General features: G+C 48.7%; 14 protein-coding genes and 3 long non-coding RNA genes across 130 annotated transcripts in view; 11 read left to right on the top strand and 6 right to left on the bottom strand.

The window, feature by feature from the left end:
- Positions 1–7,066: 7,066 nt before the first annotated feature.
- On the top strand, positions 7,067–34,255 carry PPM1G (protein phosphatase, Mg2+/Mn2+ dependent 1G). Its single transcript, NM_001257613.2, has 10 exons — positions 7,067–7,351; positions 27,999–28,068; positions 29,204–29,289; positions 29,604–29,736; positions 30,400–30,815; positions 31,386–31,529; positions 31,887–32,121; positions 32,850–32,979; positions 33,227–33,329; positions 33,653–34,255. The coding sequence occupies exons 1-10, from the start codon at positions 7,232–7,234 to the stop codon at positions 33,857–33,859; spliced, it is 1,644 nt and encodes a 547-aa protein (NP_001244542.1). The 5' UTR covers positions 7,067–7,231; the 3' UTR covers positions 33,860–34,255.
- A 364-nt stretch (positions 34,256–34,619) lies between these two features.
- On the top strand, positions 34,620–38,249 carry ZNF513 (zinc finger protein 513). 3 transcript variants are annotated; one of them, XM_015111909.3, is made up of 4 exons: positions 34,620–34,718; positions 35,233–35,388; positions 36,432–37,019; positions 37,115–38,249. In XM_015111909.3, exons 2-4 carry the CDS (start codon positions 35,364–35,366, stop codon positions 37,939–37,941), a joined length of 1,440 nt encoding a protein of 479 aa, XP_014967395.1. In that variant the 5' UTR covers positions 34,620–34,718; positions 35,233–35,363; the 3' UTR covers positions 37,942–38,249. The 3 variants fall into 3 exon arrangements, with proteins under 3 accessions (XP_014967395.1, XP_014967396.1, NP_001248722.1); XM_015111910.3 differs by lacking the exon at positions 34,620–34,718 and adding an exon at positions 34,814–35,143; NM_001261793.2 differs by lacking the exon at positions 34,620–34,718 and adding an exon at positions 34,885–35,007.
- Positions 38,250–38,357: 108 nt separating this feature from the next.
- SNX17 (sorting nexin 17) lies at positions 38,358–44,531 on the bottom strand (the record flags this gene model as incomplete). The annotated part of the gene is given in 15 exon segments (NM_001265975.1): positions 38,358–38,876; positions 38,962–39,003; positions 39,095–39,169; positions 39,294–39,371; positions 39,511–39,636; positions 39,771–39,974; positions 40,069–40,161; positions 40,464–40,533; positions 40,789–40,876; positions 41,038–41,128; positions 41,242–41,352; positions 41,906–41,970; positions 42,475–42,592; positions 43,899–43,973; positions 44,417–44,531. Coding segments are annotated over 15 exon segments (1,413 nt in total). The 3' UTR covers positions 38,358–38,762.
- Positions 44,532–44,883: 352 nt separating this feature from the next.
- On the top strand, positions 44,884–50,725 carry EIF2B4 (eukaryotic translation initiation factor 2B subunit delta). 26 transcript variants are annotated; one of them, XM_015111970.3, is made up of 13 exons: positions 44,884–44,966; positions 45,302–45,345; positions 45,667–45,802; positions 46,004–46,210; positions 46,482–46,561; positions 46,752–46,843; positions 47,077–47,191; positions 47,396–47,472; positions 47,659–47,761; positions 48,029–48,156; positions 48,306–48,483; positions 50,180–50,360; positions 50,478–50,725. In XM_015111970.3, the coding sequence occupies exons 2-13, from the start codon at positions 45,316–45,318 to the stop codon at positions 50,675–50,677; spliced, it is 1,527 nt and encodes a 508-aa protein (XP_014967456.3). In that variant the 5' UTR covers positions 44,884–44,966; positions 45,302–45,315; the 3' UTR covers positions 50,678–50,725. The 26 variants fall into 26 exon arrangements, with proteins under 26 accessions (XP_014967456.3, XP_077816076.1, XP_028687680.1 ...); XM_077959950.1 differs by having other exon boundaries at positions 48,029–48,060; XM_028831847.2 differs by having other exon boundaries at positions 47,103–47,191.
- Positions 50,726–61,405: 10,680 nt separating this feature from the next.
- GTF3C2 (general transcription factor IIIC subunit 2) lies at positions 61,406–90,988 on the top strand. Of its 23 annotated transcripts, none has more exons than XM_077959915.1 (21): positions 61,645–61,670; positions 62,118–62,325; positions 66,257–66,332; positions 73,331–73,601; positions 73,764–74,085; positions 74,687–74,972; positions 78,575–78,669; positions 79,038–79,115; positions 79,254–79,352; positions 80,142–80,369; positions 80,539–80,650; positions 80,862–80,970; positions 82,549–82,574; positions 82,757–82,886; positions 87,318–87,462; positions 87,561–87,722; positions 87,913–88,000; positions 88,257–88,385; positions 88,663–88,815; positions 89,571–89,678; positions 89,951–90,988. In XM_077959915.1, the coding sequence occupies exons 4-21, from the start codon at positions 73,355–73,357 to the stop codon at positions 90,167–90,169; spliced, it is 2,736 nt and encodes a 911-aa protein (XP_077816041.1). In that variant the 5' UTR covers positions 61,645–61,670; positions 62,118–62,325; positions 66,257–66,332; positions 73,331–73,354; the 3' UTR covers positions 90,170–90,988. The 23 variants fall into 23 exon arrangements, with proteins under 23 accessions (XP_077816055.1, XP_014967449.3, XP_077816051.1 ...); XM_077959916.1 differs by having other exon boundaries at positions 62,226–62,325; positions 66,247–66,332; XM_077959918.1 differs by having other exon boundaries at positions 62,226–62,325.
- Positions 90,989–93,397: 2,409 nt separating this feature from the next.
- On the top strand, positions 93,398–109,850 carry MPV17 (mitochondrial inner membrane protein MPV17). 20 transcript variants are annotated; one of them, XR_013402386.1, is made up of 9 exons: positions 93,653–93,717; positions 94,240–94,314; positions 104,109–104,344; positions 104,569–104,661; positions 104,752–104,847; positions 105,089–105,121; positions 105,383–105,435; positions 107,318–107,442; positions 108,264–109,850. XR_013402386.1 is itself a non-coding variant. In XM_077958375.1 (8 exons), the coding sequence occupies exons 3-8, from the start codon at positions 104,177–104,179 to the stop codon at positions 107,385–107,387; spliced, it is 513 nt and encodes a 170-aa protein (XP_077814501.1). In that variant the 5' UTR covers positions 93,653–93,717; positions 94,240–94,314; positions 104,109–104,176; the 3' UTR covers positions 107,388–109,850.
- On the top strand, positions 108,991–109,850 carry UCN (urocortin). Its single transcript, NM_001265661.1, is given in 2 exon segments — positions 108,991–109,092; positions 109,343–109,850. A coding segment is annotated over 1 exon segment (375 nt). The 5' UTR covers positions 108,991–109,092; positions 109,343–109,355; the 3' UTR covers positions 109,731–109,850.
- TRIM54 (tripartite motif containing 54) lies at positions 109,816–135,688 on the bottom strand. Of its 8 annotated transcripts, none has more exons than XM_077958345.1 (10): positions 134,907–135,687; positions 119,793–119,965; positions 119,118–119,289; positions 118,883–119,008; positions 112,165–112,260; positions 111,401–111,634; positions 111,117–111,136; positions 110,881–111,005; positions 110,668–110,760; positions 109,816–110,364 (listed from the first exon to the last, which is right to left on the bottom strand). In XM_077958345.1, the coding sequence occupies exons 1-9, from the start codon at positions 135,072–135,074 to the stop codon at positions 110,669–110,671; spliced, it is 1,206 nt and encodes a 401-aa protein (XP_077814471.1). In that variant the 5' UTR covers positions 135,075–135,687; the 3' UTR covers positions 109,816–110,364; position 110,668.
- LOC144333861 (uncharacterized) lies at positions 124,610–127,706 on the top strand. Its single transcript, XR_013402956.1, has 2 exons — positions 124,610–127,202; positions 127,448–127,706. It is a non-coding gene; the product is annotated as an uncharacterized LOC144333861 (long non-coding RNA).
- A 702-nt stretch (positions 135,689–136,390) lies between the features above and the next one.
- DNAJC5G (DnaJ heat shock protein family (Hsp40) member C5 gamma) lies at positions 136,391–142,337 on the bottom strand. 5 transcript variants are annotated; one of them, XM_077959985.1, is made up of 7 exons: positions 142,217–142,337; positions 141,417–141,688; positions 140,969–141,084; positions 139,866–140,127; positions 139,549–139,693; positions 137,588–137,655; positions 136,391–137,392 (listed from the first exon to the last, which is right to left on the bottom strand). In XM_077959985.1, exons 3-6 carry the CDS (start codon positions 141,079–141,081, stop codon positions 137,606–137,608), a joined length of 570 nt encoding a protein of 189 aa, XP_077816111.1. In that variant the 5' UTR covers positions 141,082–141,084; positions 141,417–141,688; positions 142,217–142,337; the 3' UTR covers positions 136,391–137,392; positions 137,588–137,605. The 5 variants fall into 5 exon arrangements, 4 of the variants coding, with proteins under 4 accessions (XP_077816111.1, XP_077816112.1, XP_077816113.1 ...); XM_077959986.1 differs by having other exon boundaries at positions 141,417–141,608; positions 142,199–142,337; XR_013402946.1 differs by lacking the exons at positions 139,866–140,127; positions 141,417–141,688 and having other exon boundaries at positions 136,391–136,592; positions 137,238–137,392; positions 140,969–141,107; positions 142,217–142,301.
- Positions 141,953–164,723, top strand: SLC30A3 (solute carrier family 30 member 3). 9 transcript variants are annotated; one of them, XM_077959941.1, is made up of 9 exons: positions 141,953–142,240; positions 142,513–142,587; positions 159,715–159,896; positions 160,352–160,498; positions 160,601–160,754; positions 161,315–161,513; positions 161,775–161,880; positions 162,147–162,281; positions 163,837–164,723. In XM_077959941.1, the coding sequence occupies exons 2-9, from the start codon at positions 142,532–142,534 to the stop codon at positions 163,983–163,985; spliced, it is 1,128 nt and encodes a 375-aa protein (XP_077816067.1). In that variant the 5' UTR covers positions 141,953–142,240; positions 142,513–142,531; the 3' UTR covers positions 163,986–164,723. The 9 variants fall into 9 exon arrangements, with proteins under 9 accessions (XP_077816067.1, XP_028687683.1, XP_077816066.1 ...); XM_077959940.1 differs by lacking the exon at positions 141,953–142,240 and adding an exon at positions 153,903–153,975 and having other exon boundaries at positions 142,420–142,587; XM_077959943.1 differs by lacking the exons at positions 141,953–142,240; positions 142,513–142,587 and adding exons at positions 152,122–152,245; positions 153,903–153,975.
- An 11,101-nt stretch (positions 164,724–175,824) lies between these two features.
- CAD (carbamoyl-phosphate synthetase 2, aspartate transcarbamylase, and dihydroorotase) lies at positions 175,825–203,659 on the bottom strand. 6 transcript variants are annotated; one of them, XM_015111952.3, is made up of 45 exons: positions 203,398–203,659; positions 203,015–203,154; positions 199,380–199,509; positions 198,413–198,555; positions 198,089–198,230; positions 197,724–197,895; positions 197,015–197,200; positions 196,743–196,855; positions 196,290–196,435; positions 195,904–196,035; positions 195,535–195,768; positions 194,565–194,786; positions 194,172–194,360; positions 193,788–193,912; positions 193,475–193,605; positions 188,233–188,345; positions 187,589–187,833; positions 187,120–187,366; positions 186,693–186,791; positions 186,296–186,520; positions 186,024–186,206; positions 185,606–185,824; positions 185,172–185,339; positions 184,402–184,584; positions 184,189–184,293; positions 183,303–183,542; positions 183,003–183,084; positions 182,323–182,489; positions 181,983–182,147; positions 181,694–181,825; positions 181,249–181,450; positions 180,650–180,840; positions 180,411–180,551; positions 180,084–180,185; positions 179,273–179,369; positions 179,018–179,068; positions 178,671–178,715; positions 178,399–178,568; positions 178,230–178,304; positions 177,507–177,719; positions 177,190–177,315; positions 176,832–176,987; positions 176,634–176,735; positions 176,315–176,409; positions 175,825–176,201 (listed from the first exon to the last, which is right to left on the bottom strand). In XM_015111952.3, exons 1-45 carry the CDS (start codon positions 203,477–203,479, stop codon positions 176,099–176,101), a joined length of 6,729 nt encoding a protein of 2,242 aa, XP_014967438.1. In that variant the 5' UTR covers positions 203,480–203,659; the 3' UTR covers positions 175,825–176,098. The 6 variants fall into 6 exon arrangements, 4 of the variants coding, with proteins under 4 accessions (XP_014967438.1, XP_077815988.1, XP_014967439.1 ...); XR_013402928.1 differs by lacking the exon at positions 177,190–177,315 and having other exon boundaries at positions 176,832–176,886; positions 177,657–177,719; XM_077959862.1 differs by lacking the exon at positions 179,018–179,068 and having other exon boundaries at positions 188,233–188,339.
- Positions 199,731–203,647, top strand: LOC144333854 (uncharacterized). Its single transcript, XR_013402949.1, has 2 exons — positions 199,731–199,876; positions 201,556–203,647. It is a non-coding gene; the product is annotated as an uncharacterized LOC144333854 (long non-coding RNA).
- Positions 203,660–203,849: 190 nt separating the features above from the next.
- ATRAID (all-trans retinoic acid induced differentiation factor) lies at positions 203,850–208,985 on the bottom strand. 3 transcript variants are annotated; one of them, NM_001193926.2, is given in 7 exon segments: positions 203,850–204,179; positions 204,403–204,500; positions 205,295–205,416; positions 205,504–205,575; positions 205,657–205,728; positions 207,744–207,865; positions 208,575–208,985. In NM_001193926.2, coding segments are annotated over 7 exon segments (855 nt in total). In that variant the 5' UTR covers positions 208,839–208,985; the 3' UTR covers positions 203,850–204,074.
- Positions 208,575–221,472, top strand: SLC5A6 (solute carrier family 5 member 6). 11 transcript variants are annotated; one of them, XM_077958335.1, is made up of 17 exons: positions 208,575–209,021; positions 209,534–209,600; positions 213,300–213,832; positions 214,150–214,215; positions 214,555–214,606; positions 214,996–215,063; positions 215,564–215,718; positions 216,132–216,272; positions 216,473–216,602; positions 217,192–217,280; positions 217,723–217,835; positions 218,188–218,255; positions 218,982–219,068; positions 219,209–219,390; positions 219,612–219,721; positions 219,959–220,074; positions 220,489–221,472. In XM_077958335.1, exons 3-17 carry the CDS (start codon positions 213,440–213,442, stop codon positions 220,633–220,635), a joined length of 1,917 nt encoding a protein of 638 aa, XP_077814461.1. In that variant the 5' UTR covers positions 208,575–209,021; positions 209,534–209,600; positions 213,300–213,439; the 3' UTR covers positions 220,636–221,472.
- A 47,021-nt stretch (positions 221,473–268,493) lies between these two features.
- Positions 268,494–276,010, top strand: part of LOC144333857 (uncharacterized) — an 8,323-nt gene continuing 806 nt past the window's right edge. The window contains exons 1-2 of the long non-coding RNA XR_013402952.1: positions 268,494–268,775; positions 274,232–276,010. The exon at positions 274,232–276,010 is cut by the window's right edge and continues 806 nt beyond it. This is a non-coding gene — a long non-coding RNA (uncharacterized LOC144333857). The remainder of the gene's footprint in view (positions 268,776–274,231) is intronic.
- The window catches only part of TCF23 (transcription factor 23), a 7,642-nt gene continuing 967 nt past the window's right edge, over positions 269,336–276,010 (bottom strand). Inside the window, exons 2-6 of one of the 10 annotated variants that reach the window (XM_077958331.1) lie at positions 275,434–275,676; positions 273,013–273,114; positions 272,183–272,909; positions 269,961–270,830; positions 269,336–269,649 (exon numbers count right to left, since the gene is read on the bottom strand). In XM_077958331.1, the coding sequence (XP_077814457.1) occupies positions 272,892–272,909; positions 273,013–273,114; positions 275,434–275,676 (363 nt within the window). In that variant the 3' untranslated portion in view covers positions 269,336–269,649; positions 269,961–270,830; positions 272,183–272,891. Of the gene's footprint in view, positions 269,650–269,950; positions 273,115–275,433; positions 275,677–276,010 lie in introns of those variants that run through there. The other 9 variants (XM_077958332.1, XM_077958329.1, XM_077958330.1 and 6 more) reach the window with 9 other exon arrangements.

Consider the following 276,010-nt stretch of genomic DNA (forward strand, 5'->3'; position numbering starts at 1 on the left):
TCCTGCCTCGGCCTCCGAAGTAGCTGGGATTATAGGTGCTCACCATCATGCCTGGCTAATTTTTTTGTATTTTTAGTAGAGATGGTTTTCGCCACGTTGCCCAGGCTGGTCTCAAGCTCCTAAGCTCAGCCTCCCAAAGTGTTAAGATTATAGGAGTGAGCCACCATACCCAACCCACAATTTATATTATTAATAAAAAGATAAACCCCAGCATATCAGTCTGAAAGATCTGAATTTTGGTTGATGGTCCTTTTGTGATTTTCTTTAGGATAAAGATAGGTATTTCTTTTGTATGTGTCTAGAGGGCCCATTCTAGTGATTTCCATGAGTATGGGCAGATTGCTTCAAGATTAATTCATGTCTTGCCTTCTAGAAATAGAAAAGTACAACTGTAAAACATAACACTTTTCTGACTTAAAAAAATAGTTTCGGCCGGGCGCGGTGGCTCAAGCCTGTAATCCCAGCACTTTGGGAGGCCGAGGCGGGTGGATCACGAGGTCAGGAGATCGAGACTATCCTGGCTAACATGGTGAAACCCTGTCTCTACTAAAAATACAAAAAACTAGCCGGGCGTGGTGGCGGGCGCCTGTAGTCTCAGCTACTTGGGAGGCTGAGGCGGGAGAATGGCGTGAACCCGGGAGGCGGAGCTTGCAGTGAGCCGAGATCACGCCACTGCACTCCAGCCTGGGAGACACAGCGAGACTCCGTCTCAAAAAAAAAAAAAAAAAAATAGTTTCATTTATTGGGCACTTGTTCTGTGTTCCTTTAGGTGACAGTCAGTCAGGTGTGGCCACAAGAGGAGACACGGGAGAGGCACAATAAAACAGTTTATTACACTTACAGGTTTTAGAAAGAGGGTCATTATATGCCACACAAGGTCACAGGGGAAATGCCAAGTTTTGGACAGGTGGCAGAAGACAGTAACAGGAAGAAAGTATAGACCAGAACTTTTTTTTTCTTTTTTTCTTTTTTTTTGAGACAGAGTTTCACTTTTGTAGCCCAAGCTGGAGTGCAATGGCACGATCTTGGCTCACTGCAACCTCCGCCTCCCAGGTTCAAGTGATTCTCCTGCCTCAGACCCCTAAGTAAATGGGATTACAGGCATGTGCTACCACACCTGTCTTATTTTTCTGTATTTAGTAGAGACAGGGTTTCACCATGTTTGTCAGGCTGGTCTCAAACTCCTGATCTCAAGCGATCCACCTGCTTCAGCCTCCCACAGTGGTGTTGGGATTACAAAGATGAGCCACTGCGCCCAACCTAGGCCAGAACTTTTTTTTTTTTTTGAGGCAGAGTCTCACTGTGCTGCCCAGGCTGGAGTGCAGTGGCATGATCTTGGCTCACTACAACCTCAGCCTCCCAGGTTCAAGCAATTCTCCTGCCTCAGCCTCCTAAAGAGCTGGGATTACAGGTACGCGCCACCATGACTGGCTAATTTTTTGTATTTTTAGTAGAGACAGGGTTTGGCATGTTGGCCAGGCTGGTCTCGAACTCTTGACCTTGTGATCCGCCCACCTAGGCCTCCCAAAGTGCTAGGATTACAGGTGTGAGCCACTGCTCCAGGCCTAGGCCAGAACTTTTATTAGGGTTTCTAAGGGTAAGGCAAGGCAGGGCAAAGAGTTTAGGGTTGGCTAGTTTGAATAATTCCTGCAGGCTCTAAACTTTGGGGATGGTCCCTAATTGCCTGCGATGATTAAGGCAAAAGAATGTTGCTTCTTGGGATGTATGGGCCAGATAGGGAAGGTATAGCTCTGGACTGGTCAGTTTATGTATCAAAGGAATGTTTTGGCTGGGCGTGGTGGCTCACACCTGTAATCCCAGCATTTTGGGAGGCCTAGGCAGGCGGATCACTTGAGGTCAGGAGTTTGAGACCAGCCTGGCCAACATAGTGAAACTCCAGTCTCTACTAAAATTATAAAAATTAGCCGGGTGGGCCGGGCGTGGTGGCTCAAGCCTGTAATCCCAGCACTTTGGGAGGCCGAGACGGGCGGATCACGAGGTCAGGAGATCGAGACCATCCTGGCTAACCCGGTGAAACCCCGTCTCTACTAAAAAATACAAAAAACTAGCCGGGCGAGGTGGCGGGCGCCTGTAGTCCCAGCTACTCGGGAGGCTGAGGCAGGAGAATGGCGTAAACCCGGGAGGCGGAGCTTGCAGTGAGCTGAGATCCGGCCACTGCACTCCAGCCTGGGCGACAGAGTGAGACTCCGTCTCAAAAAAAAAAAAAAAAAAAAAAAAAAAAAAAAAAAATTAGCTGGGTGTTGTGGCCCGTGCCTGTAGTCTCAGCTACTCAGGAGGCTGAGGCATGAGAATTGCTTGAACCCAGGAGGCAGAGGTTGCAGCGAGCCAAGATGGCACCACTGCACTCCAGCCTGGGTGACAGAGCAAGACTCCAAGTCAAAAAAAAAAAAAAAAGTCCTTTCCTGTTTCTAATTGGTTAGCCCTAGGAAGGGCAGTCTCTCCCAGCCAGAAATGGTTTTATAAGATGTCAAAATATGGCCCGAGTGCAGTGGCTCACGCCTGTAATCCCAGCTCTTTGGGAGGCCGAGGCAGGCAGATCACCTGAGGTTAGGAGTTCAAGACCAGCCTGGCCAACATGGTGAAACCATGTCTGTACTAAAAAATACAAAAATCAGCCGGGCGTGTTAGTGGGCGCCTATAATTCCAGCTTCTCAGGAGGCTGAGGCAGGGAAAATTGCTTGAACCCAGAGGAGGAGGTTGCAGTGAGCCAAGATTGTGCCATTGCACTCCAGCCTCAGTGACAGAGCAAGACTCCATCTCAAAAAAAAAAACACAAAAAAAGGTATCAAAGTATGGCCGGGCACGGTGGCTCACGCCTGTAATCCCAGCACTTCGGGAGGCCAAGGAGGGCAGATCACGAGGTCAGAAGAACCAGACTATCCTGGCTAATATGATGAAACCCTGTCTCTACTAAAAATGCACACACACACACACACACACACACACAAAAGATGGGCGTGGTGGCACACGCTTGTAGTCACAGCTACTTGGGAGGCTGAGGCAGGAGAATCACTTGAACCTGGGAGGGTTGCAGTGAGCCGAGATCATGCCACTGCACTCCAGCCTAGATGACAGAGTGAGACTTTGTCTCAAAAAAAAAAAAAAAAAGTCAAATATATATTTGAGTACAGAATATATATATATATATATATATATATATATATATATAAATGAGTATAAAGGGAAATAAGAACTAGCCCAGAATCCCAGAAATAGACTCTCCCTCTTCTTTTTTAGTAACTTCAAAATATTTAAATTCCTTCTTTCTTAGCCCTAAATCTTGTCCCTGAGATTTTTTTTTCCCTCTCTGGATCAATCTTTCACCTTTAATCACAACCTAGAAGGAATACAATATCAAAACTGCTGAGCTTTTAAAGGTATCATTTTATGAATAGTATAATATAAAGATGTATATGCATCACATGTATATGAAGAAAGGGTCAAAAACAGATCCAGGCACAGCAGTGTGCGCCTACTCAGGAGGCTGAGGCAGGAGGATTGCTTGAGCCCAGGAGTTTGAGGCCAGCCTGGGTAACATAGGAAGACAATATAAATTTATAATATGCAATATAAATATGAGCATATTGGCATATTTTGGATGATTTGGATTAACACTTTTTTGAGTGATCTTCAGTTCACATGCAAATTTACAATTGAACTGGTGTCACATTATACTCTAAAGTTAGAGCATTTAACCTTTTTTTTTTTTTTGAGATGGAGTCTTGCTCTGTCACCCAGGCTGGAGTGCAATGGCATGATCTCAGCTCACTGCAACCTCCGCCTCCCAGGTTCAAGCGATTCTCCTGCCTCAGCCTCCCGAGTAGCTGGAATTACAGGTGCCTGCCTCCACACCTGGCTAATTTTTGTATTTTTAGTAGAGACAGGGTTTCACCATATTGGCCAGGCTGGTGTTGAACTCCTCAGGTGATCCAGCTGCCTCGGCCTTCCAAAGTGCTGGGATTACAGGTGTGAGTCACCACGCCCATCCACATTTAACCTTTAAGGCAATGTTGCCGAGGCTGGCAACATTTCCAGAGATCTATAATTACATGCCTCAGGGTTCATAATTTCCTTTTTTTTTTTTTTTTTTTTTTGAGGCGGAGTTTCGTACTGTCACCCAGACTGGAGTGCAATGGCACAATCTCGGCTCACTGCAACCTCTGCCTCACAGGTTCAACTGATTCTCCTGCCTCAGCCTCCCAAGTAGCTGGGATTACAGGCATATGCCACCATGCCCTGCTAATTTTGTAGTTTCAGTAGAAACGGGGTTTCTTTTTTTTTTTTTCCGAGACAAAGTCTTGCTCTGTTGCCCAGGCTGGAGTGCAATGGCATGATCTTGGCTCACTGCAACCTCTGCCTCTTGGATTCAAGCGATACTCCTGCCCCAGCCTCCCAAGTAGCTGGGATTACAGGTGCGCACCACCATGCCCGGCTAATTTTTCTATTTTTAGTAGAGACAGGGTTTCACCATGTTGGTCAGGCTGATCTCGAACTCCTGACCTCGTGATCCACCCGCCTTGGCCTCCCAACATAGCGAGACTTCATTTCTTAGAAGAAGGAGGAGGAGCAAAAGGAGAAGAAAGAAGAGGCTGAGTAATTTTTGTTGTTGTTGTTTTGTTCATTTGTTTGTTTTTTGAGACAGGGTCACTCTGTCGCCCAGGCTGGGGTGCAGTGACACTGTCTCAGCTCACTGTAACCAAGACCGAGTGATTTTATATGCTCCCTCTACCCTGCTTTGGTCAGAGATCTCATCTAGGTTCCTGGCAACCTGCAAGCCTAATTAACATCTTTTCCACTCTCATGGCTCAACTCTAATATTTTCAATGTTTTTATATTTAGTTGTCACCCTAAACTGAACCACTGTTTTCCCCCCCAAAACTAGCATCCCCTCAAACTTCACCTTTTTCTCTTAATGGCTCCACCACATTTTGTTATGCAGAGTCAAAATCTTGGTGTTATTCATTAATTTAACAAATATTTAAATATTATTCAGCACATACAACTGTGCAAGGGATGCCAGAGAACACAATGGTAAGTTTAATGGAAACTCTGCCGTCATAAAGGCTTATATGCTATCAGGAAAGACAACTAAGTGTGCACCCAAACTAGTATAGTGACAGTAGAGAAGACTTCCTGGAGAAAGTGATGGTCAAGAGGGGTGTGGAGAGGTGTGCTCCATGGGTAAAAGTGTAAGATAAAGCATGGCTTTAGACGCACCCAAAGACATCACCGAAGCAGAGTTGTAGGAGAAATGGAGAGTGAGAGAGGCATATGTGAATCTGGATGATTCGCATGAAGCGTCTTGTAAGTTATAAGGAATTTGGACTATCTGAAGAATATGAGGAAGTCATGATTAGTTTTATGTTTTTAAAGAATCTTTTTTTTTTTTTTTTGAGTCGGAGTTGCTCTGTCACCCAGGCTGGAGTGCAGTGGCACGATCTCTCCTCACTGCAACCTCTGCCTCCGGGGTTCAAGCGATTCTCCTGCCTTAGCCTCCTAAGTAGCTGGGATTACAGGAGCGCGCCACTACGCCTGGCTAACTTTTGTGTTTTTAGTAGAGACGGGTTTCACATGTTGGCCAGGCTGGTCTTGAACTTCTGGTCTCAAGTGATTCACCCCTGCTTGGCCTCCCAAAGTGCTGCGATTACAGGTGTGAGCCACCGTGCCCGGGCGAAAAGAATCAATATTGCCATAGTTTGGAGAATTTCTCCTTTTCTCTCCATCCCTTGAATCCAATTTATTACCAAATCTGTCTCGTTATTGTCTAATTTGTCCTTTCATCTGGATTCCCATTGCCACCCTGCCTGGTACCACCTTACACCCAGCTCTTCTCATCTCCTGCTTAGAGCGCTTCAACCAGTAGCAGTGCCCCAGGCCGGGTGCAGCGGCTCACGCCTGTAATCCCTGCACTTTGGAAGGCTGAGGCGGGTGGATCACGAGGTCAGGAGTTCGAGATCAGCCTGGCCAAGATGGTGAAACCCCGTCTCTACTAAAAATACAAAAATTAGCTAGGCGTGGAATCCTAGCTAGTTGGGAGGCTGAGGCAGGAGAATCGCTTGAACCCGGGAGGCGGAGGTTGGAGTGAGCGGAGATAGCGCCATTGCACTGCAGCCTGGGCAACAACAGCGAAACTCCATCTTAAGAAAAGCCAACAGTGCCCCAGACTCTCTCTCTCTCCAATGTACACTGCGTACAAAGACTAGACCAACGATGCCAAAGGTTACACCAGGATGACAATGAAGCCCAAGTCATTCATCTTGGCGCTTCTTTTTATCAAGCTAGCTAGCTAATATTACAACTTAGAATCATTCTCCGAGGCCAGCCAGCTTCCTCAAAAATCTCCCCAAATGCAGTTCACATTCTTCCCTCACTCCTCCAAACCTTATAACATTATTCCCCTTTCCCGTGGCATAATGCAATCCAGAAGCATCCTGAGAGTCTACATCCTTTCAATCCTCCAAGACACAGCTTCTCCTCCCATCCTTTGAGCTTTTCTCACCCAGAATAGGCTGTACCAAACATTTCTACATTGTATTAACTCGAATTATGTCACAGATCGAGGTCTTCGCTTTCCTTTGTCAGAAAAGACTCACATTCTTCTCATATAGGCCTCGCAGGGCCTGGCCAAGTGCTTCCTAAGCTCAGAACAAATACTAGTCAACTTTAATTGAACCAAATCGGGCGGGGTTTGCGGAGTCTGAGGGTGCGACGTTGGGGAGAGGGGGATGAAAACACTGGAGGACGGGCCGGAAGCGTCGAGTCCAACACAAAAGAGGCGTCAGACAAAACGCCAAGAGGCTGGGGACTGGGAACGAAGAAGGAGTACACGGAAAGGCCACCCGCCACCTGCTCGAGGCAGCGGAGTAGTACCGCGGCCGTTGGTAGGCGTGGTCGCGCCAGTCTCGCGGGAGCGGCCGTTGGGCGGGCCGTTGTCCCTGCGGGCGGGGCGAGTTGCTAAGGAAATGACTGCCCGCAGCGCCTGGCCCCGCCGAGCCGGCCGGGCGGGGTCTGGAGCGGCGCCGTTTCCGCTTCCGCTCCCTCTCAGCTCCCGTCCCGTTACCGCCTCCTGGCCGGCCTCGCGCCTTTCACCGGCACCTTGCGTCGGTCGCGCCGCGGGGCCTGCTCCTGCCGCGCGCACCCCCGGGGCTTCGGCTCCGGCACGGGTCGCGCCCAGCTTTCCTGCCCCTGAGGCCGCCGGCCAGCCGTCGCCATGGGTGCCTATCTCTCCCAGCCCAACACGGTGAAGTGCTCCGGGGACGGGGTCGGCGCCCCGCGCCTGCCGCTGCCCTACGGCTTCTCCGCCATGCAAGGCTGGCGCGTCTCCATGGAGGTGAGGCAGGGGCCCATAGGCTGGCCGCTGCGGGGCGGGAATCTGACGGAGAAAGGGAGCGGGGGATGGGGTCCTCCCCTGGGAAGGGTCCCAATCGGGAGCCTGCGGCCGCAGCGGCCGTCTGCGAGGCGGCTGAGACCGCGGGGTCGGGGCCGAGAGGGAGCTCCCGATGCTTGGGGACCGTATGCCGGTGGCCAGTGGCGGCGAGGGCTCGGCCATGTGGGAAGAGGCACCTTCCGCCCACTGGCCGCCCTCTCCCCGAGCTTTGGCGCCATCCTCTCGTGCCAACCTAGCCCTCCAGGCTCATCAAGGGTGTGAGGTTTAGTGTGGGAGTAAATACGGAAAGAGGGACTATTTGTTCATTTGTTTTTCGAGGGAGAGGTGAATAGATGTGAATAACTTTTTAAATTTTAATATTTAAAATATGTGATGTGGGAAGCTTCTTTTGGCTAGGGGTTTGACAGTGAAAGGAAACCCGGGCAGAGTCTGTTTCACATTCTGGTTGCCTGGCCTTGGGCTCTTGTATGTTAATTTCAGAGGCTGGACCCGACCTCCAGGGGTTGTCACTCATTTACACTCTTTTCAGGGCCTTTTACTAACTTTGGAAAACTTGAATTATGTCGGTCCCTAGATTTTCCTTCTTATTATGCTTGGTTTTCTTTCTCTCTCAGGATTTCTCTAAAACTTAATCAGTAATTGTCGTTTGCCTATAATTGTTGTATAGTTTCTTTGATTTTAAGTCATTTCATCAATTTTTTTCATCACAACCTACCTACAAAGAGCTTTTCTAGAAAATTTTACTCTGAACAAAAGGGGAAAAGAAAACTCTGGGGGGAAGAGTAGTATTAGGTAAAACTTGATGTGAAACTACAAAAGAGAAGAGGGAAAACTGTGGTAGGGAGGAAAGGGAGGAAGACAGGTTAACTGTGTCTTTGTGAAGAGCATTCTGAAGTCTAGGCAAAAGGGCCAGGGAAATATTCTGTCTGGGATTGAGGGTTCATCCACCTACCGGGTGGGCTTCAGGTAACAGCGAAATACTGTCTCCCTTGGGAATCGTTTCAAATCCCTCGCTCCTCCCTGTGGTTAGCTCTGGAATGACAGTATGAACTTAAATGTTTTGTTTTCCAATTCAAATTTGATACTCGTAACTGACCTTAATAACAATTTTATAATTAGGTATAAAATTTCAAGATTGGAGTGGATCCTATAGTTCATCTTATCTGCTTTGGCTCCCACTTTTTTTTTTTTTTTTTTTGAGACGGAGTTTCGCTCTTGTTGCCCAGGCTGAAATGCAATGGCGGGATCTCGGCTCACCACAACCTCCGCCTCCCAAGTTCAAGCGATTCTCCTGCCTCAGCCTCCCCAGTAGTTGGGATTACAGGCATGTGCCACCACGCCCGGCTTATTTTGTATTTTTAGTAGAGACAGGATTTCTTCATGTGGCTGGTCTCGAACTGACTCGGGCTGACTCAGGTGATCCGCCCGCCTTGGCCTCCCAAAGTACTGGGATTACAGGCGTGAGCCACCACACCCGGTGGCTCCCACATTTTATAGCTAAGAAATTGAGGTGCAGAAAGGTTAGGACACTGCTTTGGTGGAAAGAATCTGTAGGATCAGATTGTTGAAGACACTAGACATTGTTAAGCATCTATGTCAAACTGAAGCATAGCATTCATATTTCACCACCATACACAGTATAACTATTTGGTAGATGTAATTGTCTATTAGAAATATCTAGGTCGGGCACAGTGGCTCACATCTGTAATCTCAGCAGTTTGGGAGGCCGAGGCAGGCAGATCACCTGAGCTCAGGACAACATGGCGAAACCTTGTGTCTACAAAAAATACAAAAAAATACAAAAAAAAAACCTTGTGTCTACAAAACATACAAAAAAATTAGCAGGGTGTGGTGGTGCCCACCTGTAGTCCCAGTTACTTGGGAGGCTGAGATGGAAAATCACCTTGAGCCCAAGAGGCAGAGGCTTCATTGAGCCGAGATCGCCCTGCTGCACTCCAATCTGGGCGACAGAGCGAGATGCTGTCTCAAAACATGAATGAATAGGCCAGGCGCAGTGGCTTATGCCTGTAATCCTAGCACTTTGGGAAGCTGAGATGCGCGGATTGCCTGAGCTCAGGAGTTCGAGACCAGCCTGGACAACATGATGAAACCCCGTCTTTACTAAAAATACAAAAAATTAGCCAAATGTGGTGGTGTGTGCCTATAATCCTAGCTACTTGGAAGGCTGAGGCAGGAGAATCGCTTGAACCCTGGAGGCGGAGGTTGCAGTGAGCCAAGATCGTGCCACTGTACTCCAGCCTGGGCGACAGAGTGAGACTCTGTCTCAAAAAAAAAAAAAAAGAAAAAAGAAAAAGAATGAGTAAATAAATCTGGATATAGTTTCAGAAGGAAAGTAGGTAGTTGAGAAGTTCCATTTCCGTGGCGTTCTGTTAATGTTGTGAGATTTGAGGTGAATATTCCATCTCGCAGTAAAATGTTTCTTCCAGGTTTCTCATTTAATATTTTTCACTTCTCTGCTGTTTTTCCATTTATTTGGTGCCCTTTTTCTAGTTTTCTTTATGGATTGAGTTGCTTGGCTACTCAGTGTTTCATGTTGGTTTGCCCAGTGATTTCATACTATTTGCTGCTTCTCTGTAGGGCATTTCCCTTTATTTTTGGTTTCTCCTCAATTAGAAAATGATTTTTTTGTCAGGGACATTTTAGTGTATAGAGATCTTACTAGACTATTCCTTACATCCTAATCTTCCTCCTGAGAGATAACTGCTTAGGGTATTAAAATCTTGCTAATGTGCTGTTTCTGAAGTTGCCCTTGTTTGAATAAATATGCCTAACCAATAATTAAATATGCCTAATCAAATCCTCTTGAAGAGTATTGTTTGGGATCCTATTCTGCTTCATTGATACTTTTCCTTCTGGCTTTTGTTCTCCTTAAAGTATAGCATAGTTTCTTTGCTATTGCAAGAAAATAACTGAGTTCTAGCCTCTTCCCTGAACCTTATCTTTTTTTTTTTTTTTTTTTTTTTTGAGACGGAGTCTCGCTCTGTCACCCAGGCTGGAGTGCAGTGGCCAGATCTCAGCTCACTGCAAGCTCCGCCTCCCGGGTTCACGCCATTCTCCTGCCTCAGCCTCCCGAGTAGCTGGGACTACAGGCGCCTGCCACCTCGCCCGGCTAAGTTTTTGTATTTTTAGTAGAGACGGGGTTTCACTGTGTTACCCAGGATGGTCTCGATCTCCTGACCTCGTGATCCGCCCGTCTCGGCCTCCCAAAGTGCTGGGATTACAGGCTTGAGCCACCGCGCCCGGCCCTCCCTGAACCTTATCTTTCCAGAAAATATAAAGTACTCCCATTCCTCTGAAGCTTTAGGACTTAATCCAACAATTAATAAAGTTTATGTACCCTATTTGCTTGGTCCTAATGCTTCATTTGAGGTGAGGTTATCATACTACTAAAGGTCGTTGAAATCCTGACTAATGGGTAGATTCAGCCATAGGGAGGACTCTTGAGACAAAAATGGCAACCATCAATAGCTGGCATTTTTACTTTCTGCCTCTTTCCAACTTCTCTTCCTGTGTGACCAGGGTGGTGGTGGTGGTGTTTTGAGATGGAGTTTCTATCTTGTTGTCCAGGCTGGAGTACAATGGTGTGATCTTGGCTCACTGCAACCTCCGCCTCCCAGGTTCAAGCGATTCTCCTGCCTCAGCCTCCTGAGTAGCTGGGATTACAGGCATGTGCCACCATGCCTGGCTAATTTTGTATTTTTAGTAGAGAAGGGGTTTCTCCACATTGGTCAGGCTGGTCTCGAACTTCTGACCTCAGGTGATCCACCCGCCTCTACCTCCCAAAGCACTGGGATTATAGGTGTGAGCCACCACGCCCAGCAGCCAGGGTGTTTTGAGAAGAGGTAATCAAAATACCACAGGCCAGGCGAAGCGGCTCACGCCTGTAATCCCAGCACTTTGGGAGGCCAAGGGGGACAGATCACCCGAGGTCAGTTCGAGACCAGCCTAGCCAACATGGTGAAACCCCATCTCTACTAAAAATACAAAAATTAGCCAGAGGCCAGAGAATCGCTTGAACAGGAAGGCCAGTGAGCTGAGATTGCACCGCTGCACTCCAGCCAGGGTGACAGACTCTGTCTCAAAAAAAAAAAAACAACAAACAAACCACAGATGATGTTCCCCTCCCTCCTTCTTTCTCCATGAAAAAAGTGGCTGAGGTATGTACTTTGGGATTAAGAGGTAGGGACTGGGCACAGTGGCTCATACCTGTAATCCCAGCACTTTGGGAGGCTTAGAGGGGCATATCACAAGGTCAAGAGACCAAGATCATTCTGGCCAATATGGTGAAACCCTGTCTCTGAAATACAAGAATTAGCCGGGCATGGTGGCGCGTGCCTATAATCCCAGCCACTCAGGAGGCTGAGGCAGGAGAATCGCTTGAACCCAGGAGGCAGAGGTTGCAGTGAGCTGAGATCGCGCCACTGTACTCCAGCCTGGGCGACAGGGCAAGACTCCATTTCAAAAAAAAAAAAAAAAGAGGTAGATTGTGGAGGGGTGCCTGAGAAATATACGAGGTAAGGCCCTTGAGTTTTTGGTGGCTAAATAAGAAATCAAATCTGAAAATAGATTCGGTTGATGTAGTCTTTTTTTTTTTTTTTTTTCCGAGACAGAGTCTCGCACAGCCCAGGCTGGAGTGTAATGGCATGATCTCGGCTCACTGCAACCTCCGCCTCCTGAGTTCAAGCAATTCTCCTGCCTCAGCTTCCCGAGTAGCTGGGATTGCAGGCGCCTGCCACCATGCCCAGCTAATTTTTTGTGTTTTTAATAGAGACAGGGTTTCACTATGTTGGCCGGGCTGGTCTCCAACTCCTGACCTTGTGATCCGCCCGCCTCGGCCTCCCAAAGTGCTGGCATTACAGGCGTGAGCCACCATGCCTGGCCTATCAGTTGACGTAGTCTTAAAGGGACAAGAGTACATTTAACATTTGGTTGTGAGGTTCTCTGGAAATGACAAAACTGCTTTCTATGGAGAGTTAGGAATTTTTTTTTTTTTTTTTGGCTCTATCTTGGCTCACTGAAACCTCCGCCTCCTGGGTTCAAGCGATTCTCCTGCCTCAGTCTCCCAAGTAGCTGGGATTACAGGCGTTTGCCACCAGGCCAGCTAATTTTTTTTGTATTTTTAGTGGAGATGGGATTTCACTATGTTGGCCAGACTCCTGACCTCGTGATCCTCCCGCCTCGGCCTCCCAAAGTGCTGGGATTACAGACTTGAGCCACCATGCCTGGCCGAGAATTTTCTGTCCTATGAATCATATTTTCCTTTTATTAAAGGCAGTGTCAATATCTATAGTATAATTTTGAGTAGGCCAGCTGTTTATTGCTGTGTAGAAGCTGCCTTATTAATGGTCAAAAGGGGTCACCTAGAATTGACTATAGAGATAGTATTGAGCAGAAAATTCTTAAAATACCTGCATATTAGTTTCAGTCATTAAATTAATGGAAAAAATACAAAAAGAAACATCACAAGTATGCTATGGGGTTCTACCTTAGGGCATTGAAGGTTGAAAAGCATTTATTTTCTTATCCTCAGATTAGCATCTCATATCAATAGCTTAAAGCACTTTTTACTTACTAAACCAGGTCAGAATTTCTCTGTTTGTTTTTTTTTTTTTTTTTTTTTGAGACGGAATCTCCCTGTCACCCAGGCTGGAGTGTAGTGGTGCGATCTCGGCTCCCTGGCCTTCCTGTTCAAGTGATTCTCTGGCCTCAGCCTTCTGAGTAGCTGAGATTACAGGCATGTGCCAGGACGCCTGGCTAATTTTTTGTATTTTTAGTAGAGACGGGGTTTCTCCATGTTGGTCAGGCTGGTCTCGAACTCCTGACCTCAGGTAGTCCGCCCGCCTCCGCCTCTGAAAGTGCTGGGATTACAGGCACGAGCTACTGCGCCTGGCCAGAATTTCTTTGTCTAGAATGTAGTTAAGCAACTTTTGTAAAAACGCATTTTTTGCATTTGATTAGCATGCCGTACCCATTCACAGTTCAAAGCTAGTATAGGATTATATCACATGTATGCCCATGAGCATGGAGAAACTCTTTTCTTTTCTTTTCTCTTTTTGAGATGGAGTTTTGCTCTTGTTGCCCAGGCTGGAGTGCAGTGGTGTGATCTCGGCTCACTGCAGCTTCCGCCTCCTGGGTTCTAGCAGTTCTGCCCCAGCCTCCCAAGTAGCTGGGATTACAGACACGCGCCACCATGCCTGGCTAATTTTTTTGTATTTTTAGTAGAGAAGGGGTTTTGCCATGCTGGCCAGTCTGGGCTTAAACTCCTGGCCTCAAGTGATCTGCCTGCCTCAGCCTCCCAAAGTGCCGGGATTACAGACATGAGCCACCGTGACCAGCCTTTTTATTTTTAAAATTATTTATTTTGAGACAGGGTCTCACTCTTGCCCATGCTTGAGTGGTAAGGAGTACAGGATTTCTTGTGCCAGTTCCTTCACATCCTCGCTACCCTTATCTACCTTTACAGTGACTTGATCATAGCTCACCGCATAGCCTCCTGGGCTCAAGGGGTCTTCCAGCCTCAGCCTACTATAGGCGCATGCCACCATGACTGGCTAATTTTTTATTTTTTTAAATTTTTTGTAGAGATGGGGCCTTGCAATGTTGCCCAGGCTGAGGAACTTATTTATTTATTTATTTATTTATTTATTTATTTGAGATGGAGTCTTGCTCTGTTGCCCAGACTCGAGTGCAGTGGCCTGGTCTCCGCTCTCTGCAAGCTCCACCCCCCAGGTTCATGCCATTCTCCTGCCTCAGCCTCCCAAGTAGCTGGGACTACAGGCGCCCACCACCACGCCCGGCTAATTTTTTTGTATTTTTAGTAGAGATGGGGTTTCACCGTGTTAGCCAGGATGGTCTCAATCTCCTGACCTTGTGATCCACCCGTCTCGGCCTCCCAAAGTGTTGGGATTACAGGCGTGAGCCACCACACCTGGCCTATTTATGTTTGTTTGTTTATTTATTTATTTATTTGAGACGGAGTCTCACACTGTCGCCCAGACTGGAGTGCAGTGGCACGATGTTGGCTCACTGCAAGCTCCGCCTCCTGGGTTCACACCATTCTCCTGCCTCAGCCTCCCGTGTAGCTGGGACTACAGGTGCCCACCACAACACCCGGCTAATTTTTTATTTTTTATTTTTAGTAGAGGCAGGGTTTCACCATGTTAGCCAGGATGATCTCGATCCCCTGACCTCATGGTCTGCCCGCCTTGGCCTCCCAAAGTACTGGGATTACAGACGTGAGCCACCGCGCCCGGCCTATGTTTATTTATTTATTTTTTTAGGGTCAGGGTCTCCCTCTATTGCTCACATTGGAGTGCAGTGGCACAATCATAGCTCACTCGCAGTCTTGACCTCCTGGATTCAAGCAATCCTACCTCAGCTTGCTGAGTAACTAGGACTACAGGCACATGCTGCCAGGCCCAGCTAATTTTTTATTTTAGTAGAGACAGGGTCTCACTATGTTGCGCAGGCTGGTCTTGAACTCCCAGGCTCAAATGATTCTCCTGCCTTGACTCCCAAAGTGCTGGGATTACAGGTGTGAGCCACCATGCCTGGTCCAGAAATTATTTTATATTTTATTCCATTCCCTTATAAGTTCTCGAGCAACTGGAAAATACAATCAGAACTTATTCCTCAAGATTTCAAGGATATTTTACACAAGTTCTGTTGTCTGATTCCTTAGTTGTTACTACTGTTTCCCCACCTCCAATTTTCTATTGGGTTATTAGTCTTAGAATTGGACTTTGAGAGGTAAGGGTAAGGGGTTGAATTTAAGCACAGAAATTTATACAGGTCTGATCAGTAGTTCTTGACATTGTACTGTCTGGAAACAAATCTTTAGAACTGAACTTAAGATGTTTAATGACATTTTGTAGACAGAGTATGATTTCAGTATAGTTGTTTTGTTTCTTTCTAGATCTAGTTCAGAGATGAAGTATATCAACTTTTTTTTCCTTTTTGACCCAATGCTAGCAGAAAAACAACACCTTTTAGTCATATTTAGTATTTGAAAATGTATATACAGATTCCTTTTTAATTTTTACAGGTTCCTTTTTAATCAGCTTTATTGAGATATATAGTTCATACACTGTATGGTATATGAACTCACTTTAAGAGTATAATTCAGTGGGTTTAAGGATATTATTCATTCATTTTAAGGGTGTAATTCAGTGGTTTTTAGTATATTCTCTTTTTTTTCTTTTTTTCTTTTTTCAAGACAGGGTCTTGCTCTGTAAACCAGGCTGGAGTGCATTGACACAATCTCAGCTCACTGCAACCTCCCCCTCCCAGGTTCACGTGATTCTCCTGCCTCTGCCTCACAAATAGCTGGAACTTCAGGCGCATGCCACCACACCCAGCTAATTTTTATATTTTCAGTAGAAACAGGGTTTCACCATGTTGCCCAGGCTGGTCTTGAACTCCTGGCCTCAAGTGATCCACCTGCCTCAGCCTCCCAAAGTGCTGGAATTACAGGCATGAGCCACTGTGCCTGGCTCTTTTGTAGTATATTCAAACAGAGTTATACATCTATCACCACAATCAGTTTTAGAACCCCAAAAAGAAACCCTGTACTCTTTACCAGCAACTCCGTACCTCCCTTCCACTAGCCTCTGGCATCCACTAATTTACATGACTTCTATGAATTTGCCTATTCTGAACATTTTATAAATGGAATTCTAAATACATTTCCTTTTATATCTGGATGCTTTTACTAAGCATATGTATTTTTGAAATTGACTTTGAAGCCTGTTGACCCCTGAGGAGTAAATTACTCCCCACCCCAAGCATTCCCTCTACCCTCAGCTTTACCTATAAGAATGAGATTTTTTTTGTTTTTTGTTTTTTGTTTTTTTTAATCACACATACATTGTTGTAGTAGATTTAAGAATAAATATTTTGCTGACCCAGGGTTCTTTTGCTTATTTCTAGATCATTGCCTTGCAGATTTTATTTTACAGAGCTAAAGAGAATCAGAATTCTCTTTAAAACTCCAGTCTCGGCCGGGCGCGGTGGCTCAAGCCTGTAATCCCAGCACTTTGGGAGGCCGAGGCGGGCGGATCACAAGGTCAGGAGATCGAGACCACAGTGAAACCCCGTCTCTACTAAAAATACAAAAAATTAGCCGGGCGCGGTGGCGGGCGCCTGTAGTCCCAGCTACTCAGGAGGCTGAGGCAGGAGAATGGCGGGAACCCGGGAGGCGGAGCTTGCAGTGAGCCGAGATCGCGCCACTGCACTCCAGCCTGGGCAACAGCGTGAGACTCCGTCTCAAAAAAAAAAAAAAACAAAACTCCAGTCTCATATCCAGTTATCACTCACCATCTCTTTGTTTCCAGCAATAGCCAGGCCTGGCCTAGAGGGACTTGATCTCCACTTTTGGTTTTTAGACTTTCTTTGGCTTTTACCACCTGCTGCGTATCCTTGACCTCATACTGCTGGACTCCTTTGGATGGATACCAGCAAGATGGTTCAGGCTCCAGTGGGCACTTTTTAAAATTCTCTCCTTCTGTTCAGATAGACATAGAGCTCAGGCAGATCACCAAGTCTGTTGCCTGTGTAACCAGGAAAGAGATGCTAGTTTTCTTTTAGGCACTCCCATTTGCTACAGTTGTTTCTGTTGGAACCTTCCTCACTTAGTTGATGGAATGGAAACAAAAGACCCAGTACTCCATCCCAAATTAATGACTTAACAATTCTTGAATTTTCTCTTATCTCCTAGTTAACTCTTTTTCTTATCCCCAGGAGGTTGATTTTAATTATTGTTATTTATCCATTTATTTTCATAGAGACAGGGTCTTACTGTGTTGTCCAGGCTGGTGGTCTTGAACCCTTGGCCTCAAGGAATCTTTTCACCTCAGCCTCCCAAAGTGCTGGGATTACAGGCATGAGCCACCATACCCGGCCTGATATTTTTTAATTGATATATCATAGTTGTACCTAAGCATAATTTTTTTATTTTTATTTATTTATTTATTTATTTATTTTGGAGACAAGATCTCCCTCTATCGCCCAGGCTGGAGTGCAGTGGCGTGATCTTGGCTCACTGCAGCCTCCACGTTCTGGGTTAAAGCGATTCTCATGCCTCAGCCTCCCGAGAAACCTGGGACTACAGGCAGCAACCATCATGCATGGCTAATTTTTTTGTGTGTATTTTAGTAGAGACGAGTTTCACCATGTTGCCCAGGGCAGTCTTGAACTCCTGAGCTCAGGCAATCCGCCCGCCTCAGCCTCCCAAAGTGCTGGGATTACAGATGTATGCCACCGCACCCAGCCAAGCATAATATTTTTAAGGGTCATCAATGTTGTAAATCAATCAGTATTTCATTCTTTTTTATGGTTGAATAATATTCCGTGGTATGGATATATCACATTTTGTTCATTCATTAGTTGATAGACATTTTGGATTTCCACTGTGTTTTTTTTCTATTATAAATAGTGATACTATGTACAAATTTTTGTGTGGAAATATATCCTCATATCTTTTGGTTATATACCAAAGAGTGGAATTGCTGGGTCATATGGTAACTACATGTTTAACATTTTGAGAAACTGCTAAACTCTTTTCCAAAGTGGCTGTACCATCTTTTTTTTTTTTTTTTTTTTTTGAGACGGAGTCTTGCTCTGTAGCCCGGGCTGGAGTGCAGTGGCCGGATCTCAGCTCACTGCAAGCTCCGCCTCCCGGGTTTTAGGCCATTCTCCTGCCTCAGCCTCCGGAGTAGCTGGGACTACAGGCGCCCGCCACCTCGCCCGGCTAGTTTTTTGTATTTTTAGTAGAGATGGGGTTTCACGGTGTTAGCCAGGATGGTCTCGATCTCCTGACCTCGTGATCCGCCCGTCTCGGCCTCCCAAAGTGCTGGGATTACAGGCTTGAGCCACCGCGCCCGGCCGGCTGTACCATCTTACATTCTTGCCAGCGATATATGAGGATGCCAGTTCCTTCACATCTTCACTACACTTATCCACTTTTTTTATAATAACTAATAGTGGGTGTGAAGTGGTGTCTCCTTGTCATTTTGATTTGTATTTCTCTGATGGCTAAATGGCTAATGATGTTTGAACTTTTTGTTTGAGACAGAGTCTCACTCTGTCCAGGTTCAAGCGATTCTCCTGCCTCAGCCTCCCTAGCAGCTGGGATTATCGGCACATGCCACCACGCCCAGCTAATTTTTTGTATTTTTAGTAGAGACAGGGCATTAACCATGTTGTTCAGGCTGGTCTTGAGCTCCTGACCTCAAAGGATCCGCCTCCCTGGGCCTCCCAAAGTGCTGGGATTACAGGCTAGAGCCACCATGCCAGGCCTTATGTTTGAACATCTTTTATGTGTTTATTGGCCATTTGTGTATCTTCTTTGGAGAAATGTCTATTCAAAGCCTTTGTTCATTTTTAATTGGATTTTTTTGTTTTTTTTAATATGTTAAGAGTTCTTTACTCTTAACATATAAAAATGTTTTGGATACAAGTTTGTTAGATATATGATTTGTAAATATTTTCTCCAATTTTTGTGGACTTTTTGATTTGTTTTTTTGTTTTATTTATTTATTTATTTTTGGTCGGGGGACAGTCTGGATCTGACCCCCCAGGCTGGAATGGAGTGGCGCGATCGTGGCTCACTGCAACCTCTGCCTCCTGGGTTCAAGTGATCCTCCTGCCTCAGCCTCTTGAGTAGCTGGGACCCAGGTGTGTGCCACCATGCCCAGCTAATTTTTGTAGTTTTAGTAGAGACCAGGTTTCACCGTGTTGGCCAGGCTGGTCTCGAACTACTAACCTCAAGTGATCAGCCTGCCTCAGCCTCCCAAAGTGCTGGGATTACAGTCATGAGCCACTGCACCCTGCCTCTTTTTGTTTTGTTTTGTTTTGTTTTGTGACAGAGTCTCACTCTGTTGCCAGGTTGGAGTGCAGTGGTGCAATCCCGGCTCATTGCAACCTCCGCCTCCCGGGTTCAAGTGATTCTCCTGCCTCAGCCTCCCAAGTAGCTGGGACTACAGGCATGCCATGACGCGCAGCTAATTTTTGTATTTTTAGTAGAGACAGGGTTTCACCATGTTGGCCAGGCTGGTCTTGAACTCCTGACCTTGTGATCTGCCCGATTGGGCCTCCCACAGTGCTAGGATTACAGATGTGAGCCACCGCACCTGGCCTCTTTTTGCTTTCTTGACGGTGTCTTTTGAAACAAAAGTTTTTGCTTTTGATAAAGTCCAATTTGTCTATTTTGTTTGTTTTTATTAAGAAGCTTTGTCTAACCCAAAGTCACAACAATTTTCTCTTAGGTTTTCTTCTGAGAGTTGTATAGTTTTAGCTGTTACATTTAAGTCTGTGATCCATTTTGAGTGAATTTTTATGAATGGTGTGAGGGAGTGATCCAACTTCATTCTGTTGTGTGTGGATATCAAGTTGTCCCAGCACTATTTGTTTAAACCACTGTTCTTTTCCCCCATTGAATTATCTTGGCATCATTGTCAGAGATAAATTGACCGTAAATATGAGGGTTTTATTTCTGAACTCTCAAGTCCATTTCATTGGTCTGCATGTCCCTATGCCAGTGATACACTATCTTGGTTACTGTAGCTTTTTAGTACGTTTTGAAATGTCTTTAAAATTCGTTATTTTTCTTTTTTTTTTTTTTTTTTTTTTTTTTTTTTTTTGAGACGGAGTCTTGCTCTGTCACCCAGGCTGGAGTGCAGTGGCCGGATCTCAGCTCACTGCAAGCTCCGCCTCCCGGGTTTACGCCATTCTCCTGCCTCAGCCTCCCGAGTATCTGGGACTACAGGCGCCCGCCACCTCGCCCGGCTAGTTTTTTTGTATTTTTTTAGTAGAGACGGGGTTTCACCGTGTTAGCCGGGATCGTCTCTCGATCTCCTGGCCTCGTGATCCGCCCGTCTCGGCCTCCCAAAGTGCTGGGATTACAGGCTTGAGCCACCGCGCCCGGCCTAAAATTCGTTATTTTTCATATAAATTTTAGGATTAATTTGTCAATCTCTGCACAAAAGGCACCTGGGTTTTGATGGGGGTTATGCAGCATCTGTAGATCAATTGGGGGAGTATTACAGGCGTGAGCCGCCACGCCCAGCCGACTCAGTATTTCATAGATGTACTCTATCAGGTTTAGGAAGTTCCCTTTTATTCCAAGGTTGTTGAGTCTATTTTATATATATATTTTTAGAGACAGTCTTGCTCTGTCACTCAGGCTGTAGCACAGTGGCTCAATCATAGCTCACTGCAGCCTTGAACTCCTAGGTTCAAGAGATCCACCTGCCTCCGCCTTCTTAGTAGCTAGGGTTACATGCATACACCACCATACTGGGCTAATTTTTAAAAATTTTTTATAGAGACAGGGTCTTAACTGTGTTGCCCAGACTGGCATTCTGACATTGAGTCTTTTTATCATTAATAAGCACTGGATTTTGTCAAGTGCCTTTTTTAATATCTATCGAGATGATCATAGGGTTTTGTTCTTTAGTCTACTGATACACTATATTACATTAAGTGATTTTTTTGAATGTTAAACCAACCTTGCATTTTTTTGGTGTATAAATCTTACTTGATCATTGTGTATTACCCTTTTATATGGTGCTGGATTTAGTTTGCTACTATTTTGTTGAGGATTTTTGTGTCTATATTCATAAGAGATAATTGGTCTGTAGTTTGTCGTGATGTCTCCGTCCGGTTTTGGAATCAGGGTAATACTGGCCTCATAGAATGAATTGCATAGAATGAATTGGGAAGTGTTGCCTTCTTTTCGATGTGATGGAAGAGTTGTGAATCATTGGTATTAATTTTTCTGTAAATGTTTGGTAGAATTCACCAATAAAGCCATCTGAGCCTGGGCTCTTCTTTGTGGAAAGTTTTCGGCTTTTTTTTTTTTTTCTTTAAAAATTTTCCTTGTGGCTGGGTGCGGTGGCTTACGCCTGTAATCCCAGCACTTTGGGAGGCCGAGGTGGGCGGATCACCTGAGGTCGGGAGTTTGAGACCAGCCTGACCAATATGGAGAAACCCTGTCTCTACTAAAAATACAAAATTAGCCGGGCATGGTGGTGCATGCCTGTAATCCCAGCTACTCAGGAGGCTGAGGAGGGAGAATCACTTGACCGGGAAGGCAGAGGTTGCAGTGAGCCTAGATCATGCCATTGTACTCCAGCCTGGGCAACAAGAATGAAACTCTGTTTCAAGAAGAAAAAAAAAAAAATTTCATTGTGATAAAATACACGTAACATAAAAATTACCATCTTAATCATTTCTTTTTCTTTTTTTTTTTTTTTTGAGACAATCTTGCTCTTGTCACCTATGCTGGAGTGCAGTGGTGCAATCCTGGCTCACTGCAACCTCCGCCTCCTGGGCTCAAGAGATTCTTCTGCCTCAGCCTCCTGAGTAGCTGGGATTATAGGCGTGCACCACCATGCCCAGTTAATTTTTGTATTTTTAGTAGAGACGGGGTTTCTCTGTGTTGACCAGGCTGGTCTCTAACTCCTCACCTCAAGTGATCCGCCCGCCTCGGCCTCCCAAAGTACTGGGATTACAGGCATGAGCCACCACGCCCAGCCTGAATGATTTTTTAATGTACAGTTGAGTAGTATTTAGTACATTCACATTGTTGTGCACCCAGTTTCCAGAACTCTTCGTCCTACAAAACCGAAACTCTATACCCGTTAAATAAGTCCCCATTCTCTTTTCCTCAGCTCATGGTAAACAGCATTCTACTTTCAGTCCCTATGAATTTGATTACTTTAGATACTTCATACTGTAAGTGGAATCATACAGTATTTGTCTTTTAGTGACTGCCTAATTTTTTTTATTTTTTTGAGACAGGGTCTTGCTGTGTCGTCCAGGCTGGAGTACAGTGGTGCCATCTCGGCTCACTGCAACCTCCGCCTCCAGGGTTCAAGTGATTCTCCTGCCTTGGCCTCCTAAGTAGCTGGGATTACAGGTGCTTGCCACAACACCCAGCTGATTTTTGTATTTTTAGGTAGAGATGGGGTTTCACCATGTTGGCCAGGCTGGTCTTGAGCTCCTGACCTCAAATTATCTGCCTGCCTTGGCCTCCCAAAGTGCTGGGATTACAGGCGTGAGCCACCGTGTCTGGCCTCCATGTTGTTTTTCACAACACCTCTATCATTTACTTTTCCACCAGCAGTACACAAGAATTTCAGTTTCTCCACGTTCTTGCTAACAGTTGTTATTATCTGGTTTTTTTTTTTAATGGTTTCTTTCTTTCTTTCTTTTTTTTTTTTGAGACAGGGTCTTATTCTTGCTTGTGCTGGAGTGCAGTGGTGCTCTGTGATAGCTCACTGCAGCCTCAACCTCTGGGCTCAAACAGTCCTGCCACCTCAGCCTCCACATAGATGGGACTGCAGGTGTGCACCATCATACATGGCTAATTTTAAAACCCCATCTCTGCGCAAAATAAAAAATTAGGCTGGGCGTGGTGGCTCAAGCCTGTAATCCCAGCACTTTCGGAGGCCGAGGCAGGTGGATCACGAGATCAGGAGATAAAGACCATCCTGGCTAACACGGTGAAACCCTGTCTCTACTAAAAATACAAAATTAGTCGGGCATGGTGGCAGGCGCCTGTAGTCCCAGCTACTCAGGAGTCTGAGGCAGGAGAATGGCATGAACCCAGGAGGCTGAGCTTGCAGTGAGTTGAGATTGCGCCACTTCACTCCAGCCTGGACGACAGAGTGAGACTTCGTCTCCAAATAAGTAAATAAGCTAGGTGTGGTGGCACGCACCTGTAGTTCCAGCTACTCGGGAGGCTGAGGCAGGAGAATTGCTTGAACCCGGGAGGTGGAGGTTGCGGGGAGCCAAGATTGCGCCACTGCACTCCAGCCTGGCAACAGTAATAATAATAATTTTACTGTGGGCTGGCGTGGTGGCTCATGCCTAAATCCCAGCACTTTGGGAGGCTGAGGCAGGAGGATCACCTGAGGTCGGGAGTTTGAGGCCAGCCTGGGCAACATGGTGGAACCCCGTGTCTACTAAAAATATAAAAATTAGCCAGGCGTGGTGGCATGTACCTGTAATCCCAGCTACTTGGGAGGCTGAGGCATGAGAATCACTTGAACCTGGGTTGCGGAGGTTGTAGTGAGCTGAGATCACGCCACTGTACTCCAGCCTGGGTGACAGAGGGAGGCTCACTCTCTCTCAAAAAAAAAAAAAAAAAAAAAAAACCCCAACAAAACAAAGTAATCCAGGAACAACAACATGATGAAGGAAAATCCAGCAGGACTCAGTGATTGGTGGTGGAAGACAGCCAGGAAGTTAAGCTTGACTCTGGGATTAAGTGTTGCCTGGGAGAGTTAAGATTCCATTTACAGAAATAAGAACCTATAGGGGAACCTCTGATTTTTTTTGCAGACTACTGATTTCCTGATTACATGTGTTAAGTTTGAGGTATAGAAAGAAAGAACATCCTGGCCGGGTGCATGGCTCACGCCTGTAATCCCAGCACTTTGGGAGGCCAAGGTGGGCGGATCACAAGGTCCAGGAGATTGAGACTATCCTGGCCAACATGGTGAAACCCCATCTCTACTAAAAATACAAGAATTAGCTGGGCGTGGTGGCGTGTGCCTGTTATCCCAGCACAGAGAGAGAGAAAGAAAAGAAAAGGAAAAGAGAGAGAGTGAGAGAGAGAGAGAACATCCTATAGAAACAGGCAGTCAGAGGTATAGAACTACACAGAATCCAAGAGATCTTTCAAGAAAAGTGACATGCAGCAAGAGAAACTATCAAGGGGGTAAACTTAAAACCTATAGAATGGGAGAAAATATTCACAAAGTATACATCCAACAAAGGTCTAATATACAAAATCTATAAGGAACCTAACAAGCAAAAAGCAAACAACCCCATTAAAAAGTGGGCGAAGGACATGAACAGATACTTCTCAAAAGATGTACATGTGGCCCACAAACATGAAAAAATGCTCATCTCTAATCATCAGACAAATGCAAATCAGAGCCACAAAGAGATACCATCTCACACCAGTCAGAACAGCTTTTGTTAAAATGTCAAAAAATGAGAGACATTGGTAAGGCTGCAGAGGAAAGCAGACACTTGTGCACTGTTTTTGAGGGTATAAATTAATTTAGTCTAGGCACTGTCAGTTTGGAGATTTCTCAAAGAACTAGAAGTCGAACTACCATTAGACCCAGCAATCTGATTGCTGGGTATACACCCAAAGGAAAATAAATCATTTTTCCAAAAGAACATATGTACGTGTATGTTCATTGCGGCACTATTCACAATAGCAAAAACTGAATCAACCCAGGTGCCCATCAGTGGTGGACTGGATAAAGAAAATATGGTATATAGCTACCATGGAATACTATGCACCCATTAAAAAGAATGAAACCATGTCTTTGCAACAACATGAATGTGGCTGGAGGGCATTATCCTAAGTGAACTAACACAGAAACAGAAAACCAAATACTGCATGTTCTCACTTGTAAGTGGGAGCTGAACATCAAGTACACATGGATATAAAGATGGCAACAATAGACACTGGGGTCTGTTAGAGGTGGTGGTGCAGGGGGTAGGGAGTGGGGGTGGCAGAGGAACAGCTGAAAACCCACCTATTTGATACTATACCTACCACCTGGGAAAGGGGTTCAGTCATACCCCAAACCTCAGCATCACACAGTATATACCTTTGTAACAAACTTACACATGTACTCCCTGATTCTAAAATAAACATTGAAAAAGAAAAGGAAACTGACATGATTTGTGCTGTTTAATCCCACATAATGGCTAGGGGAAATGAAGTCTGCAGAATGGCTATTTGGGGATCTTGCTGAGATGAGGTCTCACTATGTTGCCCAGGCTGGTCTTGAACTCCTGACCTCAAACAATCCTCCTGCCTTGACGTCCCAAAATGTTGAGATTACATGCATGAGCCACTGCCAAAATGGCTATTTGGATTGCTGTTAAGGTTATTACATTCTCTGTGAAGTAAGATCTTGAAGGAGAAGGATTTGAGATCAGGAGTTTAAGAGAAATTGTCAATCTAGGAAGAGAGGAGAATTTCTGTGTTTGGCCAGGCACGGTGGCTCATGCCTATAATCCCAGCATTTTGGGAGGCCGAGGTGGGCAGATCACTTGAGCTCAGGAGTTTGAGACAAGCCTGGGCAACATGGTGAAACCCCATCTCTACTGAAAATACAAAAATTGGCTGGGCATGGTGGCAGGTGCATACTGTAATTTCAGCTACTCGGGAGACTGAAGCAGGGGAATTGCTTGAACCTGGGAGGTGGAGGTTACAGTGAGCCTAGATCGCGCCACTGCACTCCAGCCTGGGAGACTCCATCTCAAAAAAAAAAAAAGAAAGAAAACAAGATGCTGAATTGAAGTAGTGACCATAGTCAATGTGATCCCATAACTTTTTTTTCTTTCAGAGACGGGGTCTCCCTCTGTCACCCAGGCTGGAGTGCTGTGGTGCATCATAACTTTCTGCAGCCTTGACCTCCTGGGCTCAGGTGGTCCTCTTGCCTCAGTGTTCCGAGTAGTTAGGATTGACTGCAGGTGCATGCTGCTATGCCTGGCTAATTTTAAAATTTTTTTGTAGAGGCGGGGTCTTGCTGTGTTGCCTAGGCTGGTCTCCAACTCCTGATCTCAATCATTCCCTCCTGCCTACCTTCCCAAAGCGCTGGGATTACAGGTGTGAGCCAGCGCACCCAGCCAATCTCATAACATTTTATGACTAGCAAACTTAGTAGTCCTGATTCAGGCATAAATCAGTTGGTGGGGTTATACAAGGTTGGGTGAGTTTTTCTAGATTGCTGAGAGACCATGTTGAAATACTTGGCTCTGTCTCAGTAAGGGATAGAGAGAAGCAAAGGTATGGGTAAAGGTTATGAGCAAAGATGTAAAAGGAGAAAATTAAAGTGTTTTGAGAAGGTGAAGCAGTTCCAAATCATAATATAGATCCCAGGCTTCACCAAGAAGTGAAGGAGATGGTAATTGTGCAGTAGTTCTCGGGAGTGAGACCTCAAGGTGTAAGATGAATCTTTATTGTGCATGGTCCTCTTTGAGAGGAACAAAAAAGAAAAATGTGAAATGGGTGCTAAATTTCAGAGCAGAATATACATGTATGTGTGTGTATGTATGTGTGTATGTGTATATATTTACGTAGCAAATTCCAGTTTACAAAGGGCTTTTATGTGTTTTGCATCATTATCAACAGTTCTGTGATGATGTGGGTGTGGTAGATGTTATTCCACATCACAGAGGATAAAATTGAGGCACACCGTAAGGTAGCTGACCAGAGATCATGCAGTATATGGTAGAATGGCAACTTGAGGCCAATTCTTAGGTGTGTTTGTTGTCCTTATTCAGAATGGAACAATGTGGTTTATTGTACAAAAATTTAAAAATGAATGTCGAAAAGTAGAAATTATTACCCAAATCTCACCCTCTGTGGTTGTTTGCTATGTGATCTTCCAGACTCACATATACATGTAGATACTTTAACTTTTTGCTTTTAACTACTTAAGATATTATGAACTCATTTCCAAATTAACATATATTTGCTTTTAACAGCTACATGTATTCCACTGGAGATACGTACCATTTGTAATCTATTCCTGGAAATTTAGATGGTTACAACTGTTTTTTATTTTTTTATTTTTTATTTTTTTATTTTTTTTTTTGAGACCGAGTCTCACTCTGTCACCCAGGCTGGAGTGCAGTAGTGTTATCTTCACTCACTGCAACCTCCACCTTCTGGGTTTAAGTGATTCTCCTGCCTCAGCCTTCTGAGTAGCTGGGACTACAGGCACACACCACCACGCCCAGCTAATTTTTGTATTTTTAGTAGAGATGGGGTTTCATCATGTTGGCCAGGATGGTATCAATCTCTTGACTTAGTGATCCACCCGCCTTAATGATCCGCCCGCCTCCGCCTTCCAAAGTGCTGGGATTACAGGCGTGAGCCACCGTGCCCGAACTCAACTGTTTTTTATTATAAATAATGCTGTATACAGCCTGTCCAACACTTTGGGAGGCCAAGGCAGGCGAATCGCAAGGTCAGAAGTTCGAGACCAGCCTGACCAACATGGTGAAACCCCATTTCCACTAAAAATACAAAAGTTAGCAAGGCGTGGTGGCACACACCTGTAATCTCAGCTATTCAGCAGGCAGAGGCAGGAGAATCACTTGAACCCAGGAGGCGGAGGTTGCAGTGAGCCAAGATTGCACCACTGCACTCCAGCCTGGGTGACAGAGCGAGACTCCATCTCAGAAACAAAGAAGAAAAAAAAATCCTTTGTTCTGGTTTTCCCGTAGTTTCCACAGATCCAAAAGGGTCAGGTTTATTTCCAGCAGCCAAATATTCTGCCATTTGGACTGAGATATCTCCTAGGTTGAGGTTATTATAGAGGTAGTAACCTGATTCTTCCTTTTCTCCTTCCCCTTTCCTCCTTTGCCTCCCTCCTTTCTTTCTCTGTATTTTATCATTCCATTTTCCTTTCTTATTTCTAGGCCATATAGGCCAGCCAGGGAAAAGTTAGTAAGGTGTGACATTGATCCCTATGACTTGAGGAATATTCTTTGACCCTGAGACATGCCAATTATGCTGTCCTTTTCCTAGGATGCTCACAACTGTATTCCTGAGCTGGACAGTGAGACAGCCATGTTTTCTGTCTACGATGGACATGGAGGTAACTTTAACAAATCATATTGGTAACATTCTAGGACCCCAGTTCCAGACGTTCCAGGGCAAGAACAGTCCCCTTGTTCATTTACTTTCCAGGGTCTGGCCCTCAATATCATTTCCTGCCTGGTGCTGTTTTTCTGTATTCTGTCATTCTTTTTTCCCAGTAGGTACTGTATTGGTTTATAATCTCACCAGGACTTGTTTTAATCCAAAGAGCCTCTTTCTCTTTTTTTATTTTTATTTTTTAAAATTTTTAGGCAGGGCGCGGTAGCTCATGCCTGTAATCTCAGCCCAGTGGATCATGAAGTCAGGAGTTCGAGACCAGCCTGACCAATATGGTGAAACCCCATCTCTTCTAAAAATACAAAAATTAGCTGGGCATGGTGGCTTGTGCCTGTAGTCCCAGCTGCTCAGAAGGCTGAGGCAGGAGAATTGCTTGAACCTGGGAGGTGGAGGTTGCAGTGAGCCAAGACCATGCCACTGCACTCCAGCCTGGGTAACAGAGCAAGACCCTGTCTTTAAAAAAAAAAAAAAAAAAAAAGAGGCCGGGCGCCGTGGCTCAAGCCTGTAATCCCAGCACTTTGGGAGGCCGAGGCGGGTGGATCACGAGGTCAGGAGATCGAGACTATCCTGGCTAACATGGTGAAACCCCGTCTCTACTAAAAATACAAAAAACTAGCCGGGCGTGGTGGCGGCGCCTGTAGTCCCAGCTACTTGGGAGGCTGAGGCAGGAGAATGGCGTGAACCCGGGAGGTGGAGCTTGCAGTGAGCCGAGATCACGCCTCTGCACTCCAGCCTGGGAGACACAGCGAGACTCCATCTCAAAAAAAAAAAAAAAAAAAAAAAGAAAAAGAAAATTGTATCCAGATGAGCTGATTCTTTATCTTTTTTTCACTGGAGAACTAAGTATACATGTGAGAAAAGACGAGTTATGTTAATATACCGAGAGAATTGATGGTGAAATCCATTTTTTTGGACCAGAACTTCCCCAAACAGTGTCCTTCAAATAGGGTTCAGGGGTGCTAAGATATTTGTCCCCTCAACCCTTGGGGTTCACTCCACTATGGCATATAAATATTGTATCACTTTCTATGTGTGGGGAGCAGTGCTCCAGGTGACTTTCCTTCCTTTCCTTCTAGGGGAGGAAGTTGCCTTGTACTGTGCCAAATATCTTCCTGATATCATCAAAGATCAGAAGGCCTACAAGGAAGGCAAGCTACAGAAGGTCTGTCAGCTTACACTGCCCATTCCTCACTTGTGTAGGCTTTTCCCTTGTTCTCTAGCCCTTGGGCTTTTCCTTTCTTTTTGTCCCCTAGCTGCTGCTGCTTATTTACTCTTGAAGAATTCTGTTCCTAAAACGAGCTTATTGGCCACCTTTTAGACTTACCTTACTATTCCTAGGCCTCTGAACTGTTTTTATCTGTGAGTGTCTCTTACTGTGGTAGCTCACACTCTTAATTTGTATTCCATCCTTGTGCTCAGGATTGTACATAGGGAGTTCATTTTGTACTAGTCTTAGACTATTTTGCTTATATTTAGGCTTTAGAAGATGCCTTCTTGGCTATTGATGCCAAACTGACCACTGAGGAAGTCATTAAAGAGCTGGCACAGATTGCAGGGCGACCCACTGAGGATGAAGATGAAAAGGAAAAAGTAGCTGATGAAGATGATGGTGAGTGTGGCATCCCTTGTTTGAGGGGAAATCAGCATTTTAAGAAATATTCTTTAATATTTCTTACCAATTCTAAGATAGGATGGCTTTCTAGGGACCTGGGGAGTCCTTATGTTAAAGAAACCTATGGTGTTCTCCTGCATTGTATGTGGTTATGAAAAGGAGAGAGAGAATTATCTTTGTTGAGTGGCATCTGAGCTGTAAACATTGTATATACATTATCTTTTGTCATTGTGATGGGATCTTCCTGGTTCCTGCTGGTATTTGTGTGCTTTTTTTTTTCCCCTCAAGACTGGAGCAGTTATTAGCCCCAATAGCCAGTCATTAAGCCTAAATCCTAATTCTACAATAGCACTGTGGGCTTCCTGGATCCTCAGCCAGAATAGAGTTTTTACAACTTAACAATAACAAATGAGACGTCAGAGGGGAGGTATAGTAACTAGTGTTGTTTTGATTAAGAAGGGGATGAAACACAAAAACCAAAGAAGTCTGTGGAGGAGGAGGAGCTAGGGCATGTTCTTCTGAGACTTGATGAGCAAGAGGAACCTTAGGAGTGGGAGGTTGTGGGGAAGTTAGAGGCTGTAAGGGCTGTTGAGATAGTGAGATGAACGGATCCCATGAGGAGTCTGGCATGGGGGCTCTGATTTAGCCTCTTCCCTGCAGTGGACAATGAGGAGGCTGCACTGCTGCATGAAGAGGCTACCATGACTATTGAAGAGCTGCTGACACGCTACGGGCAGAACTGTCACAAGGGCCCTCCCCACAGCAAATCTGGAGCTGGGACAGGCGAGGAACCAGGGTCCCAGGGCCTCAATGGGGAGGCAGGACCTGAGGACTCAACTAGGGAAACTCCTTCACAGGAAAATGGCCCCACAGCCAAGGCCTACACAGGCTTTTCCTCCAACTCGGAACGTGGGACTGAGGCAGGCCAAGTTGGTGAGCCTGGCATTCCCACTGGAGAGGCTGGGCCTTCCTGCTCTTCAGCCTCTGACAAGCTGCCTCGAGTTGCTAAGTCCAAGTTCTTTGAGGACAGTGAGGATGAGTCAGATGAGGCGGAGGAGGAAGAGGAAGACAGTGAGGTAAGGGCCTGTGAGGGCAGGCAGATGCTGAAGTTGCAGAGAGGTCCTGTTTGGTTGCCGTCTGTAGTTTTCAACTCTCCTCCTGTTTTGACATCATCCCCTAAGACCCACTGTATTCTAAGCTTTAGCCTTGAATTCACTGAGCTCCGTCATCACAGGTACCATTTGCTTTCTTACCTCTTCCTTTGTTGATACTATAACAAGCAGATCTAGTTCTGGCCTTTCAGAGTCTATCTCCTAGAGAGAGAACAAGAATATAGTTGTTACCTTGGCTAGTTAGCTGTTTTCTTCTCTGGACAATTTTTCTGGCCACAGTGCCTGAAAGATACTTTTGGCTGGCAGCCCTTGCCTTGTCCTGGGCTTTTTGCTAGTGATTGCTAAGCCCAGTTCAGGATGTCAGTTATACTCATGCTAGCCCTTTCCATCCCCCCAATTTTCATGACCATATACTTGTATCTTTCAGTGTTTTGAGGACCTGTGTTCAGTCAGGGCCTCTTGATTCTGAGTCTGAGCTGGGGGGAGGGAAGGGATCATCCCAGTCTCAGCAGTCTGGGATCCTCCTCCTGGCAGGAATGCAGTGAGGAAGAGGATGGCTACAGCAGTGAGGAGGCAGAGAATGAGGAAGATGAGGATGACACCGAGGAGGCTGAAGAGGACGATGAAGAAGAAGAAGAAGAAGAGATGATGGTGCCAGGGATGGAAGGCAAAGAGGAGGTGTGTGGGGAATGGGAGCAATGAGTCTTGAAAGGCCACAAGGCAGGTGTGAATCCCCTAATTTTGATTTTGAGACAGGGGAAGGGGATCCCCCTGATACTTTAGGATGGAAGTGATAGTAATAGGGATTTATTCCGCAAGGGGGATGAGATGGTAAGCCTTTGGGGTCTAATTATCTAAAAACACAGGAGAGGGAGTGTGCTGCTGTCTCTAGAAAGATGAAATCTGTGCCTCTCCTATTTGTTAAAGCTTTCTTGGGGGTCCCAGTGAAAGCAAGCATAGGTGAATGGTCAGGAGCACATCAGTGAGGAACTCATGTTCAGAAGCTCCCATGATGCTCCCTTTCTTCCTCTTTAGCCTGGCTCTGACAGTGGTACAACAGCGGTGGTGGCCCTCATAAGAGGGAAGCAGTTGATTGTAGCCAACGCAGGAGACTCTCGCTGTGTGGTATCTGAGGCTGGCAAAGCTTTAGACATGTCCTATGATCACAAACCAGAGGATGAAGTAGAACTAGCACGCATCAAGAATGCTGGTGGCAAGGTCACCATGGATGGGCGAGTCAACGGGGGCCTCAACCTCTCCAGAGCCATTGGTAAGGGCCAAGAAACCGGGAAAGACTTCTAGGGTCTTGCTCTCTGTCCCAGACTACCTAGTAGCAAACTTTAATCTTCCTAGTGCTTGTGCCTTTCAAAGCACTTCAATATCTACTACCTCTGTTCTTATATTCCTATGAAATAGCTAAGATGGGTATAGGTATCATTATATATAGGTATCTTTTTTTTTTTTTTTTTTTTTTTTGAGACGGAGTTTTTACTCTTGTTGCCCAGGCTGGAGTGCAATGGCGTGATCTCAGCTCACTGCAACCACCACCTCCCAGGTTCAAGCAATTCTCCTGCCTCAGCCTCCTGAGCGGCTGGGATTACAGACATGCACCACCACACCTGGCTAATTTTGTATTTTTTTTAGTAGAGACGGGATTTCTTGGTCAGGCTGGTCTCGACCTCCTGACCTCAGGCACGCCTCAGCCTCCTAAAGGGCTGAGATTACGGTATGAGCCACTGCGCCTGGCTATGTAGGTATTATTATATCCATCTTATGTAACATTTGAATGATGAACAAGACCGGTGAGTGACTTTCTTAAGGTTCAGCAGTCTGGTGGCAGGGTTGAAACTAGAAAAACTAGGACTCAGTTCTCCATTCCACTAGATTGTGGAACTTTGTAAAGAAGGGAAATGAATGGCAAGGTTTGACCTGCCACAAACACAAGTCTGTGGGAAAAGTATCCAAACTGCTCATCAACCAACCATTCCTTTACTCCAGGGGACCACTTCTATAAGAGAAACAAGAACCTGCCACCTGAGGAACAGATGATTTCAGCCCTTCCTGACATCAAGGTGCTGACTCTCACTGACGACCATGAATTCATGGTCATTGCCTGTGATGGCATCTGGTGAGCACTGGCAGAATGCCCTAAATTCCCCTTTCTGCAGCATTTCTTCTCTTATAGGGCTTAGGGCACCTCTAGGATTAGAACCTAGGCAGACCTAGACCTCTTGGTGAGTGAAGAGCACCCAGACTAAGGCAGAGCTGAGAATTTCTGTAGTTATTTACACTGGCCTGGGCCACCACCTCTGTCCATACTCCTCTACTCTGCCTTGGTGAGACTGGAAGATTCTGACTGTTGTTCTCGACCCCAGGAATGTGATGAGCAGCCAGGAAGTTGTAGACTTCATTCAATCAAAGATCAGCCAGCGTGATGAAAATGGGGAGCTTCGGTTATTGTCATCCATTGTGGAAGAGGTGAGTACCAAGGTGGAGAAGAGAGGGTGTTTGGTCCGCATAGCCAGGGTTTACTCTTTTCATCTGAGCTAAGTCGGCAATCTGGGAGCAGTACCATTAATTGCTGACAGATGCTAAACCCCGACTACAAAGTTCCACCTTCTCTCATTTCTCTGACTTAGCATTATGCCTTATGGACTAGCAAGTGGGCTGTTTTGTGATACCTCTTGCCCATTTCTCTCCTTCTATCACCCTGACTCAGCAGGCCAGCCCTCTTGTGGGACTCTAGGTTCCCAGCAAGGTGTTCAAACCCTGTGGCTGAGCTACCCCCATCCCTTTTGTAGCTGCTGGATCAGTGCCTGGCACCAGACACTTCTGGGGATGGTACAGGGTGTGACAACATGACCTGCATCATCATCTGCTTCAAGCCCCGAAACACAGCAGAGCTCCAGCCAGAGAGTGGCAAGCGGAAACTAGAGGAAGTGCTCTCTACTGAGGGGGCTGAAGAAAATGGCAACAGCGACAAGAAGAAGAAGGCCAAGCGGGACTAGCAGTCATCCAGACCCCTGCCCACCTAGACTGTTTTCTGAGCCCTCCGGACCTGAGACTGAGTTTTGTCTTTTTCCTTTAGCCTTAGCAGTGGGTATGAGGTGTGCAGGGGGAGCTGGGTGGCTTCACTCCGCCCATTCCAAAGAGGGCTCTCCCTCCACACAGCAGCCGGGAGCCTCTGCTGTCCTCCCCAGCCGCCTCTTTGCTCCTCGGGCTCATCACCGGTTCTGTGCCTGTGCTCTGTTGTGTTGGAGGGAAGGACTGGCGGTTCTGGTTTTTACTCTGTGAACACTTTATTTAAGGACATTCTTTTTTATCGGCGGCTCCATGGCCCCTCGGCCGCTTGCACCCGCTCTCTGTTGTACACTTTCAGTCAACACTTTTTCAGACTAAAGGCCAAAACCTAATCGTGCGCATCGTGTCCTTTTTTTTCTGCTGCTGTGGCCCCAGACTTGGCCCCATCGGTAACATCTGGCGAGCCCCCATGTGAGTGCGTGCGTGTGTGTCCCGCGTGTGTGTAGGGGAGCCCCGAGCGAGCTGCTGGAAGGTCGGCCCGGCGGGCGTCGCGGCTACCCCTCGCCCCCTCCTCGAGCCAGAAATGCTCTCCTAGTTTCCTCAGGGAGGGGTCGGGACCGGTCTGGCGGGCCTGAAACCTGGAGTCGTGCTGGAGGCTTCCTGCGCGGCTCCCCGGCCGGCTCTCCCCGGCCTCCGATTGGCTCGCTCGCCGTCTCGTCACAATCACTTCCCGGTCACGCCATTGAGGCTGCTGCCGCCGCCGCCGCCGCCGCCGCCGCCGCCGCTTCCCATGGACTACGCGTCCCGTGCGGCTCTGCGGCGGCGGAAGCGGAAGCGAGTACGGAGGTACCAGCTGGTCTCCGTAGGGGGGTAGGGGGCTCCATGAATGGAAGCGGCGGCGGCGGCGGGAGCGGCCTGAGCTGGGTGCCGGGGCCAGGGCCGGGGGCTGCCCAGGGCCCGCGCCGCTGCATGGGGGCGGCCCGCGGGCCCTGAGAGGAAGGGCAGACGGGCGGGCCGAGATAGGAGGGGCGGGGTCGGGCGGCCGCAGGCCGGAGGCGCGTCGGGCTGGAGCCGGTCACGATGCCCCGAAGGAAGCAAAGCCACCCGCAGCCCGTGAAATGCGAGGGGGTCAAAGGTCAGGGGTCAGGGGCCTTGAGGGGAGAGGAGCGCGGGTGGGGGCAGTGGAGCGTGGGCTCAGGTCAGGGTGGAGGGGGACTCCTGAGGGATGAAGTGGGCGATCCAGACTCCTAGCTTCCCACCGAGGCACTAAGGTAATCAGAGTGGGTCAGCGAGTACGGGAAGTGTAGTCCACGAGGGCTGGCTCTTGAGGGAGAATCCACAAGCCCCCTCCCCTCTTCAGTGGATACTGAAGACTCCCTCGACGAAGGACCCGGGGCCCTGGTATTGGAGAGTGATTTGCTACTAGGCCAGGATCTGGAGTTTGAGGAGGAAGAGGAAGAGGAGGAAGGCGACGGCAACAGTGACCAGCTCATGGGCTTCGAGAGAGACTCAGAAGGTGGGTTTTCGGGACTTGGTTAAGGATTAGTGGCCGCCGGAGACCCCAGCCCTTCGGGAGGCAGATTAGAGCACCATTTCCTGCCACAACCGAGGGCTGGTTGAGCTTACATTTGAGCTAGATGACTTCATTTGTTTAATGGTCCAATCACTTCCATCACTTTGTTGAGGTGAAGTTCTGAGGCCCGGTCAAAGGTGATATGAATAGGAGGGTGGGTGAATCACATGGAGCAACTGATTAAAAGTAAATGCCCTGTCCCTCTTCCTAGCCCATTCCTTATGTGTATTTACTTTTAAGAGCGGTTCAGGGAAGCAAACTCTCTGTAAATCATTCAACCCAGTACTGACGTCTAATTTAACTCCCTTTCACCTGCAGCGTAAGCTCCTTTTGTATTGAGAGGTTTTAGTTTCTGTCTTTATCCTTTAGTTTGTCTTTATCCTTCCATGCCCCTCTTCCCTGTGATCTTAGCAGCACCCTACCCTAATTTGCTGCACTAACCCATCCATTTATGCAAGATGTTTTTTGAAAGTCATTGAGGGGACCCATGTAAATATCAATCTGTTCTTTAGGCCGGCAAGTGGTATTACATGCATTACTTTCATTGTCTCCACTTCCCTCCAAATTTTGCCTCAGAGATAGATTTTATATCAGCTCTTTACTAAAAGGGGCCTTAGCAATAGAGTTTAGGAAAAGGTCTTGGGGTTCTCTGCCTTCTGTATTTTTACTTTCTTATCTCAAGAATTACATTATTGATTCATTTCAGTCTGTGGTCCACTGTGAACCCTTGATCCTTGCCCATTCAGTGAAACTAGATACAGATCAATTCTACCATCACTAGATTAGTCCAGTCTAAGAGGTAGACAATTCATGTTGAATTTTCAGGAATTACTGCAGGGGAGAACTTGATTCCTAGGAGGGAACTAAAGGGATCATCAAAGCTAAGGGTGGAGCCAATCAAGTGGGGAGACCATAACTGAAAAGGGGAGAGTTTGGAGCCTGATCCTACCCCATGCTGATGTCTCTTCTCATGTCTATTTCACCAGGAGACTCTCTGGGGGCCAGGCCTGGGCTTCCCTACGGGCTGAGCGACGATGAGTCTGGGGGCGGCCGGGCACTAAGTGCGGAGAGTGAAGTTGAGGAGCCAGCCAGGGGTCCAGGGGAGGCCAGGGGTGAGAGGCCAGGCCCAGCCTGCCAGCTGTGTGGGGGGCCGACAGGTGAGGGGCCGTGTTGTGGGGCAGGAGGGCCGGGTGGGGGGCCCCTGCTGCCCCCACGGCTACTGTACTCATGCCGCCTCTGCACCTTCGTGTCCCACTACTCGAGCCACCTGAAGCGGCACATGCAGACACACAGCGGAGAGAAGCCGTTCCGCTGTGGCCGCTGCCCCTACGCCTCAGCCCAGCTCGTCAACCTGACACGACATACCCGCACCCACACTGGCGAGAAGCCCTACCGCTGTCCCCACTGCCCCTTTGCCTGCAGCAGCCTGGGCAACCTGAGGCGGCATCAGCGTACCCACGCAGGGCCCCCCACTCCTCCCTGCCCGACCTGTGGCTTCCGCTGCTGTGCTCCACGACCAGCCCGGCCTCCCAGTCCCACAGAGCAGGAAGGGGCGGTGCCCCGGCGACCTGAAGGTAAGCGAGACCAGGGACCAAAGACCTTGGGACATGGGTGGCTGGCACTAGGAATGCTTGGATTGGATTCATAGCCCAGGTCTTTGTCCCCACAGATGCTCTGCTCCTTCCAGATTTGAGCCTCCATGTGCCACCAGGTGGTGCCAGTTTCCTGCCAGACTGTGGGCAGTTGCGGGGTGAAGGGGAGGGCCTCTGTGGAACTGGATCAGAACCACTGCCAGAGCTGCTATTTCCTTGGACCTGCCGGGGCTGTGGACAAGAGCTGGAGGAGGGTGAGGGCAGTCGGCTGGGAGCTGCCATGTGTGGGCGCTGCATGCGAGGAGAGGCTGGAGGGGGTGCCAGTGGGGGGCCCCAGGGCCCCAGTGACAAAGGCTTTGCCTGTAGCCTCTGCCCCTTTGCCACTCACTATCCCAACCACCTGGCCCGGCACATGAAGACACACAGTGGCGAGAAGCCCTTCCGCTGCGCCCGCTGTCCTTATGCCTCTGCTCATCTGGATAACCTGAAACGGCATCAGCGCGTCCATACAGGAGAGAAGCCCTACAAGTGCCCCCTCTGCCCCTATGCCTGTGGCAATCTGGCCAACCTCAAGCGTCATGGTCGCATCCACTCTGGTGACAAACCTTTTCGGTGTAGCCTTTGCAACTACAGCTGCAACCAGAGCATGAACCTCAAACGTCACATGCTGCGGCACACAGGCGAGAAGCCCTTCCGCTGTACCACCTGCGCCTATACCACGGGCCACTGGGACAACTACAAGCGCCACCAAAAGGTGCATGGCCACGGTGGGGCAGGAGGGCCTGGTCTCTCCGCCTCTGAGGGCTGGGCCCCACCTCATAGCCCACCCTCTGTTTTGAGCTCTCGGGGCCCACCAGCCCTGGGGACTGCTGGCAGCCGGGCTGTCCATACAGACTCACCCTGAACTAGGTCCTTCTTCCCCATGTTTTATACAGACGGACCAGAAGCCACCTTTTTCTCCCCCGCTGGCCAGGGGCTCCACACAGACTAACCTAGGCACTATAAGGACCAGCCCAACCCCATGGGCGGGGGGCCATATGGACCAGGGGGCCTTGCCTTGAGTGATGCACTTCACCAGCTCAGTGAGAAGGGCCCTGTATTCACCTCCACTGCTCCCAGGGGCTGTGGACAAACTGGCTGGGGGACTGCCCAGCCTCCCACCTGTTTATTTAACTTATTTCAGTGCTTTATAATAAAGGAAACACTAACAAAGCCATGTCTATGCTGAATTGGCAATGGCAGGCAATTTGGCCTTACCCTTAGCATAGTAGTCCATGCTGTGATAGGGGAAGCAGGGGCAGTGAGAGGGAACCAGAGGTAGGCAGCAATCAGGCTGAGTTTAATGATGGGGAACTAGGCCAGACCAAACACAGACCTCTGCCCATCCCCTTGGCCTTTGGCCCATGGCCCCAAGAAGCCAGAAGCGGCCCAGAGGGAGTTGTGGTTCCTCCCCAAGGCAGGTAGCCATGGTCCCTTAGACTTTGTGCAAAATACTAAATGCTAATTTGGCATCGAGGGCCAGCTCTGAAAAGAGAAGGGGCAATCCTCTGTGCAGCCAGCCCAGGGGACGAGGAAAGGTACATTACAAGGCCCCTGGCCAAGAGAAAAGGGGAAGGTAGGAAGGGAGAAGGAAAAGACCCCTCCCTCCCCAGCTTGGGGGACACAGGCACAGGGCAAGTTTCTGTAAATTCCACGGGTAAAGGGCAGACATCCAAGCAGTGGAGATTACAGATCCTCATCTCCAATGCCCTCGAAGGCGAAATTGCCGTGGACATCACTGGCACTGGCATCTGTGCTGGGACTGCCAATTCCCCGCAAGCTCACAGCACTCAGCTTACTCTGTAACAAAGGCAGGGTAGGGTCAGAGATCTGGAGCATGCAAGATCCCCCAATAAATAGCAACCTCACCAACCCTGGAACTCACTGAGAGTTTGACCATAGACTCCCGGGTGGCATCAGGTGACTCCTGGGGAAGAAGAGGCAGAGATGTCAGAAACTCACTAGGAGAGGCGAGGCAGGGCTGAGAGCCAGGGTTCTGACGAGGAGGTAATACTTACAAGCAGTGGTGGGGACTTCACTGCTTGCTGGCTGTCTGAGCGTCTCAGAGTGCCCCCCACCCGCCGGCGCAGCATCTGGGGACAGATACAAGGTGCCAGTGAGGGCAGGATCACTCCCCCTCTCTCTCGAGAAGCCTCACATCTAGGACAAAAGGCCCCCAGCCACCCGCTCACTGCTCAGTCCACACTTGCTGCCTACCTTCCTGATACTGCCGCCTGATTTCTTCACCATCAGTTCATCCACCATGGACTGCAAGCAGATGCTCATCATGATAGCCTGAGGGCAAGAAGAGTGTCCAGCTTGACAAGAGTGGTCAGTCTGAGAACAGCAGCACTAATGGTTCCCATATTGAGTACTGGAAACCCTACACTTTTATCTAAGGTGCTTCAGAGGAGGCCTGAGGCTAGGTTCACACCTGGGGGCTAGTGATGGTGACCCACTGTAGCCGGTCCTTGCTCATGAGGTATTCAAAAGCCAGTTCCAGGCGCACCTCGCCCCGGCCCCGGCCGGGGCTGCTCGTGCTTCCACTGGGCAATGGCACCTGGGAGAGGAAGGGGAATTAGGCTGAGTTCACTCTGACCAACCTGTCTGGCTCCCTGACCCACTGCAGCCCATACCTAAGCTCAAGGCTTGCCAGGCCTCCAACCCAGGCCTCCCCCTCCTACCCCGACTCACAGAGGAGGTGACCCGCCAGCATCGCATGCGGGTGACCCGGAAGGAGCCTTCTCGGAGTTGCTGGCCAGGCAGGCGGAGCTGCAGGCTGAGCTCACTGTTGCCCGCGCTCACCACCACGGGACAGTCCTTTTCCGGGAAGTCAGCCACACAGGCATCAAAGCGCAGGTAGCCATAGTGCCGCAGTGTCTGGGCCAGTCTCAGGAACTGAAAATGGTCATCACGTGGGGGTAGATTAGGAGGGGGAATGGGACAGCGCAGAAAAAGCAACCCCTTGGAGGGAGACAGAGGCGGGGCTCACCTCCTTCTTGGAGACCTTCTCTTGCAGAGATTTGAGTTGCCGGTGCTGTTCCTTGGTGACCAAGATCCACCCACGCTCAATATCTGATACCGTCTATAGTAGAGACAAGGGGCAGGCAGTAGGAGGTCCCAGTCAGCAATCCAAGGAAAGTGTCTACCATTACCTCTGTCCAGCCTGACCCCGAGCCCCACACTTGAGCGACCTCTTTGCAGTAAGTCCTTGATCTTGTCAGCTTAATAAAAATAGGGAGAGTAGATATTGTGCCAGCAGCACTGACAGTATTCTAGGAACTTCCCCACAAACTGGGAACAAAAACACGATAGCAGTTTTCTTGGAAGAGTGAGTCACCAGTTACTTTCTTCAGGGGAAGGGTTCTGAGGCAGCTCCAAGCTCACCTGAGCATAAAGCAGGTTCAGGCCAACCCGGTTCTCCATGACATCGTCATCATAGGCAGAGTCCCAATAACTGTGAGGCCAAGGGGTGGAAAGAGGTAATGGGGCTAAGCTGGGGTAAGGCAAGAGGTAGAATGGAAAATGGGCAAAATAGGAGCAATCTGAACTATCAGAGGCTAATGGTATAATGGGAGGAAGCTTGGGAGGCCTGGCAGAAACACCCAGCACTACACCCCCTTGTCCAGATTATTCTGTCTCAATGTATGGCCCAATAATCCAATCCAGCACAGCACCCTCCCACCCCGCCCCTTCCAGGCCCAGCCCTGACCTCTTCCTCAGCACAATCTTATACTCTTGACTCCGAAGGCTAGTAACAGACACATAAGGCAGCTCAAACTCTTGCAACTTCCGTACAACTATGAGTTTAAAAAAAAATGTAGTGAGATTTAAAGGAAGGGAAATCAAGAAAGAAGTGCCCTGAGGTAATGTTCATTCTGGGGGTGGGGGTGGGGAGTTAGAGGGGTTGCAAACTCACTACTGGAAGTACAAGGAAGCAGTCAAGTCCAGAGAAACTCACAAGAAAAGGCTCCATCCTCTTTTTCTCGAACTAAGAATAGGCTAAAGTATCCAATCAAGTCATCTGGAAGATCCAGCTTTGCGGCTACAGCCTGGGGATAGGGATAGAAGTATAGCTCATCATACTGGCTGGTTCCAATCATTCTCCAAGCCCAGGACCCTGGCATGCAGGGGAAGAAGGGGCAGTGCTGAACAAGCGCCTCACCTCCAGGACATCCTCAGTCTGATCTGAAGTTAGCACGTTGATAAGAACTTTCTGCCCGTTGCTGAGCAGCACTTCCAAGGACACTTCCTCTGTGGGGACCTGCTGTGTCTCCTGTTGTGAGCACACATGGGGATGGGAGGCACTGTCTTGTCCCTTGCCTTGACCTATGCCCAACTTTATTTCTAGGTCCCTTGTGTATCTTTATTCTCAGCTGCTTAAATACAGGCTGGGATTTCTTTCATTTCATAGGAACAGAAGAAGTTTCATTCCATTAAAAAAGATGACTCCTCTGTTATTAAGATGACATGGCCTGGCCTGGTGTGGTGGCTCATGCCTGCAATCCCAGCACTTTGGGAGGCTGAGGCGGGTGGATCACCTGAGGTCAGGAGTTCGAGACCAGCCTGGCCAACATGGCAAAACCCCGTCTCCACTAAAAATACAAAAATTAGCTGGACATGGTGGCAGGCGCCTGTAATTCCAGCTACATGGGAGGCTGAGGCAGGAGAATCACTTGAACCTGGGAGGCAGAGGTTGCAGTGAGCTGAGATTACACCACTACTCTCCAGCCTGTGCAACAGACCGAGACTCTGTCTCAAAAAAATAAAAGACATGACCTTCCAATAAGGTCCTTTCCTTAAATCTTGGTCCCACCCAAAGTCCTTACCTGTTGTGCCCGACGCAGGAAACTGTTGAAGGTCTCGCTGCTCCCAAGCAATGGGTCTTGCCGAACTATAAGGACAAGAGAATGATATTACAGGAACTTAGGACTCACTCTTGGCTCCCCAGTCCTCCTCTCAGTAGGTTCCCCCGACCCCATTTCCTGGGCTGATGGTGGCCTGCCACATCCCCCAGCTGGCCTCACCTCACTCACTGTTTGCATAAATTCTTCACCTGCCCCACCCTTGGCTGCCATCTAGGTGAGTCCAGTCTATAGAACTAGGGAAATAACAATGATGTTAATCTAAAGCACATCAGATACAAATTAAGTTCTCTCCACTGATCTTAAGACTAGTGTTATACTACTATTTCTCATAGATGTTAGTGCCCAAATTGTTCTGCTAGTATATAGAGTTACATATCCTCAGACTATTTACTTTGCTAATTGCATAACAGATCAAACAAGAGGCTTCCCAGATCTAGAAATTAAATCAGGCCCTTCTACAGAACCAGCTGTTTTTAAGTCTCTCCCCATAGTCCTCAATATAGTCAACCTAGTTTCCTGCAACCACTCACCAGCTTGCATGTACTTCTCTAACTGCTCTCTCCTCTGTTCTACCTCAGCAGGAGTCAGAGAGAAAAGCTTCTTTGGGGGGAATGCAGGAAGTACATTGGCCCCATACTCCTTCCGAAGCTATTTAGAGAAAGAGATACAACCCTTCACATAAACACAGAAAATGAGATGTGGCAATCTACATATGCTCATAATGTTCTCTTGGGTGTCCCTCCCTTCCCTCAGTCCCTGCTCCCCTGTCTACCCTGGTCATCTGAGAAACAATTCCTTTGACAGAGGTAGCATCTCAAGGGAGCTGTCCTAGATATAAGCTGTTCTCTATCTTATTGTGTACAAGTCAGCCCCTCCACAGTATGGGGAGGATTTGTACTGGGCCGGGACCTATTGGGAGCCCACTGACCACCTAGCAAGACTGTTCACTGAACCCTCACAGGAAGGAAAGGGCTTTATAAAGTGCAGAGTTAATAGCTAAGTCTGTTCACAAAGTATCTTAGGACTTAAAGGGACTCTGCAGATCAAAGAATCCATCTTTCAGGTGTAGAAACCGAGGCCCAAAGAAATCAGGTAACAGCTGGGTACCGTGGCTCATGCCTGTAATCCCAGCATCTTGGGAGGCCAAGGTGGGTGGATCACCTGAGGTCAGGAGTTTGAGACCAACCTGGTCAACATAGTGAAACCCTGTCTCTACTAAAAATACAAAAATTAGCCGGGTGTGGCGGCAGGCGCCTGTAATCCCAGCTTCTTGGGAGGCTAAGGCAGGAGAATTGCTTGAACCCAGGAGGCAGAGCCGAGATTGTGAGCCGAGATCGTGCCACTGCACTCCAGCCTGGGCAACAAGAGGGAAACTCCGTCTCAAAAAAATAAAAATAAAAAATAAATCAGGTAACTTCCTCAGGGTTGCATAACTAATTATCAGTAGAACTCTACTGAGTTAAATAGAGTTTATGATCTGGTAAGAAAGGAGAAGAAACATTGCATCACAGATACATAACGATAATTGGCACAGCTAAACACACTGAAATGAGCCGAAGAACACAAAAGGAAATCCGTGAATCGTTTGTATAAGCAGGGAAAATAACTTCAAGTTGCCGCTCAGATGACAGAAGGAATGTGCTTTGACAGCCTAGGTGGAGGTAGTCGGGGGGAAGGGTTGGTTTGCCCATGCAGGGGTAAAGGCTACTAGGGCAGTAAGACAGGACAGAGAACCAGGATATAAGGACAGGAACGGGCAGTTGTTGCGCGGACATTAAGCTTCTTAGGGAGTTCCCGGAAATGTTAAACAAGATAAACCAGGACCCTTCCCTGTGGCAGTGATTAAAGGGGAACTACAGTCTACGGGAACAAGAAGAGCAGGTAAAGGGAGACACTGATGCCCACGTGTAGGGAAGGGCTTGAAGCTGTCTCAAGGCAGGGGTGCTAGTCCCACCTGCTCGTGCAGCCCCAGGAGCTGGCTGTAGCGCACCCGACAGTGCAGGACTCCATTCACGTGAATGTTATAGGCCTGAGGACACAAAAGTAGTCAAGCATTTTAGGGCTGCGGTCTGAGCAACCCCCTTGAGAACCCTGGCCGGAAGTTGCCTGGCAACTCCGCCGGAGTAACGCGCTAATCTCCCAAGGGTTAGTTCGCTTGTTTTCCCCAGGGCCAGGTCCCAAAGCTGAAGAGCCAGTCCGGGGGAAATTCGGACGCTTGTGTTGCAGTCTCCCTGCCCAAGAGGCCAGTGACGCCCACCAGGGCAGCTGGGGCCTAGCTCCGGGAGGCGACCCGGCCTAAGGGCCTACCCTACAGGAGCTCGGGCGACCAATCACACACACGAGATGAGCTCCCGACGGTCGGCGGCCCAGAACCAGGCCCGAAGGGTGGCGGTCAGGCCTCGGAGGCCGCTCCGAGAAGGCTCGGGCCCGTTATCCCCGCCCCTGCCCGGCCCGGCTCCGGCCGCTCCTCACCACGTAAGCGGAGCCGCCGCTGTCCCCGCTGCGGGACTCGGTTTCGGGAATGGAAAAGTGCATGTTCCCTACGGCACGGCCCAGCCGGGCTCCGGACTGTGAGGGCCGAAGCGGCTCTGCACGCTCCCCCTCCGCTGCTCAGCGAGTCCCCGCAGCCTCACTCGCCATTTTGGGAGCCCTGCGATCCGATGTGGGAAGGCGGTGGGACGTCGGTTCTGGGACGCAGTAGCCCGGGCATGCTGGGAACTGTAGTCTAAAGGGCAAGAGCCGCCTCTCGGGACAAGGAGCCCAAAGTGGAGTTGACCCTCATTGCAACCCGTAGTGCGGGGCGGGGCCCCGGGGCCCGTCAGAAATTGTAGTCCGATTAGGGCTGCGCGTCCTCCTTCGGCGGCTCAGCCTCCAGCCCAGGTGGCGCTGTGGACCCAGCGGCCACGGAGCGAGGCAGCGGGGCGGCTCCGTGACCAGGCGGGCGGAGCCTAGGACTGAGGGCGATGGCTGCTGTGGCCGTGGCTGTTCGCGAGGGTGAGTGAAGAGCCAGGCCTGCCTACCGGTACGTAGGCCGACGAGCCCCGGACAGCTAGTGCCGGGCCCTGAGCGCCTTTGGGCCCCGCCGCTCTGTTCCAGCGCCACGCTGGGCGCCGGTCTACACAGTCTCTAGCGCAGTCCCGCGCCGTGCACCGGCTGGTTCCTGTGAGGAGGATCGGTGACCCCTCCTTTCCTTTGATCCACCGCGCAGTGCGTCCCCACGCGGATCTTTGGCTCGCCTCGCGCCTGCCGGCAGAGCCATGGTCATGCTAACCCAGCAGCCGGCTGCGCCGAGTGCTAGTGCCCCCAAGCCCTCCCGGAGTCTGTCTGGCTCACTTTGTGCCCTGTTTTCTGATGCAGACTCGGGATCCGGGATGAAGGCGGAGCTTCGCCCTGGGCCTGGGGTAAGTGTGGCTTCCCTCCCAAGCCGCCTGCCAAGCGCTACGCAGGAGGCTGTGCCAGCTTTATTCCGCCCCAGCTCCCATCCCGTGTCAGTTTATTTCTCAGTAAAGCCAGGAGATTTTACAGAGGTCTTGCAACTCTAGCAATATATGATTCTGTCCCTGGAGGAGAAACGTCAGTCTCTGTGGATGTAAGCTTGTAACAGGTAGCTTGTGGAAGTTAGGGAGAACTAGGGATTTAACCATGTATTCGTAAGCATCCAATAGTGTTTGTTCCCCTTTGGAATTGTTGGGGAAGAGCAGTATCCTATGTCTGTGTCTCAGGCAGTGGGGAGGGAAATGACCAAAGAAGAGAAGCTGCAGCTTCGGAAGGAAAAGAAACAGCAGAAGAAGAAACGGAAGGAAGAAAAGGGGGCAGAACCAGAAACTGGCTCTGCTGTATCTGCAGCCCAATGTCAAGGTGCGGGGTCTTTTTTAAAGGGCTGGGGTGTGGAGCTGGTAGAGGGATGTGGTGGGAGAGAGAAGGGAGAGACAGGACAAAGTTGATTTGAGCAAGTGTGTAAAGCAAAGAGGTTTACAAGGAGAGAAGCGAATTTTAGCTGGGACACGGATATTGCCTGCCTGCAGCTTGGGCACCTGTTTTTTTTTTTAATGCTTTTAGTAGGCCCAACCAGAGAACTGCCAGAATCGGGCATTCAGTTGGGCACTCCTGGGGAGAAAGTTCCAGCTGGTCGGAGTAAGGCTGAACTTCGAGCTGAGCGTCGAGCCAAGCAGGAGGCTGAGCGGGCCCTGAAACAGGCAAGAAAAGGGGAACAAGGAGGGCCACCTCCTAAGGCCATCCCCAGCACAGCTGGAGAGACCCCCTCAGGTATCTTCCCTTCATTTTAAGACCTCCCTTACTCCTAATTCTAACACCAGCTCAGGCTGCCCTGTAGTAAAACAGCTCTCACCTCTCATTCTCACCTTGGAACCCAGAGTTCTGAATTCTTCCCATCATCCTATCCCTATTTCCTTTTCTACTCTATTATCCCTTGTTTTCCCCACCTCATCCTGTTTTTCTTGATGCCCCTTATACCCTAAGAGCAAATTACATATTTCAAGACCTACAGTGTCCTGAAAACATGATCATTATCTTTCAGGAGTGAAGCGTCTCCCTGAGTACCCTCAGGTTGATGACCTGCTTCTGAGAAGGCTTGTTAAAAAACCAGAGCGTCAACAGGTAGGAAGTGGGTTTGGTGCCTGGGTAGAAAGAGACTAGGGAAATGGACTGGAGGGAGGAAAGGTGCTGGGTGCAAAGTGAGAAGGATGGGTGCTTGGGTCAGAGTAGTCTTACTGTTCACTTCCTTTCCAGCTTTATCTCATCATTTTTAAACTCTGGGCCATTGGTCCTGTTTCCTTGTTTTGTCAAGGTTCCTACACGAAAGGATTATGGATCCAAAGTCAGTCTCTTCTCTCACCTACCCCAGTACAGCAGACAAAACTCTCTGACCCAGTTTATGAGGTAGGATCCTATGAGATTGTCATAACTTTTGAGTCTGAGAAGTTTTAGTAAGTCAGTATTGAAAGTGTCTAGTAAGGTGGGCTCTGCAGGAAGAAGTATGAACCCAAGGCAGAACTGTAGAAGAAGTGGGGAAATCTGCTAGTGAAGGAAGTTCCTTTTCATTAGGGGCAGGTGGGCAGGGCAGTAGATGCTCAAGCTCCCTTTTGAAGTATGTGACACCGCCATCCCATCAGCATCCCATCCTCTGTGATCCACCCAGCCATGGTGCGACTCGGCCTGCAGTACTCCCAGGGCCTGGTCAGTGGCTCCAATGCCCGGTGTATTGCCCTGCTTCGTGCCTTGCAGCAGGTATGTCCTATCCTGTTCTCTCTTACAATCCAACCCCACCTCCCACAACACTACCCCAGCTTCTCTGTCACCCAAGGTCACCTCTGGGGGACAAAGGGAATACTCCCACCTTCAGAACATTTTCCTCAGTGAGGCTTATCCCCAGCCCCCGTTCAGAGATCTTTATTAAGGGGCGTTTTGTAGATCACCTTGTGTACCCTATAGGTGATTCAGGATTACACAACACCACCCAATGAAGAACTCTCCAGGGATCTAGTGAATAAACTAAAACCCTACATGAGGTAGGAATAACACTATAAGTCCACTCCCACCTCACCCAATCTTTGTCTTGTACTCTTTTTCGTGCTTTTCTATCTCTGTTTTCATTTTCTGTTCTGTTTTCTTTTTAAAGACTTTTTTTTTAATGTGAAACCTTTGTTAAGTTGTGAAGAGTTGCACAGATGTAAGGTATTGCTGTTGTATTACAGCTTCCTGACTCAGTGCCGTCCCCTGTCAGCGAGCATGCACAACGCCATCAAGTTCCTTAACAAGGAAATCACCAGTGTGGGCAGTTCCAAGCGGGAAGAGGAGGTGATGAGTATGAGAAATAAGGAAGGCATGCACCTGTGGGTAGAATTAAGAAACATGTTCAAAACCCCCGGGAAGGCCAACATAAGCCTTTTTTTTTTTTTTTTTTTGACCTAGTCAAGGGTTAAGGAAGGGTTTGGGCATTCTGACTTGTGCCATCTCTGGGCCCTCTATGGGCCTGTCATCATACACATATTCAAGCACCTGGCATGATCATCAGTGGGATAAAAGTGTCCATTTCTTGTTCACTAAGGATTGTGCTCCATTTAGGCCAAGTCAGAACTTCAAGCAGCCATTGACCGGTATGTGAAAGAGAAGATTGTGCTTGCAGCTCAGGCAATTTCACGCTTTGCTTACCAGAAGATCAGTAATGGAGATGTGATCCTGGTATATGGATGGTATGGTCCAGACCCTGTGACTGAGCAAACTGGGGAGTTGGAATGATCTGAAGAAGGGACTACCCATTTGCCTTTGGGAATAAGTTGGGAATAAGTTAGTCATCAGTTACTGACATTTATAACTGAATCCTCCTCTTCATTCCCTCTAGCTCATCTCTGGTATCACGAATTCTTCAGGAGGCTTGGACAGAGGGCCGGCGATTTCGGGTGGTAGTGGTGGACAGCCGGCCACGGCTGGAAGGAAGGCACACGCTACATTCTCTAGTCCGTGCTGGTGTCCCAGCCTCCTACCTGCTGATTCCTGCAGCCTCCTATGTGCTCCCAGAGGTGAGTACAGAGGAAAAGGACTCCAAAGTTGGAGGTAAAAAAGTGTAGTAGTATAGATGTAATCTCACCTTCTCAAAGTTAGTTTTGTTTTTGTTTTGAGATAAGGATGGAGTGCAGTGGCGTGATCACAGCTCACTGCAGTCTTGACCTCCTGGGCTCAGGTGATCTTCCCACCTGCGCCTCTGAGTAGCTGGGACTACTGGTGTGCACCACCACGCCCAGCTAGTTTTTATTCTTCTTGTAGGGATGGGATATTGCTATGTTGCCCAGGCTGGAACTCCTGGGCTCAAGCAATTCCCCTGTCTCGGCCTCCCAAAGTACTGGGATTATAGGCATGAGCCACTGTGCCCAGCCACAATTATTTAAAAGTATTAGAATTATATAGTCCTGGCTTGGCGCCATGGCTCACGCCTGCAATCTCAGCACTTTGGGGGTCCAACGCAGGAGGATCACTTGAGCCCAGGAGTTCAAGACCAGCCTGCTCAACATAATGAGACCCTGTCTCCACACACACATACACACACAAACATACAAAATTAGCTGGGCATGGTGCATGCGCATGTAGTTCCAGCTACTTAGGAGGCTGAGATGGGAGGATTGCTTGAGCCCGGGAACTGCAGTGAGCTGTGATTGCACCACTGCACTCCAGCCTGGGCGACAGAGTGAAACCCTGTGTCAAGACAAAAAATTACATAGCCCTGTTTATATTTAATTGGAAAAACACTGACAGTATGTTACAGCAGTCTAGCTATTGCAAAAACATTACATTAAACTAGCAACCAGGAAGAGGGAACAAGACAAAAGTAACTTCAAAGTTTAGTTTTCCTGTGGGAGATTTGATGGGTCAGTGGTCAGGTGTTTTCACAGAGGAAGAGCCATCATTAAGATGTTTTCACAGAAGAAAAGCCATGATTAAGATTTATTACTTGCCAGGCCCAGTGGGTCACGCCTGTAATCCTATCTCTTTGGGAGTCCGAGGCAGGCAAATCATCTGAGGCTGGGAGTTTGAGACCAGCCTGACCAACGTGGAGAAACCCCGTCTCTACTAAAAAAACAAAAAATCAGCTGGGAGTGTTGGTGTGTGCCTGTAATCCCAGCTACTGTGGAGGCTGAGGCAGGAGAATCACTTGAACCCAGGAGGCGGAGGTTGTGGTGAGCCGAGATCGTGCCACTGCACTCCAGCCTGGGCAACAAGAGTGAAACTTGGTCTCAAAAAACAAAAAGATTTATTACTTGTCTCTTTGTTTTTGTTTCCTTCCCTTCTTTTCACAGGTGTTGAGATTATTTATTTTTTTTTTTTGTGATGGCATCTTGCTCTGTCGCCCAGGCTGGAGTGCAGTGGCGCGATCTCGGCTCACTGCAAGCTCCGCCTCCCGGGTTTATGCCATTCTCCCACCTCAGCCTCCCGAGTAACTGGGACTACAGGCGCCTGCCACCTCGCCCAGCTAGTTTTTTGTATTTTTTTAGTAGAGACGGGGTTTCACCGTGTTAGCCAGGATGGTCTCGATCTCCTGACCTCGTGATCCACCGTCTCAGCCTCCCAAAGTGCTGGGATTACAGGCTTGAGCCACCACGCCCGGCCATGTTGAGATTTATTACTTGTCTTAATGTTGCTGTCCTGTAAGTAGGGGACTTTATTCTGCATTGATACAACAATGACATTTTTTCTCTTCCCCTTCTCCTGTGAAACAAACAGGTTTCCAAGGTGCTATTGGGAGCTCATGCACTCTTGGCCAACGGGTCTGTGATGTCACGGGTAGGGACAGCACAGTTAGCCCTGGTGGCTCGAGCCCATAATGTACCAGTGCTGGTTTGCTGTGAAACATACAAGTTCTGTGAGCGTGTGCAGACTGATGCCTTTGTCTCTAATGAGCTAGGTAAGTAGGGCAAAAGAGAAGCCTCCAGCTACCTGTGAAGACTTGAGAGTGAGAGAGGGGCAGATAAACTAGAAATTCTTTTCTAAAAGAACGTAATGGGTACACCTTCCATTGCAGATGACCCTGATGATCTGCAGTGTAAACGGGGAGAACATGTCGCACTGGCTAACTGGCAGAACCACGCGTCCCTACGGTTGTTGAATCTAGTCTATGATGTGACTCCCCCAGAGCTTGTGGATCTGGTGATCACAGAGCTGGGGATGATCCCTTGCAGTTCTGTACCTGTTGTTCTACGAGTCAAGAGCAGTGACCAGTGAGGGGGAAAACACAGGGTTAATAAATGCCATAGTCCCTACCTTCAGCAACTCTGCTGCCTTTGTTTCTCTTTTAGCATCTCCACCTCTTAAGTTAGGAGTCCAGACTCCACAACCCCTTTTATCACCTGCTACTAACCTCAGACCTTTGTGAAGACCTGCTCAGGTAACTAGCTCCATGCCAGTGCATTGGGGCTAACCTGAAGGTCCGTATAAAGAACCAAAACTACCCAAATCAATCATTCACTGAGCATCTACATGCCAGATAGTAAACTAGGTATGAGGAGGAATATGAGAACAAATAGTCCTGGGCTGGGTGCAGTGACTCATTCCTGTAATCTCAGCATTTTGGGAGGCTAAGGCAGGGGGATTGTTTGAACCCAGAGGTTTGAGACCAGCCTGGGCAACATAGCAATCCTGTCTCTGCAAAAAATAAAAATTAGCTGGGCATGGTTGTGCTCATCTGTTGTCCCAGCTACTCAGGAGGCTGAAGCAGGAGGATTGCTTGAGCCCAAGAGGTAGAGGCTGCAGTAAGCCATGATCGTACCACTGAACTCCAGCCTGGGTGACAGAGTGAGACCCTGTCTCAAAAGAGTCCTGGCCGGGCGCGGTGGCTCAAGCCTGTAATCCCAGCACTTTGGGAGGCCGAGACGGGCGGATCACGAGGTCAGGAGATCGAGACCATCCTGGCTAACACGGTGAAACCCCGTCTCTACTAAAAAATACAAAAAACTAGCCGGGCGAGGTGGCGGGCGCCTGTAGTCCCAGCTACTCAGGAGGCTGAGGCAGGAGAATGGCGTGAACCCGGGAGGCGGAGCTTGCAGTGAGCCGAGATCTGGCCATTGCACTCCAGCCTGGGTGACACAGCAAGACTCCGTCTCAAAAAAAAAAAAAAAAAAAAAAAAAGAGTCCTAACCTTATAAATTAGCATTGGTTGAATACTTATTGTGTGTCAGAAACTGTTCTGAACCCATTCCTACCCCTTTAGGAAGATTAACGCAACTCTATGAAGGCTGGGTGCGGTGGCTCATGCCTGTAATCCCAGCACTTTGGGAGGCCGAGGCAGGCAGATCACCTAAGGTCAGAAGTTCAAGACAGCCTGGCCAACACAATGAAACTCTGATGTCTCTACTATAAATACAAAAATTACCTGGGTGTGGTGGCACATGCCTGTAATCCCAGCTACTCCAGAGGCTGAGGCAGGAGAATCTCTTGAACCCAGGAGATGGAGATTGCAGTGAGCCGAGATCGCACCATTGCACTCTAGCCTGGGCAACAAAGCGACGCTCCATCTCTTTTTTTTTTTTTTTTTTTTTTTTTTTTTTTTGAGACGGAGTCTCACGCTGTTGCCCAGGCTGGAGTGCAGTGGCGCGATCTCGGCTCACTGCAAGCTCCGCCTCCTGGGTTCACGCCATTCTCCTGCCTCAGCCTCCTGAGTAGCTGGGACTACAGGCGCCCGCCACCGCGCCCGGCTAATTTTTTGTATTTTTAGTAGAGACGGGGTTTCACTGTGGTCTCGATCTCCTGACCTTGTGATCCACCCGCCTCGGCCTCCCAAAGTGCTGGGATTACAGGCTTGAGCCACCGCGCCCGGCCTTGCGACGCTCCATCTCTAAAAATAAAAATAATAATACAACTCTAAGAAGTAAATGCAATTTTACAGATGAGATAATGGAAGCATCAAAGGTGAAGTTGCTTGCCCAAGGCAACACAGCTCAGGCACAGAAAGGTTAAGTTACTTACCCAAGGCAGACAGATTTAAGTTACTTGCCCTAGGTAACAGAGCTAGTCAGTAGCTAAACGAGGATGTGACCTCAGGCAGTCTGGATCTAGAGATTGTGCCCTTAACTTTTGTGCTATATTACCCTAAGGAGTACTTACCATGGTATACGAAGATAATATCTACAGTATGAGGTAACCCAGTAGTAGTATGAACAAAAGATTGGTGAAAACTTCACAAGTCACATCTAACCTAGTCCTTGAAAGATAAGTAATTGCCCAGTTGGGGAAGAAAAAAAAGAAGAAGAAGAAACAGCTTGAACACAAAGAATAGGCCTTAAAGTGAGTGGCCAATGTAAAAGTGTCACATAGAAAGGTGAGGCTAGAACTGAGGCTTACTGTTGAGTGATCAAACTGCAAAAGTAAGTTGGGGCCAGACTGTGAGTCCAACCACTGGTTAGCTTAAAATGGAGAGTTATCTATTGAGTATATATGTGTGTTATTGATTTTTTTTTTTTTTGAGACAGAGTCACTCATCTCCCAGGCTGGAGTGCAATGGCACTATCTCGGTTCACTGCAATCTCCGCCTCCTGCGTTCAAACGATTCTCCTGCCTTAGCCTCCCAAATAGCCGGGATCACAGGTGCCCACCACCACACCCAGCTAATTTTTGTATTTTTAGTAGAGATGGAGTTTCACCACGTTGGTCAGGCTGGTCTTGAACTCCTGACCTCAAACAATCCACCCGCCTTGGCCTCCCAAAGTGCTGGGATTACAGGCGTGAGCCATTGCACCCAACCGTTTTTTTTTTTGTTTTTTTTTTTTGTTTTTTTTTTGAGACAGAGTCTCGCTCTGTCACCCAGGCTGGAGTGCAGTGGCGTGATCTCAGCTCACTGCAAGCTCTGCCTCCCAGGTTCACGCCATTCTCCTACCTCAGCCTCCCGAGTAGCTGGGACTACCGGTGCCTGCCACCACGCCTGGCTAATTTTTTGTATTTTTAGTAGAGATGAGGTGTCACCGTGTTAGCCAGGATGGTCCTGATCTCCTGACCTCGTGATCCGCCCACCTCAGCCTCCCAAAGTGCTGGGATTACAGGCGTGAGCCACCACGCCCGGCACCCAACTTTTTTATCAGATTTTTTTTTTTTAATACTCTAAGTTCTAGGGTGCATGTGCACAATGGGCAGGTTTGTTATGTAGGTATACATGTGCTTTGTTGGTTTTATCAAAAATTTTTCAGCAGCGTAAAAGTAGAACTATACAAAGACTCTCCATGACCAGATGCAACAGTTACCAAATTTGCCACATTCACATTCTTTTTGTTGTTTATCCTTTTTTTTTTTTTTTTTTTTTTTGAGACAGAGTTTCACTCTTGTTGCCCAGGCTGGAGTGCAATGGTGGGATCTCAGCTCACTTCAATCTCCGCCTCCCAGGTTCAAGCGATTCTCCTGCCTCAGCCTTTCAAGTAGCTAGGATTACAGGCATGTGCCACCATACCCGGCTAATTTCATATTTTTAGTAGAGACTGGGTTTCTCCATGTTGGTCAGGCTGGTCTTGAACTCCCGACCTCAGGTGATTCGCCCGCCTCAGCCTCACAAAGTGCTGGGATTACAGGCGTGAGCCACCGTGTTGTTTTTCCTTGATTAAGTTACTTTAGATCAAATCCAAGCATTATATCATTTCACTCCTATAACTTCAATGTCTCTTAAGAAATATGGAAATTGGCCGGGTGCAGTGGCTCACGCCTGTAATCCCAGCACTTTGGGAGACCAAGGCGGGCGGATCACGAGGTCAGGAGATTGAGACCATCCTGGCTAACACGGTGAAACCCCATCTCTACTAAACAACATACAAAAAATTAGCCAGGCGTGGTGGTGGGCGCCTGTAGTCCCAGCTACTTGGGAGGCTGAGGCAGGAGAATGGTGTGAACCCGGGAGGTGGAGCTTGCAGTGAGCCGAGATCGCACCACTGCACTCCAGCCTGGGCAACAGAGCGAGACTCCGTCTCAGAAAAAAAAAAAAAGAGAAAATATGGAAATTTATCATAATATCACTTATTAAATTACACTTTCTGAGTATTGAATCCATAATCAAATTTCCTTGGCTGAAAAATGACTTACAGTTTGACTCAAGATCCAAACAAATCCACACATTACATTTGGTGACATCTCTTAAAAAGCAGTCTCCTCTCCCCTTTTCACATTGACATTGGCTTGTAGAAGCCATGTTGTCATAGGAAAGGTTCTGCATTCTAGATTTGACTGTTTGCTTTCTTATGTTGTCATTTAACTCGTTCCCTATGTCCTGTATTTTTTTCTTTTTTTTATTTGAGACGGAGGCTTGCTCTGTTGCCCAGGCTGGAGTGCAATGGCGTGATTTCGGCTTAGTGCAACCTCCGCCTCCTGGGTTCAAGCGATTCTCCTGCTTCAGCCTCCCAAGTAGCTGGGACTACAGGTGTGCATCACCACACCTGGCTAATTTTCTTCTGTATTTTTAGTAGAGACGGGGTTTCGCCACATTGGCCAGGCTGGTCTTGAACTCCTGACCTCAGATTATCCACCCACCTTGGCCTCCCAAAGTGCTGGGATTACAGGCATGAGCCACTGCGCCTGGCCCCTAAATTCTGTATTCCTATTCAACTTTTTGGGCAACAATGTTTAATAAATGGTTCTGTGTGCTTTATATTGCTTCACATCAGGAGGCAAACAATGACTGGTGGTTTCATTTTCAGTGATGAGTGGGTCCAGGCATATTCAAAGTTTCCTAAAAGCTCTTTAGGGGTTTCATCCACTGGTGATTGTTGCCTGGATTATTTCATTGGGACATGCAAAATGGTGATTTTTCTATCATTCTTTTCACATTTACTAGCTGTTAATCTATTAAAAAAAAAAAAAAAAAAAAAAAACTCCTGGGCTGAGCAGTGGCTCATGCCTGTAATCCCAGCAGGTTGGGAGGCTTAGGTGTGCAGAACACCTGAGGTCAGGAGTTCGAGACTAGCTTCGCCAACATGGTAAAACCCCGTCTCTACTAAAAAAAAATACAAAAATTAGCTGGGAGTGGTGGCGGGTGCCTGTAATCCCAGCTACTCAGGAGGCTGAGGCACAAGAATTGCTTGAACCTGGGAGGCAGAGGTTGCAGTGAGCCAAGATCGCACCAAGCCTGGGCGACAGAGTGAGACTCAGTCTCAAAAAACAAACAAAACCTTCCTCTCATCAGTTATTTTGAACTACAGTTTATTTTTATTTATTTATTTATTTATTTATTTATTTTTTTTTTTTTGAGACGGAGTCTTGCTCTGTCGCCCAGGCTGGAGTGCAGTGGCGCGATCTCGGCTCACCGCAAGCTCCGCCTCCTGGGTTCACACCATTCTCCTGCCTCAGCCTCCCAAGTAGCTGGGACTACAGGCGCCCGCCACCTCGCCCGGCTAGTTTTTTTGTATTTTTTTTAGTAGAGACGGGGTTTCACCGTGTTAGCCAGGATGGTCTCGATCTCCTGACCTCGTGATCCGCCCGTCTCAGCCTCCCAAAGTGCTGGGATTACAGGCTTGAGCCACCGCGCCCGGCTGAACTACAGTTTATACTAGAAAGGCAAGATAAATACCTTATTCTTTCCCCATTTTTCTTTCTTTTTTTTTTTTTTTTTTTTTTTTTTTTTGCCAATTTTCAGGAATCGGTCACTACTTTCGTTTTTTTTTTTTTTTTTTTTTTTTTGAGACGGAGTCTCGCTTTGTCGCCCAGCCCAGGCTGGAGTGCAGTGGCGCGATCTCGGCTCACTGCAAGCTCCGCCTCCCGGGTTCACGCCATTCTCCTGCCTCAGCCTCCCGAGTAGCTGGGACTACAGGCGCCCACAACCGCGCCCGGCTAATTTTTTGTATTTTTAGTAGAGACGGGGTTTCACCGTGGTCTCGATCTCCTGACCTTGTGATCCGCCCGCCTCAGCCTCCCAAAGTGCTGGGATTACAGGCGTGAGCCACCGCGCCCGGCCGGTCACTACTTTCAATGGTATGGGATGAGTAGCTGATATTTTGGCTTTTACTTTTTTTTTTTTGAGAGGGAGTCTCGCTCTGTCGCCCAGCCCAGGCTGGAGTGCAGTGGCGCGATCTCGCCTCACTGCAAGCTCCGCCTCCCGGGTTCACGCCATTCTCCTGCCTCAGCCTCCCGAGTAGCTGGGACTACAGGCGCCCACAACCGCGCCCGGCTAATTTTTTGTATTTTTAGTAGAGACGGGGTTTCACCGTGGTCTCGATCTCCTGACCTTGTGATCCACCCGCCTCGGCCTCCCAAAGTGCTGGGATTACAGGCGTGAGCCACCGCGCCCGGCGGCTTTTACTTTTTTTAAAGATCATTATGAATACATGGATTTCTATATATTGAACATACTACTTAATCATCAAAATTAAGCAGAGAATCAACAGGGTTGCCTTATGCTTTAGAAAGATAACGAGGCCAGGCATGGCAACTCACACCTGTAATCCCAGCACTTTGGGAGGCATAGGCAGGAGGATCGCTTGCACTCAGTAGTGTAAGACCTGCCTGGACAATATAGCGAGACCTCATCTCTGTTAAACAACAAAAAAAAAAGCTGGATGTGGTGGTATACACCTGCTGCACACCCCAACTCTTCAGGAGGCTGAGGTGGGAGGTTGAGGCTGCAGGGAGCGGTGATCCCACCACTTGCACTCCAGCCCGGGTGACAGAGCAAGACCCTGTCTCAAAATAAATAAGTAAACAAATACATACATAACCTAGTAGAAATTAAAGGCAGAGAAGTAGATCAGTGAAAAGATTGGTTGTAAATCAAAATTACAAATGCATCTAAAACTTTGGTTCACAATTCCACTTCTAGGAATTATCCTACCCATATAGTTACATGTTTGAAGTAATTTAGATGCAAGGTTACTTATAGCAGTGTGGTTTATAATAGCAAGGGACCGTTGTTTATAATAGCAAAACCACATAAATATGCATCAATATCAACAAGGCACTAGCTATACCACATCCATCCAATTAAATGCTAACCAGTTATAGCACAGAATGAGAAAGGTTTTTGTGTACAGAAATGGAATAATGGCCAAACTCAGTGACTTACACCTGTGATACCAGCACTATGGGAGGCTGAGGCAAGAGGATCACTTCAGGCCAGGTGTTCAAGACTAGCCTGGTCAACATAACGAGACCACATCTCAAGAAAAAATTTAAAAATTAGGCTGGGCGCAGTGGTTCATGCATGTAATTCCAGTGCTTTCGGAGGCCAAGGTGGACAGATGACGAGGTCAGGAGTTCGAGACGAGCCTGACCAACATGGTGAAACCTGTCTCTACTAAAAATACAAAAATTAGCCAGACGTGGTGGCGTGTGTCTGTAATCCCAGCTACTCAGGAGGCTGAGGCAGGAGAATCGCTTGAACGGGAGGCAGAGGTTGCAGTGAGCTGAGATTGCACCACTGCACTCCAGCCTGGGCGACAGAGCAAGACTCTTTCAAAAAAAAAAAAAAAATAAAATAAAAAATTAGCCAAGTGTGGTGGCTCACACCTGTAGTCTCAGCTACTTGGGAGGCTGAGGCAGGGACATTGTTTGCACCCAGGAGGTGGAGGCTGAGGCAGGGAGATTGTTTGTGCCCAGGAGGTGGAGGCTGAGGCAGGGAGATCGTTTGAGCACAGGAGGTGGAGGCTGCAGTGAGTTGTACTCCACTGCATTCCAGCATGGGTGATAGAGCAAGACTCCATCTAGTTCAAAAAAAAAAAAAAAAAAAAGTAAAAGAAATGGAACAACCTCCAAGGTACACTTAGTTAAAAGAAGGTAGAAGACAGTGTATGTAGTTGCTGTTTGAATTAAAAAGAGGGAAAGATATATACATACATTTGCCCCTCTGAATCTGTGGGTTCTGTATCTGGATTTAACCAACCACAAATTGAAAATATTCAGGAAAAAAATTTCATTTTTACTGAACATGTATAGACTTTCTCCTCATTATTCCCTAAACAACACAACACAATGCTATTTACATAGCATTTACATTGTATTAGGTATTATAAGAAATCTATGGCTGGGCAAGGTGGCTCACGCCTGTAATCCTAACACCTCCAGAGGCTGAGGCAGGTGGATCACCTGATGTCAGGAGTTCGAGACCACCCTGGCCAACGTGGCAAAAACCCATCTCTACTGAAAATACAAAAATTAGCCGGGTGTGGTGGCGCATGCCTGTAATCCCAGCTACTCAGGAGGCTGAGGCAGTTCAATTGCTTGAACCCAGGCGCAAACAATCTCCCTGCCTCAGCCTCCCAAGTAGCTGAGACTACAGGTGTGAGCCACCACATTTGGCTAATTTTTTAATTTTTTTGAAAGAGTCTTGCTCTGTCGCTCAGGCTGGAGTGCAAGGGACCGTTGTTTATAACAGGAGAATTGCTGAATTGCTCCTCAGCAATTCAGGAGGCAGAGGTTGCGGTGAGCTCAGATCGCACCATTACACTTCAGCCTGGGGTACAAGAGCAAAACTCTGTCTCAAAAAAAAGAAAAGAAAAGAAATCTAGAGATGAGTTCAATAATTTGCAAATACTATGCCACATTGGTCAGGCTGGTCTTGAACTCCTGACCTGAAGTGATCCACCCACCTCAGCCTCCCAAAGTGCTGGGATTATAGGTGTGAGCCACCGTGCCTGGCCATACTATGCCATTTTATATAAAGGACTTGAGCAACCACAGATTCTAGTATCTGCCAGTCCAGGAGAAAATCGATTATAGGTGTGAGCCACTGTGCCTGGCCATACTATGCCATTTTATATAAAGGACTTAAGCATCCACAGATACTAGTATCCGCCAGTCCAGGAGAAAATCTCAACAAATGCATACTGAGAGACAACTGTATTTACATTTGGGTATAAATACATAAAATTTCTTGGACTGAAAACAAGAGACTTATTAATTGCCTGGGTGGCTGGAGATAGAGGTGGAACGGAGTCTTCACTTTACAAATACCCTTGGTATCTTTTGTATTTTGAGCCATGTGAATGCCTTATTCCAGAATAAATAGAATTATTTATTTTAAGAGACTGGCAGCCGGGCATGGTGGCTCACGTGGTGGCCCATGCCTATAATCCCACTTTGGGAGGCCGAGGCAGACGGATCACTTGAGATCAGGAGTTCGAGACTAGCCTGGCCAATATGGTGAAACACCATTTCTACTAAAAATACAAAAATTAGCCGAGTGTGGTGGCATATGCCTGTAATCCCAGCTACTCCAGAGGCTGAGGCAGAAGAATTGCTTGAATCCAGGAGACAGAGGTTGCAGTGAGCCGAGATCATGCCACTGCACTCCAGCCTGGGAGACAAAGCAAGTCTCCGACTCAAAAAAGAAAAAAAAAACAATCTTGCAATAGTTTAAGTCAAAGACAGCCTAATCTGAAGCAGCAGGAATGAAGAGACAGATTTGTTCAGTACAGAAGTAAATGCTTGAAACTGAGAGCTGTCCATCACACAAGCATTGCTAGCTGAGACAAAGAAAGAGGAAGACTCATGGGACTGGGTGTCCTCTTCCTCCCTCTTTTAGGTCTTAGCTCTCTCCTCCGATAGTTTTCTTATATATTTTGTCCAACCAAGGGAATTTAATGAGTGAGATTACCCGGGCAGAGAAAGGTTTGTTTACTCCACCCCTTCGTTCTCCATATTTATACATCCTGCACTCTCTCCTCCAGGTATGGGGAGACTTGTGAAATTTATTTTTTTCTTTTTCGTATCTTGGTAACAGCAAAAGAGACCTGTGACATTTATATGGCTTTACATGCCTCAGGAAAACACAGAAACCTGTTGCATTCGTTCCTTCTCCACCAAATCTCACCTCCCTTTGAGGGAATGGGGCAAACCCTCTGACCAAAGTCAGGGACCAAGGCCAGGGCCCACTCTCATAGATAGTACAGCCTGCCCCACTCAGGCCACACTGTTCTTTTTTATTTTCTTTTTTGAAATAAAGTTTCGCCTTGTCACCCAGGCCAGGGCGCAATGGCGTGATCTGGGCTCATTGCAACTTTCACCTCCCAGGTTCAAGCGATTCTCCTGCTTCAGCCTCCTGACTACAGGCACATGACCATGCCCGGCTAATTTTGTATTTTTAGTAGAGACAGGGGTTTCATCAAGTTGGCCAGGCTGGTCTCGAACTCCTGATCTCAAGTGATCTGCCCACTTCGGCCTTCCAAAGCGTTGGGATTACAGGCGTGAGCCACCGCGCCCGGCTTTCTTTTTTTTTCTTTTAAAGAGTCGGGGTCTCGCCGGGCGCGGTGGCCACGCCTGTAATCCCAGCACTTTGGGAGACTGAGGCAGGCGTATCACGAGGTCAGGAGTTCGAGACCAGCCTGACCAACATAGTGAAATCCCTTCTCTACTAAAAAGACAAAAATTATCCGGGTGTGGTGGCAGGCGCCTGTAATCCCAGCTACTCGGGAGGCTGAGGCAGGACAATTCCTTGAACCCGGGAGGGGAAGTTTGCAGTGAGAGGAGATCGCGTCACTGCACTCCAGCCTGGGGACAGAGCAAGGCTCCGTCTCAGGAAGAAATAAAAATAAAACGGGGTCTATGTTGCCCAGGCTGGTCTCGAGTTCCTGGGCTCAAGTGATCCTCCCCCGCGTTGGCCTCCCAAAGTGCTGGGATTACAGGCACGAGCCACCATGCCCAGCCAAAGCCATGCTTTTCTATTCCTACTCCTTCCCTTCCTTGTCCTCTTTCCAAGCTCTCTCGGGCCCATCCTTGACTTCGCTACAGCGGCCCGCGGCTAGACTTCTTTGTCTCCCAGACTCCGTCTTGGGCTCGGACGCCGCACGGGTTGCAGGTACAGACTCTCAGGTCTAGCTGGCTCTTCCGGCTACAGGCGCGGCAGTCTGGCCGGAAAGGCAGGGTTCAGCGATCCAAAGCGCGAGCCGGGCCTGGGAGTCCGCCTCCTCCCGGCTCCCGTCGAGGCCGCGTGGGAACCCGTTGGCCGCGCAGGCGTCGATCTGCCCTTTTTGACACTGCAACTCCCATGAGGCCGTGCAGCGTCCCTGGCGCCGCTGAAGACGCCCTGGAACTCGACCGGCTCCGGAGGGCTCGGTGACTGTGGCCGCGCTGCATTATGGAATACAGAGTCTAAGAGAAAACTAGCCCGGCATCGACTCCCGACCAAGTACACGTGTTTACCTAGTGCACTGGGGTGGGGGCGTCAGTGAAGAGCAGCTAACAAGATTTCGTCATAAGACCGCGACCAGACAGGCGGCGCCATCTTCGAACTTAGACTTCCGGAAGGACTTTGGCGAGGGTGAGTGTACCGCCGCAGCGGGTGTGTGGGGGGCCCCACGATTACTCCTCCCCCTTCTTTTGCCGTAGCACGGAGATATTGGGAACAAACTCCTGGCTCCACTCTTCTCCCAGCCACAGCAGCGCGCCTTTCAGCGTCTGCGCTCCTACAGAGCACCATCATGCTCCGCACCTTCCCTACTGTGGCCACCGTGCACCCCCCATCTCTGCAAGCCTCGGGTCTTGCCCTCCTCCCCCACCCGGTGTCGGTAACGCGGAAGCCTGTGTCTGGGCCTAGGCGCGGCATACATAGCGTCCCTCGAACTCGGCGAACCTGCAGTAGTCCTTGGTCTTAGAAATACCAGGGCTCCTCTCCCGCACAGGCTAGTGGAGAAATCTGCCTTCACGCCCAGGACTGAAGAAGGGCAGGTGATGGTCCCTAGAGTGGTTGTGGGTCAATATGTTTTAGCTGTGTTCCAACCTCTTCCTCGAGGAGGCTCTTTAACCCCGAAGGTTGTGCCCCGCGCGCTGCAACGCCATTGGCGTAGCCAAGGGCCAGTTGTGTTTCCTTGTCTAGTTCTTTTGTCCCGTGGCAAGTTGGCTGTCTGTTGGGGAAGTCAGAGGTGGCGACTTCAACTCCGCCGGAGGCAACTCACTTTGTTAAAGGGATATATAGGGTATGGACAAACCTCTTTGTTCGAGAGGCATACACAATTTTAAGTCAATCCCGTGTCATCGTCACAATTTTTGCAATCTCTTTTTATCAGCTGTACTGTTGTTTTCTGAATAGTTCTCTTTAAATTGACTTACTTAAAAAGTTTAAATGCGTTAGTCTCGACCTAAGCAATATAAATGAAACCGTGAGTTTCATGGGCTATTTATAATTGTTTATGAAAGTTGAAATAAAAGCACTAGTTACTAAAATGTTCGTTTTCGTACCATTAAAAACATCTTGCATACCGCCAGTTGTACCTTAGGAACACTTTAGGAAACAATATATTAAGCCAAGCAGTGTGTTTAAAGTAATTTCATACTGGAGGTGCAGTGTTGTGTCATTACTTTTTCTTGGCTGGGGAGGTCAGGCTGGCATCATGGAGCAGCAAGGGAACCAGACAGATTGGGGTGCAGTGGAAGATTTTAGAAACTCTAGTACGAATTATTTACTGATCATCTATTCCTTTTCTGTGTAGCCAAAATTTGTACCATCACACATCATCCTGTTGCTGCCTTCCATGAGAAGTGTATTTTTTTTTTTTTTTTTTTTTTTTTTTTTTTGAGACGGAGTTTTGCTCTTGTTGCCCAGGCTGGAGTGCAGTGGCGTGATCTCGGCTCACCACAACCTCCACCTCCCGGGACAGAGTCTCGCTCTGTCTCCCAGGCTGGAGCGCAGTAGCACGATCTCGGTTCACTGCAGCCTCCGCCTCCCGGGTTCAAGCGATTCTCCTGTCTCAGCCTCCTGAGTAGCTGGGATTATAGGCGCGTGCCACCACGCCTGGCTAATTTTGTATTTTTAGTAGAGACGGGGTTTCACGATATTGGTTAGGCTGGTCTCGAACTCCTAACGTCGTGATCCGCCCGCCTCAGCCTCCCAAAATGCTGAGGTTACAGGCGTGAGCCACTGTGCCCGGCCAGGCAAATTGTATGTACAGGCAATTCATAAAAGACATATGGGTGTCCAATATATAGAAAGAAGTTGCTAACACCAATTATTATCAGTGTAAATAAATAGAGTGGGGAAGAATTCTTTCACCTATCAGATTGGTGAAAATTAAAAACAGTAAAGGTGTGATAAAATGGGTACCAATATACATAAATGGTTTTAATTTTGGTAAGCTGTTTGGTAGTATCAAATTTTGAAAATATGCATATTCCGTGTAGTACAGTAATTCCATGTTCAGATGATTATTCGAGAAAAATAATCTCTTATTGATGAATTAATGAGGAGATTTGTACTAGGATGTTTATTGTAGTATTTTTTGCAATAGTATTTTAACTCGATTGTTCATTAAATGAAGATTGTCTAAATAACTAAGTCTGTGGAATGCTGTACAGCAGTTAGGAAGAATGAGATAAATATATGTATACTGATGTAGAAAATCTTTTAAAAAAAGACAAAAAACAAAACAAAACGGAATCTTCCTTTTCTCACCCAGGTTGGAGTGCAGTGGCATGATCTCAGCTCACTGCAACCTCTGCCTCTGCCTCCTGTGTTCAAGTGATTCTCCTGTCTCAGCCTCCCGAGTAGATGGGATTACAGGAGCCTGCCACCACGCCTGGCTAATTTTTGTATTTTTAGTAGAGATGGGGTTTCACCATGTTGGCCAGGCTAGTGTCCTGACCTCAAGTGATCCATCTGCCTTGGCCTCCCAAAGTGCTGGGATTACAGGCCTGAGTCACAGCACTTGGCCTAGAAAATCGTTAAGACGTGTATAGAAGCTCTCTTAAATGATTTCCATTTAGCTCCTTACGTTAACTGACATACCCTGTTTCCTCTCTAAATGCTTGAAGCTTGAAGGTTTTTCTCCTGTAGACCTGGTCAGTCTGCTTCCACTAGTTGAGTTGAATGCTTGCCAAGAGTCATTATATTGATTTCCACTTTTTTTTTTTTTTTGAGACAAGGTCTTGCTCTGTCACCCAGGCTGGAGTGGAGTGGCATGATCACAGCTCACTGTAACCTTGAACTTCTGGGCTCAAGCGATCCTCTGGCCTCAGCCTCTCGAGTAGCTAGAGCTACAGGCCTGTGCCACCACACCCAGCTAATTAAAATTTTTTTTTTTTTTGGTAGAGACAGAGTTTTGTTATGTTGTCCAGGCTCCCACCTTTTTTTTTTTTTTTTTTTTTTTTTTTTTTTTTTAATGTTAGTTGCTTTGTTTTTATACATATGTTATAGGCTGGGCATGGTGACTCAAACCTGTAATCCTAGTACTTTGAAAGTTGAAGCGAGAAGATCACTTGAGCCCAGGAGTTTGAGACCAATCTGAGTAAGATAGTTGAGACCCTGTCTCTACAAAAAAACCACAAAAATTTAGCTAGACCTGGTGGTGTGTGCATGTGGTCCCAGTGGCCTGAGAGGCTGAGATGGGAGGATCACTTGGGCCCAGGAGGTCAAGGTGGCAGTGAGCCCTGATCACAACACTGGGCTCCATCTTGGGTGACAGGGAAAAGAAATTTTAATATAAAAGAGTTATTGTTTCTATTAAAACTAATTTGATTGGGAGGCGGAGGTGGGTGGATCACCTGAGGTTGGGAGTTTGAGAACAGCCTGGCCAACATGGTGAAACCCCATCTCTACTAGAAATACAAAAATTAGCTGGGCATGGTGGCACATGCCTATAATCCCAGCTACTCAAGAGGCTGAGGCAGAGAATCGCTTGAACCCCGGAGGCGGAGGCTGCAGTGAGCTGAGATCGTGCCACTGCGCTCCAGCCTGGGAGACAGAGCGAGACTCTGTCTCAAAAAAAAATGAAAACAAAAACAAAAAACTAAGTTGAACATAGATGTTTGTTGATGCTATCTTTTTTGTTTTGTTTTGTTTTGAGGTGGAATCTAGCTCTGTTGCCAGGCTGGAGTGCAGTGGTGCAATCTTGGCTACTGCAACCTCCTGCAAGCAATTCTGCCTCCGCCTCCTGAGTAGCTGGGATTACAGGGATGTGCTGCCACGCCCAGCTAAATTGTGTGTGTGTTGTTTTTTTTTTGAGACGGAATCTCACTCTGTCACCCAGGCTGGAGTGCAGTGGCACGATCTCGGCTCACTGCAAACTCCCCCTCCCAGGTTCATGCCATTCTCCTGCCTCAGCCTCCCGAGTAGCTGGGACTTAACAGGTGCCTGCCACTGCGCCCGGCTAATTTTTTGTATTTTTTAGTAGAGATGGGATTTCACCGTGGTCTCATCTCCTGACCTCATAATCTGGCCGCCTCGGCCTCGCAACGTGCTGGGATTATAGGCGTGAGCCACCGCTCCTGGCCTTTTGCTGCTATCTTTATAGTATTTTATATTAAGTAAAAGTTTTGTGAAAACAATTCTAAAAAAGTAAAAGAAGCAAACTAAAACTAAATTGAATGCTTTAGAAAGACAAAAGAGGTGAGTTTGCAAACAGAAAAGTTGCCAAATAGGTGTGAATGAGACAACTGTAAAAAACTGAGGAAATTTTGTAAAACTCTGGAAGTTTACTGCTTGTGAATTGCTTCTCAAGAAAAGTGAATGTTTCAAGAAAGTAGTGTTGGAGCTACACCACTTTTGGCCAGGCTGGTCTGGAACTCCTGACCTTAGGTGATCCACCCGCCTCAGCCTCGCAGAGTGCTGGGATTACAGGCATGAGCCACCACACCCAGCCTCAGCTAATTAAAAAAAAAATTTTTTTTTTTGCAGAGACAAAGTCTTGCTGTGTTGCCCAGGCTGATCTCGAACTCCTGGCCTCAAGTGATCCTCCCACCTTGGCCTCCCAAAGTGTTGGGATTACAGGCATGAGCCACTGCGCCCAGCCTAGCATATGATTCTTGAGCCAGCAGCTGTAAATAAGAGCAACTTCCCAGTTTGATAAGCACTTGTTCTTACCAACTGTTTTTCCCTCAGCGCTCCTCATGATCATTTATGCAAGTGTTTTTCAGCTTGAGTGTGCGTCAGAATCCCCTGACGGGCTTGTTAAAACACAAAGTGCTGGCCCCATCCAGAATTGCTGATTAGGTAGGCCTGGGGTAGGACTAGAAATTTGCATTTTAACAAATTTGCAGGTGATACTGATGCTGCTGTTTCTGGGGCCACACTTTGTGAACCACTGATATGAACTGTTTAATACCCTGTAGTGAATTCCTTTCTGCTTGAACTGATTGGAGAGGTTTCTGTTCTGTGCAACTGAACCAATGTAGGGGAGAATATTTATTTTAGTTATATCTTTGTTCTTATCGACTTTGTCAATGATTAAAAGAAGTTATTGTTGTTCTATGTCATGAACATTTTGCTTTATATCTTTTGATGCTGTTGTTTGATGTTTAAATGTCCATGACATTTGTATCTTTTATATGATTTGAAGTTTTATTCATTATAAACTACTCCCTTTTGGGCTGGGCACAGTGGCTCATGCCTGTAATCCCAGCTTTTTGGGAGACTGAGACAGGGGAAATCATTTGAGGTCGGGAGTTCAAGACCAACCTGGCCAACACAGCCAGACACCGTCTCTACTAAAAAATACAAAAGTTAGTGGTGCATTGTGGCACATGCCTGTAATCCCAGCTACTCGGGAGGCTGAGGCAGGAGAGTTGCTTGAACCCAGGAGGCAGAGGTTGCAGTAAGCCAAGATCGCGCCACTGCACTCCAGCCTGGGCAACAGAGCAAGGCTCCATCTCAAAAATACTACTACTCCTTTTATTCCTATTTAGTATTTTCCCCCTAAGTTCGACTTTGCTATTGTCATCAGAACTCCTCCTTTATTTTTGCTTAGATTTTGCCCTGTACATTTTAATTCATCTTTGTTTTTTGAAAATACAAAGGCATCTCTTGAAAAGCATATAGTTACTTGTCTTTTAAAATCAAATCAGGCTGGGCACAGTGACTCACGCCTGTAATCCCAGCACTTTGGGAGGCCGAGGGGCAGATCACTTGAGGTCAGGCGTTCGAGACCAGCCTGGCCAACATGGTGAAACCCCATCTCTACTAAAAATACAAAAATTAGCTGGGTGCGGTGGCAGCCGCCTGTAATCCTAGCTACTGGGGAGGCTAAAGCAGGAGAGTCACTTGAACCTGGGAGGCAGAGGTTGCAGTGAGCTGAGATCAGGCCACTGCACTCCAGCCTAGGTGACAAGAGCAAGACTCCATTTCAAAAAAAATAAATACAAAATTAAAATCAAAGCAGACCTTGTTTTGTTTTGTTTTGTTTTTGAGACCGAGTCTCTCTCTGTTGCCCCAGGCTGGAGTGCAGTTGCCCGATCTCTGCTCACTACAACCTCCGCCTCCCAGGTTCAAGCGATTCTTCTGCCTCAGCCTCCCGAATAGCTGGGACTACAGGCGTCCGCCACCACTCCTGGCTAAGTTTTGTATTTTTAGTAGAGACGGGGTTTCACAGTGTTGGCCAGGCTGGAGTGCAGGGACTCCTGACCTTGTGATCCGCCCGCCTCAGCCTCCCAAAGTGCTGGGATTACAGGCTGGAGCCACCGCGCCCGGCCCTCAAACCAAATCTTTATTCTTTTTACTTTTGAGATAGCGTCTTGCTCTGTCTGCCCAGGCTGGGATGCAGTGGTGTGATCTCAGCTCCACCTCCCAGGCTCAAGTGATTCTCATGCCTCAATCTCCTGAGTAGCTGGGATCACAGGCGTGTGCCACCATGTCCAGCTAATTTTTGTATTTTTAGTAGAGATGGAGTTTCGCTTTGTTGGCCAGGCTGGTCTCAAATTCCTGGCCTCAATCTGCCTGCCTCGGCCTCCCAACATGCTGGGAATGCAGGCATGAGCCTGGATCTGCCCCTATTGTTTCTTTTAATGGATGAATTTAAATGGTATGTGTTTATTGTTATGATACATGTTTTTTATTTTTTTTGTTTTTTGTTTTTTGAGACAGAGTCTCGCTTTATTACCCAGGCTAGAGTGCAGGGGCGCGATCTCTGCTCACTATGATCTCTGCTCACTGCAACCTCCACCTCCCAGGCTCAGGTGATCTTCCCACCTCCAATTCCTGAGTAGCTGGGACTACAGGTCCCTGCTGTCCACCATGCCTAGCTAGTTTTTTTTTTTTTTCCAAATGGAGTCTTGCTCTGTTGCCCAGGCTGGAGTGCAGTGGCGCAATCTTGGCTCACTGCAACCTCCGCCTCCCGAGTTCAAGCAATTCTCCTGCCTCAGCCTCCCAAGTAGCTGGGATTACAGGCATGCAGCACCACACCCAGCTGATTTTTGTATGCTTAGCATAGAGAGGATTTCACCATGTTGGCCAGAGTGGTCTTGAACTCTTCACCTCGTGATTCGCCTGCCCCGGCCTCCTAAAGTGCTGGCATTACAGGCATGAGCCACTGCACCTGGCCCTGTTTTGGTATTTTTCTGTAGAGACAGAGTTTTGCCATGTTGCCCAGGCTGGTCGAAAACTCCTGGGCTCAAGGGATCCTCCCACCTCCGACTCCGTAAGTGCAGGGATTACAGGGATTAAGTCCTGCGCTAAACTCACCCTTTTATAATGATGCTGATCTGACTGGTCAGGGTGGAGCCCTTGTAGCCTAATCATCTCTTGAAGGTCCCACCTCTTAATACTGTTACAAATGGCAATTAAATTTCAACATGAGTTTTGGAGGGGATGTTCAAACCCCAGTTCTTGGATTTCACAATCCCTTTGGTGTTTTTGAAAGTGCAGGAATTTTTGTTGGAAATTTGCTTCTGTTTTCTGAATCACTTCTTCAAAAGGGTACTCTTCATCTTTCTATCCTTTTTATTCTTTAAGTAATCTATGCATAGGTCCTTTTTGCTTGTGACTAATTTTGAATGGGGCAGTTCTGTCAGGGCTTTTTATTTATCAAAAGAACAATATAGATGGATTTTCACTGACCTTTATTTACCTTGACAGTGTTATAATGTATCTTTGGCACATGTGTTTTCTTGTGTCCTCAGCACCTGCCTCAGAAGGTTGGCCATGGTTATAGTTTATAATCTGTAGCTTCTTCATGTGAGACAGTTGGAAGCTTTTATTTTATATTTCTTATGGAATTTGTATTAGCACACTTTTCCACTGAGACTGATGAACTGTTTATCCTTTATCCTTAAGGCGTATATAGATCTGTGGTGGGAGGGGGTGTCCCATCCTGGGATTTGAACTGTGTCTCCCGCTGTATCACAGACAGGCAGGTTATTCTGGCCAAAAACTGGACCCTTGGAGAGTTCTGTGTTGCTTAGGTTTCGGGTTTGGTGGTCAGTGTTTTATCTCAGTTTACTTTGGCCCATGGTTATACAGCTAATTTTTTGGGGTTTGAAGAAAATGAAGACTCGTGACAATTTTAGTTAAGTCTTCAATGTGGAAAGGTTTCTTGGCCAGGCGTGGTGGCTTATGCCTGTAATCACAGCACTTTGGGAAGCCAAGGTGGGAGGATCTCTTGAGGTTAGGAACTCAAGACAAGCCTGGGCAAAATAGCAAGACCCAATCTGCACAAAAAAAAATTAAAAACTTATCTGGGCGTATTGCTGCACATTTGAAGTCTCGGCTACTTGGGAAGCTGGGAAGGGAGGATTGTTTGAGCCCGGGAGTTAGTGGCTGCAGTGAGCTATGATCACACCACCACACCTGCCTGGGTGACAGAGCGAGATCCTGACTCAGAAAAAAAAAAAAATTAATTTTAAAAAGTAAAAAAGGCAAGGCATAGTGGTTTATGCCAGTAATCCCAGCATTTTGGGAGATGAAGTGGAGAGAATTGCTTGAGTCCAGGATTTCGAGTATGTAGTCACGCCATTGCATTCCAGCCTGGGCAACATGGTGCAACTTAGTCTCTACAAAAAATACAAAAATTATTCAGACATGGTGGTACATGCCTGTAGTACCAACTACTCAGTTGACTGAGGTGGGAGGATCACCTGAGCCTGGGAGGTCCCGGCTGCAGTGAGCTGTGATTGCACCACTGCCCTCCAGCCTGGGTTACAGAACGAGACCCTGTCTCAAAAAAAAAAAAAAAAAAAAAGTTTCAGGATGGGCACGATGGCTAACATCTATAATCCCAACATTTTGGGAGACAGGTGGAAAGATTGCTTGAGCCCAGGAATTCAATACCATCCTGGGCAACGTAGTGAGACCTCATCTCTACGAAAATTTTAAAAATTAGCCAGGCATGGTGATACATGCCTGTAGTCCTAGCTACTTGGGAGGCTGAGGCAGAAAGATTGCTTGAGCCCTGGAGGACAGGGCTGCAGTGAGCTGTGATCACACCACTGTACCACTGCAGCCTGAATGATAGAACAAGAGCCTGTCTCAAAAAAAAAAAGAAAAGTGGTCATTCACGGTGGCTCAAGTCTGTAATCCTAGCACTTTGGGAGGCCAAGGTGGGCATATCACCTGAGGTCAGGAGTCAAGACCAGCCTGGCCAACATGGTGAAACCCCATCTCTACTAAAAATACAAAAAATTAGCTGGGTGTGGTGGCGGGCACCTGTTGTCCCAGCTACTCGGGAGGCCAAGGCAGGAGAATCACTTGAACCTGGGAGGCAGAGGTTGCAGTGAGCCGAGATCACACCACTGCACTCCAGCCTGGACAACAAGAGTGAAACTCCGTCTCAAAAAAATAAAAAAAAGAAAAGCTTTCTTAATGTAATAGGGTGTTCCTTGATTATTTCATAGCCTACCCACCACCCCCATCCAGGTGAAATATTGATGGCAGGGCACCAAATAACTCTTTGGCTCATTCTTTTTTTTAAAGACAGAGTCTCACTCCACGCAGGCTGGAGTACAGTGGTGTGATCTCAGCTCACTGCAACGTCCGCCCCACGGGTTCAGTTGATTCTCTTGCCTCAGCCTCCTGAGTAGCTGGGATTACAAGCGCCTTCCACCGTGCCTGGGTAATTTTTGTCTTTTTAGTGGAGACGGGGTTTCACCATATTGGCCAGGCTGGTCTCGAACTCCTGACCTCAGGTGATCTGCCCGCCTCAGCTGGGATTACAGGTGTGAGCCACTGTGCCCGGCCAACTCATTCTTTTTATTTTTATTTTATTTATTTTTTTTTTTTGAGACGGAGTCTCACGCTGTTGCCCAGGCTGGAGTGCAGTGGCGCGATCTCGGCTCACTGCAAGCTCCGCCTCCCGGGTTCCCGCCATTCTCCTGTCTCAGCCTCCTGAGTAGCTGGGACTACAGGCGCCCGCCACCGCGCCCGGCTAATTTTTTGTATTTTTAGTAGAGACGGGGTTTCACTGTGGTCTCGATCTCCTGACCTTGTGATCCGCCCGCCTCGGCCTCCCAAAGTGCTGGGATTACAGGCTTGAGCCACCGCGCCCGGCCAACTCATTCTTTTTAAAAAATAAATTCATTTATTTATTTACTTGAGATAGGGATAGGGTGTTGCTTTGTTGCCCTGGCTGTAGTGCAGTGATGTGATTACAGCTCACTGCAGCCTTGAACTCCTGGGCTCAAGTGGTTCTCCCACTTCAACCTCCCAAGTAGCTGGGACTACAGGTGTGCACCACCATGTTTTTTTTGTAGCAAAGGTGTCTCACTCTGTTGCCCAGGATAGTCTTAAATTCCTGGACTCAAGCCATCCTTCTGCCCTGTCCTCCCAAAGTGCTGGAATTACAGGCATAAGCTATCGTGCCTGGCCAGAAAATTATTTTTAAATATTCTTAGAGATGGGGTCTTATGGTTGCCTAGGCTGGAGTATGATAACACCATCATAGCTCACTGTAACCTCGAACTCCTAGGCTCAAGCAATCCTCCTGTTTCAGCCTTACATGTAGCTGGGACTACAGGTGCGCACCACCATGCCCAGCTAACTTTTAAAATTTTTTGTAGAGATGAGTTCTCCCTATGTTGCCCAGACTGGTGTTGAACTCCTGGCCTCAAGCAGTCCTTCCTTGGCCTCTCAAAGTGTTGGAATTGCAGGCATAAGCCATCCTGCCTGGTCTTTTATTCTTAAATAAACTTATTCCTTGACTAATCCTTACAAAAATAGATGTTAACATTAAGTATGCCTCTTCACTTTGGTCTAAATTTTGTAGTATCTGGCAGCTCTTTTTTGTAGGATATTCTAAGGAAGTTGTATCCCTTTCCTAGATTCATGATAAACAAATTTTTCTCTCTCTCCTTTTTTGGGGTGTGTGTATGTCTGTGTGTATGTTTCATTTCATTGGGTTTCAGAGACAGAGGTTAAATAATTGTGCATTCACTGCTTCATCCTTACAAGAAAATATATGAGTTTTAAATTAGATAATTATATATAGCATTTAGTATAGTGCTTGGCACATAGTTAGCATTTAATAAATGGAAGCTTTATGGCCAGGCACGGTGGCTCACACCTGTAATCCCAGCACTTTGGGAAGCTGAGGTGGGTGGATCACCTGAGGTCAGGAGTTTGAGACCAGCCTGGCCCACATGGTGAAACCTCATCTCTACTAAAAATACAAAAATTAGCTGGGCATGGTGGCACGTGCCTGTAATTCCAGCTACTCGGGAGGCTGAGGCAGGAGAATTGCTTGAACCCAGGAGGTGGAGGTTGCAGTTAGCTAAGATCACGCCATTACACTCCAGCCTGGGTGACAAGAGCAAAACTGTGTCAAAAAAAAAAAAAAGAAAAAGAAAACTTTACTTGTTTGTCTGCTTCACCAAAATGTAAGTTCCATGAGGGCAGGGACCTTATCTGTCTTGCTTATTGTCATATCACCAGTTTCTTTTTTTGTTTTTAATTTTTAAATTAAAAAAAATTTTTTTTTTTTTTGCTAGAGAAGGGGTCTTGCTGTGTTGCCCAGGCTAGCCTCAAACTCCTAAGCTCAAGCTGCCTTCCTGCCTCAGCTTCCCAAAGTGTTGGGATTGCAGGTGTGAGCCACTGCACCTGGCTCCTTACCAGTTTCCAGAACAGTGCCTAACATATAGAAGGTGCTTAGTAAATATTGTTGAATGAGTGAATAATCAGAGAACTTGGGTATGGGTGTGAGAATGAGGGGAGAAAAGATGGGGAAACAAAAATCTGAGCTAGTACAAATAGTTTCTGTCTTCTACTCATTTGTATGTCTCTGTATGCAGGGGCAGCCATTTTGGGGGGTGCTGATGGATACCTGCGGGGTCGGCTATGTTGCCCTGGGGGAGGCCGGCCCCGTGGGGAACATGACTGTGGTAGACTCTCCTGGACAAGATGTGCTAAATCAGCTTGATGTCAAGACCTCTTCAGAAATGACCAGTGCAGAGGCTTCCATAGAGATGTCATTACCTACCCCTTTGCCTGGATTTGAGGATTCTCCTGATCAGAGGAGGCTCCCTTCAGAGCAGGAAAGCCTCTCCAGACTGGAACAGCAAGGTATGTACCTTGTCCTCTTATCTTTTTATTCCCCATGCCGAGCTTAAGATGAAAGAGAGCAGGTTGAGCTCATAGGATCTTACAAACCTGGATACAGGGTAATCTTTTCCGAAGAGGTTTGAGTTCTGGTCCCATCTCACAGACCCATATTCTTCTCTACAGATCTTTCTTCAGAGATGTCAAAGGTTTCAAAGCCTAGGGCCTCAAAGCCTGGCCGGAAGAGAGGTGGTAGGACACGAAAAGGCCCCAAAAGGCCCCAACAGCCTAATCCTCCATCAGCCCCTCTGGTTCCTGGTCTCTTAGATCAGTCCAACCCTCTGTCCACCCCCATGCCTAAGAAACGAGGTCGAAAGTCCAAGGCAGAGCTGCTACTGCTGAAGTTGTCAAAAGACCTAGAACGGCCAGAATCTCCATCTCCAAAGAGGCCCCCTGAGGACTTTGAGACCCCTTCTGGGGAACGACCCCGCCGAAGGGCTGCCCAAGTGTAAGGATTGTGGGGCACAGCTTGGTAGAGGGGGGTTGGGTGAAGATCCGGATCAGGGTGGGGCAGATGTTGGAGGGATGAGAAGACTGTGATGAGGTATTAGGTAAGCAGGGGTGGTGTCTGGATTCTAGGGACTTCAGCAGTCCATTAGGCTCTTACCACAGCACTATTAATGGTACATATTGCTAACTTGGTTTATCTGAGAATTACTTTCTGTACTTTATGTCCAATGCCATTTTTCACAAACTACCCAGTTCTTTATTGCTGTTTTACTGTCCAGTATATGTCAATATATATGTGCTGTTCCATTCTTTCTCTTGCCCTCTGTGTTCTTTGACTGTGGTGGAATGAAAAATGCATTGAACTCGGAGTGAGAAGACCTGGGTTCAGATTCCACATTTGTTATCTGAATCATCTCGGCCAAGTCACATAACTTAGATTTCTGGTTTTTCATCTTCCAAGGGGGAAGGGGAAATTAATAGAGTTAATTGGTTAATCATGGGGTTATTGGGAGGATCCATTGAGATAAAAATAACCATGTCTGGAAACGTGGGTTCTCAGTTATATGTGAGAATGGCTCTGACTCTGCCCTATCCCACAGGGCACTTCTGTATCTTCAGGAACTGGCTGAAGAGCTCTCAACAGCCTTGCCTGCTCCTGTGTCCTGTCCTGAGGGCCCCAAGGTGAGCAGCCCCAGCAAACCGAAGAAGATCCGGCAGCCAGCAGCCTGTCCAGGTGGAGAAGAGGTGGATGGTGCTCCACGGGATGAAGACTTTTTTCTCCAGGTTGAGGCTGAAGATGTGGAAGAAAGTGAGGGCCCAAGTGAGAGCTCGTCTGAACCTGAGCCTGCAGTGCCCCGAAGCACCCCACGAGGATCTACTTCAGGGGTAACGTCAATGGACAAGAAAGTGAATGGGAACATAGTAGGATTTTAGGGGACCAGCAAGGTACTGAGAAAGGAAAGATAGCTTTGACCTGGTAACTCTAATAGACAAAATGGGTTAAAGAAAAAAGGGTCAATTTCAAAAACAGTTGGCATATTAGGGAGAGCGCAGAAGAAGGGGTACGGTAAACAAGATTATTCATTCATATATTGAGTGTCTATTCTCTGTTAGGAAACACAAATATAAATAAGACAGTGTCCTGCCTTACAAGTTCACAGTGCAATCAGCACTACCCCAGGAGTGAACAAAATGATTTAGGCATATAGAGGAAGGGCAATTAACTGCTTAGGCCTCACAGAGGAATGATGGTTGAATTGCTTCTTGAAGGATAAGTAGAAGTTTGCCAGAGGGGATGGTTTTCCCAGAAATTGGTTATGGCTGGAGCACAGGGCCTGGAGTAAAGTTGTAGGCGAGATTAAACTGGAGAAGATGAAAGGACATAGACCAATAGGAACCAACAAAGATTGTTTTTGTTTATAGGTTTTTTTTTTTTGTGTGTGTGTGTGTGGTAAAATGTATGTAACATAAAATTTGCCATTTTAACCATTCCGGGCGCGGTGGCTAATGCCTGTAATCCCAGCACTTTGGGAGGCCGAGGCGGGTGGATCACCCGGGGTCAGGAGTTTGAAACCAGCCTGACCAATATAGTGAAACCCTGTCTCTACTAAAAATACAAAAATTAGCCAGGCATGGTGGTGCGCACCTGTAGTCCCCGCTACTCGGGAGACTGAGAAAGGAGAATCACTTGAACCCAGGAGGCAGAGGGTTGCAGTGAGCTGAGATCGACTACTGCACTCCAACCTGGGTAAGACAGCGAGACTCCATCTCAGAAAAAAAAAATATGCACACTTCAGTTGTACAGAAACTCTGTACAATGAATGTTTTTAAGTAGAAAAATAACATCAGTTAGGAAAATAGGTCAAATTATAGTTGACAAGAGGACAGTTTTGCCAGGCACGGTGGCTCATGCCTTGTAATCCCAGCACTTTGGGAGGCCAAGGCAGGCAGATCACAAGGTCAAGAGTTCAAGACCAGCTTGGCCGACGTAGTGAAACCCCGTTTCTACTAAAAATAAAAATAAATTAGCTGGGTGTGGTGATGCATGCCTGTAATCCCAGCTACTCAAGAGGCTAAGGCAGGAGAATTGCTTGAACCCAGGAGGTGGAGGTTGCAGTGAGCCGAGATTGCACCATTGCACTCCAGCCCGGGCAACAGTGTGAAACTCCTTCTCAAAAAAAAAAAAAAAAAGAAAAGAAAAAAAAACAGTTTCCATTATTCAGGCAAGAGATACTGAGGTCCTAAATCAAGCAGTGAAGGAAGAGAAGAGCAGAGAGGGGGCAGATTCAAGAGATATGTAAAAGGCCAGGCGTGGTGGCTCACACCTGTAATCCAAGCACTTTGGGAGGCCAAGGCAGATGGATCACTTGAGGCCAGGGGTTTGAGACCAGCTTGACCAACATAGTGAAACTCTGTCTCTACTAGAAATACAAAAATAATTAGCTGGGTGTGGTGGCGTGCACCTGTAGTCCCAGCTACTTGGGAGGCTGAGGCAGGAGAATCACTTGAACCCAGGAGGCAAAGGATGCGATGAGCTGAGATCACGTCATTGCACTCCAGCCAGACTCTGTCTTTAAAAAAAAAGAAAAGATATGTAAGATAATTAAAAAAATTTTTTTTTAAATTCTTTTGTTTCTGTGTTCTCTCACAGAATGGAATATGTAAGAGAATTAACAGTATTTAGGAATTGAAGGGAGGGAGGAAGTTGAATAGCAGCTTCCAGCTTAAATGGTGGCATCATGCACTGATCCTGGGAACATGGAAAGGGCGAAGGATGTGGGAGGGGCAAAGGTGGGGAGGGAAGAAGATGAATTCACTTTTTTTTTCCTTTTTTTTTTTTTTTTGAAACAGAGTCTTGCTCTGTTACCCAGGCTGGAGTGCAGTGGAGCGATCTCAGCTCACTGCAACCTCCGCCTCCTGGGTTCAAGCGATTCTCCTGCCTCAGCTTCCCAAGTAGCTGGGATTACAGGCACGCGCCACCACACTCAGCTAACTTGTATTTTTAGTAGAGATGGGGTTTTGCCATGTTGGCCAGGCTGGTCTTGAATTCTTGACCTCAGGTGATCTGCCCGCCTTGGCCTCCCAAAGTGCTGGGATTACAGGTGCGAGCCACCACACCTGGCAGAATTCACTTTCTGACATGTTGAGTTTGAGATGCCCATGGGCCATGGGCCATTCTGCTGGAGATGTCTGATCACCAGTTGCATATATGAGACCAGTGCCTTACTTGCCTCATGTGCAACATTTAAGGGACAACAGAAACCCTCAGTAATAGAGATAAATGCTATTTTGATGCAACATTTAAAAAAATCAAATCAATGCAACAAATCATGGGTATTTTGTTCCATGATGAACAAAATATCAAAATTTTAAATAAAGACAGGAACTTTACTGATTTTTTTTTTAACTGATTATTTTTTTTCCATTTGCCTCATGCTCTAATATGACTTGCCACAACACTGTCTAGAACTTGTAGAGAAGTTGAGACCGAGTCAGGTTTACATTACGGAGATGTAAACTTGATAATCAGGCATAAAGATGGTAGTCAAACTGGGTTCAGTGGTATGCATTTGTACTTTGAGCTACTCAGGAGGCTGAGGCAGAAGGAGTTTTTGAGCCCAGGAGTTGATGTCTGGCATGGGCAACATAGCAAGACCCTGTCTCTAAATTTTTAAAAAGGCCAGGTGTGGTGGCTCACACCTGTAATTCCAGCACTTTGGGAGGCTGAGGGGGAAGGATCACTTGAGCCCAGGAGTTCAAAATCAGTCTGGGCCATGGAGAAACCTTGTCTCTACAAAATAATACAAAAATATTAGCCAGGTGTGGTGCGCTGTGCCTGTAGTCCCAGCTACTCAGGAGGCAGAGGTGAGAGGATTTCTTGAGCCCAGGAGGCAGAGGCTGGGGCTGCAGTGAGCCAAGATCGCGCCACTGCACTCCAGCCTGGGCGACAGAGTGAGACCCTGTCTCAAAAACAAAAACAAAAAAAACAACCAAATAAACAAAAAGATAGTAGGCAAAGCTTTGGGACATGAGATGAGATTACTAGGAGTGTGTCAGTGTCTGTCTGTCTGTGTAGAGGGGCGAGAAGACGACAGGAACTCTGGGGAATACCATCATTGAGGAGACCTGTCAAGAAGGGAGAGCATGTGAAGGAATATTAGAGAGGGGAGAGGAGTAAGGGAGACTGTTCCATAGGGTGGGAGTTTCAAGAGGCATAAGGGAAGTCCTCTGAATCAAATGCCATGGAGATGTTGAGGAAGCTGAACAGAAAATAGGTAACGGATTTTGCATTTTCGATGGAGGAGTAGTGCAGAAGGTAAAGAAGTCATTATAATGGTTGAAACACAAATCTTTTAAGATGCTGATAGGGCAGTGATTGGAAGGGGAGGTATTGCCAAAGAAGATAAAAACTGGAAAAGAACTGCCTCTGGGACTTTGTCCAACCTGTAGAATTCGCTTCCTTATATTTTCTTCAATTTGATCCTCAGAAGCAGAAGCCACACTGCCGGGGAATGGCTCCCAATGGCTTACCAAATCACATCATGGCTCCTGTTTGGAAGTGCCTCCATCTCACCAAGGACTTGTGAGACTTGGGAACTGGGGGCTGGGGATAATGAAGAGGTGGTAGAGGAGTGCAAGGATGTTATTGAAGTGGGGCTGTGGGAAAGACAAGCAGTCATGGGGGATACTGTGATAACACTCATTACTAAAAAGCACTGCTCTAGAGGCAAGAGCTCTAGAACGCTTTAACTGAAGTGAAATAAAATGAAAGGCTCTGTTTCTCAGCTGCACTAGCCACATTTTAGGTGCCCAGTAGCTAATTGGAGCTAGCAGCTGGCATATTGGGCAGCACAGATAATAGATCATTTCCATCCCCACAGAAAGTTTTATTGGACTGTGCTGCTCTAGAATCCCTCTCCTCCTCCATTAATGCTGCTGCTTTTTCTCCAGCCGAGAGCAGAAACATTCATACTGGGAGTTTGCTGAATGGATTCCTTTAGCCTGGAAGTGGCACTTGTTATCTGAGCTGTAAGTTGAAGCAGCATCTCTGAAGCTTAGGAAGGGTGACACCACTGGAGACGAAAGGGTGACAGAGGCTCTATAATGGGAACCCTGGGATGGGTGAAACCCTTCCAAATTTAAACTGTTCCCTTTGCCTTCCCCCAGTGAGGCCGCTCCCTACCTGCCCCAGGAGGAGAAGTCTCCATTGTTTTCTGTACAACGTGAAGGGCTACCTGAAGATGGCACCCTCTACCGAATAAACAGGTGAAGATTGCACATCCGCCCTTTTTTCTGATTCTGGAGCCAGAAACAAGAAAAATGAATGTTGAAAGAGATGACAGATAAGTCCTGTCCTTCCCTTGATGCTGGTTGAGTTGGTCCCAAGAATAAGAGTGCTGGCTAGAGCTGGTCAGTCCTCTCTGATTTGTAGTGTTCATTACTGCTGGCAGGCTGAGGGAAGCTAGAGAGATTTAGGGGCCAAAGCAGTTCACAAGGTTACATGTACTCAGATAGACCTGGACAGACTAGCCTTAGGGAAAATACTATAGTATTCCAGAATGAACAGCCCTGAAGATGAGCTGGAGCTAGACAGACTTTGGAGGCTGGGCATGGTGGCTCACACCTGTAATCCCAGCACTTTGGGAGGCCAAAAAGGGAGGATTACTTGAGCCCACGAGTTCGAGACCAGCCTAGGCAACATAGCAAGACCCCTATCTGTACAAAAAATTTTAAAGTTAGTGGGGTATGGTGGCATGTGCTACTCCAGAGGCTGAGGTGGGATAACCACTTGAGCCTGGGAGGTCAAGGCTGCAGATCATGCCACTGCACTCCATCCTAGGTGACAGACCCCATCTCAAATAATATAAGACAGACTTTGGGAAGGAAAGCAGGAAGATACAAATGGTAGCCAAGGACTCTTCTCACTTGTAAACTGTTTTTGATATTCAGGCTCTTGCTTGAGCCAGTTCATACTGGCTCTGGGTGGAGCTCCCATACAGTCCTCATTACCTTTCATTAATTCCTTTCTTCATCCCATCTTTGATTTTTCTCTAGATTTAGCTCGATCACAGCACATCCAGAGCGCTGGGATGTGTCCTTCTTCACGGGGGGACCGCTCTGGGCTCTGGACTGGTGCCCAGTGCCAGAGGGGGCAGGAGCCTCGCAATATGTGGCTCTTTTCTCCAGCCCTGACATGAATGAGACACACCCACTGAGCCAGCTTCATTCGGGTCCTGGGCTGCTCCAGCTCTGGGGCCTTGGGACCTTGCAGCAAGAAAGCTGGTGAGGTGGGGTTGGACACTGCCATGGGAGGGTGGTTGAGGACAGCAGGATGGGGTCTGGACAGGATAGGGGGAAGGGATTGGATTGGGCTGAGACAAGGGGAGCTTACCTCTGGCAGCCCTACGTCCCTTCTTCCTACCCACCATCCCCACATGCTCTCTCTCTCCAGTCCTGGCAACAGGGCCCACTTTGTCTATGGGATTGCTTGTGACAACGGCTGCATCTGGGACCTCAAGTTCTGCCCTAGTGGAGCATGGGAACTTCCAGGCACCCCTCGGAAGGTACTTCGCAGTCGACTGTGGGATGGCCCTAGGACTCAAAGCCAGGACAAAGAGGCCCTGGGAATTCTTAGAGTTTAAGGAAGGAAAGTTGGAGTGTGGTGGATGGAGTTTTTCCAGCAACTCCATACAGTATTTTCAGGGACTAGAACCTCAAAGGTTTTCTGTGAGTCAGTTGAAGGCAGCAAGCCTCAGCACATCTTTTACCCTTTAGGCTCCTCTCCTGCCCCGGTTGGGTCTCTTGGCTCTGGCCTGCTCAGACGGGAAAGTACTGCTGTTCAGTCTACCCCATCCAGAGGCCCTGCTGGCTCAGCAACCCCCAGGTGAGTAGCACAGCAAGGAGAATGGGGCTGCTGTCGTGGTGGCCAGAGCATAGCAGGACCTATCTCCCTGGAAGCTCCCCTGGGCCAGTCTCTCTAGCACAAAGCCTTACTCAGCCACACACATACCCTGCGTTGTGACTCTGGTTTGTTCTCGAGCCCTCTCTCTTTTGCAGTCTTGCAGCTGTACTCTCTCTTTATCTCTCCTTCCCTCTTCTGTGCTCTCAGGACTTTCCCCCTGTTGCTGCCACAGGTAACTGGCTGTGTAAAGAGCTGCTGAGGGCTTGGGCTGATGGATAGGGCCCATCTCCCCTGCCATACTCTTGTTCCCCTAATCCTGTTCTTAGCCCCTCCTGCCCTCACCATCACACAAACACAATCCCTTGTTCTGAAGAGAGGGATAGAATAGAGAGCTGAAGATGAGCAAGAGGAAGAAGGAGTCAGGAAAAGGCAGCTCCTATATGTTGAATTTATTTTTCATTAGTACTGAGTATTTAAAGAAGAGGGCACAAAGGTTGGAGCCCTGAGAAGTCCCATATGTGGTGGTCTTGCGGAGTGGGTTGAGGAGGTAATAGGAGGTCAGAAAATAAAGATAGTAAATACAGACAGTTCTTTCAAGAAGTTTCGCTGTGGGACTGGGCATGGTGGCCCATGCCTTAATTCCAGTACTTTGCAAGGCCTAGGTGGTAGGATTGCTTGAGCCTAGGAGTTTGAGACCAGCTGGGGCAATATAATGAGATGTCGTCTCTACAAAAAAAATTTTAAAAAGTAGCCGAGCATAGTGATGCGTGCCTGTAGTCCCAGCTACTTGGGAGGCCTAGGTGGGAGGATCACTTATGCCCAGGAGGTTGAGGCTGCAGTGAACTGAGATTGTGCCACTGCACTGTAGCCTGGGTGGCTTAGTGAGACCCTGTCTCAAAAAAAAAAAAAAAAAAAAAAATTGGCTGTGAAGGGGAGCCAGTAATTGAGGGTGGTGGATTGCCTGAGTGTGGTCAGTAAAGAAAGGTTTTGTCCCTTTATTTGGATAGGAGACAGTAGGGCATGTTCACATGGCAACATGGGAGTGACAGACTAGGGAGGGAACAAGTGGATGATACAGGAGGAAGGAGGATAACAGAATGAGCAGTGTTCTGGAAAAGGTGCTAGAGGATGAGGAGAGAGTGGAGTGAAGGGATTGCTCTTCTGATAGGAGGAAGGATACTATCAGGTGTAACAGAAGGAAAGAAGATGGGAGCAGATAGAGGTAGGTTCATAAATTTGGTGATGGAAAGATAAGGACTTTCTCAACAAAGGATAAGGGAACGTCACTATTTAAAGGATTGGTTGCTGATTTAAGAGCAAGGCCTGTGTCCACAGAGGAGGTCTACAGGAAAAAAAAAAGCGAGGCCTGGCTAGGCATGGTGGCTCACACTTATAATCCCAGCACTTTGGGAGGCTGAGGCAGTAGGATTGCTTGAGCCTAGGAGTTGGAGGCTGCAGTGAGCCATGATCATGCCACTGCACTCGGGCCTGGGTGACAGAGTAAGACCCGCTGAGTCCTCGGGATCCATAGAGTTAGTTACTGCTCTTTTTCCCTCACAGATGCAGTGAAGCCTGCCATATATAAGGTAAGTGAGGAACCTGCTACCTTAGCTGAGGCTCCATCTTCTTAGAGCCTCACCTTGCTGATTCCACAGTGAGTCTCCTTATACTTCTGAAAAATACCCTCATCCTGCTGGATTAAACATTGATGTGAGCTTTCATTCCAGTGTAGGTGTCCCTAACCCTGGTCCCATCTCTTTCCCTGCAGGTACAATGTGTGGCAACTCTGCAGGTAGGGTCTATGCAAGCTACAGACCCCTCTGAGTGTGGTCAGTGCCTTAGCCTGGCCTGGATGCCTACCAGGCCCCACCAACACCTAGCTGCTGGATATTATAATGGTAAAAATACCAAAATAAAACATAAGGAACTATTGCTCTTTACATTTTTTATATATGCTGGTTTTTTGGTGGTTTCTTTGGTGGTTCAGTACTGGATATATAGTTAGAAATATTCAGGCAATGTGAAAAAACTAGAAAGAAATAAGTCACTAGACTGTTTCTACTCAGAAAAAAATTTAAGAGTAGATAGATGCTGGGCCAGGCATGGTGGCTCATGCTTATAATCCCAGCACATTGAGGAGCTGAAGCAGGCAGATCACTTCAGGTCAGGAGTTCGAGACCAGCCTGGTCAACATAGTGAAACCCTGTCTCTACCAAAAAATACAAAAAATTAGCTCAGCGTGGGGGCACACGCCTGTAATCCCAGCTACTTGGGAGGCTGAGGCATGAGAACCCGGGAGGCAGAGGTTTCAGTGAGCCAAGATCACACCCCTGCACTCCAGCCTAGGCAACAGAGTGAGATCCTGTCTGGGGGAAAAAAAAAAAATAGATGCCTGCCAGATGTGGTGGCTCATGCCTATAATCCCAGTACTTTGGGTGGCTGAAGTGGGAGGGAATCACTTGAGGCTGGGACTTCAAGACCAGCTGGACAACATAGTGAGACCTCATCATTAAAAATAACATTTTTAGGCTGGGCGTGGTGGCTCACGCCTGTAATCCCAGCACTTTGGGAGGCCAAGGCGGGCGGATTATGAGGTCAGGAGATCGAGACCATCCTGGCTAACACAGTGAAACCCTGCCTCTACTAAAAATACAAAAAATTAGCTGGGCACGGTGGCAGGCGCCTGTAGTCCCAGCTACCCGGGAGGCTAGGGCAGGAGAATGGCATGAACCCAGGAAGTGGAGTCTGCAGTGAGCTGAGATCGCACCACTGCACTCCAGCCTGGAGAACGGAGCGAGACTCTGTCTTAAAAAACATATCTATATACTAAAAATAATAACATTTTTTAAAAATTAAAAAGTGAGGAGGAACATCCTTTCACGCAGCTCTTTTTTTTTTTTTTTTTGAGACGGAGTCTCGCTCTGTCACCCAGGCTGGAATACAGTGGCCGGATCTCAGCTCACTGCAAGCTCCGTCTCCCAGGTTTTTGCCATTCTCCTGCCTCAGCCTCCCGAGTAGCTGAGACTACAGGCACCCGCCACCTCGCCCGGCTAGTTTTTTGTATTTTTAGTAGAGACGGGGTTTCACCGTGTTAGCCAGGATGGTCTTGATCTCCTGACCTCGTGATCCGCCCGTCTCGGCCTCCCAAAGTGCTGGGATTACAGGCTTGAGCCACCGCGCCCGGCCTTCACGCAGTTCTTTATGTATATATACAAATAAAAAGATCAGAGGAAAGAAAGAGTTTTATAAAAATGGGATCAGCCAGGCATGGTGGCTCACACCTGTAATTGGGAGGCTGAGGCAGGAGAATCGCAGCCCAGGAGTTGGAGACTGGGCAACATGGTGAAACCCTGTCTCTAACTAACTAGCTAACTAACTAAATGAATAAAAATGGGATCATACTGTGTAAGGTATTCTAAAATAAAATGTATTAAATTTAATTATATCTTAATTTTATAGAAGAAAAAGACAGTAAAGTCAGACTGAAATATTGACTAAGCTCCTGCTGAATGTTTCTTCACTATAAGCGACACATATATATTTATAATAAATATTACTTTATAATAACTCCAACATTAAGTAGTTGGAGTTACTAGGTTTTGTTTTGTTTTGTTTTGTTTTATTTTGAGATAGGGTCTCATTGTGTCACCTAGGCTGGAGTGCAGTGGCAAGATCTTGGCTCACTGCATCCTGGACTTCCTGGGCTCAAGCAATCCTCTAACCTCAGCCTCTGGAGTAGTTGGAACTACAGGAACAAGTTACAATGCCCGGCTAATTTTTTGTGTTTTTTGTAGAGATGGGGTTTTGCCATGTTGCCCAGGCTGGTCTTGACCTCCTGAGCTCAAAGTGATCACCTCCCTCAGCCAGCTGCTGGGATTACAAATGTGAGCTACTGTGCCTGGCCTAGATTGTTATTTTTAAATGACAGTGTTATTGGCCAGGTGCGGTGGCTCATGTCTGTAATCCCAGCATTTTGGGAGGCCGAGGCGGGCAGATCACGAGGTCAAGACATCGAGACCATCCTAGCCAACATGGTGAAACCCTGTCTCTACTAAAAAATAGAAAAATAGCTGGGCAGGATGGCACGTGCCTGTAGTCCCAGCTACTCGGGAGGCTTGAACCTGGAAGGTGAATGTTGCAGTGAGCCAAGATCGTGCCACTGCACTCCAGCCTGGCGACAGAGTGAGACTCCATTTCAAAAACAAAATGACAGTGTTATTTTTAGGAAAGTAGACTTTCTGCTAGGAAGGAAAGGAAATTAACACTCTTACATGTCTTTTTATTGTCCCTTTCTCCATGTTCTTTTTCTTTTGGTGGTATTATTCTTACGTTGTCAGGGTACATGATTCTTCATGCTGTTCTGCTTTCTTAATTCCTAAACTTGATTGAGTGCCTCTACCAGTCCATTTATCTTAGTCTCCCCCCCAATTGCTGAATTATTTATATTGCATGGCTATAATTCATCATCAACAAATTTTTTTCAAGAAAGGTTCAGGCCGGGCGCGGTGGCTCAAGCCTGTAATCCCAGCACTTTGGGAGGCCGAGACGGGCGGATCACGAGGTCAGGAGATCGAGACCATCCTGGCTAACACAGTGAAACCCCGTCTCTACTAAAAATACAAAAACTTAGCCGGGCGAGGTGGCGGGCGCCTGTAGTCCCAGCTACTCGGGAGGCTGAGGCAGGAGAATGGCGTGAACCCGGGAGGCGGAGCTTGCAGTGAGCTGAGATCCGGCCACTGCACTCCAGCCTGGGTGACAGAGCGAGACTCCGTCTCAAAAAAAAAAAAAAAAGAAAGGTTCATAGGTACTGCATTCATTCCCTCAGCGGCTCAGCCTTCTGAGTAGCTGAGACTACAGGCACGCACCACCACACCCGGCTATTTTTTTTTTTTTTTGAGACAGGGTCTCTGGGGTCCAGGCTGGAGTGCAGTGGCACGATCTCAGCTCACTGCAACGTCCACCTCCCGAGTTCAAGCGATTCTCCCACCTCAGCTTCTTGAGTAGCTGGGATTACAGGCGCATGCCACCAAAGGCCAGCTAATTATATTTTTAGTAGAGATGGGGTTTCACCATATTGTTCAGGCTGGTCTCAAACTCCTGACCTCAGGTGGTATGGCCACCCTGGCCTCCTAAAGTGCTGAGATTACAGGCGTGAGCCATCGTACCTGGCCTTATTTTATTTTTTAGAGACGGGGTCTCAGTATATTGCCCAGGCAGGTCTCAAACTCTTGGGTGCAAGTGTTCTTCCTGCCTTTACCTACCAAAGTGCTAGGATTATAGACATGAGCCACTGCACCTAGCAACATTGTGTTGCTTTTGACTTTTTGCCTGTTCTCTTTGTCTTGGGGCAGTTAGCGAACATTTTCTTTTTCTTTTTTTTTTTTGAGATGGAGTCTTGCTCTGTCTCCCAGGCTGGAGTGCAGTGGCGTGATCTCGGCTCACTGCAACCTCTGCTTCCTGGGTTCAAGTGATTCTCATGTCTCACCCTGCCAAGCATCTGGGATTACAAGCACGCACCACTACACTGGCTAATGTTTTTTGTATTTTTATTAGTGATGGGAGTTTTACCATGTTGGCCAGGTTGGTCTTGAACTCCTGACGTCAAGTGATCCACCCACATTGGCCTCCCAAAGTGTTGAGATTACAGGCGTGAGCCACTGCGCCTGGCTTCCTAGAGTTTTTATGCTTTTTTTTTTTTTTTTTTTTGAGACGGAGTCTTATTCTCGTCACCCAGGCTGGAGTGCAGTGGTACAATTTCATCTCACTGCAACCTCCGCCTCCCGGTTCAAGCAATTCTCCTGCCTCAGCCTCCCGAGTAGCTGGGATTACAGGCACCCACCACCACATCTGGCCAATTTTTTGTATTTTTAGTACAGACAGGGTTTCACCGTGTTGACCAGGCTGGTCTCGAACTCCTGACCTCAGGTGATCCACCACCTGCACTGGCCTCCCAAATGTTAAGATTATAGGCGTGAGCCACTGTGTGCCCAGCCTATGCTTTTTAAAAGTTTCTTGACTTTCATTTATAGGGAGAGTAGAGAGAGGTGCATTCTACCCTGTGTACTAGGTGTGTTCACCCTATCATTTTTCAACTGTAGATTCCAGACAAAGCTATTACTTTTTTGTTGAAGAGAATTGGGGTTAAAATATCATGTTGAGTCTTTAAGCCCTGGAGGGAATGCTGGATAGCTAATCAGGATCCCCATATCCTTTCATAGTGGTTTGGATCTGAGGGTAGAAGACAAAGGTCCTAGGTGCTCAGAGAAAGAACTTAGAGCAAGGAAGAGAGAACTTGCTTTTAATGCTTACACATTCTGTCCCTATTTCAGGCATGGTGGTTTTCTGGAACCTTCCCACTAACTCACCCCTGCAGCGGATACGGCTCTCTGATGGCTCCTTAAAGCTCTACCCCTTCCAGTGTTTCCTAGCCCATGACCAGGCTGTACGTACCCTTCAATGGTGCAAAGCTAACAGGTATGGAATAGGAGATGTGTGGAGGGGGAAGGTGAAGACTGGGACTGGCTGACTCTTCCACATTTGTTCGGATTTGACCTTCTCCCATCTTTTTACAGCCATTTCCTTGTCTCTGCGGGGAGTGACCGGAAAATCAAATTCTGGGACCTTCGACGACCTTACGAACCCATAAACTCTATCAAGCGCTTCTTGAGTACAGAACTGGCCTGGCTGCTCCCCTACAACGGTGTCACCGTGGCTCAGGACAACTGCTATGCCTCGTACGGCAAGATGGAGATAAGGACATCTAGGGACAGGCCCTAAGGGTTGGAGTGCAAAGCATGCCAGATTGTTGTGGGGAGAGGAGGGTAGAGAGTTGGTTCACTGAGGTGGTTTAAATTCTGGAAGAGGTTAAGGAGAAGAAATGAATCTAAAGAAAAGGAAGGTTTAAATTTATTTCTCTTTTAACAGTTATGGACTCTGTGGGATTCATTATATTGACGCTGGTTATCTTGGTTTCAAGGCCTACTTCACTGCTCCTAGAAAAGGCACTGTTTGGGTGAGCCCCCCCTTTCTTTTGCAGTCTTCATTACACAGGAAAATGGCTCATTTATGCACTATTAGTGTCAGAAAGAGGCAGTAGTTTTGGGTAGGAGAAGATAGCTATGTGGTAACTCTATCATCAGGGCTGTCAGTTATGATAAACTCATTTTTGTTTGTGTGTGTCTCAGACTGTGCAGTTGTTACCAGTTCATAGCTATGAATGAATATATGAATGAATGAATGAATGAATGAAATCTGTCTCTTTCTATTAGAGTCTTTCAGGATCCGACTGGCTTGGGACGATAGCTGCAGGAGATATATCCGGGGAGCTCATTGCTGCTATATTGCCAGATATGGCACTGAATCCAATAAATGTCAAGCGACCTGTAGAGCGAAGATTTGTACGTATATGAACATCTAACAGCAGCTGTTGGGTCCTAACCCACATGCCCTTCCAAATTCTGGTAGAGTACAAATTAGTGCTAGGTCTCCCAGCCCTGATATTATCCCAGAAAGTCTTAGCACAGACTTGTGTATAATCTTCCCTATCCTACTGCATCTGAGCACATAAAGATACTACTTTCTTCCATCTTTAAGCCTTTCCTGCCCAAACCACTTTCCTCTGCTTTTATTCTGTCTTTAATATTATAGAACCTAATTTCATGGTCTCCTTTCCAGCCTATATATAAAGCAGATCTGATACCGTATCAGGACAGTCCTGAAGGTCCCGACCATTCTTCTGCTTCATCTGGGGTCCCCAACCCTCCCAAGGCTCGAACTTATACTGAAACTGTCAACCATCACTACTTGCTCTTTCAAGACACAGATTTGGTAAGCTGAGGCCAGGAGAATGGGTGTGGTGTTAGAAAAGGTAGAAAACTTTAGTCTTTGTATAGTACGTAATCCTGAGTTCAGCACAAAGATATAAAACTAAGGAGCCTCGGCCAGGCATGGTGGCTCATGCCTGTAATCCCAGCACTTTGGGGGGCCAGGGCGGGCAGATCACGAGGTCAAGAGATTGAGACCATCCTGGCCAACATGGTGAAACCCCCGTCTCTACTAAAAATACAAAAATTAGCTGGGTGTGGTGGTGCATGCCTGTAGTCCCAGCTGTTCAGGAGGCTGAGGCAGGTGAATCGCTTGAACCCAGGAGGTGGAGGTTGCAGTGAGCTGAGATCGCACCACTGCACTCCAGCCTGGCAACACAGCAAGACTCCGTCTCAAAAAAAAAAAAAAAAAAAAAAAAAAAGGGCCAGGCATGGCGGCTCATGCCTGTAATCCTAGCACTTTGGGAGGCTGAGATGGGCAGTTCAAGACCAGCCTGACCAACATGGCAAAACCATGTCTCTACTAAAAATACAAAAAATTAGCCGGGCATGGTGGCGGGCACCTGTAATCCCAGCTACTCAGGAGGCTGAGGCAGGAGAATCGCTTGAACCCGGGAAGCGGAGATTGTAGTGAGCTGCCGAGATCACGCCACTGTACTCCAGCCTGGGCGACAGAGCAAGACTCTGTCTCAAAAAAAATAAGTAAATAAAAAAAGGAGCCTCTCACTTTCTCCCTCCTCTTCCATTTCCCTTCCCCAGGGTTCATTCCATGATCTGCTCCGTAGAGAACCAATGCTGCGCATGCAGGAGGGAGAGGGGCATTCTCAACTCTGCCTGGACAGGCTGCAGCTGGAGGCTATTCATAAGGTAGTCTTTCATCCTCTCCACCCTCCACTCTTTTCCCCCAGTTCTGGGCCTGGGGCTGATGAAATGGGAGATGAAAAGGTTACACAGATGACAGCCTCCTCCTCCTCCGGAGCATGACAGATGTACCTCATTCACTGGCTTCTCATTCTTACCTGTCTCACCCCTCATGGTCCTGTCCTTTCAGATTGTGGCTCATTTTTTTTTGTTCATATAGCTAGAGTCACCCTAAAGCACCACCCATAAGGATCTCTCTCTTTCTGTTCTCTTCACAGGTACGTTTCAGCCCAAACCTGGACTCCTATGGATGGCTGGTATCTGGGGGGCAGTCAGGGCTGGTTCGAATCCATTTTGTCCGTGGACTCGCCTCCCCACTGGGCCACCGTATGCAGCTTGAAAGCCGAGCCCACTTCAATGCTATGTTCCAACCATCCTCCCCCACTAGACGGCCTGGCTTCTCTCCAACCAGCCATCGCCTTCTGCCCACTCCCTAGCTTTGGCCCACACCTGATCCTTGGAGTGAAGTCGGTCAAGAACAAATGGCCCCTATGCACAGAGCCATAGGAACTGGGGGCCTTCCCTGGACAGTGATCATGCCAGGCCTGGACCTTTAGGCCTGCCTCCCCAGGACTCCTTAGATCCCACTCTTTCTACAGACTTCTGTGATCACAGCCCCCTGCGGGCAGGGGGGCTCTCCCTCCACCAACTCTCAAGGCTCCTCAGCCTAAGACTATGGCTCATGAGAAACACTCAGGCCTGACCTAGGCTTGGGAGTCAAACTGCTCATATTGAGCATATTGTTAAGTGGGTAAAGCCAAGTAAAGGTACTGGGTGTTTTTGCGACCACTTGTGAATGGGTGTATGGAGAATTGAAAAGGGTGTATGCATGAAGGCTCCTGTCTGACTATTCCAGGATCCAATATTACTGCCTTCTGAAACTTCCTCTTTAGGGTAACCATCATGTATGCCCACAAGGGTGATAGTAATTTGTGAGACTGAAGTTGCTTAGAGTACTTCTTTGACCAAGGAACACCACAGACACCCTACTGATAGAACAGTGGCTCAGATCTTACTTGCTCCTGCTTACGAAGTATTCCCAATCACTGGTCATCTGACCCTACTTGAACACTCCTGAACAGTCATGTTTTTTAAAATCTTCCTTTATATCAAGTCAGAGTATACTTCTATAAATTTCACTCATGGGTGTAAGGAAATCCAGTCATCTTCCCTGTGATTGCCCTGTTAAGTATTTAACCATACCTATCATGTGTTTCCCAAATCTTCTCTAGATTAAATATCTTCAGTTACTTCAACCATTCTTTTACACGTCATGATTTTTGATCCTTCATTATACTGTCACATTGTTGACTTACTAGAATGTTTACCTACTTCAGTTCTGTGTGTAGGAGGTGTTCAGAACCCAAGTACAGTAATGTTGTATCTCATCTTGTTAGAGGCTTCTTGTGGGATGCTGCAGACTCACAGTGACTATGATACTGCCTCCTAAGCAAGGACACACCCCAGTGATGAGAAATAGGCAAACCATGGTCTTGAAATGCCTAGGAGTGTAGGCTGGGGTTTGGAGGCAAATAGTTGGATGACCTCAGGAAATAGAAAAAAAACAGGCAGCTGCTTTTTGGAGAGAGTGGAGATGAGATCAGTGCCTACCTGGAACAAAACACTCTGGCATTCTAGACTGGCCAAATAAGTAGTGTAGGGACTTCATCTATCAGAAAACCTCCTTTAAGAAGGGATCAAGTTAAGTCCCAGTCAGGTGTGGTGGCTCATGCCTGTAATCCCAACACTTTGGGAGATAAGGCAGGCAGATCACTTAGGGTCAGGATTTAGAGACCAGCCTGGCCAACACATGGTGAAACCCTGTCTCTACCAAAAATATAAAAAATTAGCCAGGTGTAGTGGTGCACACCTGTAATCCCAGCTACTCGGGAGGCTGAGGCAGAAGAATCACTTGAACCTGGGAGGTGGAGGTTGCAGTGAGCAGAGATCCTGCCACTGCACTCCAGCCTGGGTGATGGAGCGAGACCCCATCCTGTACAGATGAGAAAACAGACCTGGAGGAAACCCAAGTCCATCAACAGCAGAGAAACCACAACCTATGTAAGTGCAAAGAAGCCAAGTGTTGCGCAACCCTATTGGGATCCAGCTCACATTGAGCCAGTTTTGTTTTTTGAGCTGTTAGGCAAGTGCCTTCTGTTGAAGAGAAGTTTTACTCAATTCTACAGGGCAGCCCCCTTCCTATTTTCAGTGGTAGAAAAGATGAGACCTGGGGATCCGCACTTGAGGCTGTAGGTTGGTGCTGGCAGCCCTGCTTCTGCAACTGAGTCTCAGCCCTGATCTTGACCTTGTTCTTTTTCTCTACCAGAAGCTTTTTCTCTTTCTAACCCTACCTGCCAATATATCCACTGCATACTATCTATTGTTCATACACTTCTCTACCTTTATTCCTCTTCTCATACTCCTCCCTTCGCCAGAGTGTCTTTTTCCACCATCTTCATCTGAGTTCAATTCATCCTTCAGAAAGGTCCCAGCTCAAATTCCACCTTCACCAAAGAGCTTCCCAGTTTTCTCCAGTAAAAAATAGCCTCCCTTCCTTGTGTTCCCAAGGGGGAAGGAAGGAAAAAGGATAAACAAGCATTAAGCACTTGATCCATTTTAAGCACTTTGCATATGTCACTTTTGTGAGGTAGGTATTGCCATTTTAATGATAAAAGAGTTGGAGAGGGTAGGCTGTCTGTAAAAGGTCAAGGTCACATAACTAGTAAGTGGTGGTGCTGGGGATTTGAACTCAGTATAACTTCAGAATATAACTTTACAGCCTGCCACATTTGGTCTCCTATTACATTTACTTGTGCCAATTAACTCCTCTAGCATGCTGTTTTGCAAGTAGTGTTTTAGTTAAATGTTTGTGACACTGACTTCTCTTGCTTCCCTACTCTGTTTCTCCAGGATTTGTGGCAGGAGTCTCCCTGCCTTAATCATAAAGGAATTGAGTAAATTGGGGGTGGAGCTGGGCAGGTGGAGAGCCTGAAAGAGTGTGCCTCCTGACGTGTGGGCTCCCTGGAGATAAGTCAAGTCTGCAGCCTGACAAGTCCATTGCCAGGGATATTGTAGACATTTCCAACGCTCTAGAAAGGATATTGCTCTATATTCACAGACTCTGTTAGAGCTGGAAGGGGATTAAGAAATCACCTAGCTTTGGTTTTCAAATATGCAGTTGTGGGGCCCATTGTTAAAAATGGGTCTTTTGAGAAGTATATACTTAAAAAAAAAAAAAAGTTGGAGAAGCAGCTGTAATAATGCTGCCCCTCATTCCCACACACAAACATCTGAAAAATCTCTAGAACTGAGGAGCCGAGTTTTGAAAGTCAATAGTGTAACCTCCCTCATTAGATGCAGATCAAGTCTAGTCATGACTAAGGCTGCACATGCAGCCCGTTAGTTTGGGAGCCAATATCTAATGTCTTCTGAAGTTCTAATTCCAATGCTTTCTGTGGAAGAATCATACATATGCAGTATTTCTTAAGTGGCTGTTTGCGGCAAAGCACTGAAATAGTTGCTATGAGGACGACAAATATAAACGACCCAAGTTGTACCCGCTCATGAGCTCACAGTTGAGGCCAATGAAGAACCTAGAGACAAAACACGCACTTAACCATAACTTACAGTTCCCTAACTACGATTGCTGAGATAAGGATCGTAGTTATGGCCAGTTATGGGCGGAGGGTGGGCTGAACAATGAGACTACCGGATTCAGAGAGGCCCGGGCCTCGAGGGGAGAGAAGGGGCAGGAGGAGGGTCCAACTCAGGTGAGAAATATGGCTGGCGGGCCCCACACCAGGGTCCGGCACAGTCCCGCTGGAAAAGGGGTCGCTCTCCACGGGTATTCACGGCTCGGTCCACTCATTTCTACCCTGGCTGCAAAACCCGAAGGACGCTGGGCGGAAGGGGCGGGGCTTGTGGCGGAAGTTCCTAGGCCAGCCTGTCAGGTTGGAGGGAGTCTCCGCGCCCAGCTCGCGCTCAGGTGAGTGGCGGGTGATCTGCGGTCTCTGGCTCGAAGCGTCGCAAGCCATGAGTGCCCACAAAGCGTGTGGTCATCCTACATCCGGGCAGTGACGGGCCCCGTTTTCGGTCTGGAGCTGGACTCAGGAAGGTTACAAACTGTTTCCAACCAAGTCTGAATCTGAGACGGACCAAGCTATCTTTTGAGGCACCCAAGCTCTGGGTAGAAGCTAGAGCAAAGCTGTCCTCATGCTTGTCTCGGTCGGGAACGGAGGCCTCCAGGTGGTCCGGCTTCAGGACTGAGGTGGCTTGTGGCTGCTACCAGGAGGCCATAGCTTCCCACAGCCTTTCTCTCTTCCCCAATTGTCTAAGCCGACTCCTGCCACAGGAAGCTGTCTGGGAAGCATCCCTCATGTGACCTCTGTCACTTTAAGTCACACTGGAAGTGGGAAGGGGAAGGGAGTGGGCACAAGGGAATGTCAGGCGACTTCTTAGTCGTGGAGAGGGACAGTAGGGGTGACCCCCTCTCCTCTTGGCTTGACAGGAAGCATGGCACTCTGGCGGGCATACCAGCGGGCCCTGGCTGCTCACCCGTGGAAAGTACAGGTCCTGACAGCTGGTGAGTGTCCCTCTAGGACTTGAGTGGGACCAGGGCAGACTGATTTGGAAGCCAGAGGCTTGCCCCACTGCACCACCCTCACTTCCTGTTTCTGTTCAGCTCTCTTGAAGGGTTGGCTGTCTTTCATCCCACACTGTCCCCAGTCTGTTTTGGAGGGTGGCGCCCAAGGCTGTTTTTAAGGGGTATACGTAGCTGGCCAAGCTGTGCAGCGGGGTTTTAGGATTTCAAAGTCCTCAAAAAGCTGAACAGTCAATCCTGAAGGATAAAGGCATTGCCCCAGGAGGCCTCAACTTGGAAAACTAACATTTTACTGTACGCAAAACACTTTCATATACATTATGGCATAGGGCCCCCACAAAGGTGTGTGAGAGGAGAGTTACTTGAGTCCATATTAGATCACACCTAATAAGTGCTGAATCAAGACTCTTACCCCAGTTTTTCGTGGTATTTTTTATTGTGAAACATGCAAAAGAATGATTAAGACGTGTATGTATAGTTTAAATGGCATTAATACTGAACACTTCTGTGTCAGTAATCAGCTTTGAGACCTCTTGAGCACCTCTCCCTAATTCACTCAAAATTTCCAGAGTTTTGTTTATATCATTCATTTGCTTTTCTTATCATTTACTGCCTAAATATGTATCTCCAAACAATATACTAACCAAGGTTAGTATATTGGTATCTGATCACTCCATCCTGATCCATTTGGAGTGATCAGATACCAGTCACTCCAAATGCAGTGATTGAGTACTAACCTCACAGAGGTAATGCAGTGACCTACCTGCATTTGTTACCATCTTCATTTTGCAAGTTAGCTAATGTAAGAGGATGGCACGAAGATAAGTAAGTCTTATAGGGGGAATGACAGAAGGCCTTAGAACATTTGGGGTACAAAGAGTGATCACATTAAGATGAGGTCTTGCCCATGTTTAGAGGAGGGGAACAGGATTCTAGTGATGACTGGGCTTCTAAGAAGAGGACTGTTGGAAGGGATTGGGGGCTACTGAAAGCCAGAGTGGAACAGGGATCCTGTAACCAGAATAGCCCTACATCAGCACAGAAAGTTAACTGCATGAATGGCCAGGATATGGATTCTTTGGCCCTTCCCTGGGCCCCTCTCCAGTCTCCGGTGCCCAGCCACCTCTCGTCCTGTCCTCAGTGTCCGTCAGCCTGTATGACTCACCTGGCTGCGTGTGTGGTGACTCATGCTGGACAGTGTGGCTGTGATGGGAACTGACACGCTGGGCCCTTTGCCCAGGCTCAGATTCCCTCAGGGCCCATAACTGCCAGATGGAAGGTTCCCCCTTGTGGTCATCAAGAATAGGGAGGGAAAGAGTCCTTATATTTCCCTACCCAAGGCATCTGCAGCTGACAATGGCAGGAGCTAGAGCTCCAAGGAGGCCTAGGTGCCGACATGTGGCTGGAGTTCCAGGCTCTCGGTGCTGGAGCCCTTCACCTCCACAGCGACTGAGGCTATGCTGACGTCCCAGCTCAGACCTGAAGCAAAATGTAGCCTCTCAGCACTTTTCCCAGACTGTTTCAGACCATTCAGACTATTCCTTCCCTGCTGTTCAGTGTATTTGGATTAAACTACAAATAAAAGGTGAAAGTGGCTTTAGTTGAGCCATTTTTGGACGCCAGCACAGTAGCTCCTAAGGTCCCATGGGATAGCTCATCACACTGGAAAACAGTACAGAGATTTCAGACTTAGAAGACCAGGATGTGAATCTTAAAGCCATAGCACCTAGTAGGTGCATTAATCAGGACAAGTCAGTAAACTTCTTTAAGCCTCAGTTTCCTCTTTTAAAACTTGAGTTTAGGGGCTGGGCGTTGTGGCTCATGCCTGTAATCCAAGCACTTTGGGAGGCTGAGGTGGGAGGATCACGAGGTCAGGAGATCGAGACCAACCTGGCTAACACGGTGAAACCCCATCTACTAAAAATACAAAAAAAAAAATTAGCCAGGCATGGTGGCGGGCACCTGTAGTCCCAGCTACTTGGGAGGCTGAGCCAGGAGAATGGCGTGAACCCAGGAGGCAGAGCTTGCAGTGAGCCAAGATCGTGCCACTGCACTCCAGCCTGGGCAACAGAGCAAGACTCCAACTCAAAAAAATATACATATATATATATATATTAGCCTGGTGTAGTGGTACATGCCTGTAATCCCAGCTACTCGGGAGGCTGAGGCAGGAGAATTGCTTGAACCCAGGAGGTAGAGGGTGCAATGAGCCGAGATCATGCCATTGCACTCTAGCCTTGGCAACAGAGCGAGACTCCATCACAAAAAAAAAAAAAAAAAAAATCCAATTTTTAAAATGGGCAAAGGGCCAGGCACGGTGGCTCATGCCTGTAATCCCAGCACTTTGGGAGGCCAAGGTGGGCAGATTACCCGAGGTCGGGAGTTCGAGACCAGCCTGACCAACATGGTGAAACCCCATCTCTACTAAAAATACAAAATTAGCGGGGCGTGGTGGCGCATGCCCGTAATCCCAGCTACTTGGGAGGCTGAGGCAGGAGAATCACTTGAACTCACGAGGCAGAGGTTACGGTGAGCCAAGATCGTGCCATTGCACTCTAGCATGGGCAACAAGAGCGAAACTCCATCTCAAAAAGAAAAAAATCAACAAAAAATTCTTGAGTTTAGTTATATGACCTCACAGGGTCAGTATAGGATTATCACTGTGAAAAGGTTTTGGAAATTTTTTTTTTTTTTTTTTGAGACAGTGTCTTACACTGTTGCCCATGCTGGAGTGCGGTGGTGTGATCTCGACTCACTCTGCAACCTCCACCTCCCAGGTTCAAGCGATTCTCCTGCCTCATCCTCCCGAGTAACTGGGATTATAGGCACCTGTCACCACGCCCAGCTAAGTTTTTGTGTTTTTAGTAGAGATGGGGTTTCACCATGTTGGCCAGGCTGGTCTCAAACACTTTACCTCGTGATTCGCCCACCTCGGCCTCCCAAAGTCCTGGGATTACAGGCGTGAGCCACTGAGCCCGGCCTTTTTCTTTCTTTCTTTCTTTTTTTTTTTTTGAGACAAAGTTTCACCCTGTTGCCCAGGTTGGAGAGCAGTGGTGCTCACTGCTCACTGCAACCTCCACCTCCTGGGTTTAAGCAGTTCTCATGCTTCAGCCTCCTGGGTAGCTGGGACTACAGGTGCACACCACCACACCAGGCTACTTCTTTGTATTTTTAGTAGAAACGGGCTTTCTCCATGTTGGCCAGGCTAGTCTTGAATTCCTGACCTCAAGTGATCCACTTACCTCGGCCTCCCAGAGTGCTAGGATTACAGGTGTGAGCCACTGTGCCCCACCTGGAAATGTTTTTAAATGCTCCATAAACTTAAAGACTCAACAGGTTGGTTCTTTCTGTAAGTGTTGGCAACCCAGGCACAATAAACTATATTATTATTATTATTATTATTATTATTATTATTATTATTATTTGAGACAGGGTCTTGTTCTTTTGCCCAGGCTGGAGTGCAGTGGCATGATCCCATCCTGAACTGTGACTGTGCCACTGCACTCCAGCCTGGGAAACAGAGGATCCTCTGCCTTAGCCTCCTGAGTGGTTGGGACTGCAGGCTTGCACCACCATGCCCAGCTAATTTCTTTTGTTTTTTGGTAGAGATGGGGTTTTGCCATATTGCCTAAGCTGTATTCTTTTTATAGTGGTGTTTGGGTTAGGTTTGTTCCACTTACTATAATCTGAACATGGATAACCATCTTAGCCTTGGGTTCCAGAAAGCAGAGCCTGAAGCTTATGTGCAGATACCTTGTTAGGGAGTAGGAAATGATCCCATTGAGGGAAAGATGGAGAGCCACTATAAGGATGTATTATTGAACAAGCCCCTGCTAAGGGCAGCTGTTGCTCAGTCCCTTGGAACTGAGAAGCTTTTTGAAATACTCCTTAAAGTGGCTGGGCGTGGTGGCTCACGCCTGTAATCCCAGCACTTTGGGAGGCTGAGGTGGGCGGATCACCTGAGGTCGGAAGTTTGAGACCAACCTGGCCAATATGGTGAAACCCCATCTCCACTAGAAATGCAAAAATTAGCTGGGCATGGTGGCGGGCCCCTGTAATCCCAGCTACTCGGGAGGCTGAGGCAGGAGAATTGCTTGAGCCTGGGAGGTGGAGGTTGCAGTGAGCTGAGATCGCACCACTGCACTCCAGCCTGGGTGACAGAGTGAGACTCCATTTCAAAAAAAAAAAAAAAAAAAAAAAAAAAAAGGAAAGAAAAGAAATACTCCTTAGGACTGTCTGAATGAATAGCTATTTCTAGAGAAAAGAAGAAACCTTTTTCTACCACTCCCATCCCACATTGGTCAAAGATTCCAAAGACTTACCCCAGGCTGGGTATGGTGGCTCGCCAGCACTTTGGGAGGCCAAGACAGGCAAATCACTTGAGGTCAGGAGTTCGAGACCAGCCTGGCCAACATGGTGAAGTCCCATCTCTACTAAAAATACAAAAATTAGCTGGGCATGGTGGGCATGGTGGTATAATCCCAGCTACTCAGGAGGCTGAGGCAGGAGAATTGCTTGAACCCAGGAGGTAGAGGTTGCAATGAACCAAGATCACGCCACTGCACTCCAGCCTGGGTGACAGAGTGAGACTCCATCTCAAAAAAAAAGAAAAAAAAGGCCAGGCACAGTGGCTCATGCCTGTAATCCTATAATCCCTGCACTTTGGAAGGCTGAGATGGGTAGATCACCTGAGGTCAAGAGTTCAAGACCAGCCTGACCAACAAGGTGAAACCCCATCTCTACTAAAAATACAAAAATTAGCTGGGCGTGGTGGCAGGTGCCTGTAGTCCCAGCTACTCAGGAGGCCAAGACAGGATAATTGCTTGAACCCGCAAGGCAGAGGTTGCAGTGAGCTGAGATCGTGCCACTGCACTCCAGCCTAGGCAACAGAGCGAGACTCTGTCTCAAAAAAAAAAAAAAAAAAAAAAAAAAAAAAAAAAAATTCACCTCATGGGATAACTCCCCTCCGCTACTAGTTTGTACATGCATAGTCACTGAAGCCATCAGTAGCAAAGGTCCAGGTGTGGCATAGGCCTGAAGCAAGAATCTGTCATTACTACAGTAATGTCTGGAGTAAGAAATAGGTGAATCAAGAACATTTGAAATGATTTAAAAGAAATGTCTGGTATACCAGTTTTGGCCAAGCCAGAGTCCGGAACAGGGTAGCCTGGGGAAAGGGTTGCTGCATGTTCTACAGAGTTTGAGTCAGCCTTATCCCTTCCTTTTTTGAGGGCCTTTCCACTCTCCAGTGGGCCCAGGGCCGAGCTGCATCCATCTTAGTCTACTCGGTCCTGCTGTGGGAGCAGCTGAGCTCCTACAGATACTGGTTTCCCTGGGGTCTGAATTAAGCTAGGGTGTGAGAGCTCAATAGAAATTACAGACCATCTAGTCCAGCCTGTGAGACTGCAGAGAAGGAAACTGAGGCAGGAGTGGGCGTGTCATGCACTGAGGTCTCAGTCAGTGGTTGAGCTGGCGTTATAACCTAGGGCACTGCCCGCCACACTGCCATGCCCTTGAGACTACTGGAGCCTCCAGATGCTGAGTGCAACCCCAGCTGATCTCAGCTTAGATACGTGACAAGCTGCAAAACTACCCATTTTGTCTCATTTTCTAGCAGTAGGATGGGTTCAGGCCAGAAATGAGAGAGCATTCAGAATAATCTCAGAGGATCCACTCTCCCTTCCCACTGCTGGGCTTCCACTCCCTCTGGGCTCTGTGCCAGACTGAGCCCCTACCCTAGGCAGCTGACTAATGTTTGGAGACTTCTGAGGAGGAAGGCAGCACTGCTGGCCTCATGCCAGTAGCTATACCTGCTGACCCAGCCCTCCTGGACTGAAGGACACGCTTCCTGCTCCTCATTCCAAGAAACCACTTCTTGCCCCTCTGCCTTCTGCGCATGAGACTCAAAAGCCACAAAAGTAAGCAGAGGAACAAAATAGGAGAAGTAGGGAATTTACGCCACCCATGCCTGGGAAGAGGGTGTGGAAGTTGGGGCTTTTCCTCTAGTGGACAGGAAGTGGTCCCAAATCAATCTGCTCAGTGGCAGGCTCCCTTCCCCCGGCCTCTGGATCTGGTGGGGAGTGACGGCATGAGAACTGGCACCTACCCAGGGGCATGATGTCACACCTGCGCCAGCATCTGCTCACTGGGCTCCATGCCCAGCCTGTCATTGGGCATCACTGCCCAATAGCCCCTCGCCCTGCCCATCAGGCCTCTGGCCATTATGTTTGCAGGCCTCCAGTCCCAGCTCCCTAGAAACAAGTCCAAGGGGAGTGGGCCCAGAGTACTGGAGAGTCCAGACCAACCAAACATATCCAGGAGACCTCCCAGAGGCTGGGGTGGTTTGGATCTCTTTGGGCTCTGGGTTGGGGAAGATGGGGTGAGGAATCTGAATGTCTGTCCTTCCTGCCCAAAGGGTCACTTGGGCTGGAAAAGCACGCTTGCTCTATGCTTGCTCTAAAGCCTTATACCACCTTGGAGTTGCTGCAGGCACTGGAGGCCTGATCATCTGTGGGCAAAGGAATCCCTGGGCGCCACTCTTCTGAAATAAACTGTCAGGGACTGCATATCTACACACCACCTACTCACCCCTACTGCTGCCCTGTCACTTGGTAGTCCCTCAGGCTTGATGGGCACAGTTTGGGGGACTTGAATCCATCTTTCTCCAAGGCTGCAGGCTTCTAAACTATGGGGCTAGAAGTCAGGGACCTGGCTTTTCATTCAAGCTCTGCCTCTAGCTTGTTGTGTGACTGTTGGCAAGTCATGAAGAGTGAAAACACACACACTTCTCTGTTTCTTTCCCAGGAATATTGCTGCCTGCCATCCCCACGAGGTGACAAGGAGCAGAGTGATGGAATTTGGGGGAGTAAAGACAGAGAGGAAGTGCATTAGTCTAGGGAATGTCTTTGATATGCAAGCCCTTTGGGGCCTCACGTGGGCAGGAACACCTAGCAGGGGAGCAGCCACAGGGGCCTCCTGGTGCTACTGACCTCTGAGCCCATCTCAGCCCATGCTGGGAATACCCTGGCCTCCTTGGTCCTCCTTGGGAGAAGGACTGGGTTCAGTTCCAACTGCACTCTTTACCAAGCCACCTCATCTCTCAAAGACTCATCATTAAATGGGGGTGTAGGCCGGGTGCAGTGGCTCACACCTGTAATCCCAACACTTTTGGGAGGCCGAGGCGGGCAGATCACTTGGGGTCAGGAGTTCGAGACCAACCTGGCCAACATGGTGAAATGGTGAAACCCCATCTCTACTAAAACTACAAAAATCAGCCAGGTGTGGTGGTGGGCACCTGTAATCCCAGCTACTCAGGAGGCTGAGGCAGGAGAATCGCTTGAACCAGGAAGGCGGAGGTTGCAGTGAGCTGAGATCGTACCACTGCACTCCAGCCTGGGCGACAGAACGAGACTCCATCTCAAAAATAAGTGAATGAATGAATGAATGGGGGTGTGACCACCTACCTCCCAGATCTTTTGTGAGGATTAAATGTGTAAGAGCCCTTTGTAAACACCTTACCAAAGTAGACCATTACACTGTTGGTCCCTTCATTTCAGAAAGAACTGCCTTTTCTGCCTCACCATCCCCTGGTCTTCTCGGCAGCACTCTTCCCTTCCTTCAAGGCTGCAGCAGCTCCCTCTTATCCCTGACTGGAGGGATAGGGAACCCAGTGCTGATTGCTTGGAGGTGGGAGCAAACCTGCAGTTCCCCTAGACGTCCTCGCACCTTCTACCCGACCTGGACCTTTGGGAGACTTAAGAGTTCTTTAAGCCCTTTCTCAGAGTCGTCCTGCTGTTTGGAGCAGTACATTTGACGTTTTCCCTTTATTTTCTGAGCGCTTACCAGGGGCTTGCTTAGCTGTATGGTGGGGGAATGGGATAACAAAGGTGTCTGGGATTCTATCCTTGACTCTGGGAGGTCATGTCTCGCAGTGTTCTGGAAGACCCCCACCACTTTGGGAGTTTCAGGGAGAGACAAGACAGGATTGGGGGTACCCAGAGCTGCTCCATGTCCAGTAGCCCAGGTGAGGCATGGGTGCCCAGCCCCAGCCCCAGCCCCAGCTCTCAGCCATACCCAGCTGTCACTGACTAGGCTGCTCAGGGGCAGGGCCGGGCAGAGGGTGTGGAGGAGGAGCGCAGCAGTGAGTGTGCAGCCAGCATGGACGTCAGAGCCAGCTCCAGGCCAAGGAATGGGGCAGAAGGATGTGTTTGCCCAGTGCTAATTGAGGGCACAGGGACAGTGTGACTACGGGTTTGGATAGGGGGCTCTCATTACTCAGTGAGATAGACAGGCGAGCCGGAAATCATACGGTCACTCCCAAGTGGCCTGGTAAGTGTGTATTTGCTAGAAATCATCACGCCACCATAACGGAGTGGGGGCTCTGTAAACAGTGATGATTTCTGTCGTATTTTCTGGGTGTGGGTGTCTAAATAGGGCTGCTTGGAGCTGGGTATCTGTGCAGTTAGGGAAAGGGAAGCAGGTGCAGAGTTCTGGGGGGGAAATGGCCACTATATTCATTGCCAACTTGATCTAAGGTTGTGAATGGAGGAAATCTCGGTTTAGCTGATTGATTGTGCTAAGAGGTGGCCAAGACTCTTTCTTGTGGGGACTCTTATCAGCTCAACCAGTCATCTTCCTGCTTATGACCATTTGAGCACTCTTCTTTTATTTTCTTTTTTCTTTTTGAGATAGGGTCTTGCTCTGTCGCTCAGGCAGCAGTGTGATGGCGTGATCACTGCAGCCTTGACCTCCTGGGGTCAAGCGATCCTCCCACCTCAGCCTCCTGAGTAGCTGGGACTACAGGCACGTGCCACCATGCCCAGCTAATTATTTAAAAAAAAAAATTTGTAGAAGTTGGGTCTTGCTATATTGTCCAGGCTGAACTCAAACTCCTGGGCTCAAGCAATCCTCCTGCCTCAGCCTCCCAGAGTGCCGGAATTACAGGTGTGAGCCACAATTCCAGACCAGCACTCTTGTTTTAGAAAAAGAGTTATTCTGGCCAGGCACAGTGGCTCATGCCTGTAATCTCAGCCCTTTGAGAAGCCAAGGCGAGCAGATCACCTGAGGTCAGGGGTTCAAGATCAGCCTGGCCAACATGGCGAAACCCCATCTCTACTAAAAATACAAAAAATAGGCAGGCATGGTGGTGGGTGCCTGTAGTCCTAGCCACTTGAGAGGCTGAAGCAGGGGAATCGTTTGAATCCGGGAGGCAGAGGTTGCAGTGAGCCAAGATCATGCCACGGCACTCCAGCCTGGACAACAGAGCGAGACTCAGTCTTAAAAAAAAAAAAAAAAAGTTATTTTTGCTGTTCTCCACAAATAGAGATCTCTTAGACCAAGGTGAAAGCTGTTGGCAGGGTCTTGCATTGGGCTTGGGGGAGAAAACAGGGTTTCCTACCATTCTACACATGATTTATTCATTGTGCTGTGTCCTAGAAAGAAGTGTCTAGGAATCCAGCCACCTGGTTCTTGCATTGGCCCTGCACTTACTGGTTATGTGGGATCCTGGACTTCGTTTCCATACCTCTAAAATAAGCGGTTTGCATTAAATTATCTTAAAGCCCCTTTTGATTCTGACGGTCTGTGGTTCTCAGCCCTGTGGCCTTAAATTCTCCTTCCTCTCTCTTTACTTACTGACTCTGACTTCCCTTTACTGCTCAATGCAAAGTTCCTGGGCCTGCTCATCCCAGTTCTGACAGGATACACATGAGGTGTCACCATCCTTGGGGAGATGAGGGCTTTGAGGCAGCAGGAAGGGACTAGTCATTTGTTTCCAGAATGAAGCCCTGGGGATGAGAGTACCAGAGTCTCAGTGGAGGTCAGCAGATGTCCCTCCTTCCTTGGAATGGCAGCCCATCCCAGGAGATGTCCTGACAACACCTGTGTACCCTGCATAGGGTCCCTGATGGGCCTGGGTGACATTATCTCACAGCAGCTGGTGGAGAGGCGGGGTCTGCAGGAACACCAGAGAGGCCGGACTCTGACTATGATGTCCCTGGGCTGTGGCTTTGTGGTAAGTTCTCCCCTCAGCAGGGCTTCAGTGGACTCAACAGTAGCCTTAGTTCTTTGTCATCCTTTGGCTTCCCTTGGACTGTCACACCTAAGCCAACCTGCCGCCCTCTTTTCTTAGTGTCCACTTCCCCTAAGGGTTTCTGATACTTGGGGCGGGGAGCTTAGTGAGGTAGAGGCCTAGTGCTCCCTCACTGCAGCCTGCTGCTATGTGGGGTTTACTTCCAGGGACCTGTGGTAGGAGGCTGGTACAAGGTTTTGGATCGGTTCATCCCTGGCACCACCAAGGTGGATGCACTGAAGAAGATGATGTTGGATCAGGTGAGCAGGAGAACGGAGTGGGGAGGGTGAGCTGTGTTGGGGGTAGGTGGGGATTTCAGCACTCATAGGACTTTAATTTCTCTTCCCTAGGGGGGCTTTGCCCCGTGTTTTCTAGGCTGCTTTCTCCCACTGGTAGGGGCACTCAATGGACTGTCAGCCAAGGACAACTGGGCCAAACTACAGCGGGTGAGCTGGGCAGGTGTGGAGAATGTCTCTGGCTAGCAGACTGACAGCCCAGGGGAAGGAGACAGGTTTTACAGGGATAAAAAAGGGGGTAAGTGCAGGTTGAGTCCCAGGCCATGAAGGAGAGGAGCTGAGGGTTATGGTGCAGGAATGTGCTCTTTGAACCCAAGTCTGTCATTCACACTGGGAAGTGGGAGCTGCTTGGAGGTGCAAGTGTTAATTTGTTCCTTCTCTGTCTCCCCAGGATTATCCTGATGCCCTTGTCACCAACTACTATGTAAGAGCTGACACCTCAACTGCTTGTTCTTCTGCTTCCTTAAGTCTAGAACTGTCCTGGGATTGGGGGTCCTCCTGACATGGGAAGCCCTTCCGTTGGGATTACTCTTTCATTCCCAGGATGGGCACCATAAATAGGGAAGCCATCACCCAATTGTTCACCTTTCTCTTATGTGCAGAAGTTGGGGTAGGGCCAGGCAAGACAGTGAGTCTGGGGTCAGGTGGTGGGGCAGCCATCCAACCTTTACCTTCTCTCTTGCAGCTATGGCCTGCTGTGCAGTTAGCCAACTTCTACCTGGTCCCCCTTCATTACAGGTATGTCGCACCCCTACCCCACCCATCAAGGAATACCCACGTTACCAACAGTTGGAGACAAAATGATTCTCATTTCAACCTTGAGCTACCTTAGACCCCCAACTGGAACACTGAGCCCTGATCAGAGTTTCTCAGATTCCCAAGCGTGTTATTCAGATGTCTAGCCATTTCCAGAAACCGTCCAGAGTGTCTGCCCACTGACCTTCTTCATCTCCCTAGGGAGGATCCTGCTTCTACCACCCTTGTCTCCATCCCACCTGGGGCTCCGCCTTTGATGGCGTATCTGGAGGGACAGTGGCTGGGGTGCTGCAGCCTAGGTTAGACAGAGAGGTAGACCAGAAAGCCAAGTAGAAGCCTGGCCAGACACTCATGATAAAGACAGTTGCTGAACTGCACCCAAAAAAATAGTGGAACTGAAGATGTGTGGTTCAAATGCTTGGAGGTGAGGGATTGTGGGAACAGGGGAAAATAAGGGGGAACATGGCCAAAATGTACATGAATAACATAGCTAAAATGAATACAGACTGGCTGGGCATGGTGGCTCACACCTGCAATTCTAGCACTTTGGGAGGCTGAGGCGAGAGGTTTGCTAGGGTCTAGGAGTTTGACACCAGCCTAGGCAATATAGTGAGACCTCATCTCTACAGAAAATACAAAAAATTAGCCAGGCACATGGTAACATATGCCTGTAGTCCCAGCTACTCGAGAGGCTGAGGTGGGAGGATCACTTGAGCCCGAGAGATGGAGGTTGCTGTGAGCCAAGATTGTGCCACTGCATTTCAGAGCCTGGTGACAGAGTGAGACCCTGTCTCAAAAAAAAAAAAAAAAAAAAAAAAAAGGCTGGGCGCAGTGGCTCACGCCTGTAATCCCAACACTTTGGGAGGCTGGGGCGGGCGGATCACAAGGTCAGGAATTCGAGACCAGCCTGACCAATATGGTGAAACCCTGTCTCTACTAAAAATACAAAAATTAGCTGGGCGTGGTAGCAGGTGCCTGTAGTCCCAGCTACTCGGGAGGCTGAGGCAGGAGAATTGCTTGAACCTGGGAGGCAGAGGTTGCAGTGAGCCAAGATCGCACCACCACACTCCAGCCTGGGCAACAGAGTGAGACTCCATTTCCAAAAAAAAAAAACAGAAAACAAAAAAGGAATACAGACTTATGAACCAAATCTTAAACATTAGGGTCCTTTGCAACACTCTTTGAAACCAGAGCAAGGTTAATTTAAAACAAAAAGATGCTACTTTGTATGGTAGTCCGTACATTTTGGAAGATGAAATCTCAGCTGGTACAGGACAGATAGGGGCCCTTTCTGTGATTAACAGAGCTACATGTGGCAAGAGAGCCACTAAATATTTAGCCTTTGAGGCTCTCAGCCAGGAAACAGAGCTCTGGGATGGCACTAGAATTTGAGCCAGTTGTCCTTTAGTCCAAGCCACACAGGCCCTTCACAGGGCACTGAAGGGGCTGGGTGCGGTGGCTCACACCTGTAATCCCAGCACTTTGGGAGGCCGAGGTGGGTAGATCACTTGAGGTCAGGAGTTTGAGACCAGCCTGGCCAGCATGGTGAAACCCTGTCTCTACTAAAAATACAAAAATTAGCCAGGTGTGGTGGAGCACACCTGTAGTCCCAGCTACTTGGGAGGCTGAGGTAGGAGAATTGATTGAACCCGGGAGGCAGTGAGCCAAGATCGCACTACTGCACTCCAGCCTGGGCGACAGAGGAGACTCCATCTCAAAAAAAAAAAAAAGGCGCTGAAGGAAAGAGACCTAAACCTGCCAATCTTCTGACATGATCCCTCCTTTTCCATTTCACACTCTCATCTCCAGCCCTTGCTCACTGCTTAGCTTTCCTCCTCTTCACCGTGTTATTCTTGTTCCTTAGGTTGGCCGTTGTCCAATGTGTTGCTGTTATCTGGAACTCCTACCTGTCCTGGAAGGCACATCGGCTCTAAGCCGGCCTCACTTCATCGTTTCCACCTTGCAGTGATGCAGCTTGGCCCTGGAACGGTCAGACAACTTCCTAAAGTGGGCACACTAGTTTCCACAGGGTTGGGTTGCCAGTCAGAACTTAAGAGGACTAGCACCCTGCAATGCTCCCTTCACTCTAAAATGTGCACTGACTGCTTTAGAGCCCTTGATAATAGTCTTATTCCCACCACATACTAGGCACTCCATAAATATCTGTTGAACTTTCATGACCTTATCAACTTTACACACATATCCCAGCAAATGCCACTCATCCCCACTCTTCATAGACACATTTGTTACTCTAACCCTGCCTAGCCTTGTAGCTCCAGCTCTTCAGAGACCCCCGGAACCCTTTATATGATGCCTCAGTAAATATGTTATTAAATGTGTAATCCGGAATCTGCAGTGGTAATGGGGAGTCATTTCTAGAGCTGGAAAGAAGCCAAGAGACCACCAAGCCCAATCTTTTTTTTTTTTTTTTGAGATGGAGTCTCGCTCTGTCTCCCAGGCTGGAGTGCAATGGCGCTATCTCGGCTTACTGCAGCTTCCGCCTCCTGGGTTCAGGTGATTCTTCTGAGGAGCTGGGACTATAGGTGCGCACCGCCATGCCCAGCTAATTTTTGTATTTTTAGTAGAGATGGGGTTTTGCCATATTGGCCAGGCTGATCTCGAACTACTGACCTCGTGATCTACCTGCCTCGGCCTCCCAAAGTGTTGGGATTACAGGCATGAGCCACCACGCCTGGCCAAGCCCAGTCTTCTACAACTGAGAACCCTGAGGTTGGTAGAAGGGAGGTGACCTGCCCACACCAGGAGTTAGCAGAAACTTGAACCCATATTTCTTTACTACTCATGGGCAGAGTAATACTGCTGCTATGATTCCCAGGAGAGAAACGGAACTTTGCTAAACTACCACTTTGGACAAACTCAAAAGCAGATGGGCCATATTTGTGGTCTGAACGCACTTGGAGGCCAGAGACCCTCTGTTACATGGTGCCTGTGTCAGACAGCCCTAGAATTTGGATCCTGGGGCTGGAAAAAGATGAGAATGCTGGGAGACTTTGGTTGTGGAAGACTGCCTCTCAATGGGACCCACTGTGTTGGCTGAGTGCCAGCGGTGGACTCCTGATACCTGCATTTGCAGAACTGATAGCTGCCACGAGGCAGTGGTTTGCAGCAGTACAGCGTTCTCACATCATCTCTAGCCACTTCTAGAGGCGCAGGACGAGGTCAGCACCACGGACAGCCCCCACGGTCCCGCCTCCCTTTCGTGTGTCAGAACACGCGACCCGGACTAGTCTGGTCTGGTGACGGCCCTAGTCACTGCTGGCGGTTCTAAGCAGGGCGAGGGACTCCCGTGGGTCCCAGAGCAGTCCTTTCGCCCCAGCCAGCTTCTCGCTCTCCTGCGTCCGGTGCTGCTTCCAGCGCTAGCCCCAGGGAGACGAAGGCTCATGTCGGGAGGTGCGCCCTTCCGGGGCCCGCCAGCCGCCAGACTCGAAGCTGTGGCTGTCATTGCTTCTACAATCAGTGCATGTTCTTCGCTGACGTCAGTCGGAGCTGTCCTGTCGCTATATAAGGCTGGCGGCAGTCCCGGGACAGACCCTGTGTTCCCCAAGGCGCCTTCGGCCCGCCCCGAGGGACAGAGACTGGAGCTCAATCTTGGACCGTACAAACATTCGCCGACAACCTGTGAGTGGCTCAGAGCGTCCACCCAGCCTCCCCCAGCACCAGGACTCCACTCAGCTCAGCCACTGCGCTCCTTCGGGAGGGAAGCTGGGTGGAAGGGATGGAACAGCACTGGCGCAGTGGCCGGGGCTGGAGGGCAGGCTGCGGGCATTGGGCGGCTACCGGAAGGGTCGCCGGGCGAGCGCAGGGAGGGGAGCGGCCTCCTGCAGCTGCCCCAGGCGCACCTCACCCTGCGCTGCCCCTGTGTGTCCAGGGCCGGCGGCACCATGAGGCAGGCGGGGCGCGCGGCGCTGCTGGCCGCGCTGCTGCTCCTGCTACAGCTGTGCCCTGGGAACAGCCAGAGGAGCCCCGAGGCGGCCGGGGTCCAGGACCCGAGTCTGCGCTGGAGCCCCGGGGCACGGAACCAGGGCGGCGGGGCCCGCGCGCTCCTCTTGCTGCTGGCAGAGCGCTTCCCGCGCCGCGCAGGGTCCAGCCGATGGGAACCCGGGACGGCAGGCGAGCGGCCGCGGCGGGACAACCCTCCTCTGTCCATTGACCTCACCTTTCACCTGCTGCGGACCCTGCTGGAGCTGGCGCGGACGCAGAGCCAGCGGGAGCGCGCCGAGCAGAACCGCATCATATTCGACTCGGTGGGCAAGTGACGGCCCGGTTTGTGGCCGCGAAAACTTTGACCCCTTTCCCCCACCCCAGGGTTGGGATGCGGGGCAGAGCCACCAGGGCACTCTCTGCTTGACTATTTTTTAATAAAAGTACTGAAGACCCGTTGGCTTCTGTCGTGGGGGCAGGGCAGTCACAGCAGCGTGGGAGCCCGTGGGAAGGTGGGGCCCCCGGGCCAGCGGGAGGGGAACAAAATGCTGTGGGGGGCTCCAGGAGAGCGGCTTTCAGCCAGGTCAGCCAGGTGCCTTTGAACCCCAGGGGTCCCCAAATCCCTAGGACCTCAGAGGTCCCAGCACCACCGCCCCGCCCTCAACCCTTTTCCCAGGGCGCTGGGCTCACCATTTCGCTCCTGGCATCACAGAGGTGCCCAATAGGGGTTCATTTGGCTTCCGCCCCCCGGATAGTCTCAGGTTCTGGGAAGGGCAGGATGGTGGGCGGGTCGCCTCCGAAGCCGAGGCTGCGGCATTGGGCAGCGAAAGGAGATACGGGTCGGGGACGCTCGAGTTCTTTATTGAGATCCTCCTGGGGCGGGCGCCGATTTGGGCGACGCCGCGGTCTCTGCGCAGATCCTCCCCGACCCTAGCGCGGGCGCTCGAGCAGGGTCGGGTTGGCGCAGGCCTGTACCCGGGAAAGAAGGCTCGGTGGGCTGGTGCTGCGAAGGCGCCAGGCAGCTCGAGCCCCGCTCACTCCGTCCTCCGCCACGTGGGTTTCTCCTCTACTCAGCCTGCCTTGCCTGCCTCCCAGCACCCCGAGGAACGGCGGGTGAGGAGGAAAGTGTATTTTTCCGCCCTTTGTGGCTCCGGGGTTGGGTGGCACCGATGAATGGGGGCTTCATGCGACCCGCAGGGAGGACAATCACTGGGGGAGGGGACGCGAGCACACCAGCCAGGCCCCACCCCAAGCCCCTCGGGCCGCTCTCACCTTAAGGCCCATCCGGCCGCTCTTCCTCCGGCCCCGCGCTGCCCTCGTCTCCGTCCAGGGCCACCTCCTCATCTTCTTCCTCCCCGGAAGCGCCTGGGCCCAAGGAAGGCCTGGTGAGGTGGAGTCCCTGCCTTTCCGGCCATCGTGCCCTCCTCACCTCCCACACAGAGGGTCCGAACCCCAGTCCCAGCGGCCCTCGGCCACCTCCCTCACCCGGCTGGAAGTCGATGGTCCGCAGCATTTCGGCCACGTGTTCCACGCTCACGGTGAATTGCTCCATGCTCTCATAGCCTGGCTCCGGCCGCCCTGCCAGCTCCACCTTCGACATGGCCCCGACCCTGCGGTGGCCACACGGACTCAGCTGGCAATGCCCCAGCACCCTCAAGCCCCGCCCCCAGCCAGTGGAGCAGCGCAGCCCCCTCCTTTCCCTTCCCGCTGTGCCTACTCACTTATTGATCAGCTCCTTGGCCTGCTGCAGGGAAGAAAAGGAGGGTGAGAGTAAGCACCGGGCCAACCCGGGCAAAGTCCCATTTCTGAGTCTCACCACAGTCCTGTGGGGTAGGTGGGAAGGCACATCCCAATCGTTAAGTAGAAAATGAACTCAGAGGGGGTGACTTGCCCACGGTCGTAGTGGCAAACAGGTGCAAGAGACAAGACTTGAACCTGGGTCTCCAGGTACCAAGGCCCCGACTCTAGCCACTGTGTGGCACTGCTACCCTCCCCTAGGGCCCACCTGGAGGTAGAGCGCCATCTGTGGCTCTTCCATGGACTGAATGGCGGACTCCACCAGCTTAGAGGAGGCCTCCAGGTGGTCGCCATACTGACGGATGAGGCCGCGGACGCGCTGCAGCTTCTCCTCTTGCTCCCGGGCCAGCGCCTGCAGCAGCTCGCCCTTGCGCTCCTCCAGCACTGCGCACAGGCTCTCAAACCTCTGGTTTAACAACTGCTTCTGCCTCCGGCTATTGTCCTAAAAGATGGGGAGCAAGGATGAGGGAAGGCGTGGCTGAGACCCGGTGGCTGGGAAAGCACAGGATACTCACAGAGAACCAACACAGAAAGTGACCCACCCATAGTGACACTGTGCGTTAGTGGCTGAGCCAGAATCCAGCCCAGATCTTTTCCATAATAAAAACACAATACTTTAAAGTAGCTTCACTGAGTGTTGTCTATATCCCTAGCCCTGGTTTTTATTTGCATTATTCCATATAATTCTCAAAAAGAACCCATGAGGTAGCTGGTGTACCATTTATCATCATCACTGTTTTATGAGGTTAAACAAAACCAAAGCACAGAGAAGTTAAATAATTGGATTAAAGTTTTGCGGAAAAGCTGGAATGAGCACCCAGCAGCCTGGCAAAAGCACCTCCCACCACTCCCAGGACCCCAGAAACTTTTGGACCAGTTTGGCCAGAGGTCAGAGAGGAGCAGTTCTCTTGGGAGCCCGGGGTCCGCAGGCCAGCCAGTTGCTGTTCCCCCTGCCCTCCAGCCCAGGCTCACCTCAATGGTCTGGCACACCTCCTCCATCTGCGTGATGACTGCTTGCACACGGTCATTGCCTGCCACTAGCATCGCGATGCCATCGCTGAGCTCACTCTGATACACACACAGGTTAGCACTTAGAGCTGGGACCTCACCTAGAGCTATACCCCTCACCCCAGCCAGGGTTGCCTAGGAGAGGGCTGGCCCCTCCACCCCACCCCCCATGAGGGCATCTACAGCAATCTAGAAGGTTTGAACCATCAAAAGGTACAGAAGCACATTCTAGGGATTCTGGAAGGAGGTGGAGAGAAGCCCTCCACCACTAAGTGGGGAAGGAACAGACAGTCTCCAAACATCCACCAGATAGTAGGCACTGGGCTAGATGCTTTATCTGTAGATTCGTTTCCTGCATAAATTCTGAGAAATTCTTCACGATTATCCATCTGCATAATATTGCCTTTTCTCTATTCTCTTTATCCTCTCATTCTGGGAATCTGATTAGACCTGTTAGACCTTCTCACTCTCAGCCTTCTCATCTCCTAGAACTGCACATTCTGTTTTTCTTTTAGTCCTCTCATGCTATTCACTAGTTCTGTTTTCAGACAAATCTATCATTTAATTCACCTGTTGAGTTTTTTGTTTTTGTTTTTTTTTTGAGACGAATTCTTGCTGTCACCCAGGCTGGAGTGCAGTTGCGTGATCTCAGCTCACTGCAAGCTCCGCCTCCTGGGTTCTCGCCATTCTCCTGCCTCAGCCTCCAGAGTAGCTGGGACTACAGGCACCCGCCACCACACCCGGCTGATTTTTTGTATTTTTAGTAGAGACAGGGCTTCACCGTGTTAGCCAGAATGGTCTTGATCTCCTGACCTTGTGATTCGCCTGCCTCAGCCACCCAAAGTACTGGAATTACAGGTGTGAGCCACTTCGCCTGGCCGAATTTTTTTTTTGTAAGAGACAGTCTCACTCTGTCACTCAGGCTGGAGTGCAGTAGTATGATCATTGTTCACTGGATCCTCGAACTCCTGCACTCAGGCGATCCTCCTGCTTCAGCCTCCCGAGTAGCTGGGATTACAGGCACATGACACCACTCCCAACTAATTACAACAAAACAATTTTTTAGGCCGGGTGCAGTGGCTCACACCTATAATCTCAGCACGATGGGAGGCCAACACGAGGTCAGGAGATCAAGACCATCCTGGCTAACACAGTGAAAACCCGTCTCTACTAAAAATATAAAAAATTAGCCAGGTGTGGTGGTGGACACCTGTAGTCCCAGCTACTCCAGAGGCTGAGGCAGGAGAATGGTGTGAACCTAGGAGGCGGAGCTTGCAGTGAGCCGAGATCCTGCCACTGCACTCCAGCCTGGATGACAGAGTGAGACCTCCGTCTCAAAAAAAAAAAAATTTTTTTAGAGATGGAGGTCTCACTGTCACCCAGGCTAGTCTCAAACTCCAGGCCTTATCCTCCTGCCTCAGCCTCCCTAGTCACTGGGTTTACAGGTTCCAGCCACCATGCCCAGCCATCTGTTAAATGTTCTATTTTATATATATATAATATATATAATATATTTTTTATATGTTATATATATTTTATATATATATATATTTGAGATAAGGTCTCACTCTGTCTCCCAGGCTGGAGTGCAGTGGCTCAATCTCAGCTCACTGCATCCTCGACCTTCCAGGCTCAGGTGATCCTCCCACCTCAGCCTCCCAGGTAGCTGGGACTACAGGTGCATGCCACCACGTCCAGCTAATTTTTTGCATTTTTTTTGTAGACGGGGTTTCAACATTTCCCCAGGCTGGTCTCCAGTTCCTGGGCTCAAGTGATCCTCCCACCTCAGCCTCCCAAAGAGTCGGGATTACTGGCGTGAGCCACCACACCCAGCTACATGGTTGTTTTTTGGTATTCTATTATTGTTTGGTTTTTTAAATTTTTCATCTTGTTTTAAAAAGCATTTGATTCATAGTGACTTCCAATTATTTAATAATTCCAATATCTCAGTTCCTTTTGGGGGTGTCCTAAATCTGTAATTTTTATGTCTGCTGACTTCACTCATGGATTACGTTTCTCTGTGCACCTTCAATTGTGAGCCAATATTTTGTTGATATTAATTAATCTAGGGAATACCTACAGGCCTAAACTGAGCATATTCTCCTCCAGGCAGTATTTGCATTTGCCTCTGTTGAAAGCCAGGTGGCGCAATTTACTGCTTTAGCGCCTAGGATCCTTGTTTAACCAGCAGTCTCCGGAACTTTTTGCCCTGTTGCCCAGGCTGGAGTGCAATGACGTTATCTCAGCTCACTGCAACCTCCACTTCCCAGGTTCAAGCGATTCTCCTGCCTCAGCCTCCTGAGTAGCTGGGATTACAGGGCCTGCAACCACGCCCAGCTAATTTTTGGTATCTTTGGTAGAGACAGGGTTTCACCACGTTGGCCAGGCTGGTCTCAAACTCCTGACCTAGTGATCTGCCCGCCTCAGCCTCCCAAAGTGTTGAGATTACAGGCGTGAGCCACAGCACCCAGCCAGGTCTCTGGAATCTTAGCTGCAGGTACCCCTCTTTTAGGGGTTTGGAGGAATAGTCTGGTCTCTAGCTCAGTGACATTGCCAGCACTGGTCCTCTGGGAAATGCTGCCTTTTCTGTGCTTGCCACTCAGCGTTCTGCTTTCAGCTCAGCCTTTTCTTTTTGCCCCTCCCCACCCCCACTGATTTCCTTTGCTTCTATGTACCAAGCAATATAATTTGAAAATTCTGTTTTACACAGAATCTAGTTGTGTGATAGTGAGAGGACCCTGCGAGTATCTAGCCCACCATACTGAAGTCTGTGCTTTCATCCATTATCGAATTTTATCCTTATAGCTACTTTCACAAGTAGGCATTTTCACCCTCATTTTACACATGAGGAAAGTGAGGGCCACAAAGGTCTAGTAACATACCTAGGTCACATACCGAGTCAAGCACAGAGCTAGGACTTTCACCCCAATCTGCTTGACTTTTATTATTTTATTTTATTTTCGAGACAGAGTTTCGCTCTTTTTGCCTAGGCTGGACTGCAATGGCGCAATCTCGGCTCACTGTAACCTCCGCCTCCAGAGTTCAAGTGATTCTCCTGCCTCAGCCTCCCGAGTAGCTGGGATTACAGGCGCCCGCCACCATGCCAGCTAATTTTGTATTTTTACTAGAGAAAGGGTTTCACCATGTTGGCCAGGCTGGTCTGGAACTCCTGACCTCAGGTGATCCACTCACCTTGGCCTCCCAAAGTGCTGGGATTACAGGCATGAGCCACCGCGCCTGGCTTAATCCACTTGATCTTATTTTTATTTATTTATTTATTTTATTTATTATTATTATTATTTTTAGACAGAGTCTTGCTCTGTCGCCCAGACTGGAGTGCAGTGGCGCGATCTCGGCTCACTGCAAGCTCCACCTCCCAGGTTCAAACAATTCTTCTGCCTCAGCCTCCCGAGTAGCTGGGACTACAGGCACCCACCACCACACCTGGCTAATTTTTTGTATTTTTAGTAGAGACGGGGTTTCACCACGTTAACCAGGATGGTCCCGATCTCCTGACCTCGTGATCCACCTGCTTCGGCCTCCCAAAGTGCTGGGATTACAGGCGTGAGCCACCGCGCCTGGGCTATTTATTTATTTTTAGACGGAGTTTTGCTCTTGTTGCCCAGGCCGGAATGCAATAGCGTGATCTCAGCTTACTGCAACCTCCACCTCCCAGGTTCAAGCAATTCTCCTGTCTCAGCCTCCCAAGTAGCTGAGATTACAGGCACATGCCACCACGCCTGGCTAATTTTTGTATTTTTAGTAGAGACGGGGTTTCATCATGTTGGTCAGGCTGGTCTCTAACTCTCGACCGCAGGTGATCCGCCCGCCTCCGCCTCTCAAAGTGCTGTGATTATAGGCGTGAGCCACCGCGCCCAGCCTGCTTGACTTTAAAACTAAGTGGAGCAACACTTTGGGAGGCTGAGGTGTCAGGGGCGTTTGAACCAGAGCAACTCCATCTTGAATAGGGGCTGGGTAAAATGAGGCTGAGACCTACTGGGCTGCATTCCCAAATGGTTAAGGCATTCTAAGTCATAGGATGAGATAGGAGATCGGCACAAGATACAGGTCATACAGACCTTGCTGATAAAACAGGTTGCAGTAAGGAAGCCGGCCAAAACCCACCAAAACCAAGACGCCAATGAGAGTGACCTCTGGGGGTCCTCACTGCTACACTCCCATTAGCACCATGACAATTTACTAATGCCAAGGCAATGTCAGGAAGTTACCCTATACATTCTAAAAAGGGAAGGCATGAATAATGTACCTCTTGTTTAGCATATCATCAAGAAATAACCACAAAAATGGGCAAACAGGCTGGACCCGGTAGCTCATGCCTATAATCCCAGCACTTTGGGAAGCCGAGGAGGGTGGATCACCTGAGTTCAGGAGTTTGAGACCAGCCTGGCCAACATGGTAAAACCCTGTCGCTACTAAAAATACAAAAATTAGCCAGGCATGGTGGCGGGTGCCTGTAATCCCAGCTACTCAGGAGGCTGAAGCAGGAGAATCACTTGAACCTGGGAGGCGGAGGTTGTAGTGAGCTGAGATTGCACCATTGCACTCCAGCCTGGGTGACAAGAGTGAAACTCTGTCTAAAACAAAAGGGCAACCAGCAGCCCTAGGGGCTGGTCTGTCTATGGAGTGGCCATTGTCTTATTCCTTTTTTTTTTTTTTTTTTTTTGAGACGGAGTCTCGCTCTGTCGCCCAGGCTGGAGTGCAGTGGCCAGATCTCAGCTCACTGCAAGCTCCGCCTCCCGGGTTTACGGCATTCTCCTGCCTCAGCCTCCCGAGTAGCTGGGACAACAGGCGCCCGCCACCTCGCCCGGCTAGTTTTTTTGTATTTTTTTTAGTAGAGACGGGGTTGCACCATGTTAGCCAGGATGGTCTCGATCTCCTGACCTCGTGATCCACCGGTCTCGGCCTCCCAAAGTGCTGGGATTACAGGCTTGAGCCACTGCGCCCGGCCATTATTCCTTTACTTTCCTAATAAACTTGCTTTCATTTTACTCTATGGACTAGCCCTGAATTCTTTCTTTTTTTTTTTTTTTTTTTTTTTTGAGACGGAGTCTCGCTCTGCCGCCCAGGCTGGAGTGCAGTGGCCAGATCTCGGCTCACTGCAAGCTCCACATCCCGGCTTCACGCCATTCTCCTGCCTCAGCCTCCCGAGTATCTGGGACTACAGGCGCCCGCCACCTCGCCCGGCTAGTTTTTTGTATTTTTTAGTAGAGATGGGGTTTCACCGTGTCAGCCAGGATGGTCTCGATCTCCTGACCTCATGATCCGCCCGTCTCGGCCTCCCAAAGTGCTGGGATTACAGGCTTGAGCCACCGCGCCTGGCCCCTGAATTCTTTCTTGCACGAGATCCAATAACCCTGTCTTGGGGTCTGAATCAAGACCTCTTTCCTCTAACAGAGGCAGGAGGATGGCTTGAGCCCAGGAATTCAAAACAAGCCTGGGCAACACAGTGAGATCTTGTCTCTTTTTAATATTTTATTTTTGTTTCTGAGACAAGGTCTCACTCTACCACCCAGGCTGGAGTGCAGTGGTTCAATCACGGCTCACTGCAGCCTCAACCTCCTGGGCTCAAGTGATCCTCTCACCTCAGCCTCCTGAGTAGCTGGGACTACAGGCATGCTACCATGCCCAGCTAATTTTTTGTAGAGACAAGGGTCTCACTGTGTTACACAGCCCAGGCTGGTCTTGAACTCCTGGACTCAAACAATCCCCTGCCTCCTTCTTCGAAAGTATTATTAGTACCACTACTACTACTACTATTTATTACTAGTAGTATCCTCCTAAAGGATTACAAGTGTGAGCCACTGTGCCCTGCCTGAGACCCTGTCTCTATGTAAAAATGAAAAAATTAGGGTCGGGCGTGGGCGTTCACGCCTGGAATCCCAGCATTTGGGAGGCCAAGGTGGTTCGATCACCTGAGGTCAGGAGTTTGAGACCAGCCTGGCCAACGTGGTGAAGCCCCATCTCTACTAAAAATACAAAAAATTAGCTGAACATGGTGGTAGACACCTATAATCCCAGCTACTCAGGAGGCTGAGGCAGGAGAATCGCTTGAACCCAGGAGGCAGAGGTTACAGTGAGCCGAGATTGCGCCACTGCACTCCAGCCTGGGCAACAAGAGCGAAACTCTGTCTCAAATAAATAAATAAATAAGCTGGGCATGGCGGCACATGCCTGTAGTTCCAGCTACTCGGGAGACTGAGGTGGTAGGGATCACGTGAGCCCAGGAGTTCAAGGCTGCTGCAGTGAATCACAATCATAGCAGTGCATCCCAGCCTGGGCGACAGAGATCCCCACATCTTTTCAAAAATAAATGAATGGAACTGGGCACAGTGGCTCACGCCTGTAATTCCAGCACGTTGGGAGGCCAAGGTGGGCAGATCACATGAAGCCAGGAATCAAAAACAAAAAACCAAAAAAACAAAAAAACAAAAAAACTGGGCGTGGTGGCACACACCTGTAATCCCAGGTACATGGAAGGCTGAGGCATAAGAACGGCTTGAACCCGGGAGGCTGAGGTTGCTATGAGCCAAGATTGCACCACTGCACTCCAGCCTGGGTGACAGTGCGAGACTCCATCTCAAAATAGATAGATAGATAGATAGATAGATAGATAGATAGATAGATAGATAGATAATAGATAGGGCTGAGTGCAGTGGCTCACATCTATAATCTTAGTGTTCTGGGAGGCTAAGACGGGAGGATCACTTGAGCTCAGGAGATCAAGGCTGCAGTAAGTTCTGTTTGTGCCACTGCACTCCAGCCTGGGCAACAGAGTGAGATCCTGTCTCTAAATAAATAAAGAAATAAACAAAAGATAAGTGGAATAAGAGGCTGACATTGAGACCCTGTCCTAAGCCCCCATCTCCCACACATCTACTCCCTCCCCTGTTTGATACCTTCTGGCGTTTGTAAATGGTGGGCAGTGGGGCCACCTCACAGTCCTTGTGGGCACCGAAGACCTTGCAGAGAGAGCAGGTGGGCACCTCACAGCTCAGGCAGTAGATATTGATCTTCTCCTCTTCATGCTCCTCGCACATGAGGTGCTGCTCAGCCTTGGAGTGCAGCGGCCTAGAGAGGAGTGGGCAGGGGGAGGTGGACCTTAAGCATGAAGGGTCCTAGGAACACCTTCTCTTCAGCCTCCACCAACTACCACCCCTTCTCCACCCCTGCAGCTAGTGCTGTGGCTGAACTGGTGAGTACTTCCACAGAGCTCTGAGTTTGGGGAATAGAAGGAGCTAAGAGATAGAGAAGGCCTGGATCCAAGAATAGTCCGTATTTCAGGGGGCAGGGAAGTCCCACAGGACAGGAAGTCTTGGAGGGTTGGCGAGGATCTTGCTGGTGGACTGCCAGCCTCTCCCAGGAGGAGAGGGTAGGAGTGAAGTACTGGCTAGGGAATCAGGGACTGCCCTCTCTGGGAGGCCTGAGGCAATCCCTCTCCGGATCCAGTCCTATTGTCTCTAGACAGAACAGGTGGGTTGACGGTTTCAGTCTCTCCCTTCTGGCTCTGATGGGTTCCTTGGCTGTGTCCCAAGCCCTGACATTTAGAGAGGCAAGAGACCCTGGCAGCTCACCTGGACGACTCCTGCTTGTAAATGTCAATAATGTTCTCCACTAGCAGGTTTCGCTGCAGGCCGTAGACACCATGTCTGTCCAGGACAACCTCATGCCTGCAAGATGGGCAGCGGAAACGGCCTCCTGAAGACACAGTGGTGGAGCCCCGGGACTGCCACAGAGGATTCGAGGCCTGCAGGGACAGATGGCTTGAGAGAACAGGCACGGGGAGGCATGAAGGGACTCGGAGGAGGCAGGGGGAAAGGGATTGGGGGCTAGGGAGTAGGAATATGATAGAGGGGAAGATGTCAGCTCTTCTCTGTGGCTGGATCCACCTCTGAGAGCAGCGCAGGGTGTACGGCTATGGAGACCCTGCTTCCCACCTTTGCCTCATTACTCAGCCCACCTCCTAGAGTGCCCCTGCATCTAGAGACCAGCTTTGGTAAAGGTGTAGTCAGGCTGGGATCTCTCCAAAGGGGCCCAGCTTGGAGCTGTGGGGAGACATTGGCCTTGGCAATAAGGCTGAGGCAGGAAATGGACTCTGAGTGGTGCGGCCAGTGTCTTCCAGTCTGGGGCCCTCTTGAGCCACATCTGGGGGGAGATTCTCTGCAGTCCTGGGGAGGGGTACAGCAGACACAAGTGCTCAACAATGGGGCTCACAAACAGTAACTAGCCAGGTAATTCTCTGATGCTTTTTTTTTTTTTTTTTGAGACAGGGTCTCTCTCTGATGCCCAGACTGGAGTACAGTGGTGGGATCACAGCTCACTGCAGCCTCAACCTCCTGGGCTCAAGCAATCCTCCCATCTCAGCCTTTTGAGTAGCTGGGACTACAGGTATGTACCACCATGCTCAGATAATTTTTTTAATTTTTAGTAGAGATGAAGTATCACTATGTTGCCCAGGCTGGTCTTAAACTCCTGACCTCAAGCGACCCTCCCGCCTTGGCCTCCCAAATTGCTGAGATTATAGGCATGAGCCACCATGCCCAACCTCTTAACTATATAAATTTAGGCAGGTATTCAACCTCTGTAAAGCTGAGGATAAAATTAGATTATTCATTTATAGTGTGCCAGGTAGTTGCTAGACTCTGAGTTAAAGATACAAGGAAAATGCATCCTGCTCTAAGGACAAGCACCCAACAACTGCATCCAGCAGGATGGGTGTTGTGACAGGGGTAAGTTCAGAAGGAGGACTTAACAGACACCCATCACTTCCTCCCGCTTACATCTCTTTCCTAGAGAAGTTGCTCCATCCTCTCCTAGAAGACAGATCCGTGCCACAGATGACTGATTCAGAGCTAAGGAGGTGATCACCTGACCCAAGCAGAACCAATTAAATGTTCTCTCCTAAGAATCTGCACTTGAGACTCAGGGGCTTAGCTGGCTGCACCATGTGTTGCTTACGAACTGAACAGACCTGTGGAATTGGGCTAAGAGCTGACATCATGGCCACCCTGGAAAGTGTGAGGGGTCATAAACTCTGAACAGAGAAGGCTGGTCTACAGAGAAAAGAGTCTATGCGTGGGGAGATGCAGAGATGAAAGACTGGCAGACACTGCTTATTGTTCCCGGACGTTCACCACCTTTTCTTCTTTAATAATAAGGGCGCTGAGTTTTAACAAGACACATGGTATAAAGGGCTGGGTGTGGTGGCTCACACCTGTAGTCCCAGCACTTTGGGAGGCCGAGGTGGGCAGATCACTTGAGCTCAGGAGTTTGAGACCAGCCTGGGCAACATAGCAAGAACTCATCTTTACTAAAAATAAAAAAATTAGCTGGGCACGGTGGTACACACCTGTAGTCCCAGCCACTCAGGAGGCTGAGGCAGGAGAATTGCTTGAAACCAGAAGACGGAGGCTGCAGTGAGCTGAGATAGTACCACTGCACTCCAGTCTGAGCAACAGAGGCAGACTCCATCTCAAAAAAACAAACAAACGAAAACCGTGAATCTAAGCCTCCCTTCCAACTGGGTGTGGCCAGTTGGCTGTGCTCTGGAATGTATATGCAAATGTTTCGTGTAATTTGTAGGAAATTGCATAAACCGTCTTTCAAGGGAGGGGCATGCCCTGCTCCTCCCCTTTTCTCCTGCCTGCTGACTGGAAAGAAGATGGGATGGCTCAAGTTGAAGCAGCCATCTTGAGTCATGAAGTGGTAGCCACATGTTGAAAATGGTAACGAGATGAAAGGAGCAGGTCTCTGATGGGGCAGTCCTGGACTGTCCACCCATACTTTCGCTTGAGAATAAAGCAAATTTTTACCCTGTTTAAGCCACTGTTATTTTGGTGTTTCTGCCACTCATAACAGAACCTAATCCTAACTGGCTGGAAGACCATGCATTCCTAGAGAATAATGGAGACAGTGGTCACCTATGACCTAGCATATTGAGATGCACTTCCTACAACTGGGATGCATGAAATTCTCCAAACCCTTATACCACACACCAACCAGAAGACAGTTTGGAAGGCCCCTTGCATGTGTGCAGCAACACCCCACCACGCACAGAGTCAGCCAAGTCAAGGGTCTTATTTGATCCTTTGGTAGCAAGGGCTGTAGGCAAGGCAGGAAATGTGGACCCATTGTGAAGTGAGCAGCTTATCTTGGGGAGAGTAACAGGTATGTGCCATAAATACCACATCTTTCTTGGGATTTCTTGAGAATCATGTTAACCTTTAGCCCATCATAAACCTGGGCAGATTAGTTTGAGATAATTCAAGGCATGTTTGTACATCTGCCTTGTCAGTAGCTAGAAATGTATGAATATTGTTGAGTTTAGTTTAGGGAGTGCGTTAAAGTGTGTAATCACTTGCCTTTTGTTTGCTTAATACAATTACTTTTCAATATTTAGAATCCAAGTGAGGAAAGAGGTGTTGGGAGAACTCTAAGGCTGTAGGCTCCTGTCTTTCTTATCTTTGATTTGCTGATGGTAAGCATATAGAGGTACTTGAATGGGAGGAAGGGGGACCTATATCCCACAGCAAAGATAAACTCGTGGGCAGCCTCTCTCCCCAACCTCCATCCCTCACTGCACCCTTCCTCTTCCTGAGCCACAAAGGCAGGGATACTCATTACTTAACATGCAACAAATGTTCTGAGGCCAGGCGCGCTGGCTCACGCCTGTAATCCCAGCACTTTGGGAGGCCGAGGCGGGTGGATGATGAGGTCAAGAGTTCGAGACCAGCCTGGCCAACATGGTGAAATCCCATCTCTACTAAAAATACAAAAATTAGCTGGGTGCAGTGGCAGACGCCTGTTATCCCAGCTACTCGGGAGGCTGAGGCAAGAGAATCACTTGAACCCGGGAGGTGGAGGTTGCAGTGAGCCGAGATCGTGCCATTGTACTCCAGCCTGGGCGACAAGAGTGAAACTGCATCTCAAAAAAAAAAAAAATGTTTTGAGGGCTTATTATGTGTAAAGCATTGTGTCACGGGTTTTCCAGACATTATTGAATTTATTCCTCCAGAACTTCTACTAAAGACGGTTGAGGATCCCTCCAGGATCCCAGCTACTCGAGAGGCTGAGGCAGGAGAATTGCTCAAACCCGAGAGTCGAACCCAGCAGGCAGAGGTTGCAATGAGCTGAGATTGCACCACTGCACTCCAGCCTGGGCAACAGAGCAGGGCTCTGTCTCAAAAAAAAAAAAAAGATGGTCGAGGAGATGAACAATCATCCCTAACTTAGACTACAAGAAATAGAATAATAATGGCTAACAACTATTGAGCCAGGATTTGCTCTAAGTCTTTCATTTATATTAGTTCATTTAATCATATCAACCCTGAAGAAGGTAGTACTCTTTTTTTTTTTTTTTTTTTTTTTTGAGTCAGAGTCTTGCTCTGTCGCCCAGGCCGGAGTGCAGTGGCGCAATCTCAGCTCACTTCAACCTCCATCTCCCAGGTTTAAGCAATTCCCCTTCCTCAGCCTCCCGAGTAGCTGGGACTACAGGCACCTGCCACCACGCCCAGCTATTTTTTTGTATTTTAGTGGAGACAGGGTTTCACCATGTTAGCCAGGATGGTCTCAATCTCCTGACCTCGTGATCCACCCGCTTTGGCCTCCCAAAGTGCTGGGATTACAGGCGTGAGCCACTGTGCCTGACCCTGAAGTAGGTAATACTCTTAGCCCCATTTCAAGGATGAGGAAATTGTGTCCCAGTGAAATTAAATAAATTGTACATGGTCGTGAGCTAATAGGTGGCAAAGCCAATACTGGAACTTAGGCACTCTTGACTCCAGAGCCTGTCCTAATAATCATTGTGTTCCATTGTCAGACACAATACAACTTAGGCCAGGCTGTGCATGGTGGCTCACGCCTGTAATCCCAACACTTTGGGAGGTCAAGGCAGCAGGATGGCTTGAGTGCAGGAGTTCAAGACTAGCCTGGGCAGTACAGTGAAACCCCATCTCCACAAAAATAGAAAAAGTAAGGTGGCTCATGCCTTTAGTCCCAGGCACGTGGGAGACTGAGGTGGGAGGATCACTTGAGCCCAGGAAGTCAAGGCTGCAGTGAGCTGTGATCACGCCACTGCACTACAGCGTGGGTGACAGAGTGAGACCTGTCTCAAAAACAAAACAAACAAACAAAAAACAAAACAAAAAATCCCTTAGAGCTAATATTCATTTCTCTGAGTCTCAGGCAGAGGCAGTTTGTTGTTGTTGTTGTTGTTTTTGAGACAGAGTCTCACTCTGTTGCCGGGCTGGAGTGCAGTGGCAGGATCTCGGCTCACTGCCACTTCCACCTCCCGGGTTCAAGTGATTCTCCTGCCTCAGCCTCCTGAGTAGCTGGGATTACAGGTGACTGCCACCATGCCCAGCTAATTTTTTGTATTTTTAGTAAAGACCGGGTTTCCCCATGTTGGCCAAGCTGGTCTCGAAATCCTGACCTCAGGTGATCCGCCCACCTCAGACTTCCAAAGTGCTGGGATTACAAGTGTGAGCCACCACGCCTGGCTGGTGTTTGTTTGTTTGTTTGTTTTTGTTTTTTTAAAATTTTTTAAAGTAAAACAAGTAAAAGGGTAATGAAGGAACAAACCTCAAACCTTCACAGAGGAAAGAAACTACAGCCTGAAAACCAACTATGCAACGGTAGGCTAAAGCTATTTAAGCAAAGATCAACAAAAGATGACTCATCAAATTAAAACACTGTGTGCCATGGTTGCTTTCAACCAGAATGACCTGTTTGTCTGTGAAATGGAGAGGAAATAGCTCAAGTCTCAGGGGAGACCTCCTCCCATGGACCTGTGTGTGCCTCTATGGTAGATAAGTCACCGGATTCTGCGTGAAAAATATTCCGAGACAACATAACCAAACTGAGACACTCAACTACCTATTAATTCAGGTCATACCCCTCTATTCACCAAAGAAGGCACAGAACTAAAGAGAGATTGCAAACCAATGACAACATCCAACCAGGCAGCTTATATTTAAGAGGTCAGTGAAAGAAAGCCAAGATAAACACAGTGGGTTGAGTCAAGAATTCACCTTCAGCTCCAGATAAAAGTACCCTGATGAAAGAGGAGTGATAAGCAGACAGAATCCAACAAAAGATGCAAACCAGATAATACAAAAATAAAAGAAAAAAGAAAACTTGACAAACAAGGGACAGATACTCCAAGAATCAATGCCATTTTGATATACCATTTTAAAAGAAATAACAAAAACAAAGAGATATAAGTGATGAAAGCTGGAGAATGAAAGAGAGCTGGCAGAATTAAGGAAAGAAATCAAGTACCTATCAACAAAGAAAAAAATACACATTTGACACAGTAGAATGGATGATGCTGATAAAAGTCACATAGATTACAACAGAAATTATCAGCTAAAAGTAACTAGATCTGCAGCCTGTAACATGGATAAACCCTGAAGACATTATGCTAAGCAAAATAAGCCAGATACAAAAGGACAAATATTGTATGATTCCTCTTAAATGAGGCACCTGGCATAGGATGGATGGTGTTTGCCGGTTGCTGGAAGGAGGCGGAGTAGGAAGGTATTGTTTAAGGGGTGTGGGGTTTCAGTTTGGGGTGGTGATAAAGTTCTGGAGATGGATAGTGGCGACGGTTTTACAACAATGTAAATGTACTTAATGCCATTGAACTGTGCATTTAAAAAATGGTTAAGATGGTACATTTCACTTCATGTGCATTTTACAAAAATAAAAAAAAATTTTTTGAGACAAGATCTCTCTCTCTGTCATCTCAACTTCCTGGGCTCAAGGGATCTTCTCAGCTCAGCCTCCTGAGTAGCAGGGACTGCAGGTGTGCCACCAAGCCCAGCTAATTTTTAAAAAATATTTCTGCAGAGATAGGGTCTTGCTAGGCTGCCCAGGCTGATGTCAAATTCCTGGCCTCAAGCGATCCTCCTACCTCAGCCTTCCAAAGTGCTGCGATTTCAGGGGTGAGCCCCCATGCCAGGTTTACAATTTTTAGAAAGAAAAAATAATCAGGACTTGGGTTATTTTGGCCAATGTCTTCCTTCAAACTCCCGACAGCCAGAACTGAAGGAGGCACACTGACACTACCTCTTCACCACTCTCCTGCCTGCCAAAGCAATTTCTTTAGCAGCTCATCTCATTGGTTAGTCATTGCATTTCTTCTGGAGCCCAGAGGGCTAAGAGGCATCAGTACTCAGGCAGTCCAACCCTAAGTCCTTTGAAGAGTTTCTTTCTTGGGAGAGAGAAATTGGGAGTGTATGAGCTCAGAGGGCAGGGCGGTGGGGAGAGGCTGCACCTCTGCCTTCCTCACTGTCTGGCTCAGGGCTGGTGCCGCTCCCTGCTGCGGACACCACAGTCCAGTATTTTGCATGTAGCCTTTCATCCCCTAGTCCCAGAGTTCCCTCCTGATTCATAAGTCCAGTTCCTCCGGCCATATCCTCTGTGGGGCCTGGCTGGCTTTCTTCTTAACCTCCAGGGCAGCCCTTCCCTTCTGTGATTGCTTCAGCAATGCTAGCCCCCAGCCAAATCCTAACCCCATTTCCTTTGCTAGTCTCTCTGGCCAATATTTACATACATGTGCTTTTTGGCATTAAGACTACATTTGACTTGTAATAAAATAGTAAAGTTTATCCTTTGGACTTTCCAGGGCCTCTGGCTCATATTGCTTAGAGGCCCTCATTGTATTTCCCAAAATATGGCATGATACTGATGATAAGCATGAAGATTGGAGGTGGTATGGGGATGGATGTTCAAGATTTTTTATGTATTAATTCTAATGCATATTAGGAAAAAAAACAGCCCACAAAACTGACAATTTTTCATGGATTTCATTGTGTAGAATACGGATAAAGTAAATATTTAAGGTTTAAAAGTCATTTTTTTTGGTCTGTTTTTGAGACAGGGTTTCACTCCTGCAGCCCAGGCTAAAATGCAGTGGCACAATCTCGGCTCACTGCGACCTCCGCCTTCCAGGCTAAAGTGATTCTCCAGCCTCAGCCTCCTGAGTAGCTGGGACCACAGGCGTTCACCACCACACCTGGCTAATTTCTTTATATTTTAGTAGAGACAGGGTTTCACCATGTTGTCTAGGCTGGTCTCAAACTCCTGAGCTCAAGTGATCCACCTGCCTTGGCCTCCCAAAGTGCTGGGGTTATAGATGTGAGCCACTGCGCCCAGCCTAAAAGTGAGTGTTTTAAAATAGAACTATTAAATTATAGTACAGGTGGTACATAGCTATGGCAAAAATCAGGAAGGCGGGCGGATCACTTGAGGTCAGGAGTTTGAGACCAGCCTGGCCAACATGGTGAGACCCTGTCTGTACTAAAAATACAAAAATTAGCCGGGCATGGTGGCATGCACCTGTAATCCCAGCTACTCGGGAAGCTGAGGTATGAGAATCGCTTGAACCTGGGAGGTGGAGTTTGCAGTGAGCTGAAATGAAGCCACCTCACTCCAGCCTGGGCTACTGAGTGAGATTCTGCCTCAGAAAAAAAAAAAAAAAAAAAAGAGAGAGAGAGAGAGAGATAGGGTCTCGCTATGTTGCTCAGGCTGGCCTCAAACTCCTAGGCTCAAGCGATCCTCCTGCTTCAGCCTCCTGAGTACCTGGGACTGTAGGTGTGTCCCACTGCTCAGGATCCTTTTTAGACATTTCTTCCCAATAGCTCCCATTCCCCCCATTAAATATTAACATCATAGATATACTGTGTATCTGTTTATGTACCACATGCTTATCTACCCTTTACACATAAAAAGAGTAAAATTTGGCCATGTGTGGTGGCTCACACCTGTAATCCCAACACTTTGGGTGGCCGAGGCGGGCGGATCACCTGAGGTCGGCAGTTTTGAGACCAGCCCGACCAACATGGAGAAACCCCGTCTCTACTAAAAATACAAAATTAGCCAGGCACGTGCCTGTAATCCCAGAGACTTGGGAGGCTGAGGCAGGAGAATCGCTTGAACCAGGGAGGTGGAGGTTGCGGAGAGCTGAGATCACGCCATTGCACTCCAGCCTGGGCAACAAGAGCCCCCTTCCAAGAATCAATCTTTTTCCCCTTGAGAGCAATATCGCTCCCATTGAGAATATATGCTGTATTCTAATGCCATCAGTTTCCTTTATAATCATATGTATTATATGGTACACATTTAAAAATATTGTTATTAGAAAGGATTCATAGGTTTCACACACTGACAAATTGGTCCATGGCACACACAAAAAATTACTTCTTACCCTGATTATAAGTCCCTCAATTTTCTCATCACAAATAAGGATTTTATACTCTAAGGGATACATGATAACTTCCTTAATACATCTTCATAGCTGACAGTCTCTACATTAGGCTAAAGATCTTTCAGCTGACTAATATCCAGTTAGAAAAATCCTATCTTCTGCTTCTGTTTATTTTTCAATTTCGAGACTAAGAGATAACTGATTGGTTCTATTATACACATAAATGTCTTGTTCTTTCTTTCAATCTTACATTTATGCAGGGAAACCAGCCCCATAAAGTAAAATTTCATGTGCCAATGATGTGGTGTGTAGAGGAAATTCCATCACTCTAGGAAATGTAACAGAACACCTAGATTTATGTCCCTAGTCTGTCCCTTTGTTTGTGTGACTGTGACCTGTTTCCTGTGTTCTCTTCTGTAAAACGGAGATAATGTCCATTCGATCTAACTCAAATGGAATCATGTTTGTGAAAGTATTCTATAAATTATAAGGCACTGCACAAACACAGAGGACTGTTAACAATCCTAATCTAGACCTTAAAAAGAAATGACCACACAGAACCACTGGGTATGAAATGACTGTTCTTTCTCCACTGTGAAGGATAAGATGGAGTGGAACAAATAAGTGGAATTTAATTCTAGGCTATGTTCAAGGCTGTTGTGTAGAATATATGCCACGAGCTCTCTTTCTCTCTTTTAGGCTTTACGATGCCTGCTATTTCCTTTGTAATGTTCCATAGCATCTAATAGAAACGTTCCGTCTCGAAAGATGCTCTGTAAATGCAGCTAGTCTAGCAAATCCATACTTATGTCAGAATGTTTTCTCTCCTCCCTGGCTATCCAGAGAGGTGCTAATCTGGGACACAGGTTCTGGATGCAAAGGGGGCTTTTTGGAGGCTATTTCCCCCAACCTGAAGGCCTGGCCAATGATGAATGATGGACCGTGTAAGTTCTGTGAGCCAGACACTCAGAATATGCTGGAAAAACCTTGGGAAAATGGCGGGCAGAAGACCAGACATTTGGAGAAAAGCCGAAGAGCCTGAGAAGAATCCAGGTTTTGGTAAAAGCTGAGCTGCAGGTATAAGAGGGACTGTAAATGGAGGGCTAGCTATGGGCGGCAGAACCTAGGGAAGAGTCTGGCCCAAGGGGCTGGTAAACCAAGCCCTACTGCTTGGAAGGAGGAGCGATGAGCAGAAGAGTGGGCCAAATTAGGGCAGTGGGCACAGAATGGAAAGCCCTCAAAAAATGGAAAGCCACAAAAATATCTTTGACTTTGTGAAACCAAATCATTAGAATTGCAAGAGATGTTAAAGGTCAGTTTAAGGCCAGGTGCAGTGGCTCACGCCTATAACCCCAGAGCTTTTGGAGGCTGAACTGAGAGGATCGCTTGAGGCCAGGAGTTTGAGACCAGCCTGGGCAACATAGTAAGACTCTGTCTCTACAAAAACATTTTTTTTTAATTGGCTGGGTGTGGGGGAGCATGCCTGTAGTCCTAGCTACTTGAGAGGCTGAGGCAGGAGGACTGTTTGAGCCCAGGAGTTCAAGGTTACAGTGGGCTATGATCGTGCCACTGCACTCCAGCCTGGGCGACAGACTGAGACCCTGTCTCTGGGGGAAAAAAAAAAATCAGTTTAAAACACCCTTTTCTGCCAGGCACAGTGGCTCATCCCGGCACTCTGGGAGGCTGAGGTGTGAGGATCCCTTGAGTCCAGGAGCTGGAGAACAACCTGGGCAACATAGACCCTTTTCTCTACAAAAAATTACAAAAAAATTAGCCAGGCATAGTGGTGCATGCCTGCTGTCCCAGCTACTTAGGAGGCTGAGGTGGGAGGGATGGCTAGAGCCTGAGAACTCGAGGCTGCAGTGAGCCATCATCACACCACTGCACTTAACCTGGATGATAGAATGAGATCCTGTCTCAAAAATAAATAAATAGGCCAGGCGCGGTGGCTTACGCCTGTAATCCCAGCACTTTGGGAGGCCGAGGCAGGCGGATCACGAGGTCAGGAGATCGAGACCATCCTGGTTAACATGGTGAAACCCCGTCTCTACTAAAAATACAAAAAATTACCCGGGCGTGGTGGCGGGCGCCTGTAGTCCCAGCTACTCAGGAGGCTGAGGCAGGAGAATGGTGTGAATCCGGGAGGTGGAGCTTGCAGTGAGCCGAGATTGCACCACCGCACTCCAGCCTGGGTGACAGAGTGAGACTCCGTCTCAAAAAAAATAAAAATAATAAAAATAAATAAATAAATAAACACCCTTTTCATTTATAGTCATGTAAACAGGCTTGAAGTGATGAAATAGCCTGACTACACTGTGTGGCAAATTAACAAAGAAACCCATCAGAGGAGAATCCAGGAGTGCTAAGCCTCAATCTAGGTTTCCGTTCTCACTAAATCAAGATTCTTCCCTACAGAAGAGCCCTAACCCTGCTACAAATTTAATGCAATTCACAAAATTTTGGTGAACCGATTTCGCATCAGGGAGACCGGCCCAAAGTTGGACTGAAGAAGTCCTGGCGCCTTCAGAATGGGTAGAAGTGGTGGAGGAGGCAGGCTGGGTAGAATCTTCTCTGGCAGGCCTGTAACTGATGACACCTGGTCCTAACAACTAGAGGATAAAGAAATGGAATTTGGGTGGCGCAAAACAAAAGTCATCTCTCTTAGACTGCCCCTTGTTAGAGAAGGAGGCTCCTTTCTTGACAATCCCCCTCTGCAAGTCCCTCTGTAGACAGACATCCTCCAGAAAAGCTGTTCCAGAACAACCTTCTTACAAGGCCTTTTGGTCGTCTGTTAAATTACAACAGGTTGCAGGCTCAAAAACAAGTGCCCACAGTGAAGTGGAGGCAGGTATAAAAATAAACTGAAGGCTTGCTTTAAAGCCGTTTAGGAGTGAATAGAATTTACAAATACAGAAACACATGGGAAGATGTTTGTGTCAAATTCCCACACCAACAGCTTTCCTTTAGTGGAAGTTCTTGGTAGCTGAGTGGGTGCAAGTGTGGGGAAAGGAGGAGGAAGAAATTAGAGGGGGTTAATGTGGTGTCTTGGTGTTTCATTCTGTTTCAATTCAGAGAGAAAGAGTTGTTACAGCTCTAAAAAGAATTACATTAAGATGGCCACTATGTAAAAATGTTTGGGGATATGGGCTTGAATGTAATATGCAAAAATTGCTGGGCTTGGTGGTGTGCACTCCAGAGGCTGAGGCAGGAAGATAACTTGAGCCCAGGAGTTCAAGGTCAGCCTGGGTAACATAGTGTGACACCATCTCAAAAACAAAAAACAAAGTAATATGCAAAAATAAAAATAACTGTATTGGGGAGGTAAGATTATGGATTTCCTCCCAACCCCTTAATACTGTTCAACTAACAGTATTTTCTTTTTTGTAGAGATGAGGTCTCACTATGTTGCCCAGGCTGCTGTCGAATTCCTGGGCTCATCCTCCCAAAGAGTTGGGATTACAGGCGTGAGCCATCTCATGTAGCCACTATTTTAAAATAAATTGTTTTCAAATTTTGCTCCCTGGCTCTCTAGTTAACTCGGTCTTATAAAATCGCAATTCCCCAAAACTCTTGTTTGCTGTCCATCACGGCAGTTTTTAGGACAATAAAACATGGGAAACCATCTAAATGTTTTAGAGGACAGATTAAGTAGACTGTGGTCCAGACATAACAATGAAAACTACACAGCTATTTAAAAAGGAAGACATAAATCTGAATGGTGGATACGGACAATCACCCACAGGGAGCACGTGAACAAAGGCAGGTGGGGGGCGATGGGTCTTGCCTGAGAACATATACACATGCAAACATGTGCCGATTTGTGGAAATTTTCTGGAAGTATTCCCAAGAAAGTTGGTAATAGTTGCTTCTATCTGGTGAAGACAGTTGAGGGTCTGAGGTGAATAGCAGATTTGCTTTTCATGATATGAACCCCTACACTGCTTGAAAACAGTATGTTTACATGTTACAAATTCTAAATGATATACTGGTATCGCTTTGATAACCGTTAACTTTCTAGGCAACACTCTAAGGGTATTCTTCCTAAGTGGTTTGAAGATAGAGGAAAAGTCCTATTCTTTCCAAAAGTCCTATTCTTGCCCCATACTTAGAAAACAGACAATCTGATTATGCCTACAGTTGTCAAAATGTGGAGGCAATGTGTGAAAAAACTAAATCTGCTCATCTTTCCGAGGGAGATCTACTGAGATATATTGAGATATACAGACTTGAGTGCAGCTGAAGAACTGGGTCAGCCTCCCACCAGGCCCTCCCAAATAAGCAGCAAGGGATGAGCTCTTCACTCTTCCTCCTTGGAGGGGCCAGGGCTGCTCTGCACCTCAAACGACACACATCACTCCAGACCCACAGGGCCACCCCAAAGCCCTGGGTATCACGTTATCTCCAAATATTCTGTACAGGGTTTGCCCCAAGCCATTCCAAGGTCTCTCTGAGCCCAGATCAGTATTCCAGAGCTTTCTGGAACTGAAACAGTGTGCTTGGGTAGAAAGGGTTGACTTAAACAAGCATGTCACTTGAACACATTCTAGCCTCCATGTATGGGGACTGCTCCTGGGCCCCTCTGCCAGACGACAGAGGCACCCAGGAATGCTCTTGGACATTCTGACCACTTTTCTATAGGACACGTCACCTTAACTTTCAAAACTTCTCTTTGTTTTCACGCATTTCAAGTTCCAGTGAGAGGATGTTTCACTGTCAGTTCATGAGAAATGATGGCAAAATCTTTCCGCCATTTCCTCCTAGGCATCTCAGCCTGAAGGATGTTCGGAATTCCTCAGACCAAGGAAACACCAAGATGGTGGGCAAAGCATTGCCTCTCATGCAGGACTTCATGCACAGGATGAGGAGGCATAGCATTTGGTCTGGGTCCCCCGAGACGGAAAATCTACTGCCTCTGAGATACTCTGGAGCTGAATAATGGCAGGTTTGGACACATAAAAGAATAGGAGAGGGAATGGGCCTCAATGGGAAGATGGCAGGAGAGACCACAGAGTGCTGGTCTTCAGTGAAGATGACACACAGCAGACATACAAGGGGCGGGTCACAGGGTACATCGTGGGATGGCGGGACCTAGCCAGTCCATTCCTTTCCCAAACAAGCTGCCCCGAGGAACTTAAGAGGGAAGTATTTTCTTGGTTAGGTTAAAAATCCCTTGTGTTTAACACATTTCCTCATCATTTCTGACACTGAAGAATACTTGTTTGGGATGTTCCGTATCACTGACACACATACTAAGCCAGCTCTGGTCTATTCAGGGTTTGTTTTTGTGTTTTTGAGACAGAGTCTTGCTCTGTCACCCAGGTCAGAGTACAATGGCATGATCTCGACTCATGGCAACCTCCGCCTCCTGGGTTCAAGTGATTCTCCTGCCTCAGCCTCCTGAGGAGCTGGGACTACAGGCGCCTGCCACCACGCCTAGCTAATTTTTGTATTTTTGGTAGAGATGGGGTTTCACCATATTGGCCAGGCCGGTCTCGAACTCCTGACCTCGTGATCCGCCGGCCTCGCCTCCCAAAGTGCTGGGATTACAGGCGTGAGCCACCACGCCCGGCCACATTCAGGGCTTTTGCTTAATCGGCAAGGCCGCGTGTGTGTGTGTGCCTTTGCCCCTCACTCTCCCTGATCTCTGTTCCATTTCATAGCCTACTAGAACCTCCCCGGTAGCACAGGAAAAGAAAAAAAAGCCCACTTATAATCCATTCTGGTATATGCAGCTTTTATTTCTAAACCAGTGGCTAAAATGGTATCTGTGAATTTGATTAGCTATGCTTGGCTCCATGACCACAAATAAACCAAAACTGGCTAGACTTCTAAAAGTAAATTTCTTTGCCTTCTCTCTGCTTGTCAAGTGACCTCAATAGCTTTGAACCAGTAGGCCTCTTTACTCAACAATCTGGAGGTAACAGGTATGAACTCAAGTTGGGGAAGAGTTCCCAGTCTCCTGCCCACTGCGTCTAACTCTGTCCCCCACAACGGATGCCCTGAACTTTCCTTAAACACGAATCGTTTTACTGCCATTATGGAGCTTTCTCACAGGGTTGGGTTTTTTCTGTTTGTTTTTTAATGTTTCATTATCTCATTAATCTTTTCTCCGTATTTTCCGCAATGCTCTCAAAGTGTGAAACTCCAAACTGGAATGCAGAGTCTGGCACAGGCTCTTAAAAGACCGGTGTAGGATCCCCTCCCTCCCAGTTTCCACAGGGTCTCCTTTCCTCAGCAGATCCCAGCACTCCAGCTGCCGTCTATGGACAGGCTGTACCTGCCAGCCTGCAGGGCAGCTGCTGACTCATGCTTGCTCTGGGATTTGCTTGGACCCCAGCCCTTCTGCTCTCCAGCCACAACAGCCACCACCTACCTCAGAGAGCACTCTATCCATCACTTTCTGGGGTCTTAGCTCTGACCTGATCAGTCCCCCACAGGTCTGCATTGCTTTACCTGGCCCTGCCCCATCCCTGGCGCCCACCTGGAAGACGTCGTTGGCACACTTGCGGCACAGGTTGTGTTGGCAGGGCAGGATCACCACTGGTTTGGAGAACATCTCCAGGCAGATGGGGCAGATGAGCTGCTTCTCCAGGTTGTCCATGCTGTGTGCATCCCCTAGCAGCGGCTTGAAACCCACGGTGAAGTTCATCCCCTCGGTGGTTGTGCCTACCCTGGCTTGGGTCCTGCTCCTGGCCTTCACTCACTGTCTGTAGACCCTTCCTCACTCAGACGGCCTGTGGATTCCCTTCTGTGGCTCACTCTTGAAATAGCTCTGCTCTCTCTCCTGTCCCTTTAACAACTTGTCTCGTCCCAGATAGCAGTCTTCAGACACTTCTGTCTCCACTTTCTGCTCTGCACCCTCGGCAGGCTCACGTAGTTTTAGCTATCCCTCTCTCTCTGTAAAGTCCTCCTTTTGTTTCCCAAATGACTCTCTCTTGTTCACTCTGTGGGTAGCACTGTTTGTCCCTTACTCCCCAGAGAGGAGATTAATTTTACTGTGGGGGTGGGGAGACAAGGGGCATCTGCATGACATTCCAATTCCCAATTTAGCTCATGTAAGGCGAGCCACAGCTGTCACGGAGTGAGTGACCCTGACTCACTCAGGAATGGGTGACTCCCCTGAGCAAGGGCAGGGGCAAGCACCACTGCTTACGGTGAAAGGTGGGTCAGCAAAGGTGCTGCCCTCTCACTCTGAAGGCTCCTCTGAGCCCAGGACCCCTGCTCTGGCTTGGGCCCTTCTTCCAGGACAGTGACACAGAATCTAAATCTGCCTGTGTGAGAAGCACCCATACATAGCTCAGGGTGGGAGGAAAGATCTTGCCAGACTTAGAGTCAGTAGCAGTTGCCTCCTCCACAGGCTCAGCCAGTGACCCTGGTCCTCCTCCTCAAGACTGTGTGATTCAGAACAGCAGCTCCAGAGACTCCATCAAGCCTCCTGTCCAATACCTCTGGCTCATTTTTGTTCTTGCCTGCCTTTTCTTATATCACCCTAGGAAATGAAGCTCAAGAGGCTAGAAATGAGTATTGTGCCAAGGCCTGGACCTACCTATGAGCATGCGCCCGAGGAAATGTGGGATTCTGGTTCGTGAACACATCCCTGGAGCCACTCCAAGGACTTCAAATTTGTTAGGAAATTGGGAGAAGGTGAGCTGGGCAGAAAGGACATGAATGCCAGGGACCTATTTTGGGCACCCAGGGAATCAACCTCCAGGGAAATTTTAGAGCACTGACAAAGTCATAATCATAAGGCTCCAGGAAGCCTCTGCCCCAGCTCCACAGTTGTCCAGGACTCCTCCTCTCCAAGCCAGGCTCGCCCCAGTTGTGAGCACTGGTCTTCTTTTTCTCCTACAGGTCTTTTTCTCCACTTGATATTAGCCAAAAAGCCAAGAAGCAATTTCTTTAGGCCTTTTTCCTCCACCCCAGACACAATTTGTCTTTTCTGGGTCCAAAATATGCCTTGGGATTGGACAAAAGCTCTTTTATTTACCGCCATTCTTTAGCCCTTCTCCCAGTCCAGGAAGAGAAGTCTGAGGAGTTAGTAGGTAGTGACCCTGAGTGGGTAGGAAATACACGGTGTGAGGAGGATACGAAACAGCAGCACAAAGAGGCAAGAGTGGGAAAAGAGTCCAGAAAGTGCAATCTTCTCCGGATCACATATTTCATGCCCCTATTTTTGAGAACAAATTATATGTCAATTGGCCTGCATAAGATGTGAAAAGGATGGAGGCAAGCTGGCACTGATGTCTGAACTTCAGTTAACCCACAGGACCAAGGCTAATGCATGCTGTTCTGGTAGCTGAAGTCCAAGGAGAATCTAAAGATGGAATGACTACCCCTAAGCCTCAAATGCACTCGCAGTTTTCCTGAGTTGACTCATAGTGGCATGGAATGAGGCTGGCAATGCCAATGGCCGTGGGCACCAGAAGGTGAGACCAGCTCCATAAAGGCATTATTGGCTTAGGAATGAGGCTGATGCTAGGGGTTCTTGGTACACGGAGTTGCAGCAAGGGAGAGTTAACTGGTGCCGCGGCTCCAGGGACAGGATCTGCCCTGCTCAGTTATCAGGCTCTTGGTGGTGATATTACAAGGGGCTCAGGGACCCTACCAGCTGGCACTGGTTCCAATAACAAGGCAGGCACAGGAAAAAGTCTCTTCAGGAAAAATCTGCCACCACTGCCTGAGACCTCGTAAGGGAAGGCATGGGAGGGCAGCTTTCTGATGGAGTAAAATTGGGACTGCAACTAAAAAGGAAGAGTAGCTGGGCAAAATCTATACACAGTTGTGGTGCCAAGGGCAGAGGTGATGTCCTTACTGGGACCAACGTCATCAATGCTTCTGAAGAGATTCTTGAGATTCTTAAAAGAAGAGGGGTCAAATCAGGGTCAATGTCAGGACAGGGCTACGTGCTCCTCTCTTCAATGTGTCCAGGGGACTGGGCAGCAGAAGGCACTCTCACTGGGTCAGCACCTAGTGGCGGAAGAAGGTGGCCCTTTATTAATCAGAAGGAATAACTACCTAGAACTTAAAGCAAACCCCCACATGTAAGGCTATAAACACATAGTCCATACTGTAAAGATGTAAACTTTCTACTAATGACTCATCTGAAGTTAGCTTACATGCTTTTCTTATCTGATAACTATTGCTGCCTTTCGGTTTACATACCTCATCCTTCTTTATCTCTTAAAAATCATCTTCGCTATTTTCCTCTCTTCTAAAATCACCTTTGGCTCCTATGATGGAATTATATATATGTTTACATATATAAACGTTTAGTAACTTTTTGTGGCGTACTGATGAGAAAACCATTACCTTGCAGTTACTCATTAGCATCACCAGGTGGCACTGGTGTGAAGTTCAATCCACTTGTAAAAATTTATTTGGGGTGGGAATGATCTCAGACTTTTCTTTTTTCTTTTCTTCCTCTTCCTCTTCCCCTCCTCCTCCTCCTCTTCTTGTTCTTCTTCCTTCTCCCTATCTCCTTCCCCTCCCCCCCTTCTTTCCTTCTTCTTCTTCTTTTTTTTTTTTTTTTTTTCTGATACAGGGTGGCACTCTGTCACCCAGGCTGGAGTACAGTGGCATGATCACAGCTCACTGTAACCTCAACCTCAACCTCCCGGACTCAAGTGATCCTCCCACCTCAGCCTCCCCAGTAGCTGAGACTACAGGTGTGCACCACCATGCCCGGCTGACTTTTTTTTTTTTTTTTTTGTAGATACTGGGTTTCATGATGTTGCCAAGGCTGGTCTCAAACTTCTGAGCTCAAGTGATCTGCCCACCTTGGATTCGCAAAGTGCTGGGATTACAGGCACAAGCCACTGCAACTGGCCCTTCCTTTGAGTAGATGGAAAAAATTGCATCCCGCCAGGCACAGTGGCTCACGCCTATAATCCCAGCACTTTGGAAGGCCAAGGCAGGTGGATCACCTGAGGTCAGGAGTTGGAGACCAGCCTGGCCAACATGGCGAAACCCCGACTCTACTAAAAATAAAAAATTAGCCAGGCATGGTGGCACACATCTGTAATCCCAGCTACTCGGGAGGCTGAGGCAGGAGAATCGCTTAAACCCGGGAGGCGGAGGTTGCAATGAGCTGAGATGGTGCCACTGCACTCCAGCCTGGATGACAGACTGAGACTACGTCTCAACAACAACACTACCACCAACAACTAAACAACAACAACAAACATTGCATCCTCAAATCTGTCTTCACCTACTGTCCTTTCTAGACACACTCTCCCACCCCATTCCTTAGCTTAACAGGAGCTGACACTACATTCAAACTGTCAGTCAGTCATGTAAGGTGAACAGAAACGTATCGATCTTTTTTTTTTCTTCACTTTGTCCCAGTGCCAGACTTGAAATTGTCATATTTAGGGGTTAACCTGCCATTTTCACAGGTCTTTCTCATCACCAACCATTTCTTTCTTTCTTTCTTTCTTTCTTTTTTTTTGAGACAGAGTCTCACTCTGTCACCCTGTCACCCAGGCTAGAGTGCAGTGGCACGATCTTGGCTCACTGCAACTTCTGCCTCCTGGGTTTAAGCAATTCTTCTGCCTCAGCCTCCTAAGTAGCTGGGTTTACAGGCACCCGCCACCACACCCAGCTAATTTTTGTATTTTTAGTAGAGACAGGGTTTCACCATGTTGGTCAGGCTGGTCTCAACCTCCTGACCTAGTGATCCGCCTGCCTCAGCCTCCCAAACTGCTGGGATTACAGGTTTGAGCCACCGTGCCCAGACTCTTTCTTTTCTTTCTTTCTTGTTTTTTTTTTTTTTTTTTTTTTGAGATGGAGTCTTGCTCTGTCACCCAGGCTGGAGTGCAACTGCGCAATCTCGGCTTACTGCAACCTCTGCCTCCCAGGTTCAAGCGATTTTCCTGCCTCAGCCTCCCAAGTAGCTGGGACTACAGGCAGGTGCCACCATGCCCAGCTAATTTTTGTATTTTTAGTAGAGACAGGGTTTTTCCATGTTGACCAGGCTGGTCTCAAACTCCTGACCTCAGGTAATCCGCCTCGCCCTCCCAAAGTGCTGGGATTACAGGCATGAGCCAACACACCTGACCCCAATCATTTCTTTCATTCCCAATCCAGGCATTTCTTACCTCACAGCTCCTGCTTACAGTTCTCACCTGACCTTGGAGGCTGACTCTGGACGTTCTGCTGATATTTTCTCCCACTATCCTGCTCAGGTGGTGGTTTAAGTGTTCCACAGCAAAAACAGCAGCAACAACAGAAACAGCAACAAGTGAGCAGTGTACACAGGATGACAAGTGTCTAAAAGGTAGGCGAGAATGGCCTCAGTCCAGCAGTTTTCTATATGACTGCTCAAGCTTCCCTCCCTCAATCCTCCTGGCACCCAGAAAATGAGACAACAGAAGCATTTGTCATAAGGAGAGGAAGGTCACCCTTCTTTCCTTATTCTTAAGGGACCTAGAGAATTGTGTACCTTGAACCAACAACTATTCAGAATAAAATAGTATCTGACGCCTTCTTCACCAAAGTGATCATACAGATATATTCCCAATGAGCCATGCTGGTCGTAAATTTTCCGCTTCTTAGGGTCGCTCAGTATGGCATGAGCTGCGTTGATCTCTTTGAATATTTCTGCTGCTTGAGTATTCCCTGGATTCTTGTCGGGATGATACTGCAAGGCCAGTTTCCTACCCAGGCGATACCCAAAAGGAGGGTGGGGAAGCAATGGGGAATGGCTGGGGAAGGAGGCTTAGGATCAATGACAGGGATTAGTCTCTAGAGAGTGCAGAAGGAATGCATGAGATGTGGTACAAGGATGGAGGCAAGCATCCAAGGTTTAAACTCCTTCCCGTACTATAATGAAGAGGGTGATGGCCCCATTTGGCCTCAAAGTGAGGGCTTGTTGGAACTTAAAAATGGGTCATAGGGCCAGGCGCATTGGCTCACACCTGTAATCCCAGCACTTTGGGAGGCTGAGGTGAGTGGATCATGAGGACAGGAGTTTGAGACCAGCCTGGCCAACATGGTGAAACCCTGTCTCTACCAAAAACACAAAAAATTAGCTAGGCGTGGTGGCAGGCACCTGTAATCCCAGTTACTCGGGAGGTTGAGGCAGGAAAATCACTTGAACCAGGAAGGCGGAGGCTGCAGTGAGCCGAGACTGCACCACTGCACTACAGCTTGGGCAACAGAGCGAGACTCTGTCTCCAAACAAACAAACAAACAAAAAAAGGGTCGTAGGCCGGGCACAGTGGTTCACGCCTGTAATCTCAGCACTTTGGGAGGCCGAGGTGGGTAGATCACCTGAGGTCAGGAGTTTGAGAACAGCCTGGCCAACATGGCAAAACCTTGTCTCTACTAAAAATACAAAAATTAGCCAGGCGTGGTGGTGCACGCCTGTAGTCCCAGCTTCTCAGAAGGCTCAACAGTCTCTGTCTCTGCTTTGGGACAGGGTGAGACTTTCTCTCAAAAAAAAAAAAAAAAAAAAGAAGAAGAGTCAGATAGCAAAACAGATACAGAAAGAAAAAGGCTTTAAGGGGGAAATTCCAAGGATCAATAAAGGACTGAGGTCTGAACCTGTAGGATTTTTTGACGTCTTCAGGTGAGGCACCCTTCTTAAGCTCCAGCACTGCATAGAGGCTCGTCCCACTTTTGGATAGCCGGTGGGCTGCTTCGTTCATGGTAGACATGATCTGAGCCAGAGGAGAAGCCGCATCTGTGAGAACTTCTACAAGTAAGGGCCCGGAGAAGTGCACTTCCAGTAACAGGAAACTCACTACCTTCAGGGATTAGGCAGGTAAATGATGACAGAAGGACAAGGATAACAGTGAGTGGGATCTGTGGCTAGGAGGAGAATTCAGGTGATCAGAAACATTCAGATTTTAAGGAGGAAACATCTTCTCCTCACATTTCCCAGCGTCCTCCAGCTACACAGACCTCCAGACATCCCACATCCTAAGGTGCTGTAAGCTAGGAGAGGTCTAAACCAGGAAAAGAGCCTGATTTTGTCTAGCGCTTCTACTACCTGGAGTAAACACCTCTGGGTCTGTCCAAGCTCACTGCCGGGTTTGAAAGACCAGGGCGGCCCCAGCCTGAACAGATTGGATCAGGAATCAGAAAGATCCACAACTTCTTTTTTTTTTGACAGAGTTTTTTGCTCTTGTCGCCCAGGCTGGAGTGTAATGGCGTGATCTGGGCTCACTGCAACCTCTGCCTCCTGGATTAAAGCGATTCTCCTGCCTCAGCCTCCCGAGTAGCTGGGCTTACAGGCACCCGCCACCATGCCCGGCTAATTTTCTGTATTTTTAGTAGAGTCAGAGTTTCACCATGTTGGTCAGGCTGTTCTTGAACTCCTGACCTCAGGTGATCCACCCACCTCAGCCTCCCAAAGTGCTGAGATTACAGGCGTGAGCCATCGAGCCTGGCTGATCCACAACTATTAAGAGAAAAACACTTCAGATCAAACCGTGTGCGGCCTAACAGAAGTCAAGTGTCCAAGAGCCTGGCGGGGGCGGGGAGTGCTTGCAGCTAGGCCCGGACTTGCTTCTTCCCTTCAGTCTCCTGCTCTCAAACCACCCCACTTCTGTCCCTCAGAGGTGAGGCACTGGGGAGAGGAGGAGGAGGACTCAGGGGCTCGAGAAGGAAGAGAAAAGGCGTTGCTGTGGGAAAGACCTGGCAAGGAACAGGCAGCAGAACCCCAGAGCGCAGGGTAGAGGCCTGCGGCCCAGGAGAACCAAGCAAGGCAAGGAGCTCAAAGGGAGAGCTCTGAGTGTGCAGGGCACCTCTGGCCCTGTGCCGACTCCTCACCCGGGTCTGGCCCTTTACCTGGGAGTCGTTCTGTTAAGCCAGGTAGGTGCCCTTCATCCTCTTGGGTGTGAAACTTCACACCGGCCGGGTCCAGTAGCTGACTGCGCTTGCGCGCAGCGCCGACGCTGCGGGTCAGGGCAAGTCGTTTTTTGGCGCCCCCGGAAGCACTGGGTGGGGAGGCCACACTGGCCCTGGGACTTATTTCGCGCGCAGGGAGGCGAGAGGGCTCAGCAGCCTGCGGCCCAGGGCAGCGGAGGAGCGTTGCTGCCAGGCTTTGGGGCAGGGATTCCCGCCGAGCCCCTCTTCTCCAGCAGGAGGGCACCACCCATCTTGATGGCCCACCTCACTCCAGGAAACACAATGGGTTTGCTGACCGTGGCGGATGAGAGGTATGGCTGCTGCATGCCCTTCTCAAGAGGTGTGTTACCTTCCCAGTTGTCCTCAAGACTTAGGGCTCTCCGCTCCGTCCCTCCTTCCCTTCCACCTGGAAACACCTCCACAACCTGTAAGACCCAACTCGTATGCCCCTGTTCCTGATACTCCATCCTTCACTCTCCCAGTTGTTCCCACTTAGTTTGTCAAAGCATTTCTTCTAGTATATTGTAATGATGAGTTTGCACATCTCATTAAAACGATGTCTCGAGCCTTTTCCAAAAGTCACTACCGTGCTTCAAAAACTTAAGTTAAATATGATGCCATCATGAGCATGTCCCATAATGTAACCCAACTTGGGTGTTTCAGTTATTTCTATTTGATAGTGTAATAACCTTATGAGGAAAATTCAACAGGAATCCTTGAACAAATCTCTATTTTTTTTCCTAAGGATACATTCTTGGAAGTGGAATTATTGGATCGAAATGATTTTTTTTTTCTTTTTTACGCTGTTGATCTCTATTGCTAAATTTCTTCCGGAAAGGTAGCAGAAGGAGGATTTGTATGCCCACCTGCAGGTGTGGGAGCATGCCTCTACCTGGCCTCCCTTCCCATGAGTTTCTACAGGAGGTAGTGTTTGCATCACTTATAATTTACTACTTTGTAGTGCTGGGTTTCTTTACAATAGCACTGAATGGCTCCTGTAACATGTAGTAGAAAAAGCTTTATTAGTTGGAAAATGCTTATCTATTAACCCTTTTGTAGCTTTTTATCACTGTCTTCCTTTTATTACAGTTATTTGTGCACATTTCCCTCCCCTTATAGGTTTTTTTTTTTTTTTTTTTTTTTTGAGCTGGAGTCTCACTCTGTCACCCAGGCTGGAGTGCAGTGGCGCAATGTCAGCTCACTGGAACCTCTGCCTTCCAGATTCAAGTGAGCCTCCTGCTTCAGCCTTCCAAGTAGCTGGGATTACAGGCGTGCACCACCATGCCTGGCTAATTTTTTTGTATTTTTAGTAGAGACGGGGTTTCACCATGTTGGCCAGGCTGGTTTCGAACTCCTGACCTCAGCGATCTTCCCGCCTTGGCCTCCCAAAGTGCTGGGATTATAGGCGTAAGCCATTGCGCCGGCCCCCTTGAAGGTTTTAAGTAGTAAATCAGTATTCCACCTCAAGAACCATCTAAGCAAATGAACTAAGGAGTCCATCTGCAGCAGACATGATGACTGCTGAATTAATGAATTTATTTCTGTAGGCCTGTGATCAGTGCTGGGAGAGGGGATGAAGACCTTTGCATCACCCACCCAGTCCATAGAGGTTACTCACCTAAAAAGAAGCTGAAGCTGATAATTTTTTTGGTGGTTTGTCTCATGCCAAATTTCTTTAACCCCCAAGCTTTCATGACTATCATGGGAGGACAGAACTAGCAGAACAAACCAGCGCATTTCTTCCCCAGCACTGGGTAGAGAGAGCAGAAGGCATTAGAGGTACACTTGTAACGAATTCCTTGCCTCAGTCTGTAAGACCCAGCATGGTCCTGCCTCTGCCTCTCCAATCTTTTCTGGAACCACTGTCCTGCTTGCTCTGGGCTCTGCTCCACCACTTTCCTCTTTCCTGTTAGTTATTTGAAAACATTGTGTTTCCTCCCATTTCAAGAGCCTTTGACCATGTTGTTCCCTCTGCCTGGAGGGCTTAACCTCTCATCCTTCAGGGATGTCAGCTTCAGGCCTCCTCAGGGAGGCCTTCTAAACTGGGTTCTACTCCTCTCTCCTTACCACCTATATATATATATATATATATATATAATTTTTTTTTTTTTTTTTTGAGACCGGGTCTTAGTCTGGAGTGCAGTGACACAATCACAGCTCAGTAGCCTCAACTTCCTGGGCTCAAGCCATCTTCCTACCTCAGCCTCCCAAGTAGCTGGGACTAAAGGCATGCACTCCCATGTCCAGCTAATTTTCATATTTTTGGTAGAGGCAAGGTTTCATCATGTTGCCCAGGCTGGTCTTGAACTCCTGAGCTCAAGTGATCTGCCTGCCTTATTGCAGGGATTACAGGCATAAGCCGCCATGCCCAGCTGGTGAACATATATTTATTTGCATATTGATTTAAAAGCTGCTGTTAGCCAGGCACAGAGGTGGGTCACAAGGTCAGGAGTTCGACACCAGCCTGGCCAACATGGTGAAACCCCGTCTCTACTAAAAATACAAAAATTAGCTGGGTGTGGTGGTGCATGCCTGTAATCCCAGCTACTCAGGAGGCTGAGGCAGGAGAATCACTTGAACCTGGGAGGTGGAGGTTGCAGTGAGCCGAGATCATGCCACTACACTCCAGCCTGGGCAAAAAAAAAAAAAAAGCTGCCTTCCCCAGGTGACAGCTCCATGAGGGCAGGGACCTTGTATCCCCAGCACCTAGAGCCATGCCTGGCTTACGTAAGTGAATGAATGATTTGTTGAATGAGCTATAGCTGAGGGCACTCTGCTGATCCAATGTAACCTGGAGGTTGGGCTCAGAATTCCCTGGGACAGAAGCACTTAGCTAGGGAACTGGACAAGACTACAGGGCCCATCTTCCCTCATATGTTCCTAGACAAGAAGAAACCATGATACAGAAAGAAGGCAAGAGGGGAGATAATAACGTTATTCTGAACTCCCTGTTTCTTATTTGTCTTAGTATTCCCTCCAGTTCCTAACACACTTCTTGTGTTCAATAAATGTTGGTTGGTTGAATGAACAGGCAAAAGTGAGTGAGGCTTTTCTAAGATGCTCTTACCTAATTATCTCCTTGGATCCTCATAACAACCCGAGAGGAAATTGCATCCCTGCTTCATAGAGGTGAGCCCTGAGAAAGAAGGCAAATTCGGTTCTGAGAAGAGTTAGTAAACACCTTTCGCATCTTGCCAGAGGCTACAGAATGTTTTCACTTCTTATCATGGCCCTCTGACATTCTAACTAATCACAGTTCATAGCTCTTGAAATAGCCATTATCTGTAAGTCTTGTGAGGCTCTGCTCTGAATAGAATGTCACTTCAGCCAGGAAACTGCAGAGATGGGAGTAGCGTGGCCCAGTCGGCCTGGCCTTCTTTGGCCAGTGGCTCTCGTCTTTGCCTTTACCTAGAAACCAGAACCTCTTTGACTGAGTGTTCTATGCTGGGGTCTCTTCTCACACCTGGCTCAGTCCTAGGAAGAACACACAAGCCAGGGTCAGAAGCCCTAGATCTTAGCTCTGGCTCTGGCCCTCACAGGCTGTGTGATTTTAGACAAATCATTTCATCTCTGTGTCTATTTTTCTGCTTCTATAAAAACCTGTGCCATTTCACAGGGTTGATGTCAAGACTTAATTGGATTTGGTTTTTAAAAGAATGAAAATAAAAAACCAAAAATAACTGCCAAAGAATGATTACAGACTAAAACCATTTCTTGGATCATTTGCCCTCCCATCATACCTTGAGTCAGTGATTGTTTCGTTTACTACCACCCAGAGCCATTTGGTCTCTCATGGAGAAAACCAAGAAGCATCCCTTGTTTACCCACAAACAACTAAAGTTTTAGTCATATAGCTGGAATACACACACATAAAGACAGCAGACATTGGCATATTTATACCCAAAATACCACGCTCTGGAACATATGCAGTGGGAGAGAGAGAGATCATAATTTGTCACATTCAACCACCAGGTTCGCAAATTATACAGTTTTTGAGCTGGAAGGGACCTCAGAGATTTAACTTGAGTCCAACACCTTCAATTTATAATTGAAGAAAGTGCAGCCCAGATAGACGGATTGACCTGCTTAAGGTTATCCAGGCCGGGCGCGGTGGCTCAAGCCTGTAATCCCAGCACTTTGGGAGGCCGAGACGGGCGGATCACGAGGTCAGGAGATCGAGACCATCCTGGCTAACACGGTGAAACCCCGTCTCTACTAAAAAATACAAAAAACTAGCCGGGCGAGGTGGCGGGCGCCTGTAGTCCCAGCTACTCGGGAGGCTGAGGCAGGAGAATGGTCTAAACCCGGGAGGCGGAGCTTGCAGTGAGCTGAGATCCGGCCACTGCACCCCAGCCTGGGCGACAGAGCAAGACTCTGTCTCAAAAAAAAAAAAAAAAAAAAGGTTATCCAGTGAGATCTGACCTGAGTTTTCTGACTCCAAGTTCAGAATCTACACAGTGACTGTTCCTTCCTACTTTAAAATCCAAGTCTATAGACAGACCACAGCTGTGGGGGATATTCACATCCTCTCATGGGTGATGTCAGGTAATGTTCCTCTTTCCCCTCCCCCAGCAGAAGGCATGTATACTACATGTGACCAAAACCACCACCACCCGCCCAATCGTGTTTGCCTCTGCTTCCCAGGCCAAACACCTCAGGATGGGAGGTGGAAGGCTTTCAGCTAGAAAGGAGACTGCTTCATGTCCCTGTCCTCTCTGACCTGCAACCCCAAACTCTGCAGACCCAACACTAGGCTAACAGCACCTGTCTCACCTGTAAACTGGAGATAATAGTGTCTGTGTCTTTGGGTTGTTATGAGGATTAAATGTGAATAAAGCACAAGGCACATGCTTTATTATTATGACTATTATTATTATACTAGCTATTTCTATCCTATCTCCTGATTTTATAAGGTTGCATTTCATTTTGTCTCTGGCAAGAAAGGAAAAATCAGGGTCCCTCCCCTCCCCTAAGATTTGCAAATTGTTATTTGTGTCTTTCCATCCTTCTTCTGAGCCTCTTAGAACCCCATTTTCTTGTTCTCCTACCCAGTGCCACCTTGTTGCCCTCTGGCTATCCAAAACACTGCTCCCAGTCCTCCCAAGCAGCCAGAACTCCAAAATTACCACTCTCATTTCCTCTGTTTCAATACTTCTAATAAAAACTACTGCTTTCATAGAATGATCTCATCCCTCAGGGTAGATAGAAAGCAATCTTATTACAACACTGTAATTTAGATGATAGTGAAAAGACAGTTAATACCTCACCCTCTTAATTGTCATTAATGCAAAAGGAATAACAGATAGAATTTCAGGCAGAATGATTAAATGGAGTGAAAAACATCAGGTTATGTTTTGGGAAGAGACTTTGGACCTTAAATCACTTCTTTCTGTTTAACCCACCATGGGTGTAGACTGACTCTCTAAAGAAGAGAGGAGCACAAGCAGAAGCTTAAGGACCAAACTGCAGAGAAAATCCATAGTCAGAATTAGCCAGGCATGGTGGTACACACCTGTAATCCCAGTTACTCGGGAGGCTGAGCAGGAGAACCACTTGAACCAGAGAGACTGAGGTTGCAGTGAGCCGAGATTGTGCCACTGCACTCCAGCCTGGGCGACAGAGTGAGACTCCGTCTCAAAAAAAAAAAAAAAAAAAAAAAATTAAAAAAAGAAAAAGAAAAACCGCACTCTAAAATCTGAATTCATCATTTTCCCCCTGGACTGTTTTTTGTTTGTTTGTTTGTTTCTCCATTTCTGTTAATGTTATGACTATTTGTAAGACTGGAGACTCATTCTTTTCCCCAAATTTAGGTTAAAAAAGCTTGATAATTTTTTTTTTTTCAAAATCTCTGTTTCATTTGTCTCTTCTCAGCTCCCACAGCCTTGATGCACCCCAGTTAAAGGATTTCCATATCACACTGGCTGGTGTCCTAGCCTCCTAACTTTTCTCCCCATTGCTGGCTTCATCCTGGATACTGCTCCCAGATCACTGTTCCTTTTTTTTTTTTTTTTTTTTGAGATGGAGTCTAGCTCTGTCGCCCAGGCTGGAGTGCAGTGGCCAGATCTCAGCTCACTGCAAGCTCCGCCTCCCGGGTTTACGCCATTCTCCTGGCTCAGCCTCCCGAGTAGCTGGGACTACAGGCGCCTGCCACCTCGCCCGGCTAGTTTTTTGTATTTTTTAGTAGAGACAGGGTTTCACCGTGTTAACCAGGATGGTCTCGATCTGCTGACCTTGTGATCCGCCCGTCTCGGCCTCCCAAAGTGCTAGGATTACAGGCTTGAGCCACCGCGCCCGGCCTTTTTTTTTTTTTTTTTTGAGACAGAGTCTTGCTTTGTCGCCCAGGCTGGAGTGCAGTGGCGTGATCTGGGCTCACTGCAAGCTTCGCCTCCCGGGTTCACGCCATTCTCCTGCCTCAGCCTCCCGAGTAGCTGGGACTACAGGCGCCCGCCACCTCGCCCGGATAGTTTTTTGTATTCTTTTTAGTAGAGACGGGGTTTCACTGTGTTAGCCAGGATGGTCTCGATCTCCTGACCTCGTGATCCGCCTGTCTCGGCCTCCCAAAGTGCTGGGATTACAGGCTTGAGCCACCGTGCCCGGCCTAGGATCACTGTTCTTAAAGCATGCTTCCATCTTACTACTTTGCTCACAGCATCACACAAGATGCAAAACCACTTTTGAAATCTGGCAGTGAACTCTGACCTTATGCCAATTTACCCCTTCAAACTCATTGTCTACTGTTGTCCTAAGGTGAACCTTTCACAGCAATCAAATGGGTCTCCTCACTAAATATTTCTGTTTTTCTTCACCTCTGTACCATTGCTCTCACACCGTTTCTCCCCATAAACTATTCTTTTCCTTAATCAATTCACTTACTCAACAAATATCAACCAAGCACTGATATATGCCTAGTACCTTGGATACAACAATAAGTGGTCAAACTCTTTTTCTTCCCTCATAGATTAGAGCCTAATATGGGAGACAGTTCATTAAGACCTTCAACAAATATTTACTGGGTGCTATTATGTACCAGACCCTGTTCTGGGGATACAGCAGCATGCAAAACAGACAGAATTTCTGCCATCATGGGGCTTACATTCTGGCGAGAGGGGCAGACAATAAACAAAATGAGTTCTATCCTGGCTAATACGGTGAAACCCCGTCTCTACTAAAAAATACAAAAAAACTAGCCGGGCGAGGTGGCGGGCGCCTGTAGTCCCAGCTACTCGGGAGGCTGAGGCAGGAGAATGGCGTAAACCCGGGAGGCGGAGCTTGCAGTGAGATCCAGCCACTGCACTCCAGCCTGGGTGACAGAGCGAGACTCCGTCTCAAAAAAAAAAAAAAAAAAAAAAACCCAAAATGAGTAAAATATACAGTGTGTTAGATGGTAATGATGGCTATGGAGAAAAATAAAGCAAGGAATAGAAATAGAATGTTGGGGGAGAGGTTTCAGTGTTGTTGTTGTTGTTGTTGTTTTTCGAGATGGAGTCTTGTTCTGTTGCCCAGGCTGGAGTGCAGTGGCAAGATCTCGGCTCACTGCAACCTCCGCCTCCCAGGTTTGAGTGATTCTCCTGCCTCAGCCTCTAGAGTAGCTGGGATTACAGGCACGTGTCACCACGCCCGGCTTATTTTTGTATTTTTAGTACAGACGGGGTTTCCCCATATTGGCCAGGCTGGTCTCAAACTCCTGACCTCAGGTGATCCACCCACCTCGGCCTCCCAAAGTGCTGGGATTACAGGTGTGAGCCACTGCATCCAGCCAGGTTGCAGTTTTTAAAAGAACAAACAGAGAGGGCCTGGCCAGATCATATCTGAATCAAGACCTGAAGCATGTGAGGAGGTAGGTCATGAGTACATCTGGCAGAGTACGTTACAGCTGGTGAGATAAGCAAATGTGAAGGCCCTGGGGTGGGAGCATACCTGGTGTGTTGTAGGACTCACAAGAAGGCCAGGATGGCTGGGGAGTGAGGTGGGAGAAGTGTGAAATGAGATCATTGGAGCTAAATTCTGTAGGACCCCTTACAGGCCATTAGAAGGACTCTGGCTGGTACTCTGAGTATGATGGCGAGTGACAAATCTGACCTATGTTTACCTAGCTGCTTGGTTGAGAACAGACTAGAGGGCAGTAAGGATGGAAACGTGGAGACCATGGAGGAGGCTACTGCAGTATCAAGAAGACAGATGATGGTGGTTTGGAAAAGGCGGGATCAGGATTTGCTGACAGCTTGGATGTAGAGTGAAAATAGAGTTGTCGAGGATGACCCTAGGATGTCTGGCCTGAGCAGATGGGAGGATGGAGTTACCATATTCTGACATGGGAAGACTGCAGAAACAGAAGGTTCAGGATGAGATGACAATCAGGGGCTCAGTTTTGGACTTACGGAGCTTGATAGGCCTGCCTACCAGACAAGAAGGAAGAGATGTCAAGCTGACATGTGGATATATGAGTTTGGAGTCCAAGTGAGAGATCTGAGAGTCACCACCGCACAGATGCCATTTATTATTTATTTACGAGATGGAGTTTCACTCTGTCATCCAGGCTGTAGTGCAGCGGCACGATCTCATCTCACTGCAACCTCCGCCTCCCGGATTCAAGTGATTCTTCTGCCTCAGCCTCCCAAGTAGCTGGGACTATAGTTGCATGCCACCACACCCAGCTAATTTTTGTATTTTTTAGTAGAGATGGGGTTTCACCATGTTGGCCAGGATAGTCTCGAACTCCTGACCTCAAGTGATCTGCCTGCCTCAGCCTCCCAAAATGCTGGAATTACAGGTGTGAGCCACCACGCCAGGCTATTTTTAATCTTTTTTTTTTTTTTTTTTTTTTTTTTTGAGACGGAGTCTGGCTCTGTCGCCCAGGCTGGAGTGCAGTGGCGCGATCTCAGCTCACTGCAAGCTCCGCCTCCCGGGTTCACGCCATTCTCCTGCCTCAGCCTCCCGAGTAGCTGGGACTACAGGCGCCCACAACCGCGCCCGGCTAATTTTTTGTATTTTTAGTAGAGACGGGGTTTCACCGTGGTCTCGATCTCCTGACCTTGTGATCCGCCCGCCTGGGCCTCCCAAAGTGCTGGGATTACAGGCGTGAGCCACCGCGCCCGGCCAATCATTTTTAATAGAAAAATTCAAACCCATACAAAAATAGAGAGAATGATACAGTGACTCTCTATGTACCCAACATCTAGCTTCAACAATCATTACTTTCTGCTGTTATTGGATAGTATTTAAAGACCGGAAACTGGATGATAACTCCATGGGAGTGAGTGTGGAAAGAAGAGAAGACAGTGACCAAGGCCTAGTCTAATTCAGCAAGAAAATATTGAGAAGGTGGGGAGGAACCAGCAAAGGGGACTGAAAATAAACAGCCAGTGAAGTAGGAGGAAAACCAGATTATGGTAGCCTGGAAGCCAAATGATGAAACAAATAATTCCCAGGTAACAATTTACTTACAGTATGATCAGTGCTGAAAGAAAAAAAATAGTGTGTTGATGCAGCACAGTGGCTCACACCTGTAGTACCAGCACTTTGGGAGGCTGAGGCAGGAGGATCACTTGAGTCCAGGAGGTCGAGGCTGTGGTGTGCCTTGTTTGTACCACTGCACTCCAGCCTGAGCAACAGAGTGAGACCCTGTTTCCAAAAAGAAAAAAAAAAAAAAAAAAAGACAGAAAAAGTATTGTGTGATGAGAGTGTATGACATGAGAATTAACCTAGTGTGGGGGCCAGGGAAGGCCTCCCCGAGGCAGTGACATTTAAGCTACCGCCCTCCCTCATTCTCCCTGTGACCAGCTAAAATCCTCCCTCCTCCATCCTGCTTCCACTCAGCTAGCTCCTCCTTTCTGGAATGGCTTAATTGAGGACTGTGTGCCAGCCATGAGTGGGGTTTTGGAACACAGATGAGAAAGACACAATTCCTGCCTTCAGGGAGCTTGCCCTGTAGCAGGCAGACAGACAAGCAAAGGACTTCATCACCATGAGGTGAGTGCTGGGATCAGAAAAGCACAGTGTGAGCCTTGAGAGAAGCAGGGAGGGACACATACCCTGTCTGGGAAAAGAAAGGAAAGGCTTCCTGGAGGTGACATATGAGTGGAGAATGGAGTAGAAGTTGGACCTCCAGTTGCCTCCTCTGTCCATGCTCTTCAGCTTGGCTTGGACTTGTCAGGTGTTCACTCTTGTCCACATGCTTACATTTTAAATTTTGCCTGAAATCTCTAGCCCAGCTTAAATCCTGACCTCAGTGCAGAGAATCGCACTTGAGGCCTGGCATTCGCGAGGGCCCTTTGCAAAGATTTTCACAGGGCCGTTTGATAGCTCTTTGAGGAACAGGTGCAAGCACCCTGTTTCGCTGCCAAGCTTTCCTTACATAAATTTTCAAGTGAAGGTTGGTATTCCCACCGCCGGCGCCCTCGGCTTCTGGAGGCGGCACGTTTGGCCACGCGCTGCGAGGCGCCCCTGCCTTCCTCGCCTGCTGGCTCCCGGTGGGGGCGGGCAGGGCACGTGAGGGCGTCTGCGCCCCCTCCCGGCACTCGAGGCTGCTGGCCGCGCCCGCTGCCCGGGAAGGGAAATCCCGGAGGAAGCCATTGTTGTTATGTCCCCTGTTGTCGTCATCGGCTGAGCCGTGCCAAGAATCCCGTTCCCCGCATAGGGCCCCACAGTTTTTCCCCATTCTCGAGCTCACCCGCCCAGGTATCTACGGGCCAGGCTGCCGCATCCGAGCCACGGAGTGCACGGTGGCCCCTGCGCATCCCAGCTCCAGGGTTCTCAGAATTGGGGAGAGCCCTAGGATGGGTGCGGCGCTTAGAAAACCGACGGCGCCGGGCCCGACGTACCCAGAGCCCTGGCATAGCTAGGCAGGGACTTGGGTTCCACCTTGACGCTGATAAGTAGCCCGACAAGGTGACCTTGTCCGGTGGTTTCCCCCTCTGGCCGCCTCAATTTGCCTCCCTGTGACCCGAGGAGAAACAGAGGTCCCTCAAGTTCCGCGCCTTAAGGGGAGGTTGGAGGGAGAAAGACCCCCTCTCTCCCTTGCCCCCTCACCCAGCGTGGGCTTTGGACTGGGGAGGCCGGGGGCGGGTGCCGAGGAAAGGCTGGCGCAGCCGGGGGCGGGGATGGCGCGGAGGGCGCGCGCAGCCCCTGTGGCTCTCCCGTGCGGCTCCGCAGCCGCCGCACAGGACAGTCCCTTCGCACGCGCCGCCCGCACACCTTGGCACGAGCCAAGCCACACTCTCCCCCGCCGGAACAGCCAGCCCGCCGCCCAGCTTGCCTAATCCATTTAAGCCTCACCTCCTCCGCGAAGCTCTCCCGGGTTAACCCCCTCACTTCCAACCACTGTATCTGGCACGTGCTCCCGTTTTTTTGTTTTGTTTTGTTTTGTTTTTTGAAAGTGCACTCGCGGTCTCGTTGGAATAACACTGTCGAGGGTAGGTGTCTGTCCCCAGAAGCCTAAGTTCAGGACGCCCAGTGTGTTCTGAAGGATGCGGCTGATGAGTTTCTTGCCTGGGCTTACTAACCATTCCCACCCTCCATGCTTCCCCATCCCTGCTCGCTCTCTCCCCTCCTCCTACGGACCCTCCTCTTCACAGACTGTCATAGCTTCCAGTGCACAATCCTCTTCCCACCCCCTCCCATTCTACAGTGGCGGCAGGTGCGAGGGGAGAGAACATTGAGCATTTGAAGCTTCGACTTGAGGCTCGGCCACCGACTTTGCTGTAAGTCGCTCCCGCCCCTGGGTTTTAGTTTCCCCCAAATGAGGCAGAATGCGGTAATGTCCGGAAGGGCGCTGCAGGTGTGGAGGATGGGAATCACTGGCTGACACGCTGCCCCTCAGCCCCCTCTCCATAAACAGTGGCCGTGACACCAAAAAGGCGGCTCGACTCCACTGGCCGCCCCCGCCGGTAAGAGGACTGTGCGCGCTCTCCAGTTGCCAGTGCGGCGTCCAGAGCCGGGGAGGGAAAGAGGTTGGGGGTCCAGGCCGGGCCCTTCATTCACAGCCTTCGTGACCTTGGACTCTTCTTCCTCTGGGTCTCAGTTTACTCAGTTGAAAAGCAGGGATAACAATGGGTTGAAGGAGAGCAGGAAGCTTGTCACCCAATGTTTCTGTATAAAAATAAATGATCATTCGCGGTACAGTGATTGGCAGCAGATTTGGCTAGTGAATTCCGACCCCAGATTCTCCGTAGAGGGGTTTCTGGAGTCCCTGGAATCTCCGTGTGTCACCGCTCATCTCACGTTCTTTCTGGTTCTCTGGAGATAGGTAATGGGTCCGCCCCTGTTTCTGCTTCCGCGTGGTGGGCGACACCCCCCGTGCAGGCATGCACAGAGTGATGGTCGTTGGGCGAAGGTTGGTCGTGAGGTCCCTGGGCTTGAGGAGCGAGGCTTGGAACCGGTGGGCGGGACTTTGTGCAGAGGAGGGGCTAGCTCGCCTGGGGGACGGGGCTGCGGAGATGAGGAGTTCTCCAGAACTCGGGTGGCGGGGCGCTCCCGCCGCCTTCACCGGGCTCTGGCGCGGGGAAATGGGGCTTTGGCAGTGGGGCGGGGCTTAAGGGTGGGGAGAGGCTGGGGAGCCTGGAGGCGGGGCTTGGGGAGCTCGCCCCACGCGGGGCGGGGCTCCAGCGGCAGCGGGATCTGCAGTTCGGACTCCGCGCGCCACAGTCGCTGCAGTTCGCTCCACTCTAGTGGCCCCGCCGCCCTGCGGGGATCCTGGGGGTCGGCGGGCTGCTTGGACTTGGCGCGGGGCCGGCCCGGCCTATCCCTCCCTCGGTGGGGCCTCGACGGTCGGGGCACCGGGAACATGGAGCCCTCTCCCGCCGCCGGGGGCTCGGAGACCACTCGCCTGGTGAGCCACCTGGACCGCGGTGGCGCCGGCGGCAGCCTGCGTTTGAAGAGGTAGGACAGACCTGGGCTGGCCCTCGGCCTGGGGGCGCCACCCTACTACCCTCCGTCCATTTCGTTGTCTCTCTCGGCGCGGGCCCCGGCGGCCGTCCCGGCGCCCCGCGGGTCCCTGGTCCCCGCTGCACCCCGCTTAGTCCCCTCTGGCCGCACGGAGCGCCCGGCCCTACACAGCCGACTACGCCTCCTCCCGGCTGCCTGATTTCCTTGGGTGAAGCGGCCTCCCACTCCCTTCCTGCCGGCGTCCCAAGTCGCCGGACCCATCCGCCGCCCCCGCCGCGCCTGCCTTCCCTGGGAGCGGCTGCCGCTCCGTCGGGCCGGAGCCCTTGCCAGGTGCCTCGAGGTCCTCATTGCCTCGGGCCCAGGTCGGGAGCCCCTAGCTGCCCAGACTTCAGAGCTCCCTCTGGAGGCCCAGGGGCTTTCCTCCGCGCGCCCCCTCCAGCCGCGGCCAGCTGTGGACGCCAGGGCCCGATGATGGGCCGGGCTCCATGCAGGTCCTGCGGGCCCCTGGGGGGCGGGCGGCCGCCGGGAAGCGAGGGGGCGGCGCGGAAGGAGCAGGTGCGGTCTGGGCAGCGGGGGTATTCCCGGCTCCGCACAGACGGGGCCGGGGGCGGCGAGGTGTGAAATGAGGCGCGCAGAGCGGCCAGGACAGCGGGCCGGGGGCGGTAGGAGAACCGCCAACGCGCCCCGCCGGCCCCCGCGCCCGCCGCCGCCATCCGCCTGCCCCTCTGAGCGGCCGCCGGGCCTTCCTGCTCACCCCCGCGGGCCATCTTGTCGGTCGGCTGACCGTCCGTTTGTCTCGGGAATTTGGCAGGGTCTCTGGCTTTTTCTCTACCCCATCTCTCTCAATCTTTCTGCTTCTCTCCTAGTCCCTCTCCCTTTGTCTCTGACGTGGTGCTTCTGTGTGCTTCTCGTTCTTTCCTTGGGTGGGGGCCTTCAAGCCGGGTTGGGGGCGGGGGCGAGCAGAAGGGAGCTGGACCCCTTCCTGCAGGGGCCTGCAGAGACGCAGTGAGGGCTCTGCCGTAGGCCTGGCATCTCTTCAGGTGTCCTTTTGACTTTGGTTCAGCCCCTGCTACGTCACCCCTCTTCCCCACTCAATATTGGTTGTTTGTTGGGGGTTTCGGAGGGCCAGGGAGAGGAAACAGCCTTTCCTCATCTCTAAACAGCGTGTAGCCACCCCACATGCACACACCCCCACACACCAACAGCCAGGCTTCCTTAGTGCCCAATTTATGCAGAACAAAAGGGAGCTGCCTGTTGATGGGTGGCCACCTTGATGACTGGCTGTGCTGTGCTTTACAAGGCCAGGGAATGAATGTTGCCCACTGCCCCCAGAGCCACCCAGCCTCTGCTCTTCAGACTCGCATCTCCAGCTCCAGTCCATCTTCACTCTCATATGGCCATTAGTCACCCAATCCTGCAGCATTTTCTGAAAGGCGTTTCCTAACCTACCTGACCCTCCAGGGAAGCTCTGGCCTGGTCTATTCTAGACTCCTCCATCTCCTCTCCTCTCTTCTCTTCCTCCCATTAACAAGGTCATCTCAGTGCTTAGGACATATTTGTTCAAGCAGTCAGTGTATCTTCCTTTATATTCCTTTGAGCCCATCACTTTCCTCCTCAGCCCTCCCCTGACACTTCACACTTAGACTCCATGCCACAAACCTTGTCTTTGTCATTCTACATGTCTGGAATACCCTTCTCCACCTAGGTCTCATCTCCTTAAACATGCCTTTCTCTGTGAAGTTCTCCGAGCCCCCTGTGAGGGGGTGCTGCCTTCCCTGCACCCCAAACTGCTTTGTTTGTAACCCTCCTAACATCAGCCTGTCCTTGTGTAGTAAGCCATTTGTTACAATCTGTCTCTCCCACCAGACCAGGCTTCATTATGTGTGCTCTGCCTGGTGCACCTCATTGAACGAATGAGGAATGGTTTCACAGCCTCCTTCACTACCCCATCTCCTCTGGAAACACACCCAGAATCATACACGCCCAGATTCTAAGTCTTGGATGGGGCTTTGGAAATTCAAGAAATTAATCTACCAGTATTTCAGTTTTCTGTACAAGCACCAGATGTTCCCCCTACCTCCCTCAAAACTCAGTTCACCCACTTGGCAGAATTGTCTTCAGCCAGAAGGCCCCAGACATCCCGCTCCACTTTGCTGCTATGATCACGTTTCTATCTGGAGCCCTCGTTTTTACTCATGGGTATTCTCGTCACACCTCCATGAGTATTTCTAGTACTGTATTTTCTATTTAGGTCCTGAATTCTGTGGAAGATTCTGTCCTTGCTGGGTTCAGGTTGGGTAGTGGCAAGGGTGAGAATTGAACCAGAATGGACTTAGCACTCAGCCTGAGCTCACTCAGCCTCTGGCAGCCCTAGGTGAGGTCCCAAGCCCCATTCATTTGTCAAGGGAGGCTTATGGTACCATGCAGTTAAGGTAGGCGCTGCTGGGTGCTTATAGTCAGACTGAAGTCCAATTAACATGCTGCTCTCACTGCCATCCTCAGCCATAGCAGACTGCACCCCTTCTTCCCCATGACAACACCAGCTCTGGAATCTAGCCATCAGTTCTCTGTGCCAGGAATCAGACTTTTTGGCCCCAACGTCCCGCTCGTCTCTTTTTTTTTTTTTTTGAGACGGAGTCTCCCTCTGTTGCCCAGGCTGGAGTGCAGTGGTGCCATCTTGGCTCACTGTAAGCTCCGCCTCCCAGGTTCACGCCATTCTCCTGCCTCAGCCTCCGGAGTAGCTGGGACTACAGGCGCCCACCACCACGCCTGGCTAATTTTTTTTGTATTTTTAGTAGAGACAGGTTTCACCGTGTTAGCCAGGATGGTCTCAATCTCCTGACCTTGTGATCCGCCCATCTCGGCCTCCCAAAGTGCTGGGATTACAGGCTTGAGCCAGGGCGCCTGGCTGTCCCCGCTCGTCTCTTAAAGGGCCACACTTCAGCTGCACGCCTAGAGAGGGCGGGGGCAGGATCCGGGAGTGGAGGCTCTGGGAGGTGGGCCTGGAAAGGAGGCACACAAAGGCCAGGAACACATGGTGAGTCCCATTCTATACTTCATTCCACCTTCCCTTCATACTGCCTTGGTGTGCGTGGCATAGCATTCATCTGCCTTTATCAAAATCCTTTCCATTCTTCAAGGCCCTTCTCATGTTACCTCTTTCATCTGTTTCCCTGATTTCCTCATTATAATTAGTCTGGCCCTCCATCCTTAGAACCCTGATAGCACTCTAAGCGCCCTAATGACAGTGGCCACCTTCGCTCTATATCATTGTGTAGGTACATACTTGCTCTGTTCACCAAAAGCTCTCAGAGATCAGCAGGAATCCTGCTCATTTTGGGGTGCCTAGCATAAGAAATTGATTTGGTTGGGGTCTAGTCTCAGCTCTAGCAACTAGCTGGGTTGGCCTCCATGTGTCCCCCAACTCTGTGAGCCTCATGCTTCTTATTTAATAAAATGTAGGCCGGGCACGGTGGCTCAAGCCTGTAATCCCAGCACTTTGGGAGGCCGAGACGGGCGGATCACGAGGTCAGGAGATTGAGACCATCCTGGCTAACCCGGTGAAACCCCGTCTCTACTAAAAAATACAAAAAAACTAGCCAGGCGAGGTGGCGGGCGCCTGTAGTCCCAGCTACTCGGGAGGCTGAGGCAGGAGAATGGCGTAAACCCGGGAGGCGGAGCTTGCAGTGAGCTGAGATCCGGCCACTGCACTCCAGCCTGGGCGACAGAGCGAGACTCCGTCTCAATAAAAATAAATAAATAAATAAATAAATAAATAAATAAATAAATAAAAATAAATAAAATGTTAGACTAGAGCCGGGTGCGGTGGCTCACGCCCATAATCCCAGAAACTCAGTAAACTGAGGTGGGAGGATCACTTGAGGCCAGGAGCTCAAGTGTGTGGTGAGTTCTGATCACACCACTGTACTCCAGCCTGGGCAACAGAGCAAGACCCCATCTCTCTCTCTCTCTTTTTTTTTTTTTTTTTTTTTTGAGACAGAGTCTCACTCTGTCACTAGGCTGGAATGCAGTGATGCGATCTCGGCTCACTGCAACCTCCAACTCCCAGGTTCAAGCGATTCTCCTGCCTCAGCCTCCCGAGTAGCTGGGATTACAGGCACGTGCCACCACACCCAGCTAATTTTTGTATTTTTAGTAGAGGTGGTGTTTCACCATGTTGGCCAGGATGGTCTCAATCTCCTGACCTCGTGATCTGCCTGCCTTGGCCTCCCAAAGTGCTGGGATTACAGGTGTGAGCCACCACTCCTGGCCAACCCCATCTGTTAAAAAAGTTAGACTAGACCATCTGTAAGGTGCTTTCCAGCTGTGAAATTCTGTGACTCTGTGTATGGAAGGAAAAGGGAGGCTGGGGTCTGACCTGTTCATTTAGCCCCCATCTCTCATGTGGCCCTCTGCTGACACAGCTCCCGGATATGACCAGGCCTGGGGAAGGAGCGAGAGATGGTCTGATGAGGCCAGCATGGGGGACTGAGGACGTGGAGTGAGCAGGCCAGCCTGTGGGCCAGGCCCAGGTTGAACCATGTCGCTTGCCTCAGTCTCTTCACAGAGCCATCAGAGCCCCTTCCTGAGGAGTCCAAACCTGTGGAGATGCCCTTCCACCACTGCCACAGGGACCCCCTGCCGCCGCCGGGTCTCACCCCAGAGAGGCTGCATGCACGGAAGCAGCTGTATGCTGCCTGTGCCGTGTGCTTTGTCTTCATGGCTGGGGAGGTGGTCGGTAAGTTGGGGAGCAGCCCTTCAACCCCATCCTCCCAACACCTGCGCAAGCCACTCCACCCAGAGTCCCAGGGATGTTCCTGGGTGCAGATGCAGAGATGGGGATGGCTGGGATAGGGGAGCTGGGTGCCCGGGACTCAGGACGTGGGAGAGGTGAGGGACAGAGCACCAAAGGGAATTCCAGTCGAGGTCTGGGGCCAATGGGTCAGGGCTGGCTTCTTTTAAAAACCTTATTTTCTTGTTATTAAAATAAAATATATCATTGTAGAAAAAGTTAGAAAATACAGATGAATGAAAAGAAGACCATAACAGTAGTTAATTATACCTATAGTCCCATCACCTGAGAAAACCCCAATTCACATTTTTGGTGTATATCCCCCAATTTATTTTCCATGCCTATACACACTACATGATATTTTCTAAATGGAAGCAGACTCCATCATTTCACCCTGGCAGGCGGGTATCTGGCACACAGCCTGGCCATCATGACCGACGCAGCCCACTTGCTGGCAGATGTGGGCAGCATGATGGGCAGCCTCTTCTCCCTCTGGCTTTCCACCCGTCCAGCCACCCGCACCATGACCTTTGGCTGGCACCGTTCAGGTAAGGCCCTTGCATGGCCCAGTGACTCTCCAGTCTTGCCAGAGGGCACCTCTCAGGGTCCCAAGCAGGTCTCTGACAGCTTGTCTCCCCCCTACCCTGCAGAGACTCTGGGGGCTTTGGCCTCTGTGGTCTCCCTCTGGATGGTCACTGGCATCCTCCTGTACCTGGCCTTCGTCCGCCTGCTGCACAGCGACTACCACATCGAGGGGGGTGCCATGCTGCTGACCGCCAGCATCGCAGTCTGTGCCAACCTGTTGTACGTCCCAGTATGGAGCAGGCACCTTGTGGGGCCCAGGGCGAGGGGTCTTCCTCCAGGATGGGAGAGCTAGCTTTCTCTTCCCCACCAGACACACAGACATGCGCACACAGCTTTCCATGGGCTGCCCTGGGTGTGCCTGAGAAGGGTCTGGGATAGAGACCTAAAATTCAGTCAGCAGATCTCTGTTAAGGGCCTGCCATGGGCCAGCCACTCTGATGAGGGCTTTCATCAACATGATTGCATTTGAACCTCGTGGCCACCCCATGAGGTAGGTAGTATTACCCCTAGTTTACCATTAATGCAGTCAGTCCTGACAGGTAACTTGCCCCAGTCATATATCTATTTAGGTAACAGAGCCAGCATCCGAATCCACGTGTGTGGCACCAAGTCTGGTATTCTTTCCCCCAGGCTGCATTGTTTGTCTCTCTTGCAAAACGCTGTTTTCTTCCAGGGGCTGGGAAAGGGCTCCTGGGGAGGTGAGAGAATGGGGCGTGGAGATGGGGGCATAGGAGGCCAGGAGCAGGCCCCTGGGCTGAGCTGCTTTGCTTCCCCCTCAGAATGGCCTTTGTGCTGCACCAGGCTGGGCCCCCCCACAGCCACGGGTCTAGGGGAGCAGAGTATGCACCGCTGGAGGAGGGTCCTGAAGAGCCCCTGCCCCTGGGGAACACCAGCGTCCGGGCAGCATTTGTGCACGTGTTGGGGGACCTCCTGCAGAGCTTTGGGGTACTGGCTGCCTCCATCCTCATCTACTTCAAGGTACCATTGTTGGAGACCTGCCCCAGCCTTCCTCCCCACAACTCCACATCCCAGCCCCCTCCTTCCCAGGTCCCAAAGCTTCCTTCCCCTCCCTCCAGCTCCTCCCTCCCACCTCCCAGGACTCTCCCAGACATGAGTCATGTTCCCTGTCCTCTCTGCAGGGTTTTGAGGGGCCTCTCAGGTCCTGTTTGTTCAAGACACCCCTAGATCTTCCCCTGGAAGCTCGCTGGTTGTTGGGCTTAGGGATCTCTTTCTCTGCAGCCTCAGTACAAGGCAGCCGACCCCATCAGCACCTTCCTCTTCTCCATCTGTGCCCTTGGATCCACGGCTCCCACCCTCCGAGATGTTCTTCGAATCCTCATGGAAGGTGAGTCGGGCACCACTGCTCCCCACCCCTGCGGCTGTCTCTGACTTTACTCTCGCACTGGGCCACCACTTTTTGCTTTGAAGAGAGTACGGGAAGAAGGCTTGGCTCATGGGGTCTGCTGCTGGAACAAGGATTTGGGCATAGGGTGAATTGTAGGGGTAAAAGGAGAGTGGATACAGGATAGGGGAGGTGGAGTCCCGTGGTGGGGGTGCTGCTTCTGGGCAGGAGTGGCCCTGGCAGTAAGGCATGACTGGTGCTGGTTGCAGGTACCCCCCGCAATGTGGGGTTCGAACCTGTGCGGGATACGCTGTTGTCGGTGCCAGGAGTCCGGGCTACCCATGAGCTGCACCTGTGGGCCCTTACGCTCACTTACCACGTTGCCTCTGCACACCTGGCCATCGGTGAGTCTCACTGGCCCCAGCTAGTCACTACCTAGAACATACCCCACCCCAAACATGGGACAATAGCTTGAGTTACTAGGATTGTTTCGGTCTTTCTTGATCTGTCTGTGTTTGTCTGTGTCTCTCTCTCACATACACACACACACACACGCACACGCGCTCGTGCATGTTGGACACAAGGAGTCTCCATCCACTGGATGCAGTGTTCTGGGGGAGGTTTCACCCTCTTTGAAGTAGCACAGGGAACCAACAACCCTTTAAAAGATCATTAGTGGCCAGGTGCGGTGGCTCATGCCTGTAATCCCAGCACTTTGGGAGGCCAAGGCAGGTGGATCACAAGGTCAGGAGATCGAGACCATCTGGGTTTTAGAGTGAAACCCCATCTCTACTGAAAAATACAAAAAATTAACCCAGCGTGGTGGCGGATGCGTGTAGTCCCAGCTACTCAGGAGGCTGAGGCAGGAGAATCGCTTGAACCTGGGAGGTGGAGCTTGCAGTGAGCCGAGATGGTGCGACTGCACTCCAGCCTGGGCGACAGAGCAAGACTCTGTCTCAAAAAAAAAAAAGAGAGGCCGGGCGCGGTGGCTCAAGCCTGTAATCCCAGCACTTTGGGAGGCCGAGGCGGGCGGATCACAAGGTCAGGAGATCGAGACCACAGTGAAACCCCGTCTCTACTAAAAATACAAAAAATTAGCCGGGCGCGGTGGTGGGCGCCTGTAGTCCCAGCTACTCAGGAGGCTGAGGCAGGAGAATGGCGTGAACCCAGGAGGCGGAGCTTGCAGTGAGCCGAGATCGCGCCACTGCACTCCAGCCTGGGCAGCAGCGTGAGACTCCGTCTCAAAAAAAAAAAAAAAGAGAGAGTCCTGATGCTCTTTATTAAAAAAATAAAAATAAAAAAAAATATCATTAGTACTTACAGGTCTAGTGATGGGGCACAGTTAGGTAAATTACGGCACCTCCACCCTGAGGTATCATGTAACTGTTAAAAATGATGCATATGAAGACTGTACAGCAACTAGGAAAAATGTTTATGGTATAATGCTGAGAAAAAAAGCTGAATATAAAATTGCATCTACATTATGATTCAACTATTAAAAATATATATGGTGAGTCATGAGCTGACAAAGGATTTTTGAGTTTCTTCCAGATGCAAGAAGCAATCAGAGTCATGCAATTTGGATGCCAAAAATATTATAATTTGTAGGATATTTGATGGAAACTCTAGAGGGACAATGAGACAGATATTTAACATCTGGATTGTCCTGGGAAATTGGGTGATATGGCTGTTGAAACGTTGAGCTGTTTGTTGACACTCAGTGACAGGAGAGAATAGGAGACTGGGAAGAGTTTAGTGTGTTAGCACGGTTGATTAGGGTGAGTCTCTCCAACATTTGATTTGACACTTTTATGCTGTTCATACAACACAGAAAGAAAAGCAGGCTCCCATTCACGCCTGGCTTTAATGCTGTGCAGCCCCTTTCCCTGTCCTTATCTCAGTCCCTGCCTGTTCCTGACTCCCCTGGGATTGATGCCGCCTCTTATCACTCTCCCACAGACTCCACTGCTGACCCTGAAGCTGTCCTGGCTGAAGCCTCATCCCGGCTCTACTCCCGGTTTGGATTCTCCAGCTGCACCCTGCAGGTCGAGCAGTACCAGCCGGAGATGGCCCAGTGCCTGCGCTGCCAGGAGCCCCCACAAGCCTGAGCCATGGCCCTGCCCTCACCCCACTGCCAGGCCGAGGCTCAGCCCCGGACTCTCAGCATCTGCTGCCCTGATCACAGAGACGGGACCGAGCCAAGTCCATACCCCTTCCTCTCTCCCTCCTTCCACCTGCCAGTTTCCCCAGCCTCAGCCCCAGCCCCAGCCCCAGTGGGCAAGACCAAAGTGTGGCGGAGAGTGGGTTGGGAGTCAGGGGGATAGATGTGACTAGTTCAGGGGCAGGGACTCCCGGGCCTCAGTGTGGCAGGGTGTGTCGAAGGCCTGTGGTGCCCTCTCCACATGGTCTGGAGAGCACGAACATCCTTTCCCTGCCGTCCATTTGTCTGTGTGGCAGGCCGGCCGGCTGGCTGGCTGGGGGCATCTGCCTGTCTATGTGCTGTTCGTGTGCCTATGCCTGGGGGAGGTCAGTAGGGGCCCCCTCCCCACATGGCCCTCGCTCTGTCTATGCAGGGGCCCCAAGCCCGCACTTTGTCCGTGTGTCTTAGCCCTGTGGTTTTGTCTGTGTGTGTGTGTGTGTGTGTGTGTGTGTGTCTGTTCTTGGTGCTGTGGCCTGTGTGTCTCTGTGCCTATGTGGCTGTGCTATGGTCTCTGTGAGTCTGCTCCATCCTTGTGTCTGTTTGGGGGTCTGTCTCTCCATCCCTCTGTTGGTGCTGTGCCCTTGGCTATCCCTGAAAGAGGGAGGACTCCGCTGCAGCTCCACCAATAAACTCGTGTCTCACTGCATCTTTCAGCCTGTGTGCTGACTCCTCAGGAGGGGGAAATCAAATAGGTCACTTGAGAACAACCAAATCCCTCCTGTCCCTTCCCAGCCTCTGGAGTGACCTCCCACAGACCTCCTGTACTTTCCCAGCCCCTCCACCCTCAGATGTAAGGTAAAAGCCACCAGCCTCTTTACTCCCCTTCCCCTGGCTCACAGCATGCCTGGGTCCTTGGCTCAGGGAGAATCCCATGTGTCCTAGGCTTGGTTGCAGGAGAAGGCTGGAAGGTAAGGAGCCAAGGAATCCCTGGGAGTCACTCGTTCTCAGAGGTCCCTGCATGCCAGTGGGCCTCAGGCTGGCTGGAGGGAGGCTGGGTCCCTTTGAGGGAGAATAGCATTGATGTGGGCTTGGTTCTCAGGCCGTCTAAGGAGTCCAGCAGTAGGGACCCCTCAACCCTGATAGCAGCCAACCCTGAGTCCAGGTTTAGGCTGTGAACACCAAGGACCTCTTTTACACCTATTCTCCCTTTGTCTTAAGAACTGCATATTTTGACACATTAAGTCTTAAAATCAGGCTCATTAAGGGATTGTTGATTTTCTCTTAAAAAAAGCAAACTCAAGCTGGACATAGTGGCCTATGCCTGTAATCCCAGCCCTTTGGAGGCTGAGGTGGGAGGATTGTTTGAGCCCAGGAGTTCAAGACTGGGCAACCTAGGGAAACCCCTGTCTCTACAGATAATTTTAAAATTAGCTGGGTGTGGTGGTGCACACCTGTAGTCCCAGCTATTCAGGAGGCTGAGGCAGGATGATTGCCTGAGCCCAGGAGGTCAAGGCGGCAGTCAGCCATGATCATGCCACTGCACTTCAACTTGGGCAACAGAGCAAGACCTTGTTTCAAAAAAAATCAAACTCACTGGGTTCAGTGGCTCTCGTCTGTCATGCCAGCACTTTGAGAGACTGAGGCAGGAGGATCACTTGAGGCCAGGAGTTCAAGACCAGCCTGGTCAACATAGTGAGACCCTGTCTCTACAAAAAAATTAAAAATATAAATTAATTAGCTATGTGTGGTGGTGCATGTATGTGGTCCCAGCTATTCAGGAGGCTGAGGTGGGAGGATCACTTGAGCCCAAGAGGTTGAGGCTGCAATGAACCATGATCATGCCACTGCACTCTAGCCTGAGCGACAGAGCGAGAATCTAAAAAAAAAAAAAAAAAAAAAAAATCAGCTAGGCAAGATGGCTCACGCCTGTAATCCCAGCACTTTGGGAGGCTAAGGCAGGCAGATCACTTGACCCCAGGAGTTCAAGATCAGCCTGGGCAACATGGTGAAACTCTGTCTGTACAAGAAATACAAAAATTAGCTGTGCATGGTAGTGTGTACCTGTAGTCCCAGTTACTTGGGAGGCTAACTGGGGAGAATCACTTGAGCTCAGGTCATTGAGGCTGCAGTGAGCCATGATTGTGCCACTGCACTCCAGTCTGGGCAACAGAGTGAGACTGTGTCTCAAACATGATGAAACCCTATCTCTACTAAAAAATACAAAAATTTGGTTGGGTGCAGTGGCTCAGTGCTGTAATCCCAGCACTTTGGGAGGCCGAGGTGGGTGGATCACCTGAGGTCAGGAGTTCAAGACCAGCATGACCGACATGGAGAAACCCTGTCTCTACTAAAAATACAAAATTAGCCAGGCGTGGTGGTGCATGCCTATAATCCCAGCTACTCAGGAGGCTGAGGCAGGAGAATTGCTTGAACCCGGGGGAGGCAGAGGTTGCAGTGAGCTAAGATCATGTCATTGTAGTCCAGTTTGGGCAACAAGACTGAAATTCTGTCTCAAAAAAAAAAAAAAAAAAAAAAGCTGGGTGTGGTGGCGTGTGCCAGTAAACCCAGCTACTCAGGAGGTTGAGGCAGGAAGAATCACTTGAACCCGGGAGGCAGAGGTTGCAGTGAGCTGAGATCGTGCCACTGCACTCCAGCCTGGGCAACAGAGGGAGACTCTGTCTCAAAAAAAAAAAAAAAAAAATTAGACTCTGTGCTTTGATTTTGGATCTGGTGCTTTAGGCCTTCCCACCATGTTGATAAAATCCCAGCCCAAAGCAAGGACATTGAGCATTTTCAATAGCCCATGCATATTTCTGTGAGCCTTCCTCATAATGGAAATACATTTATTATCAGATTATTTTTATTATAAAAGCAATATACACTTGTTTTAAGGGTACAACAAAGGAAAAGTATATAAAGTAGAAAGTGAATGTTTCTCCTGTAATCTTACTTCCTGAAAAAACTGCTAATCCCAGTATGGGGTCAGTATTTCTACATAATAACAAAAAATGGCGTCATCTTATAGGTGAGATCATATAACCTGTGTTTATGACAACCATGCAGCCTGGACTCATCTTTCCATGTCAAGACCATAGATTTCATTCCTTTTTAAAGGTGAGGCTTTTGGACTCATCAGAGCTAGCCCCCTGCCTGATGTCCAGCCAGGGGCCTTAGCCCAGGCTGGGTGAGATGCCACTGCCCACGTCAGGGCGTGGGAGGCTGGCGAGGCAAAAGGCTGGCAGTCCATCACACCCGGCGGCAAGGCCGCCCCAGCTGCTCGCCATGCTTTGCTGGTTCCTGATACTTTCTCATTTTACGTCTCATTGATTATAGGCCCCAAGTGACAGGATGGGGGTGGGGAAGAGTGAGGAAATCGAGGAGAGGGAAGGAGGGTGGGGAAGAGGAGGACTCAATTTTCACCCTATGAAATGCTTTAAGCCACAGCCTGTCCTATCTGTGCCATGCCGGGTCCCTTTGCAGGGGAGGGAGCAGAATGCTCAGGGCAAGTGAATGCCTTCACCAGGCATCCAGTCCATCTTCTGTCCATAGAAGAAGGAGACTCAGGGAGGGAAAAATACTTCCCCTGGGTCAGCCAGCACACGCCCAAGCTCTCACTCCCACTCTAGGCCCCTCTGAAGCTCTTGCCTAGTTGAGTTTCTCAGCAAACCTTTCCCCAGCTCCTCCAGCAGCCTGCTGCCACTGGCACTCCTGTCCTGGGGCTCTGGGGTCAGGCCGTCTGGTTCTGTTCTGCCTTCTACTATGATTCTAGTCACAGTTCACTTCTCTGCATCTCAGCTTTCTCAATTATAAAATAGGGATTACATGATATCATGGGCGTGAACATGCCTGGTATATAGAAGGTGTGTACAAGAGTTAGCTTTTGGGTTGAACCCAGGATGTAGGGGAGAGATTTCAGGGTAACAGAGTGGCCCAGCACCCTAACAGCAGGGAAAGGAAGCAGCAGTCATTGAGCTTACTTTGTACAAGGCCCTGCGGCGTGAACCTGACAGATGGAGAAGCAGGCTCACCTGCCCTTGGTCGTGCAGCTGGTGACCGTCAGGGCTGAGATTCCCACGGTTCTGGGTTCTGGCCCCTGGAAGTCCCCAGCCCTTTCTCCATGCCACCCTGCCTTTCAACCCACCTTCAGGCATTGGGAGGATGAGGAGACAGGTCTCTGGAGCATTCTCCCACCTTCACACTGGGCTGCCATCCCTGGGAGCCCAGGAAATCCTTATCTACAGAGCTGCCTGCACTCCCCCATTATCCTCCAATCCCCCTCCTCCTCCACTTGCTTATCCAGAAGTCCCTTTCCCCTGGGTGCCCTTCCTTGATGATAGATGGAGGAGGGAACGTCGAGGGGAAGGGACTGGGCCTGGGAGGGGTGAGGGGAAGGCAGGGGAGAGCAACGCAGGTGGGGGAGGGGGGAGGGCCCATCCCTCAGCCAGCCCCAGCTCTTTACATGGCTGATTAACTCGGGGAGGGGAGGGCTTTCAGGTCAGAGAGGAAGGAACCAGAGAAGAGGGACAGCTAGGGAAGGGGTGAAATGGAGAGCGGAGGGAAAGAGGCAGGCTGGATTTCCCTGCTGCGAGCTGCAGGGCTGTTCAAAGGAGAGACTGGAGACCAAGGGGCCAGAATGCAGGTTGCGAACCTTAGAAGCCTCGTGCTGCAGTGACTGGGCGGGGTAGCATGGGCACATGGGCAGGTCCTGCCCTTCTCCCCAGGCTGCCCACCTGGAGTGGCCCAGGGTGAGTCCTGCACCACGTCTGAGAGGTGAAGGCCAAGGTCCAGGACCCAGGGGGCAGGGTCAAGAGGAAGCGCGGGTGATAAGCACCACCCTCTATCGGCCCTCCCGCCCGGTCAGGGCCCCAGTGCAGCCAGCTTGAAGGAGGCATTTGGCCCTCCCGCTGCCTAGAACCCCGCTGACTGGGGAGCAGCGCCCCCCACAGGGGCAGAGGCAGCCGGAAGTCTCTGCAGTGAGTCTCAGGACTGGGGTCAGGATGGGAAGACCCTTTTCCCCTCCGCCAGGCAGAGCCCCTCACTGTGGAGAACTGTATTCAGGGTGTTCCTTTTACAGTTGGAGTACTCTTCTCAACTCTCCAACCTCCCTTCCCCCAACTCTGGCAGTTCCCAAGGCCACCTCGTCAGTACCTGGTAAGTACCTTCCAAGGGGTGCTTGGAGGGGCAGTTCCCAGGCCCCAACAGGGCAAAGCCTGAGGCCCCAGATGCAGCTGTGTGTGGGCTTTTTCTTTTTTCTTTTTTGAGATGGGGTCTTGCTATGCTGCTCAGGCTAGCCTCAAACTCCTGGGTTCAAACAATCCTCCTGCCTCAGCTTCCTAAGCAGCTGGGACTCCACGTGTACACCACCACACCCCCAGATGCAGCTGTGATCACCAGCAACCCCATACACAAAGCAGGCCCTGTTTCCTTAACTGGCAAGAGAAAGAACGTGGGGAGGGTGGATAGGCAGGAAGGCCCAGGTTGCCAGAGCCGGTGCCTCCCTCCTTCAGCCCTGGCCCTAGCCTCTCTCTGCTCTTGCCATTCCCCATGCAGTACCCCAGACACCCTCACCTGCTCTCTGGCTACAGCATCCTGGGGACAGGAAGAAGTCCGGGCCTGGTGAAGCTCACTCAGAGGACATGACCCAAACAACCTTAACCTCCAATTCCATTCTCTTGTTTGCTTTGGCTCAACAATGATGGCTATAAATTTAATTTAAAGGACTGTAGCCAAAAACCTGGGGAGAAATAGAAGGGAACTGAACCCAGAATATTAAAAAGATAAGAAAGCTTACCAAAATAAGCAGGGTTCAGACCCTAAAACAACAGACTTGCTTTTTCCTGACCATGGAGTCTGCCCAAGCATGGCCTCCCTGCTTCCCTCCATCCTGCTGGACCAGGACGTGGTCACACAGGACTGCTGGGAGGCACAGTAACACGGGGAGTGGCTACTGACTGCACACTCCTTAAAGGAAGGCATGCTCCCCCAGCATCTAACTCACAGCCAGACACCAAGTACATGCTCAGTGTGACTGCTGGTGATGGAAGGAATGGGTGGAAGGATGGTGAACAGATAAACATCAGGCCAATGCAAAGTCCATAACATACCCTCTAATCCCCAGCTCCTACCAATGGGCCAACAAGCAGGTTTCATACATGCTGATTCCCGAGGTATAAATCTGTGTCTGATGGGAGCATGTGATGGTAGCAATCCAGGTGCTCTCAAGCAGGCAATCATTTCTATTTCTTGGGTTCTCCAGGGAGTACAAGCCCTTCCACACCCCTGCCCTGGACATGGCTTCCCCCAGCCCCACCACAAATTCAGTGTTTAGCTTTCCCTCAAGTCTTGCTTGTGACTCTATTAATCTCCTGCAGATTCATCACAGCTTCCCCGACCTTCTCTAGAGCCTTTGAGCGCCCAATCTCAATACCCATTTTTTTCCTTGCCACTTGGTAAATGACCTCAGCTTCTAAACCAGTGCCTCAGTAACCTCGTGAAACCTGCTTACCACCACAGAGCATCAGCCTAACAACTATTGTGACAACGTCCTTGCCTCAAATTTCCTTCTCTTTGGCCTGCTACAGGATTTGAATCTGCCAATACATGTCCTGTCCCTCACACACTTGGAATTCTGGGCCTCTTGAGGGCTTTCTTCTTCTTTTTTTTTTCTTTTTTTTCTGAGACGGAGTCTCGCTCTGTCTCCCAGGCTGGAGTGCAGTGGCGCGATCTCGGCTCACTGCAAGCTCCGCCTCCCGGGTTCACACCATTCTCCTGCCTCAGCCTCCGGAGTAGCTGGGACTACAGGCGCCCGCCACTGCGCCCGGCTAATTTTTTGTATTTTTAGTAGAGACAGGGTTTCACCGTGTTGACCAGGATGGTCTCGATCTCCTGACCTCGTGATCCTCCCACCTCGGCCTCCCAAAGTGCTGGGATTACAGGCGTGAGCCACAGCGCCTGGCCCTCTTGAAGGCTTTCTTCTGAGTTCTCTTGCTGCCCTTGCTGAAATTGAGGCTTGCCCCCATTCTACAAATATGCGTATTTTAAAAGCTTCAATTACCTTTATGTTGATGCTTCAGTCAACACGTTTATTGAGCACCTACTATGTGCTCAACCTTGTTCTGGGTGTTTGGGATACATCAGTGAATAAAGTCCCTGCTCTCATGGCACTTGTGTTGTCACATATAAATGCCACCTGTCTCTGTTGTGCTTGCTCCAACTCCCCAGCTCCATTACCTCCATAACATCTCCATATAGATGGCCCATGGCAGCTAGGTATCACACCCAAAAGGAATCAACCCTCCCCTCCCCCAAACTGGCTATCTGGTCTACCTTCATCAGTCTTCATTCTTCCAGTCTTGAGGTCCCACACTGTGCGGTCATTCTTCACTCTCCTCTCTCCTCAGTCGTATAACATCTATTCCTGTCTCTGAATCCAGACCCTTGTCATCCATGCTGTGTTTACTGCAACAACTTCCTAATTGGCTTCCATATGGTGGAATGGCTCCTTTCCCTCTTCTAGGCACTGCTGCCAGATGAGTCTTCCGTAAGCACTCATCCCATCCTGACCCTCATTTTCTGCTCCTCACCTCCACCGGTCAATGCCCCCTTATTGTCTCTGGGGATATTATTGCAGAACTATAGACACTTTGCAGTTTTACACTGGGAATTGCCAACTACCCTTTTAAAGCCTATAGGTGGGCTGGGCATGGTGGCTCATGGCTGTAATCCCAGCACTTTAGGAGGCTGATGCGGGAGGATCACTTGAGCCCAGGAATAGACCAGCCTGGGCAACATGGCGAATCCCCATCTCTACAAAACAAAACAAAGAACAAAAATTAGCCAGGCATGGTGGCATGTGCCTATAGTCCCAGCTTTTCTGGAGGCTAAGTGGGGAGGATTGCTTGAGTCCAGGAATTTGAGACCAGCCTGGGCGACATGGCAAAACCCCATCCCTACCAAAAAAACCACAAAAAATTAGCCGGGCATGGTGGTATGGCCATTGTGGTCCCAGCTACTTGGGAGGCTTAAGTGGGAGGATCACTTGAGCCCACGAGGTCAAGGCTGCAGTGAGCTGAGATCGCGCCACTGCACTCTAGCCTAGGTGACAGAATGAGACCCTATCTCAAAAAAATTTTTTAAATATAAAAACTAAAAGCCCACAGGCATACTGACTTGCCCATGGTTTCAGGTAGGTAGTTGTAAGGTGAGGACTAGAGTGCAGCTGACAAAGCTCCAGGTGGACTACCTATGTTGAGGGGGTTGTCTCCTTCACTAGGGTGGACAGTGAAGAGGTGGGAGAAAATGGCTGTAATAGCAACCCAACGTTAGCCAGACTTCTTTCAAGGCGGGGGATAGAGTCAAAGGATTCATGCAAGTGTCAAAGGGATGTATCTGTAAAGCGCTTAGAACAGTGCTTGGCATATAAATGTTTCTTATAAAAGAAATAGATCAAACCTCTTAAGTACCTCAGGAAGGAAAGTAACTTTTTATGCTTTGTGACAATTACATGGCACATATGAAGTTGTTTCTCAGTGAATGTGGAACAGGCTCAGTCAAAGGTATTGTATTAAAGGGCTAGTTTTGGCTGGGTGCGGTGGCTCACGCCTGTAATCCTAGCACTTTGGAAGACCGAGGCGGGTGGATCACTTGAGGTCAGGAGTTCAACACCAGCCTGGTCAACATGGCAAAACCTCTACTAAAAATATAAAAAGTTAGCTGGGCGTGGTAGCACGTGCCTGTAGTCCCACTTACTTGGGAAGCTGAGGCAGGAGAATCACTTGAACCTGGGAGGCGGAGGTTGTAGTGAGCCAAGATCGCACAACTGCACTCCAGCCTGGGCGACAAAGTGAGATGCCATCTCAAAAAGATAAAAAATTTTTTAAAAGGCACTAATTTTGGTTTTTGCTGGTTAAGTTTTTTCATTTTATTTCCCAATATAATAAGATCTACTTTCTGGTCATTTGGGAAAAAAGTTTATTCAACTCAGAGCTGTGTTATGATTCGGAGAGCCAAAGAAAGGCTCAGGACAGGAACACCTCCCACCACTTAGCAACTGAGTAAAATGCGTTCGCTGCTTGGCAGCAAACACCGCTTCTACTTGAGGGTGAGGCTATCCAAGTTCTGTGGGAATCTGTGTGTGAGTCCCAAGTACCCATGAGTACAATTGGGAAACGAATCTCTGACTTGTTCTAAGAGTTTAAGCAAGGAAGTGGAGTCTCTAGAAAGAAGAGGAAGGGTTCTGGAAATGACACTATTTTCCAACCAACAAAGTCCTCCGGGTACCTGAGGGAGACCTCGTCAGGCAGGAATCTGGGTTTGCAAAGACTGGAAAGGGTTAACATTAGCAGGCCCGGAGGCCTCCACACTCTAGGACTTGGCATTATACTTGGTATCCTCCTTCAAATAGTACCTATGGTTGTAAATTAACATTTCTATTGGAATTGACATCCAAACCCCCTGGTCTGGTCTGTCAGACTCTCGACCCTCACAATTCTGAGTAGGAATCTTCTGCTGCGTTCAGTGTCTCCTCACTGTACCACAGACAATTTCCATTCCTCTCAAACTGTACTGTAAAGGAGATTCTTCGTCCTTCCTCACGACACAGCTCACACCCCACGGCACAGGCTTTTCCGACTCCATTATCTGTGCTGACCTCTTCTGAAAATTGGTTCCCTCCAGGACACCTTAGGTTTGTTCTCTGGCTGCTTAGATTTGTGGCTTGTCTTTCCCACTGGTTTTTGGACGCCCTTAAAGCCAGAGATGACCTTTCCCTTTTTATTTATTTATTTATTTTTAAAAAATTTTTATTTATTTATTTATTTATTTATTTTTTTGAGACGGAGTCTTGCTCTGTCACCCAGGCTGGAGTGCAGTGGCCGGATCTCAGCTCACTGCAAGCTCCGCCTCCCGGGTTCACGCCATTCTCCTGCCTCAGCCTCCCGAGTAGCTGGGACTACAGGCGCTCGCCACCACGCCCGGCTAGTTTTTTGTATTATTTAGTAGAGACGGGGTTTCACCATGTTAGCCAGGATGGTCTCGATCTCCTGACCTCGTGATCCGCCCGCCTCGGCCTCCCAAAGTGCTGGGATTACAGGCTTGAGCCACCGCGCCCGGCCAGACCTTTCCCTTTTTAACAGAAAGGTGAGTTGTTAAGTCAAGAAGTCCTTTGTATGTGTCTCAAGGTGAGTGGCCCAGCAAGCTACCACTTTTTTTTTTTTTTTTTGAGATACAGTGTCACTCTTATTGCTCAGGCTGGAGTGTAATGGTACCATCTCGGCTCACTGCAACCTCTACCTCCTGGGTTCCAGCGATTCTCCTGCCTCAGCCTCCCAAGTAGCTGTGATTACAGGCGCACGCCACCAAACACAGCTAATTTTTGTATTTTTAGTAGACAGGGTTTCACCATGTTGGCCAGGCTGGTCTCAAACTCCTGACCTCAGGTGATCCACCTGCCTCAGCCTCCCAAAATGCTGGGATTACAGGCGTGAGCCACTGTGCCTGGCCCCCACTTCTCTGAGCCAGCGTCCACAGCTGTGAAATAGGTGGAAGGCTGGTGTGAGAAGTGAGAATACGCATCAAGTTCCTCTTCACACTAAGTTCTCAAAAAACGAGGTCCTTCTCCTTTTCTCATCTCTAGAATACGCTGATACTCTCTGGATGAAGTAGGTGCTTCCTGAATGGTGTCAGAGCAGTTTGCATTATCATGTGCCAGTGTGCAGCAGTTTAATCTGTAGAAGCCACTGGAAGCCTCATGACCTGAGGCTGAAAACTGAGGGTTAGAATTGCCTTGTTCGTCCTCATACTCCCACTGCACATGGTGCTTTGTACCCACAGCGTGCTAAGTTTTGTTGGAACAAGAAACGAGATTTCTCCAATGCTACTCAAGTTCACCGGATGGCACAGCCGCTCCTCAGAAGCCCTCAACCACAGACACATAAGCTACTCCCCTTAGGCCCCTGCCCTGGGGTCTCCAAGCCAAACTGCTCCTCAGCCCTCCATGGCATCTGCCCCTCTGTCCAATGTCAGGCAGAGGCTCCCAGGGTTGGGAAGTGGGAGGGGCTCCTAATAGTGACAGTGGCTGGGGAACTCTAGGGTGGTTTTGAGAATGCAATGGCAGCCTTAGCCACTGGAGGAGGACTAACCACTAAGAATGGGGAAGAGTCAAGGCCCGGCTTCAGACAGGCCGCAGTGCTCAGCCTTCCTTTCACCCTGTTGAGTGTTTTCCCAGTGTCAGAAAGAGGGCAGAACTCTGTCAAGTCTTTGAGTCAACAGAATTGAGGAAGAAGGACTGGGACACCAGCCAGAGCCTCCAGGTAAGCTCTGGCATTAGCACGACACAGGACTCAGCACAGAGTAACATGCTCCCGCTGAGTCCCAAAGAGCCACGAGTGTGAAAATGCCGAGTGTGGGCACACTGCCCTAGCCAGAGCCCTGCCTGGTGAGGCTGCTCTTATCATTTGGGAATCTGCTCAATTTTTCTTTTTTTTTTTTTTTGAGACGGAGTCTCACTCTGTCACCCGGGTTGGAGTACAGTGGCCAGATCTCAGCTCACTGCAAGCTCCGCTTCCCGGGTTCACATCATTCTCCTGCCTCAGCCTCCCGAGTAGCTGGGACTACAGGTGCCCGCCACCTCGCCCAGCTAGTTTTTTGTATTTTTTTAGTAGAGACGGGGTTTCACTGTGTTAGCCAGGATGGTCTCGATCTCCTGACCTCGTGATCCGCCCATCTCGGCCTCCCAAAGTGCTGGGATTACAGGCTTGAGCCACTGCGCCCGGCCAATTTTTCTAAAAGAAAGCTCCGTTCTACTACACTCAGCATCAAGGGGCAGCTCAGCTGTTTATTAAGTCAGTAGAAAAATGACTGTACAGGTTTAAGGTGCAGGAATGAAGATAGGGCAGACTGGGCCCCAGCATCTGAGGCCCCACCCCCATGCCAGAGAGCTCCAATCCAGAGCCTGAAGTGTGGTCAGCACATGTGAGCTATCTGGATGTCCAAGAATATCTAAGTGTGCTGCCCCCGTAGGGGGCACTGGAATTCCTTGCCCAGCAGCTGGGCCTAAAGAGAAGAGGCTGAGGAAGCCAGGCCCTAGAAACGGCCCAGCACGGTGGCTAACAGAGCCATGCGGATGTACATGCCATTCTCAGCCTGGCGGAAGTAGGCTGCGCGGGGGTCCGAGTCCACTTCCACGCTGCAATAAAAAAAAAAGGAAGTTATCGTGCAGGCCATGGATGGCTTGTCCAGGACTAAGTCTCCTCCCCTCCACCAGACCCGAGGCAGTCTCCAACTCTGATGCTGCACCACCTTATCTCGTTGACACGGGGCATCGGGTGCATCACCACCATCTTCTTCTTGGCCCGGGTCATGATGTGGGGAGTGAGGATGAACTGGCCAAAGCACTGCAAGGCAGATGGGGTCCCCGTTAGTGCCTTGGGGTAGGAGTGGCTACAGAGGACACAAGTCTGGACTCCACTGTGGCCCCCTCCACATCCACATGCAGCTATGGCAACTAACGGACATGAGGTTTAATAGCTCTGACCCAGCCCTCAGCCCAGCCTTTCTGTCCTCATATCTGATGCCCTATGGCAGCAGCCCTGGCTTCTTCCTCAAGCCCAGCACTCACAGCTTCATACTCCTGGGTAGAGCCAAATCGTTCCTTCTGGATTCGAGTCATGTAAAGCACATCAGTGTCAGGCAGTGCCTCCTCAATGCTCTCGAATTCCTCCTGGAGGGTGAGGAGAGCCATGGTGGATGCAGCACTGGGCTCTGACTGCCCAACCCACGTCTCCATGGCCTCCAGGCTGGGCTGTGAGGGTCTCACCTGCTTGGTGCCGCGGGAGGCCACAAAGGCCCGCACAGTGGGTGGCATGCGCAGGCTGGGAGGTGCCACGTAGCGCAGGCTGACACGATACTGGGTGAGCAGGCAGGCCAGGGAATGTACTGTGCGTCCGTGCTTCAGGTCACCCACCATTGTGATCTAGGGGAGGAACCCAGTCACCACAGGGATCCCAGACTGGGTTCCCCCCCACCCCCCGCTACATCATTTCCAAGCTTTTAAAAGTCCCTGGAGCAGAATGAAGGCCTCCTTGATGCAGCTGTCCTGGACCAGGGTAACCACTTCCTGCCTCCCTCTCTAGATCGTCCCCTGGCAGGGCCCCAACCCCTGCCACCACCCTCACCGTCATGCCATTGACAGTTCCCAGCTCCTCACGGATGGTGAAGATGTCCAGCAGGGCCTGGGTGGGGTGCTCTCCGACCCCATCCCCAGCATTGATCACTGGCCTCCGGCAGTGCTTGGCGGCCAGCTGGAAAAAAGGGGAAAATCCTGTCTTTTGCAGCTCAGAGGCCCCCCAACTGTCAGTCCCACTCTTCCGGGGTCCCCTCACTCATCTGGCCCAACCTGAGACTTGCAGTCACAGAAAATGTGGGTAGAAGGGTTCTCAAGTCCCTGGGTCCAGCCTTCTTAACCCCATCTCAGTACCCAGGCTGGCCTCACCTCCACTGCTCCAGGCTGGGGGTGCCGGAGCACGACGACATCAGCATAGCAGCTCATGGTCTGCACGGAGTCAGCCAGGGATTCGCCCTTCTGGACAGACGATGTGGCTTCCGAGAAGCTGAGCACAGCACCTCCCAGCCGGGCCATGGCTGCTGCAAAGGAGCTGCTGGTCCGTGTGCTCACTTCATAGAACATGGAGGCCATGACCTTCCCCTGGGGAGAGAGCAAGGTGGAAGGTGCACGTATGTGTGTCCACCCTGGGGGAACCACAGGTGGGCACCACCACCCCAAGTGATATTTGAGGGACGCTGTGAGGACCCTTCTGCACCTAAACCTTCCCTGTGACCTGTCAGAGCCTTGACGTTTCCAACACTGGTGTCACTCTGAGCTAAAGGCTCTGCCTCCAGAAAACCACATCATTAAGTGTTTGAATGAGCCGGGGAAGGAGGACATACCCTAGCTCTCTCCTGTGATTGCAGCAGCCCAGACCAGAAGACCCCACTAGTGGGGTGATGGTCTCATGCTCAGGGCCTCCCAAGCCAGCTAAATCCTGCTTTGGGGAGGGAAAACGTGGGGGGAAGATCTACAGCAGCAGAGGGATGGACTAACATAAGGGAACAGGATGGCAGGGGTAAGACCCACTCTGACCACTGTGCAGCCCTGCCCTGATGCTGCCCAAGGGCAGGCAATGGCTTGGACCCTAGCCCCGGCCCTGATCCTGACCTTCAGGATGTCGAGGCTCCGCTCCTTCTGCACCATCATACGCAGTGTGTGTGCCACATTGAACAGGTGAGACATCTAAGAAAGAGCCCAAGTTAGCTAGAAAGGTCCTAGCCCCAGTTTTCCAAATCCTCAAAGCTCTGGGTGGTCCCATCCTCCCTGCCCCAGGCACCTGATCCTTGGTGAACTGCTGGACGGACAGGATATGTTGGCCCACTAATGAGTGCAGCAGGGGTGAGGTCTGGGGGTGCAGCAGGCCAGGGGTCCCCAGGTTCTGGGGAGATGCCTGTCTAGGTACTGGTGGTGGAGGGTAGCAGGTGCCATCAGGGGTTCCCATCAGCTCTGCAGTGAGGGATGGGGCAGAAGAGGCTGGTCAGAGGGTTCCTCCTACCAAGGCCGGATCAGAGGTCCCCGAGGTGAGTGTGTGTCAGGGTGGAGTCTCACCTGGCTCAGCCACCTTCCGAGAGGACTTCTCCTTCGGCTCCTCAGCTGCAAACAGGACAAGGGGACAGATATATATTTATATATATTTATGGCTGAGGTTTGGAAAGAAATCCCATATTCCCAGGAACTCTGAATCACAGTGTATGTGTTAAACCAATTCACAACACAGTAATATAGCAGGTTAGGGGAGGGCAGGGGACTGCAGCAGCTCTGGGGACAGACAGGTGGCTTCCATGGGGCTGTGTTGTATGGGAGCAGTGGTGCCCTCCCGGGGCTCTCCCAGTTGGCAAAGGCATCCTAGGCAAGAGGAACGGCCAGACTCACACCAACCAACAACCTGGATTTACCCCACGCTCTGCTGCCCCGTGGGATCCCAGCTCCTGGGCGGAGGAACACAGCTGCCCACAACAAAAAAGGGCATGTGAGAAGTTGTGAGATGCCTACTCACACTGGGAGACTTGTTTAGGCAAAGGACAGCACAGCAGATCAGACAAGGATAAAGGGATGGAGAGGAGGACGTGTAAGTAGAGAAAGGTGAGGCACTGGGAAGAAGTGGATCCTGTCCCTACACAGCCTCTGAGTCACCGGAAGTCCACTCTTACCTGGCAAACCTGGGTCGGAGGCTCGATGGATTCGGGGCGGCAGATGGAAGCGGCCATCAGGAAGCCCTGGGATGCCACGGCGGGGCCTTTCAGGTGTCTGGAGGGATAACAATGGCCCAGAGTTTTTTTTTTCTTTTTCTTTTGAGATGGAGTCTCGCTCTGTCGCTCAGGCTGGAGTGCAGTGGCGTGACCTTCTGGGTTCAAACAATTCTCCTACCTCAGCCTCCCAAGTAGCTGGGATTACAGACGTGCACCACCACGCCTGGCTAAATTTTGTATTTTTAGTAGAGATGGGATTTCACCATGTTGGCTAGGCTGGTCTTAAACTCCTGACCTCAGGTGATCCGCTGCCTTGGCCTCCCAAAGTGCTGAGATTAGAGGCATGAGCCACTGCATCTGGCCAGGCCCAGCGTTTTTAAAAAGTAATTGGCCCAGCCGGGTTAAGAGATCGGACCATCCTGGCTAAAACGGTGAAACCCCATCTCTACTAAAAATACAAAAAATTAGCCGGGTGTGGTGGCACACACCTATAGTCTCAGCTACTCAGGAGGCTGAGGCAGGAGAATCACCTGAACCCAAGAGGCGGAGGTTGCAGCAAGCTGAGATCGTGCCACTGCACTCCAGCCTGGGAGACAGAGCAAGACTCTGTCTCAAAAAGAAAAAAAAAAAAAGTAATTGACCCAACCCCACTTCAAATTCAGTCCCTCAAGAAAACCCCAACTGTTCCTGAACCACCAACAAAAATGTTCAAGTTGTTTATCCTGCCCTGGGACTAACACCTCCCAGCCCCCTAGCCCAGAAGTGTGGATACCGTGGTCATCTCACTGGTGGTAGGGGCTGAGGGTGGGAGCTGAGGAACAGCCCCCTGTGGCCACTTCCGTACATCCTGTCCATAGCCCGGGGGCACCAGAACCTGCAGGCAGAAGGCAGGGCACTCAGGAGGGAGCAGAGAGAACTCAGGTCCTAAAGGGGTAGATGTCAGCAAGGACAAAAAGCGCCTTGAGGGAGCTGTGCCCCCAACCCCTGGTCCAGGGCAGTGGTGCACATAGTGGGACAGTGTAGATGTGCTGGGTAGGGAAGAGATGAATGTGCTGTGGAAGAGGGCACTACTGAGATCAGGCAGGGGCTACTTGCGTACCTGCCCGTCGATATAGGCAACCTCCCCTCGTAGGACCACACGGCGGATGGTGCCCTTCACCTTCTGCCCTTCGAAAGGTGTCCAGTGGGCCTTGGAGAAGGGCATGTGGCTGGGGATTGTCCACTCATGCTCCAGATCCACCTGCCCAGAGGACATGGGTTATGCTAGGGAAAGGCTCCCCAGAGAACAGATCCTAGGGCTGGAGAGCTCCCCTCCTGCTCTGGGCCTCATCCCCACACCTCCACATAGGTGTCCTCCTGTGGCGGCAGGTGAAAGATGCGCCGAGGATTGTGGTGCAATCGCTGCAGTAGGTCGTCCAGGCTGAGCCGGCCCTCGCTTACAGCTGTCAGCAGTAGTGGCAGCATGGTCTCTAACCCTGGGAACCCAGGTGGGGGCCTGGACCCACACTTCTCCTCCAAGGTATGGGGAGCTGGGAGAAAGAAAGCCATTACCCTCAGGACCAATCACCTCCACGTCTGGGAAGTCACCCACACCCCAGGACTGCACTTCAACAACCTCCTTACACTCACTACCACTCCCGATGCTCATTTTTTCTGGGAACTGGAAATGAGGGCAATAGGACTGCTGCCATCTTCTGGAACCCCCACTTTTACCCATGTATTATTTCATTTGCAGTTTTACTCACTGGCTCATTGATTATTTCAACAAGTATTTATCAGGCACCTATCACAGACCAGGCACCCTAGAGGCTAGGGTCTCACACAGATCAAGACCCTGTCCTTGTAGAGTCCTGAGGCCTGGCCTGGTTCCCATTTTCTTGCTAGGGCTGTTCCACAAGCCCCACTGGGCAGAGGAGGTACATGCTGGATTCTCTCACCATGGTCTGAGGCAAAGCAGTCAATGACAGCCATGTTCTCCCACAGGGCTTCCACATCCTGGCGGGAGCCAAGCTCAGGCCGGACCTCCCCCTTCCCAGGCCCCAGGCGCTCCAGGTCATCATGGCTTAGGAACAGGTGGTGGGGAGCCACCTCGCAGGTCACCGGCAAGCCCCGTGCCTTTGCAGCTTTAATTAGCAGGATCTGAGGAACAATGGGAAGATTCAGAAGAGGCACCATCCATATGCCCTGCCCTACACAAAGTCCCATTGGCCAACATCCCTGCTTAAAAAATGATGATGTAGACCTGCAAGGGCGCTGGCTCGAGACCCTCCTCCCACTGGCTCGAGACTCTCCTCCAGCTGTCTCCTGCCCCCAAGGACTACCCTGACCTTTGGTGTTACTAGGAAAGCAACAGAGACAGCAGGAACTCTGGTATACTCTTACCTCCTCCTTCCGTGCCACGTGACATATGTGCACTGAGCGCTGAGTGAGCTGAGCCACCATGAGGACAGCAGCCAGAGTTTGCTGCTCTGCGTGAGCCACAATGGGGAGGTGAGAGGGCCATGTCTCGAAATGCTGGGAGCAGAAAGAACTGATGAGGAAGTGTGCAGAACTTTTTACTGTGCTCATCAGAGCCCAGAACCTCCAGGAGATACCCTGAATCCTCACTGCTAGGGGCCCACAAGCCAGGAGACACTGGGTGGTGGCCTCCTGCCACATGCACACTCCCTACCTCCATCCACTGGACCACGCTGTCCAGCCGCAGCTCAGAGAAGGTCTCATTGAGGTAAAGCTTCAGCCCAGCTGCAGACCCGGCCACGGTGCCCAACATTCCTGCATTTTCAGACGAGGCCCCAAGGAATAAGGCAAAGTCGCAGCGGGCACTAGCCTCTGCCAGCTGGAGAGGATACACAGAGGTAAGGCTCACTGGCACCCATGCCCACACAGGCTTGTCTGGCACCAGTGGCCTGGGCCCATGGGGAGGGGCAGAATGAAAAGGGCTCAGGGAAGCAAGGGTGGCTGGTGGGGGCATGTGGGTCTCCAATACCAGGAAGAGAGGTGCAGTGGCTCACCTTCTGGGCCAGGGCCAGAGCAGGGGCGTCAATGATGGGGGGCCGGGTATTAGGCATAGCACACACCATGGTGATACCCCCAGCCAGGGCAGCAGCTGTGCCTGAGGCAAAGTCCTCCTTATGTGTCCCACCTGGTTCCCGCAGGTGCACATGGACATCAATCAATCCTAGGATAAAATGAAAGCAGCAAGATTACAGGAAGATTCAGAAATAGGAAGGATAAGCTGGACGCGGTGGCTCACGCCTATAATCCTAGCACTTTGGGAAGCCGCGGCAGGTGGATCACCTGAGGTCAGGAGTTCGAGACCAACCTGACCAACATGGTGAAACCCCGTCTCTACCAAAAATACAAAAATTAGCCTGGCATGGTAGCACGCGCCTGTAATCTACTTGGGAGGCTGAGGCAGGAGAATCGCTTGAACCTGGGGGGCAGAAGTTGCAGTGAGCTGATATCGCACACCACTCCCTCTCAAACAAACAAACAAACAAACAAACAAAAAGGGATCCTCAGACAGGCCACTGTGGATCAAGGAATGAAAGACTGAGAAAGATTTTGGGGTCTTCACAGTCTGTGCAGTCCAGGACAGAGTGTGGACCCCCTAGCCATCCTTCACCACACTGAGGGCCTCTATGCCAGCGGCTGCCAGTGTCCAAAAGCCAAGTTCTCCCCAAAGACTTACCCGGCAGTCGCACAAGCTTTTGGGAGGTCATACAGTCAACATGCACCTTCAAAGGAGGGGCTGGCCCGATCTGGCCTAGGGCCTGCAAGTGGAAAGCAGTCAGCTTTGATTTAAGGGAAGGGTGATTCTGGGAGTTGTAGGGAGAGACGTAGGTTTTCCCATAAACCAGGCTCTGTACTCTCTATACCCACCGTCTCTCCCTCTGTAGCCACGAAGCTTTATTACTAGCATGACTGTTCCATACTCACTCCTCCGTCAACACCGGCAGTCTCTCCCTCCCAGCACGTGGGTCTAAGTTACCTCCACGAAGAGTTTGGTGCACTTGATATCGATGATTAGGGGCACAGAGAAGTCAGCGGCCAAGCGCCGGGTGCGGTAGCCCTTGGTGACAAAGGAAGACAGACGCCGGCCCCCAGCTCCACGCATGGACAGGTTAATCACCAGCTCAAAGTTTTTCTCAGCTAGCTGCTCCAGGATGCTCCGCTGTGGTGGGCACTCACCATCCACGGCCTCCTCAAAGTGCCAGTCCACAGCTGTTACCTGCCAACCAGGAGTCAAGGTCAAGGCCAAGCTGAGCCTGGCAGGGGTCAGGAAAGCTAACCTTAAGGGAGAGGAGCTGGCCGAGGAGCCCATGATGAGGAGACTGAGGATCCATAGGGTGGGGACCGAGGGCTGCCACTATTTGATATTGGCAAAGTATATTTCTTAACGGGAAAGATATCTACGCTAAGTAAATAGGTTACCAAGGACTAGGTGCAATATGAGCTCACACATATGTACACAGAAAATTCTGGAAGGAAAAATATCAGAATAGTGGTAGAGAGACTATAAGAGACTTTTCTCTTTGCTTCCTGTGTATTCTGCTTTCTACATGGAATATAGCTTATTAGTATAATGGTAATAATAAAAGCAGGGGAATAGGAGATAATCCTTTTTTTTTTTTTTTTTTTTTTGAGACAGCATCTCACTGTTTCCCAGGCTGGAGTGCAATGGTGCATTCACTGCACACTCACAGCTCACTGCAGCCTCTACCTCCTGGGCTCAAGAAAGTCTCCTGCCTTAACCTCCTGAGTATCTGGGACTACAGGCATATGCCACCATGCTCAGCCCAGATAATTCTTTGGTGCAGTATTTTCACCCCCTTGGGGAAGGGCAACAGTGGGGTAGGTTGCCAGAGTTCCTGTACCTTGACTCCATGCTCAGTGTAGAAGTCAGCTGTGCCGAGACTGGCATAGAGGCTGTAGCCCAGGCTCTCCAGTAGTCGCACAGTTGGGAGTAGCTCACTTTTGTTCTGAAACCAAACAGAAGGATGAAATTGTTTTCTTCCTGTCTTCCATTTCAAGGTCAGCCCTGGCTCGGGGAGCCACGGCCCTCGGGAAGTCCACATGGATTCTGGTACCTTATAGCTGCCAATGGTCAGCAGGATATTCTTCTTGGGGATCTTAAAGCCAGTGCTTAGCATGGCCTTGAGGTATGCCTCGCAGCGGCTCTCCCCAAAGCCGGCTACCTCGCCAGTACTGGTCATTTCCACACCCAACACCACGTCAGCACCCGCCAAGCGGGAGAAGGAGAACTGAGGCACCTAAAGGAGCAGGAGGGAAGAGAGAGGGCCAAGGTGTGAGGGGACCTCCTCCCTCACCAGCAGAGACGGACATGGTCCCCTGTTCTTGAGCTCATCTGAATGGCAGGGTCAGCTTGCCCTCTCTGTGTGCCCTACTGCTTTCCAAACATACTTGGGGTTGTCCCTCAGGTTCTGCTTAGGATGTGCCCTTGCAAATAAAAAACCTTACAAGCTCTGCAAATAAAAAACCTTAACCATCCTTCAAAACTCAATTCAAATAGCACCCCTTCTCTCAAGTCTTCCCAGATCACCCGTTTTGGAAGCAGCACCTCCTGTCTCTGAACTCCTGCAGCATTCTGTTTATAGGTCGAATATGTAGTTTTATCACAGCCTGTTCTATACCAAAGGTTTTTTGGGGATGCAACTTCTCTTCCCTCCTATTACCATAAAGTAAGCTCCTAAGGGACAATGACCACCTCATTACCCCCATGATCCGGCAACGCCTTGCAGTCGGTGCCTGGTTTACATGCTGATTGACAGCTCTGTGTGGTGAGTGACCTCTCTCCCGCTATTCTTCTGCTAACCCCAAGGGTTTCAATATTCCTTACCTTTACTCCCACGACTCCAGAACCAGTCATTAGCCCCACAGGTTCCACTTCTTCCCCCATGATGACCCGCGTGGCCAACGCTACTAGGTCCACGCCCAGTGTCTTGGAAACGAAGGGGAATGAGCGAGAGACCCGTACGTTGCATTCAATAACTTTCAGCTGGTCATCCTGGGGCAGAGAAGACTGGTCAGGCCTTCTGCAGGATGGCCTTGCTGACACTATCTATAGGCCTAGACTCTTCCTCTCAGTCACCAGTCTCTGGGGGAATCAGACTGAGCAGGGTTCAGGGTGACTAACTGTCATAAGCCCCAACACCATTAGCTCCAGCTATAGCCCCTTCCCTCAAGCTTCCCTGCCTACTTAGATGAAGGTAGGAGACAGTACAGGGTTTCATGGCACTGTGGCCCTTTAATTCTTTCCTTTAGCCTTATTACCTTGGCAATGAGCTGCAGATTGAAGGGTCCTGTGACCTGTAGCTCCTGGCCCACAGCATGCACAATGGCTTTGATCCGCTCCAGGGTTTTGGCAGTGATATCTTGTGGGGGGGTCACCAGCGTGGCATCACCTGAATGCACACCTGCATTCTCCACATGCTCAGAGATGGCGATGGCTGCCACCACACCATCAGAGGCCACAGCATCCACGTCAATCTCCTAGTGGGGGGACACAGACAGTGTGATGTACGGCCACTTTCTTCTCCCACTTACTCTAGGATTGTCTCTTCCTTTACCAAGCCCCACAGAGCCCACTGTTCCCAGCCCTGGTGCCTATGATTCTGCTGGACCAGAGAAGGAAGTCTCCTCCAGGGCTGGCAGCATGCCCTGAGAGACTTCGCTGTCTGCAGCCTCCCACCTTAGCCTCCTGGATGAACTTGGAGATGACCACAGGATGCTCTTTGGAGACGGCTGCTGCGCTGCTCAGAAAGCGCTCCAGGTCCCCATCCGTGTAGGCCACATTCATAGCAGCACCACTCAGCACATAGGAGGGGCGCACCACACAGGGGTACCCCACGGTCTGGCAGAACTGGCGAGCAGACTACAGGAGGCAGGGAGCTTAGCTGGGTTGTTCACACTCACCCCCAAGAATCATCCAGCCTCCAGGTATCCCACCAGGTCCCAGCCCACCTCGAGGTCACTGAGCTCCCTCCACTGAGGCTGGCTGATACCAATGGTGTCAAGGAGCCGGGAAAACTTGAAACGGTTCTCAGCTGAGTCGATGGCTTCAGGGGAGGTACCCAGCACCCGGCACTGCTGCCGATGCAACGCCATGGCCATGTTGTTGGGCAGCTGTCCACCCATGGATAGGATCACACCTTCAGGGTTCTCGAGCTCATAGATGTCCATCACCACCTACAGTGCAGGGGAAGAAACAAGCGGTGGCAGCAAAAGAGGGCAGGAATCTGAGCCTTCCTGCTCACTGCTTCCCTCAGCCCCCACCAAGTTTAAAAGAATCTTAGGTCAGCCAGCTGTTCGACTCGACCCTGGCCACCCAAGCTACCAGGAAGCCCCCATTCCCCCTCACCTCAAAAGAGATCTCATCAAAGTAGAGTCGATCACACATGTCATAGTCCGTGCTGACTGTCTCTGGGTTATAGTTCACCATGATGGTCTTATACCCCATCTGCAAGAGGGAGGGGAAGGGTACTTAGCAGTCAGGAAAATCATGGAGAAACTAAGCCAAAGCCCCTACTTCAGAGAGTGCCAGCACAGCTTCCTCTGAAAGAGCTGTACAGGACCCCTGCCTTGGGAGGGAAGGAGGTACAAAGTGTTGGGGAAGAGATTCATGCACCATGTGGGGCATGAGAGATGGCCTAAAAGGACCCCCGCCCCAAAGCTCTATGACCAAAGTAAGTGATGGCAATTAATAGGAAATGCCAGGATCAGTGCCAAGCAATTGCTAGAGATAAACAAAACAGCAAAGAAACTGGAATGAAAATGAACTCTCTGACCTTTCGGAGCTGCTGGATGCAGCCTACAGCACACCAGTCAAATTCAACACTGGAGCCAATACGGTAGACGCCAGAGCCAAGGACTAAGACATGAGGTGTTCGAAAGGTGAGGTCGTGGGTGGTGCCCCAGTATGTTAGGTACAGGTAATTTGTCTGGGCTGGCCATTCAGCTGCAACTGTGTCAATCTGTTTCACTGCCGGACAGATCCCCAGTTCCTGACGCAGCTTGCGAACAGCCAGCTCTGTGCTAAAATAGAAGAAGGGTCTGAAACACAGGCCCAGGGAGTAGGGTACAGACTGATAGACGGTTGAGACCCCAGGGCAGGGATGAGAGAAAATGTCCTTGGAACCAAGGTCAGAAGCCTCTAAAGCTCCCCACACTCTCCTTCCTCCTTCCCAAGGGTCCCTCACTGATACAAAGGTTCTGCCCCACATTTCTCAGCCGGAAGCTCTCATTGCCACCTCTGACCTCAGAACTGCAAGGGCAATCTGCTTGTCTGAGAAGCCAAGACACTTGGCCTGTTGCAGCAGGTCTGGGGGCAAAGGCTGTCCACGGTGTTGTTCTAGCAGCTGGGCATGTGTGATGATACGCTTCATTCGGTGCAGGAACCAGCGGTCGATGCGTGTGAGCTCATACAGGCGGTCCACCGAATAACCAGACCACAGAGCAGCTGCCACCACAAAAATCCGCTTATCTGTTGGAGTCTCCAACTCCTGATAGAAAGGGGGTAGACAGAGGGAAGCTACCGCCAGCCCATCTAAAAGCCTGAGCATGCGTAGCTGCCATTGTCTCAGGAAGGGGAAACTGTACACCAGAGCATAGGCTGTATAATTGCAAAAACCTGGATACCAATCCTGGGTCTACCTCTCACTGGCTATGTGGCTTTGAGTAATTTCTAGAACCTAAGTCTCAGTTTCCTCATCTGTAAAAACAAATCTAATAATACATCCTTGCGTGATAATGAGACATCTCAAAATTCTCAGCAAAGTGAAAACAAAGCAAATGTCCAATGATAACTGCTGCTAGTGTTACTGGTAACAAGCTCATGGTCTGGGGGCAATGAGAAGCAGGGTCTATTTTAGGGGTGTTACCAGGGGAGGGGAGCAACTTACCACATCGCTGACTGGTTTCACTGTGTGATCAAAGCCCACACAGTTCTCATCCACCATGCGCAGGGCCTTCTGGAAGGCCTCCTCAAATGAACGCCCAATGCCCATGACTTCACCTGGAAGAACAGAATGGAAGGACTGAAGGTGTGGAGGTGGAAAGGGTGGAAGGAGGGCACTGCCCATAATGCCTATGGTTTATAGTCAAGACTCTGGGGGATTCCCAAGGCAAATCACATGATGGTGGGATTCATGGTGTTTCACGATTAAGAAATCTTAATGGCCGGGCGTGGTGGCTCCCGCCTGTAATCCCAGCACTTTGGGAGGCCAAGGCAGGCGGATCACAAGGTCAGGAGGTTGAGACCATCCTGGCTAACATGGTGAAACCCCATATCTACTAAAAACACAAAGAAATTAGCCGGGCATGGTGGCGGGCACCTGTAGTCCCAGCTACTCGGGAGGCTGCGGCAAGAGAATGGTGTGAACCTAGGAGGCAGAGTTTGCAGTGAACAGAGATTGCACCACTGCACTCCAGCCTGGGGAACAAAGTGAGACTCCCTCTCAAACAAAACAAAACAAAACAAAACAAAATAAAACAAACAAAAAAAGAAATCTTAACTTATAGCTCTTTTCCCTGCCATTTTCATGGATAAGCTCAGGTTTTATGCTTATTAATGAATATAGAATCAATATGCCTAAAACGGGCATGGGGATACTGGAATATACCCCATATACTGGATACTAGAAGTTTATCACAGTGGCCCAAACCACTGATGGCTGTCCAGTTATTGGGCTTGATTTATTCACATAATGATAACACCATCTGGAATTCTTTAAAACTTTTTTAAAAAGTATAGATAATAGGAAGATGAGTCCTACTACTCATCCACGCAAAGTAAATCACATTTACAACCATCATTTTAGAGTTTCTCTTTCTGGACTTTTCTTCGTAGGTTTTTTTTTTTTTTTTGTAAGATGGAGTTTCACTCTTGTTGCACAGGCTGGAATGCAATGGCGCAGTCTCAACTCACTGCAACCTCTGCCTCCCGGGTTCAAGCGATTTTCCTGCCTCAGCCTCCTGAGTAGCTGGGATTACAGGTGCATGTCACCACGCCCGGCTAATTTTTGTATTTTTAGTAGAGACGGGATTTCACCATGTTGGACAAACTGGTCTCGAACTCCTGACCTCGTGACCCACCTGCATCGGCCTCCCAAAATGCTGGGATTATAGGCGTGAGCCACCGTGCTGGGCCCTTCATAGGTATGTTTTACATATGATCACAGCATACATATAATTTCCATCCTGTGTTTTTTCATCATACATTTTCCCACATTGCCACATGGCCTTATAAACACCAACTTAATTCTTTTATGAGATGGAGTTTCGCTCTTGTCACCCAGGCTGGAGTGCATTGGTGATCTCAGCTCAGTGTAACGCCTCCTGGGTTCAAGTGATTCTCCTGCCTCATCCTCCCAAATAACTGGGATTACAGGCATCCACCACCATGCCCGGCTAATTTTTGTATTTTTAGTACAGACAGGGTTTCACCATGTTGGCCAGGCTGGTCTCGAACTCCCAACCTCAGGTGATCCACCCATCTTGGCCTCCCAAAGTGCTGGGATTATAGGCGTGCACCACTGTGCCCGGCCTACACCAACTTAATTCTTATATGATTTGCCATAATTTAACTGCTAACTGAAGGACATTTAGCATTTTTTTTTTTCCTGAGACGTAGTCTCACTGTGTCACCCAGGCTGGAGTCTGTGGTGCAATCTCAGCTCACTGCAACCTCTGCCTCCCAGGTTCAAGCGATTCTCCTGCCTCAGCCTCCTGAGTAGCTGGGACTACAGGTGTGTGCCACCATGCCTGGCTAAGTTTTGTATATTTTTTAGAGATGGGGTTTCACCATATTGGCCAGGCTGGTCTCAAACTCCTGACCTCAGGATATGCCCACCTCAGCCTCCCAAAGTGCTGGGATTACAGGCGTGAGGCACTGCACTTGGCTCATTTAGCTTTTAAGTGTTTACAATTAGGCAGTCCTGGTGGCTCACACCTGTAATCCAACACTTTGAGAGGCTGAGGCAGAAGGATCACTTGAGGCAGATTGAGACCAGCTTGCACAATATAGTGAGACCTCCCTCTCTACAAAAAATAATTTAAAAAAAAAAAAAAATTAGCAGGGTGTGGTGGTATACACCTGTAGTCTCACTCCTCATGAGGATGGGGTGGGAGATTACTTAAGCCTAGGAGATGCAAGCAGCAGTGAGCTACAATCACACCAGTGCACTCCACCCTGACAGAATAAAACTCTGTATTTAAAAAAAAAGTTTTCATAATTATAAGTTAGGCTGTGATGTATTCTTTATTTTTTAAACAGACAGGGTTGGCTGGGCATGGTGGCACATGCCTGTAATCCCAGCACTTTGAGAGGCCAAGGCAGGCAGATCACGAGATCAAGAGATCAAAACCATCAATGTGGTGAAACCCCATCTCTACTAAAAATACAAAAATTAGCTGGGCATGGTGGTGCGTTCCTGTAGTCCTAGCTACTCAGGAGGCTGAGGCAGGAGAATCATTTTAACCCAGGAGGCGGAGGTTGCAGTGAGCCGAGATCGCGCCATTGCACTCCCACCTGGCGACAGAGGAAGACTCCGTCTAATAAAAGGAAAAAAAAAAAAGCCAGGCACAGTGGCTCACGCCTGTAATTCCAGCACTTTGGGAGGCCGAGGCGGGCGGATTATGAGGTCAGGAGATCGAGACCATCCTGGCTAACATGGTGAAATCCTGTCTCTACTAAAAATACAAAAAATTAGCCAGGCATGGTGATGGACGCCTGTAGTCCCAGCTACTCAGGACGCTGAGGCAGGAGAATGGTGTGAACCCAGGAGGCGGAGCTTGCAGTGAGCCGAGATCGTGCCACTGCACTCCAGCCTGGGTGACAGAGCAAGATTTCGTCTCAAAAAAAAAAAAAAAAAAAAAAAAGATAAAAGAGACAGGGTCTCGGCCAGGCACAGTGGCTCATGCCTATAATCCCAGCACTTTGGGAGGCCGAGGTAGGCAGATCAACCTGAGCATGGGCATTCAAGACCAGCCTGACCAACAGGGAGAAACCCTGTCTCTATTAAAAATACAAAATTAGCCATGCATAGTGGCACATGCTTGTAATCCCAGTGACTCGGGAGGCTGAGACAGGAGAATCGCTTGAACCCGGGAGGCAGAGGTTGTGGTGAGCTGAGATCACACCATTGCACTCCAGCCTGGGCAACAAGAGCGAAACTCCGTTTCAAACAAAAACAAAAACAAAAACAAAAACAAAAAAGACCCTGTTGCCCAGGCTGGAGTGCAGTGGTACAGTTACGGCTCACTGCAACCTTGAACTTGTGGGCTCAAGTGATCCTCCCACCTGAGCTTTCCAAAGTGCTGGGATTAATTATAGCCACCGTGCCTGGACTGGGTATGATGTTTTCTATTTTGGATAATCTCCTTAGGATACATTTCTAGAAATGTAGAGGCAATAGGTAACACAAATTTTACAGCCTTTGATAAGTACAAATAACTTTACAGAAGTCTGTGCTTTATCATACAAAGTTTAATCAACCTTCTAAGAAGTGGGCATAAACAGTATCTCATTTAACTAAATTTCTTTTTACTAATGACAGGAACCGTCTTTTCTCCAGGTTTGCTTATTGATTTCTTCTTCTGTAAAGTTTTGTTCATCTCCTCTGACCATTTACTCTAGGGGCTTAAGTATTTCTTACCAACTGTATTTTTCTATTTACAATTCTAACATTTACGTTTCTTTAAAAAAGTTTTAAGAACACTACGATGCTAACAGCAGTGTTAAGAAAGCAGATTGTGACTTATTTTGTTCGATTTCTTTGTAACTGTGGTTATAAGACCTTTTATTTTGAGATTTGTTAAAAAGGAGAAACCTAACACATGCATACACATATGCCTAGAAATGTATGCAGTCATAGACACATGGCCGAATTAATCAATCTCTGTAAGGCAAGATTACAGGTGACTATTGTTCTTTGGTTAAACTATCTTTTCTTGTTTTCCATGATTCATGTTTCTTACTTACTTGTATAATAAAAGTTACAAAAAGTTATCAAAGACCACATTCCAAGAATACTTGAATAGATACAAAACAATTAAATGTCTCATCTAGGAACCAATCTTTCATTGCCTATTTTCAATCCACTTCTTTTTGCCACAATTTAATTATGGCTTCATTCCCATGTTTATTCTAATTTTCATATAACAGAGATTCATCTCCAGAAGGAACAAATTGGCAGTCTTGCAGAATTTCTAAAAATTCTGAAATAATATCTGAGCTTAGACTTGTTTAAAGGCCACTACTGCTCTAAATGGAAAGCTGGAGCACCACAAAATGCTCTTATCTATCAGGCTGGTGGCACTCTGTCTGGTACATGTATATATATATATATATATATATATATTTTTTTTTTTTTTTTTGAGACTGAGTCTGGCTCTGTCGCCCAGGCTGGAGTGCAGTGGCCAGATCTCAGCTCACTGCAAGCTCTGCCTCCCGGGTTTACGCCATTCTCCTGCCTCAGCCTCCCGAGTAGCTGGGACCACAGGCGCCCGCCACCTCGCCCGGCTAGTTTTTTGTATTTTTTAGTAGAGATGGGGTTTCACCGTGTTAGCCAGGATGGTCTCGATCTCCTGACCTCGTGATCCGCCCGTCTCAGCCTCCCAAAGTGCTGGGATTACAGGCTTGAGCCACCGCGCCCGGCCTATACATGTATATTTTTGTTTTGGTTGAAATGTGTTAGAGTATGGTCTTAGGCAACTAAAGGGATACCACAAAGAAACATACTAACTCAATTCCAACATGCTCTGCCACTGCTGGGTACTGTTACAGCCATTCATCATTCACTAATAAATTTCCTTGTTACCAAAAAGGTCTATAATGCCCTGCTCTGATGTAAACATCATAATAAAAAAAATGTCATTTAGTGGCCAAAGCAGAAAGTGCCAGAGGAGGAGATACTGTAAAAATGAGATGAGGTAGTCTGGTGGCTTGCACCTATCCTGGAGATTCTGTATTCCAACACAGATTTCCAGATGCCTCCCCAACTCCTGACGAGGGCTATAATCTTAGTTTGAAATGTCTCAAGCACCTGCTCCTATAGGGGCTAAAAGACCACGCCAGGGAACTCGGACATTTGAGATTACTGGTCATGGGGGGCCCCATGGGGGTGCCCGGGGAATGAGTCTCACCAACGCTCTTCATGCAGCTCCCGATCTTTGTGCTGACTCGCAGGAACTTGCTAAGGTCCCATCGAGGAATCTTCACCACACAATAATCCAGGCTGGGTTCAAAGGCTGCTGTGCCCCCTGTCACAGAGTTCCTGGGGTCCAGCAGGTGGGATGCCAGAAGGACAGTGAAGGAAGTGTAAAGGGTGAGCTTCCAGATAGCTCTCTCCATTCCCACAAATATAGGCCAATGTCCTTTTCATCTTTCCTGTGCCATCAATATTTTCTTCAGCCCCCGACCCACTTCCCCACTGTGATTTCTCCCTCATCCTCGTACCTGAGCTCAGGCAAAGGGATGCCCAATGCTAGCTTGGCTGCCACATAAGCCAGTGGATAACCTGTGGCCTTACTGGCCAGGGCAGAGCTGCGAGAGAGCCTGGCATTCACTTCAATGATGTAATACTGCAAAGAAGGAGAATAAAGAAAAAAAGTCACCGGCCTAGAAGCCCGTCTAGCAGAGGTCTCAGAAAGGAGAGAAAATAAGCCCTCTCCAGAGGGATGGCTAGCAAAAGCACCCTCCCTAAGGCCCAACCCCAGTAAAGGAGATTCCAGCTTCTACTCCAGGGACTGTAAGGCCAAAAGACCTCAACTTCAAGTGCCAAAAATTATGCAAGCAGAGGGGGTAACAACCACACTATCAGCTCCAGAGCCTAAAGCTTACCTGCTCAGACTCAGGGTTCAAGGCATACTGCACATTGCACTCCCCAACAATTCCCAGGTGCTGGGTCACCTTGATAGCCGTCTGCCTGAGGAGCTGGTACTCCCTGTCATTCAGTGTCTGGCTAGGGGCCACCACTATGGACTCACCGGTGTGGATGCCCAATGGGTCCAAGTTCTCCATGTTACACACCTGTGAAGGAGGGTGCCATGGAGGTCACTGCCAAGCAGAGTCAGGAGAGGCAGAAGGCTGCACTCCAGGGTCCTGTTACCTCTGGGGCTGCACCTAACCTGGGTCTGAGGGACATAGAACTCTCAAAGACCTTAGCCCAGGCCTCTGCTCTTCCAAAAGCTCATCCTGCCTGACATGACTCCCACCCTTCCCCCATTTACTCACCGTGACACAGTTTCCATAGGCATCTCTCACCACCTCGTACTCAATCTCCTTCCATCCCTTCAGAGACTTGTCTACTAGCACTTGGCTGGTATGGGCAAAAGCTGAGGCCACGAGACCAGAGAGCTCCTCCCTGTTAGAGGCAAAGCCAGAGCCCAGGCCACCCAGGGCAAAGGCTGAACGCACCAGCACAGGGTACCCCAGCCGTTCAGCAGCTGCCTGGGCCTGCAAGGAGTGGAAGAGATGAACAAACAGGTTATTCCCCGCTGCCCAAGGTGTGCTTGACCCACAGAAAAAACGATATGAAGAAAATAGGTCGGGCGCGGTGGCTCAAGCCTGTAATCCCAGCACTTTGGGAGGCCGAGACGGGCAGATCACGAGGTCAGGAGTTCGAGACCATCCTGGCTAACACGGTGAAACCCCGTCTCTATTAAAAAATACAAAAAACTAGCCGGGCGAGGTGGTGGGCACCTGTAGTCCCGGCTACTCGGGAGGCTGAGGCAGGAGAATGGCGTAAAAACCCGGGAGGCGGAGCTTGCAGTGAGCTGAGATCCGGCCACTGCACTCCACCCTGGGCGACATAGCGAGACTCCGTCTCAAAAAAAAAAAAAGAAAATAACACAGCCAGGCACAGTGGCTCACGCCTATAATCCCAGCACTTTGGGAGGCCGAGGAGGGTGGATCACCTGAGGTCAGGAGTTCGAGACCAGCCTGACCAACATGGAGAAACCCCATCTCTACTAAAAATACAAAATTAGCCAGGCACAGTGGCGCATGCCTGTAATCCCAGCTACTCAGGAGGCTGAGGCAGAAGAGTCGCTTGAATCTGGGAGGCAGAGGTTGCAGTGAGCCGAGATCGCACCACTGTACTCCAGCCTGGGCAACAAGAGTGAAACTCTGTCTCAAAAAAAAAGTAAATAACACTACCAAAGAAAACACCACCATTCTTCCTTTACCCAAACACCCCTCCAACCTGTTCAAGAGAATTTGCTGCCTCGCTGGGGGCCACATGCTCTCCGATCTCTGCCATTCTGGCAGCAAAGGCCCGTCGATCCTCAGTCAGCTCAATGGTCTCTACTGGTGTGCCCAGGACCCGGACCCCATACCGAGCCAGCACCCCGGCCTTGGTCAGCTCTACACCACAGTTCAGAGCAGTCTGGCCCCCAAAAGTCAGTAACACACCATCAGGGCGTTCATTACGTATCACCTGAGGACAGAGAGGGGAGTTACAGGCATCAGAACCTTGTGGGTAGAGAGGCAATCAAAGAAGTTTAATAATGCAGCGTGACCACTGGGCCCCCTGCCCAGTCCTCTTTTCATTCCAGCCTTGCCCCAGTCATACCTGGGTTACATAGTGAGGTGTTATAGGAAGAAAATAGACCTTGTCGGCCAGCCCCTGGGAGGTCTGCACTGTGGCAATATTGGGGTTGATCAGCAATGTCTGGATGTTTTCCTCCTTCAGGGCCTTAATTGCCTAAAAGGACAAGAATGGCATCTCAGCCTCTGCTGAAGAAGCAAGAATGCAAACAGCCTTAGGGCAGCATTCTCCTCTTCTTTCCCTCCCTGTACTCTTGGCCCCTAATAATTGACTTCTATTTCTTACCACATCTCTCTGTACATTCCCCAAATCTGATTCATTTCCTCCCTACAACCTCAGCCCTTCTCCTTAAGACTGTTTCCATTCTTGAGGCTCACACACCCAGAAGGGTGGGGAGGGGGATGCCTCACCTGAGAGCCCGAGTAGTCAAACTCTCCAGCTTGGCCAATGGAGAGGCCCCCTGAGCCCAGGATGAGAACCTTTCGTGGTGGTGGAAGCCCAGAGCTGGGAGTGGGAATCCCAGGGGAACAGAGGCGCTCAGTCAGCCGCTCTCTAACTGTGGAAGCAAAGAAGGTCATAGAGCTGAGCTGGACCCAAGAGGTCAACTGGATTAGCTCCCTCACGTTCAGAAGAGTCCAGAGCAAATTACGCATCTAATGAGTAGCAGAGGGAGGACCAGAATCCAGGACCCTGGAGTTCCTTTCAACAGAAGCTTAAACGGTATCTTGGGTTGGCTGCCACCCACCCCCAATCCCCTTAACCTCCCAGACATCTAGGAGTTGCCCAGGGTATGTCCACCTTATGCCCATCCTGGAGCCAACCCTGTTCTTAGGTCCACAACCCAGTTCTACTCAGGATCTTACCTGTCTGGCCCCCAGGATTCCCAGCTGTGGCCTCTTTCACAGTTTCCAGAAAGATATCGAAAAGCAGTTCCATATCTGAAGGGCCAGCTTGGTGCTCTGGGTGAAACTGGACACTGTTAAAGAGATTGCATCATGAAAGCCATCATGGTCCCTGGCATGACACTGGCAACCTCGGAGGTGGGTAGTGGGAAGGAGGACTGCCGTGCTTTACTTTTCCATCATCAAGCGCCATAGGGCTTCAAAGTTGCAAAGAACTAGTCAACTAGGCTCACCTGAAGAAGGGCAAGCTGTTGTGTACAATGCCTTCATTGGAACCATCATTGGCGTTGGTGAAGAGAGGAGCCCAGTCTGCTGGCAGTGAGTCTGTCTCCACAGCAAACCCATGGTTCTGGGATGTCAGAAAGCAGCGCCCAGAGCCCACCAACAAGCAGGGCTGGTTATGGCCTCGGTTCCCATATCTGGAGGTAGAAGCATGCTGAGTCACAGGCCTCACTCACCCTCTCTTCACTACTGAACCTATCCCAGCTCTCACTGATCTCCTGTTCTCAGTAGCCCCGCTCCTGTTTCTGTTTTTTTTTTTTGTTTTTTTGAGACGGAGTCTCCCTCTGTTGCCCAGGCCGGAGGGCAATGGCACAATCTCGGCACACCGCAACCTCCACCTCCCAGGTTCAAGCAATTCTCCTGCCTCAGCCTCCAGAGTAGCTGGAATTACAGGTGCATGCCACCATGCCCGGCCAATTTTTGTATTTTCAGTAGAGACAGGGTTTCACCATGTTGGCTAGGCTGGTCTTGAACTCCTGACCTCAGGTGATCCGCCCACCTTGGCCTCCCAAAGTGCTGGGATTACAGGCATGAGCCACCTCACCTGGAACCTCCCGCTCCTATTTCAACAAGAATAAATGCCAACTCTCTTCTCATTCCTGAGACACCCCACCCCTCATACCACAAGTATGGGCCCCTTCTGCTCCCCACAAGTCCCACCTCATCTTGTAAGTCTTGGCCCCAATGGCTAAGGCCAATAGTTGGTGTCCCAGGCAGATCCCAAAGACAGGTCGAGGATTAGGCTCAGATAAAACACAGCTCAGCATGGATACGACACTGGGATAGGAGGCAGGGTCACCAGGCCCATTACTTAAGAAGAGACCCTCATACTCTGGAGTGGGCAGAAAAGATGACATCAAAATCAGTATTTCAGTTACAGGAGGCACACCTGTGGCCCCTCAACCCATGAGAGTGTAAGTCCCAATGTCTACCTTCTTCACTGCAACTCATACTCATTGGACCAAGGGATAGATCTTCCACCCAAGCTGTTTGTCTGAGGCCCTGAACAGGCCCCAGCTACTCACCTTGGCTGTCTAGTGCATGGTCCCAGGGTACCACAGTGACCTCAGCCCCACGCCGGCAGAGGCATCGGATCTGATTATACTTGAGGCCACAGTCCAAAGCAAGGATCCGAGGGGCACCCCCTGTATTGAATACCCGTGGAGTCTGAGAAATAAAGGAATAAAGGGCAACAGTTAGCAGCTGTGCTCAGTGGGTGTAAGATATGCCTGCACCAACTCTTACTTTCAAAGCCTCCTTTGATTCTCTCCTGTGTTTACCCCCCAGTTGTGGGCAGAATATAACTACTGTGCTAGAGCTTGCAACACTCTCCCACTCTACCTCTGTACCTTAATGGAGACCTCTGGTACCAGGGGGCGGGCATTGGGGTCCAAGAATGGCAGGGATGAAGGTTCTGTTCCATTCTGGACCAGCTTCCCCAGCAGAGACCCTTGTTCCCGCAACTTCTTGGTCAGCTCCCGAGTGTCTACTCCTGTCAAAATAGCACAGTCTTAGGGATCACACTCCCCCAACTCAGTCATCTGTGAGGTCAGACTTCCAGAAGCACTTCCATTCCAGAGCCCTAGTCACACACAGCTGTTCTATGTGCATCAAAATCCTGGGCTATTGTGACAGAAGTATACTACCATGAAGCATTCCTGCCGAAAATATCACATCAGAATTGGACAACTCTAAATATATCCATTTATAGAAAATAAAATCAAGGGAAAAAAAGAATACGCCAAGTAACACTACAGGAATGTAACCAAGTGCAGACTATGGGATACTAGATACAGGAAAAAGACCTGTTTTCAAATAGCTTACAAGGTCCACAGATTAAGAGACTTATCAACCAAATGCAACGCATGAATCCTGTTTACAGCAAGATTCAAATAAACAGAAAAAAAAAAATTAGCGGAAATTTTAAACATTGTCTGGACACTTGTATTGGGGAATTATTAATTTTTTTAGTGTATGATGTTATTATAGTCATGTTTTTTAAAGATTCCTTTTGCATAGATGTTGAACTATTTGTAGATGAAATGATATGATGTCTGAGATTTGCTTCAAAATAATCCAGTGGTGGTGATGAAATAAGATTAGCCCTGACCTGATGATTATGGAAGCTGGGAGTTCCTTTCTGTGTTGGAAATTTTCCTTCTGAGTGACAGTTCAATTCTTTCCCCCAGCCCAACTCCAATCTAAATCTTCCAACTATCATAGTCTTAGTCAGGTCCCAGCAGACTACAGAAACTTGATTCTTTCCATCCAGGCATGCTGTGCTCTGTCCAGATATGCCCATGCTTGCCACCATACCTTGCAAACCAGGGATGCCATGCTGCTGCAGCCACTCATGCAGGGTGCACGTGGCACTCCAGTGGCTGGGAGTAGGACAGCACTCTCCCACCACCAGTCCTGCTACGTGGATGCCCGAGGATTCAAACCACTGTAGATGGAAAGATTGTGAGAAGCCTCAGGCCAAGTTATTTTTTTACAGCATTTTCCCCATTGTGTGGCCACAGACCCTATATTCAGCCACACTGAATGGCCTTCAATATACCAAGCTTTTGGTGCTTTTGCATAGATATTTCCATTTACCAAAAATGCTCTCTTCTATATGAAACACAACCCACAGGCCCAGGGTACCCAGTTGGTCACTGAAAATGACACTTTCCTTTCTATTTATTTATTTATTTTTTTTGAGATGGAGTCTCACTTGTCGCCCAGGCTGGAGTGCAGTGGTGAGATCTCAGTTCACTGCAACCTCTGCCGCCCAGATTCAAGCAATTCTCCTGTTTCAGCCTCCCGAGTAGGTGGGACTACAGGCGCCCGCCACCATGCCCGGCTAATTTTTTGTATTTTTAATAGAGACGAGGGTTTCACCATGTCAGCCAGGACGGTCTCAGATCTCCTGATCTTGTGATCTGCCCGCCTCCGCCTCCCAAAGTGCTGGGATTACAGGAGCCACCACACCTAGCCATTCCTTTTTTCCTCTTTGAGGCAGGGTCTTGCTGTTACCCAGGCTGGAGTGCAGAGTGCAGTGGTGCAAACACACAGTTCACTGCAGCCTCAATCTCCTGGGCTCAAGTGATTCTCCCACCTCAGACTCCCGAGTAGCTGGGAAAACAGGTGTGGATCATCGCACCTGGCTAATTTTTTGAATTTTTTTGTAGTGACAGGATCTCACCATGGTGCCAGGTTGCTCTCAAATTCCTGGGCTCAAGTGATCCTCCCACCTCAGCCTCCCAAAGTGCTGGGATTACAAGTCATGAGCTACACGCCCCACCTCTTTCTTCCTTTATCTAAAACTGAAATCACAAATCCCTTCTCTGTGAAGCCCCTCCCACTCACCCAATACAGCTTATGCCTCCATCTTAGAGCTCTCTTAATATTTTATTTCCTCTCTTGCTATTTACATGGTATTATGAATATGTATGTGTCTTTGTCACGAAACAGAACTCAAGAGCAAGGCACATGGTGTCAGTCAGACATTTATTGAGGTGCAGGCATTGCAGAAGATGCTGAGAAAAGAGCAATGAACAAAAAAAGATGAGGTTCCTGTCTTCATGTTTATTTCTGATGTAGGGAGCCAGAAAACAAGGTAACACTCATATAAATATTCATTATATAGTGTGATTAAAAACTGAATAAGATAGGGAGGTACAAAATACAATACCAAATGAAAAACAAAGGTTCAGGGCACAATACTAAGCATGCCCCCCAAACTTCATTTGGGATTACTTTTAAAAAAGGCGGGGCAGGCCGGGCGCGGTGGCTCAAGCCTGTAATCCCAGCACTTTGGGAGGCCGAGACGGGCAGATCACGAGGTCAGGAGATAGAGACCATCCTGGCTAACACAGTGAAACCCCGTCTCTACTAAAAATACAAAAACTTAGCCGGGCGAGGTGGCAGGCGCCTGTAGTCCCAGCTACTCGGGAGGCTGAGCCAGGAGAATGGCGTGAACCCGGGAGGCGGAGCTTGCAGTGAGCTGAGATCCGGCCACTGCACTCCAGCCTGGGTGACAGAGCGAGACTCCGTCTCAAAAAAAAAAAAAAAAAAAGGCGGGCCATGGTGGCTCACGCCTGTAATCCCAGCACTTTGGGAGGCCAAGGTGGGCGGATCACCTGAGGTCGGGAGTTCAAGACCAGCCTGATCAACGTGGAGAAACCCTGTCTCTAATAAAAATACAAAATTAGCTGGGCGTGGTGTCCCACGCCTGTAATCCCAGCTACTCGGGAGGTTGAGGCAGGAGAATAGCTTGAACCCGGGAGGCGGAGGTTGCAGTGAGCCGAGATTGCGCCATTGCACTCCAATCTGGGCAATAAGAGCAAAACTCTATCTCAAAAAAAAATACAAATTTAAAAAATTAAATAAAAAAAGATAATATACCAGCCTGGGCAATGTGACAAAACCCTGTCTCTACAAAAAATACAAAAAAAGTAGCCAGGCATGGTGCCAGGTGCCTGTAGTCCCAGCTACTTGGGAGGTTGAGGTGGGAGGACTGCTTGAGCTCAGGCGACAGAGGCTGCAGTGAGCCATGATTATGCCGCTGCACTCCAGCCTGGGTGACAAAGTGAGACCTTGTCCGCCCCCCCCACCCAAAAAAACAAAAACATGTTACTCAATAAACTCAATAGATAAGCGTTTAATAGCTACACAGAAACAGAAAGTTTAAGTGGGAGGGATCAGCATATTTAAACTGCATTCAGCTGGGTGATGAAGAGTTTAAGGAACCTGCATTCTGAGACTGTCCAGGGATCTGAAGGATAGTTTGGCAGAACCCTCCCTGGCCAGGTGGAGTAATCCATTTATATCTGTGAGTGGCTCCAAGAGGCCTTTCCCATCCTGGTACTAATAGGGCCTCAATTTTGTAGTTTTATAAACTCAAATTTTGTCAGTGTGCCTAGAGTTGACAAAGGTGATGACTGACATAGGTTAACCAAATTCACAAGACACTGCACTATCAACTAGAATGCAGTGTATTTATAGGTTTGTGATGAACCTATAAATTCCTTTCCAGGAATAATAATATGTATGTCCTCTATCCGGAGCTCTCTTTCCCCAGTGTCAGGGTGGCTGGGAAGGCAAATTAAGAATTAAAGGCTTAGACACCTGCAACGAGGCCAAACAAATTTTGAGAACTACTACTCTAGGCCAGATTGACTTCCTCTATTACCTTAATTACTATATGTTGGGTTTTTTTAATGCTTGAACTGTCAGAGGGCAACTTAGTTTCCAAATTTCAGAGGTGAAGGAATAGGGGAAATCTCAATGTAGGAAGAAACTCAGTTTTCTCACCTAGAGGTAAGAACACAACTGAAAAGCAGAAAATCAGGCAAGGCCATGTCAGTAGGTCTAGAAAATGATAATATCACTGGTTTTGTAGGTAAACTGGCACTTAATGTCACTGCGAAGAATGTGACCCTAATTTCCAGTCTCTTTCCACTGATTTATGTAGTCCTAAAAAGCACTGCTCCCGTCTGACTCTGCTGCTAAAAAAAACCTTCAATGGATCCTTTACCAAATTAAGCTGACTCTGCTTTGGCTTCAAGTCCCTCCATGCCTACTGTATCTAACTTATCTGCAGGCTTTTTTCTCATGACTTCTGCATTCCTAACAAATTGGACAAGGCTGTTTCCCTTACACCTCTTTTACATTCCTTGATCCACGCCTTCACTACATACAGAATGCTTTCAACTATGCCTAGAGCCTTGATGCCCTTAACAAAGACGATAGCTTTTCCCTCTGAGGCCTCCAACACTCTGTGCCTCCCAAGGTACTTAACAACCCCTGCCTAACTACAATTAGTAGTAGTCTCAGTCCTTGACTTATTACTTCAGTGGGTATGTTTTCTGCACGATGCCCAGCGGGGTGTCAACATCTCCTACTTCACTAATAGTTAACAATTACTGATTTGAAAGGAATGTAGAGAAAGCACTGGGTGTGGCTACCTTGCAGAGACCGAACTCATCCATTTCATCTGGGGGGATGCCATAGTTGCCGATCAGAGGATACGTGAGCACTAAGATCTGTGCCTTGTAGGAGGGGTCAGTGAGGGCCTCAGGGTAGCCGACCATGCCGGTTTGAAACACTGCAAGAAAGAGGCAGGGCTGGGCTCCGGCAGGGCACCCTTCGGAACACTCCCCGCGCGACGAGCACACCCCAGTGGAGGCTGCCTTGGTCGCGAGGGGTTTACGGCGCTGGGGCCCATGGGCACCGAATCGGGGGAGGGGGTGTGCTGGCGGGAAAATGGCGGGGTCTGGACGGGGAAGGTTGGGAGGAGAGGCGCATCAGAGCGTGGGATAAGGTCTGCAGCCTAACCGGGCTTGCTTACCCACTTCCCCGGCAGTCGACACGGCGGCCCCAAAGGGCTGGCCCCGCAGGACCGACCCGTCTTCCAACACTAGGGCCGCCATGGGAAGGGAGCTCAGAGGCGGGGGCGAGTACGGAGAAGCGGGAAGGACTGCAAACTCCACTGGAACCACGTGAGGACGGCGCGCCGGAGTCGGTCCACGTGGCTAACGGCGCGCGGCGCTGGGGAGAAGCCGGGCGCGGCAGCCCAGGAGCCTCCGGCGCGCTTGGCGGCGGCAGAGACTGCGGCGGCGCGGACACAAGCGGCGTGAGGGGCGGTGCCGGGCACGTAAGGGGCGGGGTCGGCGAAGCCACTGGGAGTGAGCCCTCGTGGTCTCCGCACTGCAAAACCAGGGGGAACCTGAAAAAACCGGCTGCCATAAAGCAGTCCCTCCCACCCCAAGCAAGAAACACGTAAAGGCAGGGCGCCTTTCCTTAAAAAGAAAGAGAGAGGGAAAAAAAAGTGTTTATTATAGGCAACAACACAAATGGGAACTGGTATTTGTCTACACCAGGTGAGTGCAATTTTTCCTCTTCCAATGGCGGCCTCAACCTTGAGGTGAATCCACTGGCCAAAGATGCCTTTCTAGGAAGCAGAGCTCCCTGGCTGGGCTAAGATAGATCAGATCGATCTTAGGTCAATGGTAAGACCTATGTGGTTCATGAAGTCTTGGCTTTTCGGCGTTGGGTCCCCCAAAGCAGAATGGAGATGGATAGAGTGGTGGATCCCAGAATCCCAAAGAACATAAGCAGTGAGAACGAGCCCTGTGAACAACAGACCAAAAAACATCCCCATACAACGTTACACGGAGGGCCACATCCTAACACCTAATTCTTTCCTAATATACCTATCACCTCGTCTACGGCAATTCTATAGTTTTCCCCCTATAGGTAATTTGTATTAGCTCCTGGTCTTGTGGATCTCCTTTCTGAAAAGACTTGCTCTATGCATTCCTTGTATCCCTAGTTAGAAGGCCTAATTCCTCACCTGGCGCATACACTTGTATCCGTGGAAACCATCAGCACAAACACACTGCAAAAGACCTGGACCATCAGGTACACAAGATCCATTCTCAGGACACATTTCTGTGGGCCAGAGAGAAAGAGAGAACATCACTGCATACATCTCATTAGGCATATTTCTCAAATATCTATTTCAACTTAGAGTCTCTCAATCATTGCTAGGATAAAGGAAGAGGAAAGAAGATTACAGATAAAAACAGTAACAATAATGTCAGGCCTCTGAGCCCAAGCTAAGCCATCATATCCCCTGTGACCTGCACGTAAACATCCAGATGGCCTGAAGCAACTGAAGATCCACAAAGGTGAAAATAGCCTTAACTGATGACATTCCACCATTGATTTGTTTCTGCCCCACCCTAACTGATCAATGTACTTTGTAATCTCCCCCACCCTTAAGAAGGTTCTTTATAATTCTCCCTACCCTGAAGAAGGTTCTTTGTAATCTCCCCAACCCTTAAGAAGCTTCTTTGTAATTCTCCCCACCCTTGAGAATGTACTTTGGGAGATCCACCTCCTGCCTGCAAAACATTGCTCCTAACTCCACCGCCTATCCCAAAACCTGTAAGAACTAATGATAATCCCACCACCCTTTGCTGACTCTCTTTTCAGACTCAGCCCTGTGAGTCTGCGCCCAGGTGAAATAAAGCCTTGTTGCTCACACGAGCCTGTTTGGTGGTCTCTTTACACGGACACGTGTGAGACAAATAATATATCTTAAGATATCTTTTCTTTCAAAGGGGTTAGACCCCCAGAACTCTGAATGAAAGGCACTTAAGTAACTTTGTCTTTCTGATCTAAAGTGGAAAACACAAGGGAGAAAAGACAATTCCCAGAAGTTTGGAGGTAAGACAGCATACCTGGGTTCCCAGTGTTATTGCAAAGGTTCTTTTGCCCTTGACAGATTTGGTTGTCTATATAAGAGGTGATAGTATTCCAGGCATTAATTCCTCCAGGACAGTTGACATCTTGTGGCAGTATCCTAAAGAGAAATGTGGTCATAACATGCAAAGTTGCTAAACTCACAGCATCACCCTTCTTTGATTCTCTTCCCCATACCCTTACTCACAGAGTCTGGAGCTGAGTAAAGCCATGGAAAGTGTTGGCCAAGTCACCTTTGAGGGGGTTTGCTTGCAGGTCTCTGCAAAGCACACAATATTAGCACCTTCCCATCAACCTACACTATGTTAGCCTTTTGGGTGGGAGGCACCTAACTACTTACATGATGACAGTGGTATATGCCTGATGAAAGTTTGGACCAGGGTCCTCCAGAGAACAGTTCTGGAGATCCAGCCTGAGGAAATAAAGTAATCAATATAACTGTGTGTTCCTCTTTTTCTTCAACCACAGCACGGTTTGTATTTGACTACACAACCCCCTTTTCAGCTAATAATAATTGAACACAGCTGTGTTCAGAGTCACACACTAGGAGCTGTGGTAGACATTTTAATTCTGCATTATCCAATAGAATCACCATTTGCCACATGTAACTACTTAAATTTAAGTTAATATACCTTAGGCTGGGTGTAGTGGCTCACTCCTGTAATCCCAGCACTTAGGGAGGCCAAGCGGGGAGGATCATTTGAACCTAGGAATTTGAGACCAGCCTGGGCAATATGAGTGAGACCCTCACTCTATAGAGAAAAATTAATTTAACCAAAAAATTCAGTGTCTCATTTGCACTAGCCATATTTCAAGTGCAAATGGAATAACCACGTTAGTAGCTACTGTACTGGTTAGTACAGATATGGAACATTTTCTTTTTTCTTTCTTCAGACAGAGTCTTGCTCTGTTGCCCAAGCTAGAGTGCAGTGGCATGATCTCGGCTCCCTGCAACCTCTGATTCCCAGTTTCAAGCAATTCTCCTGCCTCGGCCTCCTGAGTAGCTGGGATTACAGGCACGTGCCACCACGCCTGGCTAATTTTTGTATTTTTAGTAGAGACGGGGTTTCACCATGTTGGTCACGTTGGTCTCGAACTCCTGACCTCATGATCCGCCTGCCTTGGCTCCCAAAGTGCTGGGATTACAGGCGTGAGCCACCACGCCTGGCCCAGAACATTTTCATAATCACAGAAAGTTCTATTGGCCAGCACTGTTCTAATCGGTTATGCATCTATTGGGAGAAATCTGTGTTTCTTGTCTACATTAGTGAATCTCATATTACGATTTTCAGATCCACAGAAAGCCTTTAAAAAAAAAAAATGCAAGTCACATAAATGAAAGTTTTTTCCACATGTATTTTCTACCACAGATTGGTTGTAAACTGCTGGATCATGCCATATTATTTTTTTTCTTCAATATCAACTGCTATCCATTCCTTTATTCTGCAAATATTTACTGAGTCCCTACAAACTGCAAACACTGGGAGAATGTTAAAAAATATATAACACAGTATCTTAGCCTTTGAGTGGCTTACAATGTAGTTAGAGGAACAAGACCGCTGCCCAAAATAAAAGCACTGTAAACATTACAATATAAAAGAAACCACAGGATAGTGTATAAATATATTTTGAGTGGACACTAAAGATTACAGAAAGTTTTTTAAGAAGGTATTACTGAATCGCTTGAACCCAGGAGGCAGAGGGTGCAGCGAGCCAAGATCACGCCATTGCACTCCAGTCTGGGCAACAAAAGCGAAACTCCATCTCAAAAAAATGAATAAATAATAATTAAAAAAAGGTATTACTCTGGAACTTAATAGTAGTAGGAAACAGTCACAAAAGATGTTGGAAATGAAGGATGGATATGTCCTAATTTGGTGGAGGAAGGCAATTTCAGGTATGGAGAGAGGCCTGAACAAAGATGGAATGCCATTGAGGGTAGGCAAATCTGGCTGGTGCGGACCATTATGGAGGTTTCAGTGGACAAGTAATTGGAAATAATGTTGGAAAAGGGGGTTGGGACTAGTGTATGGTAGTTAATGGTTTGAATTTTGTCCTGAGAGTAAAAGTTACTAACTGTGGTATTAAAGCAAGAGAGTGATAATGAAAAATGTCGGTTTTCTGAAAGCTTAATATAGAGAGGTATTTAGGTAGATGAAGGAAAGAAGAGAATGGAAGCAAAACATTTTGAGTTTGAAGTAAGGGTGCACTCAGTAGGAAATGCTTAATAGGAAGCTACAGGTACTCACATGTACCTGGAGTGTGGAAAGGTAAAAAGACACTAAAGAGATCTAGTTTTGGTAGACATCTGCGTGATGGTTACAGCTGAAACCATAATAGGTGGATTCTTAAAATAATATAAGGGTAGAAAAGCAGCCAGACTAAGGAATGGCCTGTATCCAGTATCTAGGGATGTCTTCCCCTCACCCCAAGATGGTGCCCTTCTGATTCAGGCAGCAACGGGCATGCAGCATTAGTTCTCGTGTCGTTTTACAATAAAGGGCCACTTTTGACAAATTTTGCACACTCCCTGGACATTGAGTGCATATCTGCAGAAGAGAAAGAAACATTAGAACTCCAGAAAGAAAAGCCAAGAAAAGAACAAACGGCTATCAAGAATTAACTGCCAGTACACGTTTCCAGAATTCCTCTAACATGGGGCCGATAAATGGATAAATGGCTCGTGTCCTACCCTTGTAACAGGCTAGGCTAGGAGATGCCATGTCTTCCCCTAGAGTCCGGCGCCGAATCAGCTCTCCAGACACTTTCAGTACCAGACATCAGCCAGGGAAGGTCCTCATCTCTGAAGATCACTATTCAAACATATTTATTATGCTCTCTGCAAAGACTTCTCAAGTCCCAGTTTGGCCTGGTTTAAAAGGACCGGAGGTAGGTAAATAACTCATCAAGCATTACAAAACAAAGTACAGTCCTACCACTGCACGATATATGGTGTTCGGGCGTAGAGAGCTTTCACAAGAGCCAGAGGACCCGTCTGTAGAAATAACTTAAAAGTTACTCAAAAATTAAGGGACGAGATCAAGTTTCACAGATCTTTGGAAGTTGGCAGGACTGGGGCGCCGAAAGCCTGCACGACGTGAGCACTCGGGAACAGGACCCGGCTGGGCAGGGTCGGAAAGGGTCAGGGACGAAATCAGAGCCGCAGGCCGGCCGAGGGGAAGGGGGAGCCGCGGGCGAGCGAGACGCACGGCTGGCGAGCGACCCTGCTTCAGCCCGACCTCAAACTTGCTTCTGTACCTCGGGTAGCGCCAGAGCCCTTTCCACGCCCAGAGCGAGGAGCAGGGCGGCAGCCCAGCGCACCAGAGTCGTAAGACTACCCGGGCCGTGAGACGCCATTTTCCGCTCCCTTAGTTCTCCGGTGCTCACGCGACCCGGCCCCGCGGCCCCGCCCCGCAGCGCGTCAGGCCCTCTTCCCCGGGCGTGGCCTAAGCGACCCGGTCCATTCGCCCTGGGGCTGGCTGGGGGTTTCTCCTGCTCGCGGAACTCTGCGCTGGTCTTCATGCGCCCCAGCCCTCTTTCGGGGACACTGGCTACCCCTTATTCCTTTTCCCCTTTAATGAAGGCGACCCCTGTCGCCGCGCGGCTTCCCAGAGCCGACTGCAGGCTCCCTCAGCCGGGTGTTCCCCGCGTCCGGAAGCCAAGGTCGCGCCTTCGAAGAGACTCGGGTTCCTCCATCCGCCCTCAGTAAACATGGCGGCGCAGCGAGCGGGGCGGGCAGGGGGCGGGCAGGGGGCGGGGCCCCCGCGGGTTCCCGGCCAGGGCGCAGCGGCCGGGCTCTGGCTACCCACGTGTGGAGACCGGGCAGGTGGGCCTGCAGAGCGTGAGACGGTGCAGAGAGGCCCCAGGGAGCGGCGTCTGAGCTGGGGCGGGGGCAAAGGGGCAAGGGGGCGGGGAGGGGCGGGGAGGGGCGGAGCGAGCCGGCCTCCGGCGTGGGACTGAGAAGATACGAAGTGTGCGCGGTAAGGTGGTGGTCTCCGCCGCGTAGAGGGAAGCGGGAAACCAGGAAAGAACGAGGGTGAGGGTGATGGAGGAGGGAAGGGCAAATCGCGGACTCCGGCGGGAGGGCAGGAGCCTGGATCGCCCCGGGCACGTAGTCCCCTTCACCTCAATCCTGATAGCGCGTAGCGTCCCGGAGCCTGGCGAGGAGGTAGGAGCGGGATAGACGCTTCCCTAATTCATTTTCTTTGCCTTCCCAGGAAAAGGGTGCGATGTTGATCTCAGGAAGCACAAAGGGATCTTCCTAGCCCGGACTAAACCACGGAGGTAAGGGAGTGCGTCGCTGCCCCGGGTGGGCCAGCGCCCTGACTGAAGGACGCCAGGGGATCCCTGCTCCCGGAGTGACAGTGTTGGTTAGGGCCAGCCAAAAAGCTCCTTAATGCCAACCCAAGCGATCATCTCGAGTAGCCGACCCATGCTTCCCTTCCACATTCCCTCCATGGTGTCTGCCTGGAAGTTCCTGAAAGGTTTACGTTTAGCTCACTGGCAAGTTTTCTAAGGTGTTAGTAGCTAGTAGCATTTTGAGGGCCCCTAAAGCCTTTCACACCTTGAGGAATTATAAGCTCCAGGATAGATTTTGAGGGAATCTTTTTGGAACAGTTAGTCTTGCAGTGGTCTCATTGCGTTTTGTAGGAGTCAGTATGATCCACTGCAGTGTGTGACCAAAGTGAGTTCAGGTTTTTTTTTTTTTTTTTTTTGGAGGAGTCTCACTCTGTCGCCCAGGCTGGAGTGCAGGGGCACGATCTTGGCTCACTGCAAGCTCCGCGTCCCGGGTTCACGCCATTCTCCTGCCTCAACCTCCCGAGTAGCTGGGATTACAGGTGCCCGCCACCGCGCCCGGCTAAATTGTATTTTTAGTAGAGATGGGGTTTCACCGTGTTAGCCAGGATGGTCTTGATCTCCTGACCTCGTGATCCGCCCGCCTTGCCTCCCAAAGTGCTAGGATTACAAGTGTGAGCCACGGCGCCTGGCCGAGTTCGGGTTTTTAAAAGGGGTCCCACATCACGCGTGTAATCCCAGCACTTCGGGAGGCCGAGGCAGGCGGATCATGAGGTCAGGAGTTTGAGATCAGCCTGGCCAATATGGTGAAGTTCCGTCTCTACTAAAAATACAAAAAAAAAAAAAAAAAAATTAGCTGGGTGCGGTAGCACATGCCTGTAGTCCTAGCTACTCAGGAGACTGAGGCAGAAGAATCACTTGAACTCAGTATGAAGAGTAACATACTGAAGAACTCAGTATGAAGAGTATGCAGTGAGCCGAGATGGTGTCACTGCACTCCAGCCTGGGTGACAGAGTGAGACTCCGTCTCCAAAAAAAAAGGGGCATTCCCACAATCTGCTGTTTGTGCCTTAGTGTGTTATAGTTGTAGTGAAACAACAGCTAGCTCTTCCTCTTGGCCCCCCTCTTTCTGGAGAAATGTAAGTCCATAGGTTTGGATCAATGTAGAGTTTTTAGAAAACCATAGATCTGTTCTCAGATTCTGGTCTGTTGCTAGGTCAGGTTTTTCCTGTCTTCCCTGGGGCTCTCTCAGGCCATCCATGAGAATTCTCCATACATCATGCAAATAGAATTTTATCAGGAAGTCCCATCAGCAGAGTGTCTTTATTTCTGTACCTCCGTTTCCCACACTGGGACTTTCCTTCCTGTCTCTGGCCACCTACCTATCTATACCACTAACCCTATAGTGTTCTGTGTTCTTTGCACACAGCAGACATGTTTTCTCTTACTCCCCAGTGGTTCCCATCATCTCTATCATAGCAGCAAAAACTTGCCAAGGACAATGAGAAAACTCAGGGTGTTGCAATGTGCAAAGGCCCAAGGCATGTTTAGGTTAAACCAGAGTTTAAGCCTGTTGGGAATCTTGTAGACATGTGATCCAAGAGTTGCCAGCTCTTATTTTCCCTCTTTATTGGCCCCAAGAGGTTCAGAGTTCAGGTTTAGTCTGCATGAGGCCATATCTTGCCAGCCAGACAGTGTCTGCCCAAGAACACACTGTGGGAGAGCCGAAAGACAGCCTAATCTTTCTCCTAGTGGGCAAAAGCAGAAGACACACTTTATGTTAGTCTGTCTCTTGATTAGTTGAAATCTAAACTATGTCCTGTGAATGACTGACTACAACACTGTGCTCCTGCCCTGGTTCTGGGAATAGTGAGGACAGGGCCGTTGGTGAACACCTGTCATAGCTGCAGACGGCACTGTTTCTTTCTCTCTTGTTTTGTACCGTGCTGCATAACCTTGAGCAAGTTATTTAATCTCTCAGTTTTCTTGTGATAACTGTAGAGTATTCATGTCTTAACCTGAGACATGCTGTTTTGAAAGCGTTAGCTTCATTATGTGTTACTACTAATGTTTATAAAGCACCTCACACACTGCTGGGTTACATAGCAGGTGTTCAACAAATGTTAACTGTTGTCATGTTAGGCTGTCTAACTACATGGCATTCTCTGGTGTTTTTCCCCTATACCAGTAAGTACCCCGGAGGATTGCCTCTGAAGATAATGCGATACACATGGAGAACAGACAGGGTGGATGGTGAATCCCTAGACCTGGGTTCTAATTTACACTCTAACAATAGTAGGCTCTGTGCTTTTGTTTGGAAAGGTCACTCGAACCATCTGAGCCTTAGTGTGTTTATCTGTGAAATGGTCAGTGGTGGGGAGTTGGTTGTAATAGTGGTATCCAAAGATTTAAGATTTTAAATACTATGATCCCTTCTCTCTTTCTCTGAGGATTATGGTGTATTCTTGGAGGATTAACATTTCTTGTGTAGGAGTTAGAAAATCAACTTTCAACTTTCCTATCTTTTCAGTTCCTTCATTCCAACTCCCTTCCGCACAGAGTGCCAAGAGTACTTTAGGCTGAAAGCCTAATCCATCTAGGAATGCTGTTGAATGTGAGCTCCCTCTTCCCTGTTCTGGAGCCTCTAGGGCTGAGTTGGAGTTTGGGGCCATAGGGTGATAGGGCCATTTGGAACATAGCGATTGGTTCCCTGAAGGGGCCAGAACAAATGACTGCTGAGCTTCACCCCACCCCCAGTTCCTGATCTCTCACCTCAGCTACTCATAGAGCCAGATCCTCAGCCTCTGCAGCTCCAGGCAACTCTGCCTCAGAACAGGGATTGCTTCTCCAGGTAGGTGTCTGTCCCCAGCAGGATGCAACCACTCTCTTTGGCTGGTCCCTTTGCCTCTCAGCTCCCTGGCTGGGTTGCTTCTCTCCAAAACGGAGAATCGTAACTCTGAAACCCTGACTCCAGCATGATGCCCTCTCACCTTTCCCGTCTCACTTTTGAATCCAGCCGCTCTTGCTGCATCTGCTGTTGACTGTGGTGTTGCAGGTAGAGGGGCTGAGAGGTGGGTGGCAGCGAGTGCTTATCTAGTGGTGTTGGGGAGAACCTTAAGAAAGGGGTTCGGAGTGGTTGGCCTAGGGATGCCTGAAATGGAGTCTGTGGCTGCCACGAGGCAGTCTCACTGATGATCAGTTAGAAGGGTGACACTAGGGATCTCAGGAAGCAAGGGCTGAGGCCAGGGTCAGTAGGGGAAGCCCTGCTGCCATTAGTCTCCATGTTGTGTTTCCTGCTGGGCTGTGGCGCCAGGCTGGGCTCTGCTGGCTTAGTGTATTGTAGTGACTGGGTCTGTGCCTTCAAGTGGGGTCAGGAAATTTTGCAAAGAAACTTAGGCTAGAGTTTATTTTTCTTTTGGTACTCGGGTGGAGACCTAAGAAGGTTCTTGAATTTCACAGCTCTGCATACTCCAAGGTCCTGGCCAAGTTATATTGTCTCCTGGCTGTCTCACTCTGATGCTTCTCCCTCACTTCTGTCCCCTACCAAACCCATACCAGGGCCTCCAGACCTTGAAGGGCTACCCCTATGCTGACTGGTCCACTTCTGATGGCATGTGATGTACAAGGCCCAAGGGTGAATGGCTACCAAGGCAAGATAGGCCTCACTAAGAGCTAATTCCTTTGCAGCTCACCCTGGACAGTATCTTTCCGTGGAGGAAGACTGTGAGACTGTGGCTGGGAGCCAGATTGTAGCCACCCATCCGCCCCTGCCCTGCCGCAGAGCCCTGGAGCAGCAGCTGGCTGCAGATCACAGACACAGTGAGGATATGAGTGTAGGGGTGAGCACCTCAGCCCCCGTTTCCCCAACCTCGGGCACAAGCGTGAGCATGCCCGCCTTCTCCCTCGTGGACTACGTGGTGTTCGTCCTGCTGCTGGTTCTCTCTCTTGCCATTGGGCTCTACCATGCTTGTCGTGGCTGGGGCCGGCATACTGTTGGTGAGCTGCTGATGGCGAACCGCAAAATGGGCTGCCTTCCGGTGGCACTGTCCCTGCTGGCCACCTTCCAGTCAGCCGTGGCCATCCTGGGTGTGCCGTCAGAGATCTACCGATTTGGGACCCAGTATTGGTTCCTGGGCTGCTGCTACTTTCTGGGGCTGCTCATACCTGCACACATCTTCATCCCCGTTTTCTACCGCCTGCATCTCACCAGTGCCTATGAGGTGAGCAGGGACGGAAGGGAGAAGCACGTGGGACACTGGGGTTGGAGTGGAGAGGAGGAACAGGGACATAGGAAGGACCTGGGACCCTAGACCTCCTCCACCTAATGAGAGGGACAGAAAACTCGGTTGTGTGTTTGTAATTCTTTCTCAGTGATGTCAGGAGTAGGGGCAGGATTGGAGAGAAGGGTGCTGTGCCGAGTGGGACTCAGAGTGGGTATGGGTTGGATATTCCCTCATGTTCCTGAGCGTCTTGAGGGAAGTTGTGTGTGAGTTGTCGGGGTGAAGTCAGGAGGAAAATCTTTTTTCTGTATACCCAGTACCTGGAGCTTCGATTCAATAAAACTGTTCGAGTGTGTGGAACTGTGACTTTCATCTTTCAGATGGTAAGCAGAATGAGGCTAGAAACCGAGCCTGGGGCATGTTGGGGGACCTGAACCCAAGTGTGCTGCGGGAATTGGAGTCTCCCCTGCTCTCAGACTGGCAGGATTGAAATTCCTGCTAGAGGGTCAGCATCTATGAGGCCCCCAGAGGCATCCTGCTGCCCATGCCTTCTAATTCCAGCACAGATACTATGGTGGCAGCAAGCCAGAATTTGAGAGAAGGAAGAGGGAAGTGAGCCTAGGTGAGGGGAAGCCATGGGCATATTGGCACTGAGGCCCATCTTTCTTCCTCTCTCTTCCCACCCTCCTCCTGCCCCCTCACATTTTTTCCACATGCAACAGGTGATCTACATGGGAGTTGTGCTCTATGCTCCGTCATTGGCTCTCAATGCAGGTGAGGAGTCACAGCGCCCCTGGCTTTCAGCCATGGCAGGCTAGGAAAGCACCTTTGGGAGAGGCAGATGGAGGAGCGTGTACGGAAAAGAACCTGACCTTGGATGGGGAATTAATTCACTGCTTGGGCCCTTGGGTGGGTCTCTACCAGGGGAAGGCTTGGTCCACCTCTATTGAAAGCTAGTAACGTGTTACCATGCCTATCCGAACTGGTTAATCAGCACCTTTTGATGGAGCTCTGCAAACAATTTTTTCCATTGTGGTGAATGATTTATTTCATTGTTAATGACCAAATGCTTTATCTCTGTGGCATGACACGATTGCCCTACCAGGGCTTCTCCCCTGGGGAACCCTTTTCCAGGAATAAAAATGTGGCTTCTATGCTTACAGTGACTGGCTTTGATCTGTGGCTGTCCGTGCTGGCCCTAGGCATTGTCTGTACCATCTATACAGCTCTGGTAAGTGCAGTAAGCCCTGGTGAGGGGAGGGGAAGGGATGAAGTAAGGAGGGGAGATGGGAAGAGAAGGAAAAGAAGAGATAAGCTGAGAATATAGGTGAGAATATAGGTGAAATTCTAGGGTGGTAAGAAATAGGATTTAGCAGTGGGGGTGGTATGTGAAGGTAGAGGATGGGATGGGAATGATGTCAACAGGGTCACAGCAATTACGTGCCTAACGGCAGGAGAGTCCCCTCACTGGTAGCATGTCCTTAGAGCGGATGGTTTCAGGAGTGTCCAAGGGAGAGAATATAGTCATGGGTTCTTAGTTTCTGTTTCTGGTTGGGTCAGTAAAGCCCCTTCCTCATCTCTCTTTTATACTTAACACCAGAGATAGAAACTAAAAACTGGCTTCCGGCTGCAAAAAGCCTAAAACAAAACAAAATGGAACAACAATAAGGCGGGTTGGACGAGCTGGGTTTAGAAGGCCTCTGTGGCAGGTTTGCTGTGCTTTCCTTGCAGGGTGGGCTGAAGGCCGTCATCTGGACAGATGTGTTCCAGACAGTGGTCATGTTCCTTGGGCAGCTGGCAGTTATCACCGTGGGGTCAGCCAAGGTGGGCGGCTTGGGGCATGTGTGGGCTGTGGCTTCCCAGCACGGCCGCATCTCTGGGTTTGAGTAAGTATACCCCTACTCCTGGCTGGGGTCTGCAGTGCCTGGGTGCTGAGCCCATCCTAGAGGGCTCAGGGCTATAGTAAGCAGAGTGCAAACTGGGAAGCCTAAGGTGTAACAGCAGACAGCGGGAAACTGGTCCTGCAGAGAGGGAGGGTGATTACAGGTGCTCGGCTAGTGTTTATGGAGAGTCAGGACATTACCTGGGATGAGTACCTGGAACGAGGCTGGGGTGGAAGAATGGAGCCTCCCTCTAACGGGCTGTGCTGTCTCTTGAGTGCACCCAGCTTCTTGCCTTCAGTCATCCCCTTGGCCCTAGCAGTGGTGTCTCCTCTCCTGTCACTGACTCCTGTTGCCAAGAGGGCAGGAAGGCTATATCTCTGGGGCTTTGCACAATGACTGGGTGGTGTCTGTTACAGGTTGAATCCGGACCCCTTTGTGCGGCACACCTTCTGGACCTTGGCCATCGGGGGTGTCTTCATGATGCTCTCCTTATACGGGGTGAACCAGGCTCAGGTGCAGCGGTACCTCAGTTCCCGCACGGAGAAGGCTGCTATGCTGTGAGTGCAGCGACAGGAAGGGAGCAGAGCAAGGTCTAGGGGAAGGGGTTCCCCAGAGATAATTGGGGTGGGGCAGGATGCCAGAGTACATACATATCCACTGTGTTCAGGATGTGGGTCTCCTTTCTGGAGGTCAGGGGCACATGCCTGAGGGCGTCTGTTAATGCCGGCTCTCCTCCTGGCACCAACATCTTTTGCAGCTCCTGTTATGCAGTGTTCCCCTTCCAGCAGGTGTCCCTCTGCGTGGGCAGCCTCATTGGCCTGGTCATGTTCACGTATTACCAGGAGTATCCCATGAGCATTCAGCAGGCTCAGGCAGCCCCAGACCAGGTGAGAAGGCCCTGTCCTGTTCCCTTGAGGGCAGGCCTGGCCCCACAACGGGAGTGTCTAGGTAGGAAAGGACTGACTATAGAAAGGACTCCCACCCTGGGTGGGAAATGATTGTAAAATCCTTTCCCACTCTAAGATGCTAGGAATCTAGCATGTGAGGATCCTGGTCCCTAGCGTCTAACCACAGTGCTCATCCTACTGGGGTGAGGACCTACCCTTACTGACTCCCCACTGGGCTCCATGTGCTCTGCTGGGAGCTGTCACATACCTGGTCTCACCTAACCTCTAACAGCCTCATTTCACAGAGGAGAAAACAGACTCAATGAGGTAGTCAGTAAGCAGAAGTTACACTGGTAGCCAGAAACAGAGCTGCGGGCGAATTGTGTCATTCCCTCTGTAGAGCCCATTTTCTCTCCACTTAATGTGTAGACACTTGGGTCAGCAGAGATGCCCCAGGCCCTGGCTTCCCTTCTAACGCACCCAGTCTCAATAGACTCGCTGGTGCACATGCAAAGGGAGCTTCTCTGCAGAGCCGGCCCTGGGAAGGCCCCTCTCTGATGACTGCTCTGCACCTCCGCTCTGCTTGCAGTTCGTCCTGTACTTTGTGATGGATATCCTGAAAGGCCTGCCGGGCCTGCCAGGGCTCTTCATTGCCTGCCTCTTCAGCGGCTCCCTCAGGTACCCCCTTTGACCATTTCCCTCAGACCTGGTGCACCTGACCCCTGTTGGGTACAAGGTGATGGGTGGAGCGGGGTGGTGGCGGGCGGGGAGTCCCAGTCACAGTGAGTCTCTCACTGTGTCTGTCCCATCTGTGTGGATGACAAGGGATAGCTCATCTTTGTAGGCCAGAGCACATTTTCTCTTAAGAGATACCCCTGTTTTGGTTAAGAGTTCTTTTATGGTACCAGAAATTGATCTGCTCAAATGAAACCCATATCCACATTCAAAAAAGGACTGTGTCCTTGCCTTCCAGGCCCGCTCTGAGGTGGTGTCAAGTCCAACTATGAGGAGGTTTCTTGGTGGTACCTGTCATCTCCCCTTTAGGATACCATTTCCTCCACAGAGTCCCACAGAGCTGACAATTTTGCCTCATTCAACTTCTCATCCTCTTCTTTTTCAGCACTATATCCTCTGCTTTTAATTCATTGGCAACTGTTACGATGGAAGACCTGATTCGACCTTGGTTCCCTGAGTTCTCTGAAGCCCGGGCCATCATGCTTTCCAGAGGCCTCGGTGGGGTTATGCTTCCTCATCTCTTCAGTCTGGGTCTTTCTAAGCTACACCCTGACCACTGTCATCAGTCTGCTGTAAAACACCCGCTTTATTCGGGGCTCAGCACTTGCCTAACGAGGCACACAACCTTCCCTGCATGCATGGTTGTTTACATCTCAAGGCATGTCCTAGGGAGGTTTCTGAGTCACATAGGAGTGAGGACTTGGTGGGAGGAAGCTGCAGCATGATGTAATATGCCTTTTGTGTCAAAGGAGACAGAGATGGTAGTTTGGCTGCGCAGGGAGCCTTGCTTTATTCCATTGCTTGTGTTAACTCACACCTTCTTGTTTCCTCTCCTCTCCTTTACCCCCAGCCTTTGGCTATGGGCTACTTTGTCTAGGAATGGCCTATATTTCCTCCCAGATGGGACCTGTGCTGCAGGTAATAACTGTAGATGGTAGGAAGCGATTTTAAGGGAGAGAAGGGATTGATTGAAACAGGAAGTTGAGAAGGGCAGCTATATTGAGGGGAATGACCGGGGGCCAGGTGTAAGAGATTCCCCTTTGATGGACCATCTTTACTGTGAACAGACTTCCAAGCAGCCAGAGGACCCAGGGTCATTCCTGGGATATTGTAGGCCAAGAGAGAGCCTCAGAGGAGAACCCAAAACACATCCCTCTCCATCAGCCCCCCATCAGCCTTTCCTGCCCTCTAGAGTCTTTTTTTTTTTTTTTTTTTGAGATGGAGTCTCATTCTGTTGCTCAGGCTGGAGTGCAGTGGTGCGATCTCGGCTGACTGCAACCTCCGCCTCCTGGGTTCAAGCGATTCTCCTGTCTCAGCCTCCCAAGTAGCTGAGGGACTATAGACATGTGCCAGCATGTCTGTATAATTTTTGTATTTTTAGTAGAGATGGGGTTTTACCATGTTGGCCAGGCTAGTCTCGAACTCCTGACCTTAGGTGATCCTCCCGTCTCGGCCTCCCAAACTGCTGGAATGATAGGCGTGAGCCACTGCCCGGCAACCTCTGGAGTTCTGATTGTTCCCATAGAAGAGATAGATCTGATGAGTGGGGCTCCAAGGCCATGGCGGGTGGCTGTGCTCTATGGTGAGTATGGGCATTTCTGAGTCTGTATTCTTTTTTATTTTCTTCTTGCCCGGTCCTCCTAGGCAGCAATCAGCATCTTTGGCATGGTTGGGGGACCGCTGCTGGGACTCTTTTGCCTTGGAATGTTCTTTCCGTGTGCCAACCCTCCTGTGAGTGATGCATCTGGACCCACAGTCATGTGTAGTGGGATGGGCCTGTGGGTTGGCAGGGCTCTCACCAGGAGACCTGAGGACTGCTGCGAGGGCTGGCAGGGCTGGCCTTGTGACAGGCGTGCACCGTGTCTCGTCAGGGTGCTATCGTGGGCCTGTTGTCTGGACTTGTCATGGCCTTCTGGATTGGCATCGGGAGCATCGTGACCAGCATGGGCTCCAGCATGCCACCCTCTTCCACTAATGGGTCCAACTTCTCCCTGCCCACCAATCTAACCGTTGCCACTGCGACCACACTGATGCCCTTGACTACCGTCTCCAAGTAAGGCAGGGCTTGCTGTCTTTCCCCTTGTTTTCTCAAAGCCCTCCTTTGAGTTTGAGGGCTTTCACAGGGGTCTGCTAAGGGATGGGCCACCAGAGGCTCCAGGGAAATGTTGGGTATTGGGTCCCAAGACCCTGGGACCATGCGGGCAAGGAGAAACTGGTGCCCAAGGAATGCCCTGCCAATGAATTGCTAATTGTCTTCCCCTCTGCTCTTCCCAGGCCTACAGGGCTGCGGCGGTTCTATTCCTTGTCCTACTTATGGTACAGCGCTCACAACTCCACCACAGTCATTGTGGTGGGCCTGATTGTCAGTCTACTCACTGGTGAGGGTGTGGGATTGCGGTGCAGACGAGCACCGAGGGGTTAACAGAGGGCCCTAAGGGACTCTACCATCTACGGAGAAATGTTCCTGCCCTCTGAGCTTTTGGGTGTCAGTAGCTGTCAGGCTTTTCCACTGGGATGTAGGATGTGGGTGGGGGCTGGGGTATCTGGGGGCCAAGGGAGGACATGGGGCCCGCTGCTGTGGATGGTTCCACGCAGAGACTCAGAAGCACGTTTCCCTTCAGGGAGAATGCGAGGCCGGTCCCTGAACCCTGCGACCATTTACCCAGTGTTGCCGAAGCTCCTGGCCCTCTTGCCCTTGTCCTGGCAGAAGCGGCTCCACTGCAGGAGCTATGGCCAGGTAGCACCTAATGTCCAAGTGACCCCTCCCATCCCTCTGCAGATGCCACTGACTCTTCTACCCCTTCTACCCCTTTTCTCTGCTCCTGCCCCCGGTGCCCCTCTCAGGATCAGCTAAGCCTAGGCTGTCCCCACACAGCTGTCTCAGGTTCTACCCACAGGGCTGCCCTCCCTTGGTGGGGCAGAAGGATCTCAGGGCTCAGGGGAGCTCAGCCCCGGCCTGGGCTGGTCAGCTCCCCTCCCCAGCCCACTCTGCGCTCCCCACTGTGCTGTGCTCTCCCTCTTTTCCCCCCATTCTCCCTCCCACACCCAGCCTTGCTGGGCTGCCTTCTAGCGGGGACGTTTTCTGTGTGAATCCTGTCACCACCTGTCGTCCATCTTCACCAGTTCCACCCCTTTGGCTTTGTGTTTGTAGGACCACCTCGTGGACACCGGCGTGTTTCCCGAGAAGCCGAGGAATGGTGTGCTGGGGGACAGCAGAGACAAGGAGCCCATGGCCCTGGATGACACAGCTTATCAGGGGAGCAGCTCCACCTGCATCCTCCAGGAGACCTCCCTGTGATGTTGACTCAGGACCCTGCCTCTGTCCTCACTGTGCCAGGCCATAGCCAGAGGCCACCCTGTAGTACAGCGATGAGTCTTGATGTGTTCTGCAGGGACAGGTCTGGATGATCTAGCTCGTACCAAAGGACCTTGTTCTTCCCTGCAGGAGAAGCTGTCACATCTCGAGCTGTGAGGCACCGTTTCTCTCTCGCTTGCCAATCTTTTTGTAAAGGATGAGGCTCGTAGGGAGCAGGATCATGCCAGAAATAGAGATAGAAGTGCATCCTCTGGGAAAAAGATAATGACTTCTGATTCAACATAGCCAGAGTCCTTTGAAGTAAATGGCTAGAAACAGCACTCTGGTTATAACTGCCCCAGGGCCCGATTCAGGACTGACTCTCCACCATAAAACTGAAAGCTGCTTCCCTTGTAGTCAGTCTGCATCTCAGTACCAGTTCTGCCAGCCACAGTGAGCCCGTTACTACTTTCACATTGTCTGTGACACTCAAGCCCCTCTCATTTTTATCTGTCTACCTCCATTCTGAAGAGGGAGGTTTTGGTGTCCCTGGGCCTCTGGGAATAGAAGGTCCATTTGTCTCCTTTGTGTAGAGCAAGCAAGTTTTCTGCCTCACTTTCTCCGTCCTCCACCTCTGAGATGGACACTTAGAGACAGGGCAAATGTGGGTCCAAGAAACCAGGGCCATGACCGGGTCCACTGTGGAGCAGCCATCTATCTCCCCGACTCCTGAGCCAGGCTGCCGTGGTGTCATTTCTGTCATCTGTGCTCCGTTTCCTTTTGGAGTTTCTTCCCCACATATCTATTCCTGGGGAATAAAAACTACCATTGGACCTAGAATTTGGGCTCCTGTACTGTCTCCACCTGCTCTTGTCCACCCCACTGCATCCCCTGGTGAGGATAAGGAGTCCCATCCTATGTACAGGTCACCTTCCTGTGCTCAGGAGGGGGGCTGCGGCTTCAAGTCTCTGCTGTCCCCGTGTCTGCAGGGGACAGCGTTGTGCTCACCAGGGTGGAAGATACACACCCTCTCCTAAGGCTTCTCATCCCCTGGGGCTTACTTAGTCACTCCCTTCTCCGGCCCCACTTTCCCTTTGCCAGAACCTTTTGCTCTCAGATTTTTACTTTTGGAACTGGAGGAAGAATGTTCCCATCTGATTTTAGAAACGGAACATTCTAGCTGGACTTTTATGGTCTTGTGAAGAACACTGTGCTCACACCCTCCCACACCTGGCCTCTGCCCCTGCCTGGCCCTGTGCAGCTGCCCACATCAGCTCTGCACAAGCTCTCCGGTGTCTCTTCACAGAGACCGGGTCCCAGGCATATCTGAGTTCAGCCTCAACTGAGGCCTCCCGGGGCTTCTAGAGCACATTCCAGCTGTTCTCTCACATTCCATGCAGCTCGGGCCTGGGATGTTCTGTGTCCCTTTTTCTACCTCTACCCCAGCTCACTCGGTCACGCCCCAGCCCCTTTCACTTCTGCCCTGGCCAGCCCTGTGGAAGAACAGGGCCCGGTTGTGCCAGAGCCCAGACCCTAGCCACTCCTAACCTGCCTAGGCCTCATTTATATTCATGATAACAATAATGGCTCCTTAATGGGTCTTAAACCTGCTGCCCTGGATTTTTTTTTTTTTTTCCATTCCACAAGGCTCTGGTCTTGAACATAAACATTCCTTCCAGTTGAACTTTAGGTATCTGGTCATGATCTATTTTCTGTCTGGGAAAGTACTTTGACAGGCCAAAGGTGTGTCCACTGAATCTACCATATTTCAGACGTGCCTGAGTGGTATTCCAGGGAGAGCTGGGGAGAATGATCCCCAGGGTTTCATTAGCTGAATTAGGTAGGGTGGAAGTGAGTCTATGTAAGAAGATATGGAGACATTTTACTAGGGGCCCTTGGACTCAGGCCTATTTTGTTTTGTCTTGTGAATTAAAACTTCAATGATGGAAAGATAAGAAGCCTATAATTATTATTTAGAAAAGATTCCTTTGGGAGACTGAGGCAAGGGGGTTGCTTGAGGCTAGGAGTTCCAGACCAGCCTGGGCAACATAATCAGAGCTTGTCTCTACAAAAACAAACTAGCCAGCATGGTGTCATGTGCCTGTAGTTCCAGCCACTTGGGAGGCTGAGGTGGGAGGATTGCTTGAGCCCAGGAGCTTGAGATTGCAGTGAGCCAAGATTGTACCACTGCACTCCAGCCTGGGCAACAGAGCAAGACCTTGTCTCTAAAACAAAACAAAACAAAATCCCTTTTCCTTCATAGATTGTTTTTGGGGAATGTAATTGAATCTATCATGCCAGACTCCCAAATTCAAGCCTTATTTGTTTCCCGGTTCAGGTGCCCTGGTAGAGCTGCTTCTAGGACAAGGTCTTACCAACGGAGGCAACAGAAACTAAGAATGTCTGTAAAAACTAGAAGTGGGCAATTTATAGCTCAAGCCCTACAAGAAGGAGAGACTGGTGATTGTACGGCACCAAGAACTGTTGAGGGAATGGGATCATCTCTGGATTCTTAGGGCCTGACCTCTGAACCCATTTTCTGGCCAAGCCAGTGTCTATAGGAGAGTTGAGAGCAGGATGCCCCTCATTGCTGCCCTTGGTCCAGGGCTTTACATTAAAAAAAAAACCACATTGGTCATATCTGTAAACATGGGGATTGTAAAGTGAGTAATGCCCAGAACTGCACTCTCTCTTTTTTTTTTTTTTTTTTTTTTTGAGACGGAGTCTTGCTCTGTCGCCCAGGCTGGGGTGCAGGGGCCGGATCTCAGCTCACTGCAAGCTCCGCCTCCCGGGTTTACGCCATTCTCCTGCCTCAGCCTCCCGAGTAGCTGGGACTACAGGCGCCCGCCACCTCGCTCGGCTAGTTTTTTTGCATTTTTTAGTAGAGACGGGGTTTCACTGTGTTAGCCAGGATGGTCTCGATCTCCTGACCTTGTGATCCGCCCGTCTTGGCCTCCCAAAGTGCTGGGATTACAGGCTTGAGCCACCGCGCCCGGCCCCAGAACTGCACTCTCTCTAAGTCCTCCAAGAATTGTCCATCCTTCCAGTAGAAGTGAGGACAGTCCCCGAACGTGCCAGGTTGACTCTGCCCCGAGGTCTGCCCTATTCTCCGTAGTCCCTCCCCCTGGGACCCAAGGGCACTGTTCCTTATTAACTACCTTATCCTACCAATCTGCCAAAGGGGGCCCTCTTTGTTCAGTATATGTATCAATCACCTGCTACATGCAAGGGCCTCAGCTTTTTTTTTTTGTTTTTGAGACAGAGTTTGAAGGGGTGGCCTGCCCCTCCACACCTGTGGGTGTTTCTCGTTAGGTGGAAAGAAGACACAAAGTATAGAGAAAGAAAAGCGGGGGCCCAGGGGACCGGCGCTCAACTTACAGAGGACCCACGCCAGCACCAGTCTCTGAGTTCCCTTAGTATTTATAGATAATTATCTTTACCATCTTAAAGATAAGGGAGTGGCAGGGCAATAGGATCGTTTTTAGGGAGGAAATCAGCAGTAAGACATAAGAACAAGGATCTCTGTGACATGAATAAGTTTAAAGGAAAATCCTGTGCCTTGAGATAAACCTTTTAGCACCATTGTTTATCACATGGGGATAAACCTTGGACAATACCTAGCTTTTCTAGGAATAAAGACACACCCTGCACGCCCAAAATCCATTAAACCTTGAGTTACCACAGCACATGTCTCTTGCAAGGACAAGGTTGGGGGTAGGGTCACAGATTAACAGCATCTCAAATACAGAACAAAATGGAGTCTCTTATGTCTACTTCTTTCTATATAGACACAGTAACAGGCTGATCTCTTTCTTTTCCCCACAAGAGTTACTCTGTTGCTTAGGCCGGAGTGCAGTGGTGCAATCTCAGCTCACTGTAACCTCCGCCTCCTGGGTTCAAGTAATTCTCTGCCTCAGCCTCCCGAGTAGCTGGGATTACAGGCGCCCACCACCATGCCTGACTAATTTTTTGTATTTTTGGTAGGGACAGGGTTTCACCATCTTGGCCAGGCTGGTCTTGAACTCGACCTCGTGGTCCACCTGCCTTGGCCTCCCAAAGTGCTGGGGTTACAGGTGTGAGCCACTGCGCCTAGCCAGGCCTCACCTTTTATACAGCTAAAGAAACTGCTGTGCCACCCCAGGACTCTACGAGGTGTCAATCTGAAATTCTTATTTTAACTATATTTGCATAGAAGAGGAACTAAGAATGCCACAGGATTAAAAATTTTCAGGAGTTACGATAATTTAAGTGTGGCAAAAAGGTCCAATTCTCTGTATAACTTTCAAACCTTGTAACAGAGAGCAAAGATGCTCTTTCATTTCTAACATAGTAAACCTTTTTCTGCGTGCAGTGCAGCATTTAAAAAGTACTGTTTGATAGTTATGAGGGTGTAGTCTAAGGCTTGGGTTCAAATACTGGTACATCCATTTAACCTTAAGCTTCAGTTTCTTCGTCTGTTAAATGTGAAATTCACAGGGTTAAGGACTCAAAACTATGTTGCATGCATATATGTACATATATATGCATTCCTTAAATATCAGTTATTGTAATAATTATTCTTTGTAGTTTTTAAAGCACTTTTCATATACTACCTAATATTCCTTGGGAAAGAAATACTTCCCATATCATCTGCATTTTTAATATATAAAGTAACTGGATTGCTTGACTGGTAAGTGCTTGAGGCAGAGCTAAAATGAGGGTCTATGACTCCCAGTAGCCTACCAAGTTGTATTTGTGTTATCATGAAAACAATGTCCTTTTGGATAGGATATTGTTATCTGTGTTCACAGAGTGTTTTCTGGGACATCAGTCCCTAGTACAGTGAGGCATTAAGTTGGTGGCAATGGTACTATATCATTCTAGAATCTTTCTGGAGCAGTGGCTTGAAAACTTTTTTAGGCCGGGCGCAGTGGCTCAAGCCTGTAATCCCAGCACTTTGGGAGGCCGAGACGGGCGGATCACGAGGCCAGAAGATCGAGACCATCCTGGCTAACCCGGTGAAACCCCGTCTCTACTAAAAAATACAAAACACTAGCCGGGCGAGGTGGCGGGTGCCTGTAGTCCCAGCTACTCGGGAGGCTGAGGCAGGAGAATGGCATGAACCCGGGAGGCGGAGCTTGCAGTGAGCTGAGATCCGGCCACTGCACTCCAGCCTGGGCGACAGAGCGAGACTCTGTCTCAAAAAAAAAAAAAAAAAAAAAAAAAAAAGATCTCAAGGACCCCTAGGGTTTCGTGGACCACACTTTGGGAACTGTCACCCTAAACCAGGAGACATACAAGAACTGTCATAATAACATGTTAACCTCAGGCCAGGCACCATAACTCACGTCTGTAATCCTAGCACTTTGAGAGGCTGAGGTGGGCAGATCACTTGAGCTCAGGAGTTCCAGACCAGCCTGGCCAACATGAAGAAACCCCATTTCTACTACAACAACAACAAAAATTAACCACACGTGGTGGTGGTGCACGTCTGTGATCCCAGCGTGAGCTGAGATCGCGCCACTACACTCCAGGCTGAGCAACAGAGCAAGACTCTGCCAAAAAAAAAAAAAAAAAAAGGAAAAAAGAAACAAAACAAAAACAACCCCAAGTTGGAGACAACCCAAAAGTCCATACAATGTAGTATTACGTGCTTACAGGGGTGCTACGTAGTAATGGCAAACAAATTAACCACAACCACACACATTGACAGAACAATGTTGATCAAAAGAGAGCAAGTCACAGAAGGAAACACTGATTCTCTTCGTTAAAGTTCAACATGGAAAAAATTAAGTTCTATTATTCTTGGCCCCATAGGAAGGTGGTAAAACCATGAAAAAAGGCAAGGCAATGATTAACCCCAAGGTCAGAATAGTGGCTCCTTGAGGGAAGAGGGTTGATGATGTGGTTAGGGATTTGCTTTAAAAGTACCAGCACTATTGTAGTGGACATCATTGCGGTTCACTTTATTTATTTATTTATTTTCTGTTTGAGACAGAGTTTCGCTCTTGTCACCCAGGCTGGAGTGCAGTGGCGCGACCTCTGTTTACTGCAACCTCTGCCTCCCGGGTTCAAGCAATTCTTCGGCCTCAGCCTCCCGAGTAGCTGGGATTACAGGCACCTGCCACCATGCCAGGCTAATTTTTGTGTTTTTCGTACAGACGGAGTTTCACCACGTTGTCCAGGCTGGTCTCGAACTCCTGACCTCAGGTGATCCACCTACCTCGGCCTCCCAAAGTGCTGGGATTATAGGCATGAGTCACTGCGCCCAGCCTAGAGGTTCACTTTAAACATTACAAATGTGTATGTATTAAATGCGTGTATCTCATGGTAAATATTTTTAATCTATTGATATCATATGATGATCATTGGCATTGCTGTCTATTTTCAATATATTATTAAGGAGAAAAAGCAAGATGCAGAATAACATGTAATATGCCACCATTTCTAGTAAAAATGATGAGCAAAAGAATATGTCAGTACTTGTTTGCATATGCATAAACTATCTCTAGAGTACTATGGAAGAAACTAACAATGATGGCTGGCTGAGAGAGGGGCCAACAGGAAGGGAGACAGGGGTAAGAGGGGCCTGATCTCTTATCTCTCTATGCTTTTTTTTTTTTTTTTTTAAATCTTTTTGATTTAGACATGGCTATCACAGAATTTCTATGCCTTTTTATACAATTTATAAAGGATAATATTTTAGTATTAATAATACAGGAGCAATTCCTGTATTACTAATACTAAAATCCTTCCCTCCCTCCCTCCCTTCCTTCCTTCCTTCTTTCCTTCCTTCCATCTTTCCTTTTTTCTTGAGACGGGGTCTCACTGTGTGGCCCAGACTGGAGTGCAATGGTGCAATCATCACTTGGGCCGGGCGCGGTGGCTCAAGCCTGTAATCCCAGCACTATGGGAGGCCGAGACGGGCGGATCACGAGGTCAGGAGATCGAGACCATCCTGGCTAACTCGGTGAAACCCCGTCTCTACTAAAAAAAAAAAATACCTCGCCGGGCGAGGTGGCGGGCGCCTGTAGTCCCAGCTACTCCGGAGGCTGAGGCAGGAGAATGGCGTAAACCCGGGAGGCAGAGCTTGCAGTGAGCTGAGATCTGGCCATTGCACTCCAGCCTGGGCGACAGAGCGAGACTCCGTCTCAAAAAAAAAAAAAAAAAAAAAAAAATCATCACTCACTGCAGCCTCAACCTCCTGGGCTCTAGTGATCCTCATACCTCAGCCTCCTGAGTACCTGGGACTACAGGTGCACACCACCACTCTTGGCCAATTCTTTTGAATTTTCTTTGCAGAGATGCGGGTCTTATCTTACCATGTTGCCCAGGCTGGTCTCAGACTCCTAGGCTCAAACAATCTGCCCGCCTTGGCCTCCCAACGTGCCGGGATTACAGGTGTGAGCCATTGCACCCGGCCAAAGTATTTCTTAAAGCCCTATACATCTGGAAGTTTAAAAATACTCCTAAATAACATCTGCATTAAAGAGAAAATCACACTGGAAATTATAAATCCTTTAAAAATGTACTGCAGCAGCCTGTAATCCCAGCACTTTGGGAGGCTGAGGTAGGTGGATCACCTAAGGTAGGGAGTTCAAGACCAGCCTGACCAACATGGAGAAACCCTGTCTCTACTAAAAATACAAAATTAGCCAGGCGCGGTGGCACGTGCCTGTAATCCCAGCTACTCAGGAGGCTGAGGCAGGAGAATCGCTTGAACCCGGGAGGCGGAGGTTGCGGTGAGCTGAGATTGTACCATTGCACTCCAGCCTGGGTAAAAAGAGAGAAACTCCGTCTCAAAAAAAAAAAAAAAAAAAAAAAATGTACTACAGCTAGAGCATCACATAGCAAAAACTGTAGCTTTAGATGGACTATCTTAAATGTTGAATAATCTGATGGGCAAAAAAGAAAATCTCATTTAATTTGCTTTGTTTGATTAGTATTGAGTTTGAGCACCTTTCACTCTTTTTCTCTTTCTTTTCTCCTCTTCCTTTTGCTTCTTTTTTGATTTAGATTTTTCTGTGAACTTCCTGATCACATCCTTCATCAATTTAAAACATTGTCAGAACTCTGTGTATGTTCTGAATAGTAATTTTGTGCAACAGTTTTTTCCCCTCACTCCCTTTTCCTTTAAATTTGATTATTTTAGTGTTTCTTTTAATGTAACTTTTAAATTTTATGAACGCAAATCTCTCAGTCTTTTATAGCTCCTGTTGTTTGTTTGTTTTTGAGATGGAGACTTGCCCTGTTGCTCAGGCTGTAGTGCAGTGGAGCGATCTCGGGTCACTGCAACCTCTGCCTTCCGGGTCCAAGTGATTCTCCTGCCTCAGCGTCTGGAGTAGCTGGGATTACAGGCACACACCACCATGCCTGGCTAATTTTTGTATTTTTAGTAGAGACAAGATTTCACCATGTTGGTCAGGCTGGTCTCCATCTCCTGACCTCGTGATCCACCCACTTCGGCCTCCCAAAGTGCTGGGATTACAGGCGTAAGCCACTGTGCCTGGCCCAGCCACCGTGCCCAACCCAGCTCCTGGGTTTTGTATTTTGTTGAGGAAGGCGTTTGCCACCCCAATATTACTAAAATACAGTTTAAATATTTAATATTTAAACTTTTGTCTTTAAATGTTTAATCATTTTACCACCTGTGTTTGATGTGATGGGGTATAAGATTCAATCTAATGTTTTTTTCCCCTTCCGTGGATAGCCAATTATCTCACACAATTTATTGAAAAAGCCAGTTTTCCTTCAAGGCCTTAAATGCCACCACTATCATAAGCTACATTTATATTGCAAAATCGAGTTATATTTATAAACTTTCTGTATATTTAGATCTACATTTTCATATATGGCAGGGAAAATTCCCACTCATAATCTTTTTAAAGATTTTTTTTTTTTTTTTGGCTGTTATTGAACATTTCTCTTCCAAAAGAGAATCAGAATTCTCCAATTCTAATTTTAAAACCCTATTAAGATTTTATTAGGATTGTATTAAACTTACAGACTAATCTGATTATCTTGCATGACAAAAGCAGAGAAACTGCTTTTCCTGGACGACGTGAGTGCCACATCTGTGTGGCTTTCCATTCAGTTTTTTATGTGTGAATTTTTGTTGCTTGGTTTTGACAGGCAATCTCAGAGAGCCCTCGCTCTGTCTGAATTGTCCACAAGGGGTCCCCAATATCCAAAGTATGGATGGTGCTTATAGTGAGCTCCCCTCTGTCTTTGCATAGGCACTGTTATTTCAAAGTGGCAAGCAGGCTTGGATTATTAAGGCTCAATTAACTTGCATTATTTGCACGTAGAAATGCAGTAGTGATCCTAACCAACCTGGTTTAATCACCTTGACAGATTGAAAGAAGCTTTCCATTTACTCTGCAAAACATACTGACTAGTGGGCAAAGCCCACTGAAATCCCACAGCTAGTGGCTACTCTGAAGCAATCGCACACACATGACTCTCCTACCGTGTTGCCAAGAATCAGTTGTGTTTTTTTCTCAAATCTGGGTTTGCTGATTGTACAGGTATTCTAATCACCTTGTTATGAGGTGGGAGCAGAAGGCCAGGTTCCCCACAGAGCCCCCGTTAACACCCTGGGAAGAGCACCTCATTACGTTTGGGCAGGGGTGTTAAGTTCAGGCTCCCCACTAGTCTCTGCTGATACACCCTGGCTGGGGAAGAGTGCTTCCTACGTGGCCTCCAGTGACACTGTGGTGTGGGACTGTACTTTCTGATGCTAGGGATTTCTATTCTGAACATTTTATGTAAATGGAATCATAAAATATGTGGCCTTTTGTGCCTGACTTCTTCACTTACCATAATGTTTTCAAGGTTTATCCATGTTGTAGCATACATCAGGACTTCATTCCTTTACAATGTAGATGTACTACATTTTGGGCCGGGTGTGGTGGCTCACGCCTGTAATCCCAGCACTTTGGGAGGCCGAGGTGGGTGGATCACCTGAAGTCAGGAGTTCAAGACCAGCCTGACCAACATGGTGAAACCCTGTCTCTACTAAAAATGCAAAAAATTAGCCAGAGGTGGTGGTGGATGCCTGTAATCCCAGCTACTTGGGAGGCTGGGGCAGGAGAATCACTTGAACCTGAGAGGTGGAGGTTGCAGTGAGCCGAGAGCATGCCACCACACTCCAGCCTGGGCAACAAGAGCAAGACTCCATCTCAAAAAAAAAAAAAATAAATAAAAAATAAAAAAAAAAAAGTGTACTACATTTTGATAATTTTCTTTTTTCTGTTTTCTTTTTTTTTTGAGATGGATTCTCACTCTGTCACCCAGGCTGGAGTGCAATGGCGTGATCTCGGCTCACTGCAACCTCTGCTTCTCGAGTTCAAGTGATTCTCCTGTCTCAGGCTCCTGAGTAGCTGGGATTACAGGCATGTGCCACCACGCCCGGCTAATTTTTGTATTTTTAGTAGGGACAGGGTTTCACCATGTTGGCCAGGATGATCTCAATCTCTTGACCTCATGATCCACCTGCCTTGGCCTCCCAAAGTGCTGGAATTACAGGCGTGAGCCACTGCGCCTGACTGATAATTTTCCGTTCATGGATGTACTACATTTTGTTTATCTATTCATCAGTTCATGGACATTTGGATTGTTTCCATTTTTGGCTGTTATGAATAATGCCACAATGAACATTCATATACCAGTTTTTGTGTGGACATGTTTTCATTTCTTTTAGTTATATACCTAGGAGTGGAATTGCTGGGATATATGGTAATTACATTTAGCCTTTTAAGGAATTAGCAGACTGTTTTCCAGAGTGGTTGCAAACTTTATATTCCCAGCAGCAAACTTACAAGTGTTCCTATTTCCTTTGGGAGGCCTAGGTGGGTGGAACACGAGGTCAGGAGATCGAGACCATCCTGGCTAACATGGTGAAACTCTGTCTCTACTAAAAATACAAAAAATTAGCTGGGTGTGGTGGCGGGTGCTTGTAGTCCCAGCAACTCGGGAGTCTGAGGCAAGAGAATGGTGTGAACCCGGGAGGCGGAGATTGCAGTGAGCGGAGATCCCGCCACTGCACTCCAGCCTGGGTGAATAAACGAGACTCTGTCTCAAAAAAAAAAGTTTCTATTTCTCCAAATTCTTGTCAACTCTTGTTAGTGTCCATCTTTTTTTTTTTTTTTTTTTAATCTTAGTAGGTATGAAGTTGTTCTCATTGCAGAGGTTTTCTTTCTTGTATTTTATTTTTAATTTTAGAGCAGTTTTAGTTTTTTTGGTTTTTTTTTTTAATTGATAGGAGAGTACAGGGAGTTCCCATATACCTTCTCTCCCTGGGCACACAATTTCCCTTACTGTTTTTTTTTTTTTTTTTCGTTTGTTTTTTTGTTTTTTTGAGGTGGAGTCTCACTCTGTCACTCAGGCTGGAGTGCACTGGCGTGATCTCAGCTCACTGCAACCTCCACCTCACGGGTTTAAGCAATTCTCCTGCCTCAGCTCCTGAGTAGCTGGGACTACAGGCATGTGCCACCACACCCAGCTAATTTTTGTATTTTCAGTAGAGACGGGGTTTCACCATGTTGGTCAGGCTGGTCTCAATCTCCTGAACTTGTGATCCTCCTGCCTCGGCCTCACGAAGTTCTAGGATTACGGGCGTGAGCCACCGGGCCTGACCTTTTTTTTTTTTTTTTTTTTTTTGAGACAGAGTTTCACTCTGTTGCTCAGGCTGGGGTGCAGTGATGTGATCATGGCTCACTGCAGCCTCAACCTCCTGGGCTCAGGTGATCTTCCCACCTTAGCTTCCTGAGTAGCTGGGACCACAAGTGCATGCCACCATGCCTGGCTAATTTTTAAATTTTTTGGAGATAGTTCACCATGTTGCCTACGCTGGTCTTGAACTTCTGGATTCAAGCCATCCACTTGCCTGTGGTCTATTTTGAATTAATTTTTGTATATGATGTGAGGTAGTGACCTAACTTCATTTCTTGGCCAGCATGTATAAGGCAGTCCCAAAACCATTTGTTGAAGGGACCATTTTTCCCCATTCAATAGTCTTGGCACCCTCACTGAAAATCAGTAGACCATACACAAAAAGGTTGCTTTCTGAACTGTCAATTCTATTCTGTGGTAGAGAGGAAAAGGGGATGATAAGATTTATTTTTGAATATCAATGTAACATGTTTCCCTTTGGTTAGTTGTTTACCTGGTATGTTTTTCTAACTACTTCTTCTTCCTCCGCCTCCTCTTCTTCTTCTCCTTCTTTTTTTGAGACAGAGTTTTCTCTCTTGTTGCTCAGGCTGGAGTGCAATGGCACAATCTCAGCTCACCACAACCTCCACCTCCCGGGTTCAAGAGATTCTCCTGCCTCAGCCTCCCGAGTAACTGGGATTACAGGCATGCGCCACCGTGCCAGGCTAATTTTGTACTTTTAGTAGAGATGGAATTTCTCTATGTTGGTCAGGCTGGTCTTGAACTCTTGACCTTGTGATCTGCTTGCCTTGGGATCCCAAAGTGCTAGGATTACAGGCGTGAGCCACCACCACCGGCCCTGTTTTTTCTTTTTTTTTTTTTTTTTTTTTTTTTTTTGAGACGGAGTCTCGCTCTGCCGCCCAGGCTGGAGTGCAGTGGCCGGATCTCAGCTCACTGCAAGCTCCGCCTCCCGGGTTCACGCCATTCTCCTGCCTCAGCCTCCCGAGTAGCTGGGACTACAGGCGCCGCCACCTCGCCCGGCTAGTTTTTTTTTGTATTTTTAAAGTAGAGACGGGGTTTCACCGTGTCAGCCAGGATGGTTTCGATCTCCTGACCTCGTGATCCGCCCGTCTCGGCCTCCCAAAGTGCTGGGATTACAGGCTTGAGCCACCGCGCCCGGCCTGGCCCTGTTTTTTCTAACGTTTAATGCCACTTTGTCTTTATATTTAAATCTTGTGTCTTTTTTTTTTTTTTTTTTTTTTTTTAGACAGGGTTTTTCTCTGTTGCCCAGGCTGGAGTGCAGTGGCAAGAACATAGCTCACTGTAGCCTCAAACTCCTGGGCTCAAGAGATCCTCCTGCCCCAACCTCCCAAGTAGCGGGAACTACAGGTGCACACCACTACACCTGGCTAATTTGCTTATTTAATTTTTGTAGAGTCAAGGTCTTGCTATGTTGCCCAGGCTGGTCTCAAATTCCTGACTTCAGGTCATCTGCCTGCCTCCACCTCACAAAGTGCTGGGATTACAGGTGTGAGTCATCATCCTGGCCATTCCTTTCCTTCTTTCTTTCCTTCCTTCCTTCCTTTCTTTATTTTGAGACAGGATCTCACTTCGTCTCCTAAGCTGTAGTACAGTGGCATGATCATGACTTACTGCAGCTTTGACCTCCTAGGCTCAAGCGATCCTCCCACCTCAGCCTCCCCAGTAGCTGGGACCACAGGCAAGTGCCACCATGTCTGGCTAATTTTTTATTTTTAGTAGAAATGACTCCCCCTCTGTTGCCCAGGCTGCTTTCAAACTCCTGGGCTCAAGCCATCCAGTGGCCTCAGCCTCCCAAAGTGCTGGGATTATAGGTGTGAGCTACTGCACCCAGCCAGGAAGTCCTTTCTCAGCTTGAAGCTCAGAAGTCATAAAATAAGTGATTTCTAAATTTCACTATATAAAAATTAAACATCAGACTAATTATTTTAGTATATAAAGAATTCCAACAAATTAGCAAGTAAAAGGCCTATAGTTAATAAAATAATAAGCAAAAATGTAGACAGTTCACAGAAAAGAAAATACAAATGTCTTTTAGTATATAAAAACTTCATCCCCTAGTAAGACAAGTGAAAAGCATACTACTATGAGATATTCCTTTCACCTCTCAGAATGGCAAAGTTAAAAAAATTTTGATAATACACTGCTGACCAGGGTATGGCAATGCATTTTTGGCAGGAGTGCAAATTGGTAAAATTGCATTGAGGTCAATTTGGCAGTAGCCATCAACATCCCAGTATTTTTTTTTTTGAGGCAGAGTCTTGCTCTGTCACCCAGGCTGGAGTACAGTGGCACAATCTCAAATCACTGCAACTTCTGCCTCCCAGGTTCAAGCAATTTTCCTGCTGCAACCTCCCAAGTAGCTGGGATTACAGGTGGGCACCACCACGCCTGGCAAATTTTTCTATTTTTAGTAGAGACAGGGTTTCACCATGTTGACCAGGGTGATCTTGAACTCCTGACCTCAGGTGATTTCCCCGTCTTGGCCTCCCAGAGTGCTGGGATTACAGGCATGAGCCACCGTGCCTGGCCCAATATCCCAGTACTTCAGATATGGCAATTCTGTTTTTAGCATTTTTATGCCACAGACTTACCCACACACAGGCACAAAGGTGTATATGGAAGGGTAATTATGACAAGGTTCTTTTTGTCCTAAAAAAATAACAAATTGGGAGGAAAATGACATGTCTGTCTCAGACTGTATTCTTGGTTGCAAGTGGCAGATGTGACTCTGGTTGGTGAGCTAAAAGTGACTTGCTATAAAGACAAGTGTTGAGAGGGATGAAGCATAGACTTGATGCTAAACCTCAAGAAATAAAGCCGCAAACCACACATAGAAATAGCCAGATGAAGAAAACACCCGGAATGTTGAGCTGCCACCAAGAACTCCAAGCCGCAATTTGGACTGCTGACAAGAACTTGACTGTAGCCACAACTGTAACTCATGCTGGGGCTACCAATATCCCTTCTGCAGCAGGAACTTGCTTTATAGCCCCTACTGCTCTCAAAACTATAGCTTGTGGTGCATTCTTGCCAGCAAAATGGATGCCCTTCCCACAGCCCATTTCCTCCTAGGGACTACTTCTGATTTGGAGACTGGCAAGGGTGCAACTGGACAGATCTGGGGAGCTTCAAAGGAGACTGGAGAGTGAGTTTTTCTAAAAACATTAGAAGCATTCCAAAGGAGCTGGTGAGGCAAGAAACATGACGCATGTCCATCACACTGTCTCTCAATAGGATATTGGCTAATACCTTGTCGCACATCCATGCATCAGAACCCCAGGCAGCCCTTGAACAGAATGAGATAGTTTTAAAAGTGATGATGTGTGAGAATCTCCAAGGTTTGGCCAATGCGTATTATGTTCTACCATTGGTATTAAAAAGGGAGCTATACATATTTATATGGTTGTCCACGTATACAAAACCCTAGAAGGATATGCAAGAATCTGATAATAATGGTTGTTTCTAGAGAAGAAAAAGGGAGACTAGAAGGGAAGGGAGACTTATTGGTGTGAATTCTATATATGCTGTGTATATATATAATCTATGCAAAATTTTTTAAAATAAAATGTTTGTGGCCGGGCTTAGTGGCTCACACGTGTAATCCTAGCACTTTGGGAGGCCAAGGGGAGTGGATCACCTGAGGTCAAGAGTTGGAGACCAGCCTGGCCAACATGGTGAAACCTCATCTCTACTAAAAATACAAAAATTAGCTGGGCATGGTGACGGGTGCCTGTAATCCTAACTACTCGGGAGCCTGAGGCAGGAGAATCACTTGAACCCAGTAGGCAGAGATTGCAGGGAGCCAATATGGCGCCATTGCACTTCAGCCTGAGCGACAAAGCAAAAACTCCTCAAAAAAAAAAAAAAAAGTTTGCCATATGTCAGAATTGTGCTGTTAAACATTCGATAAATTGCATTCATTTTAGAGTGTTTAGAAATAAAACAAATGAACAGTGGGTACTATCCACACTGTGATCAAAAGTGACAGCACAGATGCCATAGATGCTAATGATATCTCAGGATCACCAACCCCAGCTTCTGGGCTAAAGGTTGCCCTTCTAATGTCTACAATTGTGAAACAGCAGCCATCTGTCCCACAGAATTGGCCTGCCTGGCTAGCACTTCCTCATGAAGCCAGTTCAGATCTCTGAAGCTGTTAATGACAGCGAGGACACAGAGAACTGTTAGCAAGAACAGCCAATTCATCCTGTCTCCTGCCCACTTCTCAAAGTCTGTGGGAGGGTTTCTGTGATTCCTAAACTGTGAGAAGTTGAGACAGACCCGTGCAACACTTTTGGACCAGTGGATCTTCTAATAATATAATTTTGTTTATTTGAGTGAGATAAGTTTCTTTAGCCGAGTTCTGGGTCTACTAACCACAGCAATTTAATACTTGTTGAGTGAGCTTCAAAAACTTTCAGCTAAATCATTGAGGGTGCTTTCAGCAGCACAAACAGAACACCCAACTAAAAGTGACTCAAACTGAGGACATTCATTATTTCCCATAAAAGGCCTGGAAAAGAGAATCCCCGAGCTGCCTAATTCAGAAGTTCCACAATGTCATAGTTCTGGCTCAGTCTCTCTGACTTTCTCGTGACTTTCCCTTCCCGGTGACAAGATGATCTCCGCTGTTCCCAGCACCATATCTTCACGTGATGATCACTGAAGGCAGGAAGCATAAGGAACACACACTCTCTCTGTTTTTAATTAGGGAGGAAAATCTTTCTCAGAAGCCCTTGGAAGATTTCTCCTCTACTCCAATTGGTCAGAACTGTGTTATGAGCCCACCCCCAACCAATCACTAGCAACGAGGAGAGGATTAACACTCTGCTCAATCGAAGTTCATCCTCAGTGCCTGGGGTTGCCTATTCATTGTTTATCTGAAATTCAGTTTCAATTGGGCATCCTGTATTTTTTTGTTGTTGTTTTGTTTTGTTTTGTTTTTGTTTTTTGAGACAGAGTCTCGCTCTGTCACCCAGGCCAGAGTGCAGTGGCGCGATCCCGCATGCTCCGCCTCCCGGGTTCACACCATTCTCCGCTTCAGTCTCCTGAGTAGCTGGGACTACAGGCGCCCGCCACCGCACCCGGCTAATTTTTTGTATTTTTAGTAGAGACAGGATTTCACCGTGTTAGCCAGGATGGTCTCGATCTCCTGACCTCGTGATCTGCCCGCCTCGGCCTCCCAAAGTGCTGGGATTACAGGCATGAGCCGCCGCGCCCGGCCAACATCCTATATTTTTATTTCTAAATCTGGCCAACCCTACAGGGGGACAACACCTCCATCTTTTCAGTTCCAGTTTACACAGCCCAGCATTTTCACATAAGCATAAGGGTGGCTAGTATCGTGTGCGTGTGGGGGGGTGTGTGTGTGTGTGTGTGCTTTTTGGAGGCAGTGGTTGGGGGTGGGGTTGGAAGGGAGGCAGCAGGGGGAGATCAAAGATCACAGTTTTATAATATTACAGAGTAAAATAAAAATGCTCAGAGTCGGCTGACTAAGATGAACAGGGACAGTGTTTTTAAAACTAAGATGTGTATAGGGCATGTTACCAGTTTACATTTGTGCCATCCAAAATTTTAAAAACCACCACCTAGTGTTCTGTAGCTTTGCTGCAGCACCCAGAAGAGAGTGAAACACAGGCCAGCTGCTTCCTGAGACCCTGGAGTTATCTCTGTTTGGAAGACACTTAATTGAGTATGACTGCCTTTTCAAAGACCCCTTGGGACTGAAGATCAAGGTGCTGTAGAAATGATGAGGAGGAAAGGCAATGTTTCCTATGGGAGTCAATGCTATTTCAACACTATTTTTATGAGCTTCCATAAGGGGGTGATTACAATGTAGGTAATGAAAAGGCCTTTTTGGGTGCTGATTATATGTGTGAATACTGGGATGCTACTCATAGACATACAGAAACCCACAACCCTTTTGCCAGATCTCCAGCTTACCACTGTCAGTGGGCTGCCCCAGCTCTCACAGCCCCCACGTAAAACCACTTGTCTGTCAGACTGTGTGAACTCTGTTTCATCACAGCCCAAGTAGCACTGGCAATTCTGGCAGCCGGACTGGAAACCATGTGGCAGTCCTTTTAAGTGTGTCTCCCTTGGAACCAAAAAATCCAATGGCTTTCATGGAGACAATTATTGGGAACGTGACTGGTAAACACCTATATTTTCTGTCAGAGAACCTGGCCCCAGAGATAGACTTATATGCATTCATGAAAAAGCAGTATTCATTTCCTAAACTATATTTATGTTGTAGACTTGATTAAAGAAGAGCTTCTGTAAGTGAACACGAAAGACTGAATATGCATTTATCTGTTCCCTCCCAAATCCCCACTGTAATAACAGTAAAGAAATAAAAGGACCATAAACTCACAGGGTTAAAGAGAAGGGAAAAATTATGACAGGAGTCAAAATATGTCAACACAATTTTGGAAAATGAAAGCATATGGGCTGTCTTAGTCTGTTTTGAATTACTATAACAGAATACCAGTGACTGCATGATTTATCAAAAGAAGAAATTTATTTGGCTCATGGTTCTGGAGGCTGGGAAGTCTAAGATTGAGGGGCCACCTCTGGTGAAGGCCTTCTCTTTTTTGGCTTTGTCATCCTGTGGTGGAAGGCAGAAGGGCAAGAGAGTTTGTGGTTGCATGTTTGTGTATGGTTGGGGAGGGAGGGAAGGAGCCAAGAGAGGGCTGAACTCGTTGAACTCTTTTTTTTTTTTTTTTTTTTTTTGAGACAGAGTCTCACCCTGTCGCAGGCTGGCGTGCTGTGGTACGATATCGGCTCACTGCAACCTCTGCCTCCCAGGCTCAAGCAATTCTTGTGCCTCAGCCTCCTGAGTAGCTGGGATTACAGGTGTGCACCATCACGCCTGGTTAATTTTGTATTTTTAGTAGAGACGAGGTTTCTCCATGTTGGCCAGGGTGGTCTCAAACCCCTGATCTCAGGTGATCCTCGCTGACCTCAGCCTCCCAAAGTGCTGGGATTACAGGCATAAGCCACCGCACCCAGCCCTGAACTCACTTTTATAACAAACCCACTCTTGGGATAATGAACCCACTCCCATGATAGTGACATTAATCTATTCATGAGGGCAGACTGTCATGACCTAATCATCTCTTAAATGTCTACCTTTTCATTCATTTCAAGAATGTTCACCTTTTCTCCTTGGAGAATGATTTTAATAGCAGCTTTAAAGTCTTTGGTAATCCCAACATTGGGGCTGGCATCTGTTGATTGTCTTTCCCCTTGAGAACTGATAGAACTGATCAGATTTTCCTGGTTCTTTATATTCTGAATATTTTGTTCTGAGGCTCTGAGTTCTGTTATACCTTCTGGATAGTGTTGATTTTCCTTTTTCTTTTCTTTTCTTCTTCCTTGTTTTTTTTTTTTTGAGACGGAGTCTCGCTCTGCTGCCCGGGCTGGAGTGCAGTGGCCGGATCTCAGCATCTCAGCTCACTGCAAGCTCCACCTCCCGGGTTTACGCCATTCTCCTGCCTCAGCCTCCCGAGTAGCTGGGACTACAGGCGCCGCCACCTCGCCCGGCTAGTTTTTTGTATTTTTTAGTAGAGACGGGATTTCACTGTGTTAGCCAGGATGATCTCAATCTCCTGACCTCGGGATCCGCCCGTCTCGGCCTCCCAAAGTGCTGGGATTACAGGCTTGAGCCACCGCGCCCGGCCTCTTTTTTTTTTCTTACACAGGGTCTAGCTCTGTTGTCAGAGCTAGAGAGCAGTGGCGAGATCTTGGCTCATTGCAACCTCTGCCTCCTTGGCTACAAACAGTTCTCCCTCCTCAGCCTCCTGAGTAGCTGGGACCACAGGTGCAAGCCACCACTCCTGTCTAATTTTTTTAAATTTTTTATCTTTTGGTAGAGATGGGAGTCTCACTTTGTTGCCCAAGCTGGTCTCTAACTCCTGGGCCTAAGCCATCCACCCACCTCAGTGTCCCAAAATGTTGGGATTACAGGCGTGAGCCACAGCGCTGAGCTGGTTAATGTTGATTTTCGTTTGTTTCTTTGTTTTAACAGGCCACCCACACAGTGAGATTCAGACCACAAGTTCTATGGATTCCCACATCAGTCAGTTCAGTTTTGGAAGACTTTGCTCTGCTGTTTGGGTCTGTCCCTCTGTGCACCACTCAGGGGTTGGTCTGGGACTTGGATGTTGATTTATATTTACATTTTAGTTTCATTCTCAGAGCCTTTGCTATGCGTCTTTGGGCATGTTCTGCACATGCCTAGTTTAGGGGTGAACCTTGGAACTTAGATTAGTTTGTACACAGAATTTGAGATACTCTTCTCCAGCTGTCTCATGTCCGGGATTTCCACATCACAAATAAACAAATGAATAGAATAACATTTCAAATAATACCCAACAGGTTTTGGGGAGAGGGAGAGAGAACTGAACGAAGTGTTTTGAAGACTCACATGGAAGAATAAGTCTGAGAATAGATGGACACATTTTATAGAAGAATAATGAGGTGGTCTTTGCCTTACTCTATGGTAGAACAGACAGATGAGTAGCGCGCAGGGAAGTCCAGAAACAGATGTAAACATGGAGAGAGAATGAGTGTCTGACAAGGTAGCATTTAAATTCATGCCAAGGCTGGAAACAAAGCAAATAGATAAATGAAATAATGCTTAATGGAAAAATATATATATATTTTGAGGGTCTTATTCTGTCACCCAGGCTGGAGTGCAATGGCGTGATCTCAGCTCACTGCAACCTCCGCCTCCCGAGTTCAAATGATTCTCCTGCTTCAGCCTCTGGAGTAGCTGGGATTACAGGTTCCCACCACCATGCCTGGTTAATTTTTGTATTTTTAGTAGAGACAGGGTTTCACCATGTTGGTCAGGCTGGTCTCAAAGTCCTGACCTCAGGTGATCTGCCCGCCTTGGCCTCCCAAAGTGTTGGGATTATAGGCATTAGCCACCATGCTCGGTCACTGTGCTGGTCTTGAAACATCTTTTAAAGACAGGGATCTTTGTGACAGCAGAAGTATATTATTCTTTAAAGGTCAGGGGCATGCATGAAGCTCCACACCTGTGGAGATGAGGTTGCCACAAGCTCTTTCTCCTAGCAAGGCTGGACTAGACAAGCAGCTGCAACAGTTCAAAGTTCCTAGGACACACAGGGACAAGTTTTCAGCACCATTAGAAGTCAGTGTCAGGCTGGGCATGGGGGCTCACGCCTGTAATCCCAGCACTTTGGGAGGCTGAGGTAGGCAGATCACCTGAGGTCAGGAGCCTGAGACCTGCCTGGCCAACCTGGTGAAATCTCACCTCTAATAGAAATATACAAATTAGTTGGGCATGGTGGAACGTGCCTGTAATCCCAGCTACTTGGGAGGCTGAGGCAAGAGAATTGCTTGAATCTGGGAGGTGGAGGTTGCAGTGCACTGAGATCACACCTCTGCACTCTAGACTGGGCGAAAGAGTGAGACTCTGTCTCAAAAAAAAAAAAAAGTCAGTTTCCCACGGGTTGACTTCCTGACGGAAGCCTGTTCTTGAGGCAGAGACAGTTGGCTCTTCCAAGTAGGAAAGATGGTTCTTGGGGAGTGTCTGTCAGATGTGGCCGAGTTCATGTCTGCCCACTAGCGTCTTTAGGTTCTTTCAGGCATCATGGAACAGTAGAAATGCATCTGCAGATTGGTCCAGGGGGCACAAAGGACAAATCAGAGTCAACTGTGGTGGGTCTAAAGGTCTTGTTTTGATTTTACAAACCACGTATTTGGGATTCCTTCATTGATCATGTGGTGTCACTTGCTTGGCCAGAACATGTTTTAAGTGATGGAAAGGACATTAAATTCTGATGCTGGAAATGTTTAGTGAGAGTATTTTTCTTTCACCTCCATCCCCTCTGTGCCTTGCAGGTCATCCACAACAACCATGCTCATATATTTTGCATGAGATAAACTCATTGTCTGTGTTGCCAGGAAGATTCCCATTAGCAGAATATTTGGGAAATGTGTGGTAACATTCTGAACGAGGGTTGCCAAACAGCCATTGCGCCAGATTATTTTTTCTGGCACTTTAGATACTTTTTTTTTTTTTTTTTTTTTGAGACAGAGTTTCACTCTGTCACCTAGGCTGGAGTGCAGTGGTGCAATCTCGGCTCACTGCAACCTCCATTTCCCGGGCTCAAGTGATTCTCCTGCCTCAGCCTCCCAACTAGCTGGGATTACAGGTACCTGCCACCATGCGTGGTTAAATTTTGTAATTTTAATAGAGACGGGGTTTCACCATGTTGGGCAGACTGGTCTCGAATGCCTGACCTCAGGTGATTCGCCTGCCTTGGCCTCCCAAAGTGCTGGGATTATAGGGGTGAGCCCCCAAGCCCAGCTAAATACTCTTTAATCACCTTTCCAATGTAAAAAAAATTCTCTTCAAATTAGTTTTTCTCCAAAATTGATAGTCATGCCAGGATATGGACACACACAAAATATTGCTTCAGTTGAACATATAAGGACTCAGTAGCCATAAGGGTGCATTTCAAAACTTTTGGATACTTTTTAAAAACAGTACTCTGTTTTTTTAGCCACTTTGTCTCTTTTCATATGTAATGTTCCTTTGTACATAACTATCTTTGTTGGTTCAGCTTCTCAAACTGAGCAGTGGTTAATTGCAGGGTCTTTCAAGCTGTCCAAATTGACATTTGATGTCATATCCAACATTCAAATAAGAATCCTTGTACTGGCTGGGCAAGATGGCTCATGCCTGTAATCCCAGCACTTTGGGAGGCTGAGGTGGGAAGTTCGCTTGAGCCCAGGAGTTTGAGACCAGCCTGGGCAACATAGTGAGACCTCATCTGTACTAGAAATTCAGCAAAAAATGTATCCAGGCATGGTGGCATGTGCCTGTAGTCCCAGCCACTTGGGAGGCTAGGGCAGAACAGGTCAAGGCTGCAGTGAACCGTGATTATACCACTACACTCCAGCCTGGGTGACAGAGCGAGATTTCTGTCTCAAAAAAAAACCAAAAACAAAACAAAACAAAGAAAAAAGAAAAAGAAATTAAACCAAAAAAATAATTATTGTATATTGATCTTACCAGCTGTGATTTATTATTCTATGACTTAGGGCAACAGAAACAAATCTGAAGGTGTTCCCCTGCTGACATTTGTGAGTTCTCTGCCCCCTGCCCCAAACCAGACAAAGACATCACAAGAAAAGAAATCTACAGAACATCATCCCCTGTGAATACAGTGCAAAAATCTTCAAAAAATGTTAGTAAACAAAAATTAGCAGCTTGACTGAACACAGGTTCTAAAAACAAACAAAACAACAACAACAACAACAAAACACTAGCAGCACACAAAAAGGATTTTACACCATGACTGAGTGGGATTTATCCCAGGATTGCAACTGTGGTTCGGCCTATGAAAATCAATTTATGTGCTATGCCACATTAATGAAATGAAGGGGGAAAACCATATGATCATCTTAATAGATGTAGTAAAGCATTTTACAAAATCCAACACCCTTTCATGATAAAAACACTCAACAAACTAAGAATAGAAGGGACATTCCTCAACCTGATGAAAGGCACTTAGGAAAAACTCACAGTTAACACTATTATAATTAATGATGAAAGACTGAAGTTTTCTTCCTAAGATCAGGAATAAAACAAAGATGCCTGTTACTGTCACTTTTATTCAACCTTGTACTGGCAGTTCTAGCCAGAACAATTAGGCAAGAAAAATATATATAGAAGTCATCCAAATTGGAAAGGAAGAAGTAAAACCACCTGCATTTGCATACAACATGATTTTGTACATAGAAAATCCCAAAGAATACACCAAAAAGACTATTAAAACTAAGAAACAGGCCAGGCAGGTAGCTCACACCTGTAATCCCAACACTTTGAGAGGTGGAAATGGGTGGATAACTTGAGATCAGGAGTTTGAGACCAGCCTGGGCAACAAGCAAGACCCCATTTCTACAAAAAAAATTTTGAAAATTAGCTGGGCATAGTGGCGCACACCTGTAATCCCAGCTGCTCTGGAGGCTGAGATGGGAGGATTGCTTGAGCCTACAAGGTGGACGCTGCAGTGAGCTGAGATCACTCTATTGCATTCCAACCTGGGTGACAAAGGGGTACCCTGTCTCAAAAGACAAAAAAAGAAGAAATAAAAATTAGTAATACAATTACTCATATAGCATATTTTTGTCTTAAAATCACGTTAGGAAGTTTTTTTTTTTTTTTTTTTTTTGAGATGGAGTCTCGCTCTGTCGCCCAGGCTGGAGTGCAGTGGCTGGATCTCAGCTCACTGCAAGCTCCGCCTCCCGGGTTTACGCCATTCTCCTGCTTCAGCCTCCCGAGTAGCTGGGACTACAGGCGCCCGCCACCTCGCCCAGCTAGTTTTTTGTATTTTTTAGTAGAGACGGGGTTTCACCGGGTTAGCCAGGATGGTCTCTATCTCCTGACCTCGTGATGCGCCCGTCTCGGCCTCCCAAAGTGCTGGGATTACAGGCTTGAGCCACTGCGCCCGGCCTGAAGTTTTTATTTCTATTCCAATAAAAACAGATGCATGAGAAGAAGCACCCCCTTTTCTCCTGTTCTCCTTTGCTAGATCAAGTCATCCAACCTGCTGAGGATAGCAAGGCAGAAAGACAAACTCATCAGTGGACCTGGATCTGTGATTGCCTCATCAAGGCTCTGAGGCAATTGTGGACCACCTAGCCTCCAGACATCATCTTGTGTGAAACGATGGCTGTCCTTATTGTGTAAGCTATTTGGTTTGAGTATGTTCTGCCTAGCAGCTAGAAGCATCCAACTGATGCCAATGCTTCTGGTAAAAGTCGTGATTAAAGCAGATAATGGTGTTAGCTGATGTGCTGATAAAATTGGAATCAGTACATAGCCAAGTCATGGTTCTGGTGGAAAGTATTCAAATAGATCAGTGCATGCTTGGTGATGCTGGTGCCTGTCATCAAAAACATCCATCCAGGCCATCATGATCATCTCCGAATGGTACAGGACTGAAGTCCAACTCAGGATCTATACACCCTGCTTATAATAATGCCCTAACTTCCTTTGAAGATGAAACACATTTCTCTGTGTTCTTTCAACTACTGTACAGAAAAACTTCCCCAGGAAACTCTTTGAACTCATATTTGTTTGCTTCTCATTAAACAAACAAACAGAAAAACTGGCTGTGTGCGGTTGTTCATGCGTGTAATCCCAGCACTTTGGGCGGCTGAGGTGGGCGGATTGCTTGAGCCCAGGAGTTCAAGGCCAGCCGGGGCAACATGATGAAACACTGTTTCTACAAAAATTACAAAAATTAGCTGGGTGTGGTGGCATGTGCCTGTAGTACTAGGTACAGGAGGGAGGCTACAGGAGGCTGAGGTGAGAGGATCACTTGAGCCCAGGAGTCAGACGTCGCAGTGAGCTGAGATCGCACCACTGCACTCCAGCCTGTGCAACAGAGTGAGACTGTCTCATAAAGATAAAAAATTTAAAAACCGGCCAGGCATGGTGGCTCATGTCTGTAATCCTACCACTTTGGAAGGCTGATGTGGGCAGATCCCCTGAGGGCAGGAGTTTGAGACCAGCCTGGCCAACATGGTGAACCCCTGTCTTACTGAAAATACAAAAATTGGCCAGGCGTGGTGGCTCAAGCCTGTAATCCCAGCACTTTGGGAGGCCGAGATGGGCGGATCATGAGGTCAGGAGATCGAGACCATCCTGGCTAACCCGGTGAAACCCCATCTCTACTAAAAAATACAAAAAACTAGCCGGGCGAGGTGGCGGGCACCTGTAGTCCCAGCTACTCGGGAGGCTGAAGCAGGAGAATGGCGTAAACCCGGGAGGCAGAACTTGCAGTGAGCTGAGATCCGGCCACTGCATTCCAGCCTGGGCGACAGGACGAGACTCTGTCTCAAAAAAAAAAAAAAAAAAAAAAAAAAAATTTTAATACATTTCATATAGTTTACAAGTCAAATAACCTAAAAAGGCATACACTTGAAAGATTCACTCTCTTGGTGGTGCATAGCGCCTATAGTCCCAGCTACTTGGGAGACTGAGACAGAAGGACTGCTTGAGCCCAGGAGTTCAAGGCTGCAGAGAGCTGTGATCATGCCACTGCACTCTAGCCTGGGCAACACAGTAAGACTCCATCTCAAAAAAATAAAAAACAAGACTCACTTTCACCTATCCCCCATCTGCTCCAGTTTCCACTAGAACAAGTAACTGCTTTTTATTGTTTGTTGTTTGTGTGTGTGTGTGTATCCTATGCAAATAAAACAGAAATGACGTATGGTCTGGTAGCATAAAATACACACAGCTTTGTACTTTTCTTCTTACCCATTTAAAATCTTTCACATTACTCTCACAGCAAAATATGAGAAAGAATTGTTTCCCATAGAGCATGTTGTGAAACTTTGAGTTTTTATCCATATAATAGGGGAGATGGTTTTTTTTTTAGAAGGAGTCTCACTCTGTCGCCCAGGCTGGAGTGCAGTGGCACTATCACAGCTCACTGCAACCTCCACCTCCCAGGTTCAAGTGATTCTCCTGCCTCAGCCTCCCAAGTAGCTGGGGCTACAGGCATGCGTCACTGTGCCCAGCTAATTTTTGTATTTTTAGTAGAGACAGGGTTTTGTTGTGATCACCAGGCTGGTCTTGAACTCCTGACCTCAAGTCATACACCCGTCTCGGCCTCCCAACGTCCTGGGATTACAGGTGTAAGCCACTGCACCTGGCTATAAGATGGTATTTCAGTGTAGCTTTAATCTACACTTCCCTTTATTATTAATGAGCTGGCCTCTCTCCCTGTGTTGCTAACTGGCCATTTGTATTCCCTTTCTGAGATCTGTCTGTTTATATTCTTTCTCCATTTTTCTATGGGGTTATTGGTCTTTTTCTTAATGATTTCTAGGAGCTCTTTAAATATTAGCGAGATTATCCCTATGTTTATGACCTGAGCTCAAATACTCTTGTCCAGTCTGACACTTGCCTTTTGATTATGCGGATAGTGATTTTTGCCTTGCTGATTTTCCTCACACTATTTTTAGGTTTAGAAGTAGAACAGGGAGGGCTGGGCACAGTGGCTTATGCCTGTAATCACAACACTTTTGGAGGCCAAGGCAGGTGGATCACCTGAGGTTGGGAGTTTGAGACCAGCCTGACCAACATTGAGAAACCCCATCTCTACTAAAAATAGAAAATTAGTCGGGCATGGTAGCACATGCCTGTAATCCCAGCTACTCAGGAGGCTTAGGCAGGAGAATCACTTGAATTCGGAAGGGGGACGTTTTGGCGAGCCAAGATCGCACCGTTGCACTCCAGCCTGGGTAAAGAGAGTGTAACTCCACCTCAAAACAAAAACAAAAAACAAAGAAGTAGAACAGGAAGAAGGAGCCAGGAAAAAGACTGAGAAAAAACAGTTGATTAGGAAACCTAGAGAAGAAGTGTTTCAAGAAGGATGGAGCTGGGAGTAATGCCAGAGGCCAAAGTGGAAGGATCGCTTGAGGCCAGGAGTGAGCTGCCAGGCTGGAGTGAGCTATGATCACACCACTGCGCTCCAGCCTGGGCAACAGAGTGAGGCCCCGCCTCTCAAAAAAAAAAAAAAAAAGAAAGAAAGAAAGAAAGAAAGGAAAGAAAAGATGGAGTAGTCAAATCAAATGATGCTAAAAACACAAAAACAGTGACACAGGACCACAGAAATTGACATCAGCTTTGGCAAAAGGGAGACCACCAATACCCTTACCAGTGCTGTTTTAGGAGTGAGCTGGAGATGGGCTCTTGATTGGAGTGAGTGAGTGAGGAAAGACAATGGAGACAGCAACAATAGAGAGCACTTAAAATTTTCTTGCTATGCAGCAGGCCAGGGAAATGTGGTGGTAGTTAAGCTGGGGAAGGGGGGTCAGGAGTTTTGTTTAATGGGAGATACCATACTCGAGAGTGTTTGCATGCTAATATACATGGGAGAAATGATCCAGTGGAGGGAGAGAAGCTGAGGATACGGAAGGCAGAGGGAATAATTTTAGGAGTGAGACCCTTTGGAAGAGCAAGAGGGGGTGGAATTCTGGCCCTGGAAGAAAACAGGCCTCTGGTGGGAAGGGATGCATCACCCATGATGAGCCTGGACATGCCAGCTGGGAAATGGGCAGCTGTGGTAGCAGCCACACTGCACCTTGGTGAAATCATAGCTCACTGCAGCCTTGTGCGACCACAGCTCACTGCAGCCTGGTCTGAAAACGGGGGATTCCTGCCTGACTGCTCTTGTTTTCGTCATGAAGTACGTGGTGATGGCAAGCTGAGAGGTTCTGAGGAGAGAAAAGACGGCGAGAAATAAATGTGTTAGAATGTAAGAAAGAAAACATATCAGGGAAGATTGTCACAGAGTGTTGAGTGCCTATTTGAGATTTTTGGTTGAGAATTTTGAGTCAGGCCAGTGAACACAATCGTGTGTTCATTTCCAGCAGCGTTCAGTGGAAGCGTAGACTGGGAAGACCGTGCAGGGTCCGGATGTTGCGATGCAAAAACAGTGGGAGAGGAGGGGTAAGGGATAAGGATATTTGCAAAGGAGCAATTACAACAATGAACATAGAATCTGGGATGAATAAAGAGGAAGTAAGGACACAGGGAAGATGGTAGAAAGACAGAAAGAAGTAAATGAATTAAAGGCCTCAAGAAGACTGAAGAAATACTGGACTGCAGGCATGAGCCTGAGATGGAAGGGTAAGAGATAGGGATCACAATATCAAATCAGAATGCTTAAAATAGGGATTCTGAAAATGGTGTATTATTGGTTTTGACAAGGTTAAGGGTATGACCATAGAAATGGGTGGCTGAAGAAAATAGAAAATTGCATTTGAGGAGGTCAGAATCTAAGGTCCCAAGATATTGGATAAATCATCCATTTGGGTGTTGAAACTAAAAAATGATGACAAGAATAGGATAGAGAGAAAGACAGTCAGATGCTAAAATCTTCAGTGAAATGGCTGGGCGAGGTGGCTCAAGCCTGTAATTCCAGCACTTTGGGAGGCCGAGACGGGCGCATCACGAGGTCAGGAGATCGAGACCATCCTGGCTAACACGGTGAAACCCCGTCTCTACTAAAAAATACAAAAAAACTAGCCGGGCGAGGTGGTGGGCGCCTGTAGTCCCAGCTACTCGGGAGGCTGAAGCAGGAGAATGGCGTAAACCCGGGAGGCGGAGCTTGCAGTGAGCTGAGATCCGGCCACTGCACTCCAGCCTGGGCGATGGAGCGAGCCTCCGTCTCAAAAAAAAAAAAAAAAAAAAAAAAAAAAATCTTCAGTGACAGATAGGGAATGACTCAGAATTTAGTAGAAGTTGCCACCAACAAAGGATATTGGGGGACAAACCAGAGGGTACAAACTCTAAAGCCCCTGGTGTTTTTGAAATAGGAGGGAGAAGAAATCATTGAAAAGCAGCAACGAGGAGTCAGATGGACACTTACTCACTTCCATGCCCACAAAATCCTGGGTTTGACTCTCCTTGGCATAAATGGGATCATGTCTAAATCGAGATCTGGGGTGCGGTTCGTCCCTCTGAAACCACGCGGACTTAGCTGGGAGAGGACGTTGAGGTATTATTGCTAGAAGGGGAGGGAAGTCTTACAGTATGTTAATTTCTTGTACAGTTTTGTGTTGATGCTAAGAATCATTTCCATTACTTCTTTTGGTTCGGTCTCATTGAAAACCACTTGTTTGAGTTGTTCGGTTTAGTTTTCCTTCTGCAGATTATTGAGTCATTTAAAGGGATTGTAGTTTTCTCTAACTTACTAATGATGGGATATTCCCATTCAGAACAGGCAGCCAGGGTCTCTTGGACCAGGGTGAAACACCAGGAATTGGAAGATGAATGTTTCATCCTGGTGGGACACAGTTAAAAAGCTGCCCCGTCATGACCCTCCACTGTGTGGGGAGGGGGCAAGGAAGGGGTCTCCCTTAGTGCATGCATTGGGGGGCTCATGAATCAGTCAGAGCAGTCCCTCCTCATGTCTGTGTGGCAGCATGGGGGACTCCCCCATGATACAGCCGGTGGTGGGGCAGACCTTTGGAGTTCCCTCTCCAAGGGGATCCACGGAGGCCTGCCAGGTGAGTTCCCTCAGGGAACCTGAGGCTTGCAGCCTTTGTCCCAGGCTTCTAGGAGAAGAAAACTTGTCTCCACTGTGATCCTTGTGTTCATGCTCAGGGGCATAAAAAGGAAAGTGGCATATGGATCTTGAGAGAAGGCGTGGCCTGAGGCACTGCTAGAATGTTCATTTTGGCTCTCCCTTGGCTCCTGGGAGGATGTCGGGAAAGGTAGGGGATGAAGAGTACATGCAGGCCAGCATCTTCCCATCCCTGCACATCTGACTGGTTTTGTTTGTTTTTTTTTTTTTTGAGTTGGAGTTTCACTTTTTCACCCAGGCTGGAGTGCAGTGGCGTGATCTTGGCTCACTGCAACTTCTGCCTTCCAGTTTCAAGCGATTCTCCTGCCTCAGCCTCCCTAATAGCTGGGACTACAGGCACGTGCCACCACGCTTGGCTTATTTTGTATTTTTAGTAGAGACAACATTTCACCATGTTGGCCAGGCTGGTCTCGAACTCCTGACCTCGTGATCTGCCCACCTTGGCCTCCCAAAGTGCTAGGATTACAGGCGTGAGCCACCATGCTCGGCCCTGGCTGGTCTTTAATGGAGCCTACAGACAAGCTGCACGTGGTGCCCAGCAGACCACACCTACCCCTCAGCCATACCCCAGCACCCACAGAAGACTCAATTCCCCTTTCGGATCTAACAGGTGTTGGAAAGAGGAAGCATTGTGCAGTGGCACTTCAGAAAAATCCATGTAGGTCCTTAAAAGAAGCAAGAAAGGGAGCTGATAACACTCGTTTTTCCTGAGGGAGATATGATAGCCAGGCTATACAAACAGGATCCCAGGAGATATCTGGTCCAGATCTGGAGGTGACATGATGTACCACTGTCACAGGTATAACATGAATGCCTGCTGAATACATTTGACAATGCAAAGATAAGACATCAAGCCAGGAGCTCTTCCGGTTAATAGAGCCTACTCTGCCCCAAGATAGGCACAGCCAAGCCCCAGCCCAGATAGTATTCCTGAGGGTCTTAATGGAACTGAATGGGTCCCACTTAAAAAGATAAATCAGGCCAGGAACAGTGGCTCACACCTGTAATCCCAGCACTTTGGGAGGCTGAGGCGGGCGGATCATGAGGTCAGGAGATCGAGACCATCCTGGCTAACACGGTGAAACCCCGTCTCTACTAAAACTACAAAAAATTAGCTGGGCGCGGTTGCAGGCACCTGTAGTCCCAGCTATTGGGGAGGCCGAGGCAGTAGAATGGCGTGAACCCAGGAGGCAGAGCTTGCAGTGAGCCGAGATAGCACCACTGCACTCCAGCCTGGGCAAGAAAGCGAGAGTCTGTCTCAAAAAAATCAATCAATCAACCAATCAATCAATCAATCAATCAGAAAACAAGCTCACAGAATACAACTGGGGTGATAAAACATGCATCTGAATGGAGATAGAGGAAATTTCTATCCATTTCTGCCCAATCTAGTGCCTCTGAGCAGAACAAAAAACCTGGCAAAATCTAGAATTTATACACTAGGAAAATCTTAAGAAAATATTCTGGCTCTAAGAATAAATAAAAATAGACTTTAAAATAAGCAGCTTGTATTCTTCTGCTTTATTTAGACATAGATTTAAATGGTAGGAATCATGTATTTAACCTGGTTAGGAAAATTTACATCATGAGGCGTTTTTTTGGGTTGGGGAGGATGGACTGGGTTTGTGATAATTCATAATGTTTGCTACCCACCTGTCAGGCGAAGGACACTGAAAGATCATGGCCCATCAAGGCCTTAGGTCATGCTGCTCTGCTTGCAAATTGCACAACTTTCCTGTTAATTTGCTGGGCAACTTCTCTACGCATGTTTACAATCTGGTTAAAGAATCAGCTCTTGGAATGGTGTCATTAAATGCACACATACACAATGGTGCCATAGTAACAACAAGGTGTCTCTGAGCCAGGTGCAGTGGCTCACGCCTGTAGTCCCAACACTTTGGGAGACCGAGGAAGGAGGATTCCTTGAGCCTAGGAGTTCGAGACCAGACTAAGCAATATAGTGAGATTCCGTCTCTACAAAAAAATAAAAAAATAAAAAATCAGCTGGGCACGGTGGTGTCCCTGTAGTTCCAGCTACTCAGGAGGTTAACGTGGGAGGATCACTTGAGCCTGGGAGGTTGAGGGTGCAGTGAGCTGTGATTGTGCCTTAGGGACAACAGAGCAACACCCCGTCTCAAAAAAAAAAAAAAAAGTGCCTCTGGAGCTGGAAATTTTCAAGTTCAGTTGCCCCAGCAACTGGGGAGGGTCATGAAGACTCTAGGAAAGACACTACTGTTCCCATGCACATTCATAGGAGAGAAAAAAAGTCCAGCAGGTACCGTGTTCATAAAGATTGGCCTGACCCTAGCTGTCCCATGGCAAATAGTCACACCCAAGACTCTCAGCTCTCTTTGGCTCTGATTTGTTTCTGTAACCATGCCAAGATGCCACGGACAATCAACCAAGCGAGGCTGTGAGGATCTGCAAACTATTGCAGCCCTCAGCTTCCCTACTTAAAAGGGAAATAACTGGGCATGGTGGCACGCGCCTGTAATACCAGCTACTTGGGAGGCTGAGGTGGGAGGATCCCTTGAGTCTAGCAGTTTGAGGCTGCAGTGAGCCGATTGTGCATCCAGTCCAGAAGCAGGTCAGATGCCAAAAGAATCTTATCTGGGCTGTTGTATGAGTCAAGGTCCAATTATGAACATAAAAACCACACCAGTTATTATAACAAAGGGAATTTAATGATAAGGACTGCAAAGGCAAAAGAGAAATTCCAAGGAACGCAGAGGCGGCAACTGAAGGACGTAGTGACCTCCCCAGAGCGGTGGGAGTTAACGAAAGAAAAAGGAGGGAGTTACTGGAAGCTAGAAGCTTGGAGGAGCCCTGCAGAAGCGGACACAGGCTTCAGAGCACAGAATGCTGTATAGCTGGTGCTGGCATCTTTGAGGGGGCAGACTAAAGGCTTGTACTTTTTTTTTTTTTTTTTGAGACGGAATTTCGCTCTGTCACCCAGGTTGGAGTGCTTTGGTACGATCTTGGCTCACTGCGACCTCCACCTCCTAGGTTCAAGCGATTCTCCTGCCTCAGTTACCTGAGTAGCTGGGATTACAGACACGTGCTACCATGTCCTGCTAATTTTTGTATTTTTAGTAGAGACAGGGTTTCGTCGTGGTCGCCAGGCTGGTCTCCAACTCCTGACCTCAAGTGATCCACCCGACTCGGCCTCCCAAAGTGCTGGGATTACAGGCGTGAGCCACCGCTCCCAGCCAAGGCTGGTTCTGAGAATGGGGAAAAAGTCGAAAACTTAAACCAAGTGAGGCTGCCGGGTTAAAGAACTGTTGCCACTTCGACAGTGGCAGAAGAAGGAAAATGCAAGAAGCAAATCCCCGCTCTCCCCTCCCGTCTTGCGGGCTTCCTCTAGCACCCTCTATTGGTGGAGCCCAGCGAAGTGCCGCCTGGCAAAGCAGAAAGTGGTTAGCAGAACCTCAGCCCCAGCACCACAGGAAATAAAAGCAGGGTTCCAGCTTGGGGCTATCAGAAATAACGCTGTTATGAGTGCTGTCATGCATATCTTTTTCTTTCTTTTTTTTTTTTCCTTTTTTTTTTTTTTTTTGTTTGAGACAGAGTCTCACTGTCGACCAGGTTGGAGTGCGGTGGTGGCGCAATCTCAGCTCACTGCAACCTGTGCCTCCGGGACTCAAGCGATTCTCCTGCCTCAGTCTCCTGGGTAGCTGGGACTAAAGGTGTGCATCACCACGCTTGGCTTATTTTTTGTATTTTTTTTTTTTTTTTTGAGACGGAGTCTCGCTCTGTCGCCCAGGCTGGAGTGCAGTGGCGCGATCTCGGCTCACTGCAAGCTCCGCCTCCCGGGTTCACGCCATTCTCCTGCCTCAGCCTCCCGAGTAGCTGGGACTACAGGCGCCTACAACCGCGCCCGGCTAATTTTTTGTATTTTTAGTAGAGACGGGGTTTCACCGTGGTCTCGATCTCCTGACCTTGTGATCCGCCCGCCTCGGCCTCCCAAAGCGCTGGGATTACAGGCGTGAGCCACCGCGCCCGGCCTTATTTTTTGTATTTTTTAGTAGAGATGGGGTTTCTTCATGTTGGCCAGGCTGGTCTAGAACTCCTGACCTCAAGTGATCCGCCCGCCTAGACCTCCCAAAATGCTGGGATTATAGGTGTGAACCACAGCGCCCGGCCCTAGGCGTGTTTATACCCTGGATTTAACAGATACAGATATTAACCATTTTGGTGGGTGTGTCATAGTATCTCAAGGTTTCAGTTTGCATTTTTCTAATAACTAATGAAGTTGAGTATGTTCAGCCATTTGGATATCCTCTTTAGAAAGGTGCCTAAGGCTGGATGCAGTGGCTCCCGCCTGTAATCCCTGCACTTTGGGAGACTGAGGCAGGAGGATCCCTTGAGCCCAGGAGGTCGAGGTTGCAGTGAGCTATGATGGTGCTACTGCACTCCAACCTGGGTGACAAAGAGAGACTCTGTCTCTTCAAAAACAAACAAACAAGCAAACAAAAAACTGTGTTTCTAGCCCATTTAGCTATTTACTATTGAATTACCAGTCTCTGCCTTATTGCTCTGTGGGGATTTTTAATACATTCTTGATAGAAGCCCTTTTAAATATGTGAATTATATGGCAAATAGTATCTTCTCCCAGTCTGTGAACTTATCTTTTTCACTCTCTCAATGGTATCTTGTGATGAATAGGTGCTCCTTGGCCAGGCGCAGTGACTCATGCCTGTAATCCCAGCACTTTGGGAGGCCAAGGTGCGCGGATCACGAGGTCAGCATATGGAGACCATCTTGGCTAACACTGTGAAACCCCATCTCTACTAAAAATACAAAAAATTAGCCGGGCTTGGTGGCAGGCGCCTGTAGTCCCAGCTACTCAGGAGGCTGAGGCAGGAGAATGGCGTGAACCCAGGAGGCAGAACTTGCAGTGAGCTGAGATCGCCACTGCACTCCAGCCTGGGTGACAGAGCAAGATTCCATCTCAAAAAAAAAAAAAAAAAAAAAAGGTGCTCCTAACTTTATGTAGTATAATTTATCACTCTTGTCCTTTAGAGTTAATGCTTTTTGTGTCTTCTCTAAAAAAAATTTCCGTATTCCAAGGACATGAAGGTCTTGCTTATAATCTATTCTTCTTGTTATATTTTTCATCTCCTTCTCCCTATGAACTGAATTCTGGTTAATTTCTAAAGATTCGTCTTCTGATTTGCTAGATCTATTTCTTTTTTCTTTTTTTCTTTTCTGTCACCCAGGCTGGAGTGCAGTGGCATGATCTTGGCTAACTGCAACTTCTATTTCCTAGGCTCAAGTGATCCTCCTGCCTGAGCCTCCAGAATAGCTGGGACTACAGGCGTGTGCCACCATGCCCGGCTAATTTTTCTGTATTTTTGGTAGAGACAGGGTTTCACCATATTGCCCAGGCTGGGCTTGAACTCTTGACCTCAAGTGATCCGCCCTCTTCAGCCTCCCAAAGTGCTGGGATTACAGGCGTGAGCCACTGTGCACAGGCTGCTAGATCTATTTCTAGTAGTTTCTAATCATCCACCGAGTCTCTAATTAAAATATCATATTTTTAATTCCTAGAAATTCTATTTTTTCCCAATTCTGCTGGGTTATTTTTGACAGCCTCTTATTCCTGAATTGTATTTTCAAAATTCTCTTTCCTTAAACCTGTTAAACATCTTTACTGTATATTCTATGCCAAAACATTACATGATTTGCAGTCCTCTCAAGTGTGATTCTAGAGTTCAGTAGTACGGCTATGGCTCATTTAGAGTGGCGTGCCTCCTTCTGACTTAAAATTGTTTGCTGTAAGCTCGAGTTTGTTGAAATTGTATCCATGGGAATCCTCCAAAGCATGGATGTATTTATTACTTATTTTTATTGTTTTGAGCCAAGGTCTCACTCTGTCACCCAGGCTGGAGTGCAGTGGCGTGATCATGGGTCACTGCAATCTTAACCCCCGCGGCTCAAGCAGTCATCCTGCCTCAGCCCCCTGGGTAGCTGGGACTACAGGCATGTGCCACCACGCCCGGCAAATTTTTGTATTTCTTGTAGAGGTAAGGTTTCACCATGTTGCCCAGGCTGGTCTTAGACTCCTGGGCTCAAGCCATCATCGGTCTGTTTCAGCCTCCCAAAGTGCTGGAATTAAGGCGTGAGTGGCCGTGCCTGGCCACTGCATGGGTTTAAAACGTGTTCCTCCAGAGAAGGTTTGCACCTGCTTGTGCCTGGAAACACTACTAAAGCGAGCCCACTTTAAATTTTTGGCCTCCCCAACAACAAAAAATGTAAGGGTTTGGAGACTTTTCTCCTCCCTACCCAGAGTCAAGACCTCTCTGAGCAATTATCCCCATCCGTCTTTGCCTCACTGAGAGTGTTGCCTTTTGAGAATCCCAACTTTGTGACAGTCTCTGATCCAACTTCCCATTTTGAATGGGCCCTAGGCGTTGTCTCCTGTCCCCATGTGTGGCCTGTTAAGACCCAGGCCTTGGGCACCAGGAATTTGCAGATATCGCAAAGGCAGCACTGACTTGAGTGCTGGCTTACCATTTTTGGCTATATGCGTCCTTTTTCTTTTCTTTTCTTTTCTTTTCTTTTTTTTTTTGAGATGGAGTCTCGCTCTGTCACCCAGGCTGGAGTGCAGTGGCGCTATCTTGGCTCACTGCAAGCTCCGCCTCCCGAGTTCGTGACATTCTCCTCCCTCAGTCTCCCAATTAACTGGGACTACAGGTGCCAGCCACCACGCCCGGCTAATTTTTTTTTTTCTAGTAGAGATGGGGTTTCACCGTGTTAGCCAGGATGGTCTCGATCTCCTGACCTCATGATCTGCCCGCCTCGGCCTCCCAAAGTGCTGGGATTACAGGCGTGAGCCACCGCGCCTGACCTCCTTATTCTTTCTCTTATTCTTTTCCTTTACTTTTCTGCCAGCCCAGCAACACATTTAAAAATATGTTTTTACGATTTTAGCCATCACTTTGAGTGTTCTGTACCAGGAGGGTTTCTCTGAACATCTAGTCTGCCATAGTGTCAGAAATGGGTGTAGGCTTGGGCTTTGTTACAAGCAGTTTTTAAAGGCAAAAAAGGGGACAAGGAGTGGGCTGATACAAAGTTGTTTGTCAGGAATTCTCATTGGTTTACAGAAATAACATTGATTAATGATTGGCTGTACAGTGTTGAGCTATAGCATGTGGGTTATAGAGGACCAGAAGTGGCAGGAAATGGAAGAACAAATCTTAGAGGAGCCAATTTGGGGAGATTTTAAGCTTTCTAAAAAGCCAGTTAAGTTTTACATTTTCATCAGCAAAATCATGCCAACAAGAAAGCAAACAGGGATCGAACGTTTTTTTTTTAAAGGGGTGTCAATCGACTGAAAAAAATTCCCAGAAACAGAATCCAAAACAGAAAAAGCAAAAAGCCCCCAGCCCCAAATATAGCCTGGGTATTGGCTTGTAAACAGAAAAACCAAACTCTGAAATATATTAAAGAGGTTGATTCTGAGCCGACATGAGTGACCATGGCCAGGGGAATAGTCTCAAGAGGTCCTGAGAAAGTGTGCCTGAGGAGTCAGGTTACACTTTGGCTTTATACATTTTTGAGGGACAGGAGTTACAGGCAAAGATATAAATCAATACATAAAAGGTGTACATTGATTTGGCCTGAAAAGTTGGGACATCTTGAAGTGGGAGCTTGCAAGTCATGGATGGGTTTTAGAAATTCTTTAGTTGATGGTTGAGAGAGTTAAGCTATTGCTTAAAGACTTGAAGTCAGTAGAAAAGAATACTTGAGTTAAGGGAAAAGGGTCAGACCAGCTTGGTGGCTCACACCTGTAATCCCAGCACTTTTGCAGGCTGAAGTGGGTGAATCACTTGAGGTCAGGAGTTCAAGACCAGCTTGGCCAACACGGTGAAGCACCCTCTCTACTAAAAATATAAAAATTAGCCAGGCCTGGTGGTGCACGCCTGTAATCCCAGCTACTTGGGAGGCTGATGCATGAGAATCCCTTGAACCTGAAAGGTGGAGGTTGCAGTGAGCTGAGATCATGCCGCTGCACTCTAACTTGGGCAACAGAGTGAGACTCTGTCTAAAAACAACAACAACAAATAAAAAAGGGAGTCATTGGTGCCAAGGCCCTTATTATGGAGATGAAGCCTCACAGGGAGCAGTCCTCAGAAAGAATAGATGGTAAATGTCTCTTTTCAGATTTTTAAAAGTGTCAGCCTCTCAGTTAATCTCTCCTAGATTTTGGAAAGGCCTAGAAAAGAAAGACCTAGTTGCAGTGATGGAGATTCTCTACAGATACAAATTTTCCCCACAAAAGACAGCTTTGCAGGGCCATTTCAAAATATGCCAAACAAATATATTTTGGAGTAAAATATTTTTATTTCCTTCAGGGCCTGTTATCTGCCATGTGGTGCTAAGCCACAGTCAGGTTGGAAAGTATGCCATAGTATACTGCATTAATTTAAAAAACTCAGTTAATGAGATTTTATGGTTTGCTGGGTATGATTTAACCCTTACCTTTCCTGGCCTCTAGCAGTTTCTAATCCTTCACTGAGTCTTTAATTAAAATATCATATTTTGGCCGGGCACGGTGGCTCAAGCCTGTAATCCCAGCACTTTGGGAGGCCAAGACGGGTGGATCACGAGGTCAGGAGATCGAGACCATCCTGGTGAACACAGTGAAACCCCGTCTCTACTAAAACTACAAAAAACTAGCCGGGCGAGGTGGCGGGCGCCTGTAGTCCCAGCTACTTGGGAGGCTGAGGCAGGAGAATGGCGTGAACCCGGGAGGCGGAGCTTGCAGTGAGCTGAGATCCGGCCACTGCACTCCAGCCTGGGCGACAGAGCGAGACTCCGTCTCAAAAAAAAAAAAAATATATATATATATATATCAATCATATTTTTAATTTCTGGAAATTCTATTTTTCCCCTAGTTCTGCCTGGTTATTAGATTTGTTGGAAATAAAGCTCAAGTCACAAAGGAAATGAGCACTCAGAGAACTTCTCAGCAAGGCAAATTTTACTTCGTTTTTTTTTTTTTTTTTTTTTTTTTTTTTTTTTTTTTTTGCAGATAGAATCTCGTTCTATTGCCCAGGCTGGAGTGCAGTGGCGTGATCTCGGCTCACTGCAAACTCCACCTCCCAGGTTCACGCCATTCTCCTGCCTCAGCCTCCTGAGTAGCTGGGACTACAGGTGCCCGCCACCGCACCCAACTAATTTTTTGTATTTTTAGTAGAGACACAGTTTCACTGTGTTAGCCAGGATGGTCTCGATCTCCTGACCTTGTGATCCAGCTGCCTCGGCCTCCCAAAGTGCTGGGATTACAGGCATGAGCCACCGCACCCAGTCAAGGCAAAATTTTACTTCTATAGAAGGGTGCTACTGCATGCAAGGCAGAGGCAAGGGAGCACACTGAACAAAGGAAAGCAGGCGTTTTTATCCCTAACGCAGACCCTGTTCCTGTGTCCTCCCCGCATTGTCTGGGGTCAGACCACACAATCTAAGCTAATTCCAATTGGCTAGTATTGACCTCATCGAAGGAGGAAAGAGTGGCCACTTGACGGGAAGGATGGGTACATAGGTGACAGGACATGCTTGGATGTGTTTGGGTGCAACAGAGATAGGGAGGGCTGATGAATAGACGGGTAAGATTACTTTCAGAATAGAACAAAGAATCAGGAACTGAAACCTTTGAAGAGAAACTGTTTGTACCTAACAGATTCTTGTTCAAAATTTGGTATCTTAGGCCAGGCGTGGTGGCTCACACCTGTAATCCCAGCACTTTGGGAGGCTGAGGTGGGCGGATCACCAGGTCAGGAGATTGAGACCATCCTGGCTAACATGGTGAAACCCTGTCTCTACTAAAAATACAAAAAAAATTAGCCGGGCCTGGTGGCGGGTGCCTCTAGTCCCAGCTACTCAGGAGGCTGAGGCAGGAGAATGGCATGAACCTGGGAGGTGAGGCTTGCAGTGAGCTGAGATCGTGCCACTGCACTCCAGCCTGAGCAACAGAGCTAGACTCCGTCTCAAAAAAAAAAAATTGGTATCTTATTGCCACAAAAACTCTCTTTTGCCAGTCTTATAATCCCTATTTTAACCACAATGCTTGTCAGTTTTGTCTAAACACCAAAAGGGAGAGGGGTATAACAAGTCGCATCTGACCTCACGTCCCACTGTAAACCAAAAATAAAAGTCTAAACCCCCAGCCATCTGAATGGACTCCTCCTGTCTGTAAAGGGCATTCCAAAGTTAACCTGAAACACTAGTTCAGGCCATGATGGGAAGGGGTTCAGACATGCCTCATGATACCCTCCTCCCTTTTGGATTTATTGATAGAACAGGATCTTTAAGTTTGATAAGAAACATTTATAATCTATTCTCTCCAAACCTGGAGGCTTCACCTGCATCATAAAACCTTGGTCTCTACAACCCCTTATCTTAACCTGGACATTTCTAAGCCTTTAGACAGTAACTTAACTCTTTCAACCAATTGCCAATCAGAAAATCTTTAAATCTACCTATGACCTAGAAGCCCTCCACCAGCTTCTAGTTGCCCTGCCTTTCTGGACTAAACCAGTGTACATCTTACATGTATTGAGTGATGTCTCATGTCTCCCTAAAATGTGTAAAGCCAAGTTGTAAAGCCAACCACCATATTCTCAGGATCTCCTGAGGGCTGTGCCACAGGCACAGGTCACTCATATTTGGTTCAGAATAAATCTCTTCAAATATTTTACAGAGTTTGACTCTATTCCTCAACATCATTATGGCTGGGAATTCAGTTTTTCAGGTTTCTCTGGGGTCCCCTTGGCCAAGAGGGGATCTATTCAGTCAGTTGGGGGACTTAGGATTTTATTTTTCGTTTACAAACTTCTAGTTAGGCTGACTTCTGACCACGGAGCTCTTAAAACATTTTTTTTCAAATCTATTATTACTAGATTTCATCCAGGACAAAGAGAAAGTAGGTCTGTCATTTAATTTGCATGGTTTTAAAACCAGCTTTTTCCAATAGTGCATGCAAATGAATTATTTTAGGCGTTTCGAAGGACCCGCATTTTGACCACTGTTGCTTATGACTATCCCGGGTTATGGGTCCATTTTCCTAGATATTTACAAGAGGACACCCCATTAGGTGTTGTACATAAACCCAGTTGGTGTCTCCAAGAAAGGCTGCCTCCTTAGAGAGTCTTTGGAGTTGGATGATTTGTTACCCCACGTTAAAAGAAAAACTTCAGCCGAATTAAATTTTAAGGAGTTTAATTGAGCAAGGAACGGTTTGTGAATCAGGCAATCCCCAGAATCACAGCAGATTCAGAAAGACTCCAGGGATGCCTTGTGGTCAGAACAAATTTATAGACAAAAAAAGGGAAGTGACATACAGAAATCACAGTGAGGTACAGAAACAGCTGGATTGGTTGCAGGTTGGTGTTTACCTTATTTGAACACAGTTTGAACACTTAGCAGTCTATGAGTGGTTGAAGTATGGCTGCTGGGATTGGCCAAGACTCAGCTATTGTTACAGGCACATACTCCGAAGTTAGATTTTCAATCTTGTCTGCATTTTTTTTTTTTTTTTTTTTTGAGACAGAGTCTCACTCTGTTGCCTAGACTGGAGTGCAGTGACACGATCTCGGCTCACCACAACCTCCGCCTCCCAGGCTCAAGCGATTCTTCTGCCTCAGCCTCCCGAGTAGCTGGGATTACAGGTGTGTGCCACCATGCCTAGCTAATTTTTGTACTTTTAGTAGAGATGGGGTCTCACCATATTGGCCAAGCTGGTCTCAAACTCCTGACCTCAAATGATTCACTGGCCTTGGCCTCCCAAAGTGCTGGGGTTACAGGCGTGAGCCACTGCAAACCAGCCTTGTCTGCCTATTAAGCTAGGTTACAGTTCGTCCACAAGGACTCAAATGTAGAAGTATGGAGTCCTTCTCAGGCCATATTTAGTTTGCTTTAACACCCATAATTTAGAGAGCTGAATCACTCAGGACTAAGCTCTGGGGAATGTTGTGGTTCAAAACATGCTGCTTGTGAGTGTAGCTCCTCAACATGTCACCAATGAGTTGGGTCCACTCTTTATGTGTCTTAGAAACTTGGAGTCCCTGGAAGGTCACAGAGGGCTCACTAGTGCTAGGTGACCAGGCTTCACGTGCATTTGCTGGCAGAGCAAGAGATTGCAGATGTTCCTCTGAGAGAGGAAACCCTGTAAGGCCACTAGATATCATGGACAAGAGTCCAACACCTCCACCAGGTCTCTAATTATTTAGAGCACTCTCACAGTTCAGAGGGAACAAGAACCTTTCATCTTTAGAGTGAAGAATCCATTCACTCTCGTTAATTAGGAAAAATAGCTTCAAAAGAAGTTGGTCATAGGTGAAACACGTCCAATTTCCAAAATGAAAGGTCACAATGCAACAAGACCTCAGCTGAAAATGAAAGCAAACCACAGTTCTATGTGTTGGCAGAAAACAAAATCTTGATCCCCTGTCTTCAATCGGAAAGTCGGAGACAGAGACTTTCATTCTGAGAGAGTCAAAAGAGAAACAGCCCAAATTAAAATTTGGACTTAACCAAAGAAAGGGAGGTCCAGATTCAGAACTCACTTGCAATGCCAGATGGGACTTCTGAAGACTGAGACCACAGTGGATTTGTGCAGGTACTGAGCACCACTTCCAGAGAGAAACAGCAGGTGGTCAGGGCTGAGTCACTCCAAATCCTACTGTGTCAGATATGTTGATCCAAAGGAAAAAACTGAGGCAAAATTACATAAGTAGAGAGTTTTGTGGGACCAAGTTTGAGGAAGGCAACCCGGGAGTGTGTATTCAGGGCAATTTGAATCCAATGTCCCAGGTTGCAGTCCTCAAACTTGGCCCAAATAAACTCTCTACTTGTATTAATTTTGCCTCAATTTTTTCCTCAATATTTCCAAAAAATATGTCATTTGTAGGCCAGGAGTGGTGGCTCACGCCTGTAATCTCAGCACTTTGGGAAGCTGAGGAGGGAGGATCACTTGAGTCTTAGAGTTTGAGACCAGCCTAGGTAACATAGTTAGACCCCGTTTCTACAAAAAATTTTTTTAAAAAATTAGCCGGCCGGGCGCGGTGGCTCAAGCCTGTAATCCCAGCACTTTGGGAGGCCGAGACGGGAGGATCACGAGGTCAGGAGATCGAGACCATCCTGGCTAACACAGTGAAACCCCGTCTCTACTAAAAATACAAAAAACTAGCTGGGCGAGGTGGCGGGCGCCTGTAGTCCCAGCTACTCCGGAGGCTGAGGCAGGAGAATGGTGGGAGCCCGGGAGGCGGAGCTTGCAGTGAGCTGAGATCCGGCCACTGTACTCCAGCCTGGGCGACAGAGAGGGACTCCACCTCAAAAAAAAAAAAAAAAAAAAAAAAAAATTAGCCAGGAGTGGTGGCACACACCTGTAGTCCCAGCTACTCAGGAGGCTGAGGAGGTAGGAGTATCACTTGAGCCTGGGAGGTCAAGGCTGCAGTGGGCTGAGATAATGCTACTCCACTCCAGCCTGGGCAACAAAGGGAGATCCTGTCTCAAAACACAAAAATAAAAAAATAAAAAATCATACAAAAACCAAATGTCATTTGTGTAAAAGTCATTTTTACTCCAGCAGTTGGTCAAGTATGCTTTACAAACCCTGAGTGTTCTCTTTCCTGCACTGTTTCTTCATGTCTGCTTAGACTGTCTCTGGGGAAACACCTATAGATTTCATGGTTGCCATAACTGAGCACAAATTGAATGAAAGCTCTGCAGAAAGAATGGCAGTTATTGCATTAGGTAATGCGACCATTGCCCAGGACCATGTCAAATTGGGAAAAATAAAGGCTTTGAGAGAACTGAGCAATCTTACCAATACTCTTCTATTAAGACTTTTTTTTTTCACAATTTTGCAATTTAGGAAGAGCTATGAGTTCTTTCAGACTAGATGATCTCCTTGGCTTGGGATGTAAATTTAAGCAGAAAAGGTTCTGGTAAAGAAGCCAAAGAGGATATTTCAACAAAGCCAAGCATGGTGGCACAGGCCTATAGTCTCAGCTACTCTGCTTTTGGAAGGCAGGGGAATTGCTGGAGCCTAGCAGTTTGAAGCTAGCCTGGGCAACATAGTGAGACTCCCATCTCAAAAACAAAACAAAACAAAACAAACAAACAAAAAAAAACAAAGGGCCGGGTATAGTGGCTCACGCCTGTAATCCCAGCACTTTGGGAGGCTGAGGCAGGTGGATCACCTGAAGTCAGCAGCTCGAAACCAGCCTGGACAACATGGTGAAACCCTGTCTCTACTAAAAATACAAAAAAATTAGCCAGGCGTGGTGTCACTTCCCTGTAGTCCCAGCTACTCGAGAGGCTGAGGTAGGAGAATCGCTTGAACCTGTGAGGCAGAGGTTGTGGTGAGCCCAGATCATGCCTGGGCAACAAGAGCAAAACTCCACCTCAAAAAAAAAAAAAAAAAAATTAGCCAGGCATGGTGCTGGGCACCTGTAATCCCAGCTACTCAGGAGGTTGAGGCAGGAGAATCGCTTGAACCTGGGAGGCAGAGGTTGCAGTGAGCCAAGATTGCACCATTGTAGTCCAGCCTGGGTGACAAGAGAGTAACTCCGTCTCAGAAAAAAAAAAAAAAAGACTGGGCATGGTGGCTCACACCTGTAATCCCAGCACTTTGGGAGGCTAAGGTGGGTGGATCACTTGAGGTCAGGAGTTCAAGACCAGCCTGACCGATATGGTGAAACTGTCTCTACTGAAAATACAAAAATTAGCCAGGCGTACTGGCACATGCCTGTAATCCCAGCTACTTGGGAAGCTGAGGCAGGAGAATTGCATGAACCCAGGAGATGGAGGTTGCAGTGAGCCAGGGTCATGCCACTGCATTCCAGCCTGGGTGACAAAAGACTCCATCTCAAAAAAAAAAAAAAAAAAAGAATGTACCTGTTCCTTCTCAAGGACCCCAGAGCTCCAGGGGCCCAGTCAGCCATTATGCAGTTAGCTGATATGTGACACAGAATCTGTGACATGGTTTGGCTCTCTCCCCACCCAAATATCATCCTCAATTGTAGTTCTCATAATCCCCACGTGTCGTGGGAGGGACCCGGCAGGAGGTAATTTAATCATGGGAGTGTTTACCCTCAGGCTGTTCTTGTGATAGTGAGTGAGTTCTCATGAGATCTGATGGTTTTATAAGGGGCTTTCCCGCTTTTGCTCTGTACTTCTCCTTGCTGCCACCTTGTGCAGAAGGACGTGTTTGCTTCCCCTTCCAACATGATTGTAAGTTTCCCAAGGCCTCCCAGCCCTGTGGAACTGTGAGTCAATTAAACCTCTTTCCTTACTAAATTACCCAGTCTCGGGTATGTCTTTATTAGCAGCATAAGTACAGACTAATACAATCCATTTTCATCCAACTGGCCCTGGACCCAGAGCTGCTGAGGCACTAAAGCATGATACAACTGTCAAGTGATTTAGGCCGACTCGATATACTAACTTGCTTTTCTGCTTTCACCATCATCAATGTGGAGGGTTGTTTCTGTTCTGATTACTGGATCGTACTTTTTGGTAACTTTTCCAAGTTTAAAGAAAAAGCAATTGTCTTTGGCCCTATGTAACTTCTGGCGTATTTAATGGCAGAGGTTCTTAGTTCCTTCTTCTCTCCCCATCGTCTCACCAGAGCTCAGCTCCTACCTCTTTTGAGTACCTCCTACTCAGAACCCTGGAGTGGGCCCTTGCCCTCTGTTCCGCTGCTCAGCAGCTGACCCTCTTGCTGTGTTGGGGATCAAACTTTCTCTCCCGTGGCAAAGTGTGGGAGGTAGAACCCGGGAGAGGGGAGGCGCCTACCACATTCCCAAGGCAGCCTGGAGCACAGAGTTGGGGGAAGTAGGGAAAGTAGGAAACCTAGAGTCTACCAAGAGGCCACAGATCCTCACCCTGGGGCTGCCCATCCACAAAGCTGGGAAGGTGGAGGTTTTTTGGAGGCCACTTGCCAGCCAGGGCCTGTGGAGCTGCAGCTGATAGGCAGCCTTGTGGGGGTCGGAGGACCTGGAATCAGCTCACCGATGAGGGTGTGGGTGAGGGTGTGGGTGAGGGTGTGGGATTGCAGTGCAGAGGACTACCAAGGGGCTGAAAGAGGGCTTTAAGGGACTCTGTCGCCTGGGGGGAAAGGCTCCTGCCCTCAGCTCTTGGGTGTCAGTAGCTGTCAGGCTTTTCTGCTGGGATTTAGGAGGGGGTCGGGGGCTGGGGCTTCTGGGGCCCAAGGGAGGACATGGGGCTCACTGCTGTGGATGGTTCCACGCAGAGACTCAGAAGCACCTCTGCCTTCAGGGGGAATGCGAGGCCGGTGTTGCCTCGCACTCCCAGTGTTGCCGAACACTGGGAACCCAGTGTTGCCGAAGCTCCTGTTCCTCCTTCCCTTGTCGTGTCAGAAGAGGCTCCACGGCAGGAGCTACGGCCAGGTAGTACCTGCTGTCCAAGTGGCGCCTCCCTGCCTTTCTCCGCAGATGCCACCGACTCTTCAGGTTCCCTTCCACCCCTTTTCTCTCCCCCTGCCCCTAGTGCCTCTTTCTCTCTCTCAGGATCAGCTAAGCATGTGTCCCACACGGCTGTCTCAGGTTCTACCCACAGGGCTGCACTGGCTTGAGGGGCAGAAGGATCTCAGGGCTCAGAGGAGCTCAGCCCCGGCCTGGGCTGGTCAACTCCCCTCCCCAACCCACCCTGTGCTCCCCACTAGGCTGTGCTCTCCCTCCTGTACCCAGCCTTGCTGGGCTTCCTTCTAGCGGGGACCTTTTCTGCATGAATCCTATCACCACCTGTCGTTCACCTTCACCAGCTCTGTGTTTGCAGGACCACCTTGTGGACACCGGCCTGTTTCCTGAGAAGCTGAGGAATGGTGTGCTGGAGTACAGCAGAGACAAGGAGGCCATAACTCTGGCTGGCACAGCCCATCAGGGGAGCAGCCCACCCTGTGTCCTCCAGGAGACCTCCCTGTGATATTGACTCAGGACTCCGCCTCTGTCCTCACTGTGCCAGGCACTCCCCCTCAACCCAAGTCCTCTGTCTCTGGACCAAGTAGAGCTGTCTCAGTACAGGGGTGAGCCGGCGGGCAGGCCAGGGGCTTTCCTAGACCATCGACAAGCTATTCTAGAGTTGATGTTCTCATAATTTTTGTTCTCAGGACCCCTTTACATTCTTAAAAAAAGTAGGACCCTGAAGAGCTTTTGCTTATGTGGGTTATATCTATCCATAACCATCACATTATAAATTAAAATAGAGAATTTTAAAAATATTTATTTTAAAATAACACTAATTGATGAACCCATTTTATGTGAACATATATAAAATTTTTATGCAATATTATTGTTTTCCATATAAGAAGAAAATATTTAGTGAGAATGGCAGTGCTTTACAGTTTTTGAAAATATCTTTAATGTCTGTTGTAGTAGACAGCTGGAGTCTCTTATCTGCTTCCTCACTCCATTCGTTGCAATATCACATGTCATGTGGCTCCTGGAAAATTCCACTACACTCTTGAGAGAGTGCGAGTAAAAAATATAAGTAACTGGCCGGGCGCGGTGGCTCAAGCCTGTAATCCCAGCACTTTGGGAGGCCGAGACGGGTGGACCACGAGGTCAGGAGATCGAGACCATCCTGGCTAACACGGTGAAACCCCGTCTCTACTAAAAAATACAAAAAACTAGCCGGGCGAGGTGGCGGGCGCCTGTAGTCCCAGCTATTCCGGAGGCTGAGGCAGGAGAATGGCGTGAACCCGGGAGGCGGAGCTTGCAGTGAGCTGAGATCCGGCCACTGTACTCCAGCCTGGGCGACAGAGCGAGACTCCGTCTCAAAAAAAAAAAAAAAAAAAAAAAAAAAAAAAATATATATATATATATATATATATATAAGTAACTTATTTTTTGTTTGTTTGTTTGAGAGAGGGTCTCACTCCTGTTGCCCAAGCTGGAGTGCTGTGGTGAGAAGTGGTAAGAACACCATTCACTGCAGCCTTGACCTCCCAGGCTCAGGTGATTCTCCATCTCAGCTTCTCGAGTAGCTGGGACTACATGTGTGCATCACAAAGCCCAGCTAATTTTTTGTTTCATTTTGTTTTTATTTTTTGAGATGGAGTCTTTCTCTTTCACCTAGGCTGGAGTGCAGTGGTACGATCTCGGCTCACCGCAACCTTTGCCTCCGGGATTCAAGCGATTCTCCTGCCTCAGCCTCCTGAGTAGCTGGAACTACAGATGCCCACCACCATGCCCGGCTAATTGTTCTGTATTTTTGGTAGAGACAGGGTTTCACCTATTGCCCAGGCTGGGCTCAAACTCCTGACCTCAAGCGATCTGCCCTCCTCAGCCTCCCAAAGTGTTGGGATTACAGGCGTGAGCCACCATGCCCACCTTGTTTTGTTTTTTTGAGATGGAGTCTCGCTCTGTCACCCAGGCCAGAGTGCAGTGGTGCGATCTTGGCTCACTGCAACCTCTGCCTCCTGGGTTCAAGCGATTCTCATGCCTCAGCCTCCCAGTAGCTGGGATTACAGCTACCACCACATCTGGCCAATTTTTCTATTTTTAGTAGAGACAGGGTTTTGCCACGTTGCCCAGGCTGGTTTTGAACTCCTGGGTTCAAGAGATCCACTCGCCTCCGCCTTCCAAAGTGCTGGATTACAGGTGCAAGCCACCGTGTGCGGCCTAAAAATATAAAACTATCAAAGTAGTTTTGGCCACTTAGACCACCTTAAGGGCTTCAGAGACTCCCAGGGTTCCTAGACCATACTTTGAATACCTCTGAGCTGGAGCAGGAGTTAGCAAACTTCTATTAAGGGCCAGAAAGTAAATATTTTAGGCTTTTCAGTCTCTAGTGCAGCTATTTGACTCTGCAATGCTATCAGAAAGGCAGCCATAAATAACATGTAAACACTTGGGTGTGGATGCGTTCCAATAAAACTTTATTTACAAAAATACACGGGGGGCTGGGTTTGGCCTACTGGCCATAGTTTGCCTACCTTGATCTAGAATACAATAAGCGTTTAGGGGCCCTAGGTTTAGAGCTCATGCCACCAAAGGGAGAGGACAGTGCCACCTGACTCACCCTAGCCAGGCTCCTCCCAGAGGAAGAGAAAAAGAGTCTCAGAGAAAGCTAGATCCTCTACTTCTCCAGTTCCCAATTTGGTAAAATCCAGTGTCCACTGTATTACTTAGAAATCACCGGGCCAGCTCTGCTTCTCCCACAGCCCCATCTTTTTTTTTTTTTTTTTTTTTTTTTTTTTTTTTTTTTTTGAGACGGAGTCTCGCTCTGTCGCCCAGGCTGGAGTGCAGTGGCGCGATCTCGGCTCACTGCAAGCTCCGCCTCCCGGGTTCACGCCATTCTCCTGCCTCAGCCTCCCGAGTAGCTGGGACTACAGGCGCCCACAACCGCGCCTGGCTAATTTTTTTTTGTATTTTTAGCAGAGACGGGGTTTCACCGTGGTCTCGATCTCCTGACCTTGTGATCCGCCCGCCTCGGCCTCCCAAAGTGCTGGGATTACAGGCGTGAGCCACCGCGCCCGGCCTCTTTTTTTTTTTTTAGATGGAGTTTCACTCTTGTCACCCAGGCTGGAGTGCAATGGCATGATCTCAGCTCAATGCAACCTCCACCTCCTGGGATCAAGCGATTCTCCTGCCTCAGCCTCCCGAGCAGCTGGGATTATAGGTATGTGCCCCCATGCCCAGCTAATTTCATATTTTTAGTAGAGACATATTTCCATGCCCAGCTAATTTCATATTTTTAGTAGAGACAGGGTTTCACCACATTGGTCAGGCTGGTCTTGAACTCCTGACCTCAGATGATCCGCCCCCTTGGCCTCCCAAAGTGTGGGATTACAGGCATCAGCCACCACACTCAGCCCCACAGCCCCATCGAAGCCTCCACCCTGCCATCCTGTTCCTCAGAAAGCACATGCTCTGTGGAGGGAGCCAGCAGGGAAGTCTTGTTCCCCACCTCTACCTCCATCCCAGTCCCAAGTCCTGGGGATGGGGCAGGTGGTACAGGAAGACCAAGTGGGCCAGGCCAGTCCCCTGTGGAGCAGCTGAGCCTCCAACTCCTGAGCCAGGCCACCCTAGTGTCATTTGTCATCCATACTCAAATGTTTTCATCCATATTTTATTTTACTTCTTTTTTTTGTTTTCTTTTTTTTCCTAGATGGAGTCTTTCTCTTCGCCCAGGCTGGAGTGCAGTGGCGCGATCTTGGCTCACTGCAATCTGCCTCCCGGGTTCAAGCAATTCTCCTGCCTCAGCCTCCCAAGTAGCTAGGATTACGGGTGCCCACCATGACATCTGGCAAATTTTTGTATTTTTAGTAGAGAAGGGTTTTCATCATGTTGGCAAGGCTGGTCTCGAACTCCTGACCTCATGATCTGCCCGCCTCGGCCTCCCAAAGTGCTGGGATTACAGGCATGAGCCACCGAACTGGGCCGTGTTTTTCTTTCTCGCTGCAGAGACAAAGGGGCTACTCCTGGTTCTGGTTCATTGGCGAATCCAAGTCCTGACATGTCTCAAGGGCATTACTGTGCTTGTCAGGGAGGGAGGGCCCAGTCCATCCTCTGGTTATACCCATTCATCCCCTTGGCTCACCCTGCCCTCTTCCAGGCCTCTTTGCTTGCTGGCCTGATGGGGATGGGTCTCCGTGGCTGGAGGAGATGGCCTCTGCCCTGCCCCCCACGACTGTCCTGGGCACAAATGAGAACAGCTTTGCCTGGAAAGGGCCCAAGACAGCCTGAGACACTTGTTGTGATGGGACCCGCCTCCTGCAGCCCTCCACCTGCATCATCCTTCCTGTGCCCTCCTTGTCTCCACCAGGGCCATGCAGTCGCTCCAGAGGGCTCTAATGTTACTAAGCAAAGGCCTGAGTCTGAGCAGGGCAGGGTGGGGCAAGCTCCAACCCAAAGTCTACTCTATCATCAGGGGAAGGTCTATGCTATCCGAAGAACCCCGACACACCCCCCAAGCCAATTTCCCTTCATCCCCAGGACAACAGTGTGCCACCAACTGAGGAGGAAATGTATCTGCTTCTCATCCTACCACCTCTGTGAACTCAACCAGAAAGATACTGCTGTTTGGCTTTAAAAATAGTACATTCTAGCTGGACTTTTATGGTCTTGTGAAGAACACTGTGCTCACGCCCTCCCACACCTGGCCTCTGCCCCTGCCTGGCCCTGTGCAGCTGCCCACATCAGCTCTGCACAAGTTTTCCAGGGTCCCTCTGTGGAGACTTGGTTCAAGGCAGATTTATGAGTTCAGCCTTGGCCGAGGCCTTCTCCCCATGGCTCCCAGCCACATTCCAGCTGTTCTCCCACATCCCAGGCAGCTCGGGGCTGGAATGTTCTGTGTCTCTTTTTCTACCTCTACCACGAGTGGCTCAGTTGCACCCCCAGCCCTATTTCAGCTCTGCCCTGGCCAGCCCTATGGAGGTACAGGGTCCTGTCATGCCAGAACCCAGACCCCAACCATTCCCAGCCTGCCTAGAGCTCACTTACATTCATGATGACAACAATGGTGTGTGTCTAAGGATAACCTTGTTGGGACTCTAGTTGGTCATGCCCATTCCCTCTCACTCTGAAGGGCTGAAATTTAACCGAAAGGTAATTTGTTCCCTGTCTGGACTTCAGGTGCAAGGTTTGAGGCTATATCTGATCTGGAAAATTATTTTCAGTGTGTGTAGATTCTATGATTAGTTCTCAAGTTATTTCTTTAGGGCCAGAGATGATGCCTGCAATCCCAGCACTTTAGGAGGCTGAGGTGGGAGGATCACTTGAGGCCAGGGGTTCAAGGCCAGCCTAGGCAACATATCAAGACCCCATCTCTGCATAAAAAGAAGAAGAAAAGAGTGGAAGAGTGCAGGAGCCAAGAGAGAGAGAAAATGTAGTGGTGAGGGGCAGCTTCTGGAGAGGCCCATACTACAGATACTACAGAGGCAAGAATCCTGAATTCCCCACTATCTCTCTAACATCAGGTAAGCATCTCATGATGCAGTTAGAAAGCACATTCCCTTCTTCAGTTTTCTTCTGGCTGTGTGACCCAGCCCAGATCTGTTTACACTTGCAGCTACCAAGAGCCTATCTGGTCACCTGGCTTTCCCATCAGCACCTGGGGCTGGTGCCATCCCAGGCCCCTCCCTCTGCACCTGTCTTCGCTATCTGCAGAGGGTTTGTAGAAACCTTAGGGGAAGAAAGTTAGGGTGGTTCCCTAGCTCAACTTTGAGCCCAATTATACCTCTTTCTCTCCCACTTCCCAGTAGCTGTCACAGAAGAGCCATAGGGAAGTCCCCTCTTGGGGACCAAGGAGGAGGCTCTCCATCCTATGCCCCTCTGGGTACTGTCCGTCACAGAAGTGTTACTGTTTCTCTTGGTCTGCATGCTGGAACTTGGGAGCTGAGTCTGAATCAAGTCTGATGGCTGAGAATCAGAGTGAAGACAGGTGGGGGCTGGCAGAAAATCCAGGTCCCTAAGCATGAATCACAGTCTAGGAGAAAAGGCAAGTGTGATAATTATTTGTCACCAAGAGCTGGTGAGAGTGGCATGGCAGAAAAGAGAGCATCTGCCTCTCCAGGGACTTGGGATCCCACCTCTACGTCTCTTGTTCTTTGGCTGGGGGTGCTTGCTGTGGTGGAGTCAAGATCAGAGTACCCCAGGCCTCCAGCATAGAGACGAGATCGCATCGGCCACTTCTGCAAGACAGAGATTGAGAAGTGAGAAATGCTGCTCTTGCAGCCCGTCGTAGTCCAGGATCCTTGACACCCAAAAACCCAGCCTTCTCCAGCATCCCTCCCTGATACCTTCCCCAGCCATCACTGCTCTGATCAGGGTCATCCTCATGTACAGCCCCACACGTTTTCCTGATCACCCAGAGCCTGGATGAGAGACACAGGAGGAGCCATCTGAGGGAGAGGGCCCCAAAAATAGCAGCCCTCTGTTGGGAGGGAGGTGAACAGAAGATCAGGTGGCCTGGGCAGAGCTGGCAACAGCCAGAGGCTGGGCAATGGGCAGAGCAGCAGAGCCAGGAAAAACTCCAAGCTGGGCCCTCCAAGGATTGCCCATCTTTCCAGCAGAAGCATGAGCAGTCCCAGAATGCACCAGGTTGACTGCCCTGAGGTCGCTCTCCTCTTCACAACCTCTCCACCTGGGGGCTGAGGGAGCTACTTCCTGGCCAACTGCTCCACCCTGTGGATGTGCTGGAGTGCTGGACCTAACCAGGCCCTCCTTGGTTCATCCTTCAGCCTAGCTGTTGATCACCTACTACAAGCAAGGGCCTTGCCTTGGTCACTATTTTACAGCTAAGGAAACTACTACACCACGCCAGGACCCTGCACCACCACTGACATTTCAGAGTTCCCCCACTTAGTCTCAAATTCGCACATTTTAGCTATATTTGCATTGAAGAAAAAAAATCAAGTTTCAAGACATTTCAGAACTATGACATTTAGGGGAAAGAGATGGTGAAAAGTATCATAAAAATAAAGTTGAGAGGTGAGAGGATCACTTGAGCTTAGAGTTTGAGACCAGCCTGTGGAACAAAGTGAGACACCGTCTCTACAAAAAAAAAAAAAAAAAAAAAAAAAGAAGGCCAGGTGTGGTGGCATGCGCTTGTAGTCCCAGCTACTGGGGAAGCTGAGGTGGGAGGATTCCTTGAGCCCAGGAGTTTGAGGTTACAGTAAGCTATGATTGCACTACTGCACTCTAGCATGGGTGACAGTGAGACCCTGTCCCAAAAATAAGTAAGTAAATAAATAAATAGCTGGGTGTGGTGGCTCACACCTGTAATCCCAGCACTTTGGGAGGCCGAAGTGGGTGGATCACCTGAGGTCGGGAGTTTGAGACCAACCTGGGAAACGTGGTGAAATGCTGTCTCTACTGAAAATACAAAAATTAGCTGGGTGTGGTGGTACATGCCTATAATCCCACCTACTCAGGAGGCTGAGGCAGGAGAATCACTTGAACCGGGAGGCTGAGGTTGCAGTAAGCCGAGATTGCACCACTGCACTCCAGCCTTAGCAACAGAGTGAAACTCTGTCTCAAAAAAATAATAGTAAATAAATAAATAAATAAATAAGTTGATACCACTGCAATGTTATCCTCAGAGGGCAAAGATGACCCTTCCTTTTTAACACAGTGCACTCTTCACCTCCTTATGGCGCTGTCCCTGTAGTCTGTTTAGTGGCTATGAGCATGGGGTCTGAAGTCAGACACCCCTGGGTTCAAACAGCGTTCAGCCTCATAACCTCCCTAAGCTCAGTTTCCTCATCTGTAAAGTAATCCTCATTTGGCTTTTGCATGGATTAAAAGACAAAAATACACTAACGTACTTAACCCAGCTCCTGGCCTATCTTTAGCACTCAACTGTTAGCTGTTATTGCAAAGATGATTAATGTTCATTAGACTTTCCATTTTGTACCTTGGAAGAGAAGTAAGGCTCATGTTAGCTTCTATTTTACGTGTAACAAAACTGAGGTTGAGAAAAGCTAGGTTGCAGTCTGGCAAGCGGTGCACACCTTCCCTGTACTGCTTCCTGCTAACTCCCCCAGCTTGGTTGCTTCTAGAATGATGGTCCCTCAGACCATTGTTCTCCTGGAGGGCAGATCTCTCCTGCAACAGAAGCCCAGAAAGCACCAAGGCAGGCACAATGGGGTGAAGCTGCATGGGGATCTAGGACTCTCCTTGGTACAATTTCCTTTCCTAGGACCCAGACTTGGAACCTGCTCTTTTTTTCCCCATGACTCTAAGAAACCCAGAGTCTTTCCCTCCTCTTCAAGGAGGTACATTCCCATGAAGTCATTTCCAGCCACCACCCCATGAGAAACCCAGGGTCAGCGCAGCCCCAAGGGCCAGCCTTGGCTCCCCTCTCTCTGAGACAGCAGAAGAAATTGGCCCCGATGTCAGTTCTGTGCAAGGCAGGGAGCCCAAGACCAAAGTCCCCCTCATTCCAATCCCTTTCTCCAAGGCCCTGGGCATTAAGATCTGCCTCTCAAGTCCCAGGGCTTGTGACCTACCTTGAGAGGGTGCAAGTAGCGGAGTCCACGCAGGAAGGGTGGCCAGGCGGGGCCAGGCAACTCGTGGCCGAGCGTGCGGGTGAGGTGGGCTATGTAGCTGGCGGCGAGCACCAGCACATCCAACTTGGAGAGCTTGGTGTCGGGCGGCACGGCAGGCAGAGCAGCCTGCAAGGCCAAGAAGGCCTGGCGCAGCGTCCTGACCCGGCTCCGCTCCCGCGCGGCGTTCTCAGGACAGGCCTCACTCTGCACAAAGGGCCCCAGTGAGTGTGTGTGACTTGGACTCCCAACTGCCCTGACTTCTGAGAGCATTTGAGTGAAAGGTCTCCTGCCAGAGTAGGAGGGTGTCTAACAGCAGGCGCCAGAGGGCCTCTGCCCTCCTTTGTCATCTTCAGCCCTGCCCTGTTTCACAGCTGAGGAAATTGAGAGAAGGCCTGGGCAGGGGTCAGATGGCTGCAGGATGGCAGAGCTTGGCTCAGAACCCAGAGTCCTGTGTTCTCTCTACTACTCCACTCATGCCTCCTCAGAGCCTTTGTCCTAAGCCCAATCTGAATCCTGCTTATCAGAGTGCGCTGGGGCC

This window comes from Macaca mulatta, chromosome 13 (genome assembly GCF_049350105.2).
Source record: "Macaca mulatta isolate MMU2019108-1 chromosome 13, T2T-MMU8v2.0, whole genome shotgun sequence".
Lineage (NCBI taxonomy): Eukaryota > Metazoa > Chordata > Mammalia > Primates > Cercopithecidae > Macaca > Macaca mulatta.

What these genes read in the sequence shown, in the direction of transcription:
- PPM1G (NM_001257613.2), top strand. Translation starts at nt 7,232, where the DNA reads ATGGGTGCCTATCTCTCCCAGCCCAACACGGTGAAGTGCTCCGGGGAC. An exon ending in TGTCTACGATGGACATGGAG is followed by an intron (nt 28,069 to 29,203) that starts GTAACTTTAACA and finishes CTTTCCTTCTAG; the next exon opens with GGGAGGAAGTTGCCTTGTAC. An exon ending in ATTGCCTGTGATGGCATCTG is followed by an intron (nt 32,980 to 33,226) that starts GTGAGCACTGGC and finishes TCTCGACCCCAG; the next exon opens with GAATGTGATGAGCAGCCAGG.
- ZNF513 (NM_001261793.2), top strand. Translation starts at nt 34,953, where the DNA reads ATGCCCCGAAGGAAGCAAAGCCACCCGCAGCCCGTGAAATGCGAGGGG. An exon ending in GAAATGCGAGGGGGTCAAAG is followed by an intron (nt 35,008 to 35,232) that starts GTCAGGGGTCAG and finishes TCCCCTCTTCAG; the next exon opens with TGGATACTGAAGACTCCCTC. An exon ending in CTTCGAGAGAGACTCAGAAG is followed by an intron (nt 35,389 to 36,431) that starts GTGGGTTTTCGG and finishes CTATTTCACCAG; the next exon opens with GAGACTCTCTGGGGGCCAGG.
- EIF2B4 (XM_028831841.2), top strand. Translation starts at nt 45,202, where the DNA reads ATGGTCATGCTAACCCAGCAGCCGGCTGCGCCGAGTGCTAGTGCCCCC. An exon ending in ATCTGCAGCCCAATGTCAAG is followed by an intron (nt 45,803 to 46,003) that starts GTGCGGGGTCTT and finishes TAATGCTTTTAG; the next exon opens with TAGGCCCAACCAGAGAACTG. An exon ending in CCTCCTATGTGCTCCCAGAG is followed by an intron (nt 48,484 to 50,179) that starts GTGAGTACAGAG and finishes TGAAACAAACAG; the next exon opens with GTTTCCAAGGTGCTATTGGG.
- GTF3C2 (XM_077959927.1), top strand. Translation starts at nt 73,232, where the DNA reads ATGGGTGTGAGAATGAGGGGAGAAAAGATGGGGAAACAAAAATCTGAG. An exon ending in CGCCGAAGGGCTGCCCAAGT is followed by an intron (nt 74,086 to 74,686) that starts GTAAGGATTGTG and finishes CCTATCCCACAG; the next exon opens with GGCACTTCTGTATCTTCAGG. An exon ending in GCTGGCTCAGCAACCCCCAG is followed by an intron (nt 80,971 to 82,548) that starts GTGAGTAGCACA and finishes TTTCCCTCACAG; the next exon opens with ATGCAGTGAAGCCTGCCATA.
- MPV17 (XM_077958362.1), top strand. Translation starts at nt 94,245, where the DNA reads ATGGCACTCTGGCGGGCATACCAGCGGGCCCTGGCTGCTCACCCGTGG. An exon ending in AGTACAGGTCCTGACAGCTG is followed by an intron (nt 94,315 to 104,183) that starts GTGAGTGTCCCT and finishes TTGGAATGGCAG; the next exon opens with CCCATCCCAGGAGATGTCCT. An exon ending in ACTGGGCCAAACTACAGCGG is followed by an intron (nt 104,848 to 105,088) that starts GTGAGCTGGGCA and finishes CTGTCTCCCCAG; the next exon opens with GATTATCCTGATGCCCTTGT.
- TRIM54 (XM_077958344.1), bottom strand. Translation starts at nt 135,074, where the DNA reads ATGAACTTCACCGTGGGTTTCAAGCCGCTGCTAGGGGATGCACACAGC. An exon ending in TACAAGCAGGAGTCGTCCAG is followed by an intron (nt 119,290 to 119,792) that starts GTGAGCTGCCAG and finishes ACTCCTCTCTAG; the next exon opens with GCCGCTGCACTCCAAGGCTG. An exon ending in AGAACACTAAGATTATAGAT is followed by an intron (nt 112,261 to 118,882) that starts GTGAGCCACTGC and finishes TGTGTGTATCAG; the next exon opens with AGTGAGCTCAGCGATGGCAT.
- DNAJC5G (XM_077959985.1), bottom strand. Translation starts at nt 141,081, where the DNA reads ATGTCTACCATGAACGAAGCAGCCCACCGGCTATCCAAAAGTGGGACG. An exon ending in GACGTCAAAAAATCCTACAG is followed by an intron (nt 140,128 to 140,968) that starts GTTCAGACCTCA and finishes CTCCTTCCCCAG; the next exon opens with CCATTCCCCATTGCTTCCCC. An exon ending in TGAATAGTTGTTGGTTCAAG is followed by an intron (nt 139,694 to 139,865) that starts GTACACAATTCT and finishes CCTACCTTTTAG; the next exon opens with ACACTTGTCATCCTGTGTAC.
- SLC30A3 (XM_015111954.3), top strand. Translation starts at nt 155,058, where the DNA reads ATGGAGCCCTCTCCCGCCGCCGGGGGCTCGGAGACCACTCGCCTGGTG. An exon ending in CCATCCTCATCTACTTCAAG is followed by an intron (nt 161,514 to 161,774) that starts GTACCATTGTTG and finishes CTTTCTCTGCAG; the next exon opens with CCTCAGTACAAGGCAGCCGA. An exon ending in TCTTCGAATCCTCATGGAAG is followed by an intron (nt 161,881 to 162,146) that starts GTGAGTCGGGCA and finishes TGCTGGTTGCAG; the next exon opens with GTACCCCCCGCAATGTGGGG.
- CAD (XM_015111952.3), bottom strand. Translation starts at nt 203,479, where the DNA reads ATGGCGGCCCTAGTGTTGGAAGACGGGTCGGTCCTGCGGGGCCAGCCC. An exon ending in GAATCCTGGGGGCCAGACAG is followed by an intron (nt 196,436 to 196,742) that starts GTAAGATCCTGA and finishes TTGCTTCCACAG; the next exon opens with TTAGAGAGCGGCTGACTGAG. An exon ending in CTACCCAGGAGTATGAAGCT is followed by an intron (nt 176,410 to 176,633) that starts GTGAGTGCTGGG and finishes TCTGCCTTGCAG; the next exon opens with TGCTTTGGCCAGTTCATCCT.
- ATRAID (XM_077958342.1), bottom strand. Translation starts at nt 207,790, where the DNA reads ATGCTGCATGCCCGTTGCTGCCTGAATCAGAAGGGCACCATCTTGGG. An exon ending in CAATAACACTGGGAACCCAG is followed by an intron (nt 204,501 to 205,294) that starts GTATGCTGTCTT and finishes TCTGGCCCACAG; the next exon opens with AAATGTGTCCTGAGAATGGA. An exon ending in GATACAAGTGTATGCGCCAG is followed by an intron (nt 204,180 to 204,402) that starts GTGAGGAATTAG and finishes TGTTGTTCACAG; the next exon opens with GGCTCGTTCTCACTGCTTAT.
- SLC5A6 (XM_077958335.1), top strand. Translation starts at nt 213,440, where the DNA reads ATGAGTGTAGGGGTGAGCACCTCAGCCCCCGTTTCCCCAACCTCGGGC. An exon ending in TGACTTTCATCTTTCAGATG is followed by an intron (nt 214,216 to 214,554) that starts GTAAGCAGAATG and finishes CACATGCAACAG; the next exon opens with GTGATCTACATGGGAGTTGT. An exon ending in CCCTTGACTACCGTCTCCAA is followed by an intron (nt 219,391 to 219,611) that starts GTAAGGCAGGGC and finishes TGCTCTTCCCAG; the next exon opens with GCCTACAGGGCTGCGGCGGT.